Raw genomic sequence first — 252,625 nt, forward strand, 5'->3', positions numbered from 1 at the left:
AGAGAAATAAGAGAATTGGCTTGTATTGGTCTGAGGCTGAAGTCATAGGGATCATTTAATAACTAGACAGTGTGCAAATACCTGGCACAAACTATCATTTAAATGAGCAAAGTAGGGAGTGACGGTAAGAACAGGGCTGGTCCCTTATTTTTCCCTTCAATGAGTTAATCAGTGATCGGTCTGTCCCTGTTGAACTACAAACTGTTGACAATAGAAAATATTAAACATTTCCTTGGTTAGGAATAGGTTAGGATAACAATTTGGCTGCCGACATTTGTTACTGGTAGTGATCAGAGCAACATTTCTCACTCCAGAATAGTTTCACATTTCTCTTGGCTGGTACCAATTACTTGTGTGCCACAAGCTTTAAAGAAAAATGAATGAATGAAAAACTCTAATTACAGAATCAGTTTTCCATTTACAAGAAAGAGAGATCAAGAGCATACAAAAGCGTCAATAGAAATAATTGCGCAAGACTCAACACAATAGCAGATGATTGATTATTTTTCTGCAGATCAAGTGACAATTGTGGGGATTTTTTTCAAAAGCTCTCTTGTAATGTACACGCATATCAGAGAAAAAAATTGGGTACCTTTAATTAACCACTCTAATAAAGAATACAGAAATATTGGTGAAATTGCCTCAAAATGCATTTCTGAACCCTGAAAAAGGATAAAGGAAACACGGTCAATACAAAATAATTTTCCTTTAAACAGTTGCGTTTTAAAGGGTAATAAATGAAACAACACATACTTCTTCTTTTTACTTCCTTGTAGGCCCTTTATAACTGTAATTCAGGGAAGGACAAAAGCTAAAATTGAGCAGCTTATTCAGTGCAGAAGTGACATAGGGCAAAGGAAGGAAGAACATTTAGAATGTCAAACCAATGTGAAAACTGTTATTGTGGTCTTATCTGTGCTAGTAAATAGGCTAAATTACTGCCTTAAGTAAACAGGGCAGTACCGGACAACCCTTTCTCACAACCAAGTTCGGACTGAGATTCACTATGGGCAATTCAAGTCCAGGTATGGGACCTATTATCCAGAATGTTTGGGACCTTGGGCTTTCCAAATAATGGATCTTTCCATAATTTGGATCTTCATACCTTAAGTCTAGTAGAACATCACTTAAAAATTAAAATGTAATGTTTACATGATTTTGTTTAATGATTAAAGGGGACCCGTCACCCAAAAAAATTATTCGAAATCCTATTTTATCACATTAGTCAAGCAAAATGAACTTTAATTACACTGTATAAAATTATTTGAATCTTTTCATAAATTCATAATTATAGCAAGCAGACAGGAGCCATTTTGTAGACACTGTTATTAAGGAAAGCTTTGTATCATTTCAGAATCTTGTTTGTGCACCAGAATGGGGGTCCCAATGTCCATCCCCATGTACTGGCTACACAATTAAACGGTGAAGAGAATGGGGGAAGGTGGGGAGAAGCAGTGACATCTAGGAAGTGCTGAAAGGAAAGTGAAAGCAATTGTCTGCCCCGCCTCTATGCCTAGGCATAGAGGAGGGGCAGACCATTTTTGATTGACAGCTGAGATTTTTAAATGAGTTTACAACAGATATGAATGCTTTAATAAAAAATAGAAATTGGATTTCATGTCTAAATTGAAAAGGACTTTTATTATACAGATTTTTGTGTCTGGGTGACAGGTCCACTTTAAATAAACCCTAATAGGCTGTTCTGCTTACAATTAGAATTAATTAGATCTTAGTTTGGAACAAGTACAAGGTACTGATCTATTCCTACAGAGAAAAAGAAAACATTTTTTAAAAATTCAGATTGATTGAATAAAATGGAGTCTATGGGTGATGGAAACATTAATAATGGATATGTGGGAAGACAAGCGGAGCTCACCCTTCCATGCTGTGCAGCGTCTCCTTGCCTGTCGCTGCGGGAATCCGGCAACTTCAATCCGGAACTCTCTCATTCTCAGAATCTATGGGTGATGGCCTTACATAATTTGGATCTTTATGGATAGTGGGTTCCGGATCCCATACCTGTATGCAGAAGTCCAAACAGCCCCCAAAATAGCAGCTATCTACTGCATCTTACAGCAGCCTCCAGCTACATTTTCTGCCATTTGTAGTAATCAAATTAGATATGGATATGTTAAGTCAATTGGGTTAGTCGGCATGCCATTAGTACTAATAATAAAAAAGGGATTAAAATCAGGAAAAGGAGAATTTGAATTTATTACAAAAAAGGTTTATGGTTTTCAAAGGCAATTAATTCAGGAGAATAAAAATACAGAAGTGTACTTTGGCAATCTGAAGATAATTTGCAACTCTACAACTCTAAGCCTGTCTCAGGAGAGTGTACTAGTTAAAGTAAACAGCAGATTACAGGTATTAACTATATTAGTATTATGAAAGAAGACAAGATGTCAGGAGGCAGGAGTTTTCAAGAAGACTCCATAAAGGCATATTTGCATTAAGCACAGAAAGTTCCACAGTCTAAGTAGGAATCAAATATATGAGTTAGAGCTGGAGTACGGACAGGAGCACTATATAAATAATGATGGTAAAAGATCAATAGGAAGCAGGGAAACTTCAGAATTTTGTCACAATATGGGGAAACATATGTTTAATTTTTCCAAAGTTGCCCGAAGTTTCCGTTTAAGATAAGTTTGGGTGACTTTGGAAAAAACGAAGGGCCACATATGTTTTCCCACCGGCCATTTGCATTATTGCTGGGGGAAAGCATTGCAAGAAAAAGATTTATTGTGGACGACTAATCCGGTGTGCAATTGCCCTTATCTTAGATTATATCAAAGGAGGAGATTAAAAAGAGAAAGATAGAAGGCCACGAATGAGAATGGTTATCAGTGTGGCATTTGAAATCATCCAATACAACAGCAAGTGAGAAATGTAGCAGTGGTGGTGGCATAAAGTGGTCTTTTAATAACAGTTACAAGTACAAAGAGCTGATGGAACAGTGTATTAAAATAATGGAAAAAAGGAGGGGGTATAGGGATATGTTGGAGGTATCAATGAGAAGAATGAAAAATGCCTATTTTAGACCATATGAGAAATGAGTGAGAAAAAGCCACCACGAGAAAGAACAGAATCAATGGTATTTTGACTGTGGAAGAACAAAGTTTCAGACAAAGATATTGAAAAAAAAAAACAGATTGTTCATGAGGTGGAATTATTAGTTAGAGGGCAAGTATTGAAAAACACACAAACAATTGGAGAAGAGAGATTAATAAGACTATATGGGCTAGAGGTGCAAAGGGGTTGAAAAAATGCAAATAATTGAGAGGGAGATTTTGATTGAAATCAAGGATAGTAATAAAAACAGGAGAGACAGATGGAAGAAATTAATGTGGGAGAAGATTTGAAAAGGCTGTGCTTCTCTGAAATAGCAGTAGATGGAGGTGTAAGATTCTGTAAAAATCTACCATTCTGGTTCTTCTTCTATGTCTGCAGCAATTTGAAAGAAATTTTAAATAACTCGCTGCCCCAGTGGGGCTTCCAGTCTATGTAGGATTAGGATTTGGTTCAGTAGTCTGACAAATCTTTCACAAATGATTAGGAACTCGGCAGGTATCCTAAAATAGTGGATTTTGGTGCATGCCTTATATATATATATATATATAATACACAAAAGCCATGAATATCTTGTAAATTATATCCTTATAAACGGTGAGTTCTGATGTCATCAGTTATAAACGGTGAGTTCTGATGTCATCAGTTATAAACGGTGAGTTCTGATGTCATTTCTGTCACATGACTCACTGAAACTTGTGTATTATAATAAATAAAGTACCCCCTGCTGCAAAATATGAGGATATTAGAAGTTACCTCGGAGTTCCATGACCTATATAAAAATACTCGGCCTTCGGCCTCGTGTTTTTATATGGTCATGAAACTCCTCGGTAACTTATAATATCCTTATATTTTACAAGAGGGGGTACTTTATTCACTATATATATATATATATATATATATATGGGGGAGGAGTGTGCAAAGAGGCTTGATGGAGAACAGTGCAGGTGGAGGAACAAGGGTCCAGACATGGGGGTATATTTATCAAAGAGTGGAGTTAATAGTGAAGTTCCGCCACTAGAGTGAAATTCCACCACTTCCCATTCATTTCTATGGGGTTTTTAAAGGCGTATTTATCAAAGTGTGAAATTTCACTTTCACCCATTGATAAATGCGTCTTTCAAAATCCCATAGAAATGAATGGAGAGCTGCGGAACTTCACTCTTTGATACATTTACCCCTAAGGGTAGGCGAAAGAAGAGGTACGTGTTTGGGACCCCCACTTTGTTGAACTCTAGGCAGGTGCCTTCTCTGCCTAACCCTAGTTCAGGCCCTGCAAAAACGTATTGATCCTGACCCTGACACACCAAATCACAGCAACAAATTAGCTTTCCAAATAGGCTTGGTTATAAGATGTGCTTTGGCTTCCACCTGGAAAGGACCTGGCCCGCATCCACTCACAGTGGAATGGAAAATTTAGTGGATAGCAGTCAATGAGCTATTGCTTGATATTGCTAGATTTTGTGTTTTGAGAAAATATTTTTTCACTATGTACTTTTAAAGAAGCATTATCACTAAAATCTTTAGAAAATCTAATAAAAAATAAAAAAAAAATAAAATAAAACCATACAAGATGTACTGTGGAGGGGTGGGCGACACAATGATCTAAATTCTAAGGGGATGTCGATGATGAAAAGTGATGGGTCATTGGGTAGAAATCAGGTCAGGGTCCAGTAGAGAAGGGATTAGATAATTGTGAATTGGAATTGATCAGCTGATCGAGTAGGAGGGCCAAAGATGGAACAAAAGTAAATTACAAATTTTGCTGGTAAATTTCTTGTACCAGCGCTGGCCTTGGCTGGTGTCAACCCTACTGACTGAGAGTCTGATATTCATGCTATAAAGCTTATATGTATTAGTTATGGTACACATAAAGAAAAACACGCTAAAGAAATGTAATAATTATATGTATGACCAGTTTAAGGAGCAGGTTAACAATTATTATATATTACCTTGTACTCAGTATTATGACAGTTAGTAATGATGAGTTGTCATTTGAAAATGTATTCATATATCTCTGGTATTTATATTGTGCCGTTTATAGTGTAGTAGCATATTGTTTGGTTTTAATAGTGATATATCAGTTTAATATTACTGGATCTCAGAGATGTCAGTTTACTCCCATGTCACACGGGTGATAATCCAGTCCTGGAATTCGTAAACCTAATTACTACTTACTCTAGGTATAATGACATAGGTAGCACCAAAGTACCCAAAATGTAGCCTTCCTATGTAGACTTACATTAATATTGTCTGACAAATATATGCCAGGTAATTTCGATGCAAGTCTGTGAGGGAGTTTTGGCCACCTTGCATAAAGCTTTGTGGCAGGGTTGTATTTATATTCAAGCTCTACATCTCACATGCTCAGTGGGTTTTGAGCAGCTGTTGAGAAGCTAAGCTTAGGGGTCTTCACTAAGTATCCAGCAGAAAATGAAGTTTGTCTGTAATATAAGCTGATGCTAATTGCACTGGCTTCTGTGCTGCCATGTAGTAATTATCTGTATTAATTACTAATCAGCCTTATATTGTGACATTTATATTCTATGTGTACTGTATATTGGGAGTGGTCCCTAAGCTCTGTAAGTGACAGCAGCACAGAGCATGTGCAGTGAATCAGCAGAAAAGAAGATGAGGAGCTACTGGGGCATCTTTGGAGACACAGATCTTTACTGCTAAAGGGCTGTGGTTGCCTTGGGCTGGTACAGAATCCCAAAACATAATGTACAACATTTCTAGCTACTTATTTAGTTAGGCTTTAGTTGTCCGTTAAAAAGCAACAACATTGCTGATAAATTTGTAATACTGGCCCTGACGGGTGTTTCACTGAGTAAGCCGGGAAAATACCAGCCAGGTGGCAATAGGGTTACCAGCCACCTTTTCTGTAAAAAAATGCCGGCTTTCCTATATATTTATCTTTTTTCCCTATTAATAACATTGGGCTCAACCATCATTTTTACGAGCCAGGCCGGTAAAATACCAGACAGGTGGCAATCCTAGATGGCAACCTTAACTGGTGGGGGCAGGGGCACAGGGGGGGTTGTGGCTAGGGTTGCCACCCGGCCTTGCCGGTAAAAATGATGGTTGATCCCAATGTTATTAATAGGGAAAAAAGATAAATATATAGGAAGGCCGGTATTTTTTTCCAGAAAAGGTGGCAACCCTAGTTGTTGCTGGTGCAGAGGGCTCAGGGAGTTGGAGGGGTGTTGTGGCTGAAGGGGGCAGCCCCAGTTAGGGTTGCCACCTGCCCGGCATTTTACTGGCCTGGTCGGTAAAAATGATGGCTGATCCCAATGTTATTAATAGGAAAAAAAGATAAATATTTAGAAAGGCTGGTATTTTTTTTCCAGAAAAGGTGGCAGCTCTAGCCCAAGCGGGCCTCAGACCCCAGCTAGGGTTGCCACCCGGCCGGTATTTTAGATATACCTGCCAAGTCCGGGGCCAGTATTACAAATTTACCGGCAATGTAGCTGCCGGTAAATTTGTAATACGCTTAAAAAAAGCCCTCGGCCTGCCCCCAATCCTCTGGTACTTAACTTTTCTTTTGCTTTTTTTGTGGCGCGGCCCCGCCCCTTTTGACATCACGGCCCGCCCCTTTGTGTCCCCGCCCCCCACCAGCCGGTAAAGAATTTTAGAAAAGGTGGCAACCCTAACCCCAGCTCCAGTCCAACACTGCACAGAGTCACTTTGTTGTAGACTTTTAAACACTACGGGGCAGATTTATCAAGGGTCGAATTTCAAAGTGATAAATACTTTGAAATTCGACCATCGAATGGCTTTACTTCGACTTCCAATATCGAAGTCTACGTTTTTTTCACCGAATTTGACCGTTTGGATTTCATCCATCCATCGAACGATTTTTCTTCAACTTCAAAAAACGTAGAAAATTGCTCTAGCAGGTCGCCATTGGCTAACATTGCACTTCGGCAGGTTTAATTTGGCGAAGTCTAAGTTTTTTTTAAAGAGACAGTACTTCGATTATCGAATGGTCGAATATTCCAACGATTTTACTTCGAATCGAATTCAAAGTCGTAGTAGCCTATTCGATGGTCGAAGTATCCAAAAAATGACTTTTTTTACTTCGAAAATTCCCTCGAATTCACTTCGACCCTTGATAAATCTGCCCCTACAAATGAATGACGCTTGATGCCACTGTTATCAACAGGGAAGAAAAATCCTAAATCTGATAAAAAACAGGATTGGCTCATTGTCCTACTTATAAGATGGAGTTAGAAGACACCTCTGGAGCAACATATCCAGTCTGGGCGTGTCAGTGCAGCACAGTGCTCTTTATAAACCTTTAAGCACCTCATACGCACAAGCAGACTCAGTATAAATATTAAACACTCTATTTCAGCTACACAGCAGCTCCACTGTGGGGCTGGGGCAGCAGCAGTTCACTACATGTCCCAGAGTGCTTTGGGCGGGTTTCCTGGACATGGCAGCGCTCCCAGAGTGCTTTGCGCAGGTTTCCTGGTGACAGCGGCGAGTTGAAGGGGCGAAGCGCCTTTGAGGGGCGGAGCCCGGTTGAGAGCGAGGCTGGGAATCCCAGAATACCAGGCTTGAGCAGGCAAGCAGGCTGGCGGGTGTGGGCTCAGCTGTTCTTCCCTCAGTGTACAAGGAGGAAGCGATGCGCAGGGCTGGAAGATGGCTGAGCTACAGATGTTACTAGAGGAGGAGATCCCCGCCGGGAAGAAAGCTCTGATCGAGAGTTACCACAACCTGACCCGGGTAGCCGACTACTGCGAGTCCAACTATATCCAGGTGAGCTGCGCTCCGGCCACTTGCATCTCGAATTCGGGCGTGTTTGATGTCAGTGGAAGGGGAAGCGGCGGCAGGAAGTGGGGCAGAATCCTGAAACTCCACAGTGTCCAACTCGCGGCCTTGAACTGCTTCTCGCTCCCTATTGGCAAGCAGGCGGGTCTCGGGGGCTCATGGGAGTTGTAGTTAACATTTACATTAGCAGTGGTACAGATCAGAGGGGGGAGAGCCCATGTCAGTGCCGGGGGCTGTGGGTGTATCCCGGAGCAGCCCATAGGGTGTTGCCTTTTTTTTTGTTTAATTATGAGTCACCTCCCAGAGATGTCCCTTGGGTGCAGTGAGGAAGCACAGTGTTATTAAAGGGGTTCTTCTCCTCTCAGTTAACTGTTAGTACAGACTGATATTCTGAGACCATTTGCAATTGCTTTTCATTTTTTACTATTTGTGTTTTTGTGAGTTATTTGGCTTTTTGTTCAGCAGCTCTCCACTTTCTGCTAACCAGTTGCTAGGGTCTACATTTCCCTTGCAACCGTGCATTGATTTGAATGACAGAGACTGGAATAGGAAGCGGAAAGTAGTTAAAAAGTAGCAGCAACATTTGTAGCCGTACATGGCATTTGTTTTTAGATGGGGTCAGTGACCCCTGTTGGAAAGCTGGATGGAGTCAGAAGAAGAATGCAAATAATTGAAAAAAAGTATTAAAAAATAAAGGCAACCAATTGAAAAGTTGCTTCAAATTCATCATTCTATCACATGCTAAAAGTTAACGTTAAAGGAATTCTGTCATGATTTTTATGATGTCGTTTTTATTACTAAATTACACTGTTTACACTACAAATAATTCACTCTACAATATAAAATGTCATTCCTGAACCAGCAAGTGTATTTTATTTAGTTGTAATATTGGTGTGTAGGGGCATCTCAGGTCATTTTGCCTGGTCATGTGCTTTCAGAAAGAGACAGCACTTTAGGATGGAACTGCTTTCTGGCAGGCTGTTGTTTCTCCTACTCAATGTAACTAAATGTGTCTAAGTGGGACCTGGATTTTACTATTGAGTGTTGTTCTTAGATCTGCCAGGCAGCTGTTATCTTGTGTTAGGGAGCTGCTATCTGGTTACATTCCCATTGTTCTGTTGTTAGGCTGCTGGGGGGAAGGGGGGGCAGGGTCGGAATGAGCCGGCGGGACACCGGGAAAAAACCCAGTGGGCCCCAGCTCTTCTGGGCCAGCCGACCCAGACCCGCTTCCTACAAAAATCGATCTTTGTGTTGCGGCAAAAAAACCTGTACATGCACACATGCACAATTGCATCAAAAGAAAAAACCAACCAGTGCGCATACGCAATTGCGAAAAAAAACCCTGTGCACATGCGCAATCGCACATATGCAATCACAATCCCCCCTCCAGGGCAAGCTGGAGGGGGGCCCATAGACAGCAACCCTGGTAGGCCTCGGGGGGGCCCCCCAGTCCGACCCTGAGGGATGGGGTGAGATCACTCCAACTTGCAGTAAAGAGTGACTGAAGTTTGTCAGGGAACAAGTCACGTGACTGGAGGCATCTGGGAAATTGACAATATGTCAAGCCCCATATCATATTTCAAAATTAAATATAAACAAATCTGTTTGCTGATTTGAGTGCAGAATTCTGCTGGAGCAGCACTATTAACTGATGCCTTTTGGAAAAAAAACAGGTTTTCCCATGTCAGTATCCCTTTAAAGTGATACTAAAAAATTATTAATCGAAATTTTAATGTACATCAAAAGTTACCTATAGGGCATGTTGATAGTTTTTCACTGATAGTTTTGCTTTTGTAAGTAATTGTCACTTGATGGTCCTAAACCTGACTGTTTTGTCATCCTGCCTGTCCCTTCTTAAATTGTCAGAGTCTCTAATGCTAACAGACTTCTGCTGCACAGATATGGCAGCCCCCTCATAGTTAAAAAAATAAATAAGGGGGTAAGATACGTAATGTAAAAGCATGATGAAGATACTGTTATGGCAAAATTATAAATATCATGCAAAGACAATCTTATATGTGTAAAAAATAAAAAGGTTTAATTTCTGGTGTCGGTATCTCTTTAAGAGAAGCACTAGGCACATGAGTGTGTGTTGCCACGGGGCTAGCGTGAATCCAGGGCCCTGCCGCTGTCATTAATATGGCCCTTTGTGTCTCCTCGTCTAGACAGAGCCGGGAAGCATTGCCTCTCCTTGGGAAAGACTTCAGGGAGCCTTTGTTTAACCGCTTAACACTAGGGTTCCTGCACCCAGGGGGGACTGTCATTGTAGCAATGCTTTTCTATGTGTAGCCTCCATTTATTATGATGATGATTATTCTTATATGTGATGCTGCCGGTAGTAGCCCTTTGTGTGATTGCCGTGTATTCCATTGTGTAATACAGCGCTACTGTATATGTTGTCGCTTTCTAAACACATGTTAATGCAGGCACGTAGGTAAGAAAACGGGCTTTACTGTGTCAAATTATCACATCACAATTCAATAAAGACTTCAAAACCCTAGTGCCTAAAATGAATAGAGTATAATGAAAAGTATTAGCTGTACAATATGTTTAACTCTTATTTGAACCGTACAATTGTACTTTTATACGTTCAAATGCGAATGTAAGGGACTGAACCAGCCCTCATCCAGTCTTCCATTAATATATGTTTTCTGCTAAGGAGACATTTCCCTCAAGTGACAGATTTTGTCTTAAAGGAGAACTAAAGCTTAAAGGGATCCTGTCATCGGAAAACATGTTTTTTTCAGAACGCATCAGTTAATAGTGCTACTCCAGCAGAATTCTGCACTGAAATCCATTTCTCAAAATAGCAAACAGACTTTTTTTATATTCAATTTTGAAATCGGACATGAGCTAGACATTTTGTCAATTTTCCAGCTGCCCCAGTTTTTGACTTGTGCCTGCACTTTAGGAGAGAAATGCTTTCTGGCAGGCTGCTGTTTTTCCTTCTCAATGTAACTGAATGTGAGACATGGCTTTTTACTATTGAGTGTTGTTCTTATATCTACCAGGCAGCTGTTGTCTTGTGTTAGGGAGCTGCTATCTGGTTACATTCCCATTGTTCTTTTGTTTGGCTGCTGGGGGGGAAAAGGGAGGGGTGATATCACTCCAACTTGCAGTACAGCAGTAAAGAGTGATTGAAGTTTATCAGAGCACAAGTCACATGACATGGGGCAACTGGGAAATTGACAATATGTTTAGTCCCATGTCAGATTTCTAAATTGAATATAAAAAAATCTCTTTGCTCTTTTGAGAAATGGATTTCAGTGCAGAATTCTGCTGGAGTAGCACTATTAACTGATTCATTTTGAAATAAATGTTTTTTTCTTTTAACTAAAGCAGTTGCTAGAAATGTTGTACATTATGTTTTGTGCTTCTGTACCAACCCAAGGCAACCACTGTGTCTCCAAAGATGCCCCAGTAGCTCCCCATCTTCTTTTCTGCTGATTCACTGCACATGGTCTGTGCTGCTGTCACTTGCTGTGCTTAGGGACCCACTCACAATATACAGTACACATAGAATAGAAATGTCACAATATAAGGCTGATTATTAATTAATACAGATTATTACTACATGGCAGCACAGCAGCTTCTTTAAATAAACTATTGTAGTCTTTCTGAAGCAAACACACCAGTTGTACCAGTGCAGGGGCAAAAGTAAATTATATTTTCATTACTTTAAAAAAACTTGCAATTTTTGGTGTTACTCTTCCTTTAAGCAATATGGTAGCTAGGGTACAAATTACCTTGGCAACCATGCATTGAATTGAACAAGAGACTGGAATAGGAAAGGCCTGATTTGAAAGATGAGTAATAAAAAGCAGCAATAACAATATAGCCTTATAGCCTTACTGAGCATTTGCTTTTAAGATGGGGTCAGCGACGCCCATTTGAAAGCTGCAAAGAGTCAGAAGGAAAAAGGCAAATAATTATAAACCATAAAAAATAAATAATGAAAACCAATTGAAAAGTTGCTTAGAATTAGTCACTCTGTAACATACTAAAAGTTAACTTAAAGATGAACCACCCCTTTAATCAGCGATCACCACAATATACACAACCTCACTGTAAAGGACAACCTATGTTGCTGCAAATGAAAATTCTTTTCCTCTAGTCTAAAGGGGTGGCCTCTGGTGTGTTGGTCCTTTTTTATTCGATAGAAGATTCCCAGCCATCTCTCTCTAATGCCCTCTAATACCCTGCATTCCAGGTGTTTATCTGTCGGTTTGAAATAAAAAATGTTCGTATCAGGCAGTTAGTTACATGCTGAAATTTGCAGTTGGTCTTCATTTTTTTGAGTTCATTTAAGTTCTCGGGCTTGTAATTTACACTGCTCTCTAGATGCTTGGGCTGAATTACCATGACAACCAGGCCACCGCTTAGAATTCCGAATGGAAGGTGACTATCGTAGGGTATCGGCAGACAGATAAGCAATTAAAAAAATGAATAGCAATAGATTTGTTTCTTAATCCACCTCTTATTGGGTTTTGGGATCACAGACACACAGACAAGCCTATTCTGCGTCTTTCCAGCCTGCTGCTGAAAATGCTAATAAATCAAACCAATGTGAAATTATGATCAAGTTGCTTAAATTCCAACCATACTAAAAGTTCATTTAAAGGGTAAGTTTAATGAAACGCATCTTTTATTTTAATCACGGCTATATTGCTTCTGAACAGTTCCGTGCAGTTTGTAATATGGCAGCAGTCTAAAATGTTAGCTCTTTATAAACCTGTTACTTCAGTAATAATAATACAGATATGCGATTCATTTTATGGATAGCTCCAAATTATGGGAAGTTTGTCTCCCATTTTATCCAAATAATCCACATTTTTAAAAATGATTTCCTTTTTCTCTGTAATAATAAAACAGTAGCTTGTACTTGATCCAAACTAAGATATAATTAATCCATATTGGAAGCAAAACCAGCCTATTGGCTTTATTTAATGTTTAAAGGGGATGTTCCCTTTTAAATGATATTTTAGTATGATGTATGATGTACTGATGTATGAGAGTAATATTCCAAGACAATTTGCAATTGGTTTTCATTTTTTATTGTTTGTATTTTTTGAGTTATTTAGCTTTTTATTCAGCAGCTCTCCAGTTTGCAATTTCAGCAACCTGGTTGCTAGGGACCAAATTACCCAAGCAACCATGCATTGATTTGAATAGGAGACTGGAATATGAATAGGAGAGGCCTGAGTAAGATGAGTACTAAAAAGTAGCAATGCATTTGTAACCTTACAGAGCATTTGTTTTTCGATGGGGTCAGTGACCCCCATTTGAAAGCCGTATAGAGTCAGAAGAAGAAGGCAAGTCATGCAATAACGATAAATAATGAAGACCATTTGAAAAGCTGCTACATACTAAAAGTTAATTTGAAGGTGAACCATCCCTTTAAGTGAGTTTCTAGTAAGAGTTTCTACAAAGAGCCAAATCACAGAAAGATCTGTTATCCAGAAAACCCCAAGTCCCGAGCATTCTTGATAACCGGTCCCATACCTGCAGCAATGTAAGTGGCACACTGTTCAAGGCTAAATCACCCTCATAACTGGAATCTATCATGGCGCTTCTTGTGTATGTATAACTTTGTACAGCGCTACTGTGCTGTCACTTGTTTGTGGGCTGGATGATCTTAAACTAATTATGTTCTTCAAAGAAATCTCAGAAACCCCTGGGCAGGCTGGGGGTCATCAAATCACTGTGTTAACGGGGTGTTTCACCTTAAGGGTAGCGATTTGCGAAATCGGAAATTGACGCAGGAATTCGCCGCAAATTCATGCCAGGCGAATTTAATCACCCATCACTACTTAAAGGGGAAGGAAACCTAGTCGGCGCAAAACCCCCTCCCTCCTCCCCCCTGGCCTACCCGTCCCGCTGGGCAAATGCCCCTAACTGTTACTTACCCTTCTGCGCAGGTCCAGTCCAGGGAGTTCACAGACGACATCTTCTTCCACGCGATCTTCTTCCTGCTGTGAACGGCGTTTTGGCGCATGCGCAGTAGGATCATTTCGCCGGTACGGATCTACTGCGCATGCGCCAAAAGTCACGCGCAGTAGATCGTACCGGTGAAATGATCCTACTGCGCATGCGCCGTTCAAAGCAGGAAGAAGATCGCGTGGAAGAAGATGTCGTCTGTGAACTCCCTGGACTGGACCTGCGCAGAAGGGTAAGTAACAAGTTAGGGGCATTTGCCCAGCGGGATGGGTAGGCCAGGGGGCAGGAGGGAGGGTGGGCAACAAACGGGAGGGGGGGTGGGGGGTTTGTGCCGACTAGGTTTCCTTCCCCTTTAAGGGCAGAGACAAACGTAGAGATTCTAGGAGATTTAGTCGCCCGGTGACAAATCGCCTCTTCGGGCGACTAATCTCCCCAAACTGCCTTTCCGACCGGCTAGAATCTAAATCGGCGGTGGGATGGCACTCTTAGCGACTAATCTCCCCGAATCTCCACGTGTCTCTGCCCTTAAGTTAACTTTTAGTGGACAATTCTAAGCAATTTTTTAATTGGTCTTCATTGTTTATTTTTTTTTATAGTATTTGAATGATTTGCCCTTTTCTTCTGACTCTTTCAAGCTTTCAAAAGGGGGTCACTGACCCCATCTAAAAAACAAATGTTCTGTAAGGCTACAAATGTACAGTGGTGTGAAAAACTATTTGCCCCCTTCCTGATTTCTTATTCTTTTGCATGTTTGTCACACAAAATGTTTCTGATCATCAAACACATTTAACTATTAGTCAAAGATAACACAAGTAAACACAAAATGCAGTTTTTAAGTGAGGGTTTTTATTATTTAGGGAGAAAAGAAATCCAAACCTGTGTGAAAAAGTAATTGCCCCCTGAACCTAATAACTGGTTGGGCCACCCTTAGCAGCAATAACTGCAATCAAGCGTTTGTGATAACTTGCAACGAGTCTTTTACAGCGCTCTGGAGGAATTTTGGCCCACTCATCTTTGCAGAATTGTTGTAATTCAGCTTTATTTGAGGGTTTTCTAGCATGAACCGCCTTTTTAAGGTCATGCCACAACATCTCAATAGGATTCAGGTCAGGACTTTGACTAGGCCACTCCAAAGTCTTCATTTTGTTTTTCTTCAGCCATTCAGAGGTGGATTTGCTGGTGTGTTTTGGGTCATTGTCCTGCTGCAGCACCCAAGATCGCTTCAGCTTGAGTTGACGAACAGATGGCTGGACATTCTCCTTCAGGATTTTTTGGTAGACAGTAGAATTCATGGTTCCATCTATCACAGCAAGTCTTCCAGGTCCTGAAGCAGCAAAACAACCCCAGACCATCACACTACCACCACCATATTTTACTGTTGGTATGATGTTCTTTTTCTGAAATGCTGTGTTACTTTTACGCCAGATGTAACGGGACGCGCACCTTCCAAAAAGTTCAACTTTTGTCTCGTCGGTCCACAAGGTATTTTCCCAAAAGTCTTGGCAATCATTGAGATGTTTTTTAGCAAAATTGAGACGAGCCTTAATGTTCTTTTTGCTTAAAAGTGGTTTGCGCCTTGAAAATCTGCCATGCAGGCCGTTTTTGCCCAGTCTCTTTCTTATGGTGGAGTCGTTAGCACTGACCTTAATTGAGGCAAGTGAGGCCTGCAGTTCTTTAGATGTTGTCCTGGGGTCTTTTGTGGCCTCTCGGATGAGTTGTCTCTGCGCTCTTGGGGTAATTTTGGTCTGCCGGCCACTCCTGGGAAGGTTCACCACTGTTCCATGTTTTTGCCATTTGTGGATAATGGCTCTCACTGTGGTTCGCTGGAGTCCCAAAGCTTTAGAAATGGCTTTATAACCTTTGAAATTCAACTCAGGTGTGATAAACCACAGTTAAGTTATTTTTTAACAAGGGGGGCAATCACTTTTTCACACAGGCCCATGTAGATTTGGAGTTTTTTTTCTCCCTTAATAACGTAAACCTTCATTTAAAAACTGCATTTTGTGTTCAATTATGTTATCTTTGACTAATAGTTAACGGTTTTTGATGAGCAGAAACATTTAAGTGTGACAAACATGCAAAAGAATAAGAAATCAGGAAGGGGGCAAATAGTTTTTCACACCACTGTATTGTTATTGCTACTTTTGTTGTTCATCTTTCTATTCCAGCCTCTTCTATTTATATTCGTCTCTTATTCAAATCAATGCATGGTTGCTAGGGTAAGTTGGACCCCAGCAACCAGTTTGTTGAAACTGCAAACTGCAGAGCTCCACAATTAAAAAACCAAATAACTAAAAAAACCACAAGTAATAAAAAATGAAAACCAATTGCAAATGGTCTCAGAATATCACTCTCTACATCATACGTAGGGGCACATTTACCTAGGGTCGAATATCGAGGGTTAATTAACCCTCGATATTCAACCGTCAAAGTAAAATCCTTCGACTTCGAATATTGAAGTCAAAGGATTTTGCGCTATTCCTACGAACGATCGAAGGAATAATCGTTTGATCAAACAATTAAATCCATTGAATCGAAGGATTTTAATCCATCGATCGAAGGATATTCCTTCGATCAGGAAATTGTTAGGAAGCCTATGGACCTTCCCCATAGGCTAACATTGGCCTCAGTAGGTTTTAGGTGGCGAACTAGGGGGTCGAAGAATTTTTTTAAAGAGACAGTACGTCGACTATCGAATGGTAGAATAGTCTAACGATTTTTAGTTTGAATCGTTCGATTCGAAGATCGTAGTCGAAGGTCGAAGTAGCCCATTCGATGGTCGAAGTAGCCATATTCGACCATTCGAAATTCTAACTTTTTTTTCCTCTATTCCTTCACTCGAGCTAAGTAAATGGGCCCCTAACAGTTAACTCAAAGGTGAACAACCCTTTAAGTCGACGGGCTTTTAGTTGGGCAGCTGTGCAGTAGAACTGAATGTGAAGCTTTGCGAGTGACCACATTATGGAAGTGACAGCTGTAGCAGATCATTTCTTGTTGTGAAATCCTTCGCATCTTTCTTGTAAAAAGTTATTTTTGGCTCAGGGATACATTTTTATGCTGTTCATTATTGCTTAATGTTTGTCAAGGGGTTTTCCAAATAAGGGATCTTTCGTTAACATGAAGCATCAACTTTTCCGTTAACTTTTAGTACTTTATAGAATGGCTACTTCTAAGCAATTTTTCAATGGGTCTTGATTGTGTATTTTTTTTTAATTATTTGTAGTTTTCTTCTGACTCTTTTCAACTTTCAAATGGGGGTCACTGACCGCCGTCTTAAAATAAATGCTTTGTAAGGCTACACATTTATTGTTATCGCTACTTTTTATTACTCCTCTTTCTATTCAGGCCTCTCCTATTCATATTCTAGTCTCTTATTCAAATCAGTGCATGGTTGCTAGGGTAATTTGGACCCTAGCAACCAGATTGTTTAATTGTCTGGAGAGTTGTTGATTAAACAGCTAAATATCTCAAAAACCACAAATAATAAGAAATGAAAACCAGTTGCAAATTGTCTCAGAATATCACTCTCTACATCATACTAAGGGGCAGGATTATCAAAGGTCGAGGTGAATTTTCGAATGAAAAAAAAAATCTGAATTTCGAGCTATTTTTTGTGTACTTCGACTATGAATAGTCCAAATTCGATTAGAATTTGAAAAAAATTAAAAAATTAGATTATCGAATATTTATCATTTACTGTCTCTTTAAAAATTTCGACTTCAACCATCTAAAACCTGCAGAATTGCCGTTTTAGCCTATGGGGGACCTCCTACAACCTATTTGGAGTCAATTGGTGGACTTTGAAAAATCCAAAGTTTTTTTTGGGGAAAAATTTTAAATCGAATTCAATCAAATTCGGCCGAGTATGGACCTATTTGATCGAAAAATTTGACCAAAAAAAAACTTCGACTTAATTTCGGTTGGTCTTTTTGAATTCGAATTTTGCATTTTTTTCAATTCGAAATTCGACCCTTGATAAATATGCCCCTAAAAGATAATTTAAAGCTGAACAACCCCTTTATAACACACATGCCCTCTCATCTGCACACAAATACAGTTGCATGTTTTTGGGCAGTGTCCGTGAATGCCGTTCACAGTTCAAATATCACAGGGTGGGGCCTATAATTAAAACCTATAAAAAAGTGGCCAAAAAATGTAGTTAGAGCTCACAGAAGAACTGGTTTCTCCCGCAGAGCAAGATTTTTTTTTTCCTCGTGTCTCAATTTGGATGACTTACCCAGGCATGGAAAAACACAACAACCGTTCTGGGACATTTCTCACAAACGAAATTTTGAATGGCTAAAGAAAAGAACAGCACTCTGTAAAGATTACAATTGGATCAGAAAAAGAGTGCTTGCCTTTCATTTGGTGAAAGCATAATCACATACCTTTCTCCTATGGTTTACATAGCAAATAATTTTTTTAGAGTCCAGTTTGACTTCAGTTTATCGTAGAATCAAGCTTATCTTGAAACGATTGTTTTAAGGGGTATATTTATCAAGGGTCGAATTTCGAATTGAAAAAACTTCGAAATTCAAAAAGACCAACTGAAATTAAGTTTAAGGTTTTTTTTTTTTTTTTTTTGGATGGCTGAATTTGAATCGAAGGACTCCAAATAGGTTCTAGGAGGTCCCCCATAGGCTAAAACAGCAATTCGGCAAGTTTTAGACCAGTGATCCCCCAACCAGTAGCTCGTGAGCAACATGTTGCTCTCCAACCCCTTGGATGTTGCTCCCTGTATCCCCAAAGCAGGTGCTTATTTTTGAATTCCAGTCTTGGAAACAAGTTTTAATTGCATAAAACCTAAGTATATTGCCAAGAAGAGCCTCCTGTAGGCTGCCAGCCCACATAAGGGCTACCAAATAGCAAATCACAGCCCTTATTTGTTATCCTAAGGGACTTTTTCATGCTTGTGTTGCTCCCCCAATCTTTTTACATTTGAATGTGGCTCATGGGTAAAAAAGGTTGGAGAACCCTGTTTTAGACGGTGAATGGACGGAGACCATACATGATAAGTTTCGATATTTCAATTTTTTTCTAATAGAATTCCATAGTCGAATACACAAAAAATAACTCGAAAATTCACCTCGACCATTGATAAATCTGCCCTTAAATGTACGATTTGTCCATCGACTAAAAAGACCATCTCAAGTGATATTGTCTAATTGAAGCCAGGAAAACTGTGGGCAGCCGCCTGCATAGCGCTGCAAACAATTGGGCAATGAAAAATTACACATACATGGTAAAGACTGACATGCTAAAAGATGACCCAGGGGAGAACAGTGTTGCAGATAGAGGTTAGACCAAACATGACTGCTCCAACTTGAATTAATGCGGAGATGGAAATAATAAGCCAGCTGTACAGAATAGCATTCACCCATATGATATGCCACCGTAATCCTATGTGACATCTAAGTATGTTGGCAGTTTCCATACGTGTGCTTATGATGGCTTTTATAGAAATAGCTGCATTTTGGGTTTCTTAAGGCAGTGTTGCTTTCCTTTTTTTTTTTTTTTTTAATGCATTCTACAGTGAGGCACTTGTGTGCTTCTGAGGTGTGTAAGTGTTTTCAGTTGGATGCTTTGTGTGCAATTAGGCTTAAATACATTAGAAGCACACTGACAGCATAGTTGGGGCTCTTCCACACCAGCGGTTTTCCCTGTGCTCCCGTGTTCTGTTTAAATGTGTTCCGCAGGGGAGTGCAGGAAGAAATATATTCTCTTCATTTAGGGTAGAACTACACAAGCATTTTTTCATCAGATTTTGTGGGTCAAATTTTATCTGTTCCGCCATGCAACGCCATGAGACACCACAAGCTTTTGTAGGATGCTACAAAATCTGATGCCCCTAGAATGTAAAGTCGGATCAGATAAGTCGGATGGAGTCTTTAGTTCATGCGTTTACACCCTATAGTCAATATATTTCAATGAGGGAAAAAAAGTCTTTCAGACACCATCCGTTTTTATCTTGTCGGATGAAGACGCAGCGGTCACACACGACAGTCGTGTCGGATGGAAAATTTTGCATGTAGTTTAAGCATCCGATTTTTGTATCAGTCCTATTGTATTTTAACCCACACGACAACATCAGACTTGTAAGACCATCCTACAATAGCGATCGTGTAGTTCTACCCTTAAAGGGCGCATATAAGTGCCTAATGCAGGTGGACTGCAGCATGTTGTGCTTGCATGCTCCTGTGTGAGTACAGGCCAATAAGGAAGAGTCAGCTGCATTTCTTCCTGTGCTCCCCTGCGTCTGAGCGCGTAGAGACTGAGCGCGTAGAGACTGAGCGCGTAGAGTCATAAGAGATATTTCTGTGCGCAGAGAAATGCTTAATACACTATTTCTGTGTCTTGGGCAGGCAAGCCATTAAGGTGCCCCTTAAAGGGATACTGTCATGGGAAAAAAAATTTTTTTCAAAATGAATCAGTTAATAGTGCTGCTCCAGCAGAATTCTGCACTGAAATCCATTTCTCAAAAGAGCAAACAGATTTTTTTATATTCAATTTTGAAATCTGACATGGGGCTAGACATATTGTCATTTCCCAGCAGCCCCAAGTCATGTGGACTGCTGGAGTAGCACTATTAACTGTTTTGAAAAAAAACATGTTTTCTGATGACAGGATCCCTTTAAAGTAGGGCAGCCCACCCAAGGCATTAGCTGGATTTGGCAAAATCTGCTTGGCTGTACAGAATCCTAAATATCATATGACTTTAGACTGGAAGTTGGTGCTTCATCCCCCCCCTCCGTGATTTTTCCACATTTCATGTACATTTAGGGTCTCTGATTCATCTGAATTGTTTGTGGTAGATTTGAAATTCAGACAAGTCCTACACTTGTTGATTCAGTGCATCCCTAGATATTAGAGGGATTGTTCACCTAAGAGTTAACCTTTAGAATGTTGTAGAGAGCGACATTCTGAGACAATTTGCAGTTGGTTTTGATTTTTTTTATTAATTTTGATTTTTGTGTTACTTACCTTTGAATTCACCAGCTCTCCAATTTACAATCTCCGTTATCTGGTTCCTAGGGCCCAAATTACCCTAGCAACCATGCATTGATTTGAATACGGGACTGGAATATGAATAGGAGAAGCCTAAATAGATGGAGTCATTTGAAAGCTGGAAAGAGTAAGCAGAAAAAGGCAAAAAAGGTTAATGGGGGGAAAAAGACCAATTGAAAAGTTCTTAAGATTTTGGCAATTTAAGTTAAATTAACCTTAAGGTGAGCCACCCCTTTAAAGGTTAGGCCACACGAGGAGATTCGGGGAGATTTTGTCGCCTGGCGACTAATCACCTCGTCTTCTGAGCGACAATCTCCCCGAACGGCCTCAGCGTGTTTTCCCATAGGCTACAATTAAAAGTCGCCTGCGCTAATGCACAAGCGGCGATGCGTTTTCTAAAGTCGCCCGAAGTTGCCTCACTGAGACTTTTGCAACAACAACAACCAGGAGTTAAGCAAATGCTGCTTTCAATAGCAACTGTTTTTACCTTGAAAACACTTTTTCCAGTCGAGTTGTTTTCGGATTGTTCACCAGAAATAAAGACTTTTTTTCAATTACTTTCCATCTTATATTTTTTATCGTTTTTCCAAAAACTAAAGTTTAATGTTCGAGTCTCAGTCTGGCAGCTTAGTGATCCAGGAGTATCTGAACTGTTACAATTTTCTACATTTAGTGGCTATGTGAGTTGATACATTTCTCATTCTTAGAAATATTAGCAACAATTGTATCCATTCTAACAGCTGCCTTTAATGAAGCTCAGGGATTCTGCTCAGCCAGGACAAAGATAACAAATGTATGAGTTTGGAACAGTTCAAGAGTCGGCGACCCCTCCCAGAGCCACTTTAGAAGGTGAAAAATTAAACTTTACACTTCAATAGAAAAACGGTCACAAATAGAAAGTTGTTACAAAAGTCTTTATTTCTGCTGAACAATCTGAAAACAACTAAACTGGAAAAAGTGTTTGAAGGTGAACAACCCCTGTAAAAGCTCTCTCTTCTCTCTTCGCTCTCTCTTCTCTCTTCGCTCTCTCTTCTCTCTTCGCTCTCTCTTCTCTCTCCCTCTCTCTTCTCTCTCTATCAAGATGTGTGGGTCTGTTGTGTAAGTCCGAACTGTTTTGCAGAAAATTTACGGAAATGCATTGGGCAATAAACACGACTAGGGTTGCCACCTTTTATAAAAAATTTTACCGGCTGCTGGGGGCGGGACGTGACGTCAAAGGGGGCGGGGCCACGCGACGGAGACCCGCGGACGCTAGAAGACACAAAAAAAAAAGGTAAGTTGCAGGGGATTGGGGGCAGGCTGAGGGCTCCTTTTGATTGTATTACAAATTTACCGGCAGCTACATTGCCGGTAAGTTTGTAATACCGGCCCCGGCCTTGGCAGGTATTTTACCGGCTAGGCCGGTAAAATACCGGCCGGGTGGCAACCCTAGGCACGACAGATGTTTGACGCGTGGCAACATCGGGTGACTTCGGAACACGAAGTGCTCCGAGTGCCATCCCGCTGGCGATTTACATTCTAGCCAGAGATAAGTCGCCCCAATGAAGAGAGGATTTGTCGCCGGGCGACTAATCTCCCCGAATCTGAGTGCCCTGACCCTAGTTTAGCAACTCCCCCCATGTTAATATTGATGCCAATTAGAAGCCTCTGGTGCTTATTTAATTGCTTTATTGCAGATAAGAATTGAATGATTTGATCTTTTGTCCCTGCCGTCTTTGGGCTGATAAGGATACACAAACTGACATCTGGGTTCCAATTCAGTTCAACCAAAATAATCTCAAATAAAGTGAGCTGCCATTGGCAGGGAGTAATTTCCGGTGTCTGAACATCCTCAGGGAGTTGATCCAAGCTGAGGAGGCTGCTATCAATAATGGGATGGCAGTCCATTCCTGCAGACTTGCTGACTTTCTTGTCTCTCATTGATCTCAAAGGATAACTTTTGCACTTTCATTTCCTTGTGTTTGAAGAGCTTGTCTGTCCTTCCCCACACTTAACTGTTTGAATGCCAGGGTGGAGCCGCAATGGAGCAAACCCGTGTTGTGATCTTTCACATAGGGGCACATTTAATTAGCTCGAGTGAAGGAATAGAAGAAAAAATACTTTGAATTTCAAATGGTTTTTTTTGGCTACTTCGACTAGAGTCCTGCAGCGGGTCGGGTACCCGCGGGTTACCCACATAAACCTGCAGTACCATGCGGGTTTTTCGTTGAAGTTCAAGGTGCGGGTATACCCGCGCGTTGGCGGTTCTGCGGGTTGCGGGTCGGGCTGCGGGTCTTCTCAATATCAATTTTTTCTGGTCACGTCCACTTCCGATGATGTCATTTCCGGTACACAATGACGGCACTTCCGGTTTTACTCCCCCTTTTCTGATCATATCTACTTCAGATGACGTCACTTCCGGTTTATAATGACAGCACTTCCTGATTCTTGATGGTCAGCGGGTCGCGGGTCCGGGTTGCAGAGAAGGTACTTGCGGGTCGGGTTGCGAGTCCAAGCGGGTAAGAATGCGGGTTGCGGATTGCAGGGTCGGGTTTGGGTCCCAAAAAATGGACCCGCGCAGGACTCTAACTTCGACCATCGAATTGGCTACTTCGACCTTCGTCTACGTTTCAAACTAAAAATCGTTCGACCATTCTATAGTCAAAGTACTGTCTCTTTAAAAAAAAAACTTCGACCACCTACTTCGCCACCTAAAACCTACTGAGCACCAATGTTAGCCTTTCTAACAATTTTCTGATCAAAGGAAAATCGTTCGATCAATGGATTAAGATCCGTCAAATCGTTCGATTCGAAGGATGTAATCGTACGATCATAGGAAATGCGGTAAATCCTTCGACTTCGACATTCGAAGTCGAAGGATTTTACTTCGACGGTCGAATATCGAGGGTTAATTAACCCTCGATATTCGACCCTAAGTAAATGTGCCCCATAATGTTTGTTTAAAATACGACATTCTCTTAGTTACAGTTGATCTTCCTTTTTTTTTTATCTGCTGTTACTGAAGTCAAAGTGTTTTGGCTATTTTTGCTGGAAGGCAAGGAGTCTGAGCCTCAGTTCTTCTCTAGTTAGATGTTCGGGAATGGAGGTTTATGTTTTCAAAAACTAAAATGAAGAATGCGTAGGGACTGTTGTTTACACAATACATACACATAGTTAACTGTACCCTCTCCCTTATATTGCACTCTTATAATATATATACTTTTTTCTGCCCTTTTGAATTTACTGGGGGGGGGGAACTATAGCTTTTTATGGATGCCATGAATTACCCCTGTTGTAATTCCCATAAAAAGGAATTAAAGTACACGATATTTTAAACACTCAGGACCATCCTAGTTTGCATATTCACAATGAAACTTGTGATCTGACTTGCATGGCCAGTGTCATTCTCCATAAGCTTTAGTGGAGAAATAATACTAGTGCTTATGTCTGTCAGTCCCCATTGTGTGATGTCATTAAAGGGGTTAACTTTTAGTATGTTCTAGAATGGCTAATTCTAAGCACCTTTTCTCTTTATTTTTTTTTAATTATTTGCCTTTTTCTTCTGACTCTTTCCAGCTTTCAAATGGGGGTCACTGACCCCATCTAAAAAAATGCTCTTTAAAGGGATACTGTCATGGGAAAAATGTTTTTTCCCAAAATGAATCAGTTAATAGTGCTGCTCCAGCAGAATTCTGCACTGAAATCCATTTATCAAAAGAGCAAACAGATTTTTTTATATTCCATTTTGAAATCTGTCATGGGGCTAGACATTTTGTCAATTTCCCAGCTGCCCCCAGTCATGTGACTTGTGCTTGCACTTCAGGAGAGTTCTGGCAGGCTGCTGTTTTTCCTTCTCAATGTAACTGAATGTGTCTCAGTGGGACATGGGTTTTTACTATTGAGTGCTGTTCTTAGATCTACCAGGCAGCTGTTAACTTGTGTTAGGGAGCTGCTATCTGGTTACCTTCCCATTGTTCTTTTGTTTGGCTGCTGGGGGGGGGGGAAGGGAGGGGGGTGATATCACTCCAACTTGCAGTACAGCAGTAAAGAGTGATTGAAGTTTATCAGAGCACAAGTCACATGACTGGGGGCAGCTGGGAAATTGAATATGTCTAGCCCCATGTCAGATTTCAAAATTGAATACAAAAAAATCTGTTTGCTCTTTTGAGAAATGGATTTCAGTGCAGAATTCTGCTGGAGCAGCACTATTAAAGGATTCATTTTGAAAAATGAAAAAAAATTGTATTGTTATTTCTCCTTTTTTTTATTATTCCTCTTTCTGTTCAGTCCCTCTCCTATTCATATTCCAGTCTCTTATTCAAATCAATGCATGGTTGCTAGGGTAATTTGGATCCTAGATTGCTGAAATTGCAAACTGGAGAGCTGCTGAATAAAAAGACAAATAACACAAAATCCACAAATAATAAAAAATGAAACCCAATTGCAAACTGTCTCCGAATATCACTCTCTACATCACACTAACGGTTAATTAAATGGTGAACAACCCCTTTAATTTTACTATGTTTTTAACAATTTGGGTCCTGAACAATCACTAGCCCATTCAAGGGAAATCAATGGTTTGCAGAAAGAATGTTCAGTGATGAATTTAACCTGTGTCCTTGTACATGAATGTAATTATAATCATTCACAAAATGTATGGTAGGTGAACCATAATTATTAGTAGGGCCTACAGCCCTAAGGGATAAGGAGCCGACTGGAATCAAAAAAATGTTTCCCTCTTCTTTAGGGTAAGGCCAGACGAGGAGATTCGGGGAGATTTTGTTGCCTGGCGACTTATCGCCACGTCTTTTGCGCGACTATCTCCCCGAACTGCCTCAGCGTCTTTTCCCCATAGGCTACAGTGCAAAATCGCCTGCGCTAATGCACACGTGCCGATGCGTTTTCAATAGTCGCTCGAAGTTGCCTCACTGAGGCAATTTTGGGCGTCTATTGAAAACGCATCGTCGCGTGTGCATTAGCCCAGGCGATTTTGCGCTGTAGCCTATGGGGAAAAGACGCTGAGGCAGTTCGGGGAGATAGTCGCACAAAAGACGTGGCGATAAGTCGCCAGGCAACAAAATCTCCCCGAATCTCCTCGTCTGGCCTTACCCTTATGGGCCAGGGCACAAGCTGCTATTTCGGGAGATTAGTTGGCCAGTGACAAATCACTTCTTCAGGCGATTAATCTCCCCAAACTGCCTTCCCGATGGCTTAAAATATAAATCGCCGACGAGATGGCAGTCAAATCACTTGGGCTTCCCGAAGTTTCCTCGTGATGCAACTGTGGGCGGATAAAGAAGCGCTCAGAGTGCCATCCTGCCGGCGATTTTGATTCTAGCCGCTGGGAAGGCAGTTCGGGGAGATTATCTCCCAAAATGGCAGCGTGTATCTTTACCTTCAGTTAATTTTCAGTATGTTCTAGAATAACTAATTCTAAGCAGCTTTTCAAATGGACTTCATTATTTATTTATTTTTTTATCGTTTTTTTCCCCATTATTTCCTGCTTTTGGATTCTTTCCTGCTTTTAAATGGGGGGTCGCTGATCCCATTTAAATAACATGCTCTGCGAGCTACAAATTTATTGTTATTGCTATTTTTTATTATTCATCTTTCTATTCAGGTCCTCTCCTATTCATATCTCAGGCTCTTACTCAAATGAATGCATGGTTGCTAGGGTAATTTGCAACTAGATTGCCGTCACTGCATACTGGAGAGCTGCTAAAAAAACTCAAAAACCACAAATAATAAATACCAGACCAATTACAAATTGTCTCAGAATATCACTCTCTACATCATACTAAAAGTTAATTTAAAAGTGGGCATTTTTGCTTTAAATCTGTGCAGTGTAATAAGATTCTTGGGCCCTGCTTATGCCCTATTGGCCTGCTACCAGTGCAATATTTCAAGCCTGGTTCTTGCCAACACTTAGGGGCAGACTTATCAAGGGTGGAATTAAAAAATTTTATGGGTAAAACTGTCAAGTTGTTAAATTTTTTTTTAAATATTCGAATTAGATTTTCAAAATGTATTATACGCTGACCCTTTAAGAACTCAAATTCGACTATTCGCCACCTAAAAGGGATGCACCGAATCCAGGCTTCGGTTCGCGATTCGGCCAGGATTTGGCCTTTTTTAGCAGGATTCGGCTGAATCCTTCTGCCTGACTGAACTGAATCCGAATCCTAATTTGCATATACAAATTAGGGGTGTGGAGGGGAAACACACTACTATTTATCATAAAGCAAGGAAGGAAGGATTCGGTTCGGTATTTGCCCGAATCTTTTGCGAAGGATTTGGGGGTTGGGCCGAATCCAAAATAGTGGATTTGGTGCATCCCTACTAAAAGCTGCCGAATTGCTGCTTTAGTCAATGGGAGACGTCCTGGGATCAATTTGGAGTTGTTTGCAGCGTCCCTGGCATTTTTTAAAAAAAAATTTTTGGAGAAAAATCTCGAATCGAGTTTTTAAAATTTGATTCGAATTTCGATTCATGTTTTTAGATTGATCCTATTCACCCGAGTTTAGCTAATTCGATTTAATAAATTTCGATATGGTCGAATTTCGAGTTTATGGGAGGCTTTAAAAACTCGCATGCATTCGAAATTCGACCTTTGCTAAATGTGCCTCCCCATGTGATGTAAATGTATTCTAGTGAAAGCCCCTAGATAACTCTGCTGTGTTATTTAGTGTGTAGTGAAGCAATTCAGCCTGGGGATTGTGTTAAGAAAACAGGAAACAACCTTTCACATGTGTGTTATGTGAGATCACTTATAGCAGATGATGAACTACTTCCTATGCATGTCTCCTCCACCCAGAGCAATCCTGCATTTCATTAAAGTGTAGCTCAGTGCTGCCATGTTGGTTGGTCGAACCCTGGAGTGCCAGTAAACTGTAACCCAGAGTATTCCTCCCTGTGTAGATAGATTAAACAGGTGAGGGGGAAATTTTATTCCGCTGTGGAACGTGTAATTTAATGAAATAAATTAAAAATAAATATTCCCAGTGGAACATAATTGAAGTCAAGCTGAAGGCAGAAGGGGAAATTTAGGTTGATCGCACAGATGGGGACAGCATGGTCATTGCAAACTCTTCTCTACATTACAGCTGGAGGTTCTTTTAATTAGTTTATGTCCTACCCCAGAGCCAATTATTTTAAAACACAATTATTATATTAAAGGGGACCCGTCACCCAAAAAAATATTCATAATCCTATTTTATCATATCAGTCAAGCAAAATGAACTTTAATTACACTATATCAATTATTTGAATCTTGTTTCCATCAGTCTGATCAATGGAAGCTGGCATGGGTGATTTTGGGCCCTGCTGATATCTAGAATAGTCTGTAGAGAGAGGGTATAAACTTTAATACAGGTATGGGACCTGTTATGTTGAATGCTCAGGACCTGAGTTTTTCAGGATAATGGATCTTCCCATAATTTTGATCTTCATTCATGTCTACTAGAAAAACATTAAAACATTAAATAAACTCACTAGTCTGCTTTTGCTTCCAATAAGGATTAATTATATCTGTTGGGATCAAGTACAATGTACTGTTTTTAATTATTACAGAGAAAAGGAAATAATTTTAAAATTTGGATTATTTGATTATAATGGAGTCTTCATTATTTTTATTTTTTTATAGTTTTGGAATTATTTGCCTTCTTCTTCTGACTCTTTCCAGTTTTCAAATGGGGGTCACCGACCTCACCTAAAAACAAATGCTTTGTAAGGCTACGCAGTTATTGTTACATTTTACTACTCCTCTTTCTAGTCGGGCCCTCTCCTGTATATATTCCAGTCTCTTATTCAAATCAATGAATGGTTGCTAGAGTAATTTGGACCCTAGTAACAAGCTTGCTCAACTGCAAACTAGAAAGCGGCAGAATAAAAAGCTAAATAACTGAAAAACCACAAATAATAAAAAATGAAACCCATGTACAAATTGTCTCAGAATATCATTCTCTAGTCTACATCATACTAAAAGTTAATTTAAATGTGAACATCCCCTTGAAGCTTACTAGAAAATCATATAAACATTAGCTAAACCCAGGCTGGTTTGGACACTATTAAAACTAATAGCTTTTCCCACCCCCATCTGGCATTCTATTTAATTGATGCATTTAGAATGGGGAGGAAAGGGAAGACAGCTGAAATGCTAAACTGCCATGCGTCAGCATATTGTACATAATACTTAAAGGCCTCCCTTTATTCAGTGCATTGTACTGCTGGCTGATAATACATTTACACTCACTAAGATGAATCTGAAAATGATCCAGAATTTTCCATTATAATGGATGTCAAGCTTTCAGTAATGCTTTATTGATGGACCAGGAGCATTAACTGCTTCTGCCCTGATCATTGCCATTCCCTGCATATAACTTATCTAATACACAGTGCCCAAAATTATACAATAGTCAGACTATTAGGTGCAGATTTATTAAGAGTCAAATAGTAAATTAGAATATTCGAATTGTATTTTCGGTCAAAACTCACATATTTGAATTGGAAATAATCCAAACTCGATTTTGAATTCGAATTTCGAGAAATTTTCAAATCTTGACCCTGGGAACAATTCGAATTTGACTTTGACTTCTACATGAACTCGGCAGGTTTCAGGTGGCGGAGGTCCTATGAGACATTTGAAGATGTCAATAGCCTTCCTGACTTTTTTTTTTTTTTTTGGAGAAAAAACTAAATTCGGCTTTTCGAGTTGGTAATAGACGTTCACATTTTTTCCTAAATAACCTCACATTTGAATATCGAGTTTATTAGAGTAAAAAAAAAAAAAAAAATCATATAGATTCAAAAATCGACCTTTGATAAATCTGCCCATAAAAGTTCTAATCACACCTAGATAAAAGCAGTATTATTTGATTTTCTTTACCTTGATGTTCGCTTGAAAGGAGAAGAGACCCCAAGGTTCTTTTATAACCACAAGTACAGGTGTGGTCATTTAAACTTCTCCACAGTCGTTGTGAGAAAAAAAAAACAGATGTTTTTGAAGGTACTTGTGTCAAACCTCATTCCTTGCATTTCAATAACTCCTTTCCTCATTTTCTGTCCTGCTGAATTGAGCACAATGTACCTATTGATGGAGGGGAGTCCTGGATCTACCACTATCCTCTGAAGGTGGTGGTACCCCCAGGGTTCCCGCAGTAGCTCGCATAAGTTGTCGCCGGGCACTTGTTCTTATTGGACACACACAGGACTTTTTTAGCGCAATTGTGTTGGATACATTTAGCCCTGGTGATGGCAATTATGTAGTTGTAGTTTTTGGAAAATGCTGCATTCTGGGTAAAATACATGGCAAGTTACGTCCAAAATTGTACTTTTATGCACCACTTACAGTTTAAATTGCCTCTGCTGTGCCTTTCGCATTTTTTAGCGCAGGGGTCCCCAACATTATTTTACCCGTGAGCCGCATTAAATTGTTAAAGAGTTGGGGAGTAACACAAGTTCTTGGGTGGGCAATCAAATTTGTTATTGTTTTTTATACAATCAAAACTTGCCTCCAAGCCAGGAATTCAAAAATAATCACCTGCTTTGAGGCCACTGGGAGCAACATCCAAGGGGTCGGAGAGCAACATGTTGCTCACAAGCCACTGGTTGGGGATGACTGTTCCAGTGCATGGAAATAGCCAGTATCCAAGTACAACCTCCTGTACGTTTTATGTAGTCTTGTTTTGGTATCATCACATTAAATAAGACAGTAGGAGTCAAGAATTTGTGGCCCAGGAGGCTTAGTTTGACAATATGTGGGCATTGGGTCTATTAAAAGGGAAATTGAAAAACCTCAAAACAGAATTTAGAATTGGAATTTAAAATTATAATTGTTAGGATGACATTTTTGTACATTAAAGAGGAACTAAAGTCTAAAATAGAATAAGGCTAGAAATGCTGTATTTTGTATACTAAACATAAACATGAACTTACTGCACCACAAGCCTAATCAAACAAATGATTTATGCTTTCAAAGTTGGCCGCAGGGGGCTGTCATCTTGTAACTTTGTTAAACATCTTTGCAAGACTATGCACATGCTCAGTGTGGTCTGGGCTTCAGTTGGGAGGTATAGCTTATAAATCGTCATAAATTCTCAACAATTCTCAAAGACAAATAATATCTGCCATAGAAGTCAATACAGGAAGACGGATTAATAATCCTAATATGCAGACTGCACTGGGTCTGCGGATACAAATCTCTACAGAGCTTTATAGGGAAACAAACAAAGCTGCTCGAGATCAGGGAAGTAAGGTGGGGGGAAAGTATAATTGTTTCCCTGCAGAGCAGTAAGGGAGTGTCGGAAATTTCCTATCTGCAGCTGTCAGAGAAAGTAAAATGAAGGGGGCATTTCACTTCATACAGTCGGGTTTATTATAAGAACAGTATACATTTTTGAATTAAAGTATATTGGAGATAATTTCTTTTGCATTAAAGAAAGTAAAAATGGGATTTTACTTTTTTGCTTTTACACCCCCTTTAAAGGAGAAGGAAAGCTGTTTATTGCCAATCGATTAGCCACAATAATGCAAAATATAACACTATATTTATTCTGCAGAATGCTTTACCATACCTGAGTAAACAGCTCTAGAAGTTCTCTGTTTGATTAGGATAGCAGCCGACATATTAGCTTGGTGTGATATAACTTCCTGCCTGAGTCTCTCCCTTCTGGATCATAGCTCTGGGCTCAGATTACTGCTGTGAAGGGAGGAGGCAGGGGGAGAGGAGCTAACTGGGCATGCTCAATCCCTAGCCCTGGAGGTTTAAGATGAAAACAGAAAGTCTGATACAGAAGCCCATGTGTACACAATAGAAGGAAAGAAATGTGCTGCTTCGTTTGACAAAGGACTCTGACTGAGGTTTTGCTGGTGTATTTTTATATAGACCTTTCTGATAAAACTTGCTTAGTTTAACCTTTCCTTCTCCTTTAAGGAGCAGAACTGCTGAAGGGGTATGTTTACACTTTATATAGGGTATTTGTTGATACATTTACCTATCCTGTGTGATTTCCCAAACGTATAATTGTCTGCCTGGGTATCTCAACATAAAATAGCTGGTATTCTATCTATCTATCTATCTATCTATCTATCTATCTATCTATCTATCTATCTATCTATCTATCTATCTATCTATCTATCTATCTATCTATCTATCTATCTATCTATCTATCTATCTATCTATCTATCTATCTATCTCTGTCTTTCTGTCGTCTATCTAGCTATCTATCCACACACTCTCTCATGCACATACACACTGTAATCTATAAGATTAGAATTATCCCGGTGTTGAGTGCATTAGCACAGTGTTTTAGCGCAGTGCATTATAGTTAATAAAGAACAGCTATTAGCCTCCCACACCACGGATTGTTTCTGTGAAAGGTTTTCATGCTGCTTTTCTGATACCTGCCTAGATGTGTCTATTTATATTATAATACAACCGTGACCAATCAGCAGAGACTTGCAACTTTTACCTCTATAAAAGGGTATTTTCCATGATCTCTTTGCTGGCAATGCTTTCATTTTATTTCAATTATGTGAAACATGGTAAACAACACTTTATTTTCATGTTTTCAACATTTTATGGTTCTGTCTAGGCCAGACTATCTCATATTATGATATATCTGACTGCTCCAGTCTGCAGTGATTTGTTTCCCTTTAATCAGTATGTTATAAAATCGCTAATTCTAAGCAACTTTTCAATTGGTTTTCATTTTATAGTTTAATTTTTTGGCACCTTCAAACTCTTTCAAGCTTTCAAATACCCTGTCTAAAACATATGCTCTGTAAGACTTCAAAATCATTGTAATTGCTACTTTTTATTCCTCATCTTTCTATTCAGGCATCTCCTGCTCATATTCCAGTCTCTTATTCACTCCGGTGGATGGTTGCTAGGGTAATTTGGACCCTAGCATCCAGATTGCTGAAATTGCAGACTGGAGAGCTGCTGAATAAAAAGCTAAATAACTCCAAAATAATCACAAATAATAATAAAAAAAAAAATCGAAAACTAATTTCAAAATCGTCGGTCCCCAACCAGTGGCTGTGAAGAATGTGTTGCTCGCCAATCCCGTGGATGCTGATCTCAGGGGCCTCAAAGCAAGTGCTTATTTTTGATTTTTGCAAGTTTTAATAAGTAAAGGTTGGGGACTTCTGCTCTACCTCATACTAATAGTTAACTTAAACAACCCCTTTAAAATTCACTTGTGTTAGTATAACTCTCTGATCTAGTAACATGACTCAAATGGTATTTTTCTTACATCATGTTTTAACTGTAAGCTCTTGTAGCAGTACTCTGGGTTTTATCATCCCTTGCTTATAAATGTCTTTTAGGGCAGAGACGCACGTGGAGATTCAGGGAGATTTAGTTGCCTGGCGACAAATTGTCTCTTCTTCAGGCGACTAATCTCTCCGAACTGCCTTTCCACTGGCTAGAATTTAAATCGCCAGCGGGATAGCGGGATCGCTTCATTTTCTGAAGTGGCCTGCCGGCTAGAATCTAAATCGCCGACGGGAAGGCATTGCGGGGAGATCAGTTGCCCGAAGAAGAGGCCATTTGTTGCTGGATGACTAATCTCCATGCATGTCTCTGCCGTTATATGCAAAAGGCTATTGGGAAGCATTGCTTAACTGGTTGGTGTTCTGTCGGTAAAGGAAATAATAAAAGAACCTTGAAAAATCTGACTCACTCTGCAGGGCTCTTTGGTTCAGTGTAAATACTGGCAGCGAGATAGCAGTGTAGGATAAGGTAAATAAGCCTCAGTACTTCTCAAGGACTAGAGAACAGTGTGACTAAAGAATGCCAATCAGAAGGAGCATAATTATATCTGATGTGTGGGTTATTCTCTGTGCCTTCTATGTATGGCCATGCAGGGAACACAGAGTTTGGATACAACATAGAAATGGGTTTAAGCTGAAGTGCAAAGTCACACACAGCTACTAGTTCAGCTACTTGTTGTGGCTACAAAATGCCAAAAAAAAATAAAATAGATAATTATAATTTAGGGAGCACCTTCCATCAATTAAGAGAAACTGGATGGTGTGCAGTAGTGATGTGTGGGTCAGGGCTTTCCTGAACCGCACCCGACCCTACCTGCCCTGCTACAGCCCGCACCTGCGCTTCCGGGGTCCTTTTATAGACCTGCGCCGCCCTGCCGATGACGTCACAAAAGTGGCGGGCGAGCAGACACAAGCCTATAAAACCGGAAGTCGGATGTCGGCATTTGAAGAGTAGTGCGAGGTCGACCCGAACCCGCCTGACCCGCACATCACTAGTTTGCAGGTTCTGAATTGTAAATAGTAAGTGGAAGAAGAAAAAGAACTAACCCTTGAAATTGCACCTCCCCATCACATGATCCGAAAGCTCCGTGAACAAGTTTTAAATGTAACTTTTACTTAATAAATTAAAATGAAAATAAACCCAGGAAAAACATTAAAATGAGGTAAAGAACAGGGAGACGAATGGACTGGAAGTAGGTCGTTGGTATGCAAAGGCTGCAGAATGGGACCCAATTTTAATGTTTTTCCTGGGTTTATTATTTTTATTTTAGTATTTTAACAAATGTGCACCAATCAGAAAAACACCTCAATTAATCAATGATCCAGTCACCAGGCTCAGCACATGAACCAAACCCGGCTCTTACAGAAATACCCCTGGCTTGTTACATTTTAAGTGAACAGCAGTACCTGCTTGGGGTATCTGGTAAGTGATTATTATCACTGGGAGAGCCTATTATTTGGCATCCCCAGTAATTATAAGTCTCTTTCTCCTTTAATTGGCTGTAGTTGTTCCTCATGATCCCCATATTACCTATTGAATGCATTACTGCCTGGTAGCCACGTATCTTTGTTTATGATTTTAAGGCCTGGCATTTAGAGCAAACCATATTTAACCTAGTTACATAGGCAGAGAATAATGAAGGTTTAGGGGGGCTTAACCTAGCATAGACACCGACTGCCCATATTCAGGTCAGGGACCTGTTATCCAGAATGCTTTGGATAACGGATCTTTCCGTAATTTGGATGTTCATACTTTAAAGAAATACTGTCATGGGGAAAAATGTTTTTTTTTAAATTTTTTTATTTAATGAATCTGTTAATAGTGATGCTTCAGCAGAATTCTGCACTGAAATCCATTTCTCAAAAGTGCAAACAGATTTTTTTATATTTAATTTTGAAATCTGACATGGGGCCCAACATATTGTCGGTTTTCCAGCTGCCCCAGTCATGTGACTTGTGCTCTGATAAACTTCAGTCACTCTTTACTGCTGTACTGCAAGTTGGAGTGATTTCACTGTCCCCCCCCCCAGCAACCTAACAACAGAACAATGGGACGGTAACCAGATAACAGCTCCCTAACACAAGATAACAGCTCCCTGGTAGATCTAAGATCCAGGTCCCACTGCAACACATTCAGTTACATTGTGTAGGAGAAACAACAGCCTGCCAGAAAGCAGTTCCATCCTAAAGTGCTGGCTCTTTCTGAAAGCACATGACCAGGCAAAATGGCCTGAGATGCACCTACACACCAATATTACAACTAAGAAATGAATGAAGGAATGAAATGTTATATGGAGTGTAAACAGTGTAATTTAGCAATAAAAACTACATCATAAAAATCATGACAGAATCCCTTTAAGTCTACTAGATAATCATGTAAACCTTAAACCCAAAGGCTGATTAATCCAATAAGGATTAATTATATCTTAGTTTGGATGAAGTGCAAGCTACTGTTTTATTATTACAGAGAAAAAGGAAATCATTATTAAAAATTTGTTATTTGGATGAAATGGAGTCTATGGGAGACTCAATTTTTCCATAATTCGGATCTTTCTGGATAACTGGTTTCCGGATAACTGATCCCATACCTATACGCCCTTCCATGGAAAACTGTCTATTTGTAGCCTCCCAAACATAAATGTCAGCCTCCTCCCCTGCCCACTAAAGTAACTGCACATGTACAAATAACGGACTAGGGCAGATACCCTGTGCATGTTGATAAATTCAGAATTCCAGTATATTAGTGAAGCAGAGCTGGTGGGCCTCTAATTACTGGCTCCCAACTGAGTGTAGAAGTGTGAAGAGAGTATAGAAATGGGGCCTTTTATGTTGTGTTGGTTCAGCTGTTCTTTGTAAACCAAAATAAGGGCGAGGGAGGGGGTACAGCTTTGTGCTGCGTTTTGAACTCCTCCAGCAAGAGGAAGGCTACTGTTTTCTTACTGCCAAGAGCTGTGACTTAGAACAGCCTGGCACACTCACTGCTGCAATGTTTTCTACTGCCTGGGAATGTGAGCTATATCATTATATCACTGGGACGCACATTGTTATAGATACATATGAACATTACATTTGCTCTCTATTGGGGGTGGTTTGTGTGGGTAGAAGCTATTCAGCTTTAAGTCTGAGGCCTCCTTTACACTGCAGGTTTATAATAACTGCTAGGCACGACTGCAATTCTACTGCAGAATTGTGCTTGGCTTTTATATATATATATATATATATATATATATATATATATATATATATATATATATATATATATATATATATATATATATATATATATATATATATATATGCCTATATACTCATGGCTTCCCTCTGCACAGATTATTATTCGTTTTATTTCTATAGTTCCACCAGCACCCTGCAGAGATTGTTCCTCTTAAAAGGGTTTTTCACCTTCCAAACACTCCATTCAGATTTTTCATCATAAACAAATATATTTTTTCAATTGCTTGCCATGTTTTATTTTTTCAGCCTTTTCCCAAATGTAAAGTTGAATTTTTCTGTCTGGCAGCTCAGGGATGCAGGAATATCGGAAATGTTACAATTTGCTATATTTAGTTGGTACAATTTAGTTGATGCGTTTCTCAGCAGTATTAGTGGAATATTAGCAACTATTGTAACAGTTCTAACAGCTGCCTTTAATGAAATTTGGGGATTGTGTTCAGCTGGGAGAAAGATAAATGTATCAACTAAATGTATCAATTTACAACAATAAGGGTAGGACTACACGGACTTCTTGTCGCGCTACGACAAAACGCATGTGACAAATTGCATGCAACGGTAATAAGGTTAGTGAATGCATTGCCGGATGAAATCGCAGCGTTGATCCGGCACGACACGACTGTCGGTGCAGACGCAGCATCTGCATCCGACAGTCGTGACAGATCAACGCTGCGACTTCAGCCGACAATGCATTCACTAACCTGCGTCGGACCGCGCCGAAAATATCCATGTAGTCCTACCCATAAAGAGTTGGCGACCCCCACGCCCAGAGCTGCTTTAGAAGGCACAAAATTTCCACGATTTTGCCCATAAAAGTTAACGTGAAATGCAGGTGTTTAAGGATGGTGGTTTTGGGCCATGTTTAAAAGACAGCTGTACCATTACTCTTTTCATCAAGAGCCAATTCAACTACAGAACATACAGAATATTACAGGATTGTTCCTGCTGCAGCTCTACCTGTATAATTTAAAGGAGAAACCCATTACTTAGGGCTTTTGTACACGGGCAGATTCAGGGAGATTTAGTCGCCTTGCGACTAATCGCCTCTTCTGCGGGGCGACAATCTCCCCGAACTTCTTTTCGCCTGCTATAATGAGAACGCCAGCGCCAATGCACTCGCGGCTCTTTGATTTTCGAAGTTGCCTCACGAGGAAACTTCAGTCGACTTCAGAAATTGGAGCACCGAGTGCATTGCCGCTGGCGTTTTCTCATTATAGCAGGGGGAAGGCAGTTCGGGGGGCTTGCCGCCCCGCAGAAGAGGCGATTAGTCGCCAGGTGACTAAATCTCCCCTAATCTGCCCGTGTGCTAAAGCCCTTAATGAGATACTGACACCAGAAAATAACCCTTTTTTTTATATCCATCATAACATTATCTGTGCATGCTATTTATAATTTTGCCATAAAAGTATTTACCCGATGCATTAACATTACCTATCTGGTCCCCTATGTTCCTCTATGAGGGGGCTGCCATATTTGTGCAGCAGTAGGCACATGTGCATCGCATGTGCCTACTGAAGGGGTCTGGCCCGGTGGTGGTCCATGAGGGTCGGGGCCCACCGGGTTTTTTCCCGGTGTCCCGCCAGGCCAGTCCGACACTGCTCATAATACAACATAAATGCCTTTAAAGAAAGTTTAGAATGATTGTGACCAATCGAGAAATAGAGGCCTGCATGCTTTAAACTGTAAGCTGCCCATAATAACTAAATAATAATAAACCAGAGGCACAGTCCAATATCCAGGCAGGGTCCATGGGTTGAGAATCCACAGACCTGCTTGCCAGATTATGTGATGGGCAAGAAGCAATTGGACGGGCTACACTGAATGTAAATTGCCCTCACTTAATCTTACATAGAGATGCAAACGACTGCTTCAGTGTGGATTGACTGAACGCCTTTTCAAACGTGATGGGAAAACATTCCGATTTCTTTTTCTTGCTGCTGGGGCTTTCAGTTGTGGACTTTCCTTTGTGCACCAACATGTTTTACTCAGTCCAAATGTTAAACGGCAACACGACACGTCACGTTTCTGCTTTAGGGGAATTTTTGACATTGCATAATATGACCAGGAATTCCTACTTCTCTGCCACACACTTTTTTTTACATATAAGATGAGATTGAAAAAAAAGAAAGAACAAACCATCAAAATCAACCGCCTAACATTATATTGATCCAGGGGCATGCAAAATAAATCCATCTTGAGCCGTCTCAAATTTACCTCAAGGGGGGGGGAGAAAAAAATCCCTTACTGGCACTAAAAGGGCAAACGGACTGATTCCCGGATCGGCTTTGTACTTAAAGGTTACTGTAAATGCTTATACACTGGGTCAAAATGTTAGGGACTTCCCAGGTCAGTCCTGCTTTTATGGAGAAATAAACGCACCAACCCAGGGATCTTTTGAAGCAAGTGCCATCTTACTTCTCTGCTCAGGGAAGCATTGATTGGCCAAAGCTAGCGATCCTTGGTAATAAGAAGTTAGATGTCATCAAAGGGGAACTATCTCGAAAATTAAAATTCAATATAAGCCTCCGCATACTGAAATAAGAAACTTTCTAAATACAATCAATTAAACATTCTGTATGGTTTCTGAAATAATCAACTTTATCTTCACTATCCCTCTCTCAGCATCTGTTTCTCTTTATTCTGTCTTCATTCGGGAATTGGTTGTCATATGAATGATCCAATATATCTTATATGGGGGCTCCTTTTGCCTACAAGATGTATTAGAGCTCACTCTATTAAAATCACCAGAATTCCTGTCTCTCTACATGCAGGATTTGTGCAAAAGGCAGTTATTTTGTTTTATTTTCTTATTGTTGTTATTTTAGTGAGCTTTAATACATTACAATGCTATGAAAGGGAGCCCCCCCCCCATAAGATATATTGGATCATTCATCTGACACCCAACTGCTGTATGAAGACAGAATGAAGAGATTCAGTTGCTGAGAGAGGAATAGTGAATATAAACTTGATTTTATGAACAATGCAGAATTTGTAATATATCTATATGTATATATGTGTGTATATATATATATCTATATATCTATATATCTATATATCTATATATCTATATATCTATATATCTATATCTATATATATATCTATATATATATATATATATATATATCTATATATATATATATATATATCTATATATATATATATATATATATCTATATATATATATATATATATATCTATATATATATATATATATATATATATATATATATATATATATATATATTATATATATATATATATATTTATATTTACCATCAAACACTTTTTTAAGTTCAGATGGTTTCAGATAGTTCACTAGAAATAAAGACTTTTTCCAAATACTTTCTATTTTCTATTTGTGTTTTTCTAATTTTGAAGTGTAAAGTTTTAATTTTTCACTTTCTAAAGCAGCTCGGGGGGGGGGGTCGCGACTCCTTAGGGTGGTGGCACACGAGACTACTGGTGTCCAGCGACAAATCTCCTCTACTTCGTGTGACTAATCTCCCCTAAATACCTGCCCTGCTGGCTAGAATGTAAATCGCCGGCGGAATGGCACTCGGATCGCTTCGGCTTTCCGAAGTCGCCCGAAGTTTCCTCGTGAGGCATCTTCAGGCCACTTTGGAGAACAAAATGGTTCCGAGTGCCATCCCTGCTTTTTGCACAGCTGTTGTCATGGGGAGCTGGAATTGCAGGTAATTGGGGCTGTTTTCATTGTCTTTGCAAAAGACTGTAGCCGGGACTGAAGGCAAACCAGTTTGGCCCTGCATCAGTCCTCGGCCCAGTGTTTGGGGGCCCCTGGTCTAATGTATCTGGTAGTACAACTGGTTTAGGAAAATAATTCATAACTGTTACTATAAAAAAAAAAACTTTTTAAGGTAATTCATCTTTGGTTTGGAAAGACTACTGGTCCATAAAGCATCGGTTTATATTATGGTCCCCTTTTATATTTATACATAGTCATAGCTCCCTCTTGGAGAAGATAATGTAAGCAATTTCAACCTGGCCAACCTTTCTTTATAACTGAGACTTTCCATTTTCTACGCAATACTGCTGGTTAAACTGTGGACCCAAGGAGACCTGTCAGGTGACAGCCCACCAATAAGCTTTTAAATCTGGTTGGATGGACCAAGTCATTAATTTATATCGCCCTGTGTACGTCCAGTTTAAGTCTTCCCTGTATGTTCCCTCATATCCCCTTTGATTACTGAAGAGCAAACTGTTGCTGCATACCAACACCATCATAATGAGTACTTTCGATGTTTTGAAGTGAGCAGCACGAGGAAAAATGTATCTTGGCAGTTGTTTTTCTCACTTCTGCCTCTGGGCACAAACGTGATCTGTGAAAATGTACTGATCTTCAACCAAGGTTGTAAGGACAAGAAGATAAGCTTGCTGAGCATGTAGAAACATATACAGGGAAGAAGTCATAGGCACATACTTTAATTTATTTATTTATTTTCATTTGCTTTTCTTGGTATGGAAATTGATAATGTGACATTATTGGTAGTGGAGAACAGTGACTTACCAATCCACTGCCTGGTTGCTAGGGTAAATTTTAGATATCTGCTGCTAAAATGACAAACTGGAAACTGCTGAACAAAAACGGGGGGGGGGGGGGACGACAAAAGACCAATTGCAAAATTGTCTCACTATCACTATGATCAACCCCTTTAAATATCATGTGCTAAGGTAGGCACTCCCAACAAACTGGCATTCTTGAGTTATGTGCATGGCATTGACATGGGCGCAGTTCTGCCATCATTTTTTATTTACCCAGCTCTATGCATTTTTTGAGTCCTACAATATCCAAGCTGAATTTCTTGCTTACTTGATGATCTAGATATAATAAATAAGTATAAGTATATAATAAATAAATAAGTGCCTGCATTTTTGGCTTGAAACTCTCAGGCCCTGTAGAATAGCTCCGTGTGTGAAATGCTGCACTGTCTGCATACAAATGCGCCTGGTGCCTTTTGTAAAACTGCAATTTATGTTCCTGGATCCGCACACACCTTATTTTTCTGCAGTCGGGAAGTGCCCCTTTCTTTATTTTATAACACCACTGGTATCAACGTTTCGGTGTGGGACCGTGCCGGATCAACGAATGACCAGCACCACCATTGCAGTGTAAGATAATTGCAGGAGTGCGGTGGATTGAAAACACACCTTTTATAAAATCACAGCTGTATATTGTAAGTAGGAATTATCTATCTCTATATATATATATATATATATATATATATATATATATATATATATATATATATATATATATATATATATATATATATATATATATATATATATATATATATATAGAAAGAAAGACCAGCAACACCAGGATTTTACAAAAAATTGAAAAAGTGTTATTGCATATGTGTCCGGACACATATGCATATGTTCGGACACATATGCAATAACACTTTTTCAATTTTTTGCAAAATCCTGGTGTTGCTGGTCTTTCTTTCTATATTATATATTTCCTTACCGTGCACCCAGGTATTGTTTCTAGACGGAGTGCTGTCCACAATTCAAATAAATAAATAAATAAATAAATAAATATATATATATATATATATATATATATATATATATATGTATATATATATATATATATATATATATATATATATATATATATATTTGGCTTGGACTGCAGCTAATATCACACGTGTTTGCGTGCCCATTTATGCCCTGGATTATCTGCCACTTTATACAGTAACACATTTCTTTCTCTTAATAAGTTCATAAGAAAATGGTTACAAATATTTCAGCCTCCAAAGGCTAAATAAAAAGATTACGTTTTTTTCTGTGTATTTTTGTGACCTCGAAAAGGCGGACAGACTGTTTACTATTTAATATTTAATTATGATGCTGGAGGAATTGGCACAATGTCTGTATATTCCTCTGGAAAGACAAAATCCAGAAGCACACCACGAATAATTGCTGAGTGAAAATAGTTTATTTATTTAGCCCATAAGCATTTCACAAAAAGGTAACGTTTCTTGATAAAGGGCCTGGAGTGGTCCGAAACGTTGCCTTGTTTGTAATATGTTTATGGGCAAAACAAATCCCCTATTTTAACGCAGCATCTATTTTTGGTGTTCTGCATTTTGTGTATACTGACTTTTGTCCCCATGCAAGGAAGGGGATTTCTGGTTGAGCACCCACCACTTTCAACAAGTGGAAACTTCACAGGTAGAGCACTCCATTATCGTACAGCTGTATATTCCTCTGGTGCTTTCAGGACTTTACTTTAGGAAAGTTACTTTAGATCACCCAATTTAGTAGTAGATTTAAGCGTCATGTCTTGGTGTAACTTCCCAGCAAGTACAACCATTAATTATGTATTTCAATATTATCCTTTTTATAATACAGTGGAACCCCCATTTTACGTTTTTCAGGGGATCAGAAAAAAAATGGTGTAAAATCAGGGAAATGTTTTATGCATAATATATAGGTGGCAGCACAAAACAATGTAAAATGAGGGAAAACTTAAAACCAGGGGATGTAAAATTGAGGTTTCACTGTATAGCAGTAAAGTATTCACCACATATTCGATGTTATTCATCATTTACATCGGTCCCTGCCCAGTACATATGATCTAAGGACACTCAAACAGTTGTTTATGCCCCCCCCCGACTGATCCATGCCTCACGAGGAAACTTTGGGGCGACTTCGGAAAACGTTTCGCTCCAAGTGCCATCCCGCGGGCGATTTACATTTTAGCCGGCAGGGGAGGCAGTTCAGGAAGATTAGTTGCCCCGAAGAAGAGGAGATTTGTCGCTGGGCGACTAATCTCCCCCAAATCTGACCTTGTGCCCTGACCCTTATGCTGAGTAACTGTATAACTCTATATGGAAATAGTAGGACACCATGGCTTCAATAGGGACACTTCTGCTTACCTAGTCATCCGCTAGTAAGAATTCTATTCTATATAAGAGCTACTGTGCCAACATTGAGAATGTAAAGGTGAAAGAACAGCTGTAGGTGTCACAGCCTCTGTGATTGTTGTTTCAGGTAAGTGGAACCTGGACTTGATGCCCACACCATTCCCTGCCCCAGTGGAACATACAGACTTAGGTCCCTACCAAGTACACATACTACGATTATTTTTAATCTTGTGGAGTATGGGAGGAAACCAGAGTAACCAGGGGGATGACATATAGAAATAACAGATGGACATACAGTACATGAAAAGTTATTGGTTTTATGTTAATGTATTTTAAACATGGTCGATATGCATGTGCTTAATATATTGTGCTCTCTTCTCATTTTTCTAGGCTCCAGATAAGAGGAAAGCATTGGAAGAAACAAAGGCATACACAACACAGTCTCTGGCAAGTGTTGCCTATCAGATAAATGCACTGGCCAACAATGTGCTCCAGCTATTGGATATTCAGGCCTCCCAGCTGCGGAGAATGGAGTCCTCCATCAACCATATCTCCCAGGTAAAGGACACCTTTCCTAATCAGATAACGACATCAACGTTTGTGTTTTCCGGCATCTTAGTAGGTGATACAGGTATAGGATTCGTTATCCGCAAACCTGTTATCCAAAAAGCTCAGAATTATAGAATGCCCATTTCCCATAGACTCCATTTTATTCAAATAATCCAAATTTCTAAAAATGATTTCTCTTTTCTCTGTAATACTGAAACATTACCTTGTACTTGATCCTAACTATATTTTTTAACCTTATTAGAGGCAAAATCAGCCTATTGGGTTATTTAATGTTTACGTGATTTTCTAGTAGACTTAAAGAGCATGTAAAGGCAAAAAAATAAAATCTCAATTATACTCTCTTTAATGAAAAAGAAACCTATCTCAAATATAATTTAATTAAAAATGTGCACCGTTTTATAAGAAACCTGACTGTATGCAGTGAAATTCTCCCTTCATTTACTGCTGTGGATAGGAATTGTCAGACAGTCCCTAACTGCTGAGCAGGGAAACAATCATACTTATGAACAGCAGGGGGAGCCCCCACCTTACTTCCCAGCAAGGCAGAACTCAAGCAGCTTTGTTTGTTTCCCTGTAGAGCAGTCAGCGACTATGTCGAGATTTGTATTGGATTTTATTTTTGCCTTTACATCCCCTTCACTGTTTCCAACTTCAGCTACAGGGACAAAGATCATGGAGCCAGATTTAAACAGATAAATTGGGATTCTATTTGGAGGATTATTTTGCTGCAGGCACTGGTTCAGAGTTGGAGAAAGTTGGTATTTAACAATAAAAAACTATAAAATTCACATTAGATTACATGACAACACAGGACTCAGTGCAGTCTGTATAATCTGATTATTAATCAGTCTCTTGCTGTATCGGCTTTTGGCAGATATTATTTGACTTGTGCTGTTTTGATAATTTATGATGATCCCCAAGCAGCCCAGACCACACTGAGCATGTGCACAGTCTTAGTCTTGCAAAGATGTTTAACAAAGTTACAAGATGGTGTCCCCCTGTAGCCAACTTTGAAAGCATAAATCATTTGTTTGATTAGGCTTGTGGTGCAGTAAGTTCATGTTAAGTATACAAAATACAGCATTTCTAGCCTTTATTCTATTTTTGACTTTACTTTCCCTTTAAGGAATGACGTAACGATCCATTATCCGGAAAACCCCAAGTCCTGAGCATTCTGCATAACAGGTCCCATACCTGTACATGGGAAAGCTGTGAATTCACTCAATCTATCTGATAGAGCAAAATTCTGTGATCAGATGTTTTTGTTTTTCAAATTCCCTGTTGTACAGCCTATGATGTGTGTTGTAGTCCTAGCCAGCACAATCTAACATGTTTGTTGCCCTACACATGCCACTGTGTGTGAATCTATAATTCTATAAAAAAATATACACACTTAGCAATGTGGGGTGAACATGGAACATGCATACGCAATACCAATATTATCCTGGTCAGAATTGAACCCTGTTTCCCCAGTACAGAGCAATCCATAGCTCCATCAACATAGTAAGCTGCCATTACTGTATATCACTACACTGGTTATGCAAGGATACATGAATAATTACACGTTTTTTTGGGTAGTTCACAGTTTGCCTTTAACTTGGCTACTTGTTTATGGGATGTATCTTTGCTCTGAGGGTTGTGTGCAAACACCATTGTCTGTCACAATATAAATCTAGATATAGAAAGAATATCAGTACAGTAAAAGTGTTAATGCAAATGTCTGCACCTGCTTGCTCTCCACCATATTTTTAGAAAAACATATAAATTTGCATAGTTTCTAAGTGCAGCGCAAAGGACTGCCGTTTCCTCCTTTCACACGTTTTGCAGCTGTGAGATATGCGACTAGGATAAAAAGCACAACACATGTGCATCATTCAAGCCCGTGCTTGGTCTGAGTCTCCCCAGCTATGACAAAGACCAGATGCATGTGGAAGTGCCTGTAAAAAATGTGATTGGTAATTATAAATCGGCAAATAATTTCTATAGTACAGGTATGGGATCTGTTATCCAGAAAGCTCCAAATTACAGGAAGGCCCTAACCAATAGGCTTCACTTTAATCAAATCATTTACATTTTAAAGAATAATTTCCTATTTTCTCTTTATTGGAGGCAAAACAATCCTATTGGATTTATTTAATGTTTAAATGATTAACCTATCCTATCCCATGGATTGCTCCTTGTGCTTCCACATCTGTGTTTGTCAGCAGTGAATTCCAAAGGAGCAAGTGTCCCCTTGGGCACCACCTAGCTTCAACAATATTCAGGTGAGCAAGCTGGAATAACATGCAGATGAGCCCCTTACCTACTGGCTGCTTATGGCATGTAATAGACTGCCATGCACCCCCAGTGCCTCACCAAATTAGTGCAATAGGTACAAAGGATAGGCTTCCACAAAATGAGACCAGTGCTCCATGCTTTGCTTTAAATTGGTTACATTTTTTATTCCTTAAAGGGATTCTGTCATGATTTTTATGATGTAGTTTTTATTTCTAAATCACACTGTTTATACTGCAAATAATTCACTCTACAATATAAAACTTCATTCCTGAACCAGCAAGTGTATTTTTTTAGTTGTAATATTGGTGTGTAGGTCATTTTGCCTGGTCATGTTCTTTCAGAAAGAGCCAGCACTTTAGGATGGAACTGCTTTCTGGCAGGCTGTTGCTTCTCCTACTCAATGTAACTGAATGTGTCGCAGTGGGATCTAGATTTTACTATTGGAGAAGGGAGGGTAGTGATATCACTCCAACTTGCAGTACAGCAGTAAAGAGTGACTGAAGTTTATCAGAACACAAGTCACATGACCCCTTCAGAGGGTTTATTATACATAAAGCAATATACTTTTCTAGCTTTCACATATTAGTGTATGCTGGTGGCCCTTTTACTCTAAATTGTCATTTTGGCCTGTGAGCCCATTGAATGAATCTCCACGTGGAACTGTGAGCATGACCCCATAGATAACCATTCGTTTGCTCCATCACAGCTAGTCATCCCCCTGACCATGCCCCCAACTTTGTCAGCAATACCTCTATTACAGTAAAATTCAAAAGAGTTTATGGGGTTTTCAATACAAGGTGTATGTAGGTGCCAGCCATCGGAACTGGGAGGTGGTCAAATCTGTTTAATTCTTGAAAAATTCTTGAAAGCTGACATATCTACCAATAAGGGGGGTGGGAATTTCAGCCATAAAGCATAACAGAGCTGCTGCATAGATGGATCTTTTCCCTTTGTAGCTATAGTGGAGGTTAAAGTCCTGCGCGGAACCAATTTCTAAGACCCAGACCCAACCCGAACCAGCAGCCTGCGACCCAAACCGCAACCCGCATATTTTCCCACTTTGGTCCGCTACCCGACCCGGACCCACAACTGCCTTATCCGCAGCCCGCCGACCGCTGCGAACCGGAAAAAGCATCATCAAAAGTGGGCGGGACAGAAACTAGTTTTGTAAAACTTTAAAAGGAGTAAAATATAGACAATATTACATAAGATAAGAAATTTAGATGAGACCCTGCAACGCGACCCGCGGGTGTACCCGCACCAGCCCGACCCGCTGCAGGACTCTAGCAGAGGTTCTACAAGCTTTAGCAGGTTTTTCAATTCAATATAAAACATAACTGACCATTATTAGTGACCGCACACAGGGTATTATGGAACACTGCCGTTTTATCAAAGTAAATGCTTTCTGTCTGTGACTTGCTCCCCTTCCTTATGAGCAATTCACCTTCCAATATAAACCTATTTGTTGCTCTGCTTCCCAAATACTGGAGCCTATAAGTCTGTCTACTGCAGCTAATGTAATTGCCTGTGGTGTAATTCCACCCTTTCCTAATATCTCTGTTCAATAAAATATAAATCATACAAAGACTATTCTCATTTGTATAAAGAACTTACAGCCAAAGACTTAAAGGAAGTATAATCAATGTATTTATTCCAATTATGTGCATGCAGCAGTCAGTAATAATTGCCTTCATTCTTCTGCAATCTATGGCATTTAAAGGGTTAAAAGAATTAAACCCTAAAAAGGAATTTGGCTAAAAATTTCATATTGTATATACTGAACTTATTGCACGAGGCTAAAGTTTCAGCTTGTCAATAGCAGCAATGATCCAGGACTTCAAACTTGTCACAGGGGGTCACCATCTTGGAAAGTGTCTGTGACACTCACATGCTCAGTGGGCTCTGAGCAGCTGTTGAGAAGCTAAGCTTAGGGTTCGTCACTAATTATCCAGCAGAAAATGAGGTTGGTCTGTAGTATAAGACTATGATACCATGCTGTATTCATTACTAAATCTAGGATTCGGTTAGGGATTCTGCGTTTTTCAGCAGGATTCGGATTCGAACGAATCCTTCTGGCCGGCCGGACCAAATCCGAAACCTAATTTGCATATGTAAATTAGGGGTGGGTAGGGAAATCGTTTGACTTTTTGTCACAAAACAAGGAAGTAAAAAAAATTAGGATTCGGATTAGGTCTGGTATGCAGCCGAATCTTTCGCGAAGGATTCGGCCGAATCCAAAGTAGTGGATTACGTAGGTGCATCCCTAATATGTATGTATGTATGTATGTATGTATATTTGTGTGTTTTGGGGCGGACAAGGCAAACATTCCAAGTCATGTGTTGGCAATAGACTAAGCTGATCCTTACATGCACATATCATTGGTCAAAGTCCATGGTGCACAGTAAATCATTACTTTACAATGTTTATCTTTGTGTCAGATCATATCAAAGAAGGACTGTTTGTTTTATTGTGGTGGCAATTGAATATTGGGGGAGGATTTATTTACTTAGGTTGTACACGAGCAGCAGCCAATATCCATTTTCTTCATTTGTCTACATAGCTACTCCATTTTTTCAGTTATAAACATTATTTTTCTTATTGAAACAACTTATTAATATAGAATTTGATACTTGTAGGATGTTACATTAAACGGGTGCTTTATTTTTTTTATATTTATTTTTTCTACCATTTTTGCAGACCGTGGATATTCATAAAGAAAAGGTGGCTCGCAGAGAGATTGGTATCTTAACAACCAATAAGAACGCTGCAAGGAGTCATAAAATCATTGCTCCCGCAAGCATAGAGCGTCCAGTCAGGTACATTCGAAAACCCGTAGACTACACGGTGCTGGACGATGTAGGCCATGGAATAAAGGTAAGGATACAAGACATCCGGCTCAGTCTTTAAGTTGTGCAAAATGTTAATTGATATACTTATATAGTCGAAAGCTGACTATCCCATTGATATATGCGGAAAACTACAGTAAATACTTGGGCTTCTGCATTTTTATAGGGTTTACAAAACAAAGATTTTTAACGGTTTCAGCTAGACGTAAGTACTTCGTCCACATACCCAATAAAATAAAATAGTGAGAGTAAGTGATTCTTAGAAATGCAATGCATTAAAATCACAAACATTTTATTGAAAGTTAATTGCAAATGGAATGGCTACTGAAAACCATAAATATGTCATGTATACTGTCGCAAAAGCCAACTGTCCCCTAGTCTAGAGCAATAATTGCCTATCCAGGTTTACCCACCAAGATGGAAACGGCAAAGGTGACAAAAAGCTCTGATTCGCCCCATGGGCAAACACTCTATCAATAACCACTTATTTCATAATGCAAAGTTTAGTTTTCAATTTTTTCTTTCCTGGAGTTACAGGTTGCCTAAAAGTACAATTGCAGTTAAGAAAGCATAAAATACAACATACATCATGTATGACATATACAATAAATACATATATATGTTTGCTTTGTTTTTTTTAAAAGGCCCTTAATAGAGAGCATAAGGTTTGTTTATGGTTTATAATGAACCTTTACTCATATATGAATTTATGTATTTGCATAAAGCAGTCCTTTTCAGATCAGATTATAAGGGAAAGCCAATGTAGTCCTTGGATCAGTGATCCCTCACCAGTGGCTTGTGAACAAAACCTTGCCCTCCAACCCCTTGAAGTACTTATTTTTAAATTACTGATTTGGATGCAAGTGCCACGTGTACTGCCAAACCGAGCCTCCTGTAGCTTGACAATCATAGGGGCTACCAAATGGCTAATCACAGCACTTATTTGGCACCCCGAGAACATTTTTCATACTAGCGCTGCTTAGAGCCCTGCACGGAACCAATTTATACAACCCACACATTTACCCACTTTGATCCGCTACCTGACCCGGACCCAAAACTCCCTTATCCGCAACCCGCCGACTACCATTAAACAGGAAGTAGTGTTGCTGTAAACCGGAAGTGATATCATCAAAAGTGGGCAGGGACAAAAAAGTTGTATATAAAATTTTATAAAATCCTAACCTCATCCTGCAGGGTACCTGCTTTTTTTTTGCAGGTAACTCGGGGGTACCCGACCCGCTGCAGGACTCTGGCATTGCTCCCCATATACTTTTACATCTGAATGTTGCTCACAGGTTCAAAAGGTTGGGGATCCCTGCCTTAGATTATAGGATTCCCCAGGTGTCCCAGTCGAATATGAGTTGGAAAGGCTGTGATTTTTACCCTGTGTAGATGATGTGGCAATAGTCTGCTGACCATATGTCCATATATATAATTCTCCTGAACTAAAGATTTAATCAGAGTGTGCCAAAATGTTAGGCACATCCCAGGCACTATAATAGCTTACCTGATACCCCAGCAGGGTGCTCCTGATTGAAAAATACTACACCAGCCCAGGGTATTTCAGTTGAAATCCATATTCTTTGGCTTCTTCGGTCTTCTTCATTCTGCTCCAGGCGGTAGAGTAAAAGCGAAAGTTAGAGCTTTCCTTAATGATATACCTGATTATGATCTCATTGTTGTCCTGGATCCTCCCAATTTGGCCCAGCAAGTTAGTAGCAAAATCTAGTTTGTTAGGGACCTCACCAAACAAGTCTACCCCCATCTTGAGGGCAAATATGCAGGTGAAATTTTTCTCTGTGCAATTAGCTCTGCCTTCATTTTATGACTTTTCAACCCTTTAGGGGGAAGATTTTGTAAAAAAATCGCTTCGAAATGTCATATGCTTTCAGTGGGCTCTAGAGACATTGTTCATCCACATCTAGCCCTGGTAGGATACGCTGCCTCTAGTTAGTTTCATCATAGATCTTTGACTGGTTAACTTATGTTACAAGTTGCATACATGCATGGGACCCAGATTTGGGAATTGTGTTTAATATATTGCTAAACATTTATTTTGCAGTTGAGACTTGATGAACAGAATTATGCATTCCATTTGTATAATCATAGCTGTTTGCATTCTTTTAATGTCATTTTATTTTTATACGTTCAGGATGCAACTTGGGAAATAATTTTCACCACCAGAAATGACAAACTTGAGAAATGACCGATAAATCGGGGTCAGGGAGATTAGCAAGAAATGTAATGTGGAAGTGTTTTGCCTTAACTGAATCGGTAGATGAATTCTTGCACTAAATTGAAGAGTTGCAGTCATTTAACTGAAATGAGCTCCTTTTTAACTCAAGTGCCGTGACGCTGTCAATTTCTGTTCCCATGGACTTTGCTTCTTCTGGGAATACTAAAGCAGTGTTCCATTAATTCCCCTGGAAAATGCACCATTGTTTGCCAGCAAGGATGAGCGAGAATGCAAATGAATGTTCCGCCGGCCTCTTCAAAATAAGAAGTAAAAAAAGAATAGCTTTTAAAGTATACAGAGAATTTTTGTGCAGAATTATTATTTTACCTTATTGTTTTATTTCCTAGAATGCAAGGAAGTCCCTACACATCTTTTGCGTATGTGTTTAAGCTTTAAGTTCCCATAAAAGAGAATATATCCTCTGCCATTCAGTCTCTCTCGGTTGAATTGCCAGTTTATCATTCCACATTTTGGACCAAAGCAGTTGTAGATATCTGACTAATCACTCCATTAGACTTCAGTAGGGCTGGGTGGAACGTGCCATTAACTGGAGATGGACTATGCCCAATGTGAGTGGCAGGCCAGTGTGCTTCCCTAGTAAATTTCTGGATAACAGATCTACATCTGCTAAGATTATTTATTGCCTTTGTTAAGGTCGGGCCGATAAAAGCTGCCGACAGACAGAGTAGGCATCTTATTGGCCCCTGTATGAGGCCCTCCGACGGGCCTCCCCGATTGATATCTGTCTTAACATTGGCCAAATGTCTTATTGGGTAGGCCTAAAAATCCCATTGGATCGCATCTGTTGTTGATGCGCCCCTACTGCTGCATTATAATCCGATCGTTGGGTCCTAGGTCCCACAGTGCGATCAGCCCGATATCGGCCACCTCGAGGTGGGCATCACCAAATGACCGGATCTCTCTGTGTATGGCCACCTTTACTCATGACATCACTTTGGGTTTACTTAACCAGCCTGCTTCACAAATGTTATGATGTTTTGTTTAGAGGCAAAAGAGCCAATCTGCTCCATTATTACATGGCCTGTAAACAAAACATCTGCTTTTAGTCTTGTATCCATGTCCCAGACATGTGGAAGAGCCCTTTATTTTAGTTGTCCATTTCTTTTTTTTCTGGTGGCATACTGACCCTGTGTCACCCTTTTGTAATCATTCAGTTTAGCAGTCAGGGGAAAAGCAGAATCTGCCATGTGACAGTTGGTTGTTTCCTGCCATGTGACAGTTTGTTGCACTTCCTTTGCCTTTGTTCAGCTGCTTTAAAGGTTCAAACACGTTTGAGTAATTACCATGAGGGATTTATTCATGTTATGGTTTTATTTTGTTAGACATATTTGCCCTGTTTGCTCAGTATAAAGTAGTCTGTCGTGCCCCTTGTTGGTTTCTAGTATGGAGAATATTCACTTGATGCGGCAGGGAATATGAGGTGTGGGCAATGAGAGTTAAATGCAAATCAGCTTTTGAAAGCAGAATAAACTAGAGAACGGTGCTCATGATATGTAAGGAGGACACAGGTGCTGCCAAAACAGGGGTCGGTAATCAGCGTTCCATGATAGACTAGGCATCAGACTGGAAAATCTTTGCATAAATTACATTTAAAATACAAATTATTGTTAAATCATATGCTTTGCTCTCAAACCTGCAAATATAGGAATGTATATGCCTTTAATCTTGGTCTCCCCCCCATAAAAGATAAGGAAGGTTAAAAGGGGAGTAGGCTACCTGGATTCTTGGCAGCAAGGGAGTCATTTATTAGGCAGAATGAAAGATGTCATCTATAACATATTAAAAGTTAATTTAAAGGCAAACCTCCTTTTAAAACCCTAAAAAATGAATATGGCTAAAAATTGCCATATTTTATATATTGAACTTATTGTACCAGACTAAAGTTTCAGCTTGTCAGTAGCAGCAATGATCCAGGACTTCAAACTTGTCACAGGGGGTCACCATCTTGGAAAGTGTCTGTGACACTCACATACGCAGTGGGCTCTGAGCAGCTGTTGAGAAGCTAAGCTTAGGGCTCGTCACTAATTATCCAGCAGAAAATGAGGTTGGCCTGTAATATAAGCTGATGCTACAGGGCTGATTATTAAATTCTGATGCTAATTGCACTGGTTTCTGTGCTGCCATGTAGTAATTATCTGTATTAATTACTAATCAGCCTTATATTGTGACATTTCTATTGTATATTGTGAGTGGGTCTCTAAGCTCATTAAGTGACAGCAGCACAGAGCATGTGCAGTGAATCAGCAGAAAAGAAGATGGGGAGCTACTGGGGCATCTTTGGGAGGACAGATCTTTACTGCTAAAGGGCGATGGTTGCCTTGGGCTGGTACAGAAGCCCAAAACATAATGTACAACATTTCTAGCTACTTCTTTAGTTTAACTTTCCTTGTCCTTTAAGCAGCACTCTTCATGATGACAGCTGACCAGGGGTGATAGTGAGGATGTGTGGTTAGACCACTTACTCGGCCCTGCAGAGTAGATATTGTGGCTGCACTGAGCCCCGGGTGGGGGGCGTTGCCTATAGAATACTATTGTGAACGCTGAGGCCCTTGGCTGTTTGTAGAATCTCCCGAATAAAGTTTTATATCATCATCTTCAAAATAAGATTCATTCTTGTACGTGTGGAGCGTGATCTCATTGAAGGGCCAATCATGGGTGGGGTTTCCTGTGACACAGTCCTCTAGTAAATATTTGGATTCCTTGCATTCACCAGTTTATAGTCTCATCCTTGAGATGCTTATTCCAGCACTGTAAATGTCCTATTTATAGTGTGTATTTTTATTGTGTATTATTAGGGAGGGCGGATATTTATATAGCATGTAATGCATGCACTGTGTTTTGCTGGCCCCTAAGATGTTTCATTGGTCAACAAAATTGATTTTTGGCAGAATTGCTCTCATTTTCAGACTGGAAACTTTTCAGACAGCGTTATTTGCACTGGAGCCAAGAAACACCCTGCTTATCTCATTGAGTCTATAGAAAAGAACTTTATCCTGGAAGCAAGATTGTTTAGTTCCTGTCCATGTTAATCACTTTAGGATGCTCAAGCCATTGTATGATAGAAATCTGCCCAGCATAGAGCTTTATATCAGGATTAATGCTATGAGTCTGTTGTTTCTTCCAATTACTGAATTGGTTTTTGTAGACTCTGGACCTTAAGCTGGCCATACATGCTGACATTTGATTGGGTAGTTTGGCCAATTTCTCCCATAGTGCCCAACCATCTGGACATGTATTGCACGTCGGCCATTTAGACTGATAATTGAGGATTTTCGATCCTGATGGAAATTTTCCATTGGACAGCCAAAAGGAAGGCCTTTCATATCCGTCTGTTCCACCTAGAGTATTGTATGGGTCGGCCCATGTATGGCCTACTTAAAGGAAAACTATACCCCCCAAAATGAATACTTGTGTATACTAGTTTATATCATATTAAGTAGCATATTAAAGAATCTTATCAAACTGGAATATATATTTAAGTAAATATTGCCATTTTACATCTCTTGCCTTGAACCACCATTTCCCGATGGTCTGTGTGTTGCCTCAGAGATCACCTGACCAGAAATACTGCAGCTCTAACTGTAACAGGAAGAAGTGTGGAAGCAAAAGGCAGAACTCTGTCTGTTAATTGGCTCGTGACCTAACACGTATGGTTTGTTTGGCATGTTTGTTTGCACCGTTAACCATATGATCCCAGGGGGCGGCCCTTATTTTTCAAAATGGCTGTTTTTTATTTATGATTACCCAATGGCACATACTACTAGAAAAGTATATTCTTATGAAAATAGTTTATTTACATGAAGCAGGGTTTTACATATGAGCCGTTTTATGCGATATCTTTTTATAGAGAACTACATTGTTTGGGGGGTATAGTTTTCCTTAAAGGGATACTGTCATAGGGAAAAAATTTTTTTTCAAAATGAATCAGTTAATAGTGCTGCTCCAGCAGAATTCTGCACTGAAATCCATTTCTCAAAAGAGCAAACAGATTTTTTTATATTCAATTTTGAAATTTGACATGGGGCTAGACATATTGTCAATTTCCCAGCTGCCCCAAGTCATGTGACTTGTGTTCTGATAAACTTCAATCACTCTTTACTGCTGTACTGCAAGTTGGAGTGATATCACCCCCTCCCTTTTTCCCCCCAGCAGCCAAACAAAAGAACAATGGGAAGGTAACCAGATAACAGCTCCCTAACACAAGATAACAGCTGCCTGGTAGATCTAAGAACAACACTCAATAGTAAAAACCCATGTCCCACTGAGACACATTCAGTTACATTGAGAAGGAAAAACAGCAGTCTGCCAAAAAGCATTTCTCTGCAAAAGTGCAGGCACAAGTCACATGACCAGGGGCAGCTGGGAAATTGACAAAATGTCTAGCCCCATGTCAGATTTCAAAATTGAATATAAAAAAATCTGTTTGCTCTTTTGAGAAATGGATTTCAGTGCAGAATTCTACTGGAGCAGCACTATTAACTGATTAATTTTGAGAATTTTTTTTTTTCCCCATGACAGTAGGCCTTTAATAGAACAGTAGCACCACATGTCTGTGATATAACTGACCTCTCGTATGTTTTGTGATGTTCATTTAATGTTTTGCCTTTTTTTCTGTTTTCCCCTGTGCCATCATTAAGTGGCTAAAAGCCAAGGTAAGAGGAGCTACTTCTCATTTGAACCCAAATATTCATATAACAGAGGCTGCCAAGCTATCAATCCGTTACAACTCGCATCCTCTTCTTTCTCTCTCCTCCCTCTCCTCTTCCTCTGGACATGTAGTTACATATGTGTGTGTAGTACTTCAGTCCAGCGTGATGTGGCAATATATCATTGTATGTATTGGCATCATGACTGTAACCAAGCCATTTATTTGTCTAACATACCTGTAGTGCTTTCCTTATTTATACATGCCTCGCTTCTTGACTATTTTATGGAAGGCTTCCCAGACAAGGTTCACTACTTTGGTACATAACACCAGGCCTTAGGAGCCCTGACTAACCATCATACAAGAATAACGTTACCTTGAACACAACTTAATAAGTCAGTCTACTGATCAGGAAAAGCAGCTTAAAGGCTCAACAAAAAGTTACTTTAGATGGAACTAGGGATGCACCAAATGCACTATTTTGGATTCGGCCGAACCCCTGAATCCTTCGCAAAAGATTCGGTCGAATACCGAACCAAATCCTGGATTCGGTGCATCCCTAGATGGAACATTCACCGATACATATGTTCAATTTTTTCAAACTTAATTCAAACTAAATATATTTGAGGAGGCTTTGATTTAACACATCTGGCTTCCTGCCTGTTTGGAGGTGCCATACTTTTGGCCAGAAATTGGTTACATTGGGCTGCATAGCAAACTTATATCCAATGTGAACTTCCTTGCGTTCTATCACAATATGACAACATTTACTAATATATTTGTTATACAATATGACGTTTCACATGGGGTCAAATTGCATATTAGATTTAGTGATGGTTTCATCTGGGGCCTGGTTGTGTGCACCCCTGGATTATTTAGTGGGCACTGGTTAGGGAGAACCTGGCATGAAGGCAATGATCAGCCCTTCTGATATCCAACTTCAAACTTTCCTCCCTCTTCTTTGTAAACTGGTTTAGACTGTATTTAACCTAATTTACAGCATTCCACACATTGGGGAGAGTTCTGAGGAAACCATAGAAAACTGTGTCTGGGAACCCTCACATTTCATAGGTTTAGTAGCCAATGTAAAATATAACCTGTCTTGGATGAGATGGCTAAGAAAATGTGTTGATATGTATCTGGCTTTCTTGTACAGCATGGAGGAAATCAGGCCGCAAGAACAGGCACATTGACTAGGACCAATCCTCCCACGCAGAAGCCTCCCAGCCCCCCAATGCCTAGCCGAGGAACTTTGGGGTAAGACACTAATACTTCATGAATGCCTTTGCTTTCATTCAGCTGATAGAAAATTTGTACCAATCAGTCTTCATGTGTATGTAGGTGTTACTAGTCTGAGGCTACAGGGTATCAGAAAAGCAGTAGTGTACCCTACCCTAGTAGAAAATAGTCTAAAGCAACTGTACTTGTATTCTTGAAAACATTTCACCAGCACTTAAATCCTTAAAGGAAAATTTTAACCTGTAATAAAAAACCCTCCCGCCCCCCACCCTGGGTAGACCCCCCTCCCTACTCCCCCCCCCCAGCCTACCTGCCCCCTGGGCAAATGCCCCTAATTTTTTATTTACCCCTCCATGCACGTTCTGTCCTCGGAGTTCACAGGCACCATCTTCATTCTTCTGTCTGTTTCGGAAGTTTCGGCACATGCGCAGTTGGAGTAAATTTCTGGTCCCGAACCACTGCACACTTGCCGAAAGTCACGAAAATCTATGAAAAATATTCGCGACTTTCGGCGCATCCGCAGTTGTTCGGGTCCGGAAATTTACTCCCAACTGTGCATGCACCGAAAATGCCTCCAAGACAAGAAGATTACCGGAGAAGAAGAAGATGGCTGCCATGACCTCCAAGGCCAGAATCTGCAGGGAGGGGTGAGTAAAAAATTAAGGGGCATTTGCCCGGGGGGCAGATGGGGGGGGTTTATTACAGGTTGAATTCTCCTTTAAGGCTAATACAGTCGCCAACCTCCCATTAGCTGAAACTCTTAGAGGTGTGAAAGTATAACACAGTTACTGTAGTACCATGATTCTCATTGAGCCAGGTGTTATTTTAAATTAACCTGGCTGGAATTTAGGATTGTTGTGAAACTGTTAAAAGAACAGTAACACCAAAAAAGAAAGTGTTTTAAGTGTTTTTAAGTTTAATGTACTCGTGCCCTGCACTAGCAAAATTGGTGTTTTTGCTTCAGAAAAACAATTATAGTTTATAAAAAGAAGCTGCTGAGTAGCCACAGGGGCAGCCATTCAAGCACAGGACAAACCGTAGATAACAGATTAGTTCTGTATACTATAGAGCTTATCTGTTATCTGCTGTGTATCTTGTGCCTTTTCTCATTTTTCACCTTGAATGGCTTCTCCCATGGCTACACAGCAGCTTGTTTTTATAAACACACAAGCAAACACACCAGTTTTATCAGTACAGCACAACATTACATTATATTTTCATTACTTTTGGACACTTTTTCATTTTTTGGTGTTACTCAAAAGCAGCCGTGTGTGTACATTGCTAACAAGCAGTGTCATAAGCCTCTTTCTCTGTTAAAGTATTGTTGTTCCAGTTTGCCATAAATGGCTTCCTTAACACCTCTTTCAATCTTTCAAACAATATGTCTTCTTTTGTCTCTCCAATGTATAAATCTGTGCAATGTTCGCATAGACCACATTACTTTTCATGTGTTTTGATGTTGAGTGGGTGAGCCTCTGTCTCAGGGTGGTTCTTGGTTTTCAAAACAGGGAAACTTGTGCTCACCAGTAATTTTTAAACCATTAAGTAGGGGTGCAATGAGGCTGCCATCACAAAATGTATACAAACAAATACAAGAGGTCCATATTCAGGACTTTGAGCACTTTTTGTGCTATATATACTAACAAAATTCCCTCCCCCTTAAACAAAACAGGAACTGTTTGTCCATTTATTGTAATATATTCAAGCTGTCATTCCTGATCTGGCCAGTCCTACACTCTTTTTCATCTGATTTGTTAAAAATTATACTGCTTCATTATACATTTTCCACAAGTACTAACATTTACTTGCAACTTGCTTCTTTTAAGATTAAAACCCCCTTTTTTTGTTCACTATCTTGGAAAGTGTCTGTGACACTCACATGCTCAGTGGGCTTTGAGCAGCTGTTGAGAAGCTAAGCTTAGGGCTCATCACTAATGATTATTAAATTCTCCTTTACAGGAGAACTAAAGCTTAACTAACAAAATAGGCTAGAAATGTTGTACATGATCTTTTGGGCTGCTGTATCAGCCCGAGGCAACCACAGCCCTTAAGCAGGAAAGACTCACAATATACAGTACACATAGAATAGAAATGTCACAATATAAGGCTGATTAGTAATTAATACAGAATTACTACATGGCAGCACAGAAACCAGCGCAATTAGCATCAGAATTTAATAATCAGCCCTGTAGCATCAGCTTATATTACAGACCAACCTCATTTTCTGCTGGATAATTAGTGACGAGCCCTAAGCTTAGCTTCTCAACAGCTGCTCAGAGCCCACTGAGCATGTGAGTGTCACAGACACTTTCCAAGATGGTGACCCCCTTTGACAAGATTGAAGTCCTGGATCATTGCTGCTATTGACAAGCTGAAACTTTAGGCTGGTGCAATAAGTTCAGTTTATAAAATATGGCATTTTTAGCCATATTCATTTTAGGGTTAGGGTTTAGTTGTCCTTTAAGGACAGCGATTTGCATATTTTGTACTTAGAAGACAGATGGGTTAAAAGAGGTGTAAAGGAGGCCATAATATGAATGAAAACTTTTATAGACTTATATGATCTATACCTTTATTGCTGATTGTTACAGAAAGTAAATGAAAGATGTCACTTCTGATTTTTATAGAGGAATTCCACCTAGAGCTTATTTGTTCAGAAACGGTCACTCTCTGGTGGGAGCTGTGACACCCAATGGACATCATTGTGTAATTTTTAAACAAGTTTCCTTTTAGAAATGGGAACATAGAAGCTTAGCCAAGCTCATCTAGCACTTTCTATACCAAGCCATAATAGTAAGAGGTATTTTGTCTTTGAAGGCGGAACACCCCGTACAAAACCCTGGAGCCTGTAAAGCCTCCGACTGTTCCAAATGATTACATGACGAGCCCAGCTAGGCTTGGCAGCCAACACAGTCCTGGAAGAACAGCATCGCTCAACCAGAGACCGAGAACACACAGGTATGCAATGTTCAACTGCTTTATGGACAACTGAGACTTGAAAGTTTGCTCCCATTATTGCACTTTGCCATAAATTCTGAAATTCCACTTTAAAGGCATGTCCCTAAAGTTTCTATCTGCCATTTCATTACTTAACAGTGGTAGCAGTGGTGGAAGTGGCAGCAGAGAGAACAGTGGAAGCAGCAGTATTGGGATTCCCATTGCCGTTCCTACACCGTCTCCCCCAACTGTTGGACAAGGTAAATTCTGGAAAACTTGAATGCCTCTTTCATTCGTATTGTCAATTAATTTTTAAAGACTGACATATTGGGATCTAAATGATCGTGACCTAGAATTATCAGTCTTGTGTAAGTGGAACATGCCTGCCAGTTTTTTTTTTTTAAAAGGGATACTGTCATGGGAAATTTTTTACAAAACACATCAGTTAATAGTGCTGTTCCAGCAGAATTCTGCACTGAAATCCACTTCTCAAAAGAGCAAACCGACTGTTTTATATTTCATTTTGAATTCTGACATGTTGCTAGACATATTGTCAGTTTCCCAGCTGCCCCAGTCGTGTGACTTGTGCTCTGACGAACTTCAGCCAGTATTTACTGCTGTACTGCAAGTTGGGAGTGATATCATTCCCACGCCCCCCCCCTGCTGCATAACAACAGAACAATGGGAAGGTAATAAAATAACAGCTCCCTAACACAAGATAACAGCTGCCTGGTAAATATAAGAACAACACTCGGCAGTAAAATCCAAGTCCCACTGCGACACATTCAATTGCATTGAGTAGGAGAAACAACAGCCTGCCAGAAAGCAGTTCCATCCTAAAGTTCTGGTTCTTTCTGAAAGCACATGACCAGACAAAATGACCCGAGATGGCTGCCTGCACAAAAAAATACAGTTGTTTGTTCAGGAATTAAATTTTATATTGTAAAGTGAATTATTTGCAGTGTAAATAGTGTAATTTAGAAATAAAAACGACATCATAAAAATCATGACAGAATCCCTATAAACTTACACAGCGACAGGCCTCCTCAGTATCAGAATACATTGAAGCTTTAAAGTGGGGTTACCAGATCACTTGAAAGATGCATTTATTAAACAGATGTATCCCTGAATTTAACAAATTATCCGGTAACCCTAATTCAGAAGAACATTGCAGTCTGTGAGAACAAAATAGGTTGCATTTACGCCAGTAAATGTTCCATGTTAAATTGATGAAAATTAATTTAAAAAACATTAATAAGTCAATCAAAATGTTCATGTGTTAATATTATTCGCGTACATCATTTCAGCCACAAAGTGTTTATTTTGATGATAAAGTCCCTTTAATATCATTTAGTCTTTAACATTTTTCTGAGACTTTGTTGATGCCAGAGCTTTACACAGAGAGCTTTTCTGGCTTTGCTGACAGTACACTTGATTTTACTACCCAACACTCCCCAGGTATCTCTGGTGGGCCCCCTCCACCACCAGCACCTCCTCCTCCACCACCTCCTCCACCACCACCAGGTGAGACCTCCACATTAAATGTAGAGATGTTGGTTCAGTTATACCTATAGGGTATAGGCCTCCTGTGGGATTTGGATTAATATTGTTCTTACTCATCTAATAACTACCTGTAGATTCCTTTACTTTGACAGCCTCTGAAGTGAATGCTTATCTCTGAGCTGATATTTTACAAGATTTTATTTGGTCAGATACTTTGTCATTTATTAAAGTTTGCTGCTATACATTATGTACAGATATATAGGGCATAGAAATTCACTCGGCAGAGTGGCTAGTTTTGGAGCACATGCCCAATACATGAACCACCTGTAGGTTGGGCCAGATTAGTAACAGCAAATAAATGCATGTTGGATGCAATTTTTTAGAGGGTTCATATTTGGCCGTTAAATTGAATCCAAAACCTTACAACTGTGGTTGTCCGACTTCTTCAGTTGAAGCCTCTGATTGGTGGTCGCACATTTTTTTGATTGGAGCACCCCTTCAAGATTATATATATTTTTTATAAGTTGTTTTATCTGCAGTTGCAAGAGTATCCTGGGTACTAGATGAGTTGTCGGCCAAAATATCACCATACTTTACCTTCAAAAAGGAAATACCAGCAGCACAATGAAATTGAAGTAGTGCAAAATGTTTTCAACCCCAAAACATAAAAAGAGGCAATGTTTTGGGCAACCCAGACCCTTTATTAAAGATTAAATAAATATTTTGCAAAGTATTCTGTATGCTGCTAAATGCAGTCTCTTAGTATAGTAAACCTATTTTTGAATATACTGAAAGTATGACCGTACATGACCCCCCCCTTAATTTGTCCCAAAATATTTTTGGCAAGTTCCTATAATGTTCTTTGGCATCCATAGAGTGTTGGATTTTCCTCCATTTGTGTTCCTGTATTAATTGATCTTTTATTGCTTTCCCCATTTGGGCACCAGCTCGACAAGAGTGAAGAAAAATCCAACAAGAAGAAAATCCATAGAACATCACATTTAATTTCCATTTGCTTGTTTATTAACCGATTAGCAGCAAGCAAGCAGACATGCCAGAGCAATCAATATCCATCAGTTTGTTTAGAGCATTCATTTGAGAGGCTTGTCGTATGTTACATCTTGCAAACTGTCCTTGCCATCCAATATAGGTAAAACCTTCATAATAAATATATTCTGCTTCTGCTGGGGCATGCTGGGTAATGTACAGATACTGAAGTTATCTGTATATTAAATTGTATAAAACCCAGAACATTCAATGCACCATGGTAAAAAGGAAAGTGTGCAAGAATAAGTACTTAGAAAACAGCATGCATCTAAACTGCTAATATCTAACTCGTTCTATGGTGATGGATTGTTAAAATGATTGATGTAATTTCTCCCCAAGAAACAGCATTTTTACTGAGGTTGTTAGTGGTTAAGCAAAGGAGAATGGGGTGAGATCTATTGGGCATGGCCTGCTCTTGGCCTTTAAGTTGTACTACCACAACCAGAATAAGGGTAAAGACACATGAAGCTTCTAGTAGCACCTACTTATTAGTTATTGCTACAAAATGCCAGAAAATACCCTGCCATAGACCATACTGAGAATTGTGTCTACTAAAACACACATAGAGACATTATCAGTAAATTGTCAACATTGTCTATTTTTGTAGTCGTGACAAGTAGCTGCTACTAGTAGTTATATGTGTCTTCACCCTAAAACTTAAGCCTTGAATTTGTTGTTTAAGTCCAGCCACAAGGACAGCTATGTAGTTCCTACCTAATATCTGACAGTTGTGATCTTTAGTGTGTGGAGATGAGAAAACCTGGCACTTCTACCACCAGGAACAGCGTCAGCTGAAGAACCATATTTAAGGACCCATCATGAAGTTGATGCTAGTTTTATGATCTTGACTTTGTTCCTGTACATGCTATAATCAGCCTTTGCCCCTTTATATGCTCTCTGCCATTGCTAGTGCCTATATTTTGACCATGCCCACCAGACCATTCTTCTTGGCCTTTCTGTTTATATAGAGTTTTCACAAAGACTGAAATTGTTGATTCTGGACTTATGGTAGTTTAGACCATTGGCAAGGCTTTCAGCAGAATTAGGGGGATTATGGTATCAATGAAAATCATCTACTGGGATAAAGTGTTCTCATCTGTATTTTTGCATCCAAAGGGATACTGTCATCGGAAAAAAATGTTTTTATCAAAACGCATCAGTTAATAGTGCTGCACCAGCAGACTTCTGCACTGAAATCCATTTTTCAAAAGAGCAAACAGATTTTTTTATATTTAATTTTTAAATCTGAAATGGGGCTAGACATATTGTCAGTTTCCCAGCTGCCCCCAGTCATGTGACTTGTGCTCTGATAAACTTCAGTCACTCTTTACTGCTGTACTGCAGGTTGGAGTAATATCACCCTCCCCCCCAGCAGCTTAACAACATAACAATGGCAAGGTAACCAGATAACAGCTCCCTAATAAAAGATAACAGCTGAGTGGTAGATCTAAGAACAGCACTCAATAGTAAAATCCTTACATTGAGTAGGAGAAACAACAGCCTATCAGAAAGCAGTTCCAACCTGGCTTTTTCTGAAATGGCACCTTCACACCAATATTACAGTTACAACTAAATAAAATACACTTGCTGGTTCAGGAATGAAATTTTATATTGTAGAGTGAATTATTTGCAGTGTAAACAGTGTAATTTAGATATAAAAACATTATAAAAATCATGACAGAATCCCTTTAAGACTAAATGCAATTTGGGTGATGCTTAGCTTGATGCCTCCTTACAACTTTACTGATGCTCCCTTGCTTTCTATGCTATTGCTGCTGGCGAATCGTTTTGCAGTGGGAACAGGCTCAGCACCGGCTTCCCAGTTTGGCTCAATGACCAGACAGATATCCCGGCACAACTCCACCACTTCCTCTGCTTCTTCTGGTGGCTACAGACGGACTCCTTCTGTGACTTCTCAGTTCTCTGGCCAACCTCATGTCAACGGCGGGCCTCTTTACTCTCAAAACTCAAGTAAGCTGCTTCTCTGCTTTCTACGCTTCCGTTGTATACAACTCATGTGCTTATACAACTCATGGTCATTCTTGTAGTGCACATTGAATGTTCTTCCTCAGTTGTTCAATAACATGGAATCTGAAATAAACCCAGCTCTGGTTTAAATGGAAAAGAATCCTTGAATAGTTTGGTCTTTTAATCTGTGCCAGGGCATAGTTTTTGCAGTGCATATTTGGACCAGTACTTTATAGGGAGTTACTATACTGCTTAAGTCATCTGTTTGAGGTACAGTTAAGATTGCTGCATTGTTAACCATAAAGAAAAGTAGAAAAAAAGTTTTTTGCTCCTTGTACACAAAAGTCATTATATTTACAAAAACAGTTGTCAATACTTTCAGGAGACTTTGTTTGGCAGTACAAAATTTTATTTTATGCAACCAAAATTTGCCTCCAAGCCTGGAATTCAAAAATAAGCACCTGCTTTGAGGCTACTGGGAGCAACATCCAATGGGTTGGCTGAGCCGCATCCAATGGGTTGGCTGAGCCGCATCCAATGGGTTGGCTGAGCCGCATCCAATGGGTTGGCTGAGCCGCATCCAATGGGTTGGCTGAGCCGCATCCAATGGGTTGGCTGAGCCGCATCCAATGGGTTGGCTGAGCCGCATCCAATGGGTTTGGCTGAGCCGCATCCAATGGGTTGGCTGAGCCGCATCCAATGGGTTGGCTGAGCCGGCATCCAATGGGTTGGGCTGAGCCGCATCCAATGGGTTGGCTGAGCCGCATCCAATGGGTTGGCTGAGCCGCATCCAATGGGTTGGCTGAGCCGCATCCAATGGGTTGGCTGAGCCAAACATGTTGCTTGCGAGACACTATTTGGGGATCACTGCTCTATATAAAGGGGCTGCTCATGATCTCAAAACAAGCCAGATTTTGATGATCCTTTTCCATTTAAATATATATACGGTCTATGAAGTGGACTCCTCAAAACAATTTAATATAAAATAGCTCTTAAGCAATTATTTTTTATGTTTTCAAAATATTGTCATATTTAAAACTGCGCATATAATGAATTTAAACCGCACTACCTGCTGGTCATTTTGGCCAGCGGGCTACAGAAATTAATTTTGTGAGAAAAGATATGTGTTGTGATGTTGCTCTGCTTAGAACAGACCAGAGACTAGTGACTAACTTCAACAGCACAGGACATTACTTTTATGTCAAAACTGTAACAAGTAGGCCAAAAGGAACAGCAGGTTGCACTGTTGTTTGAATTTTAACATTTTAAAGGAGAAGGAAAGTCATTTAGCACATGGGGGTTCCAAATGTTAGGCACCCCCAAGTGAATGTATTTACTTACCTGAAACCCCGGGCCGGTGCTCCTATCAGCAGAAAACTGCACCGGCCTGGGGTTATTCCAACGAGCACTGCGGAGCGATCCTCTTCCGGCTTCTTCTTTCTTCAAATTTCCTGGGCCAGACACATGAGCAGTAGAATGAAAAAACTGACTTTTTAGTTAATGTTTGGCTTTTCACTGTAATGCGCAGCCAAGAGAAGAAAGAAGTATGCTGTGTGGTGCTCACTGGAATAATCCCGGGCTGGTGTAGTTTTCTGCTGATAGGAGCACCAGCCCTGGGTTTCAGGTAAGTCAATACATTCACTTGGGGGTGCCCATTTGGCACCCCCAAGAGCTAAACGAATTTTCGTCTCCTTTAAGAACTGATAATATTTAGAAAACAAGAAAAAAAACTCGCAAGCGCTCCAAAGCAATTTTATTTGAATTTGTTTTAAGGGTTTATTTTTCCTTTAAGCCTTAAACATAATATATCCACTAGTTTACATGTTATGGCCACATGAGAAAATAAGCTGGGAAGAACAGGACGGTTATCATTTCATTATGACTGATAGCAACTGAATAAGTATTTATTTTTAAAGTACAAATATGCCACAGCTGCTTTAGATTTTTTTATTAATGTTGTTTTTTTGTTAAGTGCTTATGGTATGTTCACTTGTCATTTCCTTACTGTATTCAGTGTTTGTCTGTGTGTTGTGTGTGTGTGTAGGGCAAAATGTCATCTGATCTGTTACATGTGTAAAGAAATCAGTATCAATCTTTAGCAATACTTAAAAGGGGCAGGAGACCCACCTTTTTCATCAAGAGCGCAGTGAATTGGGCTTGCTTTGAACATACCGCTTGCCTTTTCTAATTTATTTTATAATTAAGAAATTTATATGGCTGTTGTTATGTCTTGCCTTAAACAAAAACTGTCACTTTCACTTTCCAGCTTCCTGTCTTAATTCACCCACTTCCTGTCTTGATTCACCTGGTTCCTCACTGTTAGAGGAGAAGTAGCTAGAAAAAAACATAACCAGTATACAGCCCTTTGTATAATGCACTTCTCCTTATCTCAGATGTTGTAGCATATGCAAGGAAGGGGTTTGTTTATATTGAGCTCCTTTTGCCCATTTATACAATCCTGTTTTGGGGTGGGTGCTCCAAAAAAACAACAAAACGTAACATTCGTGCTTCATACTTGCAAAACATTAGAAAATTATAAATGAAAAGCCAGAATTCATTTTCGGCACAAGTCCTAATTATTGTGCTCATGTTGAGCAAAGGTGTATTTATGTACATTCTGCCCCTTTCAGGGGTTGCTCACCTTTAAATTAACTTTACTATGATGTAGAGAGTGATATTCTGAGACAGTTTGCAATTGGTTTTCATTTTTTATCAGCTGTGGTTTTTGAATGTTTGGCTTTTTATTCAACAGCTCTGCAGTTTGCAGTTTCAGCAGGATGGTTGCTAGGGTCCAAACTACCCTAGCAACCATGCATTGATTTGAATAAGAGACTGGAATGTGAATAGGAGAGGCTCTGAATAGAAAGATGAGAAAAACAAAGTAGCCATAACAATTAAATGTGTCGCCTTACAGAGCATTTGTTTTAGATGGGGTCAGTGACCCCCATTTGAAAGCTGGAAAGTGTAAGAAGAAAAAGGCAAATAATTAAAAAAATATCAAAAATAAATAAATATAAATATAGACCAATTGGAAAGTTGTTTTTAATTGGCAATTCTATAGCATACTAAAAGTTGACTTAAAGGTGAACCTCCCCTTTAACTCTCTTACTGCTAAGGCTTTAATAACCTGAAGCAATTGCAATTCACACCCGCCATCTACAGTCATGACCTTATTTAAAGATCTATATATATAGGTTTATATAGGTTTTTAACGTTACTTTAAGTATATTGAAGAGGTCGGTAATCTAAGCAACTTTGCTTTTGGCCTTTATTTCAAAATATATGTGTGTAAAAAATATTTTCCTTAGTAGCTTTGTACTGGAGAACTCTAAAACCATTTTATTGCACTACGACAAAAAAGACCAACTGCAAATCGCACTACAGTGCAATAGCTACATAATTCTACTCACAGTAGACTTGACCGTAACCAATTATTGCAGCTGTTAATGTATTAAATTCACACGCCATTTTCTGTTGACTTGGTTACACAGTTTGTATGTCACATTGGCTAAATCTGTTGGACCTACAAATTGCATGATAAAAACAAAACCTTACTCTTAAAGGTCCAGGAGCAAAAATGATAAAATCAATATACATATCATGTTTGTTGTGAGTTAGTCAGACCATCATGGTTTGGTTTCTTCTCAGTCTTCAGAAGCAAAGACCAATTTTACAGCCCCCCATAGCTTACATTTTATACAAAGTAAATTAACCCAAATTTATGTTGCTGGACCTTTAAAGGGATGGTCACTGCAGTTTCTGGCTTTATGCACCCCAAGACCTGTCTACACCCTCTGTTTTTAAAACACACATTTTATGATGAATGACAATATGGCTGAGATTGAATGGACATATACTACTTCACGGCTAGTGTTGAGATGCATTAAAGGAGGACTGCACGTTTTGAACAAAAACATACCAGATAATTCATATTGAAAGAAATGATCTATAAAACAAAGTTATTCAGTTTCTGTTGATATAAAAGTAAATATTGGCAAAATGACATCTTGTACCACTAACCTCCATTTTGTGATGCTCTGCGTGTCACTCCTTGATCAGCTGACAGGAATAGTGCAACAGGAAGAAGTGTGGGATTAACAAATACAGCTCTGTCCATTCATTGGCTGATGTAACCTAGTATTTATATGTGCCCTTGGTTTGTTTGAGAGCACAGAGCCTGACAAATAGCCAGAGGGATGACATGTTGTACTTAAAATGGCAGTTTTTCAGTATGACACAATTTGAGCTGTATACTTGTCACCTGCATTCATATGAAACAGAATTTTACATAAGGATCATTTTGAGCTCTCATTAAAACGATATCACGTAAAAATGTGGGCTGTATAGCTTCCCTTTAACTCTGTGAAACTGAACCAAAATGGATGAAATCTGGTCCCAGGCGGTTAAGTCTTGTACTGGTGTTTTGTTTTTGTTTTTCTCAATGACACACATGTTGTAATTGTTGTGCTTTTGTTCCCTGTAACTGACTGCTGCTTGTTGTCTTTCTTTTCCTGTTTACCTCTGCAATGTGGTGTGGCTGCTTCCAGTTTCTATCGCTTCTCCCCCTCCCCCCATGCTCCAATTGACTCCACAGATCCCTCTCACAGGCTTCGTGGCCAGGGTGCAGGAAAACAGTAAGTCCTTTCACACTGCTGACGATCACCTAGCCTCACTCTGTCTGCATGGCTAGCAAGATGGCTGCCGAGGGTGCTTAGCCAGTGGGGGTGGGCGCTAGGTTGTTCTCCTTCATGAAAGGTGGTTTGTTTACAGTACTTAGTGCATGTCTTGTGTTGGGTGTCTGCAAGTTATTCTAAAAAGCAGGGTTTTCATAACTGCCAAAATACTATGCAACTGCATGTTCTTTGTGTGTTTCAAGGCATGTAATAGTGAGGTAGGTGGCAGATGCTTCAAATTTAAATATATATATATATATATATATATATATATATATATATATATATATATATATATATATATATATATATATATATATATATATATATATATATATATATATATATATATACAGAACTAAATTCTGTTCATGCTCGGATTCCCTATTTTAAAGGTGATGAAACGAGTCCGTTCCAACCGTTTCAGACCAAAACCTCCCCTTTCTGCCTCCTGCAATACTTTGACATACGATGAATGTGCCTATTGCTCCCAATATCCTGAGGAGAAATCTAGGCCTCTCCCGCAAAGCGATCATTCTGCAGGAAGCCATGAAATGTATGGAAGCCTCCTCCTACGTCTGCCCAAGAAGGTAGCCGATATAATCCCTCCCGCCCCCAAAGCTGACACTCTGCAGGTGTCGTGATTTGTGGGAATCCCTCCCGCTGCATTGAATCCTTCCTTTTTACTAGGAATGCACCAAATCCAGGATTCGGATTCGGCCTTTTTCAGCAGGATTCGGATTCATCCGAATCCTTCTGCCCTTCTGAACTGAATCCGAATCCTGAGCGGGGAGGGAAATCACGTGACTTTTTGTCACAAAACAAGGAAGTTAAAAATGTTTCCCCCTTCCCACCCCTAATTTGCATATTCAAATTAGGATTCGGTTCGGTATTCTGCCAAATCTTTTGCAAAGGATTCGGGGTTCAGCCGAATCCAAAATAGTGGATTCGGTGCATCCCTACTTTTTACTATAACAATATAGCAGTGCTGGTGGTTTCCCGGGGCAATTATCCAATATGGAACATGTTCTTGGGCCTCATTATATTACAAGTAAACCTATGGAAATCTTAGGTACAGTAGAAAAGTCTTAACGGGGTTTTTAACCTTTGAGTTAACTTTTAGTATAATGTAGAGAGTGATATTTAGAGACAATTTTCTATTAGGGTTGCCACCTTTTAGTTCTGGCCCTACCGGCTGGTGATGTAGAGGGTGGGGACAGGCCAGAGAGGGGCGGGGTTGTGCCATTTTGGGGGCGGAGTGACGAAGTTTCGATCCTGGTTTGGCCAGGAAGGGACTGCAGCGCTTGTATTAGGTCGGTAGGGACAGATCTGATTCGTACCAGGGGCAGATCTGAGGCGGGCCAGGGGCAAAACAATAGGGGTTACAAATTTACCGGCCAATAGTATCGACTGGCCCCGTCCTTGGCTGACATTTTACCGGCTAGGTCGGTGAAATACCGGCCAGGTGGCTACCCTATTTACAATTGGTTTTCTTTTTTTTTCTGTTTTTTTTATTTTTTTATTATTTGTGTTTTTTGAGTTATTTAGCTTTTTATTCAGCAGCTCTCCATTTTGTAATTTCAGCAGTCTGGTTGCTAGAGTCCAAGTTACCCTAGTAACCATGTATTGATTTGAATAAGAGACTGGAATAGGAATAGGAGGAATAGGACATATAACATACTGAAAGTTCCCTCAAAGACGAACAACCTCTTTATATGGGGACATCCAGTGCAAATGCCCTTTTCTTTCGAAAATGTGATTTCAGTGAGAGTTTAGCAGTTAAAACTGGGGCATTATGGCCTCACTTTTTGGCCCCTGAGCTTTTCCGGAAGGGAGAAACATGGAACTGTGTGTCTGTTTCCCATTGTATATTCATTCCTGTGCCTCTGTGTCTGTTTGTCTGTCTGTGCCGATATGTGTATTCTTTTGAACAAGCGGCATTTATGTATGTAATCGTTTGCTGCATTTGGTACACCCTGCACTCTGTACTGCTGTATTCCTATCATTTACATCATTGCTAAATGAAAGACCCAAATGGAGAGCCGTGCAGCGCCATCTGCTGGCCATACACTACAATGACAGCCTTGGAAGAAAATCTCCCATATGTAATAAAAGGCACTAATTTTGCCCAGGAGCAGTAACGCATAGCAACCAATAAGATCTTTGCTTTTGAACAGGTGACCATTAAATGCTACCTGCTCATTGGTTGCTATGGGTTACTGCTCCTGGGCAAACTAAGTGCCTTTCATTACATGAACAGCTGCAGACCTATTTACACGTGACTCAGTAGACCCAGTTCTGCAATAATCAGGGAAGGCTGTATTTCTTCACATTTGATATTCTCCAACATATATTAGTTGCTTATTTTCTATACAAGCATTACCTGCAACTGATCCACCCCTTTTGGCTTCCACATTATGACCGTTTAATACATGTTATAAAGAATAAAAAATGATGAGTTTGCCGTGCCCAAGAGCCAGCACAATTCTATATATAAGTACAGTATATGTTATTTTGAAACATACAAAGGGAGTAACTATATTTCTTCTAAATTTTAATTTTGTAAAGGAAAAAAAAAGATACACATTATGTTTAGAGGTTCTGTACCAGCCCAAGGCAACCACAGCCCTTTAGCAGTAAAGATCTGTGTCTCCAAAGATGCCCCAGTAGCTCCCCATCTTCTTTTCTGCTGATTCACTGCACATGCTCTGTGCTGCTGTCACTTACTGAGCTTAGGGACCCACTCACAGTATACTGCATAAATTCAATATAAAATTGGCAACAATTCAGATTCCCATTCAATTCCAGTGCCTTCTTGCCTGCTTTGATTATTCCGCCCTGCAGCATCAGCTTCTGTGATGTCACTTTCAGAAAAGAGTTTGATGATTTCCAACAGACCCTAAGCTTAGCTTCTCAACAGCATAGGCCGTATTTTGAGTGTCGGTGACTCTGCACATGCTCAGTGGCTAACAGGACCCATGATGAGCAGCTGCCGTGAAAACATTTAAAGACCTGGATCATTACTGTTATAGGGCTGCTGAACCTCTGGGCTGGTAAAGTATGTTCTGTAAAAAAAACACCCCATTTCTAGCCATTTTTATTTTTAGATTTTAGTCCCATTTGATCAATGCAGCATGTAATCCATCTGTACAGCCGTGCCCTTATTCCAGCCAGCAGCTGACTTATTCTGCAATCAGGGACTACGTTTTGGACCAGAGTCCCACTTTATACACAAATCTGTATCTCTGCAATGACCTCACCCACCATTAAAAAAAAAAACCATGTGAGCATCCCAGCTCCTATAGAAGAAGGACACGTAGATTAGTGGGGTCCATATGAGTGTCTGCTCCTAACCGTAGGAGCTGGGCTTTGGCATTACCAAGATGCCGCCATTGATGCAGGGTCTGTATTATGTAAGTGACGCTCAATGGATAATATTAAAGGCACACTAATGCTTTGAGGCATGAGAAGAAGCTTCTACATTGTGGCTGATGCATGAATCCTTTAATGCATGTGTCCGTATTGTCTTTTTGTGGGTGGAAATAGTTTTAACCCTTTCATGTCCAAGTTTGTATTACCGCCCGAGATTAATGGCTAAAGCTGTCCCTGCACGGGCCGATAAAAATCGGCAGCTTATTGGCCCGTGTGTGGGTCCCTCCGACGGGCTTCCCTGTCAGATTGCTGAACCCGTCGGATCGTGGCCGCATCTGGTCGTTTATGTGGTCCTGCGATCCGACTGCCCATATGATCCGATATTGCCCGCCTCAAGGTGGGCATATCGGGGAGATATCTGCTCATTTGGCGAAATCAACAAATGAACGGATCTTTATGTGTATGGCCACCTTTGTTGGTCTCAAGCCCCTGAAGACTTTCAGAATTTGTTATAAGCCATGCATATGGCTGTACCCTGACAGGTAGAGGCCATTTAGGTGTGAAAGGGTTAAAACAAATAAACCAATGCCATACCTGGCCGGACGTTTTATTTTTGTTGTTGTTCCTAGTTGCCGACAGTCCCACACCGCCACCACCTCCTCCGCCCGATGAGATCCCCATGTTTGACGATTCTCCCCCTCCCCCTCCTCCGCCACCGGTTGACTACGAAGAAGAAGAAGCTGCTGTTGTGCAGTACAATGACCCGTATGCTGATGGAGACCCCACTTGGGCACCCAAAATCTATCTTGAGAAAGGTGAGTTACTACGTTAATGCTTCAATAAAGGCATCTTGCATTTTTGCTTAGTGTTTTTAAATATGGGTGCCTCTATGATGCATGCATAGTTAATGAATTAACCCTGTACGCACCATTTAGTACACAGGGCAGATGAGAAGATTGGTGGGGACAGGGTGATGAAGGGAGTTCGCTATCACTCAGTCACTGACTGGTCTCATGGAGGCACTGAGACCAAATCCCTGAGTTAAATCATTTTTTCTTAAAGTAAATTAACTCACATGCTGTTAACAAGTACAGGTATGGGATCAGGATGGGATCTTATTTTAAACAAAACCAGCCTTTTGGGTTTATTTAAAGGTATAATTTTCAAAACACATCAGTTAAAAGTGCTGCTCATGCAGAATTCTGCACTGGAATCCATTTCTCAAAAGAGCAAACAGATTCTTTTATATTTAATTTTGAAATCTGATATGTGGTTAGACATATTGTCCATTTCGCAGCTGCCCCTGGTCATGTGACTTGTGTTCTGATAAACTTTAGTCACACTTTACTGCTGTACTGCAAGTTGGAGTGATATCACCCCCCCCCCCCGCCAGCAGCCAAACAAAAGAACAATGGGAAGGTAACCAGATAACAGCTCCCTGACACAAGGTAACAGCTGCCTGATCTAAGAACAGCACTTAATAGTAAAATCCAGGTCCCACTGAGACACATTCAGTTAAATTGAGTAGGAGAAATGAACAGCCTGCCAGAAAGCAGTTCCATCCTAAAGTGCCAGAGCCCACAGTCGCTGGGGGGCCTGGGAACAGGGGTCTGCTTCCTCTATAGCTAATAAAGAAAACCCTGCTCCCAAGCCTCTTACCTGCAGCGAAGAAGGGAGATGCAAGTCGGGCAGGAGTGGGTGGAGCTGGGGAGTGGGCGGGGCAGAGGCGGGATGAGAAGTGGGCAGGAGTAAGTTGATCTGAGTGCGCCGGACCACTCTGACGATTTTTTTGTAGGGGGCCTTACACACTCTAGTTATGGCACTGCCTAAATTTTTCCAAAGCAAAGCAGAAAAACTGAATAACCGTAAAAGAGCTATGATCCATTTGTTGTAGACATTAGCACTGTGTTTCACCTACAAATCTCTGCATATTCTGTAGGTTTTGATGGGAATTGTGGTGTAGTGCATTGTGCAGGCCATACACTATAACCATTACTCTTCTATTTGTTACCCAAGCGATACCTGTGCCCTTCAGTATTCAGGGATACCAGGTAATTACCAACCTAACCCCTGTTCCCTTTTCCAGTGGTCGCCATTTATGACTATTCAAAAGACAAAGCTGACGAGCTGTCGTTTATGGAGGGATCCATCATTTACGTTATAAAGAAGAACGACGACGGCTGGTATGAAGGGGTCTCCAACGGAGTCACCGGCCTCTTCCCTGGCAATTACGTAGAAGCAGTAATGCACTATGCAGATTAAAACTCACATTTTAAAAAAGGGTTTTTTTTTTTTCCTTTGGTTCCTTCTGTTTCCTTTAAAGTCAAAACGTGATTTTAAATCCAGTTTAAAAGGGAAACGTCTTTGTACGTTGATTTAAAGCTGCGGTTTGTATTTAACCCATTTGGTGCCAGGGCATTGCTCTATCCCCAAAAGGTTTTTTTTTTACCTTGATACATCTGTGGTATGGTAGAATGTCTTACATCCATAAGCCTCAAGCAACCAGTGTGGTTTACAGACCTACCAACAGCAACTCCAGTTGTCCATGCTTCTGTGTTCCTCTTCCCGCATTGTTGATCGGACTGCCATCTTAAAGGGATACTGTCATGGGAAAAAACATCTTTTTTTCAAAATAATAGTGATGCTCCAGCAGAATTCTTCACTGAAATCCGTTTCTCAAAAGAGTAAAAATTGTTTTCTATTTCATTTTGAAATCTGACATGGGGCTAGACATATTGTCAGTTTCTCAGCTGCCCCCAGTCATGTGACTTGTGCTCTGATAAACTTCAGTCGCTCTTTACTGCTGTACTGCAAGTTGGAGTGATATCACAGCAGCCAAACAGAACAATGGGAAGGTAACCAGATAGCAGCTCCCTGATACAAGATAACAGCTGCCTGGTAGATCTAAGAACAACACTCAGTAGTAAAATCCAGGTCCCACTGCAACACATTTTGTTACATTGAGTAGGAGAAACAACAGCCTGCCAGAAAGCAGTTCCATCCTAAAGTGCTGGCTCTTTCTGAAAGCACATGACCAGGCAAAATGACCTTCAATGGCACCTACACACCAATATTACAACGAAAAATAAAATACACTTGCTGGTTCAGGAATCCAATGTTATATTGTAGAGTTAATTATTTGTAAACAGTGTAATTTAGAAATAAAAACATCATAAAAATCATGACAGAATCCCTTTAAGGAAGATACCACAGATACACCACAGGGATTTGAGGGTGTCCTATTTAACCCTTTACCGGTTCATCTTGTGCCATTGACCTTTCTTTCTTTCTGTGCAGCATGGCAACTAACACTAAGTGAGGCAAACATTAACACACGAACTGTAAGTCGATGCTGCGGCCGGTCGTATTGCCTTCTTATTAGATAATTGCTCATTTGAAACTATTTGTTTAAAGCATGCATATGAAATTTATGTACTTATTATTATTTTTTTAAATCCACAATGCTTCCAGTTTATTGTACTGTATGCCATGAGTAGTCACACGGTCTAAGATTTTGTCCAGTCTCTTGAAAGTGTCCCATCGGTGGAACCATTATCGTAATATGTATTTTTTTATTTAGTACTGTGTATTTCTGCCCTTTGTTTCCTTTTCAATTTCTGTGTCCCCAGGGCAGCCATATTGGATTCCTCACACACACATGAAAGTTCTGTGTCTATCCTGATTTTTGCCCCTAAATCTATGGTAATGTTCAAGACCAGAGTGGGAAGAATAAAAAATTCCTCCAAGTCACAATCCCTTCCATTGACATTGGGAAATGTTCCTTATTATTTGTTGACACTTAAAGGAAATAATGTCAGGAACATCCAACCTCGATCTGCCAGCCCGTATGGCCTCCATTCTGATCCGATCGTTGGCCCACAATTGGATCAGCCCAATATCGCCCACCTCAATGTTGGCATATCCGGGAGAGATCCACTCGTTTGGCGACATCACCAAACGAGTGGATCTCCCTGTGAATGGGCCACCTTTAGGATACCAGGCAGTTCCCATTTGGTGGGTAGCCAGCAGTTTGGTTCTGACTGGGAATTGAAGGTATGAGTTCCATTATCCGGAAACTGGTTATCTAGAAGGCTCTGAATTATGGGAAGACCATCTAAGATATATTTAATCCTTATTGGAGGCAAAGCCAGCCTATTGGGTTTATTTCATGTTTAAATATTTTAAGCAAACTTATGGTATGGAGATCCAAATTATAGAAAGATCCATCAACTGGAAAGCCCCAGGTCCCGAGCATTCTGGATAACAGGCCCTGTATATCTTTCCCAATCGAAGGCTGAACTGTGATTGTCTACTCGCATCCTACTGTGCTTCTGGGATAGGACACCCCTTATTTCTAATTTCTACAAAGACAGAGTGTAATTTTTAAAGGTAACAGGAACTTTTAGCCCAAATTTAAATCAAGTGCCATAAATGTATCTGGCTATATGAAGAGGGTGATTTAATTTAAAAAAAAACAAAAAACAAAACAAAACAAGAAAAAACGATGCCCCCCTTTAAAATTTTCAAGTGGACCTGCCACCTACACATAAAAAAACTGTATAACAAAAGACATTTGCAAATTAAACATGGAACCCATATTTTTTTTTTCATTAAAGCATCCATACCTGTTATAAAGGTGTTTAAATATCTGAGCTGTCGATCAAATATTACCTGCCCCCCCCCCTCTATGCCTGATACATAGAGGTGGGGCAGTCGGTTATTTCCACTTTCCATTCAGCACTTCTTACATGTCACTGCTCTCCCTAAATTCCCCTTCCTTCCTTACACTCTATAATTGTGTTGGGCAATGTGTATGGGCATTAGGTCCCCCATTCGGGCGTACGTACACACAAGGTTTTTGGGTGATACACAACTTGTCTTAATAACATTGTCCACAAAATGGCTCCTGCCTGCTTGCTGTCATTGTGTAAATACAAGACTAAAGGAAACAAAATTTAAATAATAAATGTAGTGTAAGTAAGTTTTATTTTGCTCGACTAACATGATAAAAAATTATTTGAAATTATTTCTTAGGGTGACAGGTCCCCTTTAATAGAATATTAATACTCATTGTTTTTTTTTTTTTTGTTTTTTTTTTTTTTTAAATTTCATTCATCACATTTAACCGCTGGGGAGCCTGGTTGGTCTATCTTTGGCAACAAGTTATTTTTTATTACTTTAATAAAGTATATTTTGCACCTTTTTACATCACAATATTTACACATTTGCTTATTTATCCGATGTGACAAATATTCTATAGCTGGAGTCATGATCTATATGTGGATGGAAATAATGAGAAACACATAGTTAGTGTTCTGGTCCTGGAGCTGATCATGGCCTGAAGACAAAGGGTTCACCCATACAAAGACTATATAGGTCATTAATCCCTCTGTTACTGACTACTATAAGGATCCCCAACCTTTTTTTTTTAGCCATGAGCCACATTCCAAAAGTTAGAGAATAACACAAACATGAGAAATGTTCCTGGGGATGACAGATAAGGGCTGTGATTGGCCATTTGGTAGCCCCTATGTGGACTGGCAGCCAACAGGAGACTCTGTTTGGCAGTAAATGGTTTTTATGCAAAAAAACTTGCCTCCAAGCCTGGAATTCAATAATAAGCTCCTGCTTTGAGTCCACTGGGGCAACATCCAAGGGTTTGGCGAGAAACATTTTGCTCACATACAAAAAATTGGGATCTTTCCAAAGATTTTGAAGGCCGTTCCCACAGGAATAATTGGAAGGGCTATAACGACCAGTTTCCAGCTTATCAGAACAGATAACCAGTTGCTTGGAATGACTCCCATTTATTCCTATGGGAATCGACGTAAAGTGGACCTGTCGCCCAGACGCAAAAATCTGTATAATAAAAGTCCTTTTCAATTTAAACATGAAACCCAATTTTTTATTAAAGCATTCATAGCTGTTGTAAGCTCATTTCAAAATCTCAGCTGTCAATCGGACTTTCCCATCTCTAGACCTGCCAATAACCATTCAGATGAAATAAAGTAGTAAAAGAACAGATCAGCTGATGTTCTGCCCCTGACAGCAATCGTACGAAAGTTATGTCCGACCAAAGCTGGTGCCAGTCTCCCTCTGAAAATCGTATGATCGCCAATACATGCAGAGATATTATCGGCAGCCGAAAAAACGTTTAAAATGTCCAAACGACCGATCTCCGCCCAACGAAAAATGTCGGGACTCTCCACACACGGTCTGAAAATCATACGAAACGAGGATCTGATCTTTGCATCTACGGCCAGCCTTAGGCATAGAGGCGGGGCAGACAATTACGTTCACTTTCCATTCAGCACTTCCTAGATGTCACTGCTCTCTCCACATTCCCCCGTTCTCTTCACCATTTAATTGTGTAGCCAGGGCATGGGGATGGACATCAGGTCCCCCATTCTGGTGCACAAACAAGATTCTGAGGTGATACAAGGCTTGTCTTAATAACAGTGTCCACAAAATGGCTGCTTCCTGCTTGTTATAATTATGAATTCCCAGACTGATGGAAACCAGATTCAAATAATTTAGATAGTGTAATTAAAGTTAATTTTGCTTGAATAATGTGATAAAATAGGATTTTGAATATTTTTTTTTGGGTGATGGGTCCCCTTTAATTCAAGGAACACCCCCCACCACAATTTCAGAAACATTCCTATGTATTTGTCACTAAAGGTGGCCATAGACTCAAAGATCCGCTCGTTTGGCGACATCGCCAAACGAGCGGATCTTTCCCCGATATGCCACTAAACAGCATGGCTATATCGGGGGTAATTCGAACGTTTGGCTGTATGGCCGAACGATCGAATTACGATGCGCCAAGGCGACGGGTCGGTCGGTTAAAAATCCAACCTTCCCGATTGATATCGTGGGCAGATATCGATCGGGAAGACCCATCGGAAGCCCCCATACACGGGCAGATAAGCTGTCAAATCGGTCTAAACGACTGATATCGGCAGCTTTATCTGCCCGTGTATGGCCACCTTTAGCCACAAACCTGCATACAATACCATATTTTATTTATTTTTTTAACTTTAAAATCCAAACCAGTGGGGACCAAACTTATCTGGTCAAGACCAAAATGCTTTTGTGCAAAGAGGGCTGTTCTGAAACCCGTTTGGCACATGATCTCGTTAGCAGCCAATCAGCAATTAGACGCTGCCTCAAAGCTATTCTTTACACGCTTGTTTTTGTATAAGCAGCAGCTCCTCCCCGTCACCATTACTAAAGCGATCAATGTTGCACTGAAGTGTTACACTGCAAACCTGGGAAATTGTACCATTTGGCAGATTCCGATGATCCCCCAATAAAGTATTACAGAATTTATTGAACGACGTGTGTAGGTGTTTCAGCTTTCATTCTCTCGTTACATTGTGGTTGGAATGTCGTTGATAATGCAGAACCATGTAGGGAATTGTAACCATTCAAGTAAGGGTTTAAGTAAAATGTTAATGAAGTAGGTTCTGCCTAATAACAACTTTGATTTAAAACTAGGGATGCACCGAATCCAGGATTCAGCCTTTTTCAGCAGGATTCGGATTTGGCCGAGTCCTTCTCCCCGGCCAATCCGAATCCTAATTTACATATGCAAATTAGGGGAGGGAAATCACGTGACTTTTTTGTCACAAAACAAGGAAGTAAAAATGTTTTCCCCTTCCCACCCCTAATTTACATATGCAAATTAGGATTTGATTTGGTATTCGGCTTAACCTCTCACAAAGGATTCAGGGGTTCAGCCGAATCCAAAATAGTGCATTCAGTGCATCCCTATTTAAAACTGTTTTATAACATGCAGAGGAGGTGCCAATATACAGCCTCGTGTGTGGTCAGTTGCAACCAGTGTATTTCACCTGGAGCCACATCTGTTTCTCTTAAAGGGCATGTAAAGTCTAAAATAGAATAAGGCTAGAAATGCTGTATTTTGTATACTAAACATAAACATGAACTTACTGCACCACAAGCCTAATCAAACAAATGATTTATGCTTTCAAAGTTGGCTACAGGGGGTCACCATCTTGTAACTTTGTTAAACATCTTTGCAAGACTAAGACTGTGCACATGCTCAGTGTGGTCTGGGCTGCTTAGGGATCATCATAAACAAAGCTGCTTGAGTTCTGCATGGCTGGGAAGTAAGGCGGGGGCTCCCCCTGCTGTTCATAAGTATGATTGTTTCCCTGCTCAGCAGTTAGGGACCGTCTGACAATTCCTATCCACAGCAGTAAATGAAGGGAGAATTTCACTGCATACAGTCAGGTTTCTTATAAAAACGGTACACATTTTTTAATTAAAGTATATTGGAGATAGGTTTCTTTTTCATTAAAGAAAGTAAAAATTGGATTTTATTTTTTTGTCTTTACATGCCCTTTAAAGGACCAGTAGCATAAAAAAATGTTTTTAAACATTTCAGAGGATTCCCCTGAATCCTTCCTGAGAGATTCGGCCAAATACCTAATCCTAATTAGCATATGCAAATCAGGGGTGTAAAGGGGAAAACATTTTACTTCCTTGTTTTGTGACAAAAAGTCACGATTTCCCTCCCCGTCCCTAATTTGCATATGCAAATTTGTATTTGGTTCGGGCTGGCAGAAGGATTCGGCTGAACCCTACTGAAAAAGGCCAAATCCCGAACCGAAGCCTGGATTCAGTGCATCCCTAATTAGTATGATTGGTGCTTTGAGACGTTAAAAATACATACAATGCTCTTCTGAAATATTCTCCCGACTGTCGGGCCAGCCATCAGGTGGCGCTGTTTAAGCAATCTCATTATAGTAAAGGGGTTGTTCACATTTGAGATAACTGTGGTTGGTTTTCATTTATTATTATTGAAGGTTTTTGAGTTATTTAGCTTTTTATTTAGCAGCTCTTCAATTAAGCAATCTGGTAATTAGGGTGCAAATTCCCCTAGCAACCATGCATTGATTTGAATAAAAGACTGGAATATAAATAGGTGAGGCCTGAAGAAAAATATGAGTAATAAAAAGTAGCAATAACAATACATTTGTAGCCTTACAGAGCGTTTGTTTTTTAGAAGGGGTCAGCGACGCCCATTTGAAAGCTGGAAAGAGTCAGAAGACAAAGGCAAATAACTATAAAAAAAATAAAATAATGAAAACCAATTGAAAAGTTGCTTAGAATTGGCTGTTCTATAACGTAATAAAAGTTACCTTAAAGGTGAAACACCCCTTTAACTGTAAAATTGTGAATATCTTGGAAACTAGAAATTAATTTCTTCTCTGGCACACTGTTGTTTAACCCTTTTGACAATATGCCCCAAAATGGAGCTTTGGAACTATTTTAAAGACCTGATTTAATTAAATATGCTTAACGTTTGTCAATCTTCAGTTCCTGAGCTAGAGGATCCCTGTATTTACTTAATGGGGACCCATATCTGGTTCTGGTGAGAAGGGCTGAAAGGAGCCAAAAAGCCCTTAGCTAGCAATTATATGCAAAGTGATGCCTTCTGGAATCAGAAGGTATTTACTTGTCTCATGCCATACACACAGCACTGCCTAGATACCAAAAATGAGAGTTTTAATACTCCCATAAGGCATCATGGGTGGAGACATGCAAATCACTCCTTTGTGTCCCTCTGAACCATTAGGCTGTATCTGTGCTATAAACCAGCGGTTCTGGATGAATAGTTGGCCAAAGGGACACAAAGGAGTGATTTGCATGTCTCTGCCCATGATGCCTTATGGGAGAATTAAAACTCTCATAATAAATAGTAATGAAAACGGCTTTTGTGGTTAACATCCACTTTAATGCGGAGGCCTTTGTATCATAAAAAGAAGGGTTAGGGCTGACCTCGCACGCTCCTTTCCAGACCTTCTGACTTCCGAGTTGAGCTTTTATAGATGTGCACCTCTTGCCCCGCCCCTTTTGTGACGTCATTGGCGGTGCAGGTCGCGCGGGTCTATAAAAGGAAGTCGGGCTCAGGCGGAGGGAGGGAAAAGCCCCACCCACACATCACTACTGTGTTGCCACGAAACCGCTACATCAAGGCTTTAAGCTGCAGTACCATTTGTCTTTCTATATGTATTTAAAAGGGTAGTTCACTTATAAGAAGGGATGCCCCAAATTTACTATTTGGGATTCAGCCGAATACTGAACCAAATCCTAATTTGCATATGCAAAGTAGGGACGGGAAAGGAAAAAGTATAAAACATTTTTTTACTTCCTTGTTTTGTCATGTGATTTTCTCTTCCCGCCCCTAATTTACATATTCATATTCGGCCGAATCCTGCTGACAAAGTTAGAATCCTGGATTCAGTGAATCCCCACTTTTAAGTTATCCTTTTAGGGATGCACCGAATCTTCGGTTTCGGGATTCAGCCAAATCCTTCTAATCACTGATTGGTTACTGCCCATGTGCAAATTTGCCCAGTGTTTATAAATCAGGCCCAGTGAACAAAACACTGCACACAACTAGAGCCAAGTGTGAGTTGTCTCAAAATATTACTAATCACGCTAACATTTTAATGGTGACCTTCCCCTTTAAACAAGATTTTTTTTCTTAAAGGAAAATGACAGCGGAGAGAAACTGAAGAGAGAGTAGTTAAAGTTTCCCTTTAATCAGTGTTACCTACCCCAATATGCTTTCTTGTTGTAATAACACAAAGTAACGCCACTTAATTACCTGTTTCTATACTTGGCAATTCTTTTCATGTATATATATATATATATATATATATATCTTGTTCCAATTTTGTGTGTAGTCTTTTATAATAAACCATTCTCCTATGGAATCAAAGTGGCAGTCTTTTCAGATAAAAAAAAAAAAAAGCAATTCCTAAAAAAAGGATATTTTAATAATTGTACCTTTGGCAACACATCCAGGCAAATACACGTAGACAGAATAGGGAGTGATGGCCTGTGCAGTCCCTCATGTAAACACTGCCGGCCCTACTGCTATAGTGTTTATTCCCTTAAATTGGCAGCAGGAGGGGGAAATAAACATGGACACAGCAGTACTGATACATATGTACATCCCTAAGAAAGAAGTGGCTGCCTATCCATCCAAAAAGACAACATTCATTAAAGGAACAGTAAAACCAAAAAGTTAAAGTGTCCTAAAGGGGCCATGGGGGCAGCCATTTAAAACTGAAAAAGAAGAAAAGGCACAGGATTCACAGTAGATAACAGATAAACACTGTAGTATACAATGGGATTCTTTAGAATTTATCAGCTGTGTAACCTGAGCCTTTTCTCCTTCGAATGGCTGCCCCCATGGCTACACAGCAGCTTGTTTATATAAACTATAGTAGTACTTATCTGTTATCTACTGTGTATCCTGTGCTTGAATGACTGCCCCCGTGGCTACACAGCAGCTTGTTTATATAAACTATAGTAGTACTTATCTGGTATCTACTGTGTATCCTGTGCTTGAATGACTGCCCCCATGGCTACACAGCAGCTTGTTTATATAAACTATAGTAGTACTTATCTGTTATCTACTGTGTATCCTGTGCTTGAATGACTGCCCCCATGGCTACACAGCAGCTTGTTTATATGAACTATAGTAGTGTTTCTGAAGCAAACACAGCAGTTTTACCAGTGCAGGGCAACAGTACATTATATTGTCTTTCCTTTAAAACACTTCCATCGTTGGTGTTACTGTTCCTTTAATTGTAACCAAGTCTGTATTTCATTGAACTGAAATTGGAATGCTGTGGCTAGGAGAGAGCCTCAAACATCTCCCTGGTAATAATTTGTGTAGTTGCTGGCTTCCATCATTGACTAGGGTGGGGCAAAGAAAAGAACCTAGAAGAGTAGAATGTATAGTACTGGCATGTTAGTACTAGAGTAACAGCACCAGTCCCACAGCATGTTCCTCAGCAGTGGGGTTTTATAGTTCCAACCAATAGGGTAAAGGCTGATTTACTCACCACTAGCGTTTCAGCACAATTGCTCCCAATAGGCTTAAATAACATCAGTGAAAATATAATGCTAAAAACCCTATATAACCTTATAAGAGGAGCATCACTTTGGTATGGGCAGAGACACACAGTCAGATTCTGGGAGAGATGAGTCGCCCAGCGACAAATCTCCTCTTCTTTGGGCAACTAATCTTCCCGAACTGCCTTCGGATCTATACGTTTTCTGAAGTGGCCTCACAAGGAAACCCCGGGTGACTTCAGAAAATGAATCGCCCCAAGTACCATTCTAGCCGGTGGGAAGGCAGTTCGGGGAGATTAGTCCCCCCGAAAAAGAGATTTGTCGCTGGGCGACTAATATCCCCGAATCTGACCGTGTGTCTCTGCCCTAAAGGTCTAACCACTGCATAATATATTCACCTACCCCCTAGTTGCCTAGTAGAGTTGTACTACTACCTGTATAAGAATCAACTTCTGTCATTTCTCTGCACAGGATAAACCCGGGCAGTTTTCGGATGGCTATAGATAAAATTAGGTGCTATTATCAGAGTGATGCCCTTGTGACCAGCCTACAGTCAGACAATGGCTGCTTTAGTATACCGTAGATACAATTTCAGGCTGACTGTGTGTCTCTGCCCATACCAAAGTTTCCGCAGTATTTAAAGACAAATTGCTCTATACTCATGCCATTTAAAGGAGAAGGAAAGCTCAGAGGCAGTTTATTGCCAATAGATTAGCCACAATAGTGCAAGCTATAAGACTTTATTTATTCTGCAGAATGCTTTACCATACCCGAGTAACAGCTCTAGAAGCTCTCTCTGTTTGTTAAGGATAGCAGCTGCCGTTTTAGCTTGGTGTGACACCACTTCCTGCCTGAGTCTCTCACTGCTCACTTATAGCTCTGATTACAGCAGGCAGGGGAGGAGGGAAAGGGAGGAGCAAACTGAGCATGCTCAAGCCCAAGCCCTGGAGGTTTAAGCTGAAAACAGGAAGTCTGATACAGAAGCCCATGAGAACACAATAGAAGGAAAGAAATGTGGTGTTTCTTTTGACAGAGCACTCAGAGCAGCATTACTTTGAGGGTTTACTGGTGTATTTATATAGACCTTTCTGATAAAGCTTACTTAATTTTAGCCTTTCCTTCTCCTTTAAAAATTGTATTTATTATGACGTATTAAAAAAACATCAATCACCCCCACATGGAGCCCAATGCGTTTCATACATACCAGCACTTAATTATAGGCAATTGCATATAATTAAGTGCTGGGTAAGCATGAAACTCGTTGGGCTCCATATCGGGGTGATTGAAGTTTTTTAATACGTCATAATAAATACAATTTTTAAATGGCAAGAGTATAGAGACATTTCTTAGTATAATGTTTACCTCTGTTTGGTCACTAGAGGTCTCTATCCTGCTATATTTTGTACCATATACTTAATATAAGATTCTGTAGCCCTTATAATCTTTGTATGATTTATAGACAAATACAGCATTTATATTTGGCTTTAACGGAAGAGGAAGGTAGAATGACTGTGGGGATGTCCAAGTTGTGTGATTCTAGATGCTTAGCCTCCATTTCAAAGGAAAAAAAAAAAAAATGATTAGGGTACTAGCACACAAGCACCGAGCCACTGTTAAAGGAACAGTAACACCATAAAATGAAAGAGTTTTAAAGTAATGAAAATATAATGCAGTGTTGCCCTGCACTGGTAAAAGTGGTGTGTTTGCTTCAGAATCATTACTACTGTTTATATAAATAAGCTGCTGTGTAGCAATGGGGGCAGCCATTCAAAGGAGAAAAGGCTCAGGTTAAATAGTGGATAACAGATAACACCATGTCTTATAGATCGGGTGGCTCACGATCCTGGGAGGGTTCGTGACATCACAGGGTGGAGCAAGATACATCATAGGGTGGAGCTAATTGCTGATGACCATGTCAATCAAGTGGAATCCTGCCTGGTTTTTTTTGGAAAACTGAACAGAATATCTTGACCCGGGAAGCCCTTCTGAAAACAGAGCTTTTCTGCTGTGTAACCTGAGCCTTTTCTCCTTTGAATGGCTGCCCCCATTGCTACACAGCAGCTTATTTATATAAACAATAGTAGTGTTTCTGAAGCAACACCGCAGTTTTACCAGTGCAGAGCAACACCGCATTATATTTTTATTACTTTAAAACACTTTAGTTTTTTTTTTATGTTACTGTTCCTTTAAGTTCTGTGTCCTAGGCATCCCCCGTGTGAGCACATGCCCAGTATGGAACTTCAATTCACCAGTTTGTGTACCACCCACCTTTAACAGATGCAGGGGATGCCTTGTACATGGATGGGGGTGCTCACAAGTAAAGAACCCTGGGCCAGTGAATTTTTGGAAGAAGGAGCATGGGGTAGAAGGCAAGGGGCTACGGATCAGTAGGGTGTCTAAAAACCTTTACTTTGCCTTTAAAAATGAGACACTTCTGTTGACATACTGACAGTAAGGGGGTTCAGCTGTCAGTATAGGGTGTTCCTGTGCTACGTCACCCCCATAAGTGCCAGTGTAGAACTAGCAGTCTAGTCTCCAGTTTCCCCAGTGCTTGTAGAGTTAGGGCTGTGAAATCAGAACAATCGGACCCCAATCTTCCAGAACAGTGCTGTCCAACCTTCTTGCATGGGTTCAGCACCAGAACACGTTCATTAGCCACATTATACTAAACACAGTCATACAAAGAGTTCTAGGAGACTGTTGGTTAAGCTGGGGTCGGCTCTGTTCTGAAAGATCGCACGCACTAGTATTGTGCTTCGCAAGACAGAGAAGGAATCGGACAATATACTCTCATAATAAAAAATATTTTTCTTTCCCTGCTTTGGCTCAGTTATAAAATAAAACGGCTTCAGTGAGTAAAAATCCATATAAGAAAAAGAATACAGTGAATGCGGAGAGAATGCTGAGTGTAGGTGGGACATAGTGCTTTGGTTGGCAGTTTGATGTGTTGCGTCAGGCACGGTTTGGTTCTAGCTGCCAGGTACGGTCAGGTGGTTTCTTATCATTTGTCTCTTGTAAGTACAATTTCTGTCAGCTGAATGAGTGCGTCTCTCTCAGGGGACGGCTGCAGCTTGCTGATCTCTTGCACTGCTTGATTGCAGTAATTCTGAGCGAGGTAAGTTGTTTGCCGGACACCATCACTCTGCAACGTAGAAGTGAAAAATAGAAATAGTGCTGGTAATAAGCAGACAATCGCCCATTCTAATAAAGCAACACACCCTTTACTTAAAGGGATACTGTCATGGGAAAAATTTTTTTTTCCCAAAATGAATCAGTTAATAGTGCTGCTCCAGCAGAATTCTGCACTGAAATCCATTTCTCAAAAGAGCAAACAGATTTTTTTATATTCAATTTTGAAATCTGACATGGGGCTAGACATATTGTCAATTTCCCAGCTGCCCCAAGTCAAGTGACTTGTGCTCAGATAAACTTCAATCACTCTTTACTGCTGTACTGCAAGTTGGAGTGATATCACCCCCCTCCCTTTCCCCCCCCCAGCAGCCAAACAACAGAACAATGGGAAGGTAACCAGATAGCAGCTCCCTAACACAAGATAACAGCTGCCTGGTAGTTCTAAGAACAACACTCAATAGTAAAAACCCATGTCTCACTGAGACACATTCAGTTACATTGAGAAGGAAAAACAGCAGCCTGCCAGAAAGCATTTCTCTCCTAAAGTGCAGGCATAAGTCACATGACTGGGGGCAGTTGGGAAATTGACAATATGTCTAGCCCCATGTCAGATTTCAAAATTGAATATAAAAAAAATCTGTTTGCTCTTTTGAGAAATGGATTTCAGTGCAGAATTCTGCTGGAGTAGCATTATTAACTGATGTGTTTTGAAAAAAAACATGTTTTCCGATGACAGGATCCCTTTATCTCTCTATCTCTCTAGCAAAGGACCCACGGAATGTGAATTAGAAAGCACTCTGGGTTGGAGTAAAATACAAATAATGGTGCAAGCCGGGGAGCTCTGTGAGGTCTGCCTTGCGTTTAATAGGACCAGTAAAACATTTTTTTTTTAAGTTAAATATCCATTCCGGAAGTTTGTTCTAACAGTGTAACTTCTGCGTCATTTATTTCTGTAGGAGCAGACGAGAGGTGAAGGAATGCAGCAGCAGCTGGTCAGCCATAAATCTAAAAACTAAAGAAGGCCCCTCCTAAATCAGTGCGTCCATTCCTTCACCTCTCGTCTGCTCTTACAGAAATAAATGACGCACAAGTTACACTGTCCGCGGTTAGAACAAACTTCCGGTTTAGAAGGCTGGCGAGGAGGAGATGTGGAGCGCCGCACCTTGGATGTTGCAGTCTCCTTTTGGGAAAGTCAGTGAACATCCGGTATTTTTTTTTTTTTTTTATTAAGCATAATACACTCTCTGCAGGACAGATCTGTAGGTGGAAAAGGGTAGATGGATTTTTAACTTAAAAAAATGATTGTTACTGGTCCTCTAACAGGGCTGCACTTATGGCCTGCCTGAAGGCCTAGAATAAGACTCTACTTAAGGGCAGACACACTGATATTTCTGGAGATTAGCTGCCCAGCGACAAATCGCTTCTTCGGACGACTAATCTCCATCCAGCTAGAATGTAAATCGCAGGTGTGAATGGCACTCGGATCACTTCGGCTTCCTCTTGAGGCAACTTCTGGAGACTTCAGGAAAATGAATGTGATCGAGCTGGCGATTTACATTCTAGCCGGTGGGAGACTAGAAGAAGAAGAAGCGATTTGTCGCTGGGCGACTGATCTCCCAAAATAGCAGCGTGTCGCTGCCCTTAGGCTGGGGTTCAACAATAATCCTGTCACCCCATTATTGACATTTGTTTTTAAGGCCAGCTCAAATGTGTCCGTATAATAGGAGCAGTTGGTCAGTAAGTAGTTGCCACCTGGCCGGCATTTTTATGGCAATGTTATTAATAGGGAAAAAAGATAAATATCTAGGAAGGCCGGTATTTTTTCCCAGAGAAGGTGGCAACCCTATCAGTAAGCCGTCTTGGAAAACGTATTGAAAAGAAACCTCTCACAATTTATCATCTCTGCCCCTAGTGAAACAGTCTCACATTGTGAACACGACTCTGAATTGAACATGAGGAATACAAAGCACATCCGTTACCTGGATAACACACTGCCACGCTCGCTCGACATCTCCTGGCAAACTGAATCTTCTCATAATCATGTCATTCAGCTCCGGAAACTAAGTGAGGGACAAAATAAACATTCACCCAACCTTCAGTGGCTGATCAGTAGCTATTCTTCACAATTAGGCGAGATATAAATGGTTCATTAGTTTGTTTTCTCACATTACTACAATGAATCCAACCACGGGGTGTGTATGTAGTGCATTGCTATTAGCCAACTCAACCTGTTGTATTGTGCAGTGATGGATGCTGGAAATATAGATCTGATTTGTAATTAATACAGATAATTACTACATGGCAGCACAGAAACCAGTGCAATTAGCATCAGAATTTAATAATCAGCCCTGTAGCATCAGCTTATATTACAGACCAACCTCATTTTCTGCTGGATAATTAGTGATGACCCCTAAGCTTAGCTTCTCAACAGCTGCTCAGAGCCCACTGAGCATGTGAGTGTCACAGACACTTTCCAAGATGGTGACCCCCTGTGACAAGTTTGAAGTCCTGGATCATTGCTGCTATTGACAAGCTGAAACTTAAAGGGATACTATCATGGGAAAATCATTTTTTTTCAAAACTCATCAGTTAATAGTGCTGCTCCAGCAGAATTCTGCACTGAAATCCATTTCTCAAAAGAGCAAACAGATTTTTTTATATTCAATTTTGAAATCTGACATGGGGCTAGACATATTGTCAATTTCCCAGCTGCCCCAAGTCATGTGACTTGTGCTCTGATAAACTTCAATCACTCTTTACTGCTGTACTGCAAGTTGGAGTGATATCACCCTCCCCCAGCAGCCAAACAAAAGAACAATGGGAAGGTAACCAGATAGCAGCTCCCTAACACAAGATAACAGCTGCCTGGTAGATCTAAGAACAACACTCAATTGTAAAAACCCATGTCCCACTGAGACACGTTCAGTTACATTGAGCTTGAAAAACAGCAGCCTGCCAGAAAGCATTTCTCTCCTAAAGTGCAGGCACAAGTCACATGACCAGGGGCAGCTGGGAAATTGACAAAATGTCTAGTCCCATGTCAGATTTCAAAATTGAATATAAAAAAATCTGTTTGCTCTTTTGAGAAATGGATTTCAGTGCAGAATTCTGCTGGAGCAGCACTATTAACTGATGTGTTTTGAAAAGGATGATGACAGGATCCCTTTAAGGCTGGTGCAATAAGTTCAGTATATAAAATATGGCATTTTTATCCATATTAATTTTTAGGGTTTAGTTCTCCTTTAACCTGCTTAACAAGTATTTGTGATTTATGAAAGGACAGCTTATCATGACTGAACAGCTGAGGCAGCTAAAATTCTATAACTGTAAGGGGATACAGTATATTACCATATGCAAATTGAAAAATAACTACAGGTTTTTAGAACATAAAATATTTAAATAAATAATTTTTCAATACTAACCAATTAAACAAAATAACAGACACTGTTCTCAGGTATAAATAATATTCTGGATAACACTATTCCTTTAAAGGAAGAGATAAAGAGAATATAAAAATGAGCAAGAAGGGAAAGCAAAGAGACAATGGGAGATGGATGTGCAGAAAAGGAAGGTGAGGAAGACAATGGGATGAGGAGGATTTATGGGGAAAAAGAAGAATGGAAGATAATGGTGAAAGGAGGTAGAGCAGAGACAGGGATGGTATAAAACATGGAAAGAGGGGAGACCAGAAAACAACAGGACAGAGTAAACAGAATGGGGCAGTGGACAGAAAAGTGGGTGGGGAAAGGGCAAGAGAATAAGTATGTGAAGCAGAGAAGGAAGGGCAGTAGAAAAGTGAATGAGGAAGTGAAAGGAAGAGAAAAGAATGGGGGGGAAGTAAAAGAAAAGATTAGAGGAAGTAAAAAAGAGATAAAATGAGCAGAGCAAATGTAGGAAGAGGAGATTATAAACAAAGGGGAAGGTAGTAAAGGATGAAAGAAAGCGACTAAAGAGTAAAAGAAAACTAGTGGGGAGAAAGAACAGAAGAGCAGGAGTAATAAAAAAACAGCAGAAAGAGTGGAAAAGGCGAGTCCCTAGAGTACATATATGATATAACTAATATGGCTGTTCCTATGCCTTCAGTCTCCTTGGGCACCTAGAACAGCCCTGGTTTATTGTTTACCTGACAACACTCAATATTATTTGCGCTTATTATAAAAACCAGAGATGAAGGTACAAAGTGTTACCTGTTGACAAGCAAATAAAACCGGACCTGTTGCCAATCCCAGTTTCAGATCGGCTGCGGCTGGTTTCCCCAACTGGTTGGCACAAGCTGTAAAGTCCAACACATCGTCTATAAGCTGGAGGAACAACAACCAGAAGGCAAGTTAGCCAAAAAGGGACCACCAGCGCCGATCCGCGCCTTTATGCCGCCTGAGGCGGCCTTCCGTTGCCGCCCCGACCCCTCCTCACGGCGCTCACATTTTCTGCGCAGGAGGGGGTCGGGGCGCTGCACGACGCTAGTGCAGAGAGCGCAATTGCGCTCTCTGCACTAGAAGAGCCGAATTTCCGGGTTGAAAACCGGAAATTCGGCTCTTAGTTACCAGGAGCGGCATTTTTGCCGCCCCTGGTAACCAGGGGGGCGCTGCCGCCTGAGGCGAGTGTCTCAACTCGCCTCATTGGTGGAGCGCCCCTGGGGACCACGAGATGCACATGGTTTGGCAACAACAAATCAGAATGGGAGGTGAGCCTTAGAAGTATATTGTATAGAGAACAGCCACTAGAGTGCTAGATGTTCTTACAAGGACCACTGCTGTTTCCCAGAGCACAAGTCAGGGTTGCACGTACAATATTATTACTATTAGCTGGGGATGCACTGAATCCAGGATTAATTTCAGTATTCTGCTCTTTCAAATCCAAATCCTTAAAGGGGCTGTTCAGCAACTGTTTTAGTTCAGTTGGTTTCAGATAGTTTACCAGAAATAAAGACTTTTTTCAATCACTTTCCATTTTTTACTGTTTTTCCAAAATCTATGTTTAAAATTTAATTTTTGTGTCTCAGTCTGGCAGCTCAGTAATCCAGGATAATCTGAATTGTTACAATTTTGCTACAATTAGTTGATCCATTTCTCAGCAGCATCTGTGGAGTATCAGCAACTATTGTATCAATTCTAACAGCTGCCTATAATGAAACCCAGAGATTCTGCTCAGCAGGGACAAAGATAAGAAATGTATCAACTAAATGTATCAATTTAGAACAGTTTACAGGGTCGGCGACCCCCCACCCAGAGCTGCTTTAGAAGGTGAAAAATGAAACTTTACACTTAAAGGGCTGGTTCACCTTCCAAACACTTTTTTCAGTTCAGCTGGTTTCAGATTGTTCCCCAGAAATAAAGACTTTTTTCAATTACTTTCCATTTTTTTACTGTTTTTCCAAAATCTAAGTTTGAAGTTGAATGTTCGTGTCTCTGGTGTTTGAGTCTGGCAGCTCAGTAATTCAGGTGCCGACTCTAAATTTTGCTACATTTAGTTGATACATTTCTCAGCAGCATCTCTGGAGTATCAGCAACTATTGTATCAATTCTAACAGCTGCCTGTAATGAAACCCAGAGATTCTGCTCAGCAGGGACAAAGATAAGAAATGGATCAACTAAATGTATCAATTTAGACAAGTTTACAGGGTCGGCGACCCCCCTACCAGAGCCGCTTTAGAAGGTGAAAAATTAAACTTTACACTTCAATATTAGAAAAACGGTGACACACAGAAAATAGAAAGTAGTTGGAAAAAGTTGGTGATCTATCTGAAACCAACTAGTTGTATGAAGGTGAACCACCCCTTTAATAGTAATATTAGAAAAACAAGTCACACATAGAAAATAGAAAGTAATTGGAAAGTCTATTTCTGGTGCACAATCTGATATCAACTGAACTTTATCCGGGCGCTGCATGCTCGGCTCTCTTTTTCTCTCCCCTTCGATTTGATATTCGGCTGAATCGTTCACTTGGGGGTTCGGCCAAATCCAAAATAGTGGATTCGGTGCATTTCTACTATAAGCACATTGCGGTAACTGTAGAATGTCACGTTCAATGATCAGTCTGTCCATGAAAAGACTAATTTAAATGGCAACATGTTTCAGAGCAGCCAAATGCTAAGGATGTTACTTACCTGAAAGGCTAAGCCAACATTCTTGCCATACTGGAATGCAATCTCATGAACGGCTGGATCAGGACAAGCCAACACTGAGACCTGCGGAGAGATGAATGGCAAATGTATCCCAGTGAGCTTTGCTCTTCCCTAGCTACAGCTAAACAACATATACTATAGAATTAGCAGTTTTCACCAAAAAAAAACCAAAAAAAAAAAAAACCAAAAACTCAAACACGCATTAAAAACGGAGGGAGACCCATGAACCAAAGCAGAGACACCTTTAACTTTGGGCAGACAATTTTTTTCCAACAAAATTCATTTTCATAAATTTTTGGTTGGTGCTGGGTAGTTTGCTCTCCTATCATCTAACTACATTTTCTTTGCCTTACTATGCATTCTAATCTATATAGTCTGGAGCCCAATCTCATACTGATGAACTAAATGTATTTGAGGCAGCACCTTGGGCCACTTTAGTTTGAATATATTTATAAAGACAGAATCTCACCTATAAATCCTGCTGCTGTGTGACAGCAATGAAGACTATGGCATTATACTGACCAAATAAAGAGATTTGTATTGAACCAGGTTTTTTAAAGGAACAGTAACACCGAAAAATTAAGTGTTTTAAAGTAAGGATGCACCGAATCCAGGATTCGGTTCGGGATTCAGCCTTTTTCAGCAGGATTCGGATTCAGCCAAATACTTCTCCCCGGCCAAACCGAAACCTAATTTGCATATGCAAAGTAGGGGCGGAGAGGGAAATCGTGTGACTTCTTGTCACAAAACAAGAAAGTAATGTTTTCCCCTTCCCATATGCAAATTAGGATTTGGTTCGGCCGAATCTTTCGCTAAGGATTTGTCCGAATCCAAAATAGTGGATTCGGTGCATCCCTATTTTACAGTAATGAAATATCCTCTACTGTAAAACTGGTGTGTTTGCTTCAGAAACACTACTATAGTTCATATAAACAAGCTGCTGTGTAGCAATGGCGGAAATTGAAAAAAAGGCTATATGGCACAGGTTAAATAGTGGATAACAGATAACACCATTATGTTCTACAGAGCTTATCTGCTGTGTAACCTGAGCTTTTTCTCCTTTGAATGGCTGCCCCCATTGCTACACAGCAGCTTATTTATATAAACAATAGTAGTGTTTCTGAAGCAAACACACCAGTTTTACCAGTGCAGGGCAACACTGCATTATATTTTTATCACTTTAAAACAATTACATTTTTTTGATGTTACTGGTCCTTTAAGTTTTGACCCCTTTGTATAGAAAAGGATCTAAGGGCAAGTAATTAAAAAAAGTATCAAAGTAAAAAAAGTATTTATCAAAGTGTGAGATTAGAACAGAAAAACTCACTTTCTATTCATTCCAAAGGGATTTTTAAAATCGTATTTATCAATGGCGTTCACCAGTGAGTGAGTTTTTCTGTGGTGAGTTCTAATCTCACATTTTGATACCCTTAGGGTCAGGCCACACAGGGCGTTTTGGGGAGATTTGGTCTCCTGGCGACCAATCCCCCCAAACGCCTTCCCTGACTCTGCGCCGGCTAAAATGAAAAAAAACACCGGCGCTTGTGATTATCGACAGCGTTTTTTCATTTTAGCTGGCGCAGAGTCAGGGAAGGCGTTTGGTCGTTGCAAAAATGAGGCGATTAGTCGCCAGGCGACCAAATCTTCCCCAAAACGCCCTGTGTGGCCTGACCCTTAGAGTTGGGTACCACCTAGGATAAAGTACAAACTACGAACAAAATATGTCCATTCAAGTATCGTATATAACAGATAACCATAATAACCAGCTGACCCCAACCACCCACTCACTGTAGACATATGTCATTTTGGCACAATAGTAAAATCTGACATAGGGCCCTGCACGACTATAGGAACGTACATACTGCTTTACAGCTGTTGGCTATGAGGCTTGCCGTCTTCTTAAAAGTCTTTTCAAGGTAGTGAGAGAATCTTTCATTTTCATTCTCTTTGGAACCCAGTTGAAGAAATTCACCTAGAAAAGAAAAAGTATTTAGATACTGCCCCAATACGACACAAAAAGATCCATGGGCAAACCCTGCACAGATTCTGGAATGTACATAAGCAGCATGATAATATAATGTGGGAAAGTGAGAAGTGAAATGTTTTTGTGTTCCTAGCCAATGTATGTCAAAATCTGCTGCAATGTTTGTGTAATCTGCTTGATCAACCACAAACACAGTGTTGAGGTTATAGTGTTATCTTGCAACCATTGAGAGGACAGCAGGGAAGCATAGCAGCAATATACACATGTTGAAGGGATTCAATGATGCAATTAAATATACTGTACAGCTGCTGATTGGCCAGCTTCCATATACAATGGATAACCTCCTATTATAGTTAAACCGCTGTGTTTGCATGTTCCTAGCTACTGGAATCATAAACAAAGAGGAAAGCTGAAGGGTTAACAAACCAGTACAGGAATGGGGCCTGTTATTCGAAACGCTTGGGACCTAGGGGTTTTCGGATAACAGATCTTTCTGTAATTTAGATCTTCATACCTTAAGTCTACTAGAAAATCATTTAAACATTAAATAAGCCAAATGGGCTGGTTTTGCTTCCAATAAGGATTAATTATATCTTAGTTGGGATCAAGCACAAGCTACTGTTTTATTATTACAGAGAAAAAGGAAACCATTTTTAAACATTTAGATTATTTGATTATAATGGAGTCTATGGGTAACAGCCTATCCGTAATTCAGAGCTTTCTGGACAACGGGTTTCCGGATAACCTGTACAGTAGTGATGTGCGGGTTGAGAATTTCTCGACCCGCACCCTACCCGACCCGCACCCGACCAACTGCTCCCCTTTATTTATAGACCCTCGCCCGCCCCGCAGTGACATCACAAAAGGGGCAGGGCAGGCGGAAGTCTATATATTCCGGCGCTGGAAGTCGGCAGTACTAGGTCGCGGGCGGGGAGAGCAGGAGAAGAGCTCGACCCGCGCATTTTGTCCAGGGGTCGGCCCGAACTCACTACTGTACAGGCATTATCCAGAAACCATCTCCCATAGACTCTATTTTATCCAAATCAAAATATTTAAAAATAATTTCCCTTTTCTCTATAATAATAAAACAGTAGCTTGTACTTGATCCCAACTAAGATATAATTAATCCTTATTGGAAGCAAAACCAGTCTATTGGGTCTATTTAATGTTTACATGATTTTCTAGTAGACTTATGGGCAGATTTACCAAAGGTCGAATTTGGAATGTATGTGAATTTTTTTTTTTTACTCTAATCAATTTGAATGTACTCACAATTCAACTGGGGGGTTATTTATGGAAAAATTTGATCGTCTAAAATTCGATCGAATGGGAACGCCCCGTAAAATTCGATTTGTATTCGATCTGAATACAAAAGAAATTTGAATAGAAAGTCAGGAAGGCAATTAGCATCTTCAAATGGGTCAACAGACCTTTGCCATTGACTTGTAAATAAATTAGGCAGGTTTTAGTTGGCGAATATTAGTACTGTTTCCACGGTCGAGGTGTAATAAATCTCACATTCAAATTGTGATTAAAATTAGAATGTGTGAATTTTGACACCAAAAAAATGTTGAATTCAAATTTACTATTCAACCCCTAATAAATCTGCCCCTTAAGGTATGTAGAGCCACAGTACAAAAAGATCCTTTATCTGGAAAACCCCAGGTCCCATACCTGTACCAAGAGAATTCACACACATATCGAATATGATAGTAAATAACCTAGGGAATGTAATTCACGTGGGCAGGTAATTCAATGAGCAACATCAGTTGCCAATTACGACAGCATGTTTTAGCTTCATACAAAAGGAACAGCTGCTACTTACCACGCACCAAATCTTCCATAATTTGAGATATCAATTGTATTACTGTGTTATTCCCAATTCGTGCCAAGGCCACTGCAGCTACTGAAAGTATAAAATCCCCAGCAAGGACCGCCTTAACAAAAAAAAACAAATAACACAATTTAATACAAACCCCTCTGGAGCAATTGTTTAGAGTTTATAGCAATGCAACCTAAATGGATTATAAAAAGGTTTATGTTAGAGTCCTGCGCAGGTACATTTTTTGGAACCCGTACCCGCAATCCAGACCCGCATTCTTACCCGCTACCCGACCAGCAAGTACCTTATCCGCACCCTGGACCCGCTGACCATCAAAAATTAGAAAGTGTCGTCATTGTAAACCGAAAGTGACATCATCGGAAGTTGACGTGATCAGAAAAAAGGAGTAAAAATCGCATATTGAGAAGTCCCGCGGCCCAACCCGCCACCCACAAACCCATCGACCCGCGTCTATACCCGCACCCGGAACTTCTACCCACAACCCGCAGGATACAGCAGGTTTTTTTGGGTAACCCACGGGTACCCGACCCGCTGCAGGACTCTAGTTTATGTCCTACAGTGTAGCTAGTGAGAAAATGGTGTGATTTTGCTCAGCAGATATGCACAGTGAGTGAGAAGTTGTTCAAGTTCAATAAGAGCCACAGTATTGGCAATGTGTTCTGCTTTTTATTTTTAATTAACAGTTAATATGTAGCTTAAATGTATATGTACATTGTAAAGGTTTTTTCTATTGATTTTTCCCGCGTCACATCAGTTTCATCCAGAGCCAAATAATCTTCCTGTACGTTTGAGAAACGTGTGGGAGGAATCCAGAGTTGTGATTTCTACATCCATTCATGTCTCCACTAGAATCAAATATCCTGAAAGACTGGATTAACCGATGTATCAAGGATAATACAAAATTGCCTCGGGCAAGTTTTTTGATGGGAATCGGCTAAATCATAACCAAATGTATTCCAAGATAAATGGAAAAGCCTGATATGGGTGTGGCCCCCATCAATGGGATGACACCACAATAAGCAACTGAACGAGCAATATCGCCCTCGTGTTCAGCCGCCACTTACTTTTCTTTCGCCCCAGATTTGATTGACAGTTTGCTTCCCTCTTCGAGAGTTGGCATCATCAATAACATCATCGTGGACTAAGCTAGCAGTGTGGATCATTTCTGAGATCTCAGCAATAGTGCGCTGAGAAGGGTGCACCTCCCTAGAGAGGAACAACAGAAATTTAGCAGCAGTCAGCTATGTCTAATGGTATATCTGTAACCTAGATATTGTCTGTATGTATCAATCTTCCATATTGACACTGTCAGGCAATCTGCGGTAGTGATGTGCGAGTCGCACCTGACCCTAACCTGCCCCCTCCCGAACCGCACTCAGCCCGGGCCCGCTGCTGCCCTCTTTTTATAGACCAGTGCCCGCCCCGCAGTGACGTCACAAAAGGGGCTGAGGCAGGCGGAAGTCTATAAATTCCGGTGCCGGCAGCACTAGGTCATGGGCGGGCGGGTTTCGAGTCGGCCCGCACATCACTAATCTGCAGGTTTCTAGGTACAACTCCTATCTTCCTCTGCCAGAAGCAACAACAGTTTATGAAATTATATATATTTGATAATTGCCCTGGATTTTACCCCACTGCAGTTAAGGGCTGGATAAAATTCAAGTCTGAAACAAACTGCGCCCTGTTTTGCCCATGTGCTATCCATATTGGAAAGTATTCTATAGGGTTTAGGTATGACAATCAAAATGCCCATCAGTAAACCTGTGTGTTTATTAGAGTATGTGTCTCTACTGACATCTGTAGAGTGATTTATCTAACTGGGACAGACTGAAGTAGTATAGTCATACTGTGCGCGTATATGTCCTAATAGAATCCAAACTTAACTAACTTTCCATGCAAAGTTGGATCTAAATAGATGTATTAAAGTAAAAACTGTACTGGATTAGATAGCTAAACCAGCATATTGCAGCTAGCTGATTTCGACCCCCGTGTGACCCTAGCCTAAAAGGGAACTTACCGGCAATTATTGTAATGACTATTGCACGCCCGAGCCATTAGCACAACAAGCATTGGTCTGAAAGCTTTCCCTTTTCCATCAAAATAATAATCGCACATTTCTTTCAGGTCCTTGGTTGTTATAAACAGCTCCTAGGATTACAAAATAAACAGAAATAAAAGCACAAATCGTTTAGAAGAACAAGTAACAAGCAGGCGAGGTTCAGCTCTGTCACCCTATTGACCTGTGCACTTCATCTGGCCTATGACACTTTGCCCAGGTCAATGCAATTGTTGGCAGATCATATTGCAAGGAATTGCTTCACCTTAAGAGTCGACATGATTTAAAATGCTTACGCCTGTGGGCACTGTCCTACACGTCAATGATTATGGAAACCCATGTTAATCCAGTATAAAACACGGATAAATACCAACAGACTGGTAGGAGAGTACTGGTCAAGATAAAAGGATTATTGAACAAGATGCCATGTTAATGTTTAGGCAAGTAGAATTCAGATGGAGACCCTGGGAAATGAATAAAACGACATACCTCTCTTTGTATTTCCATAATGAAAATACAATGGCCTTAAAAAAAAATAAAAAAATGTGCGCCTTTAACTGTGCATGCTGGACTTTGTGTAGCCCATCCCTGCTGCAGAAGCTTGCAAGCCAGATAAGATAAAACCAATATAAACTAAAAAAAGGGATGGGAATGGCTGATGCTGTAACCAGTAAGGGTATAATGGCAATTCTCCTGTCCATATTCAAGAGGACTTAAAGGGATTCTGTCATGATTTTTAGTTTTTACTTTTTATATTGCACGGTTTACACTGCAAATTTAACTTAAAGGTGGCCATAGACACACAGATCCGATCGTATGAATCGAGGATTCATACGATTTTCGGATCGTGTGTGGCGTGTCCCGACTTCTTTCGTCCGGCGGAGATTGGTCGTTTGGTCGATCGGTCAGGTTTGATTTTGACCCGACCGATCCCGCCGGAACCCAGGGCACATCGTAATCGGATCGTTCGGCCATGCGGCCGAACAATCAGATTACACCCGATATAGCCATGTTTGTTAATGGCATATCGGGGAAAGATCCGCTCGTTTGGCAATGTTGCCAAACGAGCAGATCTTTGCATCTATGGCCACCTTTACTCTACAATATAAACTTCATTCCTGCACAACCAGCAAGTGTATTTTTTTTAGTTGTAATACTGGTGTGTAGGTGCATCTCAGTTCATTTTGTCTGGTCATGTGATATCAGAAAGACTTAAGGATGGCAGGCTGAATGTGTCTCAGTGGGACCTGGATTTTACTAGTGAGTGCTGTTCTTAGATCTACCAGGCAGCTGTTATCTTGTGTTAGGGAGCTGCTATCTGGTTAACTTCCCATTGTTCTGTTATTAGGCTGCAGGATGGGGAAGGGGAGGGGGGGGGTGATATTCCAACTTGCAGTAAAGAGTGACTGAAGTTTATCAGAGCACAAGTCACATGACTGGGGGCAGCTGGGAAACTGACAATATGTCTAGCCCCATATCAGATTTCAAAATTAAATATAAAAAAATATTTTTGCACTTTTAAGAAACAGATTTCAGTGTGCAGAATTCTGCTGGAGCAGCACTTTTAACTGATGCGTTTTGGAAAAAAAAAATTTCCCATGACAGTATCCCTATAAGAACTATAGGGAGCACGTCACCTTCTTGATATCTTCATAGAAGTTCTTCAGGTCTCTGCTTCCAAGTGTAAACGGGTCTGTATATTTGGCCTCGCTGCTGGTCTTTCTGTAGCAGCACGCTCTGGGCGTTACGTGCAAAAGCCGGGACGGAGGCCTGTGGGAAAAACTGAAACTTAATGAAGGAAAATCATGAATGAACTTGAGGCAAAGGTGCTGCATTACTTGACTAAAAGGAGTCCTCAACAATTCCAGTTTGAACCTTTTTCAAAAGGCAAAGTCTGCTGCTGGACTCTTACATTATTGGGGGCTTATTCACACGTGGGACATCATAAAGGAGTGGGGCACAAAGGAGACATATAGGGGCAAATTCACTAAGATGCGAAGTTGCGCCAGTGCTCCGCAAATTCACTAAAATCCGAAGTTGCGCTCAGGGGTAGCGTAAGGTTGCGAAGTTGCGCTAGCGTTGATTCGCTATGTAAAGCAAAGTTACGATAGCGAAGGCTAATTTGCATACGGCGCAAAATTCAAATTTCAATGGAGGAATACGTATCTGCACTACAAATGCCTAGAAAACCTTCAAATCAGCAAATAAAAATTTTATTTTGCCCTACACATGTGCCCACTGTCTAGGTAAGTTGCCATGAGTCAGGAAATGTAGGGGGGAGGAAGGGGAGCCCCAAAAATTTTTTCGATCTCAGCTCTCAGCCATCATGTAGAAAACACGCCAGCGTTTTTTGGGACTTAGAAAAAAAATTGACTTTTTTTTAAACAATCCCTATCTACTCTATTGCGCTTCACCAGGTCTGAGGTGGCGAAGGAAGTCTAGCGTAAAAGGTAGCGTTCAGTACACTGCGCAAGTTAGTGAATTTGCGTAGTTACGTCGCTAGCGAAAATTCGCCTGGCGTAAGGGTGCGAAGTAACACTAGCGAAACTACGCCAGCGTTCGTTAGTGAATTTGTGCAGTAACGAAAATGACAAAAGCTAGCGAATTAACGCTAGCGTTCGGCGCTTCGTGAATTTGCCCCATAGTGTTTATGGCTGAACTCAGGGTGGGTCCATCTTACACTTACCTCCAAAGAAGGCTCCTCACATCTGTAAAGTGAGCCGAGGTAACCGGACATGGTGGTGCCTATGAAAAATAAATGTATAGAGGAATTTTACACAGCTATTGGGTATAAATGAAACCACCTCCATGCAGTTGGTGTGGCTTTACATCTTAGATTGGACATTTCCAAAGGGCAGGGCATGTGACATGCGAGTGTCCCTGGATCCAACTTTATATGACAACAGCTCCATCTGCACTTGCATTTTCCTTTAAAGGAACAGTTACCCCAAAAAATAAGTGTTTAAAATGAATAACAGTATAATGTAGTGTTGCCCTGCACTGGTAAAGGAGTGTTTGCTTCAGAAATACTACTATAGTTAACATATATAGATAACAGATAAGTACTACTATTGTTTATATAAACAAGCTGATGTGTAGCCATGGGGGCAGCCATTCAAGCACAGGATACACAGTAGATAACAGATAAGTACTACTATAGTTTATATAAACAAGCTGATGTGTAGCCATGGGGGCAGCCATTCAAGCACAGGATACACAGTAGATAACAGATAAGTACTACTATAGTTTACATAAACAAGCTGCTGTGTAGCCATGGGGGCAGCCATTCAAGCACAGGATACACAGTAGATAACAGATAAGTACTATAGTTTATATAAACAAGCTGCTGTGTAGCCATGGGGGCAGCCATTTAAGCACAGGGGACACAGTAGATCAGGGGTTACCAACCACCAGGCCACGGCCCACTACCAGGCTGTGGATATACTTGAGCTGGGCCGTCAAGCTGAGTCCGAATTTGAAGTGATGTGCATAGTTCATGTCCCCCCCCAGTCCTTGAAAAAAATGAGGGCTTTACACCGGTCCCTGGGGCAAAAAAGGTTGGGGACTGCTGCAATAGATAACAGAGAAGTTCTGAAGAATTATATTGTATACTAAATCTGTTATCTGCTGTGTATCCTCCCTCCTCAGGGAGCAGGAAGTGGAAGAGAAGGGAGGGATTATTAGGAGTTTTGCAGAAATATTCAGGCGCCCTCTTTCCCTGCCATTAACCCTCCTTGATTTGCATGGGAGTGCACCAGGTCTGGACTGAGAATCAAAATAGGTCCTGGCATATCAGCCCAAACTGCTCCCACCAGCCCACTAAATAGTGACTTTCTATGGGACCTTATAGCAGCCCCTCTGGCATTTGCCAGACCCACAGATTGCCAGTCGGGGCCTGGAGGGCACAGCTACACACTGGGTAACTAAGGCTCAGGAAGAAAGTGGAGAGGTGAAGTTCAGCTACTGCCTGTTTCTGTCTAACAGTGATCCCCAACCAGTGGATCATTATTAACACATTACTCTCCGACCCCCTTGGATGTTGTTCCCAGTGGCCTCAAAACAGCTGCTTATTTTTGTATTCCTGGCTTGGGGCAAGTTTTAATTGTATAAAAACGAATTATACTGTCAGAGCCTCCTATAGGCTGCGAGTCCACACAGGGGCTACCAGCAGCCAATCACAGCCCTTATTTGACACCTCCAAGGGCTTCTGCTCCCCAACTCTTTGTCCATGTGAACGTGCGGGTGTATAACCTTCAGGCCTGAGCTTGACTCCTGCAGCAGAGCTCGTGCCAGTCACACATGAGGCGGCACAGGAGTGAGTGCCAGTCCCCTGTTATACACTCGCCTATAGAGCGGCTGCCAGGAAGCAGCAAAACACCTGCCAACACTGTGACCTTCCCCCTCACCTTTCCGCAGCTTCCTCTTATCCGGGCGACTCTGGCGCAGTGTCCGACTTCCGTGCTGTGCAACTCCAGGGCCCAGGCCTGACTGACCCCCCGATGTGCTCTGCACAAGAACCTCCTGCCCCAAGTCTGAGCCATCACCTTCTCTCCGGCACCACAGTACCGGCTGTACAGCCCACGCCCTCTCACCCTGTGCAGCCGGAACCAGGAGTTGCAATTCCGGAACAGAACTGACGTCACGAGGAAAAGAGAACGAGACGCCATTTGTGATAAGGGCAGTGGTGTTTATAGAATGTTATTGAGCAATAAGTTCGTCAATCTTACAGTCTCTAGGTTCCTCTCAGGGCTGGCTAAATATACTTTTATAATAGGCTCTATGGCAGCATTTAGCCAATAAACAGGGCGAGCTCTGGGCATGGGGTGTCGTGTGTTGGTTAAGGTTTGGGCAAGTAAAGGTGGCCATACATGGAGAGATCCGCTCGTTTGGCGACATCTCCCTCCGATATGCCCACCTTGAGGTGGGTAATATCGGGCTGATCCGATCGTGACCCTAGGGCCCAACGATCGGATCCTAACGATGCCGAACGGGCGGTTGGATCGCGGGACCGCATCAACGAACAGATGCGGCCGCGATCCAACTGGATTTTTAGTCCCTTCCGATCGAGATCTGAAGGGATCCGTCGGGGGGCCCCCATACACGGCCAATATGCTGCCGACACGATCTGTCGGCAGCTTTTATCGGCCCATGTATGGCCACCTTAAGTCAACGTCAGCAAGAATTCACTGGCACACAGGTAATGCAAGCAGGTTATACCTTGCTAAGTGTTTATTGCAGCATGCAACGTTTCGGGGTTGCCCCCTTTATCAAGCATGGGGGTTTCGGGGTTGCCCCCTTTATCAAGCATGGGGGCATGCTTGATAAAGGGGGCAACCCGGAAACGTTGCATGCTGCAATAAACACTTAGCAAGGTATAACCTGCTTGCATTACCTGTGTGCCGGTGAATTCTTGCTGCCATTGGATCGTAAGGTTGCCGTTGCCTCATTTTGCTGTGCACCAGGGATCTCTATTGTTGGGAGGGCCAGGGTGTGCGAGTACTCACTGGATCGTTCCACCTTAAGTCAACTCCATGGCTAATACTTACCCTTCTAAAGCTGGCCACAGAGTCAGACGCAAAAATCTGATCGTAGGAATCATCGCATGATCGGACTTCCCCATCCCCCGACCTGCCACTAACCATTCAGATGAAATAAAGTAGTTGAACAGATCAGCCGATGTTCTGCCCCTGACAGCAATCGTACGAAAGTTATGTCCGACCAAAGCTAGTGACAGTCTCCCACTGAAAATCGTACGATCTGCAATTAGGGTTACCACCTGGCTGGTATTTTACAGGCCTGGCCAGTAAAAATGATGGTTGATCCCAATGTTATTAACATGGAAGGCAGATAAATATATAGGAAGGCCGGTATTTTTTTTTCAGAAAAGGTGGCAACCCTATCGGCAGTGCATGCAGAGATATTATTGGCAGCCGACAGAAATCTTTTAACCTGTCCGATCGACCAACCGACCGATCTCCGCCGGATGAAAAATGTCGGGTCTCTCCACACGGTCCGAAAATCGTACGAATCCTCGGTTTGTACGATCAGATCTTTGCGTCTATGGCCAGCTTAATGTGCACCCAATGTGGGTGTCAGGTGCTTAATCTGGATGACCTTCTCCTGGCCAACAGGTCCTGTATCCAATGTAAAAATGAACCAGCAGCACACCGATTTGAAGTGAAGCAAATTAATTCCTTGTTTATTTAGCCCATGTACATACAAGATGTACGTTTTGGACCCCTTTGCCCTTATCTTGGATGTACATGAGCTAAATAAACAAGGAATTCATTTGCTAAACTCCATGGCTAAATGGCGTGTGGGCAGCAGGAATAAGCAGCTTTCAGGCATAGCTCAGATCCTTTTCATTGGAAATGGCTGCCCCCATGGCTACACAGCATCTTGTTTATTTAAACCAGGGGTCCCCAACCTTTTTCACCCGTGAGCAACATTTAGATGTAAAAAGAGTTGGGGAGCAACACAAGCATGTGCCAAATAAGGGTTGTGATTAATTATTTGTAGCCCCTATGTGGACTGGCAGCCTACAGGAGCCTCTGTTTGGCAGTACACCTGGTTTTTATGCAACCAAAACTTGTCTCCAAGCCTGGAATTCAAAAATAAGCTCCTGCTTTGAGGCCACTGAGAGCAACATCCAAGAGGTCAGGGAGCAACATGTTGCTCATGAGCTACTGGTTGGGGATCACTGATATGAACTATAGTATAGCTGCTGAATTAAATACACCAGTTGTACCAGTGCAGCACAAAAGTACATTATATTTTCATTACTTTTAAAGAATTTCATTTTTTGGTGTTAATGTTGCTTTAATGTTTTCCCAAACCAGAGTGTGGGCTTTAGCGAGCCTGTACCACAAATAACTTTGCTATGATATACCAGCATAGTTATTATGAGTTATTATAGATAGCTATCATATATTTCTGCTAAATCTTTTATCAGCTGGGCTTACCAAGCACAATATTTTCACACGCTCACTTCCAGCCATGGCAAAGCTTTTAGAATACCAAACACATACCATGTAACATTTGTTTAGTATATACATTGGGAATGTCTAACTTGTAGTCCTCCAGGTGTTCTTGTACTCTATCCGTAGGATTTATTTGTAGGCGCACCCCACTGCCACTCAACACAGAGATCATGTAGCTTTGCTTCTTACTATTTGTAGCAATCAGGCAGAAATAAGTGTTATAGGCCCAAGTATTTTTACTGCATACTTTTTTTTTTTTTTCGTTTAATTCTTTTTTTTGATTTTAACCTACAAACCAGCTGATTGCTTTCAACAGGTTAATTGCAGGTTACAAAAGGTTTAAAACATTAGCACATTTCAGATAACAATATGAAGTCTGAATTCATATGAATTAAATACAAACTCAATAAAGTAACACATGATACCACGTAATTAAACAAAGCTCAATAATGAAAAAATATATATATATATATATATATATATATATATATAAAGAATCCGTGAAGAGCCGGCACAACTCGTAATTTGCTGTGTTATTTGCCTGGGTGCTATCAGCAAGAAATCTTCATGAATATCCAGAACCAAAGCGAGCACTCTCAGGTCTTATTAGTCCAATAAAAGTGTTTTTATTTAGCAAACAGAAGCTGACGTTTTGGCTAGCACTCTAGCCTTTCTCAAAGATATATATATATATATATATATATATATATATAAAAAACAACAATAAACAAAAAACTTAAAGATTACTATTCCAAGTTGCAATTGTCTCTACTCGACAACTAAATAGGGTAAACTACTGCTCCCCTGCGTTCCGTTTTTCTGCGTTCAGACGCAGGGGAGCGCAGGAATAGATGTATTATTTTTTCCAATGGGGCTGTACTCACACAGGCGCATGTAGGCGCCGAACGCAGGTTGAGACGCAACATGCTGCATTTTTCCTGCATTCGGCGCCTACATGTGCCTTGTGTGAGTACAGCCCCATTGGAAAAAATGTAATGCGTCTATTCCTGCGCTCCCCTGCGGCTGAACGCAGAAAAACGGAACGCAGGGGAGCGCAGGTAAAAACGTTCGTCTGTAAGAGCCCTAAGAGTAATATATAATCAATGTGAATGAGTTGGCTATTATGTTTGTATAGAAGAGGAGCATCTTTCAAAAGCCATACAGTTTAATATAAATTCCCTTTTATTTACCTCTATAATGCTCAGATATCTGGACCATATATTCAAGAAACGATTTGTCATTTTTTGGTTTCCCGTTCTACAACGTATTGCCTCTTGTAAACAAAGGTTGTTTAGGTAACTCAAAACTATTTCTAACGTAGGTGTGCTCTCCTTTATCCAATACAAAAATAACGACTTACGAGCTGCAGCCATTAGCAAAAGTGAAAGATATCCTGAGAAATGATAAAGTCTGAGGCTTTATTTTCCATTTGAATAGAGTCTCATACCTCTGTTATTTGGTCATATGGTGTCCAAAATCCTGAATCCTAAAGATCTGAGAGCCATGTTAACAATTTGATATGATTAGCTATTTTTTTCCTGCTGCACATGAAATATTACAAAAAATAATAAATATTCCCACATTTTATTCTTGTCTAAGTTCCCGTGAGTTTGGGTTGGGCTGGCCAGCTGGGGGATGGCAGAGCACATTCACAGGAAAGTCAGACATTCAATCTATGCCTCTTCTCCTATTGCAATATAGGAATATATATTATTTCCCTAACAATATCAGTCCAAATAGACCTCTCATATCTCTGCAATTCCTGATCAGTTTAGCTCCAGGAGGTGGCAGTGACGTCAAATAAATACTTGTACAGTTGTGTTCAGAGTAATAGCAGTGTGTTTAAAAAATGAATAAAGCTCAAAATCCTTATAATAGCTTTTATTTCTATACACTCAAATCCATTGGGAACACTGCACATTCTATTCCAAATCAAAACATGAAGAACAATGATTGCTATGATGGTACCAGGGACTGATTGGTCATAAAGAGCATTTGAAGAGGCAGTTCTGTTGGAAATCTGTAAAAAAAAATTCAGATTTCCCGTACCAGTCAGTTGAACTGAAGAAGCTGCTCGGATGAGGAGTGAAACATCTTCATTTATTACTCAGCAAGTTCAGCTGCTCTTGATTTACTTCTACTAGATATACCATAACCTGGATGAATGAAAACCTTCATAGGGAAACTGCAGGGACACTTTGTAGCCATTCCGCCACAACTTTCTCCAGGTGTTGAAACACATCCTCTTCCTTCTTTATTCTTGATAATGATTTTCTGACCTTGAATATTTTCCGTACTGACCTGTGGTAAGTAGAAGGAGATAACTATGCCAAGGGTTCCTAATATTAATGGCGAATCAGTGCGAAATTCGCGAAACGGTGAAAACCCATTGAAGTCATTGAGCGACAGTTTTTAAACGTGTGACTATTCGGTCCAAATGCATTAAAGTCAATAGGAGTCCAAATAATTTTGACGCGCCACAATTTCTTTAAAGTGGCGGATTTTTCGGCGGCAAATTGTCGCCCCAGGTTCGAAAATTAATTGGCTTGCGGCAAAAAGTGGAAATTCTCTGCAAATTCGTATCTGCCAAATTTATTCGCCCATCACTAGTTCTTAATCTAAAGGTAAGGGCCCAAAATGGGTCAAGATAAGCCAATAGTTACAATTAGGGACGGGCGAATTTTACCTGTTTCGCTTCACCAAAAATTTGCTGCCGGCGGAATGTCGCCGACGACCATTAAAGTCTATGGGCGTCAAAAAAATTTTGTCGCGCGTCTTTTTATTTTGACAAACAAAGCCATTCAAGTCTATGGGCGTCATTTTTTGGGCGAAACAAGGCGAAAAAATTCGCCCATCCCTAGTTACAATTTACAGAATAATATATATTTAGGCAGCAGTGTTTACTGTAAAAAGCTGATACATCTTTATCAAAATCTTGTACCCCAAAGCTGATTCCATACTTGACATAAATCCCATTATAAAATGAAGAAACATGGATAAAGTTTAATGGTTTCTCTTTTTACAGGCAATGATCTAACTGTGGGAGTGGGGACGTACTTACCAAACAGCACGATATAATACACAAAAATGGTAAATATTCCGTTCTGAATCTTATCATGCAACAATAATAATAGTAAAACTATAGATAGTGTTGATTTAATATGACCATTTTCAGAAGACTGAGTCCCAATGTAAGTTCTTCAAATTCAATGAAATGAGAAAAGATGCAAAAAGGAAAGCTACAACCCTAGTTTGTGATATTCAACTTAACAGTGTGTATCAGTATCAGGGTTTGTATCTAGTATCTTGAAATGCAAAAATGCTACAATTTAGTGGGTACTAAAGTTTTTTTGTGCATGGCCTCAGAAGCTCTAGGTTGGAGGCTCTCTCTTCTTCTGCAGTGCTTTCATCAGATCAGACATAAAATCTGGTTGACCACCTGCCCCTCCATGTGCATTTGTTCCTGGCATAGGTCCCACAATGCTTTGTCTTTTGGGAGGCTTAGGAGGATGTTTTTTCACAGGCAATGGTGGAACATTGGCTGCAGGTGCTGGTGGTGGAGGAGGAGGTGGTGGAGCTGGTGCATTAGACATTTGTAACTGAGTAACTGGAGGGGGTGGAGGATTTTCAGCATTGCTCATAAAGCTTGGAGGAGATGGTGGTAAGAAATCAGGTGGAGCATCAAAAAAGTCAGGTGGGGGTGGTGGCAAAAAATCATCAGCAGGTTGAAGTGGTTCTGGTGGTGGAAACTGTGGTGGTCCTGACATGATATCAGTATTTATTGCCTTTGGTTTAGGTGGAAAAGCTGGATGATCTGTCACACGGCTAATGGATGATGCCCTTCTAGGTGTAGGGGGTGGCCGCTTGGTCACTGTGGGTGTTGCACTTTTTGTTTCAGGCTTGTTAACCTCACTTGACTTTTTTTCCTGCTGAAAGATAAAACAAATCAATGTTATCATTTCATAACATTCTTCAATCTGTCCGTCAAGACAAATACAAAGGGACAAATAATTGAGAACATTCTGAAATGTTTCTGAACTTGATAAAACCAAATACTGTTTTCCAACTGGTTAGAGTTATGATGGAAATATAATGGATATAAAAGGGAATATCCATATTAATTCTTAAAGGGGTGGTTCGCCTTTAAATTAAGTTTTAGTATGTTATAGAATGGCCAATTCTAAGCAACGTTTCAATTAGTCTTCATTATTTATTTATTTTTATTGTTTTTTAATTATTTGCCTTTTTCTTCTGACTCTTTCCAGCTTTCAAATGGGGGTCACTGGGAAATCGTGTAACTTTTTGTCCCAAAACAAGGAAGTAAAATTTTTTTCCCCTTCCCACCCCTAATTTGCATATGCAAATGAGGGTTCGGATTTAGTTCGGTATTCGGCTGAATCTTTCACAAAGGATTCGGGGGTTTCCGCCGAATCCAATATATTGGATTCGGTGCATCCCTAATTCTAGTACCATAGCATGGTTGCTAGGGTAATTTGGACGCTAGCAACGAGACTGCTGAAACTGCAAACTGGAGAGCTGCTGAATAAAAAGGCAAATAACTCAAAAACCACAAATAATAACACATGAAAATCAATTGCAAATTGTCTCAGAATATCCCTCTCTACATCATACTAAAAGTTAATTTAAAGGTGAACAATCCCCTTTCAGTTTCAGTGCAGCACTGAGAGTACACTGATTGATTAGCTTTTCATTTCCCAAAATTGAATATTTTGCATTTTTGGATAAGCCATCTTTCCACTGATTTTGGCCTAATCATCCAAGCAGATTAGCTCCAGGCTGTTCAGGTTAGTCGGATGACCCACGTGAACCTCAATTTATAAATAGTGCTACGACTGGATGAAAATCCAGGTCTGGACCGGGACACTGCAGGAGAATAACATAGCAGCCTGATTCTCCAACTGCCATACTTCTCTTTATGTATAGGTCAACCGTATCACTAGCCCAGGTCTGAGTGAGACAAATAAAACCGGAACTCAAAAAGCATTTCTGTACGTAGCCAGAGAGTATGATATACAGAATGAATGGTACAGGTATTGGATCCGTTATCCGGAAACCCGTTATCCAGAAAATTCCGGATTATGCAAAGGCCATCTCCCATAGACTCCATTTTATCAAAATAGTCCACATTTTTAAAAATGATTTCCTTTTTCTCTGTAATAATAAAACAGTAGCTTGTACTTGATCCCAACTAAAATATAATTAATCCTTATTGGAAGCAAAGCCAGCCTATTGGGTTTATTTAATATTTACATGATTTCCTATTAGTCTTAAACTATGAAGATACAAATTACAGAAAATCCGTTATCCAGAAAGCCCCGAGCATTCTGTATAACATGTCCCATACCTGTGCAAAATTTGGGGAAATAGGTCAGGAGAAAGTATTAAACATAATTTAAATATTCCGTTACAGAATTGAAAAGTTCTTTACAACAGGCCCATCTGTAGCATGCTAATATCTTCTTTAAAGGGCACCTACCATGCAAAAATTGGTTCCCTCACTGTAGGTATGGACTGATACAGCTATAGTTGGGGGAAACTATAGTTAAAAACAAAAAAAAACTTGTAAGTTATGCCATATGCAACGGAAGGGAGGGGCACGGGAAGTGTACCAACTTGCTCTTTATGTGCATGTGTGTGATGTAGATCTGGGGACATGTTGACCAATACTTATACTATTGTTTCCCCCAACTAGAGTGCAGTGCGGCTCAAAAATGCTCCAGAACTATACGTAGAGCTGGTAAATACTTACAACAAAAAGTAAAACTAATAAAGTATTACAATATGGTTAAATAAGTGATATTTAAGCAAACAGCAACATTTAGTATTAAAGGAGAAGGAAAGCTCTTTTAACTTGAGGGTGCCAAAAGTTAGGCACCTCCAAGTGATTGCATGTATTTATTATCTGAACCCTGGGTCATTGTAGTTTTCTCCTGATAGGACCACCGGCCCAGGATTCTTCCAGCGAGCACCACTGAGCGATTTTCTACTGGATTCTTCTTTTTCTTGCGGCTGCGCATGAACTTTAACAAAAAAGTCAACTATTGCGCTCTACTGCGCATGCGTCTGCCCCGGGAAATTTGAAGAAAGAAGAAGTTGGAAGACGATTGCTCTGTGGTGCAGAAGAATCCAGGGCTGGTGCAGTTTTCTGCTGATAGGAGCACTGGCTCGGGGTTTCAGGTAAGTAAATACAATCTCTTGGGGGTGCCTAACATTTGGCACCCCCAAGTATAAAGCCCTATCCTTCTCCTTTAAATAAAAAAGTTGCATTAAAGGAGAAGGAAAGTCATCCTGCACTTGGGGGTGCCAAATTTTAAGGATCCCCAAGTGATTATATTTACTTAACTGAAACTCCGGGCTGGTGCTCCTATCAGCAGAAAACTGCGATCCTCTTCCGTCTTCCGCTTTCTTCGCGCAGCTGCGCATGCACAAAGTCGGCAATTTTGTTTAACTGCGCATGCGTTAGCCCCGGGAAATTTGAAGCAAGAAGAAAATGCGATTTGTCGTCAGACGACAAATCTCTCCCGAATCTTCTAAAGGGAACATTGCACCAAAGAACTGCAAGGACTCCCCGTGGATCTGTGGCAAATTTAAAGAGATCCTGTCATCGGAAAACATGTTTTTTTCAAAACACATCAGTTAATAGTGCTACTCCAGCAGAATTCTGCACTGAAATCCATTTCTCAAAAGAGCAAATATATTTTTTTATATTCAATTATGAAATCTGACATGGGGCTAGACATTTTGTCAATCTCCCAGCTGCCCCTGGTCATGTGACTTGTGCCAGCACTTTAGGAGAGAAATGCTTTCTGGCAGGCTGCTGTTTTTCCTTCTCAATGTAACTGAATGTGTCTTAGTGGGAGATGGGTTTTTACTATTGAGTGCTGTTCTTAGAACTACCAGGCAGCTGTTATCTTGTGTTAGGGAGCTGCTATCTGGTTACCTTCCCATTGTTCTTTTGTTTGGCTGCTGGGGGGGAAAAGGGAGGGGGTGATATCACTCCAACTTGCAGTAAAGAGTGATTGAATTTTATCAGAGCACAAGTCACATGACTTGGGGCAGCTGGGAAATTGACAATATGTCTAGCCCCATGTCAGATTTCAAAATTGAATATAAAAAAATCTGTTTGCTCTTTTGAGAAATGGATTTCAGTGCAGAATTCTGCTAGAGCAGCACTATTAACTGATTCATTTTGAAAAAATTTTTTTTTCCCATGACAGTATCCCTTTAACATTAACAAAAGGCATTTTCCCCTTTCTGTCAGGAGTGGTATCTTTGAGAAATACTTTTGCTTACATTTTAAGACTTTCTGGACTTTTTTAACCTTCAACTCAGCTGAAAACAACAGCTCTAAGGTCTACAGCTCACACACAACATTTTGACAACACAGATTCATCAGCTCACAGACTCACGTTTCTCATATATTTTACATGCCGCTGCTTATATGGTCAAACTCTCTTCAATAGATTAAAGGTACCGCAGCCTATTAAATGTTTTTAAAAGCTTTTATTTTTCTTTCATATGGCATGATGGCCAAACCTGCAACATTTCAGATATAGTCCAGTTTAGCAAGCATAAAGCATAAAAAAAGACTTTCTCTATTCATATAGTTGCAAGTATTCAAGTTTGAGCCCCCTAGAGCACCTGTACCCATGGTCAATAACCCATTTAATCTAAATGAAAGAAACATGCTACAGTAAAAAATGCAAAAAAAATAAAATACCTTATTGGCCTCCCCGTGCTTCCAGGCATCAGAAAAGCTGGAACTGATGGTGGTTACGTTCTGGCAGATCTGACCATTACCTTGGCTAGAACCTGATAAAAGAAAAGCAGAGACATTTATGATTAGTGATGGGTGAATAAATTCGGCAGGTGCAAATTCGTGGCAAATTTCAATATTTCGCAGCCAGCGAATAAATCTTTTTTTCGCTGGTGTCCGAAAATTTTGGATGTGCGTTGGAAAAGTCGTTCACGTCAAAACCGTTGCGCGTCAACACTATTTGGATGCCCATTGGCTTTAACATGGGCGTCAATTTTCGAGTTTTGCAAATCTTTCTGTTGAAGCGAAACGGGAGAAATTCGCCCATCACTGTTTATGATATCGCTTCTCCCACATATATACTGTATATACATAACACAGCTAACCCTTGTTTAATGGCTAACCTTATCCAGTTGTATACTGCCATAGCCAAACTGAACCCAAACTGAAACAAAAAATGTGTTGTGTTAAAAATGACCCGCTTGGCACAGACGAAAATAGATGTGAAAAACCAGTGTCATATATTTAATATTTATTGGTCCAGTAACTGTAACTTGTTAAGCAGCTTTGCGTGTAGAACTTGTTTTATATCTGGAGTCTGTGTTTCTGTCTGGCACAGGTGCACAATTTGCTGCGGGGCTAGTAACCCATAGCAACCAATAGTCTTCTGTGATTCAAACAAGTGACTAGTTATACGGATGTGTAGAACCCTACCAAACAGATAATTAGCTTCAGGGGCAAACTAGAATGTTACAGAACAAAATAAAATCATTATCACATTTATAAAACACCAATGTATTCAGCAATACTGTACAATAGATTAGTGTCTATTGAGCCTACAGATGGCATACACTGGCATACATATACTAAAATGGATATGCTGTGGGGCCCCTTTAACAGAGCCGGGCCAACCCGGCCAGGCGCCCTAGGCAACCTGGCCGGCCACGGCGCCGGCTTAGTGTGGGATCAATCGCACATGCGCGAATCTATGGGCCAGCGCGCATGCGCGATCTACGCGCATGCGCGCCAACCGCATTTGAACAGAAATTAACAGCGGCAGCCAGGGAGACACAGGACCGGACAAGGGGTAGGCGACAGAGCAGGTTGGTGCCTTGCGCCCCCTCAGCTTTTACTATTTTGGATTTGGCCGAACCCCCGAATCGTTCGCGAAAGTTCGGTAAAACATTTTTTACTTCTTTGTTTTGTGACAAAAAGTCACGTGATTTCCCTCCCCGCTCATAATTTTTTTAGTTGCAATATTGGTGTGTAGGCAGCCATCTCAAGTAATTTTGCCTGATCATGTGCTTTCAGAAAGAGCCATTGCTGCACTTTGGAACTGCTTTCTGGCAGGCTGTTGTTTCTCCAACTCAATGTAACTGAAGGAGTCGCAGTGGGGGGGGATATCATGTCTGACGTTTAGCATTATTTACTTAACATATTACATCTGCTGAGTGTGCACTGTATTGTCCTGTCCCTACACTATGCTGTCCTGTCTTGCAGGAGTTGCATATTTTTGCACTTGCACTTTTTGTCTGTTGTCCGGTACATCTATGTTGTGTGTAGCACCATGGTCCTAGAGGAACGTACAAACATATATGGATGAAGTGACAATAAACTCACTCTTGACACTCCAACTTGCAGTACAGCAGTAAAGAGTGACTGAAGTTTATCAGAGCACAAGTCACATGACTGGTGCACCTGGGAAACTGACAATATGTCTAGCCCCGTGTCAGATTTCAAAATTAAATATTAAAAAAAAATCTGTTTGCTCTTTTGAAAAACAGATTTCAGTGCAGAATTCTGCCAGCACTATTAACTGATGCATGTTGAAAAAAATATGTTTTCCCATGACAGTATCCCTTTGTGTCTTCTTCTGGCGATTCGGCAATTTCCGTCAATTTCGGCGCATGTGCAGTTGTCGCAAACCACGAAATTGCTACAACTGCGCATGTGCCGCCGCACCAGTCTCATTCTTAGATTACCGAAGACCCGGAAGATGGTTGTTTTCTCTGGAAATATAAGTTCCTTGTGAGGGGACATGATTACTCTTTATAAGTACATTATAGACAGGTAGTGGCCACCCCTGAAGACACATTGTGGACGTCTAATTAATTTATCTCATCGACAGTGTAATTGGATTCACATAAACCCTAAATGCAAATAGTGCCAATTTCAGCATGACTTGTCTGATTAATATTAATGAATTCACAACAACCCATGTTACTACAGGACCAGTGACCTGTAAATACTTCAATCACTTTACCTGCTGCTGTTGAAACTGAGGAACTGCCGAGAGTTGACCAATGGGACGCCAGCCCTCCTCTCTGTACTGCGGTTTTGTAGTTGTCGTACAGAATCTTCCCATACTGAAAGGAAAGATACACGTCAGTGGTTACATTTAATTAGGGTTGCACCAAATCCACTATTTTGGATTTGGCCGAACCCCGGAATCCTTTGTGAAATATTCGGCCGAATACCGAACTGAATCTGAATCCTAATTTGCATATGCAAATTAGGGATGGGAAGGGGAAAACATTTTTAATTCCTTGTTTTGTGACAAAAAGTCACGTGATTTCGCTCCTTGCCCCCAATTTGCACATGCAAATTAGGATTCGGATTCGGTTCGGCCAGGCAGAGATTCGGCTGAATCTGAATCCTGCTGAAAAAGGCCGAATCCCGAACCGAATCCTGGATTCGGTGCATCCCTACATTTAATAGAAGCAACATAGAAAAAGAATCATTTTGTTTTGATTATGTTAGTTTTGATTATGTTATGGCATGATAATAGTAATATAATACCCATGAGTGTTGGAGTAAGACGAAAAAAACAGCATTAGTGCAGTACTAGTGCTTTCTCTGGTTCCTTGCAGTGCAGTGAATACAGCCTCAATGTGCCATCAATACGGGCATTCTCTTGTGGTGGAACACAAAAAATGCCAGCATAGAGAAACGCATGACAAAATTCTCATATTTAAAGATGAATTCAACCCCCCCAACTATTAAAATACCCTCCATAGTACCCCCTCCCTGTTAACACCTGTAAATGCCCCTAAGCCTGTAATTGCTCCATGTTGCAGAGTCAGATCAGCGGAGCTCACGGGCGGCATCTTCCGGCTCTTCTGTAATTTTCATCACTTTTAGCGCATGCGCAGTTATCATCATCATCATTTATTTATATAGCGCTGTCAGATACGCAGTGCAGTTATCATGAAGCGGAAAACTGCTCCAACTGTGCCGATATGGAGCTTACTTACTGACGATTACGGAAGCCCTGAAGATGGCGCACGTGAGCTGACTCTGCAACGAGGGGTAATTACAGGCTTAGAGTCATTTACAGGTGTTAAAACCTGTGCGGGAGGAGAAGGGAGGGGGGACTATGGAGGGTAGGCCGTAGGGGTTTTTATTAGATGGGGGGGTTGAATTTCCCTTTAAGAGTTCCTGTATTGATGGCAGGCCAGGATGCAAAGAGCCAAAAAAAATCCAGACACAGGTCTGCGAGAAAGAGTCAAAGGTGGCAAAAAAGCCCTTCCTGGTAACAAAGAGCAATTGTGCTCTCTGCACTTGCGATATGAACCCCCTGGACCCAAAAATGTGAGTGCTGTGGGGGGCAGGCATCAGACCAAAAGCTGCCTTGGTCGGCAATATGCCCAGGATGGGCCCCTGCTATGCGTCCAGCCCTGCTATCAGCACCTTTAACAGAAGAGTACAAGGCTCTGCATACCCCCCCCAAATACAGTGGTGTAGCATTCAGTAGTCCTGTAATCATGAGGTTAGATAGGGGGGCAGTAGTGGCGGATTAACGAGATGAGGTCCGTAGACTACTATTTCCACAGGCCCCCCTTCTAGGCTACTGCAACTCCCAAAAGTTTAGATATATCAAACAATTAATCAGGGTCACTGGTGCACCTGGAGACACAAGGGGCCCATGATCTGGCTTTTTACAATTATTAATTGCATTTTCATTTGTATTTATTTTTATCTGTGCCGCTGGTTCTGGGTCTGGTTGGGACGGGTCAGTACCTGCTGGGAGAAGATTAGGCAGCCAGGCAAGGCACGTTCACCTGAGCTCTCTAAAACTTATCGGGTTAGGCGTCTTGCCTTGTCTGCCTGTCTAATCTTCTCCCAGCAGGTACTGACTGTGCATCAGTCCCAACCGGACCCAGAACCAGCAGCACAGATAAAAATAATAATTGCTAAAAGCTAGCTAGGCCCCTAATCACTCTGGGGGTTCCCTATTCATTAATCTGCCCCTGGGGGAGAGGCACATAGTTAGGGGTGCTCCTGTCATAAGGCAAATTGAGAAACTTCCCTGCACCCGCAGGTTACCAGGGGCAGCAAAAAGCTGGAAGGATTTACAAATTGAATTGAATAAAATGTTCTCTTTTGTCTAGGGTCACTAAACAGCATTTAAAGTACATTTTGTTTTTGAGACACCCTTTACCGAGATATTTTGGTACATTGGTTTATTGCCACATCAGTCTCACCTGCCTTGTAGCAGGGATAATTTTACAGCTCAGCGTAATAGGCTAAAAACACACGGGGCTTATTCTCAGCCTAAGAAGAAATGCAAGAAGAGAATCAGCCAATAGGCTGGCACAGCCTCTCTCCTTTCCTGTACCCAGAACCACTGCACTGGTCCAGATACTGGTATTTCAGTCCCAACGTGGCATTATCCCTATAGTGTTTTAGTGTTTGGAGTCGAGGATACACTTATAGAATATATTTACCTTGGCTATTCTAATACCTGTAACCCACTGATGCAGAAGCCAGGGATCCTCGCAGCACAAATATTTAATATACTGTGACTCCTTCTGTATTTGTGGATGCTGTAAAAAAAAACATCAAGTAAAGAATGTTAAATGTTAGAATTATTTGTACTTGTCAGAAGGACAAACTGCTCAGGAACAAAATATATAATTTGCTGCATATGTACATCTTACTTACATATTTAGTCGGAAATTAAAAAAAATGCGTCTATGTCTTTTCTTTACACTATTAGATAATTATACAGTATTAAATGTGAAATATACACAAGACACAGGTATGGGAGCCATTATTCAGAAATCCGTTATCCAGAAAGCATCGAATTAGGTGATGGCCGTCTCCCATAGACTCCATCTTAACAAAATAATTTAATAATTTTATTTTTCTCTGTAATAATAAAACAGTACCTAAAACTTAACCTCAGCTAATATATCATTAATCCTTACTGAAGGCAAAACAATCCTGTTTAATGATTAAATGTTTTTTTAGCAGACTTAAAGCATGGGGATCCAAATTATGTAAAGACCCCTTTACGGAAAAACCCAGATTCCGAGCATTCTGGATAATAGGCCCCATACCTGTATATGTATTTAGTACTGGAGTACCCCATGGGCCCAGGTACATTTAGTAGCATACAGGCCTAGGATGCAAAAATTCTGAACAGGATGTTTTAATTAGTATTGCTACCCAGTGGGTCCATTTATTATAAGATTATCGTATGCCCCCAGATTCACAAGAAAGAATTCGATTAGAGGGTCTGTATTGTTCTGATTAACACATCTGACTTCTGCTGCATCGTGGGAACCATAGAAAAGAAAGGGAAAAACAAATACTGCTTTCAGTGGCAACATATAACTTTTTAAACCCTTCACAATTTTACTTTTACTGTACAATTTAATGTATATTTGAATGTTTCTTATTATGACATTTTCTTTCCCTTCATTTTGGGTTGAGAGCCACTGTAAGATTACCGCAATATTTAACAAACAGGCCGAGTAAAGTCCCAGGCCACTTAACTGTAGTTAGAGGAGGGAGTAAGACTTGAGTAAGACAGGTGTGGTTTCTAAAAAGATGGCATAGCCTTTTTTTTTTTGCAGTGCTATTTCCATTCACATTCACCTTCTAACCCGTTCACAGATTTAATTTCCAATTCACAATATTATGGCATAGGAACATTAAATTGTAAACTCTGCTGGGGCAGGGGCCAATGTGAGTAATGTATAATTTAGAGATGCACCAAATCCACTATTTTGGATTTGGCCAAACCCCCCAATCCCTGTGCGAAAAAATTCAGCCAAATAACGAACCGAATCCTAATTTGCATATGCAAATGAGTGTTGGGAAGGGGGGAAAATGTATTCCTTGTTTTTGACAAAAAGACACAAAACTTCCCTCTCCACCCCTAATTTGCATATGCAAATTATGATTCAGATTCGGCTCGGCTAGGCAGAAGGATTCAGCTTAATCCAAATCCTGAAATCCAAAATCCGAATCCACTATTTGGGATTTAGCCGAATCCCCGAATCCTTGGTGAAAGATTCAGCCGAATACCGAACCAAATCCTAATTTGCATATGCAAATTAGGGGCGTGAAAGGAAAAAGTGGAAAAAATTCTTCTTTTGTGATGAAAAGTCATGTGATTTCCCTACCCGCCCCTATTTTACATATGCAAATTAGGATTTGGAAGGCAGAATACTGGCCAAATCCCGAACCAAATCCTGGATACGGTGCATCCCTACTAATATGATTGTACCAAAAAACTGAGCCATGGATGAATTCCTCTCTATTCCTATTACAGAATCACTGCCTTATTTTCACCAGAAGATGGCGCACACTGCCACTTGCTTGCACAGAAATATTTTATGAGAATATTTTATGGCAGAATGTAAAAAGCACTGTCAGAGTAAAATGTCAACAAGCCAGCGACAGCTCAAAGACCTTCCCATTGTCGATAACATACAAGTGAACGATCCAACCGGAACCACACTTTAAGCATTATAAAGTTAAAGGGGAACTCCACAAAAACATAACTTAAGCTTTTTGAAAAGTAAACATAATTTCAAGCAACTTTGCAATATACATCATTTAAGAAATATGCAGACTTTTCATGATTTTTAATGGTTTCTGACAGTTCCCTAAGCCTAGCCCCCTGCTCTCCTGCTGATCTGTCTGACTACTTTGCTGAACTGTCTGACTACTGTTACTTTGTATCAACAGCCATCTGTCCTCAGCCTGCATCCTCCAAACCCCACAATTCCCTGCACACGTGATTTTTTTTTTTTAAATTCTTTATTTAGTATGTTATGAACCTGGAGGGGGTACAGTATATAAAATGCCATATTTTATATACTGAACTTACTGCACCACCATATTTGAAAGTGTCTGTGACACTCACATGCTCAGTGGGCTCTGAGCAGCTGTTGAGAAGCTAAGCTTAGGGCTCGTCACAAATGATCAAGCAGAAAATGCGGTTGTCCTGTAGTATAAGCTGATGCTACAGGGCTGATTATTAAATTCTGATGCTAATTGCTAATTGTCTTATTGAGCTAAGCTTAGAGTTCTAACCTCATCTCTTTTTTTTTATTAACCAGCCAATCACAAATTGTATGTAATTGTAGTAATGTCTGTATTAATTACTAATCAGCCTTATATTGTGACATTTCTATTCTATGTGTACTGTACAGTATATCGTGAGTGGGACCCTAAGCTCAGTAAGTGACAGCAGCAAAGAGCATGTGCAGTGAATCAGCAGAAAAGAAGATGGAGAGCTACTGGGGCATCTTTGGAGACACAGATCTTTACTGATAAAGGGCTGTAGTTGCCTTGGACTGGTGCAGAAGCCAAACACATAATGTCCAACATTTCTAGCCTAATTCTTTAAATCTCTACTTTAAAGACAGCCTGGGTAAATAAAACGAAGATTTAACCCTTCAAGTATGGTGGGAAGGTCACCTTCTGTTCTGCATCAATGACATGTATGCCATTTCCAGTAGCAGCAGGGCAATTAACCAGAGTAATAGTCAATGCTACTTGCAGAATAATCTTGAAAGAAGCAACATTAGTTTCTAGTGCTTTGAATGCTTGTTGTCATCTGCTTAAAGGAAAACTATACCCCCAAAATGAACACTTAAGCAACAGATAGTTCATATCATATTAAGTGACATATTAAAGAATCTTACCAAACTGGAATATATATTTAAGTAAATATTGCCCTTTTACATCTCTTGCCTTGAGCCACCATTTCGTGATGGTCTCTGTGCTGTCTCAGAGATCACCTGACCAGAAATACTTCAACTCTAACTGTAACAGGAAGAAGTGTGGAAGCAAAAGACACAACTCTGTCTGTTAATTGGCTCATGTGACCTAACATGTAGGGTTTGTTGGTATGTTTGTGAGTACAGTGAATCCTACGATCTCAAGGGGCGGCCCTTATTTTTTAAAATGGCAATTTTCTATTTATGATTACCCAATGGCACATACTACTAGAAAAGTATATTATTATGAAAATGGTTTATTTACATGAAGCAGGGTTTTACACATGAGCTGTTTTATGCAATATCTTTTTATAGAGACCTACATTGTTTGGGGGGTATAGTTTTCCTTTAAATAATCTCTGAGTTTTTTATTCATAGCTGCAACAGTGGGACAGTTATATAAATCAACAGCAAAGCAATCAGCAGGCAATTTCATTCCCAGTTAATTATCACTCATTTCAAGCCCATGAGATGATTAATCCACTCTCTAAGCAAAGTCAAGTTTAGTAATGTCTATTAGAAATAAAAATATTATTATTATTATAATTGCTATTAACAGTTTCATGGCTATGTCATAAACTTCTTAGCACTTACATACCTTCAGGACAAAGCAGTGATCAGTGGGGGCTTTATATTTCATCTTGTACTGCGTGCCATAATAAACATTCACATTATCGAACTGCACGAAGCATGCCAGGTCACGGGATGTCTGAAACGCAAACACAGACATGTCAGAGAAGAACAGACTTTCATTAGTCTATTTCTGTGTATTACAATTTGCAGAAACCAAAGACGACCAAACTTTGTATAACACAGATATTCTATGGGGGAAATTTACTAAAGGGCAAGTGACTAAAGCTGGCGAAAATTCGGAACTTCGCCGATTTACTAAGGGGCGCTGGCGTAACTTCGCTAGTGAGGGAGATAGACTCAGTCTAGAGGTACTTCGCACCCTAACGCCAGGAGAATTTGCACTCTGGCGAACGAACGTAAATATGATAATTCACTAAGATTGAGATTTGACTGAACGTTACCTCTTGCGCCAGACTTGCCTTTGCCAGCTCAGACCAGGCGAAGTGCAATAGATTAGATAGGACTTAGTCCAAAAAATAGTTGAAACCCTGGCGTCTTTTACCTTTAACAGGGTGATAGGCTGCAAAAGATCGTAATTTTTTTTGGGGTACCCACCTTCCCCCCTACATTTCCTAACATATGGCACCTAAACTATACACTGGGCTCATGTGTAGGGCAATATAACAACTCTATTTTATTTTATTAAGGGTTTCTGGGCTTGTGTAATGTAATGTATTTGCTGCAACATATACGTCCGTATGCAAATTAGCCAACGCTAGCGCAGCTTTGCTTGCCGCAGTAACGCTAGCGCAACTTTGCAAGTGTTCGGTGCCCTGGATGCAACTTCAGATTTTCATGAATTCACGTTGTCCTGGCGAAGTGTTGCGATGTCATCGAAGCCGTCGCAATTTCGAAAATAAGTAAATTTGCCCCTATATGTCTAACAGAATGCGGACACCACTTGTGATGATTGAAATTGGCTAAGTAAGCAACAACCAGCTTTACTGACACAGGTGTCACTATATGATACTATGACATTATTCAAAATTCTATATTTTATAATTTGTGGCAACAATTTAGGGGAGTCTCTTTCCTGTTTCACCATGAATTTAATGAGGTCCATACAGAATGGGTTTGCTGAGATGGAAGGGAAAGACCCTGACTGGTCTGCACCTGTGGGATGAAATAGACCACTGATGTGTGCCATGCATGATCCCCAAAATCAATGGCTAATCTCTCATGTATGAATGGAAGCAAACTCTACCAACAATGTTCCAGCATCTAATGGAAACCTTCCCAAAACACAACCAAACACCTGTGGGATAAAATAGATATGTACCATTCCTGATCCCCAACATCAGTACCCAATATCTTTTTTATCCTTCCTAAAAAAGTAAAGGGTAATTTTAGCAGCAAATGAGAGGACCGACTTTATATCACTTCACTTGGTTTTGGAATGAGATGTTGGACAGGTGAGATGTATGTACAGTAACACAGGTTTACATTTTATGTAGGGGGCATTTATGTGGGTGTTAAAAGTATTCACCAGCTTGGAAGTTTTCACGTTTTATTGTCATATAATTTGTTTTCGACTCTGACAAAGTAAAAGCAGTGAAAGAGCAAACAAAGTGCAAAGTGATTTCAATGCATTGTCATGAAAAAACACAAAATAAATGATTGCATCAGAATTCCTAAAACCTAAACAATCACTGGTGCAGCCAATTCTTTTTCAAAGTCACACAATTAGTTAAATGTAGTTATGGGGAAAGCTCCAAATTACAGGAAGGCCATCTCACATAGGGGCAAATTCACTATCCTCCGAAAATTCGTCAGCGACAGCTTCGCTCACAGCACAACACTTCACCAGGCGTAGATTCGACAGGACAACGCTAATTCACTAAAATCCGAAGTTGCGTCCAGGATGCCGAACGCTGGCGATGTTGCGCTAGCGTTAGGGAGTGAAGTACCACTAGAATCTATCTCCTTCGCTAGCGAAGTTACGCCAGCGACCATTAGTAAATCAGCGAAGTTCTGAAATTACGTCACGCTGGCGAATTTTCGCCAGCATTAGTCACTTTGCCCTTTAGTAAATTTGCTTCAATGACTTTTTATCAAAGAATTAAATCTTTTTTTAATTATTTCTTTTTTCTCTGTAATAATGAAACAGAACCTTCTACTTGATCCCAACTAAGATATAATGAATCCTTATTGGAGACAAAACAATCCTATCGGGTTTGATTAAGGTTTAAATTAATTTTAGTAGACATAAACTATGGAGATCTAAATGATGTAAAGATCCCTTACACGGAATTCCCCAGATTATGAGAATTCTGGATAACAGGTCCCAAACCTGTAGTACAAATGCAAGTGTATGTGGAAAGTGCAATGCCTACTGACTCCTGATGGGGGTATATTTATCAAAAAGTGAATTTAGAGTTTACCACATTCCGCTAGAGTGAAATACCACCTCTCTCCATTCATTTCTATGGGATTTTTAAAGGCATATTTATCAAAGGCTGAACTTTCACTTTCACCCTTTGATAAATACGCTTTTAAAAATCCCATAGAAATGAATGTAGAGATGTGGTATTTCACTCTAGCGGAATGTGGTGATCTCTAACTTCATTCTTTGATAAATATACCCCCATGAAGGGAAAAGAAGACTCTAAAGAACATTTCCACTTATGGAATGTCCCTTGAAATACTGTTACATCAGTCATTAAGACATGAAAACAATATAGCACAGCTGTTCGCCAGGCGAAAATTCGCTCAGACAACGCTAATTTACTTAAATGTGAAGTTGCGTCCAGGGCACTGAACACTGGCAGATTTTCAATAACATTACTTTGGCAATGCAAGTGAATCAAAGCGAATATGCGCTAGCGTTCAATTATACCTAGCGCAACTTCGTTAGAGGTCTTCGGTCAGGCTAATTTGCATAAGGCGGGAAATTATAAAGTTGAATGGACGTTTATGTTGCAGCAAATACATTACATTACACCAGGGAACCTTAATAAAGAAAATAGAGTTGTTATAATGCCCTACACATGAGCCCACTGTATAGTTAATGTTCCATGTATGGAGATACCCCGTTACCCAAAAAAATGTTAAGTACTTTTGTAGGCAGAAAAGACGCCAGCGTTTTTTGGACTTAGAAACTTTTTCCACTAAAAAATATGAGTAAGTAACAGAAGAATGAGGAAGATCTATGCACTCCAATGCACTTCACCTGGTCTGAGCTGGGGAAAGAGGTAACATTCAGTAAAATCCGCATCTTAGTGAATTTGCGGAGTAACGTCCATTCACCAGAGCGAAAATTCGCCTGGCGATAAAGTGCGAATCACCACCAGTGTCTGTTTTTTTTCGCTAGTGAAGTGACGCCTGCGCCCATTTGTAAATCGGCAAAGTCCCTGAAAACGGTAACGCTGGCGAATATTCGCCAGCGTTAGTCACTTCGCCCTTTAGTAAATCTGCCCCAATGTCTCAGGTGCAGAAGGAACGTTCAGAAGAACTTGTCTGGGGAGCTCTTTCCTTTCACCTTCATAATGGCCTTATTCTTAAATGGTTTCCTCTGATTCACTGACCTTAGTTTTTCCTTTGGGGACATAATAAATTCCAGAAGCCCGAAGAAGAAAGTATCGTTTTTTCCAGGACTTCTTGCCATCTTCCTTCAAATAAAGGGCTGCTTCAAGCTCTGGCACAGTAACAGATGCACCACAAAAACTTTGCTGCATAACAAGAAAGGAACAGAAAGATTCTTATGCAGGACGATTAGAACAGTCTGAGAGAATCAGCCCTGTCCATGACTATGAATTGACATTTCACAGATCTATTTTTAGAATAAAGGTCTAAAATAAACAGTGTAAATTAGAAACATATAAAAATCAAAACAATGCGGCATTTTTAGTTAGAGAATAATGAGAAAAATGTATTATGTTATAGACACGAGATGTTTTTCATTTGCTCTGTATTTGCTTTTAGCCAAACAAAGGGTTCAAACTAAACTCCAGTCAGCAGCGGATATACAGGCTTACTATTGGTTGAGATTGGTGTAGAATCACATGACTGAAAGAAAGAAGGTAGGACTGTAATATCACAGGTCTGTACCAGGAAACACAGTTCTATATGTAAGCAGAGGTTTAAATTAGAAAATATTAAACCACTTTATTTTCTAGAGTATTTGAATCAAAACATCACATTATCTTCAGGCAGAATCTTTAGGGTTGGTACTGGGTGTGGCAGAATGCTTAGGGGCAGATTTATCAAGGGTCGAAGTGAATTAGAGGGAATTTTCGAAGAAAAAAAATTCGAAATTTGAATATCGATTTGGATACTTCGAGCATCGAATAGGATACTACAACTTTGACTTCGATTCAAAGTAAAATAGTTTGAATATTCGACCATTCGATAATCGAAGTACTGTCTCTTTAAAAAAAACTTCGACTTCAATACTTCGCCAAATTAAACCTCCCGAAGTGCTATGTTAGCCTATGGGGACCTTCTAGAGCAGTTTTCTAAGTTTTTTGAAGTCAAAGTAAAATCATTTCAATCGATCGCTAAAATCGTTCGATTCGAAGGATTTAATAGTTCAATCTAACGATTTTACTTCGACCGCAAATGGCCAAATTCGATGAAAAAAAACTTTGACTTCGATATTCGAAGTAATTCAATTCAACCCTTGATAAATCTGCCCCTTAAAGTAAATTATTAAAAGCTCAGGACGCTGGGAATTACACACTTTTTGTTTAGAACTAGTTTAGATTTAAATAGGTAAATTAGGTTTTGAATTTTGTTTTTCCATATCTTTTATGGAGGATCCAAAAAGGGATGGATTGGGTGTAACACTAATATAATGTAGAAGTGAAAAGCACATTTAAATGGTTCAGCCCAAACACAGATCTGCCCATGTGTCACTACTTGAACAGGTGATGCTTCTGCTATTTCCACTGCACATATCTTATAAAATGTAACAGGGTCGGACTGAAGGGCCCTAGGCCCACGACTGTTTCAGGGGGCCCTGCCACAAAGCCCTCTGCTTCAACCCCCCTGTGCACACAGTAGAATAGCAAGGGCAGGGAGTAGATCTGGGCCGGCGGGGCCTATAAGAGCCAGGGCCCACCAGGGTTTTTCCCAGTGTCCCGGTGGCCCAGTCCGACCCTGGAAGGGAGACTGGAAGAAATTGTTTGTCTCTCTTTTAAAAACTCTATGATGTATTGGTAGCCCCTATGTGGACTTGCAGCCTGCAGGAGGCTCTGTTTGGCAGTACACCTGGTTTTATGCAACTAAAGATTTCCTTTAAGCCAGGAATTCAAAAATAAGCACCTGCTTGGAGGCCACTGGGTGCAACATTCAAGGGGTCGGAGAGCAACGTGAGAGTTGCTCACGAGCCACTGGTTGGGGATCACTGCTCTACAATATATATGTGTGCGCCTATTTTGTATCTTATACATAAGGATGTGTTTCTGTTTTGTAGCATTCAGATCATAAGAATTAATTCAAGCTATGCTTATCGTAAGGACAATATATGTGTAATTATGGATTGAGTAAGACCTGGTTTTAATTCACACTCCATTTTAAGTATTTTACTGGGATAATCCCGGCACTGTAATGTCACCATGGTATTTATCCCTAAAATTTTATTATATTTCCTGTTTGCTAGACTAGGAGGTTTTCGGCAAGCCCAATATAAAAACCTACTAACAAAGCACAACCTATAACTTAACTCTAAAATAATTTGTGTGAAACTTTTTTCACCCCTTTACACATATACATGTGGGAATTACGGCCTCCTCGTGGTTCATATTTCTAATTGCAGTGATCCTCAGCCAGTGACACCTGTTGATGTTGCTCCCAGTGGCCTCAAATCAGGTGCTCATTTTTGAATGACTGGCTTGTTGGCAAGTTTTTAAGACATACTGCTTAACAGATACTTTTGCAGGCTGCCTGTCCACCGGGTGCTACCAAATAGCCAATCACAGCACTTATTTGTCACCTCCATTTGTGCTTTTGTTATGCTTGTGTTGTTCCCTAACACTTTTTCCACTTGAATGTGGCTTACGGGAAAAAAATATTGGGGGTCCCTGCCTTACTTGGAAGCAGCAGAGGTTACAGTAATTGCAAAAAGACACAACTTATTAAAAACATCACTGTCAGTAAGGGGCTGATTTACCATTTACGATCCCTCGTCTTTCTTTTTAGAAGCGGCACCAACAGTTACTGATTGTAAAAAGAAAGAACAAGCAGTTCATGCTTTAAGCTTTAAAAACTTTTCTGCTGTAGTAGATATTAGTAGTCGACATAAACCAAATTTTGTAAATATAACTGCTTTTTCTTAACCAATTGGGAAAGTGCCCAAGTTTCCTGACAACAATAATAAGTCCCTCTAGATTCCCTGTATCAATGCTTTGTAAATCTGCCCATTAGACTAATTTCCATGACATGCTAAAACGTCCAATTTAATCTAATAATATACTGTAAGTGGGAACAGGTGCCGTGGTCACAGTCCTGCAATAGAAGCAGTTTGTCATAAGAACAGAACGTCTAATAATGTACATGTAATTGCTTAAAGGGATTCATGATTTTTATGGTATAGTTTTTATTCCTAAATTACACTGTTTACACTGCAAATAATTCACTCTACAATATAAAATGTCATTCCTGAACCAGCAAGTTGTAATATTGGTGTGTAGGCTCCATCTCAGGTCATTTTGCCTGGTCATGTGCTTTCAGAAAGAGCCAGCACTTTAGGAAGGAACTGCTTTCTGGTGGGCTGTTGTTTCTCCTACTCAATGTAACTGAATATGTCGCAATGGGACCTGGATTTTACTATTGAGTGTTGTTCTTAGATCTACCAGGCAGTTGTTATCTTGTGTTAGGGAGCTGTTATCTGGTTACCTTCCCATTGTTCTGTTGTTAGGCTGCTGGGGGGGGGGTTTGGTGATATCACTCCACTACATGACCTATAGGTAACTTTTAGGGGCAACTTCATCAAGGGTCGAATATCGAGGGTTAATTAACCCTCGATATTCTACTGGGAATGAAAATCCTTCGACTTCGAATATCGAAGAATTTTGCGCAAATACTTAGATCGAACGATCGAAGGAATAATCGATTAAATCCTTCGAATCGAACGATTCAAAGGATTTTAATCCAACGATCGAAGGATTATCCTTCGACCAAAAAAACTTAGCCAAGCCTATGGGGACCTTCCCCATAGGCTAACATTGGGTTCAGTAGCTTTTAGGTGGCGAACTAGGGGGTCGAAGTTTTTTCTTAAAGAGACAGTACTTCGACTATCGAATGGTCGAATAGTCGAACAATTTTTAGTTCGAATCCTTCGATTCGAAGTCATAGTCGAAGGTCGAAGTAGCCCATTCGATGGTCGAAGTAGCCAAAAAAACACTTCGAAATTCAACGTTTTTTTTCTTCTATTCCTTCACTCGAAGTTAATGAATTGGCCCCTACATGTACATTCAAATTTTAAAAAGTAGTATTTTAGTGTCAGTATCACTTTAAGACAGGGCCATGATGGGCTCCATACTGAAGCTAAGATCATCAGGATGGAGGTCACTTCAGTTGACTAGACTCACCCATATTAACGTGGCATAAGTAAATTCTTTTAGTTCTTGACTTCAGCGTCAACCTTACTCATTTTCTGAATGTATTCCCTAATCTAAGACTCAAATTAAACAGGACAAACTGACTAAATTAACAAAAAATTCATAAAACAAGCACAAAGGAAACGTTTTAAATGTGCGATTTAGAAAAGATCACAAAAGAGCTTGAGCTTACACTGACACGTAAAGAACTTTAGCGTAGAAAATAAAGATACGTTTTCCCACTGCCATTGTTTAAGGCTTTGATTAGGCCGGTCTTGGTTTACGGTGTATTATAGAGAACAGAAGACTTGGAACGAGAACAAAAGACGCCAACAAATCTAATTGAGCTCGACATATGTGAAGCTTTTCCAAGAGCTCAGCTTTGTTTTCACTGCAGAAGAGTCTTTGTTATTATAATCTACACTTATATAAAATGGAGATCCATATTATGAAGTATATTTAGTCCCAGGAACAATGTGAAAAAATATATAACATCTCGAAAATGTCAATGCAGAAGATTTGGAATTTGATAACGCAGCAAAATGTCTGAAACCTGGCTGTATATGTCCAAGCCCTGATATTATTTGATAAAAAGGGCCTGTCATGCCCAAAACATGTCGTGTGGATTGCAATGAACTTGCACATTAGCATTAATCCTGCATTCTGTCTTCTTGTCCCCCACATTGATGTTACATTTAATTGATAATGCCATGCAACTGTATATCTCAAGCCAACCATCATTTACATTCATAGTATTTGCTATTTTCCTGTCGTTTGGAAGTCCTATGCACATACTGTAAAAGAAACATACTATACCTTATGTTCTTCAGCATAACCTCCTAAATATTATGCTCAGGAATGTGTATGCATTGTGGTAGATTTAGATGTTAGCAATATCTATAAAGCAGCTGATAACTAAACTATTCACTCTTTGATCACAAGGAAACATGGGGCCTACCTGCAACTGAGAAACTAAGACTCGTAGAGAAGCAACTTCCAGCAACAGTAGATGGTCAGAACTAGGGGTAGGAAGACATCTGAAGGATAATGTAAGGAAGAACTTCTTTAGGAAAAGTGTGATAATCACACGAATGACTTTCCATCTGATGCTACTGCCAGTGTCAATGTCCTGCAGTTGTTGGTCATATGTAGGTACATGCATGGACATTTGACGCCTGAGCTTTCTCAGATGCCCAAGCATCATATACAGAGACACTAGTTTGATCTGCTTCATACATTGTATACTTCTATCTATCTATTATCTATCTCTCCATTATCTATCTATCATCTATCTATCCATCATCTATCTATCATCTGTCCATCATCTATCTATCTATCTATCTATCTATCTATCTATCTATCTATCTATCTATCTAACTAACCATCTATCTATCTATCTATCTATCGATCTATCATCTATCTATCTTGTAAAGCATGCTCAGGAAGTGATTTTAGGCCTGTTCCTTGGAGTTGGGGCTGTGACTTGCTTTACAGAATACACAGCTCACAGGCTTGCACATATTCCTAGTGGCCATTAAAGTTGTGGTTCACCTTTACGTTAACTTTTACTATGTTACAGAATTGCTAATTCTAAGTTTTTCAGTTGGCCTTTATTTTTTCTTCTTTATAGCTTTTGAATTATTTGCCTGCTTCTCTTTCCAGCTTTCCAGTGGGGTCACTGGCTCTAAAAATATGCTCTGTAAGACTAAATAACTCAAAAACCACAAGTAATAAAAAACAAATGCAAATTGTCTCTGAATATCACTCTCTACATCACACTAAAAACTAATTTAAACTTAAAAAAAAAAAAACATTTAAGCATCTGTTCAACTGCCTACCTGTACCTAAACACAGGGGAAGGGGATGGAACAGATAATAATAAAGATCAGGTAGGAAGGATTTAGATCCAAAGGAGAAGCATAGCTAAAGAGAACTTGAGCTCCAATAAAGTCCAAGGGTCTAGACTAAAGGAGAACATACACGTGCAGATCAAAACTGCCGATATCAGTCCTTTAGATCGATTCAGCAGCTTATTTGTCTGTGTGTGGGGTCTTCTGATGGGTCTCCCCAGTCGATAAGCTGAAAATCAGCAGATATCTATCAGGCAGGTTTGTTTTTTCTTGTGATCAAGGATCTGGTCGGCTAGTTGATGTGGTCCTATGGCCCATTATCTTCTTATCCCTGCCGTTAGTGGGCATATCTGGCTACCTCACCAAACAAGCGGATCTTTACTTTATCTGCCTATGAATCCTCTGTATTGCAGTTTACTGATAAGTGAGATGTCAAAAGTAAAGAAGAACAAATGCTTACCTCCAGTAGGGAAACCTTGTTCTTCTCATTCATATCCTTCAGATCTGCACTTCCTTTTGTTGCCATATAGAAATTCTGTACAGGATAAAACAATATTAAGTAAACCATCGGCATAAAGCAGTACTTGAAATGGAACTAGCTGAAACACATTGACCAGATGCAATTATGTCGATCTTTTCTATTGTTTTGTATCTTAAAGGGGGTCTTAACCCCCAAACATTGATGCAAATTTGCTCAGGGTGCTTCTTTTAACATTTTTGACATTTTTTTCAATTTACTTTCATCCTCGCTGTTTTAGCCTGCTTTTGGCCCAACAGCTGTCTTTGAATGTCAGAGAGTCAGGGTTAACTGACTAGAAATGAAGTGAAGTCAAAATCCTGGTATTTGCAGTCAAACACTGTCTAAAACTTATAATATGCCATAAACTACTACAAATAAAAGATCAATGTAAAACACTAGAGTGGTCTGAGGACCACTCTGAGAAATTTATATAGTTGTTTGGGATTATATTCCCTTTAATATTAATTAAATAATACAAATTTGTGTTCTCTACCCTTAAAGCCACTGGCACTGATCAAAGTTGTATTTACATATAGGCACCCAAGGGCCTAGGGTGTCAGCTTTAAGGGAACAGCCATCAGGTAACTATATAATAAAATTTAATTTTTTTTAATAAAATTTAAAAAATCATCCTAGCTACTGCAGGAGACTTGCTGTGGTGGAGCTGTGGGGATGAGGGGTATAAGGTGCATTTAGTGCATCACAAGTGGAAGTGATACGCATAAAATCATATCCCCACGCTGGGGGGCACTTGGGCCCGGTGCCTAAGAATTGGCCATAGGGCTTATTTACAAACTAGAAGCCAAGGTACAAAGTGCAAAAACCATGCAAAGTCCTCCATTTTTTTTTTTCCACTTTTCAGTTTTCATCTTTCTTTGACAAACTGCTCTCTTTTGGAGCACAGAGACCTGGAGCTGCCCCCATGAACATGCTGCCTGGGTTTGGCAGTGCTGTATTTATAAGGAAAGGCAAGTGGTAATGACAGGGCCACCTGGTGCCCACCAACACTGTTCAATGTGTCACTGGGTTAGTAGGTGCTGTCTCCATAATAACTTGCCCCATGCACCACATCACTCCAGTATTAGTTATATAAGTTTATGTCAAAGTTTCAGTACATATGAAGGGGGCGTGAGTATGCTTTTCATTTGAAAAGTTTAGCATTTTTTCTAGCTATACTTTAAGTACAGAACTGGTACTATGTAATGCACTGACTAGAACCAGAGGTCCTCCCTTGTATAGTGTAGAGCAGAGCCTCTTTTATAAAGGTCAACTTCCCCTTGAATTATCGTTCCAGTGTTGTGACTCTAAAGCAGGGGTCCCCAACCTTTTGTAACGGTGAGCAAAACTCAGATGTAAAGAGTTGGACAGCAAAATAAGGGCTGTGATAATGACTTACAGCTGCCGAAAAAAGGATTCAGATGCTTAGCCATGCAACGCTCCTGTCATATTTAGTAAGCGTAGACATTGCAATGACTTTGGTGTTTAACTAGTAAATGTATTTTTCAAATTAACATCCTAGGAGGTCCCGCTTGGTGGCAATCATATGCCTCCTGGCTTTAGCACTTGGAGCAGTTGACTTTTTGCTGAACTGTTTAAATATCAGCTTCCCCATAGGCTAACATTGCACTTCGGTAGGTTTTAGGTGGCGAAGTAGGGGGGTCGAAGTTTTTTTAAAGAGACAGTACTTCGACTATCAAATGGTCGAACAAATTTTAGTTCGAATCGTTCGATTCGAAGTTGAAGTCGTAGTCGAAGGTCGAAGTAGCCAATTCGATGGTCGAAGTAGCCAAAAAAAACATTCGGAATTCGAAGTTTTTTTTATTCTATTCCTTCACTCGAGCTAAGTAAATGGGCCCCTACGTGTTATAAAGCACTTGCGCCTGTGCCGATGCTAAATGAGCCCCCGTGTGTTACAATGAACATAGCTAACATTCTATCCCATGCAACAATCCTTCTTAACCTCCCCAAATGTCACGGTTTGGAATTCTTTTAACTTTCTAAAATTCCATTCTTACCTGGGGGTTTTTAAACACTGCATATTTCTCATTCTTCTCCAAAAAATGAATCGTATTGACGCTGTCTCTTGTCCAGTTCGCTAAGATTTCAACAATGTTTTCATGGTCTTCGAAGAATCTCTCTGATAGGATAATAATAGCGACACGGGTAGGTCAGCATGTCACTTCTGGGAATGTGTGCTGGACATATTTCTTGTGCTACATACATATGTACATCATTATCCTGAGTTATTCTTTATGATTAGAATCACATTCGCCTTACAGACCTTTCAAGGCTGACTTTTTCTCTACTTGTAGTAAAGAATGTGTTGAGGCCACTTTATTACGAGTACAAAGTTATACGTCAATGTAATGCTACAGAAACAGCAATTGTCTTCTGGTTCTGACCTTGTGCACCATTCAAACAATGCAACAAGGGTGAGCTGAGAACTATATAATAATATACTGTACTTCTTTGGTGGCACCCAACCAGGCAGGACAATGACATGGGCATTTGTCCTGAACACTCAAATCATAGAGGCCTTTTGGATAATTTCTCTGGTGCCAACCAACCAGCCAGGGCTGGAAATGCTGAGAATGGCTATGGCAGAGAAATGGCATTCCCCCCCCCAATTAGAAAGAACCTTTGGAGTGGGAACTAGAGATATATAGCTATATTTATGGGGGTTATTTACTAAACTCCGAATACCCGAAATTCCCCGAAATCAGAAAAATGTGTGATTTTTTTTTTATAAAATCAGACTTTTAAATATATCACAAATTTTTCGAAATTTATTAAACCCCGAGGGCTAAAAAGCCTGAATATAAATCCACAGCATCTCAAACCTGTCGAGGTTGCATAAAAGTTAGGGATGCACCGAATCCAGGATTCGGCCAGGATTTGGCCCTTTTCAGCAGGATTCGGCCGTATCCTTCTGCCCAGCCGAACCGAATCCTAATTTGCATATGCAAATTAGGTGTGGGGAGGGAAATCGCGTGACTTTTTGTCAGAAAACAAGGAAGTAAAAAATGATTTCACCCTTCCCAGCCCTAATTTACATATGCAAATCAGGGTTCGGATTCGGTTTGGTATTCGGCCGAATCTTTTGCAAAGGATTCGGGGGTCCGGCCGAATCCAAAATAGTGGATTCGGTGCATCCCTAATAAAAGTCAAGGGGAACAATCCCATTTATTTTTGGTTGTGTCGGGGGTTTAGGGTGAAAACTTAGAAAAATTCTGAGATTTTTCACGAAAAAATCTTGAAAATTGGAGCTTTTCCTGCAAAGCAAATTTTCTGAAAAATATAATAATAAATAAGCGTTAAAAACCCGAGCGGGTTAGATTGGAGTTTGTAGCAGCCGATATTGAGATAAATTCAGACCTTGATAAATAACCCCCTAAATATATGTTAACTATGTTATCTCTATCATTTAAAAATGTAGTCTCTGTTTTTTTAGGGCACACGTCATACAGTTTATGTAAGAAAGCAAAATGGCAGGAGGAGGGTGAGTTCCTAGGTGCCACTTACCTATCTGGAGTTCAGGAGTGACTTCAAATAAGCACCACTCAATGCTGCAATCACAGTGGGTTTTCTCAAACAGATTATCCAGCACATCTCTCACTGTCTGATGCTCTTCCACCATCAGGGTTTTGGTGCTGCTGTCAATCATATGGACCTTAACAATCCGCTGCACAGACAGTGGGAATATACATCAATATCAAAGATAGGGGCATTAAAGGATATACACTAAGAATATATTCCTGTAACTCACATGGGGTTAATTATAAAAATCCGAATTTCTCTGAAATTAAATAAAAAAGTCAGACCAAACTAGATTTCTCAATAAAAAAAAAAACGGATTGGGCAAAACGACAACTTTTTCAGATTGTCACACAAAACCACAACCTTTTGAATTGACTCACGGAAAAAAAAAACTTTAATTTTTCGAGTTTTTAGCATTCGGACCTTAATAAATAACTGAGATTTATTAAGAGGTTTTTTTTTTATCAAAAGCTGAATTTTTCTGATGTTTTAAATAAAAAAGTCAGACCAAACTAGAATCCACGATTTACCCTTATTTATCATTAAAAAAACACTAAAAAATCCAATCAACAAAAACCACGACTTTTTCAAATTGTTGCACGAAAAAAAAAGTTGAAAATACTTCGAAATTCGACCATCGAATTGAATTACTTCAACTTTGAATATCGAAGTCAAAGTTTTTTTTCATTGAATTTGGCCATTTGCGGTCGAAGAAAAATCGTTTGTTAGATCGAACGATTTTTCTTCGACTTCAAAAAACGTAGAAATCTGCTCTAGAAGGTCCCCCATAGGCTAACATAACACTTCGGCAGGTTTAATTTGGCAAAGTATTAAAGTCAAAAATTTTTTAAAAGAGACAGTACTTCGATTATCGAATGGTCGAATATTCGAACTATTTTACTTCAATTCAAAGTCGTAGTATCCTATTCGATGGTCGAAGTATCCAAAAAATTCACTTCGACCCTTGATAAATCTGCCCCCAAATGTTGAAACTAAGAAATGTTTTTATTTTATTTTTTTAAATTATTATTATTTTATGGAAAATATGTACTTGTAAAGACCTGCTTCTAACCAGGTGCAAAATGTTTTCAAAGGTGACTGGCAGAGCTAAGGGGGGAGGGCAAACAGTTGGCACTAAATGATCACTAGATAATTCCAATTTGCTTTTAACAGTTGCTATAGTTTGCAGTCATCAGGAAGCAGAAGTGCTGCAGTTATTCACAGGAAGAAGACCTGATACAATGAACGCGAGGCTGCCAGTTTGGCGCTGATATAGAGGAAGTTATGTGGCTTCATAATTGGAACACAATTTAGTCCAGCAAGAGGGAGTTTAAATGGCTCATGAGTGTTCCTTCTCTCCCCTATAGTCTCATATATTGTTCTGCAAATTGTTGTCTTGCGATATATATATATATATATATATATATATATATATATATATATATATATATATATATATATATATATATATATATATATATATATATATATATATATATACACAAACAAGGGAAAGTTGTGCTCACCACTATTTTTTAAAACCATTAGGCGGGGGTGCAATGAGGGTGTGACCACAAAATACATATAGTCAAATACAAGATTCCTCTGCACTCAACTCATTATCAATATATTTAAGACAGCGACATTTTGTGCACACTGCTACTAGAAAATGCCTTACCCTTTAAACAAAACAGGGATTGTTTGTCCATATATTGCAATATATTTAAGCTGGCCAACTACGTCAAAGTCATCCCATATCTGGCCAGTCCTACGCTCAATTTTCATCTGATTCATTAAGAATTCTGTTGCTTCATTATACATTTTACAAAGGGAAAAATGGTGAGCACAACTTTCCCTTGTTTGTTATAGTTATACAGGAGCAGTGACCAGCTCCATGTTGTAGCTCCCACCCCCTCCAACTATAGTCAGGTGATCCCACTGGTGTCTAATAAAAGGGCAGCCAAGTTTGGGAGTTTTACTTTGAAAGCAGCAAGTTAAGTTGCAGGTAAAACCAAGTCCCTTTGTAAAATGTATAATGAAGCAATAGAATTCTTAATGAATCAGATAAAATTGAGCGTAGGACTGGCCAGATATGGGATGACTTTGACGTAGTTGGCCAGCTTAAATATATTGCAATATATGGACAAACAATCCCTGTTTTGTTTAAAGGGTAAGGCATTTTTCAGTAGCAGTATGCACAAAATGTCGCTGTCTTAAATATATTGATAATGGGTTGAGTGCAGAGGACCTCTTGTATTTGACTATATATATATATATATATATATATATATATATATATATACACACACACACACACATATACAGGTATGGGACCTGTTATCAAGAATGCTCAGGACCTGGGGCTTTTCGGATAACGGATCTTTCTGTAATTTGGATCTCAATACCATAAAGGAGAAGCAAACCCCTTATTTAAAAAAAAACCCTACCCCAGGCATGGATTCACTGTGAATTTTTGAGTTTCGCCACCCGCGAATGTTTTAACATTCGTCAAAATTGGCACACGCATAAAAATTGTTGCACGTCAAGATTATTCGAACGGACATTGACTTTAATGCATTTGGACAAAATAGTCGCTTGCGTCAAATTTACTTTGATTCTCATTAACTTCAATGCCTTTCGTGAATTATTACAATATTATTTTCACTGCTACTTACCTTTTTAACTTTGGCTTCCTTCATCTTGCTCAGGGCAAGATTAATTTTATTAGCTTTTGCCTTTGACTCCAGTTCTTCCTAAAAGACATTTTGGCAAAGATAAAATGCTCATTAATGCATATTCCTTCCTTTTCCTGTGGCAACCATCCCCCATGAAACAATGAAACAATTGGCAGGAAATAAATCACATGTAACATTAGTGCAGCATGAAAATCTAAACAGATTATAAAAATAGATTTCAAAATAGCTATATACAAAATAAAGCTTCCCCTTAACAGCAAAAATGTGCCATAATGGCACTAATGTCTTGTTTGCAGATAATTTAATTGGAATTTGTTTAAAAAATCTCAAAGGTAGGAATCAAACAGGAGAAAATCTAGTTATATAGCAGGTGGAGGGACACAATTTGTACTTCCCTGACTGCATGATTTGCCGATTTATGTAATTTCTGTAAATTTCATATATCCTAACTCAACTTCCTATATGCACTAGGCAGAGCCATAGGGGAGGCATTTTTATGATAACTATAAAATATATGGCAGCCGCTGGGAAGATTTAATTGTTTACGAAAACTCCATGGAAGAACCTGAGATTGGGGAGCAGGGGAGGGTTATAACCCAGAGACCTCCTATCATCAGCATCACTTCTTGGAGGAATATGTGAATGAAAATGTGGTTGAGGGAGCTAAGTGTGTTCCTTAGACCTGCCTGGTCAACCTTCTTCAACGTGACCAATGTCTGTTACAATTTGCAGTGAGTACCTCAAATTGTTAAGCAATAGATAGGGTGCTCAATCAGCAAAGATCCAGTATTTAGCTGGATTTCAGGTGCAGATTTTCCTTTGGCTGGCCTGTTGTTTATCCTAAGTAATGTATAGTCTAGTGGTATTTTTTAAAATACAAGCACTTGCATATTTATTACATTACTTAGACAGGGGACCAGGGAATGTGCACTGATTAATTGGCCAGGTGAGTAGCACTTCTATTGTATTTAAACGAATTATAATTTAGCCTTGGGAGTGCACCCACAACCCCCCTTTGCTATAGTCTATTGGTAAGTTTTCTGCCTCTGCAGTGTATTCTGGGAGGCAAATCTATGAACTAACATATTATTTCCTAAATGCTTTTGTAAAGCCAGTGAATTCTTGGGGCATAAAGTCAATTTCCCATAGAAGTTCAGGATGAACATTGGTGGATTGGTACGAAACAAGTATTTTAAGTTGGGGTGCATTGAATCCAAGATTCGGTTGGGGATTTGGCCAAGATTCAGACTTTGTCAGCAGGATTCAGTTCCTTTTCAACACTTCCTTAACCACATTTGCATATGTAAATTATGGTCCGTATTTGGTTCATTACTCGGGCGAATCTTTTATAAAGGATTTTGGATTAGGTTGAATCCCAAAACAGTGGATTTGGTGCATCCCTACTTTAAAATGACAATAAAAAGATTTATTAAAAAGTGTTGCACATCGGCAGGCATTCCAGTAACAGCTAAAACTGTACAATCATGCATAATTAAGGACTTTCTTTTTACCCACCAATCTGCTTATTGTCACCAACCTCCCCTCACCACTAGACCCAACTGCATTGTGGTGCCCCAATATCTTTACCACCCTAGGCCTAAGCCCTTGTGGCCTCACCACAAATGTGGGCCTGCAAAACAAAATGCACTGTCACATTAGGAGTAAATGGGAAAATAATTTTCACTAAACTCAACAGAAATGAGCAATATCATTTGAACCTGTTTGCACTGTCAAAATTAAAAAAAAGGATATTATTTTAGCATTGGAGACAAATATTTTTGAGAAAGCTATTGTAACTGTTGTTTGAGTGGAGATTATATTTCATTTTACCTGTTGTAAGGGGCTGATAGGTGCAAAATTATCCCTTATCCATAACGACAAATCAGGTATTCATTTAGATCAGCCTGGTCCGAGATACAAATGAACACTCTGATTGGCTGCTCTAGGGTAACTGCCCTGTTGCTATTTAGCACCTATGTCATACAGTAGATCAGCCCCTACATCTGGGAACTGATATGGAAACTGTCTGCTCAAAGTGTTCATGTTCAGTGCTAGGAATAGACTGGAATGTTATGTGGCTTTTCCACTGTTCTAAATGCACGTGGCAAAAGGGGGCAGGTGGTGAGGAATAGAGTATTAAAGGGATACTGTCATGGGAAATAAACATTTTTCAAAATCAATCAGTTAATAGTGCTGATCCAGCAGAATTCTGCACTGAAATCCATTTCTCAAATGAGCAAACAGATTTTTTTATATTCAATTTTGAAATCTGACATGGGGCTAGACATATTGTCAATTTCCCAGCTGCCCCAAGTCATGTGACTTGTGCTCTGATAAACTTCAATCACTCTTTACTGCTGTACTGCAAGTTGGAGTGATATCACCCCCTCCCTCCCCCCCCCCCCCCCGCAGCCAAACAAAAGAACAATGGGAAGGTAACCAGATAACAGCTCCCTAACACAAGATAACAGCTGCCTGGTAGATCTAAGAACAACACTCAATAGTAAAAACCCATGTCCCACTGAGACACATTCAGTTACATTGAGAAGGAAAAACAGCAGCCTGCCAGAAAGCATTTCTCTCCTAAAGTGCAGGCACAAGTCACATGACCAGGGGCAGTTGGGAAATTGACAAAATGTCTAGCCCCATGTCAGATTTCAAAATTGAATATAAAAAAATCTGTTTGCTCTTTTGAGAAATGGATTTCAGTGCAGAAGTCTGCTGGAGTAGCACTATTAACTGGTGCGTTTTGAAAAAAAACATGTTTTCCCATGACACTATCCCTTTAAACTCTAATTAACAGGTCAATAGTATTGAATATTTTATGTGTAACTTGTGTTGCATATTGCCTCTTTAATATCAGACAGCATTTAATACACGAAAATCCTGTAGCATAGAAAAATACTGTCTGCAGAGAAGAAATTCAGGCAACCTAGTAACCCCACAGCCCAATTATGAACATAAGATTTCCTACATTACAGTAGTTTCTTTTTACTGCAGCAATATCTCAAAATCTCAGTGGCAAGGCTTTATTTTTTTCAGAATTACCTGTGTTTTTGGCTCAGTAAGAGGATCAGGAGGTGGAGGAGGATAATGTGGATCAAATTCTGGAGGAGGTGGTAGAAGAGATAGGTCTTCTGTTATTATACTAGGCATGGGGGGTGGATGAAAATGGTAGCTGTTGCTGGCATCTGCAGGAGGAAATGGTGCCGTGCTTTTGTTGTTGTAAGTGGCAACATTCTGTTCAGCGTCAGTGATATCGGCCACTAATTCGGCCATTAATGCATCAAGGTCATTGTCTTCCAGTGCATTGAGCGACTCTGTAACGCAGTAAAAAGCAGGATGGTACAATTTATATTTGCACTTTATTTGCTGCTGTTACAAGGTACAGTCTTCAAAATATATTAACTATGAATGCCCTGATCACCTAATTCCCTTAATATGGAAAGTCCAAGGTCGAAGGCATTCTGTATAATAAAACCCATACTTGAGCTTGCATTGGTTGCACATTGGAGGCCTATGGAAAGGCCTTAGCTCAGAGTAGAATGATTAAAAACATCCTCTGTTGAACACCACATTGCATCAATACACGACAGATAGAATTAAATTCAATGGCTTCTTTATTGCTATGGGTTACATGGCACGGACCAAGTGAACCTACATGAGCGACATTACTTACCATTTAAATCTTTAAAGCCAACGGAGAAGTTGATCTCTGTTGTTGACGCACTGCGTGTCGGAGGTGGAAGGGTTTCTATTTCTAAACTCTGGGGAGAATAACAGATGGAACAATATTAATATCCTGCATTAAAACTCAATACTGAACTATACATAATTACATAAGGTTAAATACCCTGTGTCTTTTAGATACAAGAAGGTAGATCAAATTGGGAAGGATAGGGGTCGGTCATTGGGAGGCATGGTTAGTGAGGTTAAAAGGGAGGGGAAGAAGTGGAGCAAAAAGAAAAGTCGAGAGAATATATAATGAGGATAGGTGAAAAATAAGTGCCCAGGTTGAGATGGTTTCAGAACTGGGTAATAAGCCTTGAAGGATTATATACTGTCTCATCTTTCCCTTTTTTGTAAGTTCCGTATACCAAAAGTATGTTTTGTTTTGTAAAACTGTTTGGAAACCATGAGTGGTCTACAATCCCATTCCTTCCTCTGCTTTCTCTCCCATGCTACACTCACTTCATGTCCTGTTCCTGCCTTCCTACCCAGCTTGCCTCTCTGCCTTCAACATACAATGTAACTAATTGAAACTCTGAGGAACTAAATTCTTTGTATTAATACACTATATGGCCAAAAGTATTCAAACACCTTCCAGTCCAACATCCCATTTCCAAATATTAATATGAAGTTGGTTCTCAGTTTGCTGCTACACTTCTAGGAGGACTTCGTAGAATATTCGTATGGAACATTGTTGGTGGGATTTGTTTCCACTCTTGTATAACTGTGTAGGTGATCAGACAAATCCTTCCCCTGTTTTTCTGTCTGTGACATCATCCAGCCCAGTTTCAGGCTGGAGAGCCATCCGATTGGCTGGCGCCCTAGTGCATCTTTGGGAGAGAGGGAATGCCTAACTTGGGAGCCAAATGTACAGGGTTTCCCACAGAGCTTAGAAGGGGAATCCCTGCTGCAGCAGCTAGAGAGAATCAGATATGTAAAGAGCGACATGGCTACTTAAAGGAGTTCCTTAATGAATTGAGGACAGAATTAATACTATAAGGCTAGGGCCAGACGGGGCCCTCAATTTATGTTCTTAATCAGCACTCATACAAACTGTGTTGATGAAATTTGAAAATGTCCATAAGAATTTTCAAAGCATAAAGAATGCAGGTCGCTCCTACAGTATGTCCGAATAGATCCACTACATCTGAATAACTGTATTCAATATCAACCTAGCTGCAAGTGTACATTTTAGCAGTTCTATTCTAAAAACTCTACGTTTTATGCAAGAAACGGACCCATTGAACAATTGCTCATGTATTTCCAGAGGTGATTCAGATGAACAAGTGCTGAAACTAATAGTTTTTCAACACAAACATTCTCTCTGCATCGAAATGTGATTTTCTCACGGTTACTGAAAGGGAACAAGGCACACTGACATTATTTTGGATGAAGCCTTGAAAAGAACTGAAAGAACTTGAGTCATTTCCTTTGTATATGACTGTATATGACTATGATGTCACTCTGTCTGTTCCCCAGGCAAACTAGAAAGGATGCCAAACACACTGAACTGATTTTTTGTTTCCCCTTATAGTCAATATTTATTCAGTCCGGGACAACTCTGTGTGGAGCTGGGTAGCAATGTGGAATTTAGTAGAGATGGTGAATTTAGAAGAATGAATTACAGTTATAGCTGCCTTCATTCACAAAGTTATTATTCACTGAGTGCTCAGTCTCACCTGTGTTAGAAGATCCATTTCTCCCAGCAAATTGCTGAACATTTCATCTATTTCGTCCATCTGCAAAGAGAAAAATGGGATGATTTGGCCAAAGCTTGGTGCAGTTTCATGGGAAAAAGAAATTTTCCTAAAGGAGATTTTGCTACAACATTTTCTAAATTTCCTTCTCCAAATAGTTTTTTCTCAGATAACTTGGGAAAATTTTTGGAGATTATCTAACTTTGACATAACTGCTTCCTCCATTGTTTATTCAATGGCAAATGAATAAACTTTCGTTGCTCTGCTACTTTTACGGATTTAAAGTGTTCTTCACCTTTGAGTTAACTTTAATGTGATCAAGAGAGTAATATTTTGAGACAATTTGCAATTGTTTTTAATTTTTTATTATTTGCGAGTTATTTAGCTTTTAATTCAGCAGCTCTCCGGTTTGCAATGTCAGCAGTGTGGTTGCTAGGATCCAAATGAACCTATATGAATAGGAGAGGGCTGAATAGAAAGTAATAAGTAATAAAAAGTAGCAATAACAATAATTTTGTAGGCTTGCAGAGCATCTGTTTTTCAGATGGGGTCAGTGACCCCATTTGAAAGCTGAAAAGAATGAGGAGCAAAAGACAAATAATTAAAAAACTATACAAAAAAGACCAATTGAAAAGTTGCTGAGAATTGACCACTCTATAACATACTAATGTTAACTCAAAGGTGAACTACCCCTTTAATACTATTTAAGTTATCATACACATACATGGAATAGTATTCCTACTATGATGTCACAGAAACCCTATAGAATGGATATTGGATTTCCATTGGATCAAACCAGGGAAATAGAAAGCAGCGACAGGGGAAATTGCTTCTTAAAGCTGCACTTTGCAAACTAAACCTGGCAAGTAAATGCTCCTTTATCTGTGTTAAATAACAGGAAAGCCTAGTTATCTTTTAAGAGCTGGGTAGTATTGCAGCAGTAAGATTTGTAAATTGCATTGCTGTGGGTGAGCGAGTGTTAGTTTGGGAGTTAGTAAATCACCCTATATTGTATTATCACCAGCACTGGGGTAACTATAGAGTAAGCAGACCCCATGGCCGCAGTAGGGCATGGATCATGGGATCTGCTTAATTTATAGTTGTTAGCTGGGTTGGACTGGGCTGGCAGGACACCGGGAAAAAACCTGGTGGGCCCACGGCTCTCATGGGCCCCGTCAGCCCAGATCTGCTCCCACCTACCTGGCGTTCTGCTCTCAGTGATCTTTCCCAGCCATGACCGATAGAAGAAAATCAGGTACACACTGGTCGGGGGAGGAGGGTCGAGGGCAGCTGGCCGGGGGGGCCTGAAGTTGGCCGGGGGGGGGGAGGTTGGGGCCCAGAGCCAGTCCGACACTGGTTGTTAGAAGTCCCCTGTCCCAAGATGATCTCCTACCTACTGTGGTGCTAGCAGGTGGGGGAGTGTGTAGAGGTTGTTGTGCACACCGGGCCCCTCTGCAGAGATGCTTTAGGCACGCACTCCAGAGACTCCACGGACACGGTGTAAAATCAAAAACCCGTAATCTTTATTCCACAGATAACACCTTAAGTGTTTCATGTTTTTCCATACAACCAATGACTACGCGTGGAAACACACAAAGCGCATAAGGTGTTATCTGTGGAATAAAGATTACGGGTTTTTGATTTTACACCGTGTCCGTGGAGTCTCTGGAGTGCGTGAGTAAAGCAGCTCTGCAAAGTAACGTTTTCTCCCCAAGCTACGGGTTCGGGGCGCAGCACCCGTGCCATCAACGGAGAACGGTGAGTACACACGACTTAAAAGACTATATGTAAGCCAGTGATGGGTTCAGGGCAGTGACATCCGAACTACATCCAACACTTGGTGAGCGCGTGTTTTAAAATGAAAACATAAAAGTTTAAGCGTCCAAGAGGTTAATTGTATAATTACGCCAGCAGCACCTGTCTTAAGTTCGGCATCTGTACACCGGGCCCCTCTGAAAAATTTGGGGGGGGGGGGTGCGTTGTAGTTAACCATAAGAGCCGGGCCAGGCCGAACACCCTTAGGCAACCTGGCTGGTAGCGGTGGTGGCTGGTCGCGCGCATGCGTGAAATGGCGCTGGACTGGCATATAGAACAGAACACCGGAGAGAGGGGACCAGACCTGGGGAAGGCGACAGAGGTGGTACGTGCCTGGCGCCCCCCCAGCTTTTGCACCCTAGGCACGTGCCTACTCTGCTTACCCCTAGTTCCAGCCCTGTTAGCCACTGATCACCAAGATTAGAAGTACTGTATTATAAACATGTGCAAACACTCATTAGGAAGAAGTCTTTCTCCCTGTTTAAATTCAAACTCTGATGAAATCAAACATGGGAATGAAGTTTAAAAGAAAATGTGTTTTGCTTGCTTGGCCTTACATCATCTTCATTGTCATCAATGTCTATTTATATAGCACCAGCATCAAGTTATGCAGAATAAAAATGACATCAGAGGGTCCTGCTCATAAGAGCTTACTATCTGAAGTGACTTCTGTTTCCCCATGGATCCAGAGTTGACTGTTAATCAGTGCAAGATCCAATATAGGGTGGGAAGAGGAATGTGGGCATTTTAGAAAGGGACAGACAAGTACTGCTTTCAAAAGCTGTACCTATACAAATAACATAGTAACCATTGAAATCTCCAAAGAAATATATATTGAAAAGCTGCTTAGAATAACGTTTTCTTTTATTGGGCAAACCATTATTTTTTGGGATGTCATTCTCTTTAAAGGGGGTCCTCTACCCAAAACATGTTTCTTTTGCATAATGAAAGAAACCGTAATGCTAAGGATCTTTCCAGTATACATTCACTAATACATTTTAATTATAAATATAATTGAGACTGAAAGCAGGATTTCCCTTTCTGTTCTCTCGTTCTCACTTCTGAAACAAAGTAGAAGTTGGTTCTCTACAGGTCGGTTAATCAGCCGAGTGGGTGATTTAAGTCTCCCTAAACCAGTGAATATTAATTTCCCTACGACAAACAGAATGGAGGAAGTTGGAACTTCATATATCCAGCCGGGTTTTCTGTGGTTGTTATATAAGGTTCTGCCATATATAAGATTGACACTGTATTTATCTCATTATGACTTCTGGGGAAATGTATATGAAACTGGATGTTGGACTTGAATCTTAAAAATCTAAAAACCTGTGTTCCGCTATTATAACAATCTGTGTTAAATCATTTAAGCGTTACTGCCCATAGTATATATATACTAAAGCACATGCCCAGTAATCTTTATTCTGATATTTGCTTACATTAGGAAACAACGAGGAGTCAGTCAAGAAAAGCAAAGGGGAAGTAAAAGTACAAGTGCAGCACATTTAGAGTCAGCAGATGGAGTGGGAACTGATGAGAGACAGAGTGGTTGGATAGGAAGGAAAGTGTGGCAGACCCACAAACTGTTTCTTGCAGAAAGCAATATTATTTATGATGACAGTAGGACCATTGCTTTATCTGTAACTCCACCATGTTAGAATAAGTACAGTCAATGGAAAGGAAATGATAACCCTCCCCCCCTTCGGCCATCTGTTTTTAATCACTAGTCAATTGCCACAGACTTTAGTGCTGCTTTCCAATATGAACGCTCTGTGCAAGTGTTTCCAGTACAGACACAACAAGGGAAGCTTTGGGGGTTTTGTTAGCAGATCCCATGCAAGGAAAGCACACTAGTGGCTTTGAACATGCTCAGACTGGCAATTTGGGGATTGTTTCAAATGGCAGAGGGGCAGCTATAAGATGCCATAGACAGTTACTATATATTGAGCTGGTGGGGGCCTCTGTGTACTTGAAATGCCAGGTGCCTTTTTGGAATCCCAGATCAGGCCTGGCTTGGAGGAATGTCCTTTTGGGACCCACAAAAGACCTTAAGGGTCAGGGAACACAGGCAAATTCGGGGAGATTAGTCGCCCGGCAACAAATATCCTCTTCTTCGGTGGCGACCAAACTGCCTCCCCTGTCTTGGAAAACAAATGCTCCGAGTGCCATCCCACCGTCGATTTACATTTTAGCCGGTGGGATGGCATTCGGAGCATTTGTTTTCTGAAGTTGCCTGAAGTTTCCTCATCAGGCAGAGGAGGCAGTTTGGATAAATTAGTCGCCCCGAAGAAGAGGAGATTTGTCGCCGGGGGACTAATCTCCCCGAATCTGCCTGTGTGCCCTGACCCCAAGGTTGCAACCAAACTATAGCTACTATGGATCCTTGAAAGGATCAAACTGACCCACCAGGAAACCTTCCAAAGTGGGACCCACCACCCTGGTCCCTGCACAGAGGTTGGCGCTATGTCTGTGTCAGGCCAGTTTGTAAAGGCAGAGGGGTGCAGCAAGGCAAGGGTGTCGGATGTTATAGGGATTGTAAGTGGCAGTTGGGGGCCCTTGAGGCCAGGTGTTCTGGTGGGCCAAAAGGTCCCCCAAATCCGAAACTGATCCTTGATCATCACATGTATGTATGTATGTATATTTTTATTTGTAAAGCACTCCTTGAGGGCAAAGCACTGTACAACAAAACAATAAATTAGTAGTAACAAACAAGGGGTCATTGGAATCACATGACTACTTGTGTCATGGGAGTATGCCCAGTGCTGTATTTCTAAACCCAATACATTAATCTATGCAAAAATACTGATTTCCTATTTGTAATCAGAGATATTAATTCAGCTTTTGGCTGAACATCTCTCTGAAAGTCAGAAATTTAGCAACAGTAGGTATAGGTATTAGCAATACCAATACCTATACAGTGCCATACAAGTGCCTACAATTAGGGTCTCTGACATTCTCACCTCCAAAGAGAGCTTATGAGTTAAAGGCTTGGTATTAGTAGTCTAAAATTGTTTGTAATTGCTCAAACCACTAAAAATAGAAAATGTATGTTAATTGCAAAAGTGCTCGGAGCAACACTCTGAATAGACATTCATCAATTCACTTTGTGTGTTTATCTTTATAGGCAATATCAGGGGCGTAACTACAGAGAAAGCAGACCCTGCGCTTGCAGGGGGGCCAGTGGAATAGGGGGCCCAGTGAGGCCCTAATTAATAGCCAATTTTAATATGTCTGGGTAGAACAGGCCACCTTATCAATATTTTAGGGGCCTAAATTGAATCTGCTGTGGGGCCCAGTGACATATAGTTACGTCACTGGGCAATATACCTCCTTGTTTAGCATGAGTGCAATGAATAAGGCTTACTTTTTGCCTATTTTTTTTAATAAGGAAACATCTGAATTTTTTGTTGTTTCTTAAGCTAAACAAGTCCTTGATAATGGGCCCGGAGGGGCCCGAAACGTTGCCCTTTTGCGGATACATATGGGCTAAATAAAACACTGATTTCAAAAAGCAATCTAACGGTGTGCTTCTGGATTTTTGACTACAAGTATCTATGACCCTGTGCAAGGGGAGGGTCTTCCGGTAAAAGCACCCGGCACCTTCAACCAGTGATCACCGGTCAGGTAGAGCTTCTCCACTATCGTGCAAAGCTAAACAAGACCAGCGGGGAAACTGATGCCACTCCATGTCTGGTCCTTGGAAGGTAAATCATTAGATTTCCAAAAATACATCCCCTCCCTTTCCTTTTGTTGTGACTGTTTTGTTAGTAGGAGCCCATTATGCAGATGGATTATCTGTGTGCTGGGAATCTAATGATCTATCTCCCAAGGACAAAACATGGAGTAACTTCAGTTTCCCTCTTCGCCCTGTTTAGCTGAAGAAATAGCAAAAACTATTGATTCTCTGTGATTAAAACAATAGGCAAAAAGAATGTTGGACACAAGTCCTATTCACTGGACTCATGTCACACAAGTGGGAATACTGCCCCTTTAAGGAGGTCTTTCAAATTAGGCCATTATTATGTCAAACAGTTGGAGAATAAACACTTATTAATTAGAATGTTATGTAACCTGCACCTATGCAGATAATGAACATAATGCTAATGATATTGATTCAATAAATAATAAGGAATGGTGCAGAAAGCCGCTTTGCAAGGTAAATACACAGTTAACAACTGGGTGTGGCCCATACAATACATTACTTGAGGAACTGATATGAAGTAACCATTTCAAGGAAACTAAGGAGGAAGTAAAGTTAACCCTTACTTTCTGAAACAAACTCCATTGCTTTGCTCATAAGGGTTACATCTCTACAAAGTGTAGGGTATGTAGCCCGGATTTACGATACAATCGTATATGTTCGGACACCGCTGAAAGGAACCACCACCTCAAAACACTCAAAGCAGACTTCATCAACAGGGACGATAACCCCATGATTGTAGATCAATACATGCAGCCACCAGGATTCCCAGAAGTCACCTTCTACAGTATAAACAAAAACCTAAAATAAATCTGATTCCCCTAGTGGTCACATACAATCCACAACTAAGGACCCTCAGAAAAATAGCCAGAGATCTACAAGGAACACTTCATAAGGACGAGAGGCTCAGAAGCATATTCCAGACCCACCACTAATAGCATTCAGACAGCCTCCCAACCTAAAGTCACTAATAACAAGAAGTGCCTTATTGCTCCCCACCAAAAACGGAACATATCCCTGTGGCAAAAAACAATGCAAAACCTGCCCGCACATCCTGACTTCAGACAAAATACCAATTCCGGACATATTAGTGGAATAAAGTATCCATGGTCACTACAACTGTTCTTCTTCCATTGTGGTGTACTTAAAGGGATCCTGTCATCGGAAAACATCTTTTTTTCAAAACACATCAGTTAATAGTGCTACTCCAGCAGAATTCTGCACTGAAATCCATTTCTCAAAAGAGCAAACAGATTTTTTTATATTCAATTTTGAAATCTGACATGGGCCTAGACATTTTGTCAATTTCCCAGCTGCCTCCAGTCATGTGACTTGTGCCTGCACTTTAGGAGAGAAATGCTTTCTGGCAGGCTGCTGTTTTTCCTTCTCAATGTAACTAAATGTGTCTCAGTGGGACATGGATTTTACTATTGAGTGCTGTTCTTAGATCTACCAGGCAGCTGTTATCTTGTGTTATGGAGCTGCTATCTGGTTACCTTCCCATTGTTCTTTTGTTTGGCTGCTGGGGGGAAAAAGGGAGGGGGGTGATATCACTCCAACTTGCAGTACAGCAGTAAAGAGTGATTGAAGTTTATCAGAGCACAAGTCACATGACTTGGGGCAGCTGGGAAATTGACAATATGTCTAGCCCCATGTCAGATTTCAAAATTGAATATTAAAAAATCTGTTTGCTCTTTTGAGAAATGGATTTCAGTGCAGAATTCTGCTGGAGCAGCACTATTAACTGATTCATTTTGGAAAAAAATTTTTTCCCACGACAGTATCCCTTTAATACAATGCACTAAATGCATAACAGGGGGGCTGTATATAGTGGAGACTGGGCAAAGTCTGAGAAAGGACTGCACCAGGTCAGAAATACCAAGTGTCTGTATATGGACTAAGAGATCGTATGGAATTCCTTTGATTCTACACTCCAATAATTCAGCCCTAATTTATACTCAGCCTCTTTGACCCACATTGTCTTGTACCTGTAATGGAATCCGAAGGTTCTTACCTGCATGGCGTCCAAGATGGCGACCAAGATGGCGTCCCCCTGCTCCACCATGTGGTCCCTGCTGGTCGCAGGCCATCACCGTCAAGATCGAGTCGCCCAGGGATTGGTCGCCGGCGACGGAACGGACGCCGGCGTCAGAATCGGGCGCCGGCGTCAGGACGTCAGCGTGGGGACGCTGGCGTCTGCGTCTGACACCAGTGCGTCAGTTTTTGGCGCCAAGCCCAGGACTATTTTAACCCCATTCCCCTTTTCTTCATTGCCCGATTATAGGTTCCTTTACTGTGTTCCTGGGTGTTATCATTCTGCTATATTTTCCTGTGTACCGTTTATTGCCTGTTTCCTGGACTTTGCTGATTGCCGCCTGAACTGACCCTTTTGCTTGTATTTGACGATTCTTCTGGATAAACCCTTTCTGTACTGCGAACCTGGTCTGGTCTCCTCTTTGGTCCTTACTATTACTGTGCCTTCGGGCCCGTTACAGTATAATCGGGCCATGGACCCTGCGGAGGAGACGCAAGTTACGCCCGATGTCTACCAAGCTGTCCGAGGATTGTCTTCTCGTCTTCTCTCTTATGAGAACCAGCAATCTCAGTTCAGCCAAGTCCTTCTGGCGATTCAGGAGAAGCTGTCCGCATTCCCGTCTGCGGCCCACGCCCCTGTTCCTAGACCTGCTACACCGGTATGTGTCCATGAGCCCCGCATACCTGCACCCCCTCTGTATTTCGGCGATCCGGAAGCATGTCGCGGATTCATCATCCAGTGTGAAATCCAATTTGCTCTGCTTCCCGGCCAGTATGTCTCAGAGCGTGCAAAGGTGGGCTTCATCATCTCCCGGTTACAAGGGAAGGCTCTGGAATGGGCATCACCACTCTGGGAGAAGCAAGATCCAGCCATTGACGATGCAAAAGTCTTCATCCGGGATCTCCGCACTGTGTTTGACGCGCCAGGTCGGTCTGCCTCGGCTTCTGCTCGGTTGTTCCAGTTACAGCAGGGAACTCGCTCTGTGCCGGAATACGCCATAGAGTTTCGTACCTTGCTGGCAGAAACATCCTGGAACAACGACAGTTATCACGCTGCCTTCTACAACGGCCTGGCAATGCGTATCAAGAATGACCTAGTGTCCCGCGAGATCCCTTCTTCTTGGGAAGATTTGGTTTCCTTGGCTGTAAGAGTCGATACCCGGCAGAGGGAACATCTTGCTGACTGTGAGCGGGTCTGGAAATCGCAGAGGTCTCAACCAGCTTTAGCTCCTCGCTTCCAGAGACCCATACTACCTCCCCAGTCTACTTCTACTTCTTCTGTTTCTCCTCCTCTGCCCGCCAAGAAGCAAGTACAGATTGGTCGCTCTCATCTGTCTGATCAGGAGAAACTTCATAGAAAGGCTACTGGACTTTGTTTCTATTGTGGGGGCAAGGCTCACTTCGCTCTGGAATGCCCCATTAAGCCTGGAAACGCCAGAGCCAAGGTTGGGGAAACCTTTCTGGGAGGAATTGTCCCCTCTCCACAGTCTTCTGCCCATCGATTTCTTCTTCCTGTGCAAATCCAATGGGGCTCCCGGAAAGTCTCCCTGCAAGCCTTCCTTGACTCTGGGGCCGCTGGAAACTTTATGGACAAGGTCTTCGCTGCTAATCACGCTATTCCTCTTCAGCCCATGGCGAATCCTCTTCGAGTCCTTGCCATCGATGACCGTCCTCTGTCTTCTGCAATCATTTCCCTGTCTACACAAGAACTTTCGCTTAAGGTGGGCACTATGCACTTGGAGAGACTGTCCTTTCTTATTATTGACTGCCCTTCCACTCCAATTGTTCTGGGGCTTCCATGGTTGTGTACCCATAACCCAGTCATTGATTGGACCTCCTCACAAGTCTCCCATTGGAGTCCTTATTGCCAACAGAATTGTTTGCCTGCTGCGCCCCTTGTCAAAGTTTCTTCTGTGTCTTCGAATCCTTCTCTTCCCCCCGTTTATCAGACCTTCTCCGATGTCTTCAACAAAGGCTCTGCTGAGACTCTCCCTCCTCACCGTCCTTACGACTGCCCAGTCGAGCTTCTTCCTGGTTCCATGCCTCCTCGTGGTCGCACCTATCCACTTTCTCCCTCTGAGACTGCCGCCATTCAGGAAAATCTTCAAAGAGGTTTTATCCGCCCTTCTTCTTCCCCTGCGGGAGCAGGGTTTTTCTTCGTTGAAAAGAAAGATGGAAGTCTGCGACCTTGCATTGATTACCGGGGGCTTAATAAAATTACCATTAAAAACCGCTATCCCCTCCCGTTAATTTCTGAACTTTTTGACCAGTTGAGAGGCGCCAGTCTCTTCACCAAGTTAGATCTTCGGGGCGCCTACAACCTCATTCGGATCCGTGAGGGGGATGAGTGGAAGACCGCTTTTAATACTCGTGACGGGCATTACGAGTACCTAGTAATGCCATTCGGTCTCTGTAATGCCCCTGCGGTCTTCCAAGAGTTTGTAAATGACATTTTCAGGGACTTATTGGGGCAAAGTGTGGTCGTTTACTTGGATGACATCCTTATCTTTTCCAAAAATCTCCAGGAACACCGTTCTCAAGTCAAAGAAGTTCTTCTTCGTCTTAGGAGGAATAATCTGTTCGCCAAATTGGAGAAATGCTCTTTCGAAGTGCCTACCATTCCCTTCCTTGGTTATATCATCTCCCAGCAGGGTTTCAAGATGGATCCCGCCAAAGTCTCGGCAATTATCGATTGGCCTCTTCCCACCTGTGTCAAGGCCATTCAGAGGTTTATTGGCTTCGCCAATTATTACAGACAGTTCATTAAAGGTTTTTCTTCCAAGATTTCTCCAATTCTTGCTCTAATCCGTAAAGGGGGTAGACCTCAACACTGGCCCCCTCAGGCTCTGGAAGCTTTTGAATCCCTTAAAGAAGCCTTTTCATCTGCACCAATTCTCAGGCACCCGGAACCTCTTCTACCCTTCTTCCTCGAAGTCGACGCCTCTGATGTGGGAGCGGGAGCAGTTTTGTCTCAAAGGTCCTCTTCCGACGGTAAATTACATCCCTGTGCTTTCTTTTCCAAGAAATTCTCTTCTTCTGAGCAAAACTACGATGTTGGGAATCGTGAACTACTTGCTGTCAAGTTGGCCCTGGAGGAGTGGAGGCATCTACTGGAAGGGTCTTCTGTTCCTGTAACCATCTTTACCGACCACAAAAACCTCGAATTCATCCAATCCCTCAAACGTCTCAATCCACGACAAGCCAGATGGTCTTTATTCTTTTCCCGTTTCAACTTCATCATCACCTTTCGTCCTGGCTCTAGAAACAGAAAGGCTGATGCCCTGTCCAGAAGTTTCATTTCCGAAATGCCTAGTTCCGAGGTTCCTGAACCCATTGTACCTTCTTCCAAGATTATCGCTGCCTTATTTCCGTCCTTGGCTTCGCAACTCCTCTCTGCCCAGACCTCGGCTCCTGGAAATGCCCCCTTGGGGGTTGCTTTTGTTCCTCCAGATTGTCGTCAATCCATTTTGTCCCAAGTCCACACCTCTAAGCAAGCCGGTCATCCGGGAATTGAAAAAACCACTGAACTACTTTCACGCCTGGTGTGGTGGCCATCCATGAGAAAGGACGTCAGAGACTTTGTTTCTTCCTGTGCCACCTGTGCTGTCTCTAAATCTGGACATTCCTCCCCCAAGGGTCTTCTCTTGCCATTACCCATCCCATCTCGCCCTTGGACTCATTTGGCGATGGATTTCATTGTCGACCTGCCCTTATCCTCCGGCCACACTGTCATCTGGGTGGTGATCGATAGATTTAGCAAGATGGCCCATTTCACTCCTCTTCGAAAATTGCCTTCTGCTCCTGAACTCGCTGAACTGTTTATTAAACACATTTTTCGTTTACATGGTTTCCCTGCCGAGATTGTGTCAGATCGAGGTTCTCAATTTGTCTCTAAGTTCTGGAGAGCTCTGTGCAAGGTTCTTAATATTTCTCTTCAGTTTTCCTCAGCTTATCACCCACAGTCTAATGGTGCCGCTGAACGGGTCAACCAGGCTTTGGAGCAGTTTCTTCGGTGCCACGTGTCCCTGTGCCAGGATGATTGGTCGGATCTTCTTCCCTGGGCTGAGTTCGCTCATAATAACGCTTTGCATTCCTCTTCTTTGAAATCTCCATTCTTCTGTGTATATGGTCGGAACCCGTTGGCCTTCCCTCAGGATCTTCTCCTTACCAACGTTCCTGCGGCCAACGACCAAGCTGCTCACATGTCGGCTATCTGGCAGGCTACTTCCTCTAATTTGGAAAAGAGTTCTTTGGCTCAGAAAAGGTTCGCCGATAAGAAGAGAGTTCCTTCCCCACCATATGCTCCTGGTGACAAGGTTTTTCTTTCCACCCGCAACATTCGCCTCAAGATTCCCACTCCCAAGCTTGGTCCTAAATTCATTGGTCCTTATCCTATCATCGAAGTTATCAATCCGGTGGCGGTCCGTCTTCAACTTCCTCCCGAGATGCGGATTCCTAATGTCTTTCATGTTTCCTTACTTAAGCCTGCCATGTCTTGTTCCTCTTCTTCTTCCCCCCCAGCTCCTGTCCTGGTTGATGGTCACCAAGAGTTCGAGGTCAAGAGGATTCTGGATTCTCGCTTTTCCAGGGGCACTCTTCAATATTTAATCGAGTGGAAGGGTTTCGGTCCAGAGGAGTGTTCCTGGGTAAAAAACTCGGATGTCCATGCACCTACCCTGGTCCGTAAGTTCCACAGACTGTTCCCTTCTTCCCCCAGTCTCGGTGGTCCTGAGGCCCCCCCTAAGGAGGGGGGTACTGTAATGGAATCCGAAGGTTCTTACCTGCATGGCGTCCAAGATGGCGACCAAGATGGCGTCCCCCTGCTCCACCATGTGGTCCCTGCTGGTCGCAGGCCATCACCGTCAAGATCGAGTCGCCCAGGGATTGGTCGCCGGCGACGGAACGGACGCCGGCGTCAGAATCGGGCGCCGGCGTCAGGACGTCAGCGTGGGGACGCTGGCGTCTGCGTCTGACGCCAGTGCGTCAGTTTTTGGCGCCAAGCCCAGGACTATTTTAACCCCATTCCCCTTTTCTTCATTGCCCGATTATAGGTTCCTTTACTGTGTTCCTGGGTGTTATCATTCTGCTATATTTTCCTGTGTACCGTTTATTGCCTGTTTCCTGGACTTTGCTGATTGCCGCCTGAACTGACCCTTTTGCTTGTATTTGACGATTCTTCTGGATAAACCCTTTCTGTACTGCGAACCTGGTCTGGTCTCCTCTTTGGTCCTTACTATTACTGTGCCTTCGGGCCCGTTACAGTACCTTATCTGCTTTTCTTTTGCACATCCCCTCGTAAATGACTTTGACACTTTACACATAGATTGATATTCCTTTTTGTTGGTCATTTGACCTATGAGCTGAATGTTGTATATATACCAGAGAACACCACAGCTTCAGTGTAATCCGCTTGAAAAAGGAACTAAAATCTTCTGAAAGCTTGCTATGATTGTATTAGTTAGCCAATAAATGTATCACCTTTATACCTCTTTTGTTATAATTTTTTTTATTTTCTTTATTTCAAAAGGGTTGCCCTGTTACAAAGTGTAGGCAAACTCTGTATGGTTTTGCCTGGAGACTGGCTGTGACAATAATTGACATTATTAAGGATGGGCAGACTTCCAAAACCAGTGCTTGAGAAACAATAGACAGGGATTTGGCAAGACATTGCATGAAGCTATGAGGCCAAGTTAAATAGCTGAATCTAATGAAAAGACAATTTTAGCTTTTTAATTATGGTAAATTTCCCCACGTCACATGTTGAAAAGAAGAATTAACTTGTTTGGAAGCCACAGGGTGTAATGCCAGATTCACTTTTGCCATGCTCTTCCTCTTAAAACTATTCCTGTTTCCTCTTAAGACTTGTGGCATCGTTTTTTTTGGGCATCACAGCAAATTTTTTTTAGAGCTATTCAAACCTTGAATTACGAAATCACATGGCCATCTACAATTCTGGTTTCCTAAGTTGCAGTTGGATTTACTGTCCACCAGAACTTTGTAGGAAATGAAGTCCTTCTGCAGCAACTGCTTCTCCAGAGTAATATACCACCAGATAGGAACCATGTTAATATGGCTGACATTTAGCTTAGTGTTTGTCTAAGTAAGGAAGGTAAGTGGGAACCATGTAATTATGGCTTTTAGGGGATTGCCGGTATTTATTAAAGTCCGAATGCAAAAAAATTTAATTTTTTTTACTATAAAATACTTGAGGTGCTTCAAGGTGTCCTAAAATTAGGGGGCAAACACAACAACTTTTTCAGTAAGAAGTTTAATTACATTCACTGCGCACTGATGCAAACTATAAAATTTGCAAACTTTCCCCACTGTCAGAAGAGGTCGCTTAACAGTTTCCGGGTTCGCAAAAGCTTTATTAAATTTGCACAAAGGAAAGTTTGTTTGGGCAAAGTTATCGACTTTTTTTTACATTCCCCCACAAGAGTACAGTTGTCTTTGACTTAATTCTACTAGATACAGTATATCATGACCTGGATGACTCTTCAAAGACATTGGAAGATTAGGAAATGTGAGGAGCTGTAGTTGCTCTTCATTTCCAGTTCCTCTTGTCTCCCCCATGGCACAATATTCACCCATTAGGCCCCTTGGTCCAGTTGCTCAGATACCTGGGTGGTCAGCCAGTGTATGGCCAAGTTTACACTTCTGCATGGATATCTGATGCAGCGAGAGGGATGAGCCATGCATGTGAGAATGCTTACAGTATAACAATGAACATTTAGAAGGCCTATTTATGAAGCCTCTCATTTTTCTGGTTGAGTTTTAAAGGGGGAAAAAATCTTAATTTTTACAGGGGAAAAAACTCTCAAATTTTTCAAGATTTATTATGCTCTGGAGCTGTTAAAAATCTGAAAATACTCCAGCTAAAACCTGTTGAAAATCATGTAGAAATCAATGGCAGATGGTCTCTTTAACAATTGCAACATTTTTTATGCCTTCCTGATTCTCTATACTTTCGGGCTGTTTGGCGTTAAATCTGAGTTGTCGAGGGGACATTTCCATAAAGTGTAAAGGACCAGTAACATCAATTGTTTTTTTAAATTCGTTAGTATAGAATGAAAAAAACCCACAAAGACATATTATACATTTAAATCGCTAAGTCTATATTAAGAAATAACCTACCGAAACTCAGCTTGCGCTCCTCTTCAGAAAATGCGATCTGGCGATCCATCGTGCGGCGCTCGTTTTCTCCTCCCTGCCTTCCTTATAGGAGATGGCCAGGGAGGAGAAATCGAGTGACGCATAATGGGTCGTCGCCGCAACGCCTTTTCTGAAGAGGAGCCCAAGCAGAGTTTCGGTAAGTTATTTCTTAATAAAGACTTAGCAATTTAAAAGTTTAATTTGTCTTTGTGTTTTTTTTTCGTTCTACACTAACGAATTTTTTAAAGAAAAATTGATGTTACTGGTTCTTTAAGGGAGACACTTTAAAAAAGTCGTACAGTTTGAATAGTTGCAACTTTTGGTAAATTAAGGGGGATTTGGGATTTAGGCACATTTTTTTATCATAGTGAGAAAAAGCAGAGTTTCAGTAAATATCCCCCTAAGGGGGAAATTCACTAAAGGGCAAAGAGACTAAAGTTAGCAAAAATTCACCAGCGTGACTTCATTTTGGGACTTCGTCGATTTACTTACGGGCACAGGCGTAACTTTGCTAGCAAAGGTGATACTTCACATTCTTAAGCCAGCGGAAGTTTCGCTCTGGCGAAAGGGTGTTACTTCACAAATTCACTAAGATGCGGATTTTACTCAACGTTACCTGTTCCGCCAGACTGGCCTTCGCCACCTCAGACCAGGCAAGTGCAATGGAATGTATAGGGCTTCTTCAATTTTTAGTTGAAAATTTTTCTAAGTCCCAAAAAACGCTGGCGTCTTTTACTTTTTCAGGGTGATAGGCTGCAAAAGTGCGTAAAGTGATGTTTGAGAGAGAAGCCATGAAAGGGTTTTCACTCCCTCGGCAATCCAAACTATCATATTGCTCACTAGTACAGCAGTTATGTACAGTGGGCCTTATTTTCTAATTATAAAAGAGCACAAAGTTGCACTCACTAAAACTGCAGACTCCTTGCAACATAATTATTTTGAATCTTTTTATGGGAAACACAACAAAGGGACTTTCTTTACCCACAGGGAAGAATTTGCATCCCACTACAAACTATTGCACAATTTATATAGTCAGCAGCTAATTGGGGAAAGGGTGGTTTGCAGTGTAACACTTTCTATAGTGATGCAATTTGCTCTAAACAGGGAACAAACAAATGAAGGATGAGCAATGTACTCAATTGAAGTAAATGATCACATTCACTGTTACTATAATAAGCACAGAGACACTTTATTTGCTTCATTGTAGATGATACAGGCATCTTTAACTAAAGATTGTTAGGCAGTGGCCTTATTTTGTAATGATGGAATTGCGTGGGCTCAAACATTTGGAAAGAACCCTACAGATATATTGGGACTGATTTTTAAATTGCACAAGTGCATTGCAACCAATCAGCAATATGTTATATTGTTATAAGCCAAAAAACACATATTGTATCTCAAAACATCAATACCAAAGCATAAATTACACAATTACATTTCTACAATATTTCTACAATTTTAATCACATGGGCAATGAAACTGTGTGCACTGCCTACTACTGCCTAACAATAAATCCATGAGTATTCAAATCAAACTGGACAAAAGGGCCATTCCTTCCTTATGTCTAGGCTGAAATAAAACAATAGGGAGAGCCTATTACCTTACTGTTTCTTTATCATATTTAGCAATACATAATGAAATATGCTGCATTAAAGACCTTTTTTGCGCATTGTAGAGTAGTCCCTAGTTCTCCGGATAGGAGCAAACTACAAGTGTGGATGGGCAAAATCATTTGGGCCTCTCTAGGTCTTGCCACAAATCTGGGCCTGTATTAGTTATTAATTATTAGCTTTATAAGTGCTTCATGCCTAGAAACATCCTTTGATTGAACAACCCATGATCACTCCTCTTGTTAAGCAACTGTATGTCTTGGCTGCCGTAACGGTAAAAAAAAAAAAAAAAAGCTTTCCTAATAATAAACACTCCCTTTACTCCAGTAGAGGACTTTTTAAATTAAACATTGAATGTTTGAATATGAAAAATCTGAGAAAGGTACCTAATCATTAGCAGAACCCCCTTGGGTTCCAAATCATAATAATAAGAAATATTTCTCAGTACATAACTGTGCTGTGCTTCATTTTATCCTTATAAAAGAGACTCCAAAGCCTGTGAAACGGGAGCTGCAGTTATTTACTTCCTCTAATCATTTCTCCACCCTATGTGAACAGCTCATATTTTAGTTTCCATTCGATTATAATTGATAATAGAATTATATTCGAATTATTTCCTTCCTTCAATAAAGATCAGAGATGCTGTCTATTTATGTTTTGCAACAAACACATGGAGCTGTAACTGCCATCATCTCGTTTCATAGTAACTTATTAGTGAGATAGACCTTATGGTTGATAAAAATATGTCTTTTATTTTTAAAACTATTTTATTTACCAGATTTCCCCTTTCTCTGTAATAATAAAACAGTACCTTGTGCTTGTTCCAAACTAAGATATAATTAATCCTTGTTGGAAGCAAAACCAGCCTATTGGGTTTATTTCATGTTTACATGATGTTCTAGTAGACTTCAGGTATGAAGACGGTGCACTCGTAGGGGCAGATTTACTAAGCTCGAGTGAATAATCGAATGCAAAAATATTCGAATTTCAAAGTATTACTCGAGTGAATAATCGAATGCAAAAATATTCGAATTTCAAAGTATTACTCGAGTGAATAATCGAATGCAAAAATATTCGAATTTCAAAGTATTTTTTTTGGGTACTTCGACCATCGAGTTGGTCAAATTCGATCAAATCGAATGATTGAACGACAGGCCCGGATTTGCGGCAAGGCCGCATAGGCCTGGGCCTAGGGCGGCAAAGAAATAGGGGCGGCATGCCGTCCAGCCGCCGTTCAACTGCACCAGCTGCGCCGGCGTTTTTTCGCCGGCGCGCTGGGAAGGCGGGCGCTAGGACCGCGCGGCCGCCTGGTCGGACCGCGCGGCCTAGGGGCGCCCAGAAGTGAAATCCGGCGCTGTTGAACGATAATCGAAGTACTGTCTCTTTGAAAAAAACTTTGACTTCATACTTCGCCACTTTAAACCTACCGAAGTGCAATGTTAGCCTATGGGGACCTTCCAGAGCACTTTTCTAAGTTTTTTTTGATCAAATAAAAATCATTAGATTTATCGCTTAAAATCGTTCGAATCGTTAGATTCGAACAATTTCATCGTTGATTGAACGATTTTTATTAGATCGTTCGATCAAAGCTTTTGCGCTAAAATCCTTCGAATTTGATAATCGAATTTGAGGGTTTTTTAACCCTCGAAATTCGACCCTTGATAAATCTGCCCCTTGGAGTCCACTTCAAAGGAATCGCTTGTTTCTCAGATTGTAAGTAAAACACTTTATTCAAACATCTTGATACACTGCAAACCCAGCGCCATGAGGTCTGACGCGTTTCGTGTCACTGCACTTCCTCAGAGACCTCACTTCCCGTTGTTACACATGTTATTTAAACCCCACATGATCCACCCCTACAATTAACATGTTAACCATTACTCACATTAAATTAAAATACAAAGCTCATGTAAACCATTAAGAACAATCAGTTTATCAAGTTTGTATAAGTTTATTCATTTTACACATTCCAAACAAAATTTATATAAGTAAATCCATACTATAATCTATAAAAAAAGTCTTTCTATAATATTCATTTTATAGCTAATGCTCAAATCGATACTATTTGTTACTAAAAGTGCATCCCACATACTGTATTCAACATCTTTTGCAAGTAATCAGATACACAACTGCCTTTGTGTTACAGTTTATGTAACTTTTTATCTGATGAATTTCTCGTGTTACACTGCACTCAGTTATCTGATGTTAAAAGCAATGCACATGTGAAGTGGTTTTAACATCAGATACCTTTGAGTGCAGTGTAACACGAGATACATACATACTTTATATTGAAAGTCAAGTGAAATTAATTCAGGCAGAAACAGATTGTTTTGCTGATTCGACATGGAAAAGGAAATAAAAAAACAAGAACCTCTTGCATCATATTGCATCAAGGCCAGATCATCTGATAATGTTCAACTTAAGGGCATACTGTTATAGGTTTTTAAACGCATCAGTTAATAGTGCTACTCCAGCAGAATTCTGCACGGAAATCCATTTCTCAAAAGAGCAAACAGATTTTTTTATATTTCATTTTGAAATCTAACATGGGGCTAGACGTAGTCATTTCCCAGATGCCCCCAGTCATGTGACTTGTGCTCTGATAAACTTCAGTCACTCTTTACTGCTGTACTGCAAGTTGGAGTGATATCACCCCTTCCCTTCCCCCCTGCAGCCTAACAACAGAACAATGGGAAGGTAACCAGATAGCAGCTCCCTAACACAAGATAACAGCTGCCTGGTAGATCTAAGAACATTGAGTAGGAGAAACAACAGCCCGCCAGAAAGCAGTTCCATCCTAAAGTGTTGGCTCTTTCTGAAAGCACATGACCAGATAAAATGAACTGAGATGCACCTACACACCAATATTACAAATAAAAAAAAACACACTTGCTGGTTCAGGAATGAATGACATTTTATATTGTAAAGTGAATTATTTGCAGTGTAAACAGTGTAATTTAGAAATTACAACTACATCATAAAAAGTATGACGGAATCCTTTTAAAAGGCAAGATTTCACTTTCCTGAGCCCCTAGGCTGGGCAGTCTGTTCTTCTACTTCCTTCCAGGCATTGCTTAAATGGAAACAAGGGATCAACTCTGGCATGGGGTGGGCAGGAGATTTGCCAGCTGCTTGAATCAATAACCCATTTCCCTTTGTGGCTCCCTTGTTTCCACATCTAATCAGATGTTCCATTAAAGGTGTCCCAGCTAGCCACATGAGGCCACAGGAGTTTATAGGAGCTTGTCGTCCTTTGTCTTCTTCCCACAGATCTGTGCCCACTGTTTTCCCAGTAGCTCAGTTTGCATTGGGATATTTAGCTTGTTCTGCACTAATGCATTTAAGGCATGGACATAAATTGCTGAATGGAATTGGTACCTGTGGCCTATTGGTAATTCTGGCTGAGCTAGTTAGATCCACCCCACTAAGCTTGAAACCTTGGCCTACAACATACATTATATGCCACCCAAATTTGCCCTACATAGAAATCTCTCCAGTCTGCTTTCAGTACAGGAACACTTAGGGGCAAATTTATCAAGGGTCAAATTTTTAGTTTATGGGAGTTTCTAAAAACTCCCATCAACTCCATAAATTCAAAATTCTAAAAAAAAAGGACCAATCGAATTTTATTTAAAAAAAAACTTTTTAAAAACAGGTGAATAGGATCAAGCTGCAAACTCGAATCGAATTAGATAAGAATCGAGTTAGTTTTTTCACAGTCCACCAAATGACTCCTAATTGGTTGATTGAGGTCCCCCATAGGCTAAAACACCAATTTGGTAGGTTTTAGATAGCGAAAAGTTAAATTCGAATTCTTAAAGAGACAGAAATACAAAATTTCAATTTTTTTTTCAACTCAAATCAAATTTGGACTATTCCCTAGTCGAATTTAAAAATTAGAATTTTCAATTCGACCCTTGATAAATCTGCCCCTTAAAGCCTTCTTTTTCAAAATCCATGTATTTAAATTTAAAAAGTCCTACCAAACCAGAATTCACGATTTTAATTTATTTATTATTAAAACGGCACGAATTAATCGGTTTGGGAAAAAAACAAAAAAATCATACGAAATTTTTTTTCATGATTTTTCATGAATCGTACAATGGTTTTTGTATTTTTGCCTGAAATGTCCAAAATAGTTGGATCTTCTGGCTAATTCCAGAGCAAACCACAGAAATTTCAAAATAGTGTAGGGACCTCTCCCATTGACTTATATACAACCTTGGCAGGTCTGAAATGCTGGATTTTCAGATATGGGGTTTAAAAAATCCCAAAAAAATTGTAGGTATTAGTGCAAAAAAACTCAAATTGAGTTTTTGGATTTGATAAATAACCCCCTTAATGTTGATTGGTTGCGGTGGGTTACCCAGAAGTGCTCTCCAAAAAGGCTGATCTGTTCGAAAAAAAATTCTTAGGAAGGAAGCTGTTTTGTAGTTTGTGAAGATTTGAGTCTGGAAACTAGATTTACAGCTATTATGAATCAGGGATGTCAACCTGTAACCACTAACTAGGGATTCTTGTACTACCCAGAGCTTCCAATTAGCAACAAGGATAATTATTGGTGGTGAGCCAGCAACAGCTCAAGTATAGACTAGACTTTCCTAGAGATATTGTACAGTTGAGAATTCCAAACAGTAGTTTCCAAACATGGAAAGACCCTCTCTTTTTGCTCTTGTTCTTGGAGGCTACTAGGTTAAGTAAGCCCAAATGGCATCCTCTGCCAGGGTGAAGTGTAGAGAAGGGGATCAAAACATACTCTTTCTACACTACCTGCCGTTAGAACACCACGTGGCAGCTGAGTAGCAGAGGCTGTTATGGATTAGTAGAGGTGGTCAAACCTTGGGACTTTTGGATTACCCCAGAAGAGACTTACAAACTGACTTCCAATTGGAACGGTAAAGAATATGCATGTGCAGGCTATAGCAACTCTGTTAGCTTATAACTTAAATCTTTATAACTACAGATAAGGCCATTGCATTAATGTAACTGTAGGATTAAGTGATGCATGTATAATTATTGCCCTCTCACTGTGTCGCCCAGTTATACAGTTAAGTCGGGTTTTAAAAAGACCAAGGTCAATTCACCGGATGGGGATATCATACACCTCATATGCTATTGTCCAGTTATACAGAAATTTGTAATGCAGTTTTTAGCTGACGAATTTACTCTACCACAAGTATTGAACCCAGCTACCTGCCTACTGGGCGTAACAGATGCTCTGGTACCCAGAATCTACTTAAGATTATTGATGAGAGCGCTTTTGTTCTATGCCAGGAAAACAGTAGCCCTACACTGGATGGGACCAACACCTCCTACGCTTAAAAAATGGATTCATCTTATTAATTCCCAGCTGTTAACGTATATTGCCAGAGGCTGTCCACAGAAATTCGATAAAATATGGTCTCCTTGGTTGGATTCACCCGCAAATAAGTCTAATGAGAAATGTTCTTTATATCCTTTTCATGTTTACCTTCTTCTTCCTTCCTTCTTTACTTCCTTCCTTCCTGTTGTTAATGAAAACTCAATAAAAAATTACTATTAAAAATAAAAGACCAAGGTCCATCAAGTTCAAACCGTCACAGTAATCCCAGTATGAAGGCATTGCTGACTGATCTGGTAGTTTTCATCTTGCCTAAGCTGTTCTCAGACCAACCTTTCTAATCATATATAGATTTATGACAAGGAGGAGGCTGCAAAATCCTTGCCCTACTGTGTAGAGCCCAGCAGCGTTAGACATAATATTATTTTTTGTGCACAATGGAGCTGGTAATGGGATTCTCCAGGCATAGGTTTATCAGGAACAGAATCCTGTATTTGCTCATAGCCTATACAGAGAGAAATAATATAAACTAGAAATTCACAGACTTTTTGGTACATTGCTGTATCAACCTTTTTTCCGTAGCCCTAACAAACTGTGAATATTACTCGAACTGATCATTAAAATACAACACCTATTTAAGGGTAAACAGGCAAATTAAAAATAGCAAGTTTCAAATGACTTGAATATTATAGCTGCAGCCCATATATTGCACAAGAAAGGTAACAGTGAAAACCAGTTTGTTCAAATGCTATACAAGTATGGGATCCGTTATCTGGAAACCTATTATGCAGAAGGCTCAGAATTAGACAAAATCAATCTCCCATAAATTCCATTTTTTAAAAATGATTTCCTTTTTCTATTTAATAATAAAACAGTACCATGTACTTGATCCCAATTTATATATATATATATATATAATCCATATTGAAGCCAAAACAATTCCATGTTTAAATTAGTTTTTAGTAGACAGAGTAAACTAAATACATTTAAAGATCCAAATTATGGAAAGACCCCTTATCTGGAAACCCCCAGGTCCCGAGAATTCTGGATTACATGCCCCATACCTGTACAGACAATAAATCAAAGCAGCTGGGAGGAGCCACAGCACAGCTGTGTTTTATATTTCGATAATATCTGGGTTATTAAACTTAAAAGTCAGAGGCACAAAAATCTTATCTCTTTGGAATCAGAATACATGGTTTCCTGTGCTCTGCCCAATCTCCATAACTCCCCCCTCAGTAACAATGAATTAGTAAATGAGAGCTGTTCAATGCACAATATTAGAATACTGTATATATCAATGGCCTGTACTGGATGATTAAATTAATATACATATATAGAATTTTAACAAAGTTTTTCCTTCGGTGCAACATGTTGCTTTTCATACAAAGTCCTATGTGACTCACAGCTATTTCCTTTTACAGGAAATCTTGAACGGCCACGGAAGGTTATGTTACAGGACTGTAACCAAAAACGTTATGGCAGGTGTTTAGTGTGTTTGTACAAGGTGTGCAACACAAACAGGATGGAATACTAGTGAGCAAATAGAAATCAATTGAGAGCAAATATCCATTATTACCTTATCTATATGCATTGTGTAAAATTCATATATTTCAGTATACTGATGCACAATACACCATCTTGCTGGACATTTTTCGATAAATGTGGAGGTTTTGGGGGTCCTAAAATTGTCCAGTAACCTCTAGTTATTACAGTGAATGTTACAAATATTTTGTAGTTGAAATTAAAAAGTACAATTTTTAACATTATACTAGAATAAATCCTATCGAGCCTCTAGTTTATCCAGGGGAAGGCATGCTTATAGGATATACTGTTTTCATTTAAACATAGCAGGTTTGCTTTTTATCCTGCTATTTAGGGGTAGAACATTAGAACTTATTTTATTAAACCATATGATATGATACATTAACATTTCTTAAAGCAACAAAGGGGTAAAATAATAAAAGGTTCAGCTCCAGGTCTAGTAGCTTATAGCCACCAATAAAAAATATTAATTCGCAAAATATAAATTGTTTGCCATCATTCACACTCAAGATAGCACAATCTCTCAATTTCTTCATGTAAATGCTTACTTCTTCATTAAACTGCAGTCTCTGGCATTTCAAAAAAAGGCACAGATTTTGTTTTAGAAACACTGTGTGGTTTAACAATCGTCCAAGCATAGCATTGTCTCTACAACAAGGTGCTCCAGTGGGGTCACAGTAGAACATTCTGCAGAGGCGACTTAATAGTGCGTGAAAAACAAACAGCCTGATGGGATAATATGTCAATGACATCTTTTTGTGGAGCAATTAATGAAATAAAAAAGTAGACACGTGTGCATGATGATATTTCTAGATGCCCTCAACTGTTTAATGGACTCATTTTCAAGACTTTTTGGAAAGAAAAGTTGTTCTATGTTTTTAATAGATAGTGATACCTTCAATGCCTGCCATATAAACCTCCCCTGTTGAGTTATATGATGTTCTAGGCTAATCAAGAGCCCTCTTATTTTCTTTTAAAACTAGAGCAATCACCTTTATCTTGGCAAACCCTTATCAATTGTTAGTGTGTATAATCAATCAATCAAATCAGTATAAGAAGACAACCTTACCTTTTAGGATCTTTTTGCTGGATTTTTTTCGGCCAATTTGATCTTAAAATCTAGAAAAGGTGACGGCACCTAAAGAAGAGGAACCAGACGCTTCACTGTTTAAAGCTGAGGCTTCTCCATTAATTTACACACACACATGATCTCCCTCCCTCTGTCACAGGAAGTGGTAGAAATGAGAATGTGTACCAATGTAGTGTAAGCAAGGGAGGTTTCCTAGGTAGTGTGTTGGTGTGAAAATGACACCACATATGTAGTAGGAACTGATGGGGTTTTACACATTTTTACATCTTAAAAAATGTAATTAAAAGCAGAGAAAAAGCACCGTTTAGGAATCATGCAGAAATAACATAAACTCGAAACCAGTCTGCAATAGGAAACTAAGGATTTCACCTGGGAATTAAATAAGAATTCTTCTAATGCACTTAAATGATGGGTAATAAGTAATGGAGTGCTCCACCACCATGGTTGTGTTCTTTCCTTTTCTCTATTCTGTTCTCATCACTATAATTCCCCTGTACCCTTTTCCTCATCTGCTTTATTCCCTCTACTCTATCCCCTCTTCCTTCCATCCGTGTTCCATTTTTTCCCCTTCCCGTTAAAGAGAAAGGTACTCCCAAAGTAGACCAGAAGCAAATATAACGTGTTGAGAAACAGAGAGGAATTCAATTTTGGCCAAGAGGACTATATATAGTCTATATATAACAGGCCCAGATCAGTATCCCCTCTATAGACATGTTTTGCTTCAATGATGGGAAGGCCAAAGACAGGTTAGGTCTCAGAAGTACCTACCAGGCACTAAGTAACTCTGGTTAGTACCCAAAAATGGAGGCATATGAGTTCCCCATTTTGGCAGGAAGGCTGAAAGAGAACCTTGTGCACAACATGCAGCTAAACATTTTTTTATTTCCTTGTATGTGTGATGAAATCTCATGTGATTGTAAAGATTCAGATAAGGTTTGGCCAGGCATGAGGATTCGCCAGAATCTGAATTCTGCTGAAAAAGATAGAATCTTGACCGAATAACGAACCAAATGGATTCAGTGCATCCCTAGTAATCAGGCGACTGACTTTGGTGGGTAAGATTTGAGAAGGGACATGAAGGGAGCATGGTGAAGATACTAAAGCCAGCCTGTGAGAAGTGAATGTAAATGTCTGGTTAATAAAGGAGAGCTGATAAGCGTGAGAATAGAGAAACAGTTTTGTAGCAGAGAAATGCAAAGTGATATCAGAAATTAGTGGTGAGCACAACTTTCCCTTGTTTGTTATAGTTATACAGGAGCAGTGACCAGCTCCATGTTGTAGCTCCCACCACTCCCAGCTATAGTCAGGTGATCCCACTGGTGTCTAATAAAAGGGCAGCCAAGTTTGGGAGTTTTACTTTGAAAGCAGCTAGTAAGTTGCAGGTAAAACTTAGTCCCTGTGTAAAATGTATAATGAAGCAATTTAATTCTTAATGAATCAGATGAAAATTGAGCGTAGGACTGGCCAGATATGGGATGACTTTGACGTAGTTGGCCAGCTTAAATATATTGCAATATATGAACAAACAATCCCTGTTTTGTTTAAAGGGTAAGGCATTTTTCAGTAGCAGTATGCACAAAATGTATCTGTCTTAAATATATTGATAATGGGTTGAGTGCAGAGGATCTCTTGTATCTGTAAGCCATAGCTCCCAACATTTGAAAAATGGAGAGAGGGACAAAAAGATCCGCTCATATCCATGTTTTATGTGTTATAACTAGTGATGGGCGAATTTGTCCCATTTTGCTTCGCTGAAAAATGAGCGAATTTCCCGTGAAATTGCGAAATGCCGGCGCACATTCACTGGGGAAAATGTGCCAGCGTCCAAAAAATCAATGCTAATGAAGGTGAAATTGCTCTTTAAGATGAGACTTGCTTATCTTAAATAGTTACAATTGTATCTTTTGTTTATTGTAAAATTTTACAAATGTATCTCAGTACAGCTGCTGAGTGTTCTGGGCTCTCTGCCCAAAAAGGCTCATATTTTAATTACATTTCAGAAACGTTGTATCTTTTTCTGGTGTGAGATCAAAGAGAAACTTTTTAATAAAAACCCAGGACCACGGGCTGAGCTGTCAAAATCGGGACTGTCCTGGAGAAAACTGGACAGTTGGGAGGTATGATGTAGGGCTCATTTTTGTATAGCAGATATACGACTGGAATATTTTGTATAGCAGATATGCGACTGGAACGATTTTAGTACTAAGGGATACCAATTTGTCAAGCATCACTCAGTAATTATAATCCGTTACCTCAGACCCCAGACCAGTGCTCCTTTTATCTGAAACACACCAGTCCAGGGTGTTATTCTAGTAAATGCCCCTGTCTGGCATCTAGCACTGAGCTAGCAGGACACCAGGAAAAACGGTGAGCCATAGCCCAAGTGGATCCGCTCTACACAGCTGGCACTCATGATCTCCCCCTGCCATATCTCATAAAGAATTGACACACCTAAAGCAGGTATGTGCTGGCGGGGGCAGGGAGGGAATGGGACAGAGTAAAATCAGAACTTAGAGTAAGAAACGTTGCATTGTTCCTCTACTGTTCCCAGGGCTCTGGCATAAGTTAATGAGGGTTGCCTAATAAAATTGGCCAGCCCAGTGATTTAAATTTTACTTTTTAAGTGCAGATAAACAGGTGTAGAGGCAAAAAATAATACAAAGTCAATACAGGGGATACAGTATATATGGCACTGGCCTAGCCACTCTCCAGTAGTAAATACAAGTAAAGAAGAATGCCAATACCTGTGCTTGCAGCAAACGGCGTGATCCCAAATTTATTCAATGGTGCTTCATGACACTTAACAAACGATCAACTGATCGTATGTTAAGTGTCATGAAGCACCATTGAATAAATTTGGGATCACCCCGTTTGCTGCAAGCACAGGTATTGGCATTCTTCTTTACTTGGAGGCAAAAAATAACACTTTCTAATGTACTGGACTGTTGCTTCCCATATTGCATTTGCAGATGCTTGTAGCGCTTTATAAAGAAAGTTATATGTGTGTGTGTGTGTGTGTATATATATATATATATATATATATATATATATATATACACACACTGTTAAAACCAATGAATGTATAATGAATGTGCTGCACTGCTCCATCTTGTGCACCAAGTGGACATTGCAAGTGCACAAGCTGAAACTGTCTATAATAGGGGTCCCAAACTTTCTTTTACATGTGAGTCACATTCAATTGTAAAAATAGTTAGGGAGCAACACAAGCATATTATTATTTTTTTTGGGGTGCCAAATAAGAGCTGTGACTGGCTATTTGATAGCCGCTATGTTGACTGGGAGCCTACAGGAGACTCTGTTTGACAGTACACATGGTTTTTATACAACCAAAACTTGCCTCCAAGCCAGGAATTAAAAAAATAAGCCCCTGCTTTGAAGCCAATGGAAACAACATCCAAGGGGTTGGTGAGCAACATGTTGTTCCAGAGCCATTGGTTGGGGATCACTGGTGTATAGAGTAATTTACATAAAGTCCCTTTGGGGGATTTTTACTAAGAGGTGATATTCCACCTCCTCTATATCTGCCATAGTTCACATCAACCGTGAGGCATTGATCTGTGTCAACTTTATGTATTCACTTAATATTGGAACTGCACCCTTGTCTAAATGTGCCAAAATATTACTGACAATAATACATCATGTCATATTGTTCACCAGCATAATGATGAAATTAGTGATGCACCAAATACAGGATTCGGTTTGGGATTCAGTCAAGATTTGTCCTTTTTTTGCCATTCTTCGTATTCAGCTGAATCCAAGTGCCTGGCCGAACCAAGTCCAAAAAAATCACATCCCATTTGTCAACAAACAAGAAAGTCAGAAAAAATTCTCTTTCCCCTAATTTCAGCTGAATCATTCACAAAGGATGGATTCGGTGAATCCCTAGTTGAAATGGCTAAAATAGTTACAGATATAGGAAAACACTGCATTATTAAGCAGCGAGCAAACCAGATATAACTAGAGCAGTACATGTATGGAACCTATTATCCGGAATGCTTGGGAATGGGGTCATTTACATTCCTTACGTCTGCTAATAAAGAATGCAAACATTAATTACGCCCAATAGGCTGGTTTTGCTTCCATTAAGTATTAATTATATCTTAGTTAAGATGAAGTCCAAGGTACTGTTTTATTATTACAGAGAAAAAGGAAATCATTTTTATAAATTTGAATTATTTGATATTCGTTTTGAATTATTTGATATAAAGGGAGTGTATAGGCGACTGTCTTTCCTTAATTCAGAGCTTTCTGGATAATAGATTCCATACCTGAATATACAGTAAATGCTAATGTAAAAAACTATTTATAAAGTATTAAAAGAAGCTCACAAAGCTTGAAAGGGTGAAATTACTTTAGGTGGGGAAACAAAATTGGTGCTTGATAATTTGGCAAAATTTCATGATTATGTCTGGCAAAAAGATGCTGTGTTTGTCATTGTCAAGTTAATATTCTCAAATTGTTTAGTTACTAAAGATTGTACCTGAGTAAAGTAAGAGAAATATGAGGACCTGCACCAGAAAAAAATAAACAGAGGTTTCAAAAATATATGGTTTAGTGGGTAAACCTACTGTTCCAGGATTTTTGGCTCTGGAATCTAAGGTATGCCATATTCTGCTGTAGTGCTTTGAAAATGTGGTCATTTACTGCTTGGAGTTTTTGATCTATAGAAGTCAGAAATCTCCATAAAACTATACATATCTGGTATTAGTACATTCAAGACAGCTGAGGCTTTCCTAATCAGTTGAAATTTTGTGCATGAAATTACCTCCCAAGAAATGCCCCTAAAATGAGAGAGCACAAAATGTTCAAAAACGCTTAGCACTGTGTGCAAATGAAATGCAAAATTCTGCTGGCACTTAACAGGTTAATAGCAGATATTGTCAATATGGGGAATTTATATTGAACACACTTGCCAGAAAGTATCTGATGTCCTCTAAACAGAGATGAGATTTGTAGACTCTTCTTTAGGCAAGACAGTCATGGAAAGAATTGTGGGATTACCCACAATTATATTTGTGCCAGTGATCTGCAGTCTACAGCCAGATTCACAGTCACCGGGAGTGAGACAATTGATTGGAAACACAGCGAATGGATGTTGATTAATTTCAGATGGATTATATCAAGTGCATTCTTCTTGCCTGGGTTTATAGCCACAACAGTCAAATTGGAAACAGAATAAAACATACATGTAACAAATGTAAACACATTCCGGGTTCTGCATGATTCTCACTTGAAAACCCTGCCCTGTGCAAACATCGTGGGGTGCAAATATAACAGTAACCACAGGCTCACAGGGAGAATTCGCAGAAAATCTATAGTGAAGGACATACCCTTGTGAACAATAAATTAGCTGTAATATAGTCCTGTTTTAGATTAGATTATAATGTTTTTCCCATTGTTTCTGTTGGCACAAATCATGGGTTAAACAGTCCATACTTATGTTCAGGATCCTTTTTATACTGGATCTCAGGTCAATGGGGTTCTACATTGACAGTTGCTGTCATCTCCTCTCTTTAAAGGAGAACCAGGGCCACTCCTGCCATACGGCAAAGGTGCTATGTGCTTCAGCAATTTTCGTGAGTTTCGGAGCATGCACAGTTGCTGCAAAACAGAAAATTGCTCCAACTGCGCATGCGCCGCCACTCCGGTTTCATTCCGTAGATTTCCGAACAGAAGAAGATGGCGCCTGTGAACTCCGATGCCTGGATCTGCACCAAGGGGTAAGTAAAACATTAAGGGCATTTGTCCAGGGTAACACTTGGGCTGGGGGGTCTATGTAGGGTAGGGGGTAGGGTTTTTTTAACGTTAGGGTTGATTTCTCCTTTAAGGTTTGAACTAATATATTTACTTTAGTGATCTTTGTTGTCATCATCCAATACCCAATAACTAATCCCCCTAAAACATATCCTTATATCCTGGGAACGATTAAAACATATTTTACTTCAAAGGTGTCCTGTGGGTAAATTAATCACATAACCAACTAAACAAGTATAAATGATCAGTTGCTTGAGTATACTATTTACAGTATAACATAATATTGCTCAGTGAGTAACACCATCCATAATATGTAATATAGTAGTTGACTATTTACACAGTACTTATATTCTTACCTTTTGGACATTGTTGAGTTTGGTGTGCCCTGACATTTGAAAGCACCAAGTATATCAACATTAGCACCAGTCAAATGCCCGATTTACTTCATACTGAACTACGCCTACTGCTCTAAGGTTCTGTTGCTTCTTGTGTTTCTCCATAACTGTTGTCTCCAACCTGAATCTAAGTCTGTTTGTGTTAACAGAGTTTCTCAAAAATCTCCTTCTAATCCATAATCTTGACCAGTAATACTAATTTTTCACTTCTCCATAAACTTGTTCCATGCAAATCCTGCTCAGATCACTTGATCTTGCTACTATAACAACAGGTTTCCTTTTAGCTAATGAGTCCCTTAAAGGGTGGGCACGCAGCCCATGTTTTCTTTCTGCCTTTTCTAAAACTGACCTTAATGTGCTAAAGGAAAACCCTGCTTGAAGACATGAGAAGAAAATGTATAGGTCCAAAAAATAATAATGTTGTCACTGTGTGGGCAAAATCATAATATCTTAGGTCTCTTTAGAGGTGTAAATGTGCAAACTACAATTGCAGATGACATTGACCATGTTTTTTACCCAGTCCAGGCGCTTGGCATCACAGTGTGACAAGCTGATTGTACACACAATGTATTTGTGGGGAAATTAGCTATGGTAGGCAGGTAAGCTTCGGATCAGGAGCATAAAGACAGGGACACTGGATCTTCAGGCAAGAACACAGGTTTATTTTGACAAACTCTTCCCAACATAAAGGTAACAGCAACACAGTTCAACAACACACATTCACAACTTTTCCCCACTGTGGGGTTCTTACCATACAGGATGGCTTCCACACTCTGGAATATTCTGGGTTTCTCACTAAGCCCTGCTGACTCTCCCCAAGGGCCACATGGGCTAATTGATGCAGTCCTCCTTCTGATGGCTTGTGTTGATCTAATTATAATGCAATCATTTATCCCTAGAGAAAAACAATCAGATTAATACTATATAGCCTGTCTCAGGTGGGTTTTATCGGGGACAGATCCACTTGCTTGGAGACCTCCTCAAATGAGTGGATCTTATAGTGAATGGCCAGCCTCAGTCTTCTGTATGTATTGATGCTAGCCACTGTGGGAATGCTAGAGACACTAAGGAGCAAATTTACTAAAGGGCGAAGTGACTAACGCTGGCGAAAAATCGCCAATGTGATGTCATTTTGGAACTTCGCCGATTTGCTAATGGCGCAGGCGTTACTCCACTAGCAAAAGAGACTGACGCTGGCGCTCATTTGCACTCAATCGCCAGGCAAAGTTGTGCTCTGGCAAAGGGACGTGACTGCACATATTCACTAAGAAGCGGATTTTACTGAACGTTACCTCTTGCACCAGACTTGCCTTCACCACCTCAGACCAGGTGAAGTGCAATAGAGTAGATAGGACTTCCTCAAAATATTTTTGAGTCCCAAAAAATGTTGGCATATTTTGCTTTTTTCAGGCTGCAAAAGAGCGTTACATTTTTTTGGGGTAACCTGCTTCCCCCCTACATTTCCTAACATATGGCACATAAACTATACACTGGGCTCATGTGTAGGGCAATATAACAACTTTATTTTCTTTTATTAAGCTTCCCTGGACTTGTGTAGTGTAATGTATTTGCTGCAACATATACATCCATTCAACTTTAACTTCCCACGGTATGCAAATTAGCCAACGCTAGCGCAACTTCGATCTGCTTGCTGAATTAACGCTAGCACAACTTTGCCAGCGTTCTGCGCCCTGGACGCAACTTCACATGTATGTGAATTAGCTTTGTCTGAGCGAATTTTCACCTGGCAAAGTGTTGCGATGCCTGCGAAGCTGTCGCTGGTGAATTTTCGCCACTTAGTAAATTTGTCCCTATGAGATTGAAGGTAGTGGTGTCTCTGTTAATACTTACACCAGATTTGGAACAGGAGGTCGAATGGATGTACCAGTGTAGAGGCAAATTATACAGAAGTGCTTTAGACACGATTAACTTTAATGAAAGGCATTAATTAATTTAACAACTGCATCCATTTTAAGCAACTACAATTGTCACAAATTAGTCCTGTAGTGTCAAATTCTTGGAAAGGGTGTTTTCCTTTTAGCCCTGGGCAGGTGATGTCTGAGCTATGCTCCTTTGTATATATAATATTTTATCTTATGTTTAATAAAGAGATAAGTTATAGGGCAAATGTTTTTTTTTTTTGTAATTCTGTATTTTTTTTCCTGTTTAAGAAAGTTGTTTTTAGTTTATTATTATTTTTGTGTTTATTATTGTAATATATTTTTACCCCAAATTACTTTTTTGGTTATTATCAGGATCATTATAAAAGGATCATTCATTATCATGATATGATGATATCCAATCTGAAAGTTCCATTCTTACAGCATTACAGTATTATAAAGGGTGAAGGGCCCACGTTACCTCATCCTTAATTGCCTCTACCGGGTCCAGACGGGGGAGAGGATATATTCTGGTCAGGCGAGTGGGCTGAGTTGCTAAGACCCATGACAGTCTGAAACCTAAAGATCCTTTAGAAAGTTAATGTCATTTGCTAAGACTTTTGGGGGCAGATTTACTCGGGGGCTAGGTGGCTAACGCTAGCATCAATTCTGCAGCGTTACCGCTTTCAGGGACTTCACTGATTTACTAACAGGCACAGGCGTCACTTTGTGAAGGAGATAAGACGCTAGCGGTGATTTGCACTCTGGCGAATGGACGTTACTCCGCAAATTCACTAAAATGCGTTACCTCTTTCACCAGACTTGCCTTCTACAGATCAGACCAGGTGAAGTGTAATGGAGTGCATAGAACTTACTTATTAGTTACTTACATCATATTTTTGGAGTGGAAAAACTTCTAAGTCCAAAAAATGCTGGCGTCTTTTCCTTTTTTCAGGGTGATAGGCTACAAAAGTTTTACTTTTTTTTTTTTGTGTAACCCGTTTCCCCCATACATTTTTTAACAAATGGGAACATGATTTTACTCTGGGCTTTTGAGTAGGGCATTATAAAAACTCTATTGACTTTATTAGGGTTCCCTTGGCATGTGTAGTTATCAGTGTAAATATAATGTTTTAGATGCAGCATGTAACATAAAGAAGTGCATTCAACGATAAATTTCCTGCCGTATGCAAATTAGCCTGATTAGACTTGAACGCTAGCACTTCTTCACTTTGATTTGCTCGCATTGCCGAAGTATTTCAATTCGCCAGCGTCCGACGCCCAGGACTAAACTTTGCATTTTAGTAAATTAGCATTGTCTGAGCAAATTTTCGCCTGGCAAAGTGTTGCAGTAGGTGCAAAGCTGTCGCTGGTGAATTTCCGCCCACAAGTAAATCTGCCCCTTGGGCTAGAGATTGGTAACGTCTTTTGGAAAACTTTCAAAACTGACAAACTTTCTGCATATTCTGTACAAACTGATATCCCTGCTTATCAAATTCCATGAATTGTTTTTCTTGACCTTATGAGAGGGGGTAAACAGTGGCGTAACTACCGAGGGAGCAGGGGGTGCCCCCCTGGCAGCCCACGCGCCACTGAAAATGCGGGCGGTATGGAGGGGGGAGGGGCCCGGCTGCGCGTCACACACCAGGGCCGTCCCCCTCTAGTTACGCTACTGGGGATAAAACTACTCAGACATGGTATAAATCAACCCTAATGTTTTGTGAAGATGAACTGCGCCTTTCATTTCAATATTCCAGTGAAACAATGCATTTCTGTGGCAATGTGCAGGCAGATGAATGTGCTCACATAGAGCATGTCTGAACAGCACCCCAATGTACGGGATGCAAGAACATAAATACGTTTGTCAGAATGTGTATTATTACATGACCTGCAAGATACAGCCATCATGTACTTCAAAGGAGCATTTAATGAGAGGGTATCTAGATAGGTCAATCTTAATGAGAGGGTATGTCACTTTATTTTTCTAACAACTGAAACCTTTGCCTACTAAGTCCATTCTGAAACTGAAAACCTTAGCAGATAAGTTGTAGTGTAGTTAGAGATATTTATAAAAAATATATAAATAGAAGAAATAAAGATCAAATTATCCTAATAATAGTCAATTTCCCATATATCATTTACTTTAATTTTTAGTTTTATAACCACACTTAACTCATTAAGCATGAAGCCTGTAATCAACTTGTTTCAGCGAGGAGGAGACTTGTAGTGTCGGATGTGTGCAGATACACCCAAGTTCTTTTTTCATTCCTAATGTAAGAGGGTAGAGTTTCTCTTAATACATATTTTTTATTCAATGATGAGCATTTTTTTTTTTTGCCAGGCATGGATTCTCTGCAAATGCATTTTGCTATCTGCCAATTTTTTTTTGTAAAACTGCTGCAAAAATTCACAGTGCAAAAATATGACCGCAACAAAAAAATTATCTAAGACAAAACTGTTGCAGAGACAAAAAGTTGCCATAACAAAAACTCCCATTGACTTTAATGCATTTGGAATGAGAAAGAATTGTCGCGCGCATAATTTTTTTTTTCCCCGGTGACTATTTTGGGCAAGCGAAACAGAACAGAATCGCTCATCACTAATTCAGACAAATGTTTATGGCTAATATGAGCTTGTCAGAAAATTATACACTGGGAAAGGAAATAGGACAGAAAGTCATTGGATCTTTTTAACACAGTCTCTTGCAGTAGCTGTTGTTAGGAAGCTAATACCAGTGATTAAAGAAAAGGAGATGGGAGATTAAGACTATCCCTATCCAACTTATAAAAGTTTAGAAGTAATTTCCCTACCTACATTATAAAATAGGAGACAACCACACCCTATTGACTATGCTTATCCACCTGATGAACAACGAGAGGCCAACCCTACTGAGTACCCATATCAATGTTATAAATGATGAGAAGGAAAAACCCTATAGAGTATCTCCAAAGCCTGACCAAGCCGGCCAGGTACCCAATGCAACCTGGCCGCCCCCCTCGCTGGATGTGTGCACATGCAATAACGTGATGAGGGTTGCATGGGAGCACAGTGACTGCTTGGAGTGGAGGGAGAATGGTCCAGGCTAGGGGTAGGCAGATAGAGGAGATACGTGCCCAGTAATTGTGCCATAGAAATGTGCCTTTTCTGCCTACCCCTATACAATATGAGAGTGAAATCCCTTATACTCTCTCCCTATCCACTTTATAAAGAATGACAGAGTGCCCTCTATATGGACTATCTTTATCCACCTAATAATAATACGGACAACCCCTGTTGACTAATCCTATCCATCTTATAAAAGATGAGATGTAAGCTATCCCTGGCTACCTTATAAAAGACAAAAGGGAAAATACAAATCTGGATACATTCTTTATTTCCTATAGGAGACAAAAAAAAGTTTATTTGGCAAAAAAAAGTTTATTTGGCAAAAAAAAGTTTTGGCAGTGGTGACATCTTTTTGGGAAAAAAGATGTCGTTTTTATCCCCCATTGTCTTCAATACATACAGCATACATAGGCCTAAAGAATCAGGTACAGATGTCATCAGCTGGGTAAAAAAACATGGGCAGTTGCATCTGAAGCTGTACTTTGTGCACGGCGATTGTGCTCGTAAATGACCATCTAGAAGGACATCTCTAAAGAGACCCAAGATATTTCAGTTTTCCCCACATGTACGTTAACATGAATTTTGACATTGGAATTCTGAAAAATTGTGGCTAAAAAGCATGGTCAGTTGCATCCAAAAATTGCACACAGCTCTGTATTGACCAATGAGCCGTTATAAAAAATAAACAGACGTATGGCATTCATTTTCTGAAAAACCAGAAAGCTCCAAATTATGGGAAGACCATTTCCCATACACTAAATTTTAATCAAATAATTCACATTTTTTTTTACAATGATTCCCTTTTTTCTCTGTAATAATTATATGAATCAATTACTTGATCCAAACTAAGATATCATTTATCCTTATTGGAGGCAAAACCAGCCTTTTGGGTTTATTTAATGTTTACATGATTTCCAATTAGACTAAAGGCACGAAGATCCAAATGACAAAAAGAGCCGTTATCCAGAAAATTCCAGGTCCCGAGCATTCTGGATTTCAGGACCCATACCTGTATATACAGTTGATATGAAGTCATATTTTCCTGTTGTGGGGGGCATTTAATTATTTGCCATGGCAGTAAAGGGTCTTTAACTTAAAGTTTTACAGATCCTTTCACAGTTCATTAAATGCAGGCCCCATAGAGTTTAATATGCATGTTTTTAACTCTGCCTCATGCCTAAAGTATTACTGGCAAACAATTGCAGAAGGCCTTGTTTCAGACCCCAGTATAACATCCCAGATAATATGCAGTTTCTTTTTTTCAGTACTGTGTACCCTGCCGGGTCGAAAATCTGTGCTTTGCTACCTTGTCAGACCAAATATATTATTATACAGCATTTGCCAGAGAATGAGCAAAAGGATCTTTCCAAGCTTAAAGTGTCAGTGTCAAAATGGGAAAGATATAGTTGCATCATTCACAATGAGATTTTGCATGACAAGATGGAACAGCTGTTGTACAGATGTAGTCTGCCTAACTCTCAGCGCCTGGGAATGTACCAGCTCTTTAACTCATACGGCCTTTGCTGCAGGGAAACTTGACCTGACAAAAACATTTTTGAAAACCAATCATCCCATTGACTATGTGTGTCTCGCTCTCTCTCATTCTCTCTCTCTCTCTATATATATATTAATATATGGCTATATATTTACTTGAAAAGTGCATCTATCTATCTGTCTGTCTGTCTGTCTGTCTGTCTGTCTGTCTGTCTGTCTGTCTGTCTATCTATCTATCAGCCATCTAGCTAGCTGTTTATATTCTTTTAGCAGTCATTGCTCCATATATCTATATTAGTTTATCTCTTTTTAATCTATCTATCTATCTATCTATCATCTATCTATCATCTATCTATCTATAAATCTATCTATCTATAATATCTATCTATCTATCTATCTATCTATCTATAAATCTATCTATCTATAAATCTATCTATCTATAATATCTATCTATAATATCTATCTATCTATATTTATCTATCTCTCTATCTATAATATCTATCTGTCTCTCTATCAATCTCTCTGTCTCTCTATCTATCTCTCTCTATCTATAATATCTATCTATCTATCTATCTATCTATCTATCTCTAATTACTGTATCACTATGTATATATTATCACTTTCTCTATCTCTATCTACCTATTATTTATACAACTACTGTATCTATCTCTCTCTCAATTGGGCAGATTTACTAAAGGACGAAGTGGCTGTCGCTAGCGAAAATTCGCCAAAAAGACAATTCGCAGGGACATTGCCAATTTGCTAAAAGGCGTAGATGACAATTCACTAGCGAAAAAGCTCAGCACTAATGAAGTTTTGTGCCCTTACGCTGGTCGATTTTTCACTCAGGAGAACGATCGTTACTCTGCAAATACATTACCCTTTTTACCAGCATTCGCTTCGAAATGCCTGCGTTGACGAATTTTTGCTGGCAAAACTTTGCCAGCTTTCGTCTGCCGAGATGTAACTTTGCATTTTGATGTGATAAGTACTGTATATGCACTACAAATTAGTCTGGCAAAGTTGCTCAAAGTGTGGCGGAGCCTTCCAAGAAAAAAATCCGCCCTTTAGTAAATTTGTCCCTATGCATCTATTATCTCTATCTATCTATTATCTCTATGTATGTAGCTATTATCTCTCTCTCTCTCTATTATCTAATTACTGAATCTCTCTATGTATCTAATATCTCTATCTGTCTATCAATTTATCTATCTACAGTTTCTATCTATCTATCTATCTATCTATCTATCTATCTATCTATCTATCTAAAGATTTATTTACAAAGGCCCCAGGCAGAAGTGTAAGAGGTTCAGTCTGAGACGTTATATTCAGCATAAGATAAAGTTTAGCCTAATGCACTTCCACCGTTTAATAGTTTTCTACTGTTGGAAATATTCAACTTTCTGGTAAAAAAAAAATCAAGCCTGCAATTCTAATGTTGAAAAGAAATAAAAACATTGTTTTTGAGAATGGGAAATTGTTGGTGAGCAGATGGCAATCACTCTTTAAAGGTAAACCTTGAAATGAATACCTGAAACATCAAAGTGGCCATAAAAGGCATGTAATTTCCAACATCACATAGTGAAAGGGCTGAGCCAATGAAAGTGAATAACATGTCCAATGTTCTAAATTTTGTATATAGCAAAACCCCTATTTTATGTGTCCTGGAACTGACGAAGACGCGTCATCTTGCAAAACTAACAGAAATCTTCTGAAAGCTCAATAGAAGTATCCTCTTAGATTGCCAAAAAAGGTATCTATTTCATATCATTTTTTCACATGGGGTCAGTGATCCCCAATTGTAAGCTGGAAAGAATCCGAAGAAGGCGGCAAATAATTCAAAAACGATAAAAAAATATAAGTAATGAAGACCAATTGAAAAGTTGTTCAGGATTGTCCATTCTATAACATACTAAAACTTAACTTAAAGGTGAACAACCCTTTTAATATCGGTATTAGGATCTATTTCGCTACGTTCCTTAACAGCCATTAGTGGCTACTCATCAGAGCACACGTATTGTCGAGAGGAGCATGTATAGGTTCAAATACTATTTGTGAATAGCATCAATATGCACTCAATTTTGTCACCAAATTGGCACTTTGCATATATGCATCTGATTGGCATGTTAGTTCACCAGCTATATAGTCTAGTCTGGTATATTACAGTTATGTCCCACAACAGCTGCTCAGAGCCCACTGAGCATGTGCGTGTCACAGACACTTTCCAAGATGGCGACCCCCTGTGACAAGTTTGAAGTCCTGGATCATTGCTGCTATTGACAAGCTGAAACTTCTGGTGCAATAAATTGAGTATATAAAATATGTCACTTTTAGCAATACTATAGCAATTCCTGTTCTTAGCTAAGGGGGGGGGGGGTGACCAAAATTTGAATCTCCAGGTGGGTTGAGCTGAAAAAAAAGGTTTGGAGCTTTCTGGATAAAGGGTTTGTGGATAATGGATCCCATAGCTGACCTGGTGGTCGCTTGGGAAAATTTCTTCACCTTCAATATTTTACTATGAATTTATGTTTGTAGTAAGTTTATAATATTTGTAGGTAAAAAATCGGCTAATTTGTTGGACATCAGATGAATCACTTGACACAAAAGTCCATTAGACAAACACCAAGGGAAGATAAATTATTTGTAGGAGCAGTTTAACATATTCTTCATCCTTTTAACCAGCACCTTCCCAGAATGTGTATAATGGAATGTGCTTTTTTTATAAGAAGGATGACTACCCCCTGGCTGGGTATGTTTATAAAAACCCATGCTGAGAAATAGACTTAATTCAATGCTATAGACTTGCTCAACAAATCAGATTATGTGATACTTGGAAATATTTGAATACTCCATAGTTTAGCCTTAAGCAAGCAAAATGGAAATTCTCCGTCCTTCCAGGGGCAGATCTGTCAGCATGTCTGAAACGTGTTTCCATTTAAATGCAAAGCCATAGAAGCCTTTTCCATGAACCTATTCTTGGCTTCTGTTTTTGTTTTGGTAAGTAAGTGACCTATCTCTACACAAAAAAAATGCATGGAAGCAGCCTTGGAATTCAACAGCATTTAAATATCGGAAATATCAAGATTCCAGGTCCGAACTGTACTAATTCCAGCATGGAGCAGCGGCCAGGAGTTGAAAGGATTCTTCCTCCTGGCCACTATAATTAGGTTAAATTAAGACTTCGGCTCTGCGGGTCCTTCACATTTAACCTCATTCTCAGCTATTCACTCAAAGTGGCAGCGAGGGGGGATTCCCTGGAGACACAGTAATGCAGCTATGATGTTTGGAGTTCAAAACCCACTATTGTTAATCAAGCTGCATATTTAGGGGATCTTTGATCAAAATTTTGCCCAAAAGCCATGTGTTTTTGTTTACATTTTTTTTAAATGTTTTACATATTTTAGAAACATGAGAAATGAATCATTACTAGATTCTAGCAATCAACAAAAAGTCAACCCTCACCCAACCCTAGCCCTCCTGCTTGGCACCCACACCCGACCCTAACCCGGCAAGTACTGGTATTTATACACCTTCATCTGCCTGCCCCTCTCTGACATTATGGAAGGGCGGAGCATACAGGTGCAAAACTGTAACAAGCCATGACTAGGGGCAGAAGTGGGGCATAGTTAGACACAGGCATGGTGTGCGCCTGGTGAAGTTCAGCCTGCTGGCAGTAAAGGCTGTGTGGAAGTCAGCCTACAGGTCTCATGGGTTTCAGCCCAGCCTGCACATCACTACTGGAGTCAATTTTCTGTCTGTAGACAGACAGAAGTCAGGCAGTTTTTCCTGCAGGATGCCTTTTAGGGTACTTGAAAGAAGGCATCCTCCAAACCCCACAATTCCCTGAACACATGATTTCAATAAGGAAAAGAATATCAAGAAAAAGGAAGTGTTGTCATTGTAAACTGGAAGTAAAACTCGCTATAGAGAAGACTCGTGACCCGAACCGCAACCCGCAAACCCAGAGCGTCTATAGCTGCTCCCGAAACTTCTATCTGCAACCTGCAGGGTTCCGCATGTTTTTGCGGGTACCCGACCCGCTGCAGGACTCTACCCCTAAGTATAAATTACATTATCATTACATAATTTTCCAATATATACCCTGGGAACATAACACACTTGGCCAACTCACACAGCGGTTAGATATTGGTATATAGGTATCAAATATATTGTTAACCACACTCCTAATGGATTGTGGGTGTTAAAAAAATGAAACTGCAAAAATTATGTCACAATTGGGCAATTGTAAGTGCAAATGAGATATTTCTTTAGGGATTAATTGGCTGGACAAGAAAAAGCCCAAAAATTCCAATGGTTTCCCTGTACTATGGTCTTAGCTGGAGCAGCATCTTGCCCTCTCTAGTGGTACTTAATACACAAATGGTTTGTGCTTAAAACAGGGGCGCTGTGCCAATGAAGCGAGTTGAAAAACTTCCCTCAGGATGCAGGACCCCCTGGTTACCAGGGGTGGCAAAAATGCCACTCCTGGTAAATTTAAGAAACAAATTTCTGGTTTTCAACTGGCGGCATAAGGAAAGTTGCCTCGGTCGGGTGGCAAAATAGCCAAGATCGCCCCTGGCTTAGCATTTACTGACACATCCGCATTTTAACAGGCTTCATAATCAAGCCCTTAATTAGGTATATATTCTGTATATAATGTACACACACATATATACAATATATATTTTTACACACACTATATCTGTATGTGGCTCGCATGCTATCTACAATAAAAAAGACAAAAAGGAATAGCTTTACTGAATAGCATTATTGGTGAGGAGGTTAAGGGGAGGTCCCTGGGAAATTTGAAGCTAATGAAGTCTGAGGAATGTTAAACATTACAACCCCTGGCTGCCAGTTCTTTGCTTAGGTCCCTAACTAGGAGAATCTGAGCTCTCTGAACTGTAGACAAGCCATTAATAGGACATAGCGGCGGGTGCAGAGGACTTGTATGCATTTAAGGTGCACCCACTAGATAATCCGTCTCTTCAGCAACTCTGCACTGGAACTGCTATGGAATTGCAAACACATGCTGGAATGCTTTTCATAGACACATGAAAGTGGATGGTTAGCAGCAGGGAAAGGTCCTGTAGGCAGGCAGTTTGCTCTCTGGATGCTGCTGATCTGGGAATAGTTTTGCTTTGCACACAGGGATCAGTTCTTGCTGTTTCTTGCATAGGAAACAGAGCACAGAATTAGGGTGCAGCAGACTTTGCTACTATTGGGGTGGGTTCCAAGGGGAACCATGCTGGGCTCCAGTGCAAGGCTGAGGTGGCTGTTTTTGATGCTGTTCTTCAGCAAGGTTTCCCCAGAGGGATGTCCAGAGGGCACCTCCTGCACCAACAGCCCCCCTGAGAGTGAGCCTAACAAGCACTGTGTGGGAGCCAGGTGCCCGGCCAGGACAAGCAGAAACTCCCGACCCTCGCATCACCAGAGCAGCAGCAGTGGCAGCTTCCTTCAGCCCAGCAGAGTTCATCTGTTGCACCCTGCCCGGGAGGAGTCATTGGGTACTGGACAAGGATCTACAGACACCTGGGGAGTACACCAGAATTTGAGTGGAAACAACAGCAGAGACTGCAAGGGCATAGAGTGCAAACTGCCCCTGAGGATCCGCCTGAAGTCACGTGGCAGGTCTCCCTGTGTTGGGGAAGGGTGCCAGGTGGTGGAGGGGCAACGAGACTCTCAGGGTATGGTGCGTCTGTCCGACAGAGCTGCTCATTTCATTGGGGAGGTGCCGGACTTTCAGCATGGAACATCGGAACTGGGAGCAGCCCCATTAGGGGTCCAGCTCACCTGCGATATCAAACCAGGTACGTGCACAGGGGCATAACTACAGAAGAAGCAGAGCCTGCGACTGCAGGGGGAGGCTGCCCAGGAGGTATAGGGGCCCTACGATTCCCTAAATAATGAACAATTTCAATAAATATTGGTAAAACAAACCAACCTCTAGATATTTTGGGGGCCTGAAAAATAATTTGTTGTGGAGCCCAGTAATATCTAGTTACCTCACTGTACATGCGAGTTCTTCGGTGGAGGGATTATAAACGGGGATTGTAAAGGTGTTATCTAGCAGCATTCCCAGTAGACTTGCTCCTCCCAGCACTTCATGGGATCATATGATGTGTGTAGTCATAGCTTTTTATTTAGCAACGCTCCATTTTGCAATTTCAGCAGTCTGCTTGCTAGAGTCCTAATTGCCTTATCAACCATGAGTTGACTGGAATATGAATAGGAGAGACCCTGAATAGAAAGATGAGGAATAAAAAGCAATAACAATAAATCTGTAGCTTTACAGAGCATTTGTTTTTAGATGGGGTCGGTGACCCCCATTTGAGAGCTGGAATGAGTCAGAAGATATAATTAAGAGTGAAAAGTTGCTTAGAAGTGGCCATTCTATAACAAACATAAAGTTAACCTAAAGGTGAACTACCTCTTTAAAGGGTAACCATCCTTATAATACAGAATATAATTAAATTACTGTATATACCGTAAGGATGTTCCTCCATTCACTGCATATACAGCCGCCATGAGAATTCCTATACACAGGCAGAGCTTCTATCCTTTACTGCTGTTACTCCTTCTGAGCTAATGCAGAACAAGTAGAAATATAAAAAAAAAACGGAGCAACAGGAGAAGGCATATTAATTGATAAAATTTCACCTCTAATAGTCTATCTTGAAACAAATCCAGTGCATAACAACATTAAACCCTGGATCATATGCTTTACGCGTTTCGTGGCATCTCGTCACTTCCTCAGAAGTGCTGCTTTCTAGGTGTATGTGTGCCTGTGGGGGGCGGGTTACATGTGTAGCACAGAGAGGAGCTGTGCGGTTGAGAGTTGCTCCCTCGAAATGGACTGTTGCTAATGCAGAACAATAACATTACAATTAACTTTGCAGCACTGTGTGCATACTGGATACTGATGGAAGAATTCTGTATGCACAGTTAGGCCAATAGGTGGCAAATGGGAGCAAATGGGGATATAGCAAGTATTTCTGGTTAGCTTCATAGGAACTAGTTTATCACTAAATATTCATCTGTTTTGCAGGGGGTTGAGGTATCTTTGGTGCTGGTTGTTTTGCAGGGAGTTGGGATCTAGCCTATAGCTACTGAACTGTGCTTGGAGTTGTGTTGACTAGCTATTGGTTAGGGGACACTGATATACTGTACATTGTAACTGTTGCCTTCCTGACCTGCTGTTGTCATCTTTCCCTACTATATCTTCTCCACTCTGCCTACCTATGTTCCTACCTATACCCATTATAGCAGTCTTTTGCAGCAACTTCCTAGGTGCCCCCTGGATGCCAGGGGATAAGAGATACCTCATTATGCATATTCCATTTCCATTTGAGCTATACCAATGAAAAAGTCAGACATATAAATGATTAACATCTGAATGGTACAAATGAAGCATCCATTGAAAGCAGTGAACATTGGTGTGAATGCACAACACAATGACATAATGTTGGTGAGAAGAAGGGACAGTGCATGGATAGGGTTTCATCTGGTGCACGTCTGTGGCTCTGCATTTTCTATGATCTTATTATACAATTCCTGGCATACCCGTCTGTTCTGCATTACGCTGCCTACACAGCTCAGTGGTGAATTTCTACTGGAATCAAACCTTGTCCAAAGGGAAGAATTTGTTTCAAATGTATCCAGTTGCCCTTTTCCTGTCTGATTCACTGAGTGGCTGTTTGTTTAATGTTTCTCTTTAGTTCTGGATTGGTATCCCATATGGACAAGAGTGCAGTTCAGTAATACTATACTGTTACTACTTCTTTAAGGTGACTGGGTCTCCCAGCATGGTTCTGTCTGATGTCGCTAGCTCCTGGTAGTAGGGCCGGTAACCCACGCGGGAAGATAGTTCTGCATAGTAGAGAGTAAATATAATAGTAAATGAGGATAAATACACATGGCAGGAGCCAAAATTATGGTGCACATGTGTGAGCCAACATAGATATTTTCCTTGGTACCATGTGCTTTGCTGGCATTCCATAAAATTGTATAAATCAGAGTCACCTCTACATGCACATTGTCAACATTTTGTTTGGAGATTCGTAAAACCAAAACTCATGGCCAAAAACTACAAATAGGGCAATGGACTTTTATAACTGGTGCAGCATTTTAAGACTGTTAAAAAAACAAACATGAAGATTAAAACAACATATAATAACATTAGGATCAGAAGAAAAGCCCTTAATGAAAGTTGGAATTTCCCATTTATATCTCATTAAAACACATTTCTCAGTTACCTAACACTGAAGGGCATTGATTCTTCAAAGGATCACAGAGATACTTTATGAAACCACTTACAGAATGTACAGTGGCCTTATTACCTCCGAGCCTCCTCCTTTTAGGTATGATCAATGGCACCTTCACATGCTCTGATGGGCTCTGGCTCATATACTCTTGTAACCCAATGGTGGCCCAACAAGCTCAGTTCATGCTCAGCACAGACACATCTCCAAAGCATCCAGTCATTGCAGTAGAATTTTGTAGGAGAGACTTCACCCTATGCTGCGCTGGCATATCTTCATTCCTGTACACAGACCTGTGAGACTGAAAGCACATTTTAAAGAAATTAAACTGAAAATATACCCCCATCTTTTTGAGATAAGCTTTATCTGGGTTTATGTAAAAAAAAGTGAGTGCATAAACACTATCTGAACTTCCAAAAGAAATGTGTTTTTGTTTTACACGTATGGAAAGGATGCTATGATCATCTAGCACTTACTTGTACAAAGCATTTACTAATCCCCCTTAGGCTCACAGTGTTGTGCAACCTATTTGTCACCTTGTTCCGTTGTGGATTGGAAGTCCCTCAGCTCTCTAGAGAATCTGTTGTGCACCACCCACTATGGAAAGCAGAGGGACTTCAGTGTCCAGAACCAGTCATATCACGGTGGAACAAGGTAGGGTTGGACCTCTCTGTGAGCCTGGGGGGGGGGTGCTGTTCACACAAGTATCATGGTTTCCCTTTAATTGGTGGCACCATGTAATTCCGTGTAAAAAATACATTTATATTTATTTTTGTAAGTTCAGATAGTATTTATGGACCTATTCTAAATAAGCTGTAGTATTCTGAAGAAGACATCCAACAAAACACTACCTTTAGAAAAATTTACATTGGAGTGCAGTGCCTATTATTTATCTTGTATTGGCTTATGTTTCAGGAGAAAATGAGGTGCCTTCAGAAGATGCTCTTATTCTACAACTGCAGCTCTCCAAGGGGCAAGAGAAGTTTGTGGAGTTGCTGAAGAGTCAGCAGAAGACCATCACTGACCTGCAGCAAAAGCTTTCCGAGCAACAGGTCCTTCTCGTTAACCAGCAACGGCAAATCATAGAGCAGCAAAGGAAAATGTATGAACAAATGGATCTGATTAAGGTCCAGTACAGCATCTTGTTTGACACAGTCAAGCAAATGTCTTTTCAGAGTCTGCAGGAGGACATTCAGAACTATTTTGAAGCACATCTTCAAGGACTACAGAACCAGGCGAGGAACCACCTGCAGAAGACCTACTCTGTGCACAAGGTCGATGTGGATGCAAAAGTCATAGATGTCGGAGGGCCTTTGCTGGACTGCGACCAATGTGAAAGTGATGAATTTTGTAATTTCCAGAAGATGCCGCCCCAGTGTGAGAAATGTACGCTGTGCCCCGCTGGATTCTTTCAGCTGTCTGAATGCTCTGAAACTGACGATCGCATTTGCCAGGTAATTAAAAGCCAAGCACCCACTGAGGTTCATCTGCTCAACTGTAATAAATTGATCTTGTATGTAGAAATCAGCTGTACCAATCACAGCAGGCTGAAGCTCAGGATGCCCAGTGAACACTATGCTGAAATTCATAGTTGCTAAGATTTGAAAATAATTTCCAAGCACACAATGTTTCTTGGGCTATCGTGGAGAGATCCGATCATTTGACGAAATCGCTAAACGAGCGGATCTCTAGGTGTATGGCCAAGTGAACTCCTTTAGCCCGTAGGTCTGTAAATTTGGCCCCTACTCTGGCCAGTAGTGCACCCAGGACTCTAATTCTACTCCTTGTTGGAGCTACAGGCTGCTCAGCTAGCTAACCCTGCTCCTATCTGTCACATCTAGTGTGACCTGTAACAGAGTATATCTTAACGCTTGCTATAGCCAACTTAGCTTATGTTCCAATCTAGTTCCCCCTTCCTGCTCAGGTGGGAATCGCTCTGAAAGGACCTGTGCTTAATTGTGCTCCACCTTATATACTCTAGAACAAAGTAACTTGTTAAATTGCACAGAATTGCAGAAGTGCAACTATTGCTTTTTCACAAGTAAGGGGTATTTTATATCCCTAGCATAATTAGACATTTCACCCAAGAAAATAGTCATCACTTTCAGAGTTTTCTCTTTGCAGTAGGGGAATGTACAACACAGGCCACACAGTATGATTGGTGGGACACACCAAGTAGCCACTAGATCTGTGAACCTTTATAACAGAAGGGAAACTGTACACTCTAAAATGTTTTCATGTTTAACCTTATTATAAGCTAGGGGGGGCATGGGTTAATGCTGGATAGCAGAAGAGATAGGGGATAAATACAATATGTCTAGAAACCCCTGACCTAAAGCCTAAAGGATTCCTTTAAGACAAAAATATCGAAGAAACACTGGTAACCCTGCAATTTTACTAGAAATTTGCACAAATTTTGTGGCACGTTCTAAAATAAAAATATTGAATTTCATTTTATTGATCTACAGGACAGGGATGAATGCATGGATTCTCCAAGCATCTGTGGAGAAAAGATAAAGTGCTTAAATACTCCAGGTAAGATATTGAGAAGCTGTGACCATTTGCTATAAGAACTGCATGTGTGCCATATTGGTGAAATTGGATTGGACACCTCCTGCCTTTCTTGAACTCAAAGGTGCACAGCAGAGTGAGATATACAGGTAGCCGTAACATAAGGAAGGTGCAAAATGGTTAACTGCACCTTCCCTCTCACTAAATTAGTAATTCAGAGTTACTTATTGCTATAGTACCAGCTTCAAAGGCTGGTTCGGAGTGAATGATCATGGGTCAGATAACGATTGAAGGATTTCAGTCTTTCCCATTAGAGTTCTGGCCAATCATTAACTAAGTTTTAAATTTTACAGAACAACCCAGGTAATATTTTGCTGAACTATATTGATCCCTGTAGAACCTTATAGGTGCTTTTCATGTTTAGATGATATTTCCATACACATCTACTATTACATTTTCCATTCTTTCTTCTAAATTCTATCCTCGATTAAATTCTTTTTTATTGAATTCTTTCTGTTCTGCAGGTGGCTTCCGATGTCTTGGAGTTGCAGAGAAGGATGCAGCTTTGGGACTTTGTGGGGAACAGTACTTTTTTAATAAGGAATTGCAGGAATGTCAGGCTTGCTCAGAGTGTGAAGAAGAAGTTGTATCCTTCCCATGTACAGCTGACAGTGATACTGTGTGTAGCTACGCTAGCAAGAGCGAGTTATCAGAGTCATGGTCGGCAAATGTATCCTTGCCCTCAGCAAAGCTGACGAATTCCCAGGTATATCCGGGCCTCAACCTGAAAATCAAGGAGAAGCAACAATGTGAAATTCTCTCCCCTGATGATAATACGTTAATATTTAAACAACATGGATTGCTGTGGGCTGACCTCAATTTTGCGGTGAAGCACAACTGCAGGAATTTCCTTCAACTGTCCCTGAAAATGAACAATAGTGAAGAGGGATACGAGTTAAGCGGCTCCCGTATAGAACAGCCAGATGGGAAATATTTTCAGAGCACCAGTATAAGTTGTGCAGCTGAGGTTGAACCCGGTCACACATTATCGCTTTTTCTAAAGAGCCCCAACCAGTTCTGCAATCAAAGTAAAGACCTACATGTCTACGATCTTAACACCCCCTTGAGCATCTTCTGGTTGTCTCACGACACTGGGGCTGTTGCGATGACTGCTCAGATGTCCACTGCCATGCATTATCAGACCAACTATAGGCCTACTTTCAAAATAATTTCTGTTTCAGACCCCTATATGATAAGCTTGTCGCATGACGGGAGAAGCATCAAATTCACAGAATCTGGAGTTGTAAAATTTGTTTTCCAGCAAGCCCTCTATTCTATGGGTCCAACATGCGTCCGAGAAGGCTTTTCACTGATCTCTTACATAAATAGAAATGGTACGAATTCTGAGCTAATGCAGATCTTCAAGTCTGGAGTCAACTACAGAGACACTTCAATTTCTGCATCTGGAGCTGGAAAGGTCAACAGCGGTGATGTCATAAGCTTTGAGATAACATCTCCGGCACAGTGCAATGTGCGTTATTTTGGAGAGAATTCTGGCATAAGTATACTGAGTCTGATTTGGATCCCAACAGCAATTTCTACTGCTGTGACAGCCAAAGTGTCCAGTACTGGTTTGCCTACAGGCGCCGTCAGAAATAAACTCTTGCATTTTCAGGATCCCTCAAATGACCGAATTATAAAGCTCATGACCTCTGGCCAGTATGCCCATAAATATTTCATGTTTGCTGAACGGGGAACAGTTAGTATTTCGCTTCACTTGAAGTTAATTCATTCCTGCAATATCTTAAAATTGACCTTGAATAAACTGATCAGTGACCAAGGACCATCTGCAGCAGTTGCACAACAAATTGGCGGGCAGATGCCGGAGGGAAGCCTCTGGACCAGTGTGTCCTTTCGCTTTTCCTTTGATGTTCAGAATGGTACAAAGATATCAGTTTCCCTTGATTGCATACGTGGGAGGATCAACCATATTGCTCACGATCAAGGAACAAATTTTTCAATATTTTGGGTTTCCTCTTAAAAGCGTGTATTGGTCAACATGAAATTTGCAACAATTATGGCATAACATACGAAGAGAGATTCCAGACACCACAAATGAATCCGGATGGATCCAATTTATAATGCAGTGGTTCCCTGCATTGCATAGGGATTGCACGATGAAGGGGGAAGTAACTTTCCCCCTTGATTTACGTTAAAAAAGCACAACTGAGGACCAAAGGACTTTGTTGACTTTTGTAAGAAGAAGTAAATAAGGGCGGATCAGGCCTGTTTTGCTGGCCAGTGTATGGTTGCTCCCTTCATTTTTTTCAAAGTTGCATAAATATATATTTATATTTTATATAAAATATTATTTCTTTGGTGGCATCAAGCTATATAAATTATATAAACCTTATTTGCGTTGGACTTTTGGATTTTAGAGTGTGCATTCTGCTGATTTAATGGCATAATGCATGTCTAAAACTCTACGGAAATTATTTAGTTGAATGTTCAGTCAACCCCAACATCCCCATTATAGAACCAGGTGTTCAAACATTAGTTATTAAAATGGATGAAGACTATGGGGCTGGGAGTTGGGTTAAGCATACCAGCCAATTTTATTTGTTGTCGTTTGCTTTATTAATGGTCATGTACTTGGTTCAATAAAATCTGTAACAAAGGGAGTTTAGCCAAATATTTTTCATTTTGAGTCAATTAACTTCCAAAGGAAGTTTATATTTAGCTACAGTTGGAGAATATTTTATCCATCTGGGACAGATGAGCGGAATTCGTTCTCCCCCACCCCGAATTATATGTTGATTGATGTTTCTGCTCCTTCTGTAGGCAACAAAGGGCACGTACAAAGCAAGGTTACAACTTGGAGAAGGTAGAATAGGCATCTCATGGCCCAGTTGGGTGGATGAACCACCCATCCCAATCAATAATGGCACTTCCCTCTCTATTTGTTTGCTGAAACTACTAAGTAGGGAGCAGTATGACCCACTTAACCATCTCAGGAAACACATTTCCTTAACTAGAGCACTCCTCTTAATGAGCACTCTCATTAATCAGATGTACACCAAGCCGCTAGGTGGTACAAGCGGAAGGAGCCATTGCCTTCATTGTAGAAACCCCATGCCCTGTAGCTGGAAATATAGTTGCAAACAGCTGTAGAGCTGAGATTTTGACACCCCTGATTTAGTGTGTATCTCAAAACATTGTCCATCTGAGCAATTTAGCAATCTGTTACATGCCCTCTGGCAGACAGCACATTAGGACAGCTGGTTTTCCTCTCCTGTTTTATGGAATAATTAAAAGCTCTGTGTATACATAAACATCTGTTTTGTGTTATTTTGTGGTGCACTGTTACAGGTTAACGTTAGAGTAAGTAAACAGACGGGTATTTAACTAAATAACAATAACTTGTTTCATTCATGTAGTTTACACCAATACAATGATCACTTCATATCTGGTTTGATAAAAGAGTAGGCATTCGGTGGACATTTAATGTATATATATATATATATATATATATATATATATATATATATATATATATATATATATATATCTTTTTGATGGTTCTAAAGGCGCATGTGGAGACCAGTAAATTATATTTTATTTACCCATGTCTTGAAAGGCATAACAAGGGTGTAAGGCTATAGTAAAATGAGCAGCATCATTACTCCGACTAGTAGCTTTACCCCAAATATGTGCTCCAGATGAGACCTTGTATTCTAAATGGGTGAGCCCTCACAACGGTGTAGAGGCAGGGTATTGTACAACTGTAACTGTATACAGATCACAATAATTGGTCACCAGTAGTTCTTGCAACTATAGAATGTATTAATTAAAGAACATCCTCTACATAGGAGTTCAGTTATTGATAAGCAGGCACATAAAACATCAGTGGAAAGTCATATACTCACAGCACCAATGGTCAGTATATATCCCCTCAGGGTAAGATAGAATATACAGCATCACCGGAAGTGCTCCCAGCTTTCAGCCTTTACCTTAAGTGGAGCTTCATGGGTGTCTTTCTAGACCCTAGCTCTAACACTTAGTCAGTGGGCATTAATACCTGGGATCATAATCCCTTTTAACACTCCTTGGTGGAGTCCCAGCTGCTCAGATATATAGTCCTAACTACCTAACTCTCCTAGAGTGATCTATTAAAGTGAATAGCCTATCACTAGCTATACCTAACCTGTATAGCTTCCACTTCCCCCTTCCTGCCTGCTCAGGTAAGGGGACTAACAAAATGCGTTATCCTGCTTCTGTTTTGGGAAATATAACAATCCCAACAATCCAGGCTTGTTTGCATTATTGGTGCCCATTCACTTTCATATTTCCATAGCATAGGGCCCCTGTAATGGATTAATGTTTGGTCTCTTTCCCATTTATTTCAAACCAGATAGGTGGCCTCTAAGAGCCATCATCAAACAGGTCTGAAGTGCAGCTGCATAGTCTGCAAAATGTTTGGTAATATCTACGTGCTGGTGTCATACAATTAGGAGACTTCGGGTTACATGCCACTGGCTGGGGAATTTGTTGTGCCTAATAATATTGATAATAATATTTATAATATTCAAGTCAAGAAGAAGGTGGGAATTTTTTTTTGCATGTTTGTAGAAGAGATCATCTTTCTAGAGCTTTGACCAAAATCCATTTTGCTGTGGGGCCTTTTAGCCTATTAATTACACTACTATGTGATTACATGAACTTGCTGCTGCATTATATGGAAGTAACATAGAAGTACTGAGGTATTTATTATAAATGTTGGTGCAAATGCTTGAAATTACCACTTTTTATTAAAAATGTCCAGCGAACCTTAATAAAGACAAGAGATATTATATAATGCCCTACACATGAGCCCACTGTAAAATTAATGTTGCACATGAAAACCGGTTATCTGAAAAAAGTTTAAGCTAGGACTTTTGCAGGCAATCCTGCTTAAAAGAAAAAAGAGGTGAGGTTCAGTAAAATCCACACTTTACTGAATTTGCAGAGTAAAAACCTTTGCGCCAGTGAAAAGTCGTCTGGCGATAGAGTGTGAACAGTGCTAGCGACTGTCTCTTTCAATAGCGAATTGAGCCTGTGCCTGTTAGTGAATAGGCAATGTCCCTGCAGATGGTAACACTGGCGTATTGTCGCTAGTGTTAGCCACTTCTTCCTTTATTTAATCTGCCCCCATGTATTTAATAATTTTTACTCTCTCCATTCTCTTCCATTGTCTTACAACACCTGCTGCCCCTTCCTATTATTTACAGATCTTGGAAAACTATTTCCAAGATGGTGTTGTGAAAGTAGATCAGGAAATAAAACCAATCCCATGAGTTGCTACACAATCATATTCTATCACTTGTCTCTTCCCTCACATCTTTCCTCTGTCTCTACCTGTCATCCGACCACTGACTCCTGTTCCTTCCTATCTCATTCTTTCCCTTTTTCCATATTTGCCCCAATCTCCACTTTTTTTTAACTTTTTTAATCTTTCTTTTTCTACTGGCATATTTCCATTACCATTTATGATATCCAAAATCCTTGGAAACCCCTTCACAGGATCCTCAATATCTTTCTAATATTAAGTCAGTGTCCCTTCCTTAGTTCTCCTCAAAATTATTTGACCATCTCAAAATATGTACACTGCTCATTGTCACATTATGGGGCAAATTCACTAAAGGACGAAGAGCCTAACACTAGCGTTAATTCGCTAGCGTAGCACATTTTCGTTAATTCGCAGATTCACTAACGGACACTGGCGTAATTCACTAGTAACTACGCAAATTCACTGACGCGCGAATTTTTCCGAACGCTGCCTTTTACACCAGACTTCCTTATCCACCTCAGACCAGGCGAAGTGCAATAGAGTAGATAGTGATTGCTTCAAAAAAAGTTAAAAGAAATTTCTAAGTCCCAAAAAACGCTGGCGTTTTTTCTTTTTTTTATGGGTGATAAGCTGAAAAAGATCGAAATTTTTTTTGGGGCTACCCTCCTTGCCCCCTACATTTCCTAACTCATGGCAACTTAACTATACAGTGGGCACATGTGTAGGGCAAAATAAAAATTTTATTTGCTGTTTTGAAGGTTTCCCAGGCTTGTGTAGTGATGCTACATATACCTCCATTGTAACTTCAATTTGGCGCCGTATGCAAAATTAAGCATCGCTAGCGTAACTTCGCTTTGCTTGGCGAATTAACGCTAGTGCAACTTCACAACCTTACGCTTCCCCTGAGCGCAACTTCGGATTTTAATGAATTTGCGTAGCGCTAGCGAAAATACACCTGGCGAAGTGCGGTGAAGGGGACGCTGGCGCAACTACGAATCTTAGTGAATTTGCCCCAATGTGTCATCTGACTCTCTATTTCACCCACTACAATCTTGTCTCCATCCTCAATGTGCTGAAACAGTCCTTCAAAAATTTGGATAATGACCTGTGTGCCGCTAAAGCAAAGGCCACTACATCCACATAAGTCTGATAAAAATGTTAAGCCTTTGACGCTGCTTGCCACTCTAAGCTTTATGATATTTTGGGATTCAAGCAATTGTACTATACATAATATTAAATTTGTGATCAATGTTTCTGTGTCTCCACCTCCTTACTTCTATCGTCCTCCCTCTTCACTTCTTCACTCTACTACGTCCAAGATTTTTGACGTGGTACTGCCATCTCAGGAATTGCCTTCTCTGTGTCCCATATACCCATACTTAATCTTTATAATCTAAACCAGGGATCCAAAACCTTTTCCATCAGTGAGCCACATTCAATTGTAATAAAAGTTGGGGAGCAACACAAGCATAAAAAAGTCCCTGGGGTTCCAAATAATGACCACGATTGGCTATTTGGTATCCCATATATGGACTGGCAGCCCAATGGAGGCTCTATTTGGCAGTACATCTGGTTTTTATGCATCAAGCACTAACCTCCAAGCCAACAATTCAAATATAAGCACCTGCTTTGAAGTCACCGGGAGCAACATCCAAGGGGTTGGTGAGCAACATGTTGTTCCTGAGCCACTGGTTGGAGATGACTGTCTCTTAAGACCTAATCTGTCACCCACATGCATTACTGATTTACTGGTTGATACTTCATACTTGTTGCCAATATCTAGATAAACAAGGCATCTGCCATCAAACAAGTCACATTGCTATGTCTCAAGACAAAGCTTGAGAGCAGGCCCCCTCATTCCTATAGTCTTTCAACACTATACAATGATAATAATCTCCTTCAGTAAGATATTATAGATATAGATGTGTTTATACAAACTTTACGTTTGCAATTTCTTGGAACAATGTACAACATTTATTCCATTGAGAGCCATTTGCTTTTCGGTTTACCTTGAGGGCATGATTTCCAGATCTATCCTAATGTTTTCACATTCCTCAAATAGATTTTTAATCCTCCTCACAGATAAACATATGATTTACTCATCTCTGGGATGAAATATTTCCCTTTTCTTTGAGTCACTTTGTGAAAAACAAGATGAAAGAGAAGCCTGGATATAATTAAGCAGAAAAAAAGGAAGTGGAAACTAATGCAAGACAAATGGGTCCTTAGTCAATATGATAATTCATCTGTGTCCCCTCACCCTCAGTACTGTTCTATATATCTGTGTGTTAGTACTGTGTATGTTTCTCAAAGGCAGCCAGGTACAGTCAACTTTAATACAGACAACTGGGCTAACATGGAACATCTGTCTCAGAAATGCACAGGAACTGCCTAATAGGACATACATAAAGGGAGTAGTTTTCCAATTAAACAAGAGAATGTTCCGTAAAGGGATCCTGTCATCGGAAAACATGTTTTTTTCAAAACGCATCAGTTAATAGTGCTACTCCAGCAGAATTCTGCACTGAAATCCATTTCTCAAAAGAGCAAACAGATTTTTTTATATTCCATTTTGAAATCTGACATGGGGCTAGACATTTTGTCAATTTCCCAGCTGCCCCCAGTCATGTGACTTGTGCCTGCAGGTTGCTGTTTTTCCTTCTCAATGTAACTGAATGTGTCTCAGTCGGACATGGGTTTTTACTATTGAGTGCTGTTAGATCTACCAGGCAGTTGTTATCTTGTGTTAGGGAGCTGCTATCTGGTTACCTTCCCATTGATCTTTTGTTTGGCTGCTGGGGGGAAAAAGGGAGGGGGGGGTGATATCACTCCTACTTGCAGTACAGCAGTAAAGAGTGATTGAAATTTATCAGAGCACAAGTCACATGACTTGGGGCAGCTGGGAAATTGACAACATGTCTAACCCCATGTCAGATTTCAAAATTGAATATAAAAAAATCTGTTTGCTCTTTTGAAAAATGGATTTCAGTGCAGAATTCTGCTGGAGCAGCACTATTAACTGATTCATTTTGAAAAAAAATTTTTTCCCATGACAGTATCCCTTACCTGTTGGGCAGTATTCAAGGTGCAGAAGATTTTCTCAGTGTGCCATGATTTTTGCATTTTGTACCATGCTTGCTTGGTATAGTACCACCCAGGTATGGCATCAATGTATTTATTAGGGGTAAGAGGCAGGGTGGCATGAAGGTGTCCCTCCCTCATGTGACCATCCCCTCTCCTCTCCTATGTTGAGTGTCATTTAGGGCTGTGGCACACGTGTTGCCCATGCTTGATTTGTGAATTTCTCGACCCTTTAATGTAAATGTAAAGCAAAATGTAAGCATCCTGTAATAGTCTCTAGTTGCACTGTGATGCTCATGTTTTCACACCAGTGATTCAGATGTTTTGTCACCCACTCTGCTAGACATGAAGGGGGTTATTTATCAAAGTCCGATTGCCAAAAACTCGAAATTTTTCGAGATTTATTATACCCCATGGATAGAAAAAGTCAGAATCCGAAAATCTGGCATCTCAGACCTGCCGAGGTTGTATATAAGTCAATGCAAGAAATCCCTATCCTATTTGGAAGTTTCGGTGGTCTGCGCTGGAATTTGCCCAAAAATCGGACTATTTCGGACTTCTCTGGAAAAAGACTGAAAAAAATCAAGCGATCTGGGAAAAAATTGAATGATTCGGGTTCTTGCTCAATTTTTTCATATTTTTCCCCATCCAATTAAATCATGATGTTTTAATAATAAATAAGGTCCAATTGTGGGTTCAAGTTTGGTAGGACTTTTTTAATTAAAATAATAAAAACAATTAGGATTTTAATAAATAAGACCTGAAGTATGGGTAACAAATAGTCCTGTGTGCCACAGAACACTTGTGCAAATTAGGGTGCACAAATGGGTGCAGGCTTCATTGGAACACCAGGCCTATGACAATAAGGACAGGGCTTCCGTGTACCCACAGGAGTTGCATATTCTATACCGCACTAGCTTATTTTGTCCGGCAGACAGTGCTTTTTAAATGGGTTTTAAATGAACTTTTAGTATGTTGCAGAGAGTGATATTCTGTGACAGTTTGAAACTGGCCTTTAATTTTTTTTTGAGTTTTTTAAATTATTGAGCTTTTTGTTCAGCAGATCTCCAGTTTGAAATTTTCGCAGCTAAGTTGTTATAATTCAAAAACAATAAAAATAAAATAAAAAGTGACCAATTAAAAGGGTAAGATAAGATAAGGCCATTCTATAACATGCTAAAAGTTAACTTAAATATACACCACTCCTTTAAGTGAGCACGCCCGTAGTGGGAAATGACCCCCTTTCTATTCTGCAGAATGGGCTGTGCCAATATGTTAGTTGTGAACATTTTAAAAAAGAAATTGAATACACATCCTATAATAACTATAATAACTGAATGAATTCTTTGGTGCGGCCCTTATACGGATGCCTGTTGTTAATTTCTTAAATAAATGATTTATGTGAGAGCATTACATTATTTTGCAATGTCCAATGTCAAAAAGGCTCTTCATTACTCATTGGGTTGCACACGTGAAGCTTGGTGACATCTCTACCTGCTGTTGTGCAAATGCCATAGGTATTTACTAGGGATGCACCGAATCCACTATTTTGGATTTGGTCGAACCCCAGAATCCTTTGCAAAAGATTCGGCTGAATACCGAACCGAATCCTTTTTGCACATGCAAATTAGGGGTGGGAAGAGGAAAACTTTTTTTACAAAAAGTCACGCATTTGCTCCCACCATATTTTGCACATGCAAATTAGGATTCGGATCGGCCGGGCATAAGGATTCGGCTGAATCTGAATCCTGTTGAAAAAGGCTGAATCCTGGATTTGGTGCATCCCTACTATTTAGAAAATGTTGCTTTTGCACACTCTCCAAAGAAGCTGTGGTTAAACCTGTCTTTCAGTCCATAAAATTCCATTTCCTTCATTAAAATTCACCAAGTATAATTAGTCAAATAAAATAAACATGTCTGATTTATAATAAATATTTGTTACAAGATGTTTTCCCCCCGTATGTTTCCCAGACACAGCATGTAGCATGGAGTTGTACGGAGCAAAGCCGGTTTGCGTTGTTTAATGTACAACATGTGTATTTCATAGCAAATCCTTGGGGGGAAAAAAGCAGACGTGAAAATTAAAAACAGGCAAAAACTGAGCTTTGGGAAAGTCGTGCGTGGAACTGTGAGCATGCGGTGTGAGAAAAACTTTGTTTGCAGAAACAATAACAAAGATTCTACAAGTCTCCGCTCAAGTCAATGGACACACAACACATTGCAAAACAGGGCTTAAAGGATTTAAAGGAAAAGCAAAGGCCTCATTAGTGGTATAGTTATTTTATTAGGCATCACACATTGATTATAATCACTAACTTCAGACCAAAGGCCGGCCATCTCTTTGTTGCTTAATGTACAATGCCCAGGGCACTATTATAATAAAATGTGTGCTGCCATCTTGTTCCCTGTCCCAGAGATACCTTGAAGCTGCCCTGTGCATCTGCAGTAGAGTAAATAGTACCATTGGTTGGTACATTTCGGCCAGCCAATATGCAGCCCCAAGTGATTAAGTCTTTCCTTGTTCTTTAAAAGGTTTGTTCACCTTTAACTAACTTTTAGTATGATGTAGAGAGTGATATTCTGAGACAATTTGCAATTGGTTTTAATTTTTTAGTATTTGTGGGTTTTGAGTTATTTAGCAGCTCTCCAGCTCAACGTTTCGGGGGGTTCAACCTCCCTTCGTTGATCATTGTGGTCAAACATTAATAAAAAGAGGGGCTGTGTCCCCGACTGCAGATACAGTATATAGAGTGTGTGCGGACACGTGAATTTACTGCTGTTACTGAGGGACGTTGCTGGGGTCGACGGAGGATCAGCACCACCATTGCAGGAAAGTGAAGTGGCGGGTGAGCGGTAGATATAACACATTATATATATATATATATATATATATATATATATATATATATTTATTCCTTCCTGGGCCTCATGATGAACCTTCTCTTATTCAAAACCTTTGGCATTTTTGTTTATGAAGCCACACCAGCCATTCTGTATAATGAATTCTGATCTGAAGCCATTAAACAAAAATGCAGGATTCTGTTAAATTACAGCACCTCGTATTTTGCACTTTGTGTTTGGCACCTGTTGTCAGTAGTATCATATGTTCAGTACTGCCAATATGATATTCATGAACATAACTGATTCATTTAGATAAGACAGGCTAAGATTCTTCAGGTTTCTTTAATTATGATCTCATGTGTAACAATCCCAGCAATTACATTTTCTTTTGATAATATAAATAATACATACATTTACCATTAAAATGACTTCATCTAATCTCTCTAATTCATTTCAAATACTTTTTTTTCTCTAAAATCTCTCCTTATTTGGTATTACCAGCACATCTTTATTTATTTGGACGGATTTTCCCAGAGACTATTATCTTACTATTACTATAGGCACCATCTCTCCCTACTATACCTGCTATCCCACAGTCACACTCCCTTCCCAGAGACTATTATCCACTGTTACTATAGGCACCATCTCTCCCTACTATACCTGCTACCCCACAGTCACACTCCCTTCCAAGAGACTATTATCCTACTGTTACTATAGGCACCATCTCTCCCTACTATACCTGCTATTCCACAGTCACACTCCCTTCCCTGAGACTATTATCCACTGTTACTATAGACACCATCTCTCCCTACTATACCTGCTATCCCACAGTCACAGTCCCTTCCCAGAGACTATTATCCACTGTTACTATAGGCACCATCTCTCCCTACTATACCTGCTATCCCACAGTCACACTCCCTTCCCAGAGACTATTATCCACTGTTACTATAGACACCATCTCTCCCTACTATACCTTGTATCCCACAGTCACACTCCCTTCCCAGAGACTATTATCCCACTGTTACTATAGACACCATCTCTCCCTACTATACCTGATATCCCACAGTCACACTCCCTTCCCAGAGACTATTATCCACTGTTACTATAGACACCATCTCTCCCTACTATACCTTGTATCCCACAGTCACACTCCCTTCCCAGAGACTATTATCCCACTGTTACTATAGACACCATCTCTCCCTACTATACCTGCTATCCCACAGTCACACTCCCTTCCCAGAGACTATTATCCACTGTTACTATAGACACCATCTCTCCCTACTATACCTGCTATCCCACAGCCACACTCCCTTCCCAGAGACTATTATCCCACTGTTACTATAGGCACCATCTCTCCCTACTATACCTGCTATCCCACAGTCACACTCCCTTCCCAGAGACTATTATCCCACTGTTACTATAGACACCATCTCTCCCTACTATACCTGCTATCCCACAGCCACACTCCATTCCCAGAGACTATTATCCCACTGCTATAGGCACCCTACCAGTTTTATCAATATATATAATATTGTTAGCTCCATCTTGTGGCCTCAGTGTAATATGTTTCTTTAACATGTTTCTTTTTTTCATCTTTAAAACTATAGGATTTGCAATTATGTTAAACATGTTGCGAATATTGAAAATGTTGAGAAATCTGCTTGATAACCTGCTGTATGGAAGATTGAACTAATAAAAGTCAAATAACAAAAAGAAAATGTAGATGTTTTAGTTTACTATCTTAATTGTTCAAGGGTAGTTGAGCATTATTATTATTATTATTTTCTTCTAAGTAAAATATTTTTTTCTTAATTCACCTGCGAATCAAATATTTTTTCACATTGTATGATATTTGTAACACAGTTACCATTATAATAAAACTGTAGCTTTAGAGAGCAGTCATCATGACTGCCAGGGTAAGTTTCACGTTTCATAGCTGGAAAAGTGTAGAAATAAAAGGCAAAATGATTAAAAAAACTATAGAAAATAAAAACTAAAGACCAAGTATTAAAAACAGGGCATTTGATAAATTAAAGTTGATGGAGACCAACCTCTTTGACATCCGGGTTAGAAAAGCAGTGGGAAGCCAATTAGTACCAGTCAATCACAGCTGATTTCTGAACATACAGTATCTATCTTCTTAGTTTCACTTATTGTTTGTGCATTGCCTGAGCACTGTGGCTTGGCCTTAGCTTTGGCTGTCCTGACTCTAGCTGCTACTTGTTTACACTGTCCTCCTGATCCTCTGTATCTTAAACTGAACTAGAACCTGAATCCAACAATCCAAAATTCCTGACCTGAATCTCTCAGTTCATGGCTTGCATTTTGACCTTTAAACGTTGTCATTGGCCAATCTGTGACGTTGCTCATTTGCTGCCTCCCCAACCTATGACTTGTCTATGACCTTGCTTGTCAGGTTTCTCCCCAGTTCTTAACTTATCTATGATCTTGCTTTTCTTGCTGCCTCCTCAGCCCTTGGCTTGTCTATGACTTTGCTTATTTGCTGCCTGCCTACCTAGACCCTTGGCTTGTCGATGACCTTGCCTGTTTACTGCCTTCCCAGACACTTGGCCTTTCTATGTCTGACTTTGTGTGTTTGCTGCCTCCACAGCCATTGGCTTGTCTAAAACCTTGCTTGTTTGCTGCCTGCCCAGACACTTGGTCTGTCTATGGCCTTGTTTGCTAGCTGTCTCCCAGACCTTTGTCTTGTCTACTGCCTTCCAAGCCCTTGGCTTGTCTATGACCTTGCTTGTCAGCTTTCTCCCCAGCCCTCGGTTTCTTTTTTCCATTCTATGTATGACCTTGTGTTTTTGCTGCCTCCACAGTCCTCGGCTTGTCTATAACATTGCTTGTTTGCTGCCTTACCAACCCTTGGCCTGTCTATGACCTTGCTTGTCATGTTCCTCCCCAGCCCTTGACTTGTCTATGACCATGCTTTTTTGCTGCCTTCCCAACCCTTGGCCGGTCTATGACCTTGCTTGATAGCTTTTCTTTCAGACTACTAGTGTAACAGAGACAGGTATTATGTTCTATTTCCCTCTCCTTCTGTGGGGAGTAAGAATATTCCTTTGATTTCTAATTTTTGTATATTTTGATGTATAATATCTGTGTAATGCAGAATTGTTCTGAATTCTGGTTGTGAGGAGGAGGATTCCTCTATTACCGAGCACAAGGCTTACCATCGGAAGGTAGAAGCAGGGTCTGCAAGTGCTTTTTTGGTTGAAATTTTCTTGATAACGGACTCCCAGACCTTTGACTTTCTGACTCCCCAATCATTGGCCTGTCTATGATTTTATCTTGGACCTGTACTTATTCCTCTCCCTTCTGACACTATTAGTCCTGTACATTACTCACTCCATCCTGTCTTTATCAGTCCTGAAGTCTCAAATATGAAAAGGAGATTTTTGAGATGCAAGGTGAAATGTTGCCCCCTAGATTTCAAGCAATAGCTGTGCACTTCTGCCCAGCACAATTGTATGGGATGTACCAAAATGTATGTTAATTATTGTATCTATTGCATTTCGATGAACTGGGCCAGAAAACAAGACTGCGCTGTGTTTCTTTCATATTAAAGAAAGTAAAAATGGGATTTTATTTTTTTGCCTTTACATGCCCTTTAAGCTGCTTTTCTACTGGTCAATGAAAGCTGCCCCCTCCAAACCAAGTCAGCAGCTTACTGTTCCATGAAGGGTGCCGACAATCATACTGCCAGAGTATTGATGGCCAAATTATGTAAAGATCTGCTTGTTTGGCAACCTGGAAACCTCGGGAAACCGGGAAAAAACCCAGTGGGCCCGACCCATCATGGGCCCCCGCCGGGCCAGACCAATCGTGGTATTTTATCCGCACGGTGCGGAGCAGCAAGGGGGGCCCTGGACAGCAGTCCCGGTGGGCCCCGGGCCCCCCAGTCCGACACTGGACACTTTCAATTATGGATACAGTAATAGTACAAAGAACATAAGTACGATTTTTTTTGGCTTTGGTGTCAGAATAGCTGACCGTCTACGAATGCTATTATTCTACATCTACATACCGTCCACATAATGCATTCACAAGCTTCCCAGACTTCCTGCTATTACTACTCTTCAGTAATGAGCATAATGGCTTAAATTGCTTGCTACAATTTCTCAAAGGTTTGAAGTCTTACATAATGCACTACAGCAATCTAAGAAATAGTTAAAGAAAATAAATTACATATGAGTCAAATTATCAGCACGTGAAAAAAATGTTTATTTTTTTTTTAACTTTGCACCTTCCCATTGTTCCTTCTCGTTAATGAGAAGAGGCGATGAAGTGTTTGACCAAAGAGAACCTCTAATCAAATATTGGTGGTTCCACCAGAGCACAATGCAACAGAGAAATTAACAGCAATCAAGTGAAATTGGCAGAATTCAGCTGCCGCGCTCAAGCCTTGCATCTCCTGACTCTGCAAAAGCAGTTTATCCCTTGTTTCTATCTTTGTTCAGAGTGAAACAAGAAACAAACCAACAGGAACTGTAGCTCTAGTCAACTATGATAATACGTGAAATCATTTCACCAGAGTGGGTCTTAGATAAATTCATAATATTTTTATTTAAAAGGGAGACTAACGTTTCGGCCTCCTCCGAAAAATTCATAAAAATCTTGTGAATTTATCTAACACCTGAGAGTGCGGATATCATTGACTTGCTAAAGATTCAAATTTTGATACTGCACCCAGGCAAACTTGAACTATGTGTCGAGAGTGCCGTCTTCCTCCAGAACTGTTGTATATATAGTGAATAAAGTACCCCCTCTTGTAAAATATAAGGATATTATAAGTTACCGAGGAGTTTCATGACCTCGTGTTTTTATACAGGTCATGGAACTCCAAGGTAACTTGTAATATCCTCATATTTTACAACTGGGGGTACTTTATTTATTATAATACACAAGTTTCAGTGAGTCATGTGACAGAAATGACATCAGAACTCACCGTTTATAACTGATGACATCAGAACTCACCGTTTATAAGGATATAATTTACAAGATATTCCTGTCTTTTGTGTATTATATATATATATTGTATATATTATCTCTTTAGTAAAATTATATGTCTTAAATAAATCAAATGTAAATTGGAAATTCCATTCTAAATACTAAGAAAGGCAATGCAATTTTACAGTCAGCAAATCTAGCATTATTTTATATTGTTATTTTATCTTGAAATTGTATTGCCCCCAGACAAAAAAGTCTGCTGTTTTAATATATTTGCCACATTCGTTAAGGTATCTCAGCAGTAAATTTGTGTAGTACTTTAATTACATCCAAGTTATAGATCTAGATGTTTCAGTGATACAAACCTAAAATGCAAGACCATCACAGGAGCAATGTTTCTCAACTAAAACTATATTCAGGTTTCTACGACACCATCAGTGGTGTAACAAACAGGGGTGCAGGAGGTGCGATCGCACCCGGGCCTGCACCTAATTGGGGCCCGCCAGAGCTGCGATAAATCTTATCGCAGGTGGCACGGCAGGGGGACTTTTTGGCATGCATGGAGAGAGGAGCCCGGGTACACATCCTGCTCCAGCTGCTGCTGCTCTGGAAGCAGGTGGGATCTGTATCGCCAGGACCGGCTTTAGGCCAATTGCACCTCAAGAATAGGAACCATTTCTACTGACTTGTTCCCAGAGGGATACTCACAAACAGTAGAGAACAATCCCCCCATTCTTTGTTGTGTGGAAGCCAGTGTAGGCTGCGTGTTTCTTTCCACACATTGCATAATAATCGGAGCGATGGGTGCGCAGGGAGGCACTACTGTGTATTCACCGAGCGGCTTGGGGATCAGCCATGTTACTTAATTTCACAGATCTCACATACCTGTAGTCACCTGGGTCCCCTTCACTCTAAAATATTGATTGTGTACATCACCTGCACGTGTATGACTTGAATTATACAGTGGCTGAACCTAGATTACCCAGATTACTTACACATACGTCCCTAGATCATTCGATTAAGATAGATAGGTTAAAGGAACAGAAACACTTAAAAATTAAAGTGTCCTAAAGTTATGAAAAGTTATGTACTGTGTATCCTGTGCTTGAATGGCTGCCCCCATGGCTACACAGCAGCTTGTTTATATAAACTATAGTAGTACTTATCTATTATCTACTGTGTATCCTGTGCTTGAATGGCTGCCCCCATGGCTACACAGCAGCTTGTTTATATAAACTATAGTAGTACTTATCTGTTATCTACTGTGTATCCTGTGCTTGAATGGCTGCCCCCATGGCTACACAGCAGCTTGTTTATATAAACTATAGTAGTACTTATCTATTATCTACTGTGTATCCTGTGCTTGAATGGCTGCCCCCATGGCTACACAGCAGCTTGTTTATATAAACTATAGTAGTACTTATCTGTTATCTACTGTGTATCCTGTGTTTGAATGGCTGCCCCCATGGCTACACAGCAGCTTGTTTATATAAACTATAGTAGTACTTATCTGTTATCTACTGTGTATCCTGTGCTTGAATGGCTGCCCCCATGGCTACACAGCAGCTTGTTTATATAAACTATAGTAGTACTTATAATCTGAAGCAAAAACATCAGTTTTACCAGTGCAGGGCAACACTACATTATATTGTCTTTGCATTAAAAAACTTTAATGTTTTGGTATGGTATTGATATGGTTAACAATAATAAAATACTGTGTTAAAAATTAAACATTACTGTTCTGTATTGAATTAAATAATTCTAGTTCCATTAATTATTATGAATTAAACAAATGACCATAAATAACCATTATGCAGGGCGCAAGCCTCTATTAGAAATCCTTGAAAAATAACCAGTATCCCAATAAAAGGAAAGAAATGGGTAGAAAGAACCTAGAGTATTAAGCCTCTGAAATTCTCTTGAAAAAGTGTGTTTTTCTGACATTATGTGGATAGGCGGGATGATTGTTTTTTTATTTTTTTCATGAAATACAACTTAAATTGCAAGGATACAGTAGTCATTTATGTCTGCAATAGCTTCAAAGCAGGGAAAGCACACTAAAATGTATTTTTAGTAATTGCGCCCCCCTAGACAGACATTGACTAAGGCCTCTTACACATTGGTGTTTTACCCTGCAGTCAGTTTTAAAATGTTCTACCTCAGGAGTGAACAGGAATGAAAGAGTACAGCAGTGCATTTACAACTAGGCTTTCACTAACAATTCTACTCTTCTTATTTAATCCCTCATGCTCCAAAACAGGCCCAAACAGCCCCCACCAGCCCACTAAATAGTGACTTTCTAAGGCACCTTACAGCAGCCCCTCTGGCATTTGCCAGAACCCACAGATTGCTAGTCCGGGCCTGGTGGACAGTGACATTTTATTTTTTTTTAAATTGAAAAAAAACAGGGGCCCCTGACCACTATGGGCCCCTAGGCTATAACCTAGGCATTAATCCACCCGAGTGTATGGGTAATATATGGACAAAGTGTAAGAAAGAAAAAATTCCTGGTATGTGAAGGAAATGTAAGGGAAGCACATAAGAGCTAAAATGTATTCAGCATAGGTAGTCCCCTGTACTAAGCACAATTCAGCATGAACAGCCCCCTCAGTTTGAAAAATGCATTGCTGTTGTAGAATGGTAAAATCTAACCAACTTTTCAATTGGTCTTTTTTTCTGAGTCTTTCCAGCTTCCAAATGGGAGTTACTGACCCCATCTAAACAACAATGCATTGTAAGGCTATACATTTATTGTTATTGGTACTTTTTTTTTGTTCAGGCTCTCTGCAATTCATATTACAATCTTTCATTCAAATCAATTCATAGTTGCTAGGGTAATTTGGACACTAACAACCAGAATGCTAAAATTGCAAACTGGAGAGCTGCTGAATAAAAAAAGTAAATTACGCAAACTGCAAATAAAAAAAAAACAATTGCAAAGTTCCCTCTCTGCACCGTATTAAAGTTAATGTAATGCTGTTAATGCTGCACTGATTAACCCTTGTCAATAATACAGTAAAAAAATTATTTAAGACTCCTTATATCATTTGAGTACAGGTATGGGACCTATTATCCAGAATGCTCAGGACCTGAGGGTTTCCAGATAATGGATCTTTCTGTAATTTGGATCTTCATACCTTAAGTCTACTAGAAAATAATATAAACATTAAATAATGCCAATAGTCTGGTTTTGCTTCCAATAAGGATTAATTATATCTTAGTTGGGATCAAGTACAAGATACTGTTTTATTATTACAGAGAAAAGGGATTTAAAAGGGGGGGACGCATGGGGGGGTGTTAAGGGGGCCCAGTTGTAAATTTACGTACCAGGGCCCTTGGAGGTCTAGTTACGCCACTGGACACCATATACAATTACTAGTTGGAACACACTATTCAAACAGTTGAAAGAACTCCTTTGTCCTATAGACTTGGAAATGGCCTAAGGAACATTTTATAAATCTTGCCCAAGACGCTCAATTTCAATCAGGAAATCAATGTCTTGATGCGCTGCGGCTGGGTTGGAGATAACCATGCGGAAAGATTCCCTTTGTCTCCATGTGGCTGATAACTAACCATAGTGATCCTGTACTCCATCATCCTAGCTTTGATGATACGGGCAACTTATAAAGAGATTCATTTGATATAAGGTCATGAAACTGAAAGTCATTGTCCATCTATATTATGAAATGCCTTCCAATCAGTTTGACTGCATTTAGCTGGATTTGAGTAGACCGTGTCTCTGAACACCATAGAATTAATTTGGCTGCTTCTGTCCTGTCACATCATGGAAAAACACTAAAGTCCCAGTGCCACTGGCAGCCATGCACACCAAAGCCACCACACTACCTCCACCATGTTGACCGCATGTTGTCATATCACAGCAAACTCTTCCACATACAATCACCCCCCCCCCTCAAATAAACTCCAGGGCTTCTGTCTGCTTCATTGATAATGACATGACGAAGGAATCGCTCACTCCTGCCCATGAAATAGCCTTTTAGTTAATTGTCCAATTGCTTTTGAGCTCCTGAAATGAAGTGATTGTGTTAAAAAAAGGCTTTAGTTCCTCACATTTTTATACAATCTTTTTGTTCATTAAAGCTGAAAGTCTGCAGTTCTACATTTTAACAAAGCAAACTCTGACGATAGTGGGAAGACACAAATTATTCATATTGTGACACTTTGGGGACCCATACAAGTTATTTATATTGGGCCCCCCATTGACTTCAATGCATTTGGTAACTTTTGTGACATATTGCAAATGTTGGTAAAGTTTCCTTGATTGAATACAAACTGCTGTATCTTATTGCTCTATTGTTATCCCATGTTATACATGGTTGTGATTTAAAACTATTACAAAAAAGAATGCAAACGAAAATTTGTAAAAGAAAAACAAGTATGACTGGCATTCCAAGACAAAGGGCAACTATCTTTATTTCTTCTTATAGTAAGTTTTGCTTTGCTTAATTCCTTGGTTCTTTTACACTTTGCCACCTTAGTTGTTAGGTATGGGAAAGTAGGTATTACATCCCATAACTGGTCTGGTCTTTATATAAACATATGGTTCTGTTATAGCAGCTAGAATGTGGTATAAATTCCCAGCTGATTTATATAATAATTACACAACTTTATTGGAGCACAACACTGACCCTTTATGTTCTGAGTTTAATTCTGTGTTCCTGTATAACTTACCAGTTATTTTTCTGCTTCAGTTTAACAGTTAGTTATTAGATTGTTGTTATGGCAACTTACAGCCATTATGACATCACAAAAAGCTGTTAAAAACATGACCATTATGACCACACACAGAGCTGTTGACATTATTACATCACAATGCTATTACTATGGTAACTACAAATGGCTATTATGACATCACCAACACAGCTGGCTTAATACTGGATGTGTCCTAGATCTCAGCTCAGTTTATCTTTAGACATTCAAGATGATACACCTTGTTTTATTATTCAACCAATATTTTCAAATACATTTTACATTTCTATTCAATCAATATTTTCAAAAGGAAGACAAATTAAACACAAACATTTGCAGACTTAAGAGAACTCAATTTGATAAGATTCGTGGCCCTATAAAGAAGAGAACTGTGAGTATAAAAGATTATAAATGACTTTAACTCTATATTCCAAAGTTAGATGAGAACAGATGAGTAGCGGTGGGTGAATTTCCAGAAATGGCGAAAAAATATAGAAACACAAATTTTGACGCCCGCGTTAGTCAATGGGCGTCCGAATAACGTTGACGTGCAACTATTCCAAATTTCCAGATTTCTTTGACGCAGACGAATTTTCGCAGCAGTTTCGCGGATTTATTCACCGACGGTGAAACGTGGAAATTTGCCTCAAATTCGTGCCTGGCGAATTTATTTGCCCTTCACTACAGATGAGCAACAGATGTATAATAGAGATTGACTGATTACATAGCTGTTTATAGGAAAAACTACCTATTAAAATGGCCATTGAGGGGTATGGGTAGATAGATGCAGTTAAGAAAGTGGGGCCAACTTGGTGTTAGGTTGCAACAAGGGATATTTATAGGTTAGTTGTAACCTTGTGTCCAGCCTGTGCAGGCATTACATTATACAATTTATTCATTTTATTTTGTTTATCTACAGCAGAAGAACCGTGAGGCCTGTGGAAAACCCAGTGCAGTAGTGATGGGACCCAGATATTATTTATTCATTATCATCTGTGGAATATTAATGCAAACTTGTAATTCTGCGCCAGGTAAATAAAGAATTCTAATGTATTTTCCTCTGGTGAGAACTGCCCCTCTATGGGACAGATTTATCAAGGGACGAAGTGAATTCGAGGGAATTTTCAAAGTAAAAAAAATTCAAAATTCGAAGTAATTTTTTGGATACTTCGACCATTGAATAGGCTACTTCAATTTCAATTTGACGTAAAATCGGTCGACTATTTGATGATGGAAGCACAGTCTCTTTAAAAAAATTTAGACTTCAATACTTCGCCAACTTAAACCTGCCAAAGTGCTATGTTAGCCTATGGGGACCTTCCAGAACAAGTTTTTTTTGTGTTCGAAGGAATATCGTACGATAAAATCGTTCGAATCGTATGATTCAAAGCACGATCGTACTACGATATAAAATCCTCCGACTTCGAATGTCGGAGGATTCTATTCGATGGTCAGATTTCCAAGTATTTTCCACTTCAAAATTCAACCCTTGATAAATCTGCCCCATGTGTTTAAAACTCTATGGGGGTTATGTAATAAAAGGCACTAAGTTTGCCCAGGAGCAGTAACCCATAGCAACTAATAAGATGTTTGCTTTCAAACAGGTGACCAGTAAATGCTACCTGCTGATTGGTTGCTATGGGGTACTGCTCCTGGGCAAACTTAATGCCTTATATTACATATGGGGGTAATTCTGTTACAATCTGTCACCCTTTATTGGCCAGTTAGATTGTAATCTATAAGGCCGAACCGCTTGCGTGTGACTATGGATAATGTTTAGAGACTGTAGCTGTAACTGTACAATGCTTTACTCTCTCTCTCAGTTAAGAAGTTAAGAAATCTCAACTTGTTGCACCACCACCTGACTGTGAAGCCAAATACCCGGAGTCTTGTGCCCTGTAAATTTCTTCCAGTCCTTCCAATAGATGCAACAAAAATGACACTTGAATGGGGTAAAATTTCTAAGGATTCTGGACAATACACCCCTCTTATCATACTGAACAGCGATGGAGTCAAAACTTTCCCAGAGACAAGCAGGAAATATGATCTTTTTGTACCGCTTGTAAGCAAAGGAAACTGCACCTTAATTATCAGCCCCACTGATGCTACAGACAGCGGAGTGTATGAAGTGCTGATCACAATAGATGGGCAGTTGTATGAATCCCTTTCCAGAACCAGAATTACCGTTTCAGATCGAAAACAAACTTCCGGTGAGCTCTGCATTCATCATTTGTATTATTATGTCTAATGTTTATAATGTAAATCAGTTCAATGTATTACATTTCATATTTGTGACAATGGCAGCCTTCACTTACCCCTCTTTCTTTTTATACAGGTAAGACACGGGGATCAAAGTCCCGTGCAAATGTAATTCCAACAGAAAGTACTACAGCAAATGCAATGATCGATACAGCACCAACCCCGGTCACAAACAGCACGGAATTTTTTGCATTGCTACTGGAGAAACACGGGAGGGCGACAATTATCGGGGTGATGGTACTGCTATCAATCCTCATAATACCCGCCCTGATGGCACTGGTTGTATGGTAAGTCAAATAAACACGTGACTCGTTTTCACAAATTTTACAAAATGTATTTTCCAGCATCCTTCCACTTTACTTAATTACAAATGTTTAGTTATAGTGTCCAATTAAAGAAGCTTCCAGCAACTTGTTTATTTATGTATTTATTTATTTTTACAGTTGTCGGTTTTGCTGTGCGGAAGACCCTGATGATGATGAAGAAACCCCAATAGAGAGTAACCAAAGAGCAGCTCAAGGGTTTGTATCCTGTGCAGAATATTTTCATTATTCCCTAAACCCTTTGTTTATATACATTTGTATCTAAGGACACACGCTGCGACTCGGGGAGATTAGTCGCCCGGCAACAAATCTCCTCTTCTTCAGGTCAACTAATCTCCCCTAACTGCCTCACCGCCGGCTACAATGTAGATCTCAGGCGGGATGGCACTCGGAACGATTCGTTTTCTGAAGTCGCCCGAAGTTGCATGGAAACTTCGGACAACGAAGTGCTCTGAGTGGCATCTGGCCGGCGATTTACTTTATAGCCAGCAGGAAGGCAGGGGAGGCAGTTCGGCGAAATTATTCCCCCCGAGGAGATTTGTCACCGGGCGACTGATCTCTCTGAATTGCAGCGTGTGTCTTTGCCCTAACAGTGATAAAAACAGAGAAAACAGATTGTGTGGGGGTGGAATAAGCTTGCAAGATTGTATATGTCTAGTATAGACCTTACAAGAATGAATTATTAGAAAATGCTGTGATAACCTTGTTAGCAATATCGAATACTTTACCCTCATTTAAGTTATTATTTCAGTTAAGCAGTTGATGATTATATTTTCTATAGAATCAAAGCAAGTTGTTTCTTTGAAACCAATATTGGGTTAGTTGTGTGATAAAAGCCCCTCTTATTCCTATGAGTATTAGAATATATTATCCTTTTTTTGTTTGCAGGGAGGCTAGTGTCCATTATGAGAATGAGACCCCAGCTCATGTAAATGTGACCTCTAGCGAGAAGAAAGAGGAAAATAAATCTGCTCCAGATGAAAGCAGTAGTGAGGAAGAGTCTCAAAATACAGAATCAATAACATCTAGTGAGACAGAAGAAAGTGCCTGATTGTGCCGAATGTGCAGCAAAGTCTTAAGTTGGAGCGTAAAATAAACAGAAAAACTGATTTTATGAAAAAAAAAAGTGCAAGAAAAAGAGATCTTTACAGTCCCTACCTAATGAACTTGGATTTATTCTTTCGCTTAGTAGATTTTTTTTTAAATTATATTTCCTATGTTGAAGCTGATATATTTTTTGAATAAATAAAGTTAACATATGCAGAAAAGATTTTTGGAAAATGGTTGTTTTATTTCAGCTTTTATTATTGGTTGTAAATGTGGAGTATTGGGGGAGTCTTGATGGATTTGTGTGACCTGTCTATCCTAAACAGAGAGAGCTTCTAGAGCCGTTTACTCTGATATGGTAAAGCATTCTGCAGAATAAATATAGAATTATAACTTGCACTATTGTGGCTAATCTATTGGCAATAAACTGCTTTGGTGGCTTTCCTTCTCCTTTAACCCTTCTTGCCAATTTCCTATCAATATTAACTAGCCAGTGTTTGATGGTATGGGAACAGGACACTGTAGTATCAGCCTGAAAATGCTACTCACACAGACTGTAAAAAACACAAAGCTAAGTCTAGAAATAGCACAGTTACAGTGTGTCATATTCACAGAGACATCAGCAGTAATTAGTGATGGATGAATATGACCGTTTCGCCAAACGTTTGCAAAACAATGAAAATTCGCCATTGAAGTCTAGGAGTGTTAATTTTTTTTTTGTTGCGCAATGCAACACGGCAATTTTTTTTCAGCCATTGGATTCTATGGGCGTCATTTTAGCAGCAAAACTCAATGAAAAATTTTGCTTATCACTATTAGTGGGTTTTTTTTTTCTTTTAAGAAGGAAACACAACGTCCCATTCTAAGTGGGAAATTCAACAAAAATTAAGTAGAAAAAATAATGAATTCTTTTTCAAAGCTAAAGCATGCTATTGGGTTTATTTAATGTTTCCATGATTTTCTTAAGGTATGAAGATCCAAATTCCAGAAAGAACTTTTATCCCGTAAAATCCCAGTTCCCAAGCATTCTGGATAGCAGGTCCCATACCTGTGTGTATTTATTGAATATATATATATATATATATATATATATATATATATATATATATATATATATATATATATATATATATATATACATACATACATACATACATACATACATATACACATACACAGTTTAGAACCCCCATTTTACTTTTTTAAGGGGACCAGAAAAAAATTGTCAAAACCCGAAAAGTTTAAAATCAGGGAAATGTATTAGGCATAATATATAGGTGGGACCAAAAACAACAATGTAAAATGAGGGGAAATGTAAAATCAGGGGATGTAAAATTGAAGTTTCACTGTAAAATGGTATGAAATACACATTTTTTTGTTTTTCTTGTTTCTAAAAAAGGCTTTTGACGCCTTTTGCTATCCTATGGATAGTCAGAAAACTTGACTTTTATTTTTAATAGGCTGATAATCGCTACTAATATGCTAATGAGTCCCCAATACTACTAATGAAAGAGGGGGAGGTTGGGTGAAATAATGCAGAGCTGAGGACAGGGGGAAGTTACACCGAGCCGTACTCCATTTTAAAGGAACAGTAACGTTAAAAAAATAAAAGTGTTTTAAAGTAATGAAAATATAATGTAGTGTTGCCCTGTACTGGTAAAACTGCTGTGTTTGCTTAAGAAAAACTACTATAGTTCATATAAATAAGCTGCTGTGTAGCAATGGGGGCAGCCATTCAAAGGAGAAAAGGCTCCGATTACACAGCAGGTAGTAGATAAGCTCTGTCTGTCTAATGGTGTTATCTATTATCCATTAGTTAACCTGTGCCATGTAGCCGTATTTCAATTTCCACCATTGCTACACAGCAGCTTGTTTATATGAACTATAGTAGACTTTCTGAAGCAAACAGGTCAGTTTTACCACTGCAGGGCAACAGTACATGATATTTTCATTACTTTGAAACACTTTTATTTTTTGGTGTTACTGTTCCTTTAAACATGTTTGGGAAAATCTTTTTATTTTAGCTGGGATGAAGTACGAGGTCAAATACAAAAGGGGTTGTGGGAGCACCCGCATTGCTAAGTAGAAATGTATAGAAGTACAAGGGAAGTGCTACTGACATAATCAGTGCACATTCCCTGGGCCCCTGTCTAAGTAATTCAGTATAAATGCAAATGCATGTGTTCACAGAGACAGGGGTTTTTAGTTACAAAGTTATGATCATAAAGTTGAAAAGCCACCATACCACGACAAGGTAAACCCCATATGGCGGTCCCTAACTTGTTTACCTCCAGTCATAGTATTGAGGATCCTGTGTAATAATAGCATTAGTTGAAGTAGAAGTCTGCTGAACCTTGGTTTCTGTCTGAGGGCTAAATCCTCCCCCGCTGCTAACTTGCAGCTTTTAAGAGAGAGTGATTGCCCAAAACCATCGCCCATTTTAAAAAAAATATATATATAGTACCGGTATATTATGAAAATGGTAAAGACAAAGTAGAATTAAATATAAAAGTGGATACTTAGAATATGTGTGTGTGTGTGTGTGTGTGTGTGTGTGTGTGTGTGTGTATATATATATATACACATAGTACAGGTTAGTACAGGTATAAATAAGAAAAAAGTTTGAACTAAAATAAGTAAAGGACAAATTAAATAAATGTAGTAATAGGTATAGTGAATGTTAATGAGTGTCAGAAGTGTGACTTGGTGCAGTTAAAAACATAGGGCCACCATTAGTAGGCAGGGGCCCAGGGAATGTGCACTGACCCATTTGGTTATGTCAGTAGCACTTCCCTTATACTTATATATATTTCTACTTAGCAATGTGAGTGCTCCCACAACCCCCCTTTTGTATTTGCTATTGTAGCCTGAAGCTTTGGCTAAGCTTCATGTGGTTTGTAGCACCCTCCATACCCACCCCGATCAACTAATGGTGGCCCTATGTTTTTAACCGCACCAAATCACACTTCTGATTTCCCATTTACATTCACTATACTTATTACTACATTTATTTAATTTGTCCTTTACGTATTTTAGTTCACTTTTTTTTTTATTGATACCTGTACTAACACACACACACACATATATATATATATATATATATATATATATATATATATATATATATATATATATACATACAATATCAAAACAGGGGGGTTGTGGGAGCACTCTAAAGGCTTTAAAGTATATACTGTATGTGTATATATATATATATATATATATATATATATATATATATATATATATATATATATATATATATATATATATATATATATATATATATATATAATAAATGCTACTGCATATGTACCCAAATAGGGGTTATTTTGTTACAAAGTTATGATCATAAAATTGATAAGCCACCATACCACGTTCGGGGTTTACCTTGAAGTGGTATGGTGGCTTATCAATTTTATGATCATAACTTTGTAACAAAATAACCCCTATTTTGGGTACATATGCAATAGCATTTATTATACTTATATATATACTTTAAAGCCTTTAGAGTGCTCCCACAACCCCCCTGTTTTGATATTATATATATATATATATATATACACACACACACACACTTTCTAAGTATGCACTTATATATTTAATTTTACTTTGTCTTTACCATTTTCATAATATACTTTTTTTTAAAAATGGGCGTTGGTTTGGGCAATCACTCTCTCTTAAAAGCTGCAAGTTAGCAGCGGGGGAGGATTTAGCCCTCAGACAGAAACCAAGGTTCAGCAGACTTCAACTAATGCTATTATGCAGAGAGGCACAGGATCCTCAATACTATGACTGGAGGTAAACAAGTTAGTGACTGCCATATGGGGTTTACCTTGACATGGTATGGTGGCTTTTCAACTTTTTAACTTTGTAACTAAAAACCCCTGTCCCTGTGAACACATGCATTTGCATATCTACTGAATTACTTAGACAGGAGCCCAGGGAATGTGCACTGACCCATTTGGTTATGTCAGTAGCACTTCCCTTGTACTTATATATATTTCTACTTAGCAATGCGGGTGCGCCCACAACCCCCCTTTTGTATATGAAGTACAAGGTACGATTTTATTTAGGGATGCACGAATCCACTATTTAGGATTTTGCCAAACCTCTGAATCTGCTGATAGAGACTACAGAGAGTACCGGTATCAGTTAAGCGAATACAATCACTTTTGGTGACTGACTTGGCCATTCAAGAATATTCCACTTCTTTGCTTTCATAAACTCCTGGGTTGCTTTGGCTGTATGTTTTGGGTCATTGTCCATCTGTATTATGAAATTCCTTCCAATCAGTTTGACTGCATTTAGCTGGATTTGAGTAGACCGTGTCTCTGAACACCACAGAATTAATTTGGCTGCTTCTGTCCTGTCACATCATGGAAAAACACTAAAGTCCCAGTGCCACTGGCAGCCATGCACACCAAAGCCACCACACTACCTCCACCATGTTGACCGCATGTTGTTGGATCACAGCAAAATCTTCCACATACAATCACCCCCCCCTCAAATAAACTCCAGGGCTTCTGTCTGCTTCATTGATAATGACATAACGAAGGAATCGCTCACTCTTGCCCATGAAATAGCCTTTTAGTCAATTGTCCAATTGCTTTTGAGCTCCTGAAATGAAGTGATTGTGTTAAAAAAAGGCTTTAATTCCGCACATTTTTATACAATCTTTTTGTTCATTAAAGCTGAAAGTCTGCAGTTCTACATTTTAACAAAGCAAACTCTGACAATAGTGGGAAGACATAAATTATTCATATTGTGACACTTTGGGGACCCATACAAGTTATTTATATTGGGCCCCCCATTGACAATGCATTTGGCAACTTTTGTGACGTATTGCAAATGTTGGTAAAGTTTCCTTGATTGAATACAAACTGCTGTATCTCATTGCTCTATTGTTATCCCATGTTATACATGGTTGTGATTTAAAACTATTACAAAAAAGAATGCAAACGAAAAATGTAAAAGAAAAACAAATATGACTGGCATTCCAAGACAAAGGGCAACCATCTTTATTTCTTCTATTAATGGGTTTTGTTTTGCTTAATTTGTTGGTTCTTTTACACTTTGCCAATTTAGTTGTTAGGTATGGGAAAGTAGGTATTACATCCCATAACTGGTCTGGTCTTTATATAAACATATGGTCTGTTATAGCAGCTAGAATGTGGTATAAATTCCCAGCTGATTTATATAATAATTACACAACTTTATTGGAGCACAACACTGACCCTGTTCTGAGTTTAATTCTGTGTTACTGTATAACTTACCAGTTATTTTTCTGCTTCAGTTTAACAGTTAGTTATTAGATTGTTGTTATGGCAACTAACAGCCATTATGAAATCACAAAAAGCTGTTAAAAACATGACCATTATGACCACACACAGAGCGGTTGACATTATTACATCACAATGCTATTACTATGGTAACAAAAAACGGCTATTATGACATCACCAACACAGCTGGCTTAATACTGGATGTGTCCTAGATCTCAGCTCAGTTTATCTTTAGACATTCAAGATGCTACACCTTGTTTTATTATTCAACCAATATTTTCAAATACATTTTACATTTCTATTCAATCAATATTTTCAAAAGGAAGACAAATTAAACACAAACATTTGCAGACTTAAGAGAACTCAATTTGATAAGATTCGTGGTCCTATAAAGAAGAGAACTGTGAGTATAAAAGATAAGAAATTACTTTTACTCTATATTCCAAAGTTAGATGAAAACAGATGAGTAGCGAATTTCCAGAAATGGCGAAAAAAAAGCGAAACACAAATTTTGACACCCGCGTTAGTCAATGGGCGTCCGAATAATGTTGACGTGCAACTATTCCAAATTTTCCAGATTTCTTTGACGCCGATGAATTTTCACAGCAGTTTTGCGATTTTATTCACCGACGGTGAACATGGAAATTCGCATTAAATTCGTGCCTGGTGAATTTATTTGCCCTTCACTACAGATGAGCAACAGATTTATAATAGAGATTGACTGATTACATAGCTGTTTGTAGGAAAAACTACCTATTAAAATGGCCATTGAGGGGTATGGGTAGATAGATGCAGTTAAGAAAGTGGGGCCAACTTGGTGTTAGGTTGTAACAAGGGATATTTATAGGTTAGTTGTAACCTTGTGTCCAGCCTGTGCAGGCATTACATTATACAATTTATTTACATTATATACATTACATTTATAATAAACACTTCTTTTTTTTATCTACAGCAGAAGAACCGTGAGGCCTGTGGAAAACCCAGTGCAGTAGTGATGGGACCCAGATATTATTTATTCATTATCATCTGTGGAATATTAATGCAAACTTGTAATTCTGCACCAGGTAAATAAAGAATTCTAATGTATTTTCCTCTGGTGAGAACTGCCCCTCTATGGGACAGATTTATCAAGGGTCGAAGTGAATTCGAGGGAATTTTAAAAGTAAAAAAAATTTCAAAATTCGAAGTAATTTTTTGGATACTTCGACCATTGAATAGGCTACTTCAATTTTAAGTAAAATCGTTCGACTATTCCATGATTGAAGTACTGTCTCTTTAAAAAACAATTCGACTTCAATACTTCGCCAATTTAAATCTGACAATGGGGACCTTCCAGAGCATATTTCTAAGTTTTTTTGTGTTCGAAGGAAAATCGTACTATAAAATCGTTCGAATCGTACGATTCGAAGTACGATCGTACTACGATATATAATCCTTTGACTTTGATTGTCGGAGGATTCTATTCGATGGTCAGATTTCCAAGTATTTTCCACTTCGAAATTCGACCCTTGATAAATCTGCCCCATGTGTTTAAAACTCTAATTCTGTTACAATCTGTCACCCTTTATTGGCCAGTTAGATTGTAATCTATAAGGCCGAACCGCTTGCATGTGACTATGGATAATGTTTAGAGACTGTAGCTGTAACTGTACAATGCTTTACTCTCTCTCTCAGTTAAGAAGATAAGAAATCTCAACTTGTTGCACCACCACCTGACTGTGAAGCCAAATACCCGGAGTCTTGTGCCCTGTAAATTTCTTCCAGTCCTTCCAATAGATGCAACAAAAATGACACTTGAATGGGGTAAAATCTCTAAGGATTCTGGACAATACACCCCTCTTATCATACTGAACAGCGATGGAGTCAAAACTTTCCCAGAGACAAGCAGGAAATATGATCTTTTTGTACCGCTTGTAAGCAAAGGAAACTGCACCTTAATTATCAGCCCCACTGATGCTACAGACAGCGGAGTGTATGAAGTGTGGATCACAATAGATGGGCAGTTGTATGAATCCATTTCCAGAACCAGAATTACCGTTTCGGATCGAAAACAAACTTCCGGTGAGCTCTGCATTCATCATTTGTATTATTATGTCTAATGTTTATAATGTAAATCAATGTATTACATTTCATATTTGTGACAATGGCAGCCTTCACTTACCCCTCTTTCTTTTTATACAGGTAAGACACGGGGATCAAAGTCCCGTGCAAATGTAATTCCAACAGAAAGTACTACAGCAAATGCAATGATCGATACAGCACCAACCCCGGTCACAAACAGCACGGAATTTTTTGCATTGCTACTGGAGAAACACGGGAGGGCGACAATTATCGGGGTGATGGTACTGCTATCAATCCTCATAATACCCGCCCTGATGGCACTGGTTGTATGGTAAGTCAAATAAACACGTGACTCGTTTTCACAAATTTTACAAAATGTATTTTCCAGCATCCTTCCACTTTACTTAATTACAAATGTTTAGTTATAGTGTCCTATTAACCCTTTAAGTGCCAGCAGAATTTCACATTTTGGTTACGCGAAATGCCAGCCGTTTTTGAAACATTTGTGCTCTCTCACTTTAGTGGCATTTTCTGAGGGGAAACCTATAGTTTACCTAGGAAAACTATACATTGTTTTTTTCGGGAGAAACTGAGCTTTCTAAATCTGCCTGAGTTGTCATGTATTTCCACCTCTGCAAAAAGATTTATAGCTCTAAATACAAAAAAAAAATGAAAAAATCCTATTTTTCACAATATATGCATTTATACCAGAAAAATATTTCATTTTACGCATGAAAATCCAACTGATTTGGAAAGCCTCGTGTTTCACGAACGTGCCAATACCAGATATGTATAGTTTTAGCCAGATTTAGGACATCTGTACAGCAAAAACTCCCGGCAGTATATTACCAAATTTTGAAAGCAGAAGGCAGAAAACGGCATACTTTAGATTCCAAGGCCACAAAATCCTGAAACTGTAGGTTTACCCCAGAAAACCATATATTTTTAGAAAGTACACATTCTGCGGATTCCAAAATCGGTAACTATGTCTTTCTACTCCTAACTACCAAACATCAAAGCTTGTCTGAACGTAGCGGTTTTTATAAAAATGTATCAAAATTTTGAAAAATCACTTCAAAGGTTTTATTTTGCTGCTCCGCATATCACACACTATATTAGATACCAAGAAAAAGCACCCTGAATATGATTGCCAGGGGTCCACTGAACAGTTTGATCCCCATTGTGCATAGGTTTACCAAAGTACCTGGCATTTAGAGACCCCAATATGAAGTTAGCACATCCAAATTGTCCAGGACTTTACTTCAGCTACTGAAAAATTAACACATTGACTGCATTTTTTGTGGGGTAAAAACACAGAAAAATAGGTTTACCCCCCAAAACCATATATTTTTGGAAAGGACACATTCTTCCGAATCTAAAATGGGTACCCATGCCTTTCTGCTCCAAACTACTGAGTCGCAAGGCTTTCCCAAAATTGTCGGTTTTGGTGAAATATCTGAAAATTGCCTCAAACCTTCAACTTCCCAGCACCATATCACCCATGTATCATTAGGTACCAAGAAAAAGCACCCTAAATATGATTGCCAGGGGTCCTCCAAACAGTTTGGTGCCCATTGTTCATAGGTTTACAAAAGTATATGGCATTTAGAGGCCCCAAAATGAAGTTAGCACATACAAATAGTCCTGTGTGTAACTTCAGCTAATGAAAAATCAACACATTGACTGCATTTTTTATGGGGTAAAAACACAGAAAAATAGGTTTACCCCCCAAAACCATATATTTTTGGAAAGGACACATTCTACCGAATCTAAAATGGGTACCCATGCCTTTCTGCTCCAAACTACTGAGTCGCAAGGCTTTCCCAAAATTGTCGGTTTTGGTGAAATATCTGAAAATTGCCTCAAACCTTCAACTTCCCAGCACCATATCACCCATGTATCATAAGGTACCAAGAAAAAGCACCCTAAATATGATTGCCAGGGGTCCTCCAAACAGTTTGGTGCCCATTGTTCATAGGTTTACCAAAGTATATGGCATTTAGAGGCCCCAAAATGAAGTTAGCACATACAAATAGTCCTGTGGGTAACTTCAGCTAATGAAAAATCAGCACATTGACTGCATTTTTTGTGGGGTAAAAACACAGAAAAATAGGTTTACCCCCCAAAACCATATATTTTTGGAAAGGACACATTCTACCGAATCTAAAATGGGTACCCATGCCTTTCTGCTCCAAACTACTGAGTCGCAAGGCTTTCCCAAAATTGTCGGTTTTGGTGAAATATCTGAAAATTGCCTCAAACCTTCAACTTCCCAGCACCATATCACCCATGTATCATTAGGTACCAAGAAAAAGCACCCTAAATATGATTGCCATGGGTCCTCCAAACAGTTTGGTGCCCATTGTTCATAGGTTTACAAAAGTATATGGCATTTAGAGGCCCCAAAATGAAGTTAGCACATACAAATAGTCCTGTGGGTAACTTCAGCTAATGAAAAATCAACACATTGACTGCATTTTTTATGGGGTAAAAACACAGAAAAATAGGTTTACCCCCCAAAACCATATATTTTTGGAAAGGACACATTCTACCGAATCTAAAATGGGTACCCATGCCTTTCTGCTCCAAACTACTGAGTCGCAAGGCTTTCCCAAAATTGTCGGTTTTGGTGAAATATCTGAAAATTGCCTCAAACCTTCAACTTCCCAGCACCATATCACCCATGTATCATTAGGTACCAAGAAAAAGCACCCCAAATATGATTGCCAGGGGTCCTCCAAACAGTTTGGTGCCCATTGTTCATAGGTTTACCAAAGGATCTGGCATTTAGAGACCCCAAAATGAAGCTAGCGCATACAAATAGTCCTGTGGGTAACTTCAGCTAATGAAAAATCAACACATTGACTGCATTTTTTGTGGGGTAAAAACACAGAAATATAGGTTTACCCCCCAAAACCATATATTTTTGGAAAGGACACATTCTACCGAATCTAAAATGGGTACCCATGCCTTTCTGCTCCATACTACTGAGTCGCAAGGCTTTCCCAAAATTGTCTGTTTTGGTGAAATATCTGAAAATTGCCTCAAAGCTTCAACTTCCCAGCACCATATCACCCATGTATCATTAGGTACCAAGAAAAAGCACCCTAAATATGATTGCCAGGGGTCCTCCAAACAGTTTGGTGCCCATTGTTCATAGCTTTACCAAAGTATCTGGCATTTAGAGACCCCAAAATGAAGCTAGCGCATACAAATAGTCCTGTGGGTAACTTCAGCTAATGAAAAATCAACACATTGACTGCATTTTTTGTGGGGTAAAAACACAGAAATATAGCTTTACCCCCAAAACCATATATTTTTGGAAAGGACACATTCTACCGAATCTAAAATGGGTACCCATGCCTTTCTGCTCCATACTACTGAGTCGCAAGGCTTTCCCAAAATTGTCTGTTTTGGTGAAATATCTGAAAATTGCCTCAAAGCTTCAACTTCCCAGCACCATATCACCCATGTATCATTAGGTGCCAAGAAAAAGCCCCCTAAATATGATTGCCAGGGTTCCTCCAAACAGTTTGGTGCCCATTGTTCATAGTTTTACCAAAGTATCTGGCATTTAGAGGCCCCAAAATGAAGTTAGCTCATACAAATAGTCCTGTGGGTAACTTCAGCTAATGAAAAATCAACACATTGACTGCATTTTTTGTGGGGTAAAAACACAGAAATATTGGTTTACCCCCCAAAACCATATATTTTTGGAAAGGACACATTCTACCGAATCTAAAATGGGTACCCATGCCTTTCTGCTCCAAACGAGTCGCAAGGCTTTCCCAAAAATGGCAGTTTTGGTGAAATACCTGAAAATTGCCTCAAAGCTTAAACTTTCCAGCATTGTATCGTCCATGTATCATTACCAGCATAAAGCATCCTAAATATGAATGCCGGGGGTCTACTTAACAGTTTGATACCCAATAAACATAGATTTACCAAACTATGTGGCATACAGAGACCCCCAAATCCACATAGGGGATATGAATTTTCACGTATGACACTCTGGCTACTACAACATAAGCACCCAATGAGAGCCCCTAACAATATGGAGACCCTAGAAAACCATATATTTTCCGAAAGTACAGTCTGACAAATCTAAAGCATGTAAAGACATCTTTCTACTGCAAACTATCAAACCGCAAAGCAATGCTAAACATAACGCTTTTTATGAAATTTCTGAAAATAGTCACAAAGCAAGCATTTTACCCCATTATATACCCCATATTTTGTAACGTACCAGCAAAAGTCATCGTAAATATGAACGCCAGGGCTGTACTGAACAGTTTGATCCCTGATATGAAAAGATTTACCAAACTAGGTGGCATACAGAGACGCCCAAATGAAAATAGTACAAATGAATTTTCACATATGACACTCTGATTGCTACAATACAAGCACCTGGTATGTGCATTATGCACCATAAGACCCCCTAACAGTATGGAGACCCTAGAAAACTATATAGTTTCTGAAAGTACACATTCAGGCGAATCTAAAGCAAGTAATTACATCTTTCTACTGCAAACTACCAAACCACAAAGCTATGCTAAACATAAGGCTTTTTTTTAACTTTCTGAAAATAGTCACAAAGCTTGCATTTTACCCCATTATATACCCCACATTTTGTAACGTACCAACAAAAGTCATCCTAAATATGAACGCCAGGGGTGTACTGAACAGTTTGATGCCTGATATGAAAAGATTTACCAAACTAGGTGGCATACAGAGACGCCCAAATGAAAATAGTACATATGAATTTTCACGTATGACACACTGACTGCTACAATACAAGCACCTGGTATGTGCATTATGCACCATAAGACCCCCTAACAGTATGGAGACCCTAGAAACCCATATATTTTCCGAAAGTACACATTCAGACGGATCTAAAGCAAGTAATTAGATCTTTCTACTGCAAACTACCAAACCGCAAAGCAATCCTAAACATAACGCTTTTTATGAAATTTCTGAAAATAGTCACAAAGCAAGCATTTTACCCCATTATATACCCCACATTTTGCAACGTACCAGCAAAAGTCATCCTAAATATGAACGCCAGGGGTGTACTGAACAGTTTGATGCCTGATATGAAAAGATTTACCAAACTAGGTGGCATACAGAGATGCCCAAATGAAAATAGTACATATGAATTTTCACATATGACACTCTGACTACTACAATACAAGCACCTGGTGTGTGCATTATGCACCATAAGACCCCCTAACAGTATGAAGACCCTAGAAACCCATATATTTTCCGAAAGTACACATTCAGACGGATCTAAAGCAAGTAATTACATCTTTCTACTGCAAACTACCAAACCGCAAAGCAATCCTAAACATAACGCTTTTTATGAAATTTCTGAAAATAGTCACAAAGCAAGCATTTTACCCCATTATATACCCCACATTTTGCAACGTACCAGCAAAAGTCATCCTAAATATGAACGCCAGGGGTGTACTGAACAGTTTGATGCCTGATATGAAAAGATTTACCAAACTAGGTGGCATACAGAGACGCCCAAATGAAAATAGTACATATGAATTTTCACGTATGACACACTGACTGCTACAATACAAGCACCTGGTATGTGCATTATGCACCATAAGACCCCCTAACAGTATGGAGACGCTAGAAAACCATATATTTTCCGAAAGTACACATTCAGACGGATCTAAAGCAAGTAATTACATCTTTCTACTGCAAACTACCAAACCACAAAGCTATGCTAAACATAAGGCTTTTTTTTAACTTTCTGAAAATAGTCACAAAGCTTGCATTTTACCCCATTATATACCCCACATTTTGTAACGTACCAACAAAAGTCATCCTAAATATGAACGCCAGGGGTGTACTGAACAGTTTGATGCCTGATATGAAAAGATTTACCAAACTAGGTGGCATACAGAGACGCCCAAATGAAAATAGTACATATGAATTTTCACGTATGACACACTGACTGCTACAATACAAGCACCTGGTATGTGCATTATGCACCATAAGACCCCCTAACAGTATGGAGACCCTAGAAACCCATATATTTTCCGAAAGTACACATTCAGACGGATCTAAAGCAAGTAATTAGATCTTTCTACTGCAAACTACCAAACCGCAAAGCAATCCTAAACATAATGCTTTTTATGAAATTTCTGAAAATAGTCACAAAGCAAGCATTTTACCCCATTATATACCCCACATTTTGCAACGTACCAGCAAAAGTCATCCTAAATATGAACGCCAGGGGTGTACTGAACAGTTTGATGCCTGATATGAAAAGATTTACCAAACTAGGTGGCATACAGAGATGCCCAAATGAAAATAGTACATATGAATTTTCACATATGACACTCTGACTACTACAATACAAGCACCTGGTGTGTGCATTATGCACCATAAGACCCCCTAACAGTATGAAGACCCTAGAAACCCATATATTTTCCGAAAGTACACATTCAGACGGATCTAAAGCAAGTAATTACATCTTTCTACTGCAAACTACCAAACCGCAAAGCAATCCTAAACATAACGCTTTTTATGAAATTTCTGAAAATAGTCACAAAGCAAGCATTTTACCCCATTATATACCCCACATTTTGCAACGTACCAGCAAAAGTCATCCTAAATATGAACGCCAGGGGTGTACTGAACAGTTTGATGCCTGATATGAAAAGATTTACCAAACTAGGTGGCATACAGAGACGCCCAAATGAAAATAGTACATATGAATTTTCACATATGACACACTGACTGCTACAATACAAGCACCTGGTGTGTGCATTATGCACCATAAGACCCCCTAACAGTATGGAGACCCTAGAAAACCATATATTTTCCGAAAGTACACATTCAGACGGATCTAAAGCAAGTAATTACATCTTTCTACTGCAAACTACCAAACCGCAAAGCAATGCTAAACATAACAGTTTTTATGGAATTTCTGAAAATAGTCACAAAGCAAGCATTTTACCCCATTATATACCCCACATTTTGTAACGTACCAGCAAAAGTCATCCTAAATATGAACGCCAGGGGTGTACTGAACAGTTTGATGCCTGGTATGAAAAGATTTACCAAACTATTTTGCACACAGAGACCTCCAAATGGTTATATAGCAGACAAAATTTTCATGGTCAAAATGAAGTAACAAAGAACAAAGCGAAATGGTATAAAATCACTAAAATCCAACAAAATCGCAAAAATCAATGCTTTTTTTTTTCCGCCTACTGTAATCAGCAGTCAGAATCAATGGTTGAATATTTTAGCATGGCCAAATAAGTTTTACAGACAGAAACAGGGGAACAACACCATCGCACAGCTGAAAATGTAATAAAATGGCTAAACATGCAATAAAATGGCTAAAAATGCACAAAAATCACCAGAATTGCAGTATAATCACCAAAATAACATACAAAAGGTATTGCGCAGTGCAATTAGCGAATACGCTATTCGCAATGGCAATAAAACAGTTTTTTCAGGCAAAAAAAAACAGACGATGCGATAAAAACAAAAAAACAAAGACACAACATAGTGTAAGTGTGTATGTGTGTGTAGAACTGACCAATTGCATGTTGTGTGCGTGTGCAAGCGTGTGGGGGTGCTGTGAATGTGTGTGACCCCCCTGATCCCCCAAAAATGTATGTGATTGTGTGTAAGTGTGAATGTAAGTGTGTAATGGGAAAATAAGTGTGTGTTTGTGTGTTTGTGTGTGTTTGTGTGTGTGTGGATGGGCACTAACCTGGGAGTAGTAGGGTCCAGATCGTCCAGGAGAGCTGCAGGCAGAGCTGGCACCGTCCTCTTCTGATGATCCGGTAAAAGGGGCGGAGCTTAGCGGCCAGGAAGTGCAGGCAGCAGCATAGCACGTCCATTCCACGTGCTGCTGCTGCCTTTGGGGCCCCTGGGCTATAGAGCCTCAGGGGCCACTCATTCCCTGCCTAGGCTTGTTGCCTGGGGGCTGGGGAATGAGTCTGAACAGAGCGAGCAGCTTTACAAGCCGCTCCTCTGTTCACAGAGTGCAGGCAGCAGCAGAGCACGTAGATTTCACGTGCCTGCTGCTGCCTAGGGGCCCCTGGGCGATCGCGACCCAGGGGCCCCTTGTTCTTCACCTAGGCTCGTTGCCTAGGGGCTGGGGAACCGGTGGATAGCACTTAGAACGGAGCGAGTGACTTTACAAGTCTCTCCTCCGTTCTGAAAGTGCAGGCAGCAGCAGGGCACATATATTGCACGTGCCTGCTGCTGCCTTGGGGCCCCTGGGCGATCGCGCCTCAGGGGCCACTCGTTCCCAGCCCCTGCTCGTTGCCTGGGGGCTGGGGAACGAAAAGGAACGGAGCAAGCGGCTTGAAAAGCCGCTCCTCCGTTCCCTAACCCTGAAATGCTGCAGAACGTAGAATCTACGTTCTGTGGCATTTCAAGTGTCATTCCCACAGAACGTAGATTCTACGTGGGGTGGCACTTAAAGGGTTAAAGAAGCTTCCAGCAACTTGTTTATTTATGTATTTATTTATTTTTACAGTTGTCGGTTTTGCTGTGCGGAAGACCCTGATGAGGATGAAGAAACCCCAAAAGAGAGTAACCAAAGAGCAGCTCAAGGGTTTGTATCCTGTGCAGAATATTTTCATTAGTCCCTAAACCCTTTGTTTATATACATTTGTATCTAAGGACACACGCTGCGACTCGAGGAGATCAGTCACCCGGCAACAAATCTCCTCTTCTTCAGGTCAACTAATCTCCCCTAACTGCCTCCCCGCCGGCTACAATGTAAATCTCAGGCGGGATGGCACTCGGAACGATTCGTTTTCCGAAGTCGCCAGAAGTTGCATGGAAACTTCGGACGACTTCGGAAAACAAAGTGCTCTGAGTGGCATCTCGTCGGCTATTAGTTTTTTAGCCAGCAGGAAGGCAGGGGAGGCAGTTCGGCGACATTATTCCCCCCGAGGAGATTTGTCACCGGGCGACTAATCTCTCTGAATTGCAGCGTGTGTCTTTACCCTAAAAGTGATAAAAACAGAGAAAACAGATTGTGTGGGGGTGGAATAAGCTTGCAAGATTGTATGTCTAGTATAGGCCTTACAAGCATGAATTATTAGAAAATGCTGTGATAACCTTGTTAGCAATATTGAATACCTTTAATACGTTATTATTACAGTTAAGCAGTTGATGATTATATTTTCTATAGAATCAAAGCAAGTTGTTTCTTTTAAACCAATATTGGGTTAGTTGTGTGATAACAATGAGTTATGAGTATTAGAATATATTATCCTTTTTTTGTTTGCAGGGAGGCTAGTGTCCATTATGAGAATGAGACCCCAGCTCATGTAAATGTGACCTCTAGCGAGAAGAAAGAGGAAAATAAATCTGCTCCAGATGAAAGCAGTAGTGAGGAAGAGTCTCAAAATACAGAATCAATAACATCTAGTGAGACAGAAGAAAGTGCCTGTGATTGTGCCGAATGTGCAGCAAAGTCTTTACAGTCCCTGCCTAATAATCAGTGAACTTGGATTTATATTTTCGCTTAGTAGATTTTTTTTTAAAATTATATTTCCTATGTTGAAGCAGATATATTTTAAGAATAAATAAAGTTAACATATGCAGAAAAGATTTTTGGAAAATGGTTGTTTTATTTCAGCTTTTATTATTGGTGGTAAATGTGGCGTATTGGGGGAGTCTTGATGGATGTGTGTGACCCGTCTATCCTAAACAGAGAGAGCTTCTAGAGCTGTTTATTCTGATATGGTAAAGCATTCTGCAGAATAAATACAGAATTATAACTTGCACTATTGTGGCTAATCTATTGGCAATACACTGCTTTGGTGGCTTTCCTTCTCCTTTAACCCTTCTTGCCAATTTCCTATCAATATTAACTAGCCAGTGTTTGATGGTATGGGAACAGGACACTGTAGTATCAGCCTGAAAATGCTACTCACACAGACTGTATAAAACACAAAGCTAAGTCTAGAAATAGCACAGTTACAGTGTGTCATATTCACAGAGATATCAGCAGTAATTAGTGATGGGTGAATATGACCCGTTTCACCAAAAGTTCACAAAACAACAAAAATTTGCCATTGAAGGCTAGGAGTGTCAATTTTTCTTTAGTTGCGCAATGCAACGCGGCAAATTTTTTCACCCTATGGTCGTCATTTTAGCAGCAAAACTCAATGAAAAATTTTGCTCTTCACTATTAGTGTTTTTTTTAAAAAAAAACAAAAAAAAAAAGAAACACAAAGTCCCATTCTAAGTGGGAAATTCAACAAAAATGGAGTAGAAAAAAAAATGGCGTACGGCTCGGTTTAACTTCCCCCTGTCCTCAGCTCTGCATTATTTCCCCCAACCTCCCCCTCTTTCATTAGCATATTAGTAGCGATTATCAGCCTATTAAAAGTAAAAGTCAAATTTTCTCACTATCCATAGGATAGCAAAAGGCGTCAAAAGCCTCATTAGCCTTTTTTAGAAACAAGAAAAACAAAAAAATGTGTATTTATATACCATTGTACAGTAAAACCTCAATTTCACATCCCCTGAATTTACATTTTCCCTCATTTTACATTGTTGTTTTGTAGTCCCAGCTATATATTATGCCTAATACATTTCCCTGATTTTAAATTTTTCGGGATTTGACACCATTTTTTTCTCGTCCCCTGAAAAATGTAAAATAAGGGTTCTACTGTATTTATAGATATATATATATTTATTCAATATATACACACACAGGTATGGGACCTGCTATACAAAATGCTTGGGACCTGGGGTTTTCCGGGTTGAAAGATCTTTCTGGAATTTGGATCTTCATACCTTAAGAAAATCATGCAAAAATTAAACCCAAAAGCATGCTTTAGCTTTGAATAAGAATTCATTATATCTTAGCTGGGATCAAGTACAAGGTACTTTTTTATTTAGGAATGCACTATTTTGGATTCGACTGAACCCCTGAATCTTTCGAGAAAGATTCGGCCGAATACTGAACCAAACACGAATTTGCACATGCAAATTAGGGGTGGAAAGGGGAAAACATATTTTACTTCCTTGTTTTGAGACAAAAAGTCCTGCGATTTCACTCCTGCCCCTAATTTGCATATGTATATTAGGATTCGGAACGGCCAGGCAGAAGGATTCGGCCGAATCTGAATCCTGCTGAAAAAGGCCGAATCCCGAACCGAATCCTTGAATTTTCCTTTAAGCATTCATTTAACCCAAAAATTTGCTTCCTCCAGTAAGAATTAATTACATCTCAGGATGAAGTACAAAGCACTGCTGTAATTACAGAGAAAGGGGAAAACATGTTTAAAGCTTTGAATTAATCGACTAATAAATCAGCCCCTAAATGTCTTTTTAAGGTGAACAACTCATACAATTATGACTAAAAATACATCCTTGTGACCCAATAGCAGTATAAGAGAATTGATCTAATTTCTTGCTGCAGACACAATAATCTGAACGTTACCAATAATTTGTTAAACTGAAAGCAGGTAAAATGCACAACGCGATATAAAGTTAAGCATTTTCTCCATTACCGTTTCATTTTGCCAATGTTTATGGGTCACAGCATCCAAGCTTGACGCCAACATTAAATGAATACTAGGGATGCTCCGAATCCACTATTTTGGATTCGGCCGAACCCACGGATCCTTCTGGAAAGATTTGGCCAAATACCGAACCGAATCTGAATCCTAATTTGCATATGCTGGTAGGGGAAAACATTTTTAACTCCTTGTTTTGTGACAAAAAGTCACACGATTTCCCTCCCCATCCCTAATTTGCATATGCAAATTAGGATTTGGTTCAGCCAGGCAGAAGGATTCGGCCGATACCTGCTGAAAAAGGCCGAATCCCGAACGAAATCCTGGATTCTGTGTATCCCCAATGAATACATTCTTCGCTTTACTAGAATGGTTTCCCCCATGTTATGAGAAACTAGTTTCCATGGCAACGTGGCTCAGGTAAAATGTCTTCACAACTCAAGCTAAATATGTTTTCATAGGCAGGCCGCTGCCATCTCTCTGCATTATGCTGGAGATTGACTAGGATTCATCCACTAGAAACATCAACACACTTGCACAAAAGACAAAGAAAGATTATGATCAGCTTGAGTAACTTTACTGTATATTAGATCAATTTAGGGAATACCTAAAAGGCAAAAACATCAAGAAATGTAAATATTTAATGTGCATAAATTATCCAGAAAGCTCCAAATTATGGAAAGTTCATCTCCCATAGAGTCCACTTTATCCAAATAATACACATTTTTTTTAAAATGATTTTGTTTTTCTCTTAATTAATCCTTATTGGAAGCAAAACCAAACTATTGGGTTTATTTAATGTTTAAACAATTTTGTTGTAGTCTAACGTACGAAGATCTAAATTACGGAAAGATCTGTTATCGAGGAAAACCCCAGGTCCCAAGCATGCTGGATACTAGGTCCCATACCTGTATTGAATGGTTTTACCTACAGCACAGCAATATCTTCAAAACACAAGCATTTGCATATACACAACAAAGAGTTTCTAAGTCCATTCTCACTGGTTGGTGGTGGAGTCTCTCACTTCACATTAGTAGCACTTTCCAGATGTGTTCTAGGGCAATAAAAACAAATACGTGGGACGTTTTTCATGGGACAGTCCCAATTTTGACACCTTAACCCACAGTCCCGGATTGTTAGTGAAAAGTCCCAACTTTCTCTTTGATCTCCTGCACTGTACAGCCAGAAAAAGATAGTTTCTAAAACTTAATTGGCTTTGACAGAGAGCCCAGAATACTGGCAGGTGCATTTAGATACTTTTGTAACAATTTAAGAAACAATTGTAACAATATAAGATAAGCAGGTCTTATGGGGAAACGGTGACTTGCAGCTTAAAGGGCAAATCACCTTCATTAGCAAAACTGTAATAACACATAAAAACCACAGAAATGCGTTCAAGCTGTCATAACCTGCCAAATTTTGTAAAATGAACATGGTAATTAGGGGGTGTGGCCGCTTCACACAACATATCTTTTTGCGCCACTTTCTATTTCCAAAATGTTGGTAGGTATGTGATAATTTTTCCAAATTTGTGCTAAAATGTAACCAAAGGCGTCATCTTTGACCCCAGGGAATGAAAGTGCAAGAGCACTAAGGGGTGTATGAGTCTGCCTCTTACTGCTAATTCAGGATGACACTTGCAATTGGAATTAGAGAATGATGATTTAGGTAGGGGTATGTAGGAGGTGGGAGTGGGAGGGGCTTCACTTACCCTATTCTCCCTCTCTGAATTCAGCAAAGCCTAATACAGCGGCTGATTCCAATTGCACCATAAAATGGATCTGCATTCTAAAATCAAACACAAAGGACTGCCCCATGCAGTGGATAAAAGGCAAAACTTTGCGGATTGTTACTTTTTTTTTTTTGCAATGTACACACTGTGTGGGGCACCGTAAATGAACCCTCATGTCTTTTATTTTGCAAGGAAAAAAACGCAATAAATAGTACCAATTTTGTTTTCCCAGAAAAAAAATATGTTTTTCCACTAAAAAAGTACAAACACCAGTAAATGCATTTTTTAAACCAGATGGTGATAAATATTCCAATATTCAAATTGTTGTCTCAAGAAACAATGGGTTTTTGGCTGACAAAGTCAGTGAACCCCACCTGAAAGCCGTAAAGAGTTACAAGAGAAAGGCAAATCATTCAAAAATGATAAAAAATAAAAATCATTGACAAAGTTGCTAAAAATTGGACATTCTATAACATACTAAAAGTTTAAAAACAGTCAAATCCCCCTTTGATAGAGCCAACTCCTATGGACCCAGGCCATTCCTGACCTTAACCAAGAGCAATGGGATGAATCACAGAAACAGCCTACATCTTCCTAATCTCGATAAGGGACAGACTGATACAATATAAGGTTCTCCACCAAGACTGGCAATCTGTGGGTTCTGGCAAATGCCAGAGGGGCCACCATAAAATGCCATAGAAAGTCACTATTTAGTGGGCTGGTGGGGAGCAGATTGGGCCGCTCTGTACTTGTAATGACAGGGCCTATTTTGACTCCCAGTCCGGACCTGCCACCAGGGCCATTAGAAATCACGGGGCCCCGTACAACAAAATTTTCAGGGCCCCACCCCCCAAGCCGCACCCCAGATCCCGTCCACTACACACCACAGTTAAAAGACCACATAGACATCAGTGCTAAAAAAGGTAACCCCCCCACACACACACACAAGTTATAAAAAGCTATTGCGGGTCAGGCCCCCTTAAAAGTTTAAAAAAAAAAAAAAAAAAAAACTGTGGTGGCAGCCCCCCCCATAAAAAATTTTTTTAAAAAAAATTGGTGGTCAGGGCCCTCCTACAAGTTAAAAAAAATAATTGCCCCCCATAAAAGTTTTTAAAAACAAAAAAACATTGGTGGCAGGGCCCACCTGCAAGTAAAAAGAAAAAAATTGATGGCCTTGCCCCCCCCACCCCACAAGTTATAAAAAGCCATTGGTGATCAGGGGTCCCCCTGCAAGTAAAAAAAAAAAAACTGGCCAGATCCCCCCAAATTTTTAAAAAAATTGCTTGCCAGGGTTTTGTGTCTAAGGGGGGCCCAGCCATGCTTCACTTACTTGATTAGCCGGGCCCCCCCCTGCTTTCAGCGTGCTGCACAGCAGCTCTGTCAACTGTCAGCTTTTCTTCTATTGGTCCTTTAAGAATAAGTCCCGGTAAAGCTGTACAGGGATTGGATAAGGGGATCCAATCCCAATGCAGATTTTACCTGTTGTAACGCCTATGATTGCACTTACAAACACCTGCTATTTGTGGCACAATGTCCTGCCAGCAACTTTAATTACTTCTTGTCTTAATATCTGCTACTATCTTCACTCTGTGGGCCTTGTGCAACACATTCCCTCAATCACTTCATAATAGGAGGGGAGGCAAGGGAAGTCACTGTCTAATTAAAGGACATATAAAGCCTAAATTTCCTACCATGTATATAAGTTGGGCATATCTTCCCCACCCATGCCACATCATTTGTACTGCATATATTCCTCCACTTTCCAGTGCCATCACATTTTCCGAAAACAAATAGCAGCTTTCCCCCAGCAGCCATTTTCCCTATAACACATCATCAGTAACACTGACATCTGCAAACAGGACATGTATGCTGTAAAGTTCATGCAATGCAGAATGCAGGTTTACACAGGCACAACATACTTTGAATCAAATGTGCTATTCCTTCGATTAAAATTCGACCAAATACGGACCTATTTGATCGAAAACTGACCTATTCGACCCGAAAACACTTCGAATTTTGAATTCAAAAAGACCAACCGAAATTAATTCTAAGTGTTTTCAATTCGAAATCCGACCCTTGATAAACATGCCCCTAAATATAGGGTCCTATATTGCTGCAAGAATATTTACACATTGAAACATCTCAAACTGCAGTCATTGCATAAAAAAAATCTCAAAATAGATGGCATTTCAAGGAACACAGACCAATCTGAAATATAATCTTCCAATAAAGTCAGTGGGATATTTCAGTTTATTCAGGATAAAATGGATTAGGCAAAGTGTTATGAGATACTGATACGTAGCCATGCACTGCAGTCTTATTTTAAGACTTTTTACTATAAACACCTTTGATCCATTATGGATTCAATCATTTCTAAAAAACAAAAATATATAATTCATGAACAATACAATTTGCAGGTATGCTTCAGTAGTTCCTACTTTTGTCAAAACGCATATAGGCTTTGGAGCTGTTTTGCTGGAAAACCATCCTTTAATGTCGATGTTTTGAAGATTTAAATCCACTTTAAGAACCTTCAAGAACCCCTGCAATAAAAAAAAACAATAAACTACTGGTTGCTGGCTGCACTCAATAAAGGAGAACTAAACCCTAAAAATGTATATGGTTAAAAATGGCATATTTTATATAGTGAACTTATTGCACGAGGCTAAAGTTTCAGCTTGTCAATAGCAGCAATGACCCAGGACTTCAAACTTGTCACAGGGGGTCACCATCTCGGAAAAAAAATCTTTTTAAACCATTCAGGATTTATCTCCCCGTCTCATCAACTCATCAGAATAAAGCTAGACAGCATATGTAATATATATATACACACACACAGGTATGGGAACCGATATCCGGAATCCCGTTATCCAGAAAGTTCCGAATGGCCATCTCCCATAGACTCCATTTTTATTCTAACAATCCAAGAAATTATTTTTTTATACAGCAGCTCTTCAATTTGCATTTTAAGCAATCTGGTAACTAGGGCCCAAATTACCCTAGCAACCATGCATTGATTTGAACAAGATATATACTACACTCTGGTGAGCTCAAATCCTACATCCATATTCAACAGTTTAAATGTAGGTAGATTCATTCTACAAATTGCACAGTGATTCGCTAACTGCAAGGTAAATCCCTCTAGCCTGTCATGGGAAACATTTTTTTTTCTCCAAAACCCAACAGTTAATAGTGCTGCTCCAGCAGAATTCTGCAGTGAAATTGACTTCTCAAAAGAGCAAATAGGTTTTTTAATATTTAATTTTGAAATCTGACATGGGGCTAGACATATTGTCAGTTTCCCAGCTGCCCGTAGTCATGTGACTTGTGCTCTGATAAACGTCAGTCACTCTTTACTACAAGTTAGAGTGGTATCACCCCCTCCCTTTCCCTACCAGCAGCCTAACAGAACAATGGTAAGGTAACCAGATAGCAGCTCCCTAACACAAGATAACAGCTGCCTGCTAGATCTAAGAACAACACTCAATAGTAAAATCCAGGTCCCACTGCGAAACATTCAGTTACATTGAGTAGGAGAAACAACAGCCTGCCAGAAAGCAGTTCCATCCTTAAGTGCTGGCTCTTTCTGAAGGCACATGACCAGGCACAATGACCTGAGATGGCACACACCAATATTACAAATAAAAAAAAATACACTTCCTGGTTCAGGAATGAAATTTTTATATGGTAGAGTGAATTATATGTAGTGTAAACAATTTAATTTAAAAAATAAAAACACCATAAAAATCATGAAACTCCAAGATCAGAACAGCCCTATTGACACACAGCAGACTTGAACTTCATTTCAGGTCAAGCAACACACTCTCTCTCTCTCTCTCTCTCTCTCCTCTGATGCCTCTTAAATACCCACTGTACCCTTGTAACAGCTCACCATAAACTGAGAATAGTCTGCACTGTGTAGTGGAGTTTAATAGGAAGATCAACAGCCCTATAAGGGATTCCATATACCCTATGCAAGTGAACAAACCTTTAAAAAATTGTAAACTGTTTTAAAGTACACGGTTACTTAATACAATGACGCAAACCTAGTAAGGTACGCCAAGTGGTATTACCTGGTTTTGTAACGGTAAAGCCAATCATAACCATCCTTATTTAAGTGCTCCTTATTCCTGTTTTAGTGCGCCGCAAAAATAATACAAAATGTCAGATCCCTTGAGTTTGCCATTCTAGGGATTCTAAATAGAAGTTATTATAACAGCAGGCATTTTGATTGTGAATATCCAATAGAACATACCAAAGGCCAGTAACACATTTCTCTAGGATCTCTTGGTAAACAATAATAGGACGTGAAAGCCTGAGGCCTGTTTATTTATTTTTTTTGCCCAACGGAATACTTTTAACAGGACTTCAATAAAAATATGGATTAGGTGTTAATTGTTATTTAAACATGCCTTCATAGTAAAAGGAGAAGTAGACCTGCAATTAATTTTGGATCATACTTGTTGAAGACTACTTAACTGGTTAATAACTTCATAGTACATAAAATTATTATAGGGGATATGATCATCAGAAAAAAAATGACTACTTTCTCGCAGTTCCTCCTTCCTGGCCAACAAGTCACTCCGAATGATAGTAGTGATAGTAGTGATCAAAACACCCAAAGGCTTGTACATAAACAAGCTTTTGGGTGTTTTGATCACTACTACCATTGGGAGTGACCTGTTGGCCATGCGTCATTATAGCAGGCGGAAGACAAGGGAAACCGTTCGGGGACATTAGTCGGCGATTAGTGCGACTAAAGGTGGCCATACACGGGCCGATAAAAGCTGCCGACAGACCGTGTCGGCAGCTTATTGGCCCGTGTATGGGGGCCCCCGACGGGCTTCCCCGATCGAGATCTGGCCGAAAGTCGGCCAGATCTCGATCGGATGGGATTAAAAATCCCGTCGGATCGCGGCCGCATCTGTTCGTTGATGCGGTCCCGCGATCCGACCGCCCGTTTGGCGAACGCTAGGATCCGATCGTTGGGCCCCAGGGCCCACGATCGGATCAGCCCGATATTGCCCACCTCAAGGTGGGCATATCGGAGGGAGATCCGCTCGTTTGGCGACATCGCCAAACGAGCGGATCTATCCGTGTATGGCCACCTTAAATCTCCCCGAATACCCTTAGGCTGCAGTACTTGCAGTACAGCAGTAAAGAGTGACTAAAGTTTATCAGAACAAAAAAAACACAAGGACAAATGAAACTTTTAAATCGCTAAGTCTTTATTAAGAAACAACTTAAAGAAACTCCGCTTGTGCTCTTCAGAAAAGGCGATCCGTCGTGCGGCGTTCCATTTCTCCTCCCTTCCTTATAGGCGCGTGATGAATTGTCGCCTTTTCTGAAGAGGAGCACAAGCGGAGTTTCGGTAAGTTATTTCTTAATAAAGAGTTAGCAATTTAAAAGTTTAAATTTGTCTTTGTGGTTTTTTTTTTTTTTTCTTCTATATTAACATTTTTTTTTTTAAATTCAAGTTACTGATCCTTTAAAGGAGAAGGAACCCCTTTTGCAAAAAAACCCGTACCCCCAACCCCAGGTAGACCCCCTCCCTCCAGGCTAACTACCCCCCCCCCGCCGGGAAGTGCCTCATACTCCATACTTACCCCTTTGGCGCAGATTCTTCCAGTGGAGCTCCACGCAACCATCTTCCACGTCCTCGGTAAACAAGACTGGGAGATCGGCATTTTACATGTAATTCTGCGCATTCGCAGTTGTCGCAAACCAACTGCGAATGTGAAGAAAATACCCATCTCCAAGTCAGCTTACAGAGGATGCGGAAGATGGATGCGTGGAACTCCGCTGAAAGAATCTAGGCCGAGGGGTAAGTATGGAGTATGGGGCATTTCCCCTGAGGGGAGGAGGAAGGGGGATCTATCTGGGGTGGGGGGTACAGGGTTTTTTGCAAAAGGGTTTCCTTCTCCTTTAAACCTGGCAACCCTGGTTAGTCCTCAGCGTTAGAAAATGTCATCCCTACCTGAATTCAAGGACAGGATTCGGCTTGAGACCATAAAACGCAGCTGAGAGGGTGAGCAGCCAGTAAGGGCGGCGACCATTTAATGCGACTCTTGTCCGTGACGTAGCTGTTCCCTTTCTTCCAGCCATCCTCAAAAGTTTGGGATACAGCCGGTCGTTGTCCTGCGTGCCATTGGTCAGATGATGGGCCAATGACGATGGTAGATGTCGCAGGTGTATCTGGCCTTCCTCTCTGGCACCTTGGAGGGGCACCTGAGGGGTTTGGGACGCCGGGTCCACGTTGAAGGCGACAGCAGAGCGGAATAAAGTCGTCTCACCTTCTAAAACACTTTAAATGAAGGTACCACTCAGCATCCCTCCCCGTGTGCTGCTCCCTGGACTTATTCCTCTGTAAAACCAGGTTTAAAAAGTTAGTGGCGTGAAGCAGCAGATCCAGAGCTGTGATCAAGCTGGGGTGGCCAGAAGTTGCAGACATGCCGCTTAACTCGTACCTCTTGGAACAGGAAGCTGCCTCGAGTTCCCCGGGGGACCCTTTATACAGAAAGGCTGTCACGTGATTGGGTAAATCTCCCGCCAGGTTCTGAGCCAAGGGGGCTCCCTCCGTAGTGGGATGAGGATGTTGTACACTGGACGTCTCCTGTCGGGCACGAGCTGGTGCGGCTGTCGCTGAGCGTCTGTCCGACCTTCCAACGCGTCTCGGCTGGCGGCGCCCACACCAACACATACAAGGTAAACCGACAGAAATATAGGGAAAGCCATGATCATCCCGCACTAGCGATCCCCAGCGTTAACTCACACGGGCCATTTCTTAAAGACATCGTGGAATAAAAGGCGACAGCTCCGCGCCACATACGCATCTGGTACCTCTGTGCTGGCTCCTCGGCACTTCTTACTCCACCCTCCGCACTTGTACCTCACACCTCGCTCTGCCTTTATCCCTCCGCACTGGTACTCACAACATCTCCCTCCGCCCTCCTTGTCATTCCTTAGCCTGCGTTATTCGTCCCTCCGCGTTCAGGTGAAACCGACAAATAATAGCATTGTTCTCCCGCCTTTTTTCCATAGCGCTATCCTATACCGCCCCCTTTTTTTGTAATTAAGTGGTGCCAATATTGCCAACCAATAGCGTTACAAGAATCAGTTTTTTAACCAATCAAGTTTTTCAACCAATCAAGTTTAAGTGGGGTTCTTCACTTATTTTGAAGCAACCTCCGATCCATTAGAGTTAGGTATCACTTGTGGTGTTGCCCCCTAGCAACCAATCAGATCTTTGCCTTTGTTTTCTTCCTGTAGGTGACAATTCTAATTGCTGATTGGTTGCTATGGGCAACATCACTGATAATATTTATCAACAATGTTAGCAAATTCACCCCCCAGTCCTCACCTGTATTATTCATGTTAGTTTATAGCTTTATATTTCCCTACTTGTACAGTAAAATTCCCACTTTTGTGTTTTCCTGGTTAACGCAAACAATTTGCTTAAAATAAAGGAAAACGTAAAATCATTCGAATGTGGGCTAATAGTGATGTGCGGTCCGACCCGAGGCCTGCGGGTCGGACGGGTTCGGGCCGACCCCTGGACGAAATGCGCGGGCGGGTGCGGGTCGAGCTCTTCTCCTGCTCTCCCCGCCAGCGACCTAGTACTGCTGGCTTCCGGCACCAGAATTTATTCACTTCCGCCTGCCCCACCCCTTTTGTGACGTCACTTCAGGGCAGGCGGGTGCGGGTCTATAAATAAAGGAGAGCAGCGGGCCCGGGTAGGGAGCGGGCGGGTTAGGGTCGGGAGCGGGTCGAGAAATTCTTAACGATCCTACAGGACAACAGCGCAACTAGAGGGGGGCGGGCCCTGGCGCGGGACGTGCAGCCGGGCCCGCCCCCCTCCCTACACCCAGAAACGCCCGCATATACAGCCGTATATATGACTAAAAACACAGTGGTGCACGTGCTGCCGGGGGGCCCTGAGGGGGTGCGGGCCCTGGCCCAATCGCACCCCCTGCTCCCCCGATAGTTACGCCACTGCTACAGGACTCAACAAGTCAACTACTGCAACTGTGCATGACCTGCTACAGACATCACAGATTTTCATTCATATTTGTCTGGATTTATTTTCTGATGTTTGTCTAATCATTAGTAAGGGAGACAAACAAGAGTTAATAGGGCAAATTTACTAAGTGGTGAAAATTCACCAGCGACAGCTTCGCAGGCAGCGCAACACTTTGCCAGTCGAAAATTCGCTAAGACAACACTAATTCACTAACATGCAAAGTTGCATCCAGGGTACCGAACGCTAGCGAAGTTGCGCTATCGTTAATTTGGCAAGCAGAACGAAGTTGTGCTAGTGTTGGCTAATTTGCATACGGCGGGAAGGTAAAGTTGAATAGACGTATATGTTGCAGCAAATACATTACATTACACAAGTCCAGGGAAGCTTAATGAAAGAAAATAGAGTTGCCATATGTTAGGAAATGTAGGGGGCAGCAGGTTACCCCCAAAAAAAATGTACGCTCTTTTGCAGCCTGTCACCCTGAAAAAAGGAATAGACGCCAGTGTTTTTTGGAACTTTTTTAAAAAAAAAAATTGAGGAAGTCCTATACACTCCATTGCACTTCGTCTGGTCTGAGGTGGCGAAGGCAAGTCTGGCGCAAGAGGTAACGTTCAGTAAAATCCACATCTTAGTGAATTTGCACAGTTAAATCCCTTCACCAGAGCGCAACTTCATCTGGCGATTGAGTGTGAATGAGCGCCAACGTCAGTCTCTTTCGCTAGTGAAGTTACGCCTGCGCCCATTAGTAAATCGGCGAAGTACCAAAATGACGTCACGCTGGCTAATTTTCACCAGCGTTAGTCACTTCGCCCTTTAGTAAATTTGCCCCTTAGCCTTTAGCCCTGTCCTGAATTTTGGGAAGAAGTCTCTAGGGGTATAGCATGTACCGTGTGACCCAAATAATCTGATATGTCAAATATTCAAGTGTAGCACGCTCTTGAGTGCACTTTAGCTGTATGAATTATAGTGTGTGACCAGGACTAGGTCTGCTTGGATTGTGCCACTGACCCACGTGTACCTGAGCAACTCCCAGCAACTCCCGCTACCTTGTGTTCTTCTGTGTAGCTAAGGATCCAGTCACAGAGAGGTTTTCTTGCAGCAAAATAACAGGTTTATTAACAGTGAACAGTTCAAATGAAGTGATTTACAAGCACTTTGATATAATTCAGTGTAATAAAATCCCTGCACTAGTGGTTGACTCACCACAGGTTCCTAACCCCACTATTCCTCCTCGTTGGAGTGGAAGCTGCTCACTGTCTTCCCTAAACCTTCCTCTTGCTCCGAGAGCAACTATGATAAAACTTACTACCACTAACTAACCTTTCTAAATATTGTAACCCTGGCCTGTAACAACATCCCAGAGAAGCAAAGTCCCAGGAAAGACCTTGAGCACATGGGGCTATACCCCCTTTACACTTTTGAATGCTGCCACCTAGTGGGCAAACCCTGAAATAGTACGGACCCAGGAAAAGGGACATAGTTGCCTGGGTTAATTTAAGAACCACCAGGACCACTTTAGGTGGCCAAATACAAGTGAGACTGCCTGAATAGACCACACCTAAACCACAGGGTCCCTACATAAGAAACCATTCATATCATTTGAATAAGCTTACTTTTACAAGTGCAACTTGTAGAGATCAAAATGATGCGTACAACTTAATATTTCCCTTTGTACAGCTAAAGAACATGTCATTTTTCATGCAGTGCATTGTCAATCATGAATAAAGCAAAGTATAAGCCATCAATCATTATTTTAATTTAGAAAGACATTTCCACTGCTCTGCTGGCCATGCAAGTAAATTAGTGACAGCGGAATCATGTCCAATCAATTTCCGCTACCTTTATTTGTCTTTCTTTTCTTTACTGCTCAGCAGTGAAAAGAGCAAGTTAATCAAATGTAACTTGTCAGCCGATTCAAATTATGTATTGTGTACGCTGATAACATATCCAGGCTTTAGTGTTTGTGCAGGCATTTCCCATGTCAACTTATAGGGATACTCTCTTTTGGTGGTACTTGCAGCCCTGACACCCCTTAGCAGCAGCAGGGAAAACAACTTTTTTAAATATTGTAGCAACTCCCATATCTCCCATTTTTACCTTCTCATCTTTTATTTCATTGTATAGACTCTAGGGGGCAAATTCACTAAAGGACGAAGCACCTAACGCTAGTGTTAATTCGATATCGTAGCGCATTTTCGTTAATTCGCCGATTCACTGGTGTAAATTCGCTAGTGTTATTTCGCACCCTTACACCTGGCAAATTTGCGCAATGGACGTAACTACGCAAAGTCACTGACGCGCGCATTTTTCTCAACGCTACCTTTTACGCTAGACTTCCTCAGATCAGTCGAAGTGCAATAGAGTAGATAGGGATTGCTTCAAAAAAAGTTTACATTTTTTCTAAGTCCCAAAAAACGCTGACGTTTTTTCTTTTTTTATGGGTGATAGGCTGAAAAAGATTGAAATTTTTTTTGGGGCTCCCCTCCTTCCCCCCTACATTTCATAACTCATGGCACCTTAACTATACAGAGGGCACATGTGTAGGGCAAAATAACAATTTTATTTGCTATTTTGAAGGTTTCCCAGGCTTGTGTAGTGATGCTACATATTCCTCCATTGTAACTTCAATTTGGCGCTGTATGCAAATTAACCAACTTTGCTTTGCTTGGCGAATTAACGCTAGTGCAACTTCGCAACCTTACGCTCCCCCTGAGCGCAACTTTGGATTTTAGTGAATGTGTGTAGCGCTGGTGAAAATACACCTGGCGAAGTGCGGCGAAGCGGACGTTGGCACAACTACGAATCTTAGTGAATTTGCCCCTAGGATTCCCTGTTTCCATTTGAGTTCTCTTGGTAGGACATTTTTGGTCTTCACTTTGGTGGACCATATTCATATAAATAAAAGCCCACATGCAACTCAATAGCACATATGATAAAAATGTGCTGACCTTTATGACTGGTCAATAGCAGGTGTAAAGTTTGTGGATCACGTGTATCTCTATGTGCTGAACCTTGTGTCTAGCACCTTATTCACAGCTTCAACAGGACACAAAAAAGATTATGTGCAACTTCATTGTGTATGGAATTATAACATGAGATCCTACGATTTATATACAGGATTTCAATGAAAATATTAAAATATTCATTCATTCCTACATATAAATCCAGCTCCTCTTTCATGGTTAGTATTTCATATATTTGAATGTTACAAATTAGAGAAAATAAAAATTCTGTGTATGCAGATTCCCTTGGAAGCCCCTGTGACTTGGATAGATTCTGTTCTCAAGCTAGTCTTGGTCACTAGTTCCCTGGCCTTGAGGCAAACCCATCTTTGTGGCTGTAAGAGCAGCTCTTTGTTTTTGGGAAGAGGTATCTCTATGCTCTATCAATGTTAATTCCCTTTTACTACAGTATATTCTCATGTCATATGTTCCCAAGTATATAAATCTCTGTGATTCCTTTGTTGGGGGTTCTGATTCTTTGTGAGTTTAGAATCCATGGAGCTCATCTCGAATACACTTTTTATTCAAATGGATTCTACTGTAGTTCTGCAAGGTTCTGGAATATTTTCTGCTGCTCTTCTAGTGGTTATGCAGCAACATCATCAATTGTCTACTCAGTTAAAGCTACTGCAATAAGTTCGGTATATAAAACATGGCATTTTTAGCCATATTCATTTTCTCAAAGTGAAAGCTTTGTGTTTGTAATTGAGAACATTTCAGCTCTGTTAAAAATGGCTGGACTTGAAAAACCATCAGTGTCCTATACAATTAGGGTTGCCACCTGGCCAGTATTTTACTGGCCTGACCGGTAAAAATTATGCTTGACCCCAAAGTGATTAATGGGGAAAAAATCTAAATATACAGGATGGCCGTTATTTTTTTTCCAAAAAAGGTGGCAACCCTATATACAGTCTGTCCCTAAGAACTGAGGAACTCTAGTACATAAAAATGCCCTGTAATTAGAGTTGCCACTAGGGTTGCCGGTATTTTACAGGCCTAGCCAGTAAAACACTTGCCAAGGCTGGGGCCGGTATTACAAATTTACCGGCAATGTACATTAATTCAAAATTCGACCCTTGATAAATCTGCCCCTAACTGTCTCTCCCTACACGGGGAGGCACATTTATCAAAGGTCGAATTTGGAGTTCATGTGAGTTTTTAAAAACTCACATAAACTCCCGTGAACTCCAAATTCAAAAAAAAAATTAAATTTTCCAAACTCAGTTGAATAGGATTGACTGAAAAACTTCAAACTAATTTGATTCAAATTTGATTTGAGTTTTAAATGTCAGGAAGGCTGCAAACAACTCCAAATTGATCCCAGGACGTCTTCCGTTGACTAAAACAGCAATTTGACAGGTTTTAGGTGGTGAATAGTCAATTTCGAGTTATTAAAGGGCCAGTGTATGATAAATGTAGAAAATTGAATTAGAATTTTAAAAAAAATCTAATCGAATTTTAACAATTCCCTAGTCGAATTTGATAGTTTCGGCCATAAAACTTGGAAATTTGAATTCGAAATTCAAAATTTGAATTCCAAATTTGAATTTGAAATTCGAATTTTCACTTAGACCCTTGATAAATCTGCCGATTATTATTCTCTCCGCTGCCTGCAACAACTACTTGCACCATTGGATCCTTGTATCACTAGTCAGCTCTTCTCCATTTCCCACAATGACATGCATGTTCAGTCATTAGCAGAACACAGAAAATAAAGCTGCCCATACATGGGTTTATAAAAGGTACCGCCTCCAGAATAGGTTGATTATTGGTCTGTGTATGGTGCACTCAGTACTTGCCCAGCTGATATATGGACATAAAATTGGCCAAATATCAGGCAGGTTTGAAAATATTGTTGGGTGATGTCTGTATTAGGGATTGGCGAATAAATTTGTGAATCTCCCTCGAAAATTCGCCAGCGAAAACTCGCTCGAGTCAAAATCGCCGCATGTCAATACTATTCGGACGCCCATTGACTTTAACACCAGTGTCAAAATTGACGTGAGCGACTTTTCGGATGCGCGTCCAAATTCATACGCAAATTCATTTTCTAGTTTCACAATTTTTTTGCACATTTTTTGACCGTTTCGCGAATTTCGTGAATTTTCCGGCGAAGCGGGAGAAATTGGTCCATCACTAGTCTGCATTGATGTGTTTGTTAACAAAGTGATCAGATTGTTTAAGTGGACATTGAAATGTAAAATGAGAAAATTATATAAGAATGAATATAGTAATATTCATATATATTGAAACGTGTGAAAGAAATTTGAGAAACAGAAACCAGCTTGAGCAGTCACAAGATGGGGTCCTAATTAACACAAGCTTTGAAGTTCACGCAGCCCTGTTTCAGTTCATATATTCTCATTAATTGCAAATTCAAACAACAGATCTCAAAATCCCTTTGCTCTGAGGAAAAGTAACTGCTATAATTGCGGCAGTAAAATGTTTTATTTATGTATTAACTTATTTAAAGGTCTCATCTGCAGAACACACATCTCCGAGCAAAGGAAAGGGAGCACATTTATTCTGCAGTAAAATAATATTGTAGAGTCAATAATGTACCCCCTGTTATCATTTATAGGGGTATTAGAAGTCTAAGAGGAGCTTTGGTAAAAAAAAAAAAAAAACACAAGTGTAAAGGCCAAGTAAATTTATACAGGTTCCTTGTAATATAAAACAACAAAAAAAATAACAGGAGGCCGATTCACTAACTTCGAGTGAAGGATTCGAAGGTAAAAAACTTTGAATTTCGAAGTTTTTTTTGGGCTACTTCGACCATCGAATGGGCTACTTCGACCTTCGACTACGACTTCGAATCGAAGGATTCGTAGTAAAAATTGTTCGACTATTTGACCATTCGATAGTCGAAGTACTGTCTCTTTAAAAAAAACTTCGACCCCCTAGTTCGCCATCTAAAAGCTACCGAAGTCAATGTTAGCCTATGGGGAAGGTCCCCATAGGCTTGGCTAACTTTTTTTCATCGAAGGATATTCCTTCGATCGTTGGATTAAAATCCTTCGAATCGTTGAAGGATTTTAATTCCTAGTCGAATATCGAGGGTTAATTAACCCTCGATATTTGACCCTTAGTGAATCGGCCCCTTAGTATGGAAACCTCACTCACAGGCAATATTATATTACAGGTATGGGATACATTATGCAGAAACCCAATATATATATATATATATATATATATATATATATATATATATATATATATATATATATATAGTATAATTTTAGGTGCGAAAGGTGGTCACTCACATGTTAGGCCTGTAGAAATTTGTTGGCAGATATCAGTAGATAGTTGGCATCTTTATCTGCCCGTGTAGGCCGCTGACAACCTAAGTCTGATGTAGCAGAAAAGGCAGCTTAAATCTGACCCCGTATTAACATCTTAAAGGGGTGGTTCACCTTTCAGTTAACTTTTAGTATGTTAAAGAATGGATAATTCTAAGCAACTTTTCAATTGGCCTTCATTTTTTTCTTTTTTATAGCTTTTGTAATATTTATTTTTTTCTTATGACTTTCAAGCTTTCAAGTGGGGGTTCACTGACCCCTTCTAAAAACCCATTTATTGCTATTGCTACTTTTTTATCATTTATTTTTTGTTTATGCAGGCCCTCCCCTATTCATATTCCAGTCTCTTATTCAAATCAATGCATGGTCGCTAGGGTACACTAGGAATTGCAAACTAGAGAGCTTCTGAATAAAAAGCTAAATCGCTCAAAGACTACAAATAAAACAAAAAAATCAATTGCAAATTATCTCAGAAGGTTATTAACATGTATTTATAGAGCGCCAACATATTTCACTCTCTACATCATACTAAAAGTTAAAGGAACAGTAACATCAAAAAATGAAAGCATTTTAAAGTAATAAAAATCGAATGCAGTGTTGCACTGCACTGGTAAAACTGCTGTGTTTGCTTCAGAAAAACTACTATTGTTTAAATAAACAAACTGCTGTGTAGCAATGGGGGCAGCCATTCAAAGGAGAAAAGGCTCAGGTTACACAGCAGATAAGCTCTGTAGAACATAATGGTGTTATCTGTTATCCACTATTTAACCTGTGCCATATAGCCTTTTTTCAATTTCCGCCATTGCTACACAGCAGCTTGTTTATATGAACTATAGTAGTGTTTCTGAAGCAAACACACCAGTTTTACCAGTGCAGGGCAACACTACATGTTATTTTCATTGCTTTAAAACACTTTCATATTTTGGTGATACTGTTCCTTTCATTTAAAGGTAAACAAGGTGTTGATTAACCA

The 252,625-nt window shown here is 40.1% G+C and overlaps 5 protein-coding genes across 15 annotated transcripts; 3 read left to right on the plus strand and 2 right to left on the minus strand.

Moving 5' to 3' along the window:
* Positions 1 to 7,515: 7,515 nt before the first annotated feature.
* abi1.S (abl interactor 1 S homeolog) lies at positions 7,516 to 75,201 on the plus strand. 9 transcript variants are annotated; one of them, NM_001094289.1, is given in 12 exon segments: positions 7,592 to 7,833; positions 43,554 to 43,721; positions 48,709 to 48,885; positions 55,752 to 55,766; positions 56,916 to 57,016; positions 59,816 to 59,956; positions 60,095 to 60,195; positions 61,394 to 61,459; positions 64,280 to 64,456; positions 69,001 to 69,087; positions 73,128 to 73,313; positions 74,585 to 74,778. In NM_001094289.1, coding segments are annotated over 12 exon segments (1,512 nt in total). In that variant the 5' UTR covers positions 7,592 to 7,716; the 3' UTR covers positions 74,761 to 74,778.
* Positions 75,202 to 87,187: 11,986 nt separating this feature from the next.
* pdss1.S (decaprenyl diphosphate synthase subunit 1 S homeolog) lies at positions 87,188 to 104,208 on the minus strand. The gene is made up of 11 exons (XM_018269084.2): positions 103,942 to 104,208; positions 102,222 to 102,280; positions 101,173 to 101,305; positions 99,497 to 99,627; positions 98,547 to 98,688; positions 97,465 to 97,576; positions 95,518 to 95,627; positions 93,638 to 93,718; positions 91,719 to 91,832; positions 89,511 to 89,591; positions 87,188 to 87,541 (listed from the first exon to the last, which is right to left on the minus strand). The coding sequence occupies exons 1-11, from the start codon at positions 104,200 to 104,202 to the stop codon at positions 87,401 to 87,403; spliced, it is 1,365 nt and encodes a 454-aa protein (XP_018124573.1). The 5' UTR covers positions 104,203 to 104,208; the 3' UTR covers positions 87,188 to 87,400.
* A 5,296-nt stretch (positions 104,209 to 109,504) lies between these two features.
* On the minus strand, positions 109,505 to 243,429 carry apbb1ip.S (amyloid beta (A4) precursor protein-binding, family B, member 1 interacting protein S homeolog). Of its 3 annotated transcripts, none has more exons than XM_041567190.1 (14): positions 243,309 to 243,429; positions 144,493 to 144,552; positions 142,764 to 142,851; positions 142,133 to 142,404; positions 139,064 to 139,141; positions 136,374 to 136,533; positions 134,867 to 134,988; positions 132,792 to 132,866; positions 126,468 to 126,611; positions 122,909 to 123,019; positions 119,020 to 119,118; positions 116,556 to 116,658; positions 114,257 to 114,348; positions 109,505 to 110,441 (listed from the first exon to the last, which is right to left on the minus strand). In XM_041567190.1, the coding sequence occupies exons 2-14, from the start codon at positions 144,550 to 144,552 to the stop codon at positions 109,887 to 109,889; spliced, it is 1,959 nt and encodes a 652-aa protein (XP_041423124.1). In that variant the 5' UTR covers positions 243,309 to 243,429; the 3' UTR covers positions 109,505 to 109,886.
* LOC108719855 lies at positions 185,990 to 195,478 on the plus strand. Its single transcript, XM_018269085.2, has 4 exons — positions 185,990 to 187,232; positions 190,599 to 191,137; positions 192,152 to 192,218; positions 192,719 to 195,478. Exons 1-4 carry the CDS (start codon positions 186,668 to 186,670, stop codon positions 194,233 to 194,235), a joined length of 2,688 nt encoding a protein of 895 aa, XP_018124574.1. The 5' UTR covers positions 185,990 to 186,667; the 3' UTR covers positions 194,236 to 195,478.
* Positions 214,967 to 216,741, plus strand: LOC121395256. The gene is made up of 4 exons (XM_041568294.1): positions 214,967 to 215,318; positions 215,444 to 215,654; positions 215,811 to 215,888; positions 216,579 to 216,741. The coding sequence occupies exons 1-4, from the start codon at positions 215,045 to 215,047 to the stop codon at positions 216,739 to 216,741; spliced, it is 726 nt and encodes a 241-aa protein (XP_041424228.1). The 5' UTR covers positions 214,967 to 215,044.
* Positions 243,430 to 252,625: the final 9,196 nt, after the last annotated feature.

Source organism: Xenopus laevis, chromosome 6S (assembly GCF_017654675.1).
Source record: "Xenopus laevis strain J_2021 chromosome 6S, Xenopus_laevis_v10.1, whole genome shotgun sequence".
NCBI lineage: Eukaryota > Metazoa > Chordata > Amphibia > Anura > Pipidae > Xenopus > Xenopus laevis.

Excerpts from the sequence above, each read along its gene's own strand:
- abi1.S (XM_018268736.2), top strand. The coding sequence starts at position 7,717 with ATGGCTGAGCTACAGATGTTACTAGAGGAGGAGATCCCCGCCGGGAAG. Across the intron at positions 69,088-73,127 it reads GGCCAGGGTGCAGGAAAACA|TTGCCGACAGTCCCACACCG; the intron begins GTAAGTCCTTTC and ends TGTTGTTCCTAG. Across the intron at positions 73,314-74,584 it reads CAAAATCTATCTTGAGAAAG|TGGTCGCCATTTATGACTAT; the intron begins GTGAGTTACTAC and ends TCCCTTTTCCAG.
- pdss1.S (XM_018269084.2), bottom strand. The coding sequence starts at position 104,202 with ATGGCGTCTCGTTCTCTTTTCCTCGTGACGTCAGTTCTGTTCCGGAAT. Across the intron at positions 95,628-97,464 it reads TATGGAAGATTTGGTGCGTG|GTGAATTTCTTCAACTGGGT; the intron begins GTAAGTAGCAGC and ends TTTCTTTTCTAG. Across the intron at positions 87,542-89,510 it reads CGTGGCAGTGTGTTATCCAG|AGTGATGGTGTCCGGCAAAC; the intron begins GTAACGGATGTG and ends TCTACGTTGCAG.
- LOC108719855 (XM_018269085.2), top strand. The coding sequence starts at position 186,668 with ATGCTGGGCTCCAGTGCAAGGCTGAGGTGGCTGTTTTTGATGCTGTTC. Across the intron at positions 187,233-190,598 it reads CACCTGCGATATCAAACCAG|GAGAAAATGAGGTGCCTTCA; the intron begins GTACGTGCACAG and ends CTTATGTTTCAG. Across the intron at positions 192,219-192,718 it reads AAAGTGCTTAAATACTCCAG|GTGGCTTCCGATGTCTTGGA; the intron begins GTAAGATATTGA and ends TCTGTTCTGCAG.
- apbb1ip.S (XM_041567189.1), bottom strand. The coding sequence starts at position 144,552 with ATGGACGAAATAGATGAAATGTTCAGCAATTTGCTGGGAGAAATGGAT. Across the intron at positions 132,867-134,866 it reads CAGTGTTTAAAAACCCCCAG|AATTTCTATATGGCAACAAA; the intron begins GTAAGAATGGAA and ends TATCCTGTACAG. Across the intron at positions 123,020-126,467 it reads TCCCCAAAGGAAAAACTAAG|ACATCCCGTGACCTGGCATG; the intron begins GTCAGTGAATCA and ends TTTGCGTTTCAG.
- LOC121395256 (XM_041568294.1), top strand. The coding sequence starts at position 215,045 with ATGACACTTGAATGGGGTAAAATTTCTAAGGATTCTGGACAATACACC. Across the intron at positions 215,319-215,443 it reads AGATCGAAAACAAACTTCCG|GTAAGACACGGGGATCAAAG; the intron begins GTGAGCTCTGCA and ends CTTTTTATACAG. Across the intron at positions 215,655-215,810 it reads CTGATGGCACTGGTTGTATG|TTGTCGGTTTTGCTGTGCGG; the intron begins GTAAGTCAAATA and ends TTATTTTTACAG.